Source organism: Anabrus simplex, chromosome 1 (genome assembly GCF_040414725.1).
Source record: "Anabrus simplex isolate iqAnaSimp1 chromosome 1, ASM4041472v1, whole genome shotgun sequence".
In the NCBI taxonomy this organism is placed as follows: Eukaryota; Metazoa; Arthropoda; class Insecta; order Orthoptera; family Tettigoniidae; genus Anabrus; species Anabrus simplex.
The window spans coordinates 1,687,555,417-1,687,843,774 of record NC_090265.1 but is presented as its reverse complement, the minus strand read 5'-3'; the positions used below and the strand labels follow the sequence as shown (position 1 = coordinate 1,687,843,774).

Below are 288,358 nucleotides of genomic sequence, written 5' to 3'. Positions count from 1 at the left end.
TCTTAAAACCAGTAGGCGTGTCAAGTGTGGTCAATGAAGGTGTGCCTTAATTGCTATTTTCTAATTCTGTACTGCATTAGTTATTATGTATTTTGCAAGGACAAATACTGAATTGCATATGAAACCCTTTATTGATTCGCTATGACCAAATAAGGAACGCGATTTTCTTCTTCTCTTCCCAATGTCTCTTCATCCTCTCGCTGTGTTTCTTTTTACGTTGTTCAGTCTATCCTTTATTTATTCTGGTGGGCTTTACAGAAAGTTTGCGTTTGTGAATTAAGTTTCTGAATTTTATTCTATCTTGAATGGTTTCTTCACTAATGCCAATTTCATTTAGGTCTTCACTGACTTCTTTTAGCCAGTTATTGTGATTTGTCATTTTAAGACTAAGTTTACATTTTCCTTGTGAGCCTGTTGTTATCCATCCCATATAAGTGACCATAAAATTGGAATCGTCGTTTACTGACTGTATCTGTGACTTTTTTTCTGTAACTTGATAGATTTCGTGTGATTTCCTTTTCATCCAAATTCCATTTTCGCACTTTGGTCCTAAGATTTTCCTAAAGATTTTTCTTTCCTGTTTTTTCGATCATCTTTATTCGATATCTGCCACTAATTATAATAGTTTCAGAAACATAAAGTGCTTCTGTTTTAACTAATGTGTGTTACAATGTCGTAATTTTGACTTTTTATACAGTTCATTTATTGTATCTGTTCCAAGTAACTTCGTTTGCTCTTTGATGTTTGCAATTCTTTGTTAGCTTGCTGATTTAACCCTGTTGGTTCAATAATTTCAAATTTGTATTTAAAAATTTAAAATACTGTACTGTGCATGTTTTTACTGAACATTGTACATGGGCTCATTTCATTACTTATTCTGTTTAATCCGGTCTTTCATTAATTCGGACAACCTAGAGCCTCAATTAGTCCGGAATAATGAGGTTGTACTGTACTGGAGAATGATGAACATGGGCTCCGGGTAGAGCTATTGCATCAGTCAACTCGTGACTCGGTTCTCCCTATGTACGATTGCTCCCTTTTGTCCTAAATTGAAGAAAAATATATGGTATAATAGTTCTGATTTGATTTTGTGGTCAGGGCATAGAATTTTTAATACGGCCATGCCTTCCCTGATATTTTTTACGCAAAGTGTGCTCTGGATGATCAGTGGAAGGTCTCTCCAGCCTACGGAGCTTGAAGGACTTCCACTATACAAGAAAAGGCATGGTAGAACCATCGCGGAGCAGATTCTTTTATTACCTTATTTTTCTTTCTTTTTTCTTATCTTCATGTTGGTATATAATACTTTCAATCTCTCAGAAAAGATGAATTAATACAATGGATATTGCGTTTGTGTAATTATCTCGAAATCTGCTTTTGATGATTCGTAAAATGATTCGTAAAATCATTCACATCTGATTATGTTTATTCTCTACTTTGACAACAATGTACTACTGTAAATTGGGATCTCTGTCTTTATTAAGCGGTAGCCTATGCTAAACCCTCTTACCATGTAGTCTGTGGAACTGTGGATTAATGCTTCGGCGAGTTGGGAAAAACTCGGTCAGGCCAGTTCAAGTATTTTAATTCTGGACTGAGGAGTTAGAACGAGGTTCACTTGATACGAGATTTTGTCAAGGCCTTAGTTACAGGAAGAAAGCGCACAGTGAGAAGATGTCGCTACTAACACTGGTTGCCATGGTTACAATGGTGTCAAGAATTTGGCGCTAATTCCATATTGACCTTCATCCCATAAACATATTAATACGATAGTCCTAATCCAAGCATCGAGGTGCCGTGTGAATTCCGCTCTTTACGTGGAATTTCCATTGCATCACTCACGATGAAGTAGCTGTAATACTGCAGGTAATTATCAACATGCATCAAGGCTTCTTTTCCTTCTTCAAACTCGTATTGTACCAAGCAGCAACGTAAGCGCAGGGGCAATTCGTGATTATTTTAATAGAAAGGACGATTCGGCAATGGTTATTTATGCTATGAGTCCGAACAGTCTGCAAATAAACAAATCTATTCGTCTGATGCATTGGTTTTCACAAACGTTTGTCTGAATGCCACCTAAAAAAAAGTAAAGACATGCCGAGAAAAGAGTATCAAACACAAACACACGGTGGAATTCAGCCAGTGTCACCGTAGCGAATCTACTATGGTGCGGTCCTGTCTGCTCGGAGGTCTGTATTCATATCATTCCCCTGGCGGCGGAGTTCTTTTCTTCGACGGGTGCTCTAAAGCACCAGAGGGTTTAACAACACCACCTCGCAAGGCCCATTTGAAGCGATCTGATTGGTTAACTTCAGCAGCTGGCAAAATGATAGCGGCAGGAGAAATCGAATTGTTTTTACTACTACAAGATGTTTTCAGTCCTTCCCTGAAGGGGAAGGCGGGCCTCCTAGATCGTGACTTCGTCTCTCAGGCCAGGAGATGTGCTGAGAAGGTGAGAGGTTGGCGGCCGTGGCCTATACTAGGAACTGTCCCGGCATTCGCTTTCGTGCCTGACAATGGAAAACCACGGAAAACCATTCTCAGGACAGCCGACGGTGGAGATCAGCTCCTCTCCATCTCCCGAATAAACAGGTGTAGAGCCACGGGTGGCCACCCCTCCTCTGCGCGGTTGGCCGGTCGGAGGGCCAAGCTGTCGGACCACGGACCAGCCGTAGCCCCTAAACCCTTCTGCATCCTCCGACTCGAATTACATATTTTCTTTGAAATTATTTATCAGTATGACCAACCCTCTAACGTTCATATACTCCATTCACGTTGTTTCCGTCCACCCTTTATAACATTTATAAGTATGTAATAAATACAGGCATAACTGTAATACTTTTCCTCAGAGTTAAAGGGACAGTTTGGAAATAAAATTCTGTATTTGGTCATTTTAGTGAAAGAAAGTCTTGAAAGGATTGTTTCATCTTTCTTGTTATGTAGTTATTTCGTCCAATTCAAACTATTTATTACTCCCATAATGCTTTGCTTGGCGGTTTGCATCCAGAAGCGATGGACGATTTGCTTGCCTTGCATATTTACATTTTACGTATTAAATCCGATTTTCTTCCCATAATATTCTGTACGATATATGTATCACAGTTGTATAACGAAGCCGTCGTATGGAATCTTTTACTACAAGAATTTTTCAGGCAGTAGGAATATTTCAATCCCGAATTTTAATGCATAAATATTACACAGTCCGCCTCTGTGGTGTAGTGGTTAGTGTGATTAGCTGCCATCGCTGGAGTCCCGGGGTCTACTCCCGGCTCTCCCATGAAATTTGTTAAGTAATACGAGGACTGGAAAGGAGACCACTCAGCCTCAGGAGGTCAACTGAGTAGAGGAGGTTCGATTCCCGCCTCAGCCATCCTCGAAGTGGTTTTCCGTAGTCTCCCACTTCTTCCCCTGGCAAATGCCTGGCCACGGCCGCTTCCTTTCCTCTTCCTTGCCTATCCCTTCTGACCTTCTCGTACCCCCATAAGGCCCCTGTTCAGCATAATAGCAGGGCAAGGTACTGGTCCTCCTCCCCAGCTGTAACCCCGACCAAATGTCTCACACTCCAAAACACTGCACTTGAGGTGGTAAAGGTGGGATCCCTCGCTGAGTCTGGGGGAGAGACAAACCCTGGAGGGTAAGCGGATTAAATTAACAAATAAATAATATAAATTACACAACTGTAAATAGATATATGTCAGAATATACATTATGTACAGAAAAATGAATACGCAGTGTTTTTTTTTAAGAAGTGCTATGTACCATTTTCCGAATTTTCACTTACACTTCAGTTACACTTCACGAAAGAGATGAAACTGAAATTTTGAAGAAAAAATTCTAAAACATATTTTTCAAATTTTTTATCAGCATAAGCAACCCATGAACGTTCATATTTCCGGTTCACGTTGTTTCCGATGTTGTTACACATTCGAAAACAACTGGTTGGTATGGTTAGCGCAGGGGCTTAGCTGGTGACTTTCCAGCTGGAAATCGAGGTTCGATTGATCCCGAGTTAGAATGTTCACGTGAGAAGTGGACGGCTTTAAATTCCAGGCCAAAACTCACAATGAACAAGGCGGCTGCAATGACCCCAAGAAAACCTTGGATGAGCTGAAAAAGTTCCTGTTCTATTCTTGTAACGTCCTACTGCCATAACCTCTACATCGACGTTCTACGAGTTTCTGCAAACTTCGTCGCATGTACATCTCCACATACTCTACAAGTTTATGTTTCTACAAGACTATAATGCTATTATTATTGTCTGCTCTGCTTATCAATACTTCTTCCTATCATCAGAATTACCTTACTTTGCTCACCTGTCGTTACCCTCCGACCTTTCTCGACACACTGACCGCTGTCTTTCTGTCTGCCTCGCACCTACTACGTCATCTGCTACGTCACTTGATCTTTCTCGAATGAACTAGTCTTCGCTTTCGGGCGTGTATATATTGGACTGCTTGGCCCGTCTTCGGCAGACTGGCATCATCCTTTGAAAATAGTGTGTGTGTGTGGAGGGACTACGGACCTCGCACGGCTTGCCGTGTGCTGCGCCATTTTCTTCCCTACGAGCTGATGGAATTATTCTGAAAGGACTTTGGTGAGCTAAACATATCATTTGCTAAACTTGTTTTTGGAAACTTTAATACTCGGCCTGTTTCGGCATGTTGAGTGATGGCATGCCATGAAAAAACTTTCAAGGCCTTGCTTTCAAATTTAATTTATTGCCACCTTCAAAACTGATTAAGTTCAATTGATTCCTAGTGCTGAATACTTGGTGATGTGGACTGAGCCTAAACATCGTCAAACAGAAAATTTTCACAACTTTAGACGATTCTAAAAAAATCTATTGGCAGATCAGACATTCTCCAGCATTACGCAGTCGGAGTTTTCTTTCTTTTCATCCTCACTTGTCCTTATTGTACTGATCCTCCTTTTTACCCTACCCTTTTTTCTTTTATTAGGTGTGTATACTTTTTATATTAGGGCGCCCTGGAGGCGTATTTGGTTTTTTTAGTGTGGCCAAATATTTTCTTGATCCTCATGGTAAAAACTGTTACTTGTTGTCTCGAAATTTGATCAGATAATAATATTTAGAAATATCTTCTGAGGTGATTGTGTGTGTGACACCTCTCTATTCAAAATATAAATGGTAATATTTGAGAAAACTGGTTTTGGCCGAGATTCACGCTGACACAGTGATTCTATTGTAACGATTTTTCTTTTTTTTTTAAATTTTTTGTCCTAACTTATCTGAGGGTTAGTCCCCTTTCTAAAACGGGGACCCGAGCTGTTTTGTCTTTGTAAAATCAATGCCTGGGATTTTTTTCCTCGGACTATATTTTTCTTGTTTAACAAGGTGCATATTATATATATATATATTGGTCAAATTTATTCTGTAGGTTTTAGCTTAATTATCCCTTTGATTATTTCCTACAATACCCAGAGTATATTTGAGGATCTTGTTTTTTCCAAAAAATGTTAATGTGTGCTGTATTCTCGTTAAAGCTGCTGTTTCCAATACACTTGGTCATTTAAAAACTTTTAGCAACGTGGTGTTCTTTTTTGATTTTCTTTTTTGGTACCATCCACGGTAAACCTCTCCTACTATCCCTCCCCCAGTATTGCTTCTGCTCACTCTGCTGCTTTCTTGTTTTATGTGATCGACTCCCCGCTGCAGTGTTACCTATGCACAGACCTCGTTTTAGTGGTTTAAGTGTGTTGCACATCACGTCACATATGGTAGCAGACATTTTTTTCTTCCCCATTTTCATCACATTCTCTTGTTTAAATTGATACACTTTTTTGGTTTCTCCTTAGATCTTTTCGCATTTTATATTCGTTGTTCTAGTAACACTATGGCTTGCTTTTCGGATAATTTTCGATTGGGCGCCGATAGCGTTTCATCTCCACCCCCACTATATCATACTCGGTCTTTACCTGAGGTTTCGACTAGTAACTTCATCTCCTTCTCTGATACCCCAACATTATCTTCCCCTGTTAATTCTTCCGCTTTGCTCAGTGATTCAGAGGGCAAGCCCTCCTCATTACCTCAACTTCATTCTATGCCTCCCGATCCACATTTCTACCCCCCTCCCCCTTCACTACCTCAATACACGCCTGTTGATGCCTCTCTCAATGTACAGATCATAAAACAATCTCTTGATCAAGTCCCTAAATTACAATCTACTGATCCTCGGAGTTTGACCTTGTGGCTCTTTTCTGCACGAAAATTTCTAAATATTGGTTTAGCTTCTTTTCCTCAGTTAATGGGATTACTGTCCCCTAAAACAACCGGGTTTTTTACTAAATTTTGGGTTGATAATATGTCAAGTTTTTCCAATTGGTATCAACTTCGGAATGTCATACACAACTATTTCTTACCTTATGAAATACGTTGCAAGCTGAGCCTTGAATTTATTCGTCGTCATCAACTTCCCACTGAACCTGCTCATGACTATCTTGATTCGATTACGACCTATAGTGATATTTTAAACATTGCTCACTCGGTCAATGATTTAATTTCTATCGTTCAATTCTACGCTACTCCTTCCTTTCGGCAGCTTTTCGATGCCTTAAATCCTCCTACGTCCATGTTTCAGCTTTTTAATTTAGCTCAATCTCACGCCATTCATTCTCTTGGAGATATTTCTTATTACTCATCTATCCCCCCTCCTCTCCATTCTCGTCCTTTACCTTCTACATCCGTTTCTCCTGCTAATACTCCTTCTCCTATTATTTGCTTCCGTTGTAAAGGAAAGGGTCATATATCTCGGAATTGTGCTACTCCCTATTCGGGAAACGTAGTTTACCCGCGTCATTAGACAGTAGGCGTAACAATGGGCAAAATCTGTCTTCTCTTCTTCAGTCCCCCTCTACTCTTGTTTCAAATGTTCTATCTTTGCCGTCTGAATTTTCTTCTCAACTTATTTTGACGGAAAGTTCGTCATTTTTACCTCCTACTTCTCATATTGTCTTGACTATTAATAATGTCCCTTCCGTCGCTCTTCTTGATTCAGGGGCTGCTGTTTCTTTAATCAGTTTATCTTTCTTTGAATCTCTGAAAAAGGTATTTTCTCACCTTCATTTTCTTCCTTCCACTGTCCGTTGTGTTTCGGCTTCTAATTACCCTATTGATGTTCTTGGTCATATTTCTCTCACTGTTAAAATTCAACATTTTTCTTGGCCGTTTACCTTTCTTGTCGTTTCGGAATTATCTTGTCCTCTTATTTTAGGCTATGATTTTTTTTCCCACACTGGTCTTATTTTTGATTCTATGAACTCTACGATTTCTTTTCATTTTTCAAAAACGGTTATTCCATTAATTAATATTGCTGATTATCCTTCTTCAACTTCATCCATGTCTCACAGTATCAATTCTATTCATTCTGATCAAATTGATTCTTTGTTAACTGAATTTTCTGATGTCATTACTCCTGTTCTTGGTACGGTCAAAAATTTCAAGGCTCATATTGACTTAATTGATTCTACTCCTGTTCGTTCATCCCCCTATTTTCTCAGCCCTCCTCGCATGAAAATTTTAAATCAATTAATTGATAAAATGCTTCAGGACAAAACCATAATTCCTTCTTCTTCTAATTATGCTTCCCCTGCCTTTATTGTCGATAAACCCGATGGATCTTCGAGATTTATCGTGGATTATCGTAAATTAAATGGGCGTATACTCTACGATTCCTATCCTATGCCCAAATTGCAGTCCGCTTTTCAACATTTTTCTAACGCCAAATATTACTCCATTTTCGATCTTAATTCTGCATACAATCAAATTCCCCTAGATGAAATTAGCTCCCGTTACACTGCCTTTATTACTCCTAATGGTCTTTTTCAGTTTAAGAAAGTTCCTTTCGGACTTAATTTAGGCTCTCAAATTATGCAACGCTTTGTTGATTCACTTTTTTCTGACATAAAATATCAATATTTGTTCCCATTTATTGATGATATTTTGATCTATTCCCCTGATCTTTCCACTCACCTACAGCATGTTCGTGAAGTATTAACGCGTCTTCGTTCCGTGGGTTTAACGGTTAATCCTTCTAAAGTCTTAATTGCTCAAACTTCGATTAAGTTTCTAGGTCATATTCTCAGTTCTAATGGTGTTGCTGTCGATCCGGATAGGGTTTCTGCCATCCATAAAGTCCCACCCCCACAGAACTTAAAGCAGTTACGTTCCTTTCTTGGTATGGTCGGATTTTATGGAAAATATATACCTAATTTTTCCCATATTTCCGAACCTCTTAACTTATTGAAACGCAAAGGCGTAAAGTTTCACTGGGGTGACTTACAGCAAAATGCCTTTTCCTGTTTAAAAACCAAACTATCTCAAGCTCCTCTCTTACAAATTCCTGATTTTAACATTACATTTGAGCTTTCTACTGATGCTTCCGATGTCGCCATTGGCGCTGTCTTGCAACAAACTATACAGGGCGAAACCCGCCCTATTGCCTATTATAGTCGTTTACTATCACCTGTGGAACGTAAATATTCCGTTTATGAACGGGAAGCACTTGCTTTAATCCTTTCAATTGAACATTTTTCCGACTATCTCGATCATCGCGAGTTTATCGTCAGCACTGACAACCAGGCACTTTCTTGGTTACTTAATAATGCTCCGAAAATCGGACGTACTGGTCGCTGGTTGCTTCGTTTGTCACGTTTCAAATTTTCTTTGAAATTTATTTCTGGTTTTCAAAATTCGGTCGCTGATGCGTTGTCTCGCCTATTTGACGATCATCATCTTGCTGATTCCGAAATACACCACCTTCCGGTTGCTATGGTAAATTCTATTTCTTCTCTTACTGATTTTCCTTTGTCCTTTCAGTCCTGCCAAGACCATCAAAATCTCGATCCATACTGCCAACAATTGAAAAACGATATTTCTTCTAATGATTATTCTGGGCCTTTTCGCATTGTAAATCAACTTCTTGTCTTTAAACCTACTCCTCGGGCTACTCCTCGTCTGGTTCTCCCCTCCGCATTACGCCCCATGATATTTCAATATTTTCATGGATCCCCTACTGGTGGACATTTTGGAATGGCGAAATCTTATTCTCGCATTGCCTCTCAGTTTTATTGGCCCCAAATGCGAAAGGATGTTTTCTCTTGGGTCCGATCTTGCGACCTGTGCCAAAAGCATAAGCCCCAAAATCATCAACCTTTTGGGACATATGCAGCCTCTCCCTCTACTTACCCGGCCGAGAAATTCTATATCGACATTGTCGGTCCTTTGGTCAAATCTTCCAAATCAAACTCCTACATCTTTACTTTATTGGATGGTTTTTCCAAATTTCTTGTTGTACGCCCATTACGTAACATTTCTTCCCAGATTATCATTAATTTACTAACTAATCACGTTTTTCCTCTTATAGGCATTCCTAAAATTCTGGTCTCTGATAACGCGTCAATTTTTACTTCAAAAGTCTTTTATAATTTCTGTTTTTCTTATGGTATCAAAAAGGTCTGTACCTCACCCTATCACCCTCAGGCAAATGTTGTTGAACGTTACCACCGGAATCTTAAATCTTTTCTTTCCATTTTTCATTCCCAAGATCAAAAGTCATGGGATACTGAACTCCCTCACTTTTGTCTAGCTTTAAATGCTACTGTTAATGACTCTACCTCCTTTTCTCCCGCTAAACTCTTCTTGGGAAGAGATCTTCATACTCCTCTATCTTTAAACTGGAACCTACCCTCTTTATTGCTTACCCCTCCTCATTTACTCACTGACTCTCAACTTCGGGAAGCTCTTGGTAATTTAAATCATGCCAGGGACCTTTACCGTAAAACATGTAATTCCCGTCTTCGTCCGCCTAAGTTCAAGCTTTTTGATCAGGTTTTGTTAAAAAACCATCCCATTAGTTCTACCCAACATCATATTTCGGCTAAGCTTTCCCCTTTATGGATTGGCCCATACCGAATTCTTTCTTTCCCTTCTTTGGTTACTGCTCAATTGCAGTCTCTCTCCAACCCTCAGGATATTCGGCAGGCCCATTTTTCCGAACTTAAGAAGTTTTCCTCCTGAACCTTCTTGCGTACTGAGGGAGAGTCTCTTTTTGTTTATTATTTGGTATTTGGATTTATTTTCTGTTTGCTTTGTTTGTTCTGGTCCACATCTCTGAAAATTTATTTTTCTCTCTTGGCTCACCCAGTCCTTTTTTTTTTCTTTTCCCTCCACCCACACACACTTTTGATGTCAGACTCTCCCATGCCCCTTTCTTGTATTGTTCTTGCTTTTTATTTTCATGGGAAACTTCCTGTCATTTTTATATTTGGCCACTTAGTCTACTATGTATTGGTCCGACCGCTTTTCATTGTTCCTACTTCCTTCTTCTTTCCTTTTTCCCTTTCCCTTCTTTTTCTCTGTTTTCCTTGTTTTGCTTGCTTCTTGTTTTCCATACTTCTGTTGTTCCTTTTTCTTTTTTCCGATACTGCGTTTCTTCTGGTCGCCGATCATCGATTCCGGTGGAGAAGCTGCTCTTGGACATCCCTGCTGCTGCTGCTGCTGCTACGCCTACTTGCTTTCGCCCATCCTTCGGATTCCGCCCGGTGGCAGGAATATGTAACGTCCTACTGCCATAACCTCTACATCGACGTTCTACGAGTTTCTGCAAACTTCGTCGCATGTACATCTCCACATACTCTACAAGTTTATGTTTCTACAAGACTATAATGCTATTATTATTGTCTGCTCTGCTTATCAATACTTCTTCCTATCATCAGAATTACCTTACTTTGCTCACCTGTCGTTACCCTCCGACCTTTCTCGACACACTGACCGCTGTCTTTCTGTCTGCCTCGCACCTACTACGTCATCTGCTACGTCACTTGATCTTTCTCGAATGAACTAGTCTTCGCTTTCGGGCGTGTATATATTGGACTGCTTGGCCCGTCTTCGGCAGACTGGCATCATCCTTTGTAAATAGTGTGTGTGTGTGGAGGGACTACGGACCTCGCACGGCTTGCCGTGTGCTGCGCCATTTTCTTCCCTACGAGCTGATGGAATTATTCTGAAAGGACTTTGGTGAGCTAAACATATCATTTGCTATACTTGTTTTTGGAAACTTTAATATTCGGCCTGTTTCGGCATGTTGAGAGATGGCATGCTATGAAAACTTTCAAGGCCTTGGCATCGAGTTTTATTGCCACCTTCAAAACTGATTAAGTTTAATTGATTCTTAGTGCTGAATACTTGGTGATGTGGACTGAGCCTAAACATCGTCAAACAGAAAATTTTCACAACTTTAGACGATTCTAAAAAAATCTATTGGCAGATCAGACATTCTCCAGCATTACGCAGTCGGAGTTTTCTTTCTTTTCATCCTCACTTGTCCTTATTGTACTGATCCTCCTTTTTACCCTACCCTTTTTTCTTTTATTAGGTGTGTATACTTTTTATATTAGGGCGCCCTGGAGGCGTATTTGGTTTTTTTAGTGTGGCCAAATATTTTCTTGATCCTCATGGTAAAAACTGTTACTTGTTGTCTCGAAATTTGATCAGATAATAATATTTAGAAATATCTTCTGAGGTGATTGTGTGTGTGACACCTCTCTATTCAAAATATAAATGGTAATATTTGAGAAAACTGGTTTTGGCCGAGATTCACGCTGACACAGTGATTCTATTGTAACGATTTTTCTTTTTTTTTTTAATTTTTTGTCCTAACTTATCTGAGGGTTAGTCCCCTTTCTAAAACGGGGACCCGAGCTGTTTTGTCTTTGTAAAATCAATGCCTGGGATTTTTTTCCTCGGACTATATTTTTCTTGTTTAACAAGGTGCATATTATATATATATATATATTGGTCAAATTTATTCTGTAGGTTTTAGCTTAATTATCCCTTTGATTATTTCCTACAATACCCAGAGTATATTTGAGGATCTTGTTTTTTCCAAAAAATGTTAATGTGTGCTGTATTCTCGTTAAAGCTGCTGTTTCCAATACACTTGGTCATTTAAAAACTTTTAGCAACGTGGTGTTCTTTTTTGATTTTCTTTTTTGGTACCATCCACGGTAAACCTCTCCTACTATCCCTCCCCCAGTATTGCTTCTGCTCACTCTGCTGCTTTCTTGTTTTATGTGATCGACTCCCCGCTGCAGTGTTACCTATGCACAGACCTCGTTTTAGTGGTTTAAGTGTGTTGCACATCACGTCACATTCTAAACTTGTAAATAATAAAACTGATAGTCCTAACCTACTTGAACAATTACAGTTTAACCTATGCTTTAGAAAGCACTTTTTAACCCCTATTCCTAGAAAGTTATTTTATAAAAATTCTCCATTGTTTAAAATATGTTCAACGTACAATTTGCTTGTAAATAACTCCAGCCATACTGATCTTGACTTTCTGCTAATTGTAATGTTAATATTCGATTAGTATCGTATCGTATCGTAATCTGTTTACCCTCGGACTCTGCGAGGGCTGCCACCTCTACCGTCTCAAGTGCAGTGTCCTGGAGTTTCAGACTCTCGGTTGGGAGATACAACTGGGGAGGATGACCAGTACCTCTCCCAGGCGACCTCACCTGCAATGCTGATTAGGGGCCTGGGAAGATTGGAAGGGATAGACAAGGAAGAGGGAAGGAAGCGGCCGTGGCCTTAAGTTAGGTACCATCCCGGCATTTGCCTGGAAGAAAAGTGGGGAAACCACGGAAAATCACTTCCAGGATGGCTGAGGTGGGAATCGAACCCACCTCTTCTCAGTTGACCTCCCGAGGCTGAGTGGACAGCGTTCCAACCCTCGTACCCCCTTTCAAATTTCGTGGCAGAGCCGAAAAATCGAACCCGGGCCTTCGGGGGCGGCAGCTAATCACACTAACCACTACACCACAGAGGCGGACTATATTCGATTAGTAAAGGTATTATTGTATGAACATTGTCACTAAAACAAGAACTTTTATTTACATGTAGATAAGCTTAATGTAACTAAAACTGTAAACAGTTTCATCACTACAGTCTCCATTCGTATTTGTGTCAGATTTAATTTGCTCTTGATTGCCATACTTCTTCTCTTATCAAACATATCCAATTCCTGATTTAGTTTCCCCGTTTTCTTTTTTTTCATGTCAATTGTTTTTATAACTGGTCAGTTTAAGACTTGAGTTGCTTCTTTTGTGCTATAGATCCTAATTCTTCACTTCTTTGAATTTTATGTATTTATCCTATATTTCCTTTTAGATATTACTTTAGGTGATATGTCTACTTCAAATTTGAAAATGACCGAGCTCGATAGCTGCAGTCGCTTAAGTGCGGCCGGTATCCAGTATTCGGGAGACAGTAGGTTCGAACCCCACTGTCGGCAGCCCTGAAGATGGTTTTCCGTGGTTTTCCATTTTCACACCAGGCAAATGCTGGGGCTGTACCTTAATTAAGGCCACGGCCGCTTCCTTCCCATTCCTAGGCCTTTCCTATTCCATTGTCGCCATAAGACTTATCTGTGTCGGTGCGACGTAAAAACAAAGAGCAAAAAACGTTGAGCAATACATTACATTTTGGTTTATGCTGAACGTTGACAAAATATATTTCCGCCAACACTCTCTCCACCCCCTCCCGCCCCCGCCAACAGTGGAGTGGGAAATACTAACAACTTTTGAGGGCTGCTATCGATACTAACTGGAGAAACCTAGGTCTTATTTGTGTGGGGAAATGATCGACTACTGCTAGAGCAACTGTAGAGTGCACGTTTATCGTCTGCTACGCGCCAGCTGAAATGAATAGCTCAATCGGTAGAGCACGTGACGCGAAATCGGCAGGTTCTGGGTTCGGATCCTAGTGATGCCCGGTTGGCAATTTTTCTTCTGTAACATCTCCTCGGCATGAACTCCATGTACAAAGCATGATCTATTAAGCTTAAAGTTTATTTCTAGTACAACTCGAACGTAAAAAATAAGTATTCATTACGCAAATGAAGACAAACATACCTGAGTGAAGTCCGCCCGCTGCCCGCGACTGCCCAGTACTGCCAGGCTTACAGCGCGCTGCTATAAGTGAGGATGAGTCAGGTACCGCCAATTACGAAACTCCGCATTAACGACCGCAAATAAAACTGCAGATATCAAACTCCACATCTTAGACCTTGAAACCAGCAAACTAATCATTCTTCTTTCATATATCTTAGGATAGTAATTACGTCAGAAATATTTCACACAATAACTGCATTTGTTGAGGCATACATGACGATGATAAACCGGGTTCAAAGTCAGGTTGTGAGTTTCACTAATAGGAAATGTCCTCTCAGTTTTAATTACTGCGTTGATAGAGCAAAAGTTCCTTATGAGGATCACTGTAAGTACCTAGGTTTTAACATAAGAATGATCTTCATTGTGTTAATCACAAAATAAGGGATTGTAATTAAAGGGTACAGATCTCTGCCCATGGTTATGAGGGCATTTATGGATTGTAGCAACGTTATAAAGGAGAGAGAGTATAAGTCTCGAGTAAGACCCCAACTAGAGTATGTTTCCAATGTATGGAACCCTCACCAGGATTTCTTGAATCGAGAACTGAAAAAATCCAAAGAAAAGAAGCTTGATTTGTTCTGGGTGATTTCCGATAAAGAAGTAGCGTTACGAAAATGTTGCAAAGATCGGGCTGGGAAGACTTGGGAGAATGAAGACGAGCTGCTCAACTAAGTGGTATGTTCCGAGCAGTCAGTGGAGAATGGCGTGAAATGACATTAGTAGACGAATAAGTCTGAGTGATGTTTTTAAAAGTAGGAATTATCAAGGAAGATGTCCGACTCGTTAGCTGAACGGTCAGCGTACTGGCCTCCGGTCCAGAGGGTCCTGGGTTACCGGCCGGGTCGGGGATTTTAACCTTAATTGGTTAATTCTAATGGCGCGGGGGATGAGTGTATGTGTTGTCTTCATCATTTCATCCTCATCATGACGCGCAGGTCGCCTACGGGTGTCACATAGAAAGACCTGCACCTGGCGAGCCGAATCCATCCTGGGATATCCCGGCACTAAAAGCTATACGACATTTCATTTTCATCAAGGAAGATGTTCAATAAATTTACAAACTGTTTGCAGTTATTTAAGAAACGATTAAGTAAACAACTGATGGGGAATCTGCTACCTGGACGACTGCCCTAAATGCAGATCAATGTTGATTGATTGATTGATTGATTGATTGATTGATTGATTGATTGATTGATTGATTGATTGATTGATTGATTGATTGATTGATTGATTGATTGATCGATCGATCTTGTTCGTCATCCCCATAAACGTGAAGTTTTATGTGAAAACTTGGATGATAATAATAACATTAATAATGATAATTAAAAATAGAGAAGTAGAACAAATTTTCAGTACTCAATATGAACCCGTTAAAATATCATTTAAGGTTGGTGTTCCCCAACGTCAGTTACTTTTACTCTATTCTTAGATTTTCAAACTTCGTGTAATGTTTTTTCGGATAACCCTCTGGACCAAAGGCCAGCACGCTAACCATTTAGCCATGGAGCCGGACGATTCACTGAAGAACACAGTCTATGCAATGTTACTTTTCATTAGCCTCGATCTTCTCTGTAACACTGCAGGTCGCTTGACACTCGCACCGCCTTCCAGCACGTTTGTGACATGGAGATAACATAGAAACTGTAACATACATGAGACATCGTTGTAAAGTTTAGACTCGGCCGAGACCACAACACTGAAAATATCACGGTATACTTTGGACTGGCGGCGGGACTACCACCTCTTGCTATTTCCCGTTTACATTATTTTAGGTAGCTTCTGAAGGAAGTAGGGATACCTTGTCATTGGTTTGAGTGTAAAACAGATACCCCATACTAAACCAAGTGAGAGCATGTGTATGATAGCGTCTGCTGATGTTCAAAGTCTTTACTGCACGATACATATCATTCGGGTTTCTAGATCCCGTCAATCTGTTGAACGCTACTCTGAGCCACTGCCAAATGTCCTTGACGGCTTCTCAACTAGTCAGTCTATGAAACTATCAATTACCGAGAATTTCTTGCATAGCGGCGATTGTGTCATCCTGTGGCGGAATATCTTTTCTTCCGTCGGAAGTAACTCGTTTATAACCTTGAATTTGGAAGGTTGTGTAAATATTAGTCCATTATAATTGGGGTATTTCACCATAATGATCAAGAGGTTCGCATGGCCCTGAGGTTCACTCAGTCTGCACCAAAAATGAATATCAGGTTAATTCGTGGGAGCAAAGGCAGACAGGTTTAGAACTACGAACCACGATTATTAATGTCCTCTAGCCCGTCACCACACATCTCGATATATTACTCCGGATTAGGGTGAGGAAACGATGCATTTCAGAATTGTAGTAAACGCAGTGAGATGCATAACACTATATCGCTAGGGGTTGGTTGGCCATCCAGCATACACAGTGTTTCCACACATGTGGTAAGTAATAGAAGGGTGGATAGTACAGCCCAAAACAACACCAGTTCCTATGAACGTGTGATCTACGGTCGAATTTTTATTAGGGTTACGTCGCGCATTCCTATCTACGAAATGTCGCTGTAAAATTTGTCACAAATGGAACATAATAATTGCTCTTACACAGTTGAAGTCCAAAATCTGCGGTAAATTAAGAAATACTTTATTTTTGGTGAATATTATGTATACCTACTTTACTACTTTACAAGTACTTTTGGTGCTAAGATCACAGTAACACACGTATGTCTTTTGTTTGTCTTACACTTTTCACAATTTCGTGTGTGATGTCTGTGTTCACTGAAGTACTTTGCTTTCGTTTTATTGCTTCAGGTGTCAATGACATCATTTCCTGAATTGTATCGCGATATGCAAGATTTAATAGGCGACAAAAAGCTATAGCCCATGTACGTAAGAAGAATTCTGTGGACTAGTGATTTATTGGTCCAGGGATCATGCTATTTTTCTTATCGTGAATGCTATTGGCCTCCATTTTGCTGTTTCAACTGGCCGCTCTAGTCATATGGATAAAGATAATGAGAGTCCACAGACATAGCACTCCCATTTCTCGGTGCTAGCCCTGGACCTCAAGAAATTAACAAAAGACGGCACCAGCAGCGAAATACGACATAAAGGTGTCCTGTATACAGGCCTTAAGTATGTACTCATATTTCTCTAATAACGAGGGTATTTCTTAATTTACCGCAGATTTTTCACTTCATTTAACTAAAAGCAATTATTATGTTCCATTTGTGACAAAATTTACAGTGACATTTCGTAGACAGGAATGCGCGATGTAACCTTTATGAGCTACGCCTGTTTTACTTATTATCTGGAATGAGGGTGGGGAGTTCCCATCTAGAACAGGGATGTATCACGCAAAACTTGTCCTCTAGGCAGAGTAATGGTAATACCCGGTATGCTCTTTCCGCTGCTCGATTGTTTTACATGAGACTTATATGGAGTATTCCTACATTTGTTGTCATCGAAACGAAACTTTTGCTTTAAATGCATGAAAATGGAGTTGCCATATTCTGCTAATGTTTTTAACAAGACGGGAAATGGTATAGGTGCAATGGCGAGTGCGAATTTGGAAGCAGATTTGAAGAAATGGGGCGGAAAAATATCCGGGAAAAAGCAAGAGTTGATTGAAAGGTAAGGACTAAATACAGCAACTCCTTTTAGCGTTTTCGCTAAGATTGAATTCTATAAGTACCGAGCTCGATAGCTGCAGTCGCTTAATTGCGGCCAGTATCCAGTATTCGGGAGATAGTAGGTTCGAACCCCACTATCGGCAGCCCTGAAAATGGTTTTCCGTGGTTTCCCATTTTCACACCACGCAAATGCTGGGGCTGTACCTTAATTAAGGCCACGGCCGATTCCTTCCCACTCCTAGCCCTATCCTCTCCCATCGTCGCCATAAGACCTATCTGAGTCGGTGCGACGTAAAGCAAATAGCAAAAAAAAAAAATTCTTTAAGTACAAGTAGCATTTTGAAAACATTCCAAATACGGTATTTTTCTTTTCCTTGCAGTTTAAAGGTGTACATAAGGTATGACAGCAGTGTCTGGGGCTACGTCCAGTACGACTGAACTTCATTTCCCTGCAGCGCACGAGTTTCAGGATCTTGTTTGGGACCATAAGACAAATATAAAGATTTCAGATTTGGAATTAATGAATTATTTCGTGTTCAGGAAGTCTGAAATTGATGGTGCTCCAGTGTCACATTATAGGCCACTGTGTGATTCAGGGTACTGTACCGCACACGGTGTTATGGCTGTTTTTCTACTTCTATGTCTTCTTGCTCTCGGAGTTAGTTCCAAAGTACCGGTGCCACGCCATGAAAATATGGAAGGTACAGCGTTCTCCATAAATCTTCGTCTTTCGCCTAAAATTATTGAAATATGTCATATTACCTTTACAGAATGTCACTACCTTATTATAAAATTATTTCTTAATTAGTACTAATTAGCTTACCAGTTTCAGTAATGACATAATTTTCAACTGTAACATGTTTCGAGCAGACCTTGATATTAGGAGTCACATTTTTATTTCGTAGGTCCTGTCTACGAATAGCATGCAACCACTTTTTATGGAAAGGATCCTGCTTAGGAAATTGATGGTATGAATACGGTTGACATTGATTTTGGGACATTAGGACACAGCAATAGTCATGCATCACAATTTTATTGTTTTGTTGTTGTAACGATATATTAAATATTTAACTTCATCATTTAACTAGGTAACTTTCATTAAAAACACATACAAACAAATGACGATCGACAAGCGCATACCGGGTACTACTCGTGAGACATCTATCGGTAGTGTTTCAGTACATCCCTATTACAGTAGACATTTGCCAACGGGTGGAAGAATGTTGACATCGATGCCTGGAGTGTTTGAACTTGTCCTACAATCAACGAGGCGGCATGTTGAGGCGCATTGTGGACATCGTTAGCACTTCTTGTAATAGAATGCAGTAGACTATCCCTGATGGTACAACAACGTGGGGACAGCTACTCGACGCGGTATTTGCCAAGTAAGACTGTTACCAATATTTGGAGAGTCTGTCGTGAACGGTTGACCGTAGAGCATTTGTTCATAGAGAGTATTTTGTATTGTTTCGGAGTTTACTAAAAAAGTTCCATACTTCGCTCATGACCACGTGATGTCTGCTTAGTTCTTGAACGGAAGCATTTCATATATGACTTCGTTCTTTATTAATCCGTTTACCCTCCAGGGTTGGTTTTCTCTCGTACTAAGCGACAGATCCTACCTGTACCGCCTCAAAGACAGCGTCCTGGAGCGAGAGACATTTAGTCGGGGATATAACTGGGGAAGAGGATCAGTAAGCTACCTCACTCAGGCTCCCTCCCCTGTTATACTGAACAAGGGCCTTATGGGTGATGGGAAGATTGGAACGGATGGGCACAGAATGGAATAGGAAGCGCTAGTGGCCTTAAGTTAGGTACAATCCCGGGACATGCCTGAAGGAGAAGTGGGAAACCACAGAAAATCACTTCAAGGATAGCTGAGAAAGGAATCGAACCACCCTGCACTCAGCTGACCTCCCGAGGCTGAGTGGACACCATTCCAGCCCGCGTACCACTTTTCAAATTTCGTGACAGAACCCGGAATCGAACCCTGGCCAGTGGGGTTGGCAGCTAATCACACTAACCACTACACCATAGAGGCCCATATATGGGCGGAACGTAAATTCGGTCTGTTCACTGTTGGTTTGTACGTTATAGACTTTTTATTGTTTACCTAGAAGCCTGCGTCGCTCAGGCGGCAGCGCGTCAGCCTCTCACCAGTGGATCATTTCATCTGTCAGTCATTAATCACTCCCCCAGAGGAGTGCGACAGTATTCGGCAGCCGGCACAATTCCTATCCTCGCCGCAAGATGAGCACTTCATTCAATCCATCCCCGATCCGGTCAATGACTGGAAAACAGGTTGTAGGATCTTCGAGTATGTCTCCTCAGCCTGCTTAATTTTGCGCCTTATATAGAAATCAACATGAAACACTTTTAATACATGAGGCATAAATATTGTTATGATTCTTAGGAGGATTACCGGGCGACTTGGCCATGCCGCCAGGGGCTCGCGATCTGTGAGCTTGCATCCGGAATATAGTGGGTTCGAATCCCACTGTCGGCAGCCCTGAAGATGGTCTTCCATGGTTTCCCATTTTCATACCAGGAAAATGATGGGACTGTACCTTAATTAAGGCCACGGCCGCTTCCTTCCAACTCCTAGGCCTTTCCTATCCCATCGTTGCCATAAAACGTATCTGTGTCGGTGCGACGTAAAGCAAATAGAAAAAAAAGAGGAGGAGGATTGCAACCTCTAGAGGCGAGCAATTAGAAATGAGAGGTTATAGCTGGTTAAGTTCACGGTTCACATTTCCTGATGTTCCAACTCCGTAGCGTAACGGTTAGCACTAATAGCTGCCGTCCTCGTGGCCCCGAGTTCGATTCCCAGTACTGTCAGAAATTCAAGAATGGCAGTAGGGCTGGTATGTGGATAAAATAGTACATGCAGCTCACCTCCATTGGGGGTGTGTCTGAAAAGAGCTGCTCCACCTCGGGATGAGGACACAAGTTTACTTTATTTCTTGATGGATTCATTATCTTTTCATCTGTCGCATGACATGGGACAGAGTAAAACTGTAGCTTCCACTGAAGGCTCAGTCTCATTTATGGCTGTGACAGTAAGGGAGGTGCTGAGGCATGGGCGGGTCTGAGTAATGACTAGACCGCGGATGTTTAGACAGTAATAGGTTAGAGGATCTTAGAGGATCGAATCAAGAAGGACAAGCCCACGTACATGGCATTCGTAGATCTAAAAAAAAGGCATTCGATAATGTTGATTGGACCAAACTATTTAAGATTCTGAAGGCGATTGGGATCAGATAACTAGAACGAAGAATTCTTTACAATCTGTATAAAAATATGTCTGCAGTGATAAGAATCGAGGGCTTTGAAAAAGAAGCAGTAATCCAGAAAGGAGTGAGGCAAGGTTGCAGTTTGTCCCCCTCCTTTTCAATGTTTACATAGAACAGGCAGTAAAGGAAATCAAAGAGGAATTTGGAAAGGGAATCACAATAGAAAGTGAGGAAATAAAATCCTTGAGATGTGCCGATGATATTGTTATTTTATCTGAGACTGCAGAAGATCTCGAGAAGCTGCTGAATGGTATGTACGAAGTCTCGGGTATGGAGTACAAGATGAAAATAAATAAGTCCAAAACAAAAGTAATGGAGTGCAGTCGAAGGAAGCCAGGTGATGCAGGAAATATTAGATTAGGAAGTAGTTGAATATTTTTACTTGGGTAGTAAAAAAACTAACGATGGCAGAACTAAGGAGGACATAAAAGACAGACTAGCACAAGCAAGCAAGAAAAGAAATTTGCTCACTTCAAACATTGATATAGGAATTAGAAAGATGTTTTTGAAGAATTTTATCTGGAGTGTGGCATTGTAGGGAAGTGAAACATGGACGATAACTAGATCAGAAAGAAAGAGAATAGAAGCTTTTGAAATGTGGTGTTACAGAAAAATGCTGAAGGTGAATGGATAGATCGAATCACGAATGAAGAGATAATCGAATTGGTGAGAGGAGATCGATTTGGCTAAATTTGACGAGAAGAAGAGATAGAATGATAGGACACTTCTTCAGACACCCAGAACTTGTTCAGTTGGTTTTTCAAGGAAGTGTAGGTGGTAAGAACGGTAGGGGTAGACCAAGCTATGAATATGACAAGCAGATTAGAGCAGATGTAGGATACAATAGTTACGTAGAAATGAAAAGGTTAGCACAGGATAGGGTGGCATGGAGATCTGCATCAAACCAGCCTATGGACTGATGACTCAAACGACAACAGGTTAGATACAGGGACTCCCAAACGCCCAAAATCTCACACGTGCAAACTGAGGCTCAGAGGTCCTGTGCACAGTGCATCGGTCCCACTCGGCTCAGCTCGGATCAACGCTTCGTCTCGGGGCGACTCGGCTAAGCTCGGCTCAACTCAGCTCGGATTTGGAGCGCTACGGAGCAAGTGAGGAAGAGGGAGACAGGCGGAGCGAGCGAGACAGGCGTGGGAAAAGAGAGAGACAGCGCTGTTGCTCCAAATCGAGGAGTGGGGGTCTGCACTCTGGTCAACCAAGCGAAATAGTCTTTTGCACCATGAAATGCACTGGTGCATGCACCCTGAGAGGCCCTGGGTTAGAATGTAAACTAATGTGGATAGAAAGAAGTGTCTTCTATTCCCCTCTTCCGTAATGTAGAGAGAGTAACATAATTCCTAGGGGTATTAATAGACATCTCCCCTAACTGTTACGCAAATCTCATAGCAGAACCCTTGTGCAGTCTAGAATATACTTGTCACTCGCTTAAGTGACGACATTGAAAGCAAAAAAAAAAGTGCGAAATGATGGTGTAAAAGGTGTTACTCATAGAGAGTTGTGTTGAAATAACACTTTCTGGCACAGTGAAGAAAACACTGGCGAAGTAGCTCACTACTCATCTTGTCTGATACGCCTCATAATAGTGCCGCCAAGGTTTCTGCCGTTTCCAGTTAACTGCATAACCTTCGGGGGTGGTATTGGATCCAACGATCCTCTGCGTTGATGACCTAAAAGACAGCTGGTTAAGGTCAAACGTAGATGACACTAATTGCTGGTAGGGAAGACTTCTACCAGCAGACCAATTGATGGGGCGGCAGTTATGTACAGTATTTATTTAAAAATCATTTCAAAATTTAGCTTATCTACTCTTTGGCCCCTTCAAATGTTGAATAGTTGGCATTGGCCAGTCTGTCTACTTTTAAAATAAATCCTGGTGTTCTGTGGAGATCTGAAAAGGAGAACTTCACTTTTGATAGCGGTTTCAGAAGAAAGCTCTACCATACTCGAAATCGTATTTCCGAACATTTGTTGCTGTAGTGAACAATAGTAATTGAGCAATAATGATATTAATATTCACAGACAAAAAATGTTTATAACAAAAAATGCTTGTCTTGGAACAGTAAAATTCGTCATTACTTAACAGTGATCAAACCCGAAGCTCTTTCTGCTTCAGAAACGCTCAACTTACAGCATAAATATTTGAAGGAACAAACAGAGATTTAAAAATCACGACAAAAGTCTTAGGACTAAAAAATAAAAATGGAATTTAATAGCCCAAACCAAACTCGGAAATATACTTCAAAATATCTAAACTTACTCGTACAATGTGCCTGCGACGAATTCAATTTTTAAACCATTTGTGGAAAAATAACAACGGACTTACTTATCGAATACACATTTTTTTGTAAATCAAACGTAAAAGATCAAAATGGTATAAGCAAGTAGTGAAACTCCTCACTAAATCAGGATCACCAAATCTGCAGGATAGGAATGTAATCAGTAAAGCCCGGATTTTTAGGCAGTAACAGGTTAGATTGCAAGCTAATTTGGTTAGTGGGAAGTGTCGGCCACCCGCTCTTCCATTATGTAGCAAGAGTAATATAAATTTTAGGGGTTCTGATGGGCCGTGCCCTTAATGTTTATGCAAACCCCGTAGCATAGTAGTTGTGAAGGTAGACTATACTTGCTACTCGCTTCAGTAAATTTGCATTCTAACCTATTAATGCATAAAAATCCGGGCTCTAGTAATCAGGAAAATTGTTCACACAAGGAAATTTGAGGAAGACGAGAAGAAACCAACACGACGACATTTGGCAAGGAGGAAAGCTCAAGAAATATTGATTCCGCATGGTCCTAAATGACTCAATCGCGTAAAAGGAGAAGAAATAAGTATAATTACAGCCATGGATTACAATTTTAATATTCCATTAACTCCTTGACATGGGTTGAAACAGATTGAACCAGCATACATTTGGAAAAGTGAAGAAACTGGTAAAATGTAATAACGGTATTCACAAATATTATTTTAAAATACGCGAAAACGTTGTCAATAGTGACAGTTATTATTTTGTTGTTATTATTTATTTATAATATATAGTAACAATTTTACTTCAATTTAGTAAATAATTATATCTGTGCACCGGTGGCAAATGGCATCATGCGAGTATATTTTTATTACGAAATTGAGGTTGTGACATTTGTTTAATGTACTTTCTGCACTTTTTTCGGGGAACAAACACTATCTCCTACGTGAACGAGCTAACCATTTTAAAGTAAAATGCACCAAGTCCATAATACTGAAAAAACAAATGAAAGAAACAAAATTTGAGAAGTGGGTGTTAAAAGGTCGAATAAAGTGAATTACGAGTACTTTGTTGAAGAATCTTAAGTCCGCCTCTCTGATGTAGTGGTTAGTGTGAATAACTGCCACCCCCGGAGGCCCGGGTTCGATTCCCGGCTCCGACACGAAATTTGAAAAGTAGTACGAGGGCTTCAACGGGATCCACTCAGCCTCGGGACGTCAACTGAGTAGAGGGGGGCTCGATTACCACCTCAGCCATGCTCGAAGTAGTTTTCCGTGGTTTCCCAAGTCTCACCCAGGCAAACGCCGGGATGGTACCTAACTTAAGGCCACAGCCGCTTCCTTTCCTCTTCCTCGTCTTTCCCTTCCGATCTTCCAACCCCCCAGAAGACCCGTGTTCAGCATAGCTGGTAAGGATGCCTGGGCGAAGTACTGGTCCTCCTTCTCAGTTGTATGCCCTATCCAAAGTGTCACTCTCCAGGACACTGCCCTTGAGGCGGTAGAGGTAGGATCCGTCGCTGAGTCTGAGAGAAAAACCAACCCTGGAGGGTTAGCAGATTAAGAAAGGAAAAAATTACGAAACTTTTCATTAAAAACGAGCAAATGAAACAAACACTGAAAAAATACTTGCACTCGTACATTTTCTCCGTTACACGGAAAATCATACTATCATGGGACTTAGAAAACGACAGATCGAGTACAGATTCTTTGGTTATTCCCCTCTTAGTAGCCTTTACGACATGCAGAGGGTACAGACAATACATCTTTTGACTCAACCCACAGGGAGGATAAAGAGTTCCGATAAATTGAAAGAAAAATAAGTGTATCCACATAAAAACATGCCAAGGCTCATGAACTTGGATAAAATGAAAGACATACTAGATCTCGTGAGTACAGGTTGACCCAAAAGTCCGTTAACATTTGACGAGGTAATACTTCACGGAATATTTGAGGTAGAGAGATAATAACTGACACACATGATTGGCATGGCATAGGGTTTTATCCACACCAAAATAAAGTACACAAAGTGACCAAAAAATCGCGCTTCATACGATACACGAGCAATAATTAGCATAACGATTGCGGTTTAGCAAATACGATATTCTTTATAACACACGCTTAGCACGTCGAGTAGTCGAGGGACCATGTTGTGAACAACACTCTACAGCATATGTGTATATATGGTGATAAATTGCCATCGGATATTCTCTTTTAGCATCCCTATGGGGTCGAATAACCGCGGTAGACTTGCGACTTCTTGTGTACTTTATTTTGGTGTCAATAAAACCCCATGTCATGCCAATCACATGTGTCAATTATAACCTTTCTACCTCCAAATATACCGGGCAAGTTGGCCGTGCGGTTAGAGTCGCGCAGCTGTAAGCTTGCATCCGGGAGATAGACGGTTCGAATCCTAATGTCGGCAGCCCTGAAGATGGTTTTCCGTGGTTTCCCATTTTCACACCAGGAAAATGCTGGGGCTGTACCTTAATTAAGGCCACGCCCACTTCCTTTCCACCCCTAGGCCTTTCCTATCCCATCGTCGCCATAAGACCTATCTGTGTCGGTGCGAAGTAAAGCAAATAGCAAGAAACCTTTAAATATACCGTGAAGTATTCCTCGACAAACGTTAACGGATTTTGGGGTCACCCTGTATAATACTGATATACAGTATTATTATTATTAGCCAGCCCTATGGTGTAAAGGTAGCGTGCCTGAATTTTATTCCAAGGCCTGGGTTCGTTTACCGGCCAGTTCAAAGATATTAATTGTGGATTGAGGAGTAGAACGGCGTTCACTTGATACGAGATTTTCTCAAGCTCTTAGTTACAGGAAGACGGCGCACAGTGAGAAGATGTCGTTACTGACCTTGTATACACAGACGAAGAATGGTTGTCATGGTTACAGTGGTGTGAGGAAATTGATGACGTTAATTCCAGATAGACCCCGATCACAAGAACATATCCATGTTAACATCATTTTAGTGCTCTTGTGAAACTATATAGCTCTGACATAGAGCCCTCTACATCCGGGGCACAGGCATTATTCTTTTAATTACGTTTTGCTTAAAGTTATGCCCCCACAAATGTGGCGTCCTGTGTCTCGGCACCGTTTATAAATCCTGCACTGTCTATCTTGTACTCCTCCACGGCGCAGTATGTATACGCGTTAGAAGAGTGACCTTGCTTCCTGCCCGTCCACAGTATAAATTGTTTGCCGCGCTACACCAGCTCTCTCCTATCATTTTGAAATATCTACCAACAAACTAAAGGGCGTGGTCCACTTGGACTGAAATGAATGAATGTATTAGGTCCACTTGGCGGGCGAGACATACACGCACTTTGTTGGGCAGCAGTTCTCCCACAAGCACTGGCTCAACAGTGCGTGCTGTGCGCAAGTTCTGACCGATTTTCCTTCGTCAGGTACAGGTGGTTGTGACTATTGTTTCAAATGGGTAACCACCTTCCCTTATCAGCAATCGGAAATGAAAATGGAAGAGACCAAATCGTTCGAAACAAAACACAGTTACAAAATTTTTACTCGTACATTTTCTCCGCTATATGGAGAAACAAAGAATCATGGATATATTTTTAGGCTTAGAAGACGAGAGAGTGAGTATAGAATTTACTGTACGTACAGTTCCTGGTCCTAAGTTGTGCGAAATCCTTCCTGTTTCTCTGTTACGCATTATTATCCATATATTAAAAAGCGTTGGCAAATCCGTTCGTCCGTTCTACTGGACTGATTTACTTCATTTTTGTTTTATTCTCTCGGGAATTACCTGCCTGTGAATCATGAGACATTGATAGGTCTCTGAGTTCAGCCAACTTTGAGTAATCATAAAATCAAATCATTAAATGATCCCTCCAATAATTTCAGGTGAAGGCTTTTTTTTTTTTGCTAGGGGCTTTACGTCGCGCCGACACAGATAGGTCTTATGGCGACGATGGGATAGGAAAGGCCTAGGAGTTGGAAGGAAGCGGCCGTGACCTTAATTAAGGTACAGCCCCAGCATTTGCCTGGTGTGAAAATGGGAAACCACGGAAAACCATTTTCAGGGCTGCCGATAGTGGGATTCGAACCTACTATCTCCCGGATGCAAGCTCACAGCCGCGCGCCTCTACGCGCACGGCCAACTCGCCCGGTGGTGAAGGCTTACCCTAACCCGCAATACATTCCGTACTCAGCAGATTGCTAAGCGACTATCACTTTCACCAATAATCTGATATATATGATAACATGCGGCCATGTATGATTACTACCTGTCAAGCCAGAGAGTATACACTTCCTCTGATCACGGAAGACTACTATTCCCTGGTAGATATTAGATACCATAACATTCCCAGCTTCCAAATATGTTCAACAGATGGCAGAGCTATCCTAATAACTTACATGCTGCTAAGAGAAAAAAAAGTCTACGTACAAACAGACCCTATCATGACATACACCTTAAGCCGCGTATACACTTGAGCATTCGCCCCCGAATGAGCTTGCGTTGCCGATGCGGGAGCGCACAAGCACGACCCGCGTGCCAATCTGTTGAGCAAGTTTCCACTGTGTTCGGACCTCGTGCGGACCGAAAACACAGTCTGTGTTTAGGTGTGGTATATTGTTTTACATGACCTGAGGCTACAATGGTGAATCGAAAATTGATCTCCCCAGTTATTGTTATATGTATTTATTGCATTCCTTGAAAACAAAAAGGAGAAAGCGATGGTGGCAAAGAAAACTGTACGAAGAGAGATGATTTTAAGGTATTGTAATAGAATTCGTCCTTGGGGTTCCACAGAACGGGATACTTGTGGTAGTACCCCACGAGGATGAGAGAATTATCCTGGGACAATTCCATTTCAACTTGAAATTACTTTCACACTCTTCCTTCACTTCACTTCACTTGCACGAGCGAGATCGCATATGCATAGGCGGAAGCAGTCGGCTCATACTGTTCGGGCTACCCCACTCGTCCACACTGAGCACGAACAGAGCATGTGCTCACTTTGACGCACCGACAACATTCCGATCGGGCTGAGGCATGCTGATCCATTCGGTTCGCCCTGTACTCATCTGACCAAACTGGGCAAACGCATGCTCATTCGGGGCTTTAGACATTGTCTGGCAACACCTTTCGAAGGATAACCTAGCTACACTAGAAAGAGTGAAGGCCATATATCTTAGAAAAGTTTTCTAACTGGCAAAATACGCTCCTTCGAGACTAAATGAGCTCACAAGACAACCGTTCTACATAGAGGATCTGTGATTAAAAATACCATTGCCTTCTACAACACAATACCAAGCGTTACATCAAGAATAAACAGGTGGCATGATGACGTCAGAATGGGTGAATTCCGACAACGAACTGCGGTATAGGCCTACCATAACGCGCTTCTTACTGAATGTTCATAAAACCATTCAAAACGGGAGGCAGAACAATATGACTACGAGAGGCATATCAATACGTGTTACCTGACCTATATGTAACAGATGTTGTGGAGCAGCACGGATCCACTTCTTCATCTTATATTATTATTATTATTATTATTATTATTATTATTATTATTATTATTATTATTATTATTACGGGGATACCCGTGGAACAGCAGAGGTGAAAGAAGGTGCGGGCTCGAATGGGTCTAACTACCAAGCAGAGATATTGATTAAAATTGAATTAAAGGTTATATTTTCGACAATAGCAAAACTAACAATTTTGACATAGAATTTGAATATTCAACGAATAACAACAAGTTAACAAATCAGGTACAAGACCAGGAAAACCAAGATTTAGAGACACTTTAACGATCTGGGCTTCAAGCCCCACTTTTTACAGTTCCTGAGCTCTCAGCTCACAACCACATATTTATCAAAGGGCAGAAAACCCCTAATAACCTGGAGTATTTGCTCCCACCTAGCACTGTCAGGCCTCCTAGAGGCACATATCCAAATACAAGAAAGAGCTGACCCACTCTCAATTTTTCAAGCCTATCAAAGGCCACAACGGACTTTACTATTAACTGCCCTCAAGGCACACTTACAAAGAAACAGGGGTATCTTGTACCCAACCTAATGGGTCTTAGTAGAAAAATAATAGGTTAAGTTAATGGCCCGCAACACCAAGTAGAATGGAGGCGTGTACTTGCACTCCTACATGAAATCTTTTAAAACCTAAGAAGCACTAGGCCGATGAACCGGGGGCTAATCCCCAACTATGGAGGTGACTCCTATGAGAAAACTTAATACATTAAGTAAGAAAAAGTTACCAAGGCGTAGTCACCTCAAGGCAAAAATGAAGGGGGCTCGAGAGGGTAAAGCACTCTCTATCCCCGATTTACAGTTAAAGATATATGAAGTTTTACAAAAGTGACGGCAATTTACATGTTTGAAGATAGGTTACATAATAAAGGTTTCTGACCTTCCCCGCGGGTTAAACTGCTGAGCTAGCAAGAAATAAAGATGGTTAAGTGGCCATTACCTTTTGAAGAGCTGCTGCCGGATGAAAGAGGCGCTTCCCGCCTCCTGCTACACTTCCATACACTAGGCTAGATGTTGTTCGAGTGGCCAAGAGACAATAAAATCAGCAGTTTTTGTACTCTCGGGGAAGATTCGAGACCTTTCATGAATAAAACAGCCACGTCCACAGGCTTTTATTGGCTAGCTAAAAGTTACACATCAAAATTGAAGAAGAAAGACACGATTGGTCAAAAATTAATTACAGAAATTCTGGATTGGCTAAGTTCAAAACTTGCGGAAAGAAAAGATTTATATTACCAACCCACAAATGAAAGAACGAAATTTAGTAAAGAACAAACTTATGAATACAAAATTTCTTCAAATAAAGTTCTACCACTTCGCACCAGGGTGCATGGTCATAGTTTTTTGTAGAGACCTCTATCAGAGAATGTTCACACATCTTGATCAATAGAAAACAAAACAAGTTGAACTCCACACAGTACTGACAACTTCGTAATCACAAAATTTACGGTAGTGACATCTTATGAGAAAACTTATGAGTTCATACAGTTGTTAAAGTTCAGAGTTTCTCCTGTAGAGGAGTACTTTAGGGCGGAAAATTCAAATGTGCGGCGTAGAGGTGTACCAGCCGGTACAATTATTATTATTATTATTATTATTATTATTATTATTATTATTATTATTATTATTATTATTATTATTATTATTGTTGTTGTTGTTGTTATTCGAATAACACATTTGAGGGTACGATAAATCAACTTTGGTTACATTTCTTTGCATTTAACTTTGTTCCTTTCCAAACTTCCTTCATTTTCTGAGAATGTTGTTCCTTTTCCTCTTGAGTCCATTTATTTCCAGTTGTTAATTTCTTTCTCTCTTGAAATCCTGCCTTTCGTGTTACTTCTCTGGTATTTTCTATGGTATCTATTTTAATTCCAGGGTTTTTCATATCCTTTTCAATTTCAATGAACCACATTGGCTTGGATTTGTAACTGTTCAATAGGTTGATGATTTGTTTAGTTAATCTATTGTTATTCATTCTATAAATGTGTCCAAAAAATGGGAGTCTTATTTTCCGCATTACAGTTGTCAGTTGTTCAACTTTTAAATATAGCTCTCTGTTTGATCGTGGTCTAAATTCTGCATTGTTGTTTCTTATAGGTCCCAGTATTTTTCTCAAAATTCTTCTTTCCATTTTTCTAATTTTTCAAGATCCCCAATTCATGCAATTTGCGAGTTTCTGCTTCATATAAAATGATTATTATTATTATTATTATTATTATTATTATTATTATTATTATTATTATTATTATTATTAACCAGCCCTGGGGTGTAGAAGTAGCGTGCCTGTCTCTTAATCAAAGTTGCTGCGTTCGCTTTCCGGCCAGTTAAATGATTTAATTCTGGACTGAGGAGTAGAACGAGGTTCACTTGATACGAGATTTTCTCAAACTCTTAGTCACAGGAAGAAAGCGCACAGTGAGAAGATGACGCTTCTGACTTAGTATACGTATACGAAAACTGGTTACAATAGTGCCAGAAAAATGACGATGATTGCAGACCGACCCCTAGCCCAGAAACACATCCATGTTAAAATGAAGATGCCGGCAAAAGAAAGAGAAATGCCTCGAAAGGCATCAAAATGAAAGAGACTCCTTGGTCTCACAAATCTAATACTGCCGGAATCGGAGAAGATCAAGAGTTGATCGACGGAGATCGGATAGGAAGCAGCAAGAGTAGGCTAAGTGGAGGTAATGTTTGACTCAGCTGGGGAATCCATGGTCGCCAATGCACGCTCGGAATTTGTGGGTTTCCCTTTCAACCACCTCATACGCCAGACAGGGTATATCCTGGATGTATTCCACCACCTTCACCCACAGGGGATGTGATGATATAGTACGGGATAGAAGACTCCAGGTCCTCGTCGCGCGGATTTTTGAGACTGGACCTCGTGTCTGAGAAGTGCCAGGAATTTTCCCACAGAATACGCGAATCTGTGTTGCGTAGTGTCCATGTGTACGACTCGTTGGCTGAATGGTCAGCGTACTGGTCTTCGGTTCAGAGGGTCCCGGGTTCGATTCCCAGCCGGGTCGGGGATTTTAATCTTCATTGGTTAATTCCAATGGCCCGGGGGCTGGGTGTTTGTGCTGTTTCCAACATCCCTGCAACTCACACACCACACATGCAATATCCTCCACCACAATAACAAGCAGTTACCTACACATGGCAGATGCCGCCTACCCTCATCGGAGGGTCTGCCTAACAAGGGCTGCACTCGGCTAGAAATAGCCACACGAAATTAGTATTAGTGCCCATGTGAATTGTGACGCCAGGTTGGAGGGAGACATTTCGAACATCTGCTCTGAGCGACTGTACGTTTGTCCCGTTTTCAATGCCTGCAGCAAAAATATAAACTAAAAAACAAACTGTGAGGTACGTTTACGCTCGAACGCCTGTGAGGTAGGCATCCCAAACTAATCACCGCAGACCTATGGTTCCAATGTTCACAATACTTGTATTATTTGTACCATTTAACACTCCTTTAATTTACGAAACAAAGTTCCGCCGCAACCTGTATAAAATAGCAGAAAGTACATCTACACAATAATACTAATATAATGATTTCCAGACAACTTAGATGTTGAAATTAAATAAATAAATAACTGACTAACTCGTTAAAATAATCATGACAGTCGTTGGCTCACTCTTGCGCAGAGTTGGAGGCCTGAACGCCTTGGTATTACGAGATTTACTTGCATTCTTTGTATTGCTAAAACATGTTTAGGGGCGTTGCTTTTTAACGTTTGGAAATCATAAATTTATCATTTAGATTTGTACATTTATCATTTTGTAGTGTTTTATACTGGTTTTAAGAAACGTATTGAATTTGAATTTGAATTCAACTTGATAAACAGATTTTGATGATCTTCATCTTCCTGGGACTATTTCCATTACAATCTGTCTACCGTTTTTGCATCTCGCCCTGCATTCACTCTATCCACTACATGGTGGTGATGGTGGTGGTGATTTTCGTTTTAAGAGGATGTACAAATGCACAACCATCATCCATTAACCCATATTAGAGGGAAAGTATGAAAGAGGTCTGACAGTCCGAAAAATGAAAGTATCGGCAAAAGGAAGACAAGGGACATGAAAGGCGTGAAAATTAAACAATTCCTGGGCCTCGAAAACTTAATACCGTCGGGGTCGGAAAAGAACAACAGTTGTCCATGGGAGGTGGGATGCAATAGATGAAAGTCAGGAGCCTAACACAAGTACGTGGTATCAATTAGGGGAACGTGGTCGCCAACCCATGATTTTTTCGATAGTTTTGTCTCCACGGTTTTTGAATTTTGGGTTCCCATCCTTTCACAGAGCCACGGTGGAATGGTCAGGTCGATGCCTGTCTTACCGAAATCCTCGTTCTCTAAAGGGATGAATTATTTTATATTTGTTCTGATTGATATCCAGAAAGGGATGGTTATACTTCACCACCATAGCCTGTTACTGAACAAGGAGTGAATTACACAGAATGAATCAAAATTCAATTGCTAAATTTCAGGAACGAATTAATAATATACAGAGAAGAAAGAAATGGTAAGACAATTTGGATCCGGAAAAGAATAATTACAGAGTTGTCCGATCGTGTATTTACTGAGTGCACGCCGACATGTGTTGATTGCCAGATTAATTTTTACACAAGTAATCACCAGGTGAATAAATTTGATGTGAGTCTGACTTAGCTCTGGCCCCGTGCACACGATATTCTGTCCTCTCCAGTTCTTGGTGACTCCTTGCTGGGACTCTGAGTTCTTCTCGACAGAGCTATAGGCCTACATGAAATAGAAATAGCGTATAGATGGACAGCAGGCAATGGTATGATGATAAACGGGGTTAAAAGTCAGGTTGTGAGTTTCACAAATAGTAAAAGTCCTCTCAGTTTTAATTACTGCGTTGATGGGGTGAAAGTTCCTTTTGGGCATCATTGTAAGTATCTAGGTGTTAATATAAGGAAAGATCTTCATTGGGGTAATCACATAAATGGGATTGTAAATAAAGGGTACAGATCTCTGCACATGGTTATGAGGGTGTTTAGGGGTTGTAGTAAGGATGTAAAGGAGAGAGCACATAAGTCTCTGGTAAGACCCCAACTAGAGTATGGTTCCAGTGAATGGGACCCTCACCAGGATTACCTGATTCAAGAACTGGAAAAAATCCAAAGAAAAGCAGCTCGACTTGTTCTGGGTGATTTCTGACAAAAGAGTAGCGTTACAAAAATGCTGCAATGTTTGGGCTGGGAAGAATTGAGAGAAAGAAGAAGAGCTGCTCGACTAAGTGGTATGTTCCGAGCTGTCAGTGGAGAGATGGCGTGGAATGACATTAGTAGACGAATAAGTTTGAGTGGCGTTTATAAAAGTAGGAAAGATCACAATATGAAGTTAAAGTTGGAATTTAAGAGGACAAACTGGGGCAAATATTCATTTATAGGAAGGGGAGTTAGGGATTGGAATAACTTACCAAGGGAGATGTTCAATAAATTTCCAATTTCTTTGAAATCATTTAGGAACAGGCTAGGAAAGCAACAGATAGGGAATCTGCCACCTGGGCGACTGCCCTAAATGCAGATCAGTATTGGCTGATTGATTGATTGACTGAAATAGAAATAGCGTACGGCTTTTAGTGGCGGGAGTGTCCGAGGACATTTCGGGTCGCGAAATGCAGGACTTTCGATTTGACTTCCGCAGATGACCTGCGCGTCGTGATGAGCCCCCGTGCCAGCGAAATTAACCAGTGATGTTAACATTCCCGACCCTGCCTGGAATCGAATCCGGGACCCCTGTGACCAAAGGCCAGCACGATAACAATTTAGCCATGGACGCGGGCGGAGAGGTACACAAATGGATTGTGTACTACTTAGCTTGATTACTTGGAAGATATACCACTAGTCGAAATCGACTTTCAACCTATTAGGTCGTGTTACGTACATGCAGTACGCGTTGAAGATATGTTAAGTACAGAACAAAAAAGTCCAACCAACACCACTGGAATCCGAACCCAAAACCTCCCGGTTTCGTGAAACTGAATTTCCGGATCAACGTTGTTATAACATTTCTTCTTCCATTTACATGAGAAATCTATGGCTATAAAGTTTCCCAATGCTTTTTGATTCCCATGTACAGTTTAATTTGATATAATAACAAATTCATAGGTGCAAACTTCAGGGGTGCATTGCAAATTGAGCCCACCCCGAAATAATTATTGGTATTGGTCAGCGCCCTAATGTAATTTATGAGCTGTTTATCTTGAAATTTCAAGCCTCTTCCCACAATTACCCAAACTAGACGGCAATTTGCATTAGTACTAACTCGGTAAGTTCATGAAAGTAGTTCTTACAATACCAGTCTCTATCTTTGCTGCTGAGAGTTCATTCTCCTCTCTTCGTAGACTTGAATCCTACACTAAGTCTACCGGGTGAGTTGGCCGTGCACGTAGAGGCGCGCGGTGTGGGCTTGCATCCGGGAGATAGGGGGTTCGAATCCCACTGTCGGCAGCCCTGAAAATGGTTTTCCGTGTTTTCCCATTTTCACACCAGCCAAATGCTGAGGCTGTACCTTAATTAAGGCCACGGCCGCTTCCTTCCAACTCCTAGGCCTTTCCTATCCCATCGTCGGCATAAGACCTATCTGTGTCGGTGCGACGTAGAACAAATTGTAATTGTAAATTTAATTGCAATATTTTTGTAACACTACCCCTTTATAGTTATTGTTCATTCCTACAGAGAAGAAGTTCTATATTTAAATCTGGATAAATTAGCAAACGAGTTGGTCACCATATCATCAGGTCTGAAATTAAAAGTGAGAAAATTGACAATGGCCTAGGGTAACTGTTGTGTGGTACAATAACTATGCGATGAATGATGATTTTCTAAAATCTACATTGGACACTGAAAACATGTGCTGTTGCAACTTTTGAAATTGAAGAAGCAGATAATGAGCACAGTGCTGACGTTCGACAATATCAACAACAGTCATTTCTATATTAAGGATATAATTGTTCATAATTGAACATAAAATTATAGTTTAACGTTACTGTGCAATTTCTTACAGGAGTAGCACCCTCAATAAAGTTTAAAGGTCGATGCTGTTGAACATCTTCACTAAATGGAAAGATCCGTTCTTAAGTCTGAGCTATTTGGTTTGATTTTGTGTTAAATGATCAGCAGTCTTGTTACGAACGGGCCGTTTTTTAAGAATGGCTATGTCAGCGCAAGAAAATGACGAGTCGAATACGTGTAGCTCGCGCGACTATGGAAGCAGTGTGCTTGTTCACTGGTGACTGCTGAAGGAAGGCAGAGTAATGATGGGCGTGGTCGACCAGAAACAATGGGACCGTCTAGCGGCCTTGATTGGAGCACACCGAGCATCCAGACCGCAGAGACCCATTTCTAAATGGAGACACGTTCAGTGGAAGGTTTCGTCATTGTTCTCCCTGAAATAAAAAGTAGAACAATTTTAGAAAAATGTACAAAAGAAAGGGTCGCTGGTTATCGATGGGTGTTTCGCGAAACTTCCGAGTCTGTGTGATATTTCTGATAAAATATATTTTTTCTCGACGTTATCTCAGTTTTCTGAGTTCGTCACTTGATGCTAATTTGAATCAGTGTTACGAACGGATGCCCTTCCTGACGTCAAGCCTATGTGGAGTGTTGCACTTACTATCAACCACTTCTATGGTTGATTGCAGTGTTGTGTTTGTAGACGAACAATGTTTGGTGACAAACAAAAAGACACTCATTCCCCGAGTGAGAGGATGAACTATAAGCAGTTAAAATTCACCTCCCGGCATTCACTGCAACACAACCAATCAGAGAGCATGCGTACATAACGAGAAGTCTGTTTAATTGTTTCTCCTCCATGTTCCTTGGGAAGAGATTTAAATGAAGGACATCCTAATTCAGGCATGTCGATAATTTCACAAGTTGATGGTAGATACTCACGCAACCATTTCTAATTTTCACATCCCTTAAAAAAACAAAAAAAAACAAGATCTGCTCTTGACAAATGTGCGTTCTTGATCACAGATAGAAAGCGATAAAGGTATTCCCTTTTCTTCCCACAACAGACCTAATTTTTTTTATCCATTGTGTCTGCTTCTTGTCTTCATCTGTTTGCAAACAGTAAGGGAAAGGTGGGCTAAATACTAAACTAACGAGTTTTGGCGCCCACAATCCAATGCAGTCCAACACAGCCACTTCTTTGAACATAAAATTGTTGCCGTTTACTTTAAAGCCTTGTTCATCAAATATTAATGTTCTTATCATGATGAAATAAACCGCTCTACTCTCTATCACAGTATCTCAGAGACTAAAGATATATTCACACTTATACCGTTTATAAAGGCTTGAGTTTAGTAGAGAGTGTCCTTGATAACGAACAACTGTAATCATGCATAACCATGTCGACATAATCGCTGCATGTTAAAACGGAATTTTTAAATCGCCCGCGCTCATTACGTCACAGCTCTGACACTATTCGACGGGGGAAGACGACAAGGAGCCTGTGTGATGTGCCCCTCCAAAATGGCGTCTGTGAGGGGGAAGGGCATCCAACGCCAGATGAGGAGGAGGGAAGGACATCGGACCGTAAAATTAAGCCATGTAAACAAAATAGCATCTGTGATGCGAAGGGCATCTTGCCGTAAAACTAAGCCAGGCGAGAAGGAGGGAAGGGCATCTGACCGTAAAACTGGGCCATGTAAACAAAATTACCTCTGTGAGGACGGAAGACAATCTACCTGTAAAACTACGCCAGATGAGGAGTAGGGAAGGGCATCTGACCGTAAAACTGGGCCCTGTGAGGTTAGGCAACTCCAACATGGCGATCATGAGGAGGGAAGGGCATCTGACGGTAAAACTGAGCCCTGCAAGCAAAATGGCGTATGTGAAGAGGGAAGGGTATCTGATCGTAAAACTAGGCCCAAGATGTCGACTGTGTGGTTAGACCCACCCTAAATGGCGTGTGTGAGGAGGGAATGGCATCTACCCGTAAAACTAGGTCCGATGAGGAGAAGGGAAGGACATCTGACCATAAAACAGGGCCCAAGGTAGCGACTGTGTGGTTAGACCCCTTCAAAATGGCGTCTGTGAGGAAGGAAGGGTATCTGACCGTAAAACTGGGTCCAAGATGGCAGCTGTGTGGTTAGGTCCCTACAAAATGACGTCTGTGAGGGGGAAGGCCATATGTCCGTAAAACTGGGCCCAAGATGGTAACTGTGTGGTTAGGTCCCACCAAAATTCGTATGTGAGGAGGGAATGGTATCTACCCGTAAAACTAGGTCCGATGGGGGAGGAGGGAAGGACATCTGACGGTAAAACAGGGCCCAAGGTAGCGATTGTGTTGTTAGGCGCCTCCAAAATGACGTCTGTGAGGATGGAAGGGCATCTGACCATAAAACTGGGCCCAGGATGGCGAATGTGTGGTTAGGTCCCTCCAAAATGGCGTCTGTGCGGATGGAAGGGCATCTAACCATAAAACTGGGCCCACGATGGTGACTGTGTGGTTAGGCCCCTCCAAAATCGCGCCTGTAAGGGGGAAGGGCATCTGTCCATAAAACTGGGTCTAAAATGGCGATTTTGAGGTTATGCCCTTCCAAAATGCTAGTTGCTTTACGTCGCATCGACACAGATAGGTCTTATGGCGACGATGGGACAGGGAAGGTCTAGGAGTGGGAAGGAAGCGGCCGTGGCCTTAATTAAGGTAGAGCCCCAGCATTTGCCTGGTGTGAAAATGGGAAACCACGGAGAAACATCTTCAGGGCTGCCGACAGTGGGGTTCGAACCCACTGTCTCCCGAATACTGGACACTGGCCGCACTTAAGCGACTGCACCTTCCAAAATGGTGTCTGTGTGGAGTGAAGGGCATCTGACCGTAAAACTTGGCCCAGGACGGTTGTTGTGTAGGTAGACCCCTCCAAAATGCCGCCTGTGAAGAAGGAAGGTCACCTGATCCTAAAACTGGGTTCTGTAAGGTTAGACCCCTCCAAGATGGCGACTGTGGGGATGGAAGGTCATCTAGCCGTAAAACTAGGCCCTGTGAGGTTAGCCCCTCCAAGATGGCGACGAGAAGTGTTATCTGGCCGTATAACTAGGCCCTGTAAGTTTAGGCCCCACCAAGATGGCGACTGTGAGGAGGGAAAGGTACCTAGCCCTTAAAGTAGGCCCTGTGAAGTTAGGCCCCTCCAAGATGGCGCCGCGAAGGTCATCTGGACGTCAAACTAGGCCCTGTGAAGTTAGATCCGTCCAAGATGGCGCCGGTAAAGGCATCTGGCCGTAACACTAGGCCCCGTGAGGTTAGGAACGGCATCTGGCCGTAAAGCTAGGCCCTGTGAGGTTAGGCCCTTCAAGATGGCGACTGTGAGATTATTCTTGCTCTCGTACGCAAATCCGCGAACCACCTACTACTCAACTAGGGGTCAATGACCTTGGGTAAGAACACCCCTACTACTAAGGGTCAATGACCTCGTGGGTAAATGCTGACGTAGCACCCATTGTTTTAGAACATACATTGCTCCACTACTGTGATGTGGCGCAGTTTCAGCGCGCCTGTGAGCTGAGAAGGTCTGTGGTCGTGCCGCAGATTTCACTAGTGACTACGACCTGCGTGGAGTGAAAAGTTTTGTTTTCCGAAGAAGTCCATGATAGAGAAGAAGCTCATCGAGTCAGTTCGATAGAGAAAACTTTTATATGAATCCTCACATGCTGACTACAGGATAATCAAATTAAAATCGCAGTTGCAAGCTTTTATAATTTGCTTATTTAATTAAGATTATGTTATTTATTTTAGTTGACATCTTATATTTAGTAGATTCCTTCTCTAACTCTCACACACGCAAGTTTTATATAATGATCGCACGAAGCGATGATGCAATGCATTTGCTTATTACTATTGGACCACACTTTCTTGCCCTCGTGTCTCTGTTGATAAAATAATCGATCTAATTTAAAATCCCGAGCAAATACAAGATATATCGGGTGCTTTAGATTCGTACTCCGCAGTACAGTATGCTGGGTTGCCGGACTTCGCAGGCCCATACTCTGTAGTATGTTGGGTTGCCGTAACACGCAGGCGCATACTCGGTAGTATGTTGTATTGCCGGATATCGCAGGCGCATACTCAGCAGTATGTTGGGTTGCCGGATATCGCAGGCGCATACTCCGCAGTATCCCTTTATAGCTTGGTGCGACATATGTGGAACACTTCCGTACTTCTTTCATAGACTCTTTGGGATCTATCTGGAACACATGAAGCTGGTGCTGCTATCTGCTGGAAGACTTGTATAATGATGACACATAGAAGATATATATGAACATTCACTGTAGATCGTGGTGGTAGCGCCTGACCTCTGTGGAACAGCTGATTCACCAGAGTATGGAGGCTACACAACTCTGTTTTGGCGCAAATTGGTTATTATCCGGCGTTCATCATGGATGAAGTGAGTATATTCAATATAACTGTGTTGAATAATATTTCTGAAGTAAATTGAACCAGAGTTTGGTAATCAAGTATTATATAAATTATTTCAATGGCAGTTTTTTCAAGTGTTCCTTATGTGGAGCACTAACCTCAATGTGAATGGACTTCTTTCCCTAACCTCAAAATTCGCACTAAACATGAGCAAATATTATAGCAAAACTTCTTCATTTAGTAAACATGTGTTAATTTTGTTGATATATGTATGCATACAAATCAAGTAGTATTTATACTCATTCGTAAATATAAGAAATAAGTACTATAGTGACTAGGTAGACGAAAACAGGTGCTAACTTGACGGTGTTTACTTTCTGAACTTGCGATGTTTCCTAATGTATTTTCTTTTAAAAATGCCATTGACTTATTATTAATTAACTAAGAATAGTATTCAGGCGAGTATATTTCAAGAAATTTATACAAATTGCTTGCCTTCCAGAGATTGCGGGAGGAAGACATTTTGCACTACCTGCATGGCTTGAGCCAGATGATCCAACTTCTTCTGATGTCGAAGGAGATGATTGGGACGATTCTGAAGATAATGAAACCCTATCAAGTGGCAGTTCTTCCCTGTTGCATGCAAGTGGTTCCGTTGTATTATTTGAGGCTGATGGTGAGACAGCTTGTTATGAGACTGATGATAAAAAAGTGTGCGAGTGGAGCATACCTGAACCATTGATCTCTCTACAGGAAGTTGAGTAATGTAGTAGAGATCCAGATTAGGTCCTGTGAATGTGAACGTATCTTGCAATAGTACAATACCGTCCGTTGAACACACATTTTCTGATGAACAACGCGGTTTTACTGACAGTCCAGAACCTCTAATGGTAACTACACAAAATTCAAGAAACGTACCTCCTGATAGGATTAGTAAGAGTATAGACTCAGACTGTGTAAATTCAAATAGCCCTACATATACGGGCCTTGTCACAAATGGACAAAATCCTCACGAGGGACATGTTGATGGTGATTCTGTGGGAAATACACTTTTTTCAGATGAAGACAGTGATGAGGAATGGGGAGATGGTGTTGAGAGTTTAGAAAAATTAGGCGAATTTTTCCCCATTATACTGCAGAATCAACCTACCAATTTACTGCTAATGATAAAGAAATCGTATATTTCGATAAATTCCTAGGCATGGACTTTCTAAACTTGGTTTTTGATGAAACAAATAAATATGCAATTCAGAATGGAAGGCTGAACTGAGGAGACATTACAGTGGGAGAACTGAAAGCTTTTATTGGGATGAATATTATAATGGGGATACATGTTTTATCTGCTGCATCTCATTATTGGCACAGTGATCCTATGCTGCGTGTTGCAGGGGTGTCAAATGTTATGACAATGAACAGGTATAAGAAAATCTTGCAAAATCTTCATCTAAATGACAAAGAAAAACAACCTAAATTAGGTGATCCAGCATTTAATAAACTTTACAAAATTAGGCCTCTCATGAAGAATTAGTGAAGAAATGTATTTCCAATTACAGCTGTTCTGAAAATGCAGTTGTGGATGAAGCCATGGTGAAGTTCAAGGGGAGATCACCCATAAAACAGTTCATGCCCTTCAAACCAGTGAAACGAGGGTACAAAGTATGGTGTTTGGCAGATGCACTCACAGGCTATGTGTACAATTTTGAAGTGTATATAGGAAAATCTGATGACAACAATGCTGGAAATTTTTCAATGTGCGAGAGGGTGGTTTTGAATTTGTGTAAGCCTCTAATCCATACACAGCGACTGGTGCTCTTAGACAACTTCTTCACCACCTACAAACTGATGAGGAAGCTGATTTCTGATGGTATGTACTCTTGTGGAACTGTCAGAACAAATCGAGCTGGACTTCCTGCAATGATGGGTGACAAGAAACTGAAACTGAATCGAGGAGAATTTTCATTCTAAACTAAATCCGGAGTTTTTAAAACCAGATGGAAACATAATAGAGATGTTGCCTTGCTTTCAACACTGCACAACCCAAAAGATGTAGTTTATGTAACAAGAAAGCAGAAAGGTGGTTCGAAGGAAGAAATATCTTGTCCTAAGGTGGTTCGTACATTCAACAACATACTGGGCGGAGTCGATCATTTTGATCAATTTGGAGAGCGCTATGAGTTGGACAGGAAATCTAGAAAGAGGTGGCATAGACTGTTTTATTTCCTCCTGGATTTAGCTATAATAAATGCTTTTATTATATACAAGCTCCAGCACCCCAAAAGTACACAGTTGAATTTTAGGTTGAAGCTTGCTAGGCAGCTTATTGATGGCTATTCATCAAGGAAGAAAAGGGGAGTAAAATCTCAGCTTATGGTACGCAAAAGGTTTGGTCATATAGAGATTCCTGATGAAGTTCGACTCCAAAATGTGGGCAACCATGTTCCCAAGCAATCTGAGACAAGGAAGAGGTGCATAATGAGCAGCACAAAAGAGAAACAGAAGAAAACTAAAATATTGTACAAAGCCTGCAATGTACCTTTGTGTGCCAACCCATGCTTTACACTTTTTCATAATCAGTAAGATGTCTCACTATCAATGGCCAGGAGTATTTTCAACTTTGCTAGCTTATTACTAAAATGAATTGTGCTTTGTAACTTTGCAATTGTAGATTCTGTATTTCTAGTATAAGGGTATTTTATAACAATGTTCCATTTGCTAGACAAATTTTGCTTCACATCCTTGTTTGCAAATTGAAGTATTTTGTAATTCACTTTCTTATTTTACAGCTTTTTTACTGGTAATAAATTCATTTTGAAAGTATGATATGTTACATTGTTTATTTGAAAACTGTTCTGAAAATATTTAGAACTCGTAAAATACAACCATGCCTGTGTCACGTTTGGTGGGACATATGTGACCCACTACAAATATTTGTTGTAATTGACCATCCAAAATTTTGAAAACCATGTTTTGTCAAAAAGGACCTTCTAAGGAGCTAAAAACTGCAAAAAATATTTAATTACCTGTGTGGTACAAATCTTGCCATACCAAAGCAGTTGATGTAGCACTCAACGAAACCTGCCGCATTATTACTGGATGTTTGAGACCTACACCTTTGGAAAAAGTGTATTGCCTTGCAGGGATAGCACCTCCCGATATTCGCCGTGAAGTGGCAGCCAAGAAAGAAAAAAGAAAGTTGTTGACATCGGAAGCCCACCTTTTGTTTGGATATGAGCCACCACGCCAGCGGCTTAAGTCTAGGAAAAGCTTCTTGAGAGCAACCGAAACACTTGCAGGAACAGCGCAGCAAGCAAGAATTCAAGAATGGCGCGTCAGGAGTCAACATACGAGGATCAGTCAATGGATGACCCCAAAAGAAGAACTCCCTCCTGGCCATGTCACAGATTGAGTGAATTGGTGAGCACTGAACAGACTGCGCTCTGGTGTTACGCGGTGCAGGGTAAACCAGAAGAAATGGGGTTTCAAAGTGGACAGTACCTTGTGTGTATGTGGAGAAGAACAGACCACAGCCCATTTGCTGCAATGCAGTTCATGCCCATTCAGCTGCACAACAGAAGACCTGGTTAAAGCGAAGCCAAATGCACTTGATGTTGCAAGGTTTTGGGCTCACATAGTTTAATGTGGCTCTTCGCCATTGCAGTATTTATATTATGTTTTATGTTTTTCCTTATCTTTAATTTTAAACTTATGTATGCTTCTGACACGATATAAATAAATATAATTTTAACCCTTAAAGGGGTATGTTGGGTTGCCGGATGTCACACGTACATACTCCGCAGTATGCTGGTTTGCAGCTCCTCGGAGATGCATACTCCGCAGTACGTAGGGTTGCAGCATCTTGGAGGCGAATACTCCGCAGTATGTTGGGTTGCAGCACCTGGGAGGCATATTTCTGTGGAAAGCAAAATTAAATGCAAATCACAATATATACGAGGTATGTAAATAAGGTAGTGGCAATTTAATAGAACGCAATATTTAATGAACTAACTAGTTTGCATTACATTCCTTCAACGTTGTCACCCGCAAAGTCTATTACCTTTTGCCCAATGTCGGGAAGCCGTTGGGGACCGTTGGCAAGACGTTCTCTGTTGATGGCAGCGACGGAGCGCCCAGCCGCGCGGAATACAGATGCCACGTCAGAAACTCGGCGGCCTCGGAGGGGTTCCTTCAACTTTGGGAAAAGATCGAAGTCACAAGAACTCATGTCTGGTGAGTACGGAGTATGTTCCAAAACCTCCCAATGCCATCGTTGCAATAAGAGCTTGACATTGTTTGCAACATGTCAACGTGCGTTGCCATTCAACACGATAGGGCGGTCGTCTAGCAATAAACGTGGATGTTTGCACCGCATAGCCGGACGCAGATGTCGCTCCAGAAACCGGCAACAGTAGTCACTGTTGCTCAGGCAGAGCATGCGTAAGAATAACACCTTCATCGTCGTATGCCACAATCAGCATAAGCTTCACCCGACTGGGTTCCTATCGGTATTTCGGTGTACGTGGTGAACCTGGGTGACGCCATTCGCGATGACACTTTAATTCAGGCTCGCAGATTAAAGCCCACGTCTCATCAATGGTGACAATAAGCTGCAGAAATACGTCTCCTTCTTTGCGGTATCTGTCCAGGTGGATGCCAGCTACTGCATACCGATGCCATTTCTGTACGTCGGCGAGTTGATGCGGAACCCAACGGGACGCAATTTTCTTCATGTGAAGACATTTCGTCAGTATGTGCCACACCGTCTGATGACTGAGACCAACCTCTAGGGATAATTCCCGGACAGTCCATCGATGGTCTACAGAAACGAGACCACTCACGATGCCAATCTGATCTTGAGGAATGGACGGCCAACCTGTGCGGTGCAAATCCGCAGCCTCATTCCGACCCGCGCGAAACGCCTTGACCCATCCTGCAACCGTCCTATACGGTAATGCATTCTCGCCACGGACTTCCCGTAATCCTCGATAACATTCTGATTCAATTTTGCCACGGGAATACTCGATTGTAATCCACGAACGCTGATCAACTTTTGAAAACATGCTTTAGAGCGGTGAAATCTCACTCTTCACTTCAACGCCACACAGCAATAATATTCCGAACTGGATGCCAGTCAAATGCACACTACATATCGATAACAGTGCCACCGATCGCTCACATATCCTATTTGGCGCGTGATCGATCTCCTGCGAGTGTCTGGACTGCAATGCCACTAATTTATTTACAACACTCGTATGAATATTATTACATATTGCATCACAACAAATGATCAAACTCTCTTCTAATGTTAACATTGCTAACATTGCCTGTGTGATAGTTACTGTCACAGCACGAATTTTACCTGAAGGTCAGCCCACTTTGCAAGCAAGGTTGCATACATTTGATCGCGAAAGTAACCGCATAAAAAGTCCATGATGGTTAAATCGGGCATCTTGGAGGTGTAATCCGGTAAACTAAAACAACTCAAGGCAAAGTATTTATGTTATTTTACGGTAGTCAAGTAACAACGTAATTTATCCAATTATTTTATTGTATTTTTTATTGGAATAGCCAATAGCATGTAGGCCTACCCTTTGTGATTTCCAGTAAGTCAATCCCCAATTCCCGCAAACTTCTGCGAAGAATATTTTTCAGGAGCGATCTGTATCCTTTTGAAAATCATGAAACTCCAAACAACTCTACTTCAAATTCGTTTTAACCATTTAGAATTATTTTCGGAGTAGCCAACTTACTTTAATAGAAGTTTTTTTCATAGATTCATACTTTGCTCCTTACAAATGACACACGTCTTTTTACTAAGAAAGTAAAAAACAACCTCTACGACAGTAAAAATATTGCAATACGCTATTTGCTTGGATGAGATTGGTCACTTGGAAAACCGGAACACCCAAGCGAACCGGGCGTACCTGACGGGGAAAAGAGGACATGCCTCTGAAAAACGGAACTGGCCTACGTAACCGAGACTTTTGGTCACCTTATCTCATGTCTTGCGTTTTCAATTAAATGGTATCACAACAATTCTGATTGGGTCTTTATTTCCAAATCTGAAAGCTCGAATGTGATTACATGGTTTCCTTACACTCAGGTTCGACAATATGGAGCCTAATTTGATAAACTTAGGAAGTAATCAAAAATTCACATTTAGACCTAAGTCCATGTAGCACTAAAAAGTACTGGAGGTGTCGGAAGACTGGGACGTCGTATTTATCAGATGTGTGTCCTTCCTGCCCAAAAAGAAAATTGTATTTATTTATTTATTTATTTATTTATTTATTTATTTATTTATTTATTTATGATGATGATCATGATGATGATAAAAAGTAATATAGGGAGAGGGCGAAATCCGGTATCGGTACGTAGCCTACTCCTGTCGAATAACATCAAGGGGTCTGCTCAAGGCTTACCGTCCCCAACCTATGGGCGAATCACCATCAAACCAAACCAAACCAAATCCCATGGCGCAGCAGCCCCAAAGGGCCATGGCCTACCAAGCGAACTACTCACCTCGAAGGCCTGCAGATTACGAGGTGTCGTGTGGTCAGCTCGACGAATCCTCTCGGCCGTTATTTTATCTCACCGTCAGATAGCTCCTCAATTGTAATCACATAAGCCGATTGGACCACAAACCACTCCTCAGATCCAGGAAAAAAAGACCTGGGCGACAATCGAACCTAGAGTCTCTGGGAAAAAGGCAGACACATTTCCCCCTATATCCTGGGGCCAACACAAATCTCAGGCCTTGGGGTGTAGGGGTAGCGTGCCTGCCTCTTACCCGGAGGCACCGGCTTCGATTCCCGGCCAGGTTAGGGATTTTTACTTGGATCTGAGGATTGGTTGTAAGTCCACTCAGCCTACGTGATTAGAATTGAGGAGCTATCTGACGGTGAGATAGTGGCCCCGGTCTAGAAAGCCAAGAATAACGGCCGAGAGGATTCTTCGTGCTGACCACACGGCACCTCGTAAGCTGCAGGCCTTCGGGCTGAGCAGCGGTCGCTTGGTAGGTCAAGGCCCCTCAGGGCTGTTGTGCCATGGGGATGGGTCAACACAAATCACCAGCGTCATATCCCCTCACTCCGTATGAACACTGCACAGAGGCTGGGGAATTGAATCCAGGCTTAAGGTACTCAATCTAGTGATTAGATATTGTATACCACCTCTCGTACACTGCCGGGGTGCATTTTGATGCTAAACGTTTTTCCACCAACGGTACCGGAACAAGCTAACCACGGCGTCAGACCAGAAAGTGACACTACGGAACGATCTCGCTTATTCATCAAGAGTACAAGTGGAGAAGTACGGAGTCATTTCTAGATGTCAGTTGCTGTCCACACCGAGGACACACCGATGATCAGCCATTCAAACCATGTGCTGGCAAGACAACACGACATAAGATATGGTCAGTCTGGAATAAAACGGTGGGAAGTTCTCTTTCTGTCAGAGCCCCTCTTCAGTTCCTGTACTCAAGGTCAGTGAGCATTTAACAGTGTTACCTGTGAAACGCCCAATGGCGCAATAAAGAACAAACATACAAAATGAATGTTTGTTTGTTTGTTTGTCGGCTCAAAAACTATTGGACCGATTTCACTGAAAATTTCACAATTTCTTCTTATTACTCTTGAAAGTGTTTAGGAATTAGTAAAGACACCCCTAAGGTTGGGGTGGGAGGGGTGAGATATAAAAAATATCGAAAATAGTGTCGAATCCATAGTTTTCGGTGTCGCTGAGATGAATAGTGACACTCTGGATATCTTCTAAGTCCAAGTTCAGCCCCAATCGGCATGGGATGAGAAAGAGTGAAAAAGAAAATGTCAAAATAACCGAGATTAGGGATGTATGTTTGCATGGTCCAGCACAGCTCTAAGCCAAATGACATCTCTAGAACCACAAGGGGTGAGGTGAAATATAAAAATAACTAAAACCGACCAATATTAGTGTCGAATCAATAGTTCAGCCCCAGTCAGAATGGGGGTTAGAAGGGGTGAAGGAAAAGAATGTCCAAATTGACCGAGATTATAGATACATATGTGTATGTTCTGAAAAATGTACTGAGGCGGCAAGACACCGCTAGCACCCTTATGGTTGGGAATGAAGGTGAAATATAAAAGTAATTAAAGACAACCAACATTACTGTCGAATCCATAGTTACGAGGACGTTTGGATGAATTGTGACAATCCGGATGACATTTAAAGTCCAAGTTCAGCCCCGACCGGCAAGAGGGCGAGAAGAGATGAAAAAGAATTGTCCAAAATGACCGATATGATGGACTATTCGTGTTATATTCCAGCATAGCTCTCAACCAAACTTGGTAAACTTATGACTAACGTGAAGAAATACTGCGAGGAGGTAGAACAACCCTTGGTGAGAGGGTGGAAAGGGGGTAACATGTAAAACTAATCGAAAATGACCAATATTAGCTTCGAATGCATAGTTTTAGAATCGCTGAGATGAATAGTGGCACTCTGGTTACCGTTTAAGTATATTTTCTGCCCCTACAGGTATGGAGGGTAAGAATGTGTTAAAAGGACAATGTACAAAATGACCGAGTTAAGAATGCATGTGTGGATGTTCCGCTAAACTTCGTACACATATCACTTATTATCTGAAAAAAGAAAAAGAAAAGGAAAAACATGAGGTGGTAAGACACCCCTAGCACTAGTAGGGGAGGGGTTGAAATGAAAACATGATCAAAAACGACCGACATTAATGTCGAATAAATAGTTTGCGCAGTCGCTGAGATGAACTGTGAGAGACTGCATGCCGTGTAAGTTCAAGTTCAGCCTCCAAAGCAATAACAACAAAATATTTTATAATATATCAATCAAGTCTTTCCCATCCTGGCGTCGCCAACAACCTTCGATGTTAGTGCGACGTCAAACCACAAGCAACAAATAATTCCGGATATCGTCGGACAAAGCCCTAAGAATGGACTAGTACGTTGCACCCCAAGGAAAATGGAGCCTGACATTAGGCAGGACAAATCACTTCCACAGCGAGATGGAGTGGCATCACATGATGCACAGTCTCTACACTTCTAGGAAAATACATTCTGCTCGACATACGTGACAATGAGATTTGCATCAAGGTCAGTTTCTGGCCAATCTTGTTTGTAGCTACATCACGTCCCTACAGTTGATATAATATGCCAGGTGGTCCCAATGCCCCTCGACACTTATCACTCCTAAGTGCTGTGTTTCTCATAATAAATTTCGCAGCAGCTTCAGGTTGCGACAACGAGGTCTTGAATTGCCAAAAGCAATTGCTTTGTTTACGTGAAGTGATCTGAACTGGCCATCCATTGACTCGACAGCAGCTTGTGGAAACTTCCCATGGTTTGGAGTCCTTAAATTTATTTAGCTTTCGAGTGCTTACAGATGAGTGTACTGAAGTTAACCTTAGAGGGTGGACGTTTATTGTCCAGCAGTGTTACCTGTCTTCTGTGCTCTGGCTGTAGCGATCTAGAATACTCAATGGCTCATTTTAAGATCGTGTTTCTTACCGTGGCGAGGCGTGGGAATTTCCTGGTAATACAGTCGAGGAGATGATGAGGTTCATTCGGGAGTCCTACTAATACAATACTAATCCAAATACAATATCCAATGTATAGAATTACAGTATATGAAGAATGAAATGAAATGGCGTATGGCATTTAGTGCTGGGAGTCTCCGGGGACAAGTTCGGCTCGCCAGATGCAGGTCGTTTGATTTACTCCCGCAGGCAACCTTCGCGTCGTGATGAGGATGAAATGATGATGAGGACGACACATACACCCAGCCCCCGTGCCAGCGGAGTTAACCAGTTATGATTAAAATTCCCGACCCTGCCGGGAGTCGAACTCTGTGGTGATGGTGATTATTGTTTTAAGAGGAAGTACAACTAGACAAATTGAAGGGATCCAACATTTCGAAAAAAGAAGGTATCGGCGAAAGGAAGACAAGAGCCACGAACGGCGTGAAAACTCCCTAGACCTCGGCTAGGATAGATGAGAGTGAGGAGCCTGGCACAAGTAAGTGGAAGCAATGCCAGGTCTCAGTTCAGGGCCCCGTGGTCACCGATCCACGCTCCCAAGTTGAGAGCCCCTGGTACAATCAAACTTTCGACCTCTGTGACCAAAGGCCAGCACGCTAACCAATTAGCCATGGAGGCAGACCTACGAAGAATAATCGAATTATACGAGTAAATATAATCCGGGACCGAATTTCTATAATTTTTGTAATCTGTCAATTTTACATTAGCCTACATTTTTTTGTTATGGAATCTCGGTTTCCATTAGCAACAAAATATGCGAAGATCTGTAGGTCGTGATTGTTTGGACACCACGTATCCCAGTTAAAATTGAAATAATAAATAAAGAGGTTCAACCTATTCAATACAAAAGAATAAGAAATGCAGTGATTACATTCTTATTTAATAATAAGTAGAAGTGGTACAGGTTTCGACCCTAGTCCAGGTCTGCATTTCTTATTCTTTTGTATTGAATAGGTTGAACCTCTTTATTTATTATTTCATTTTTAACTGTGATACTTTTCAATAGGAAAAATGAAATTTTTATCATTAACCCACGTATCCGTAAAGAGAAACGATCTGGAAAGGAAAATAACTTTTCTAAAAAGATAATTGTACTCCAAACTTCGGAAGATGAACATTCACGTTAACTTTCTAGTAAGCAGATAGTGAAACTGGTTCGATTATGCTGTAAAAGACGGATAAATACTTAAAAATCACCAATAAGAGAAAGCAAACAGTTAAAAATGACAAAATAATGACATGAAAACCGAAAGAAGAAATAAAGATAGAGGGTTCCGATAAATCGAAAGAAAAATTAGTATATCCACAAAAAAATGGGAAGGGTCATGACTTGTGAGAAAATGAAAGACATTCTAGACCTCGTAAATATATTATTATTATTATTATTATTATTATTATTATTATTATTATTATTATTATTATTATTATTATTATTATTAATAGGGGAGAAAGAGTTAGGCTGTTTCCTAAGTGACTACGCTTACATGGCGAGTATTATACAACCGGACTGTTTCAGGATCGAACCTGCCAAGTTGGGCTCAGAAGGTCAGCGCTCTACCGTCTGACTACTCAGTCCAGCTTCAAAGAGTTTAATTCTGGACTGAGGAGTAGAACGGAGTTCACTTAATACGAGATTTTCTCAAGCTCTTAGTTACAGGAAGAAGGCGCACAATGAGAAGATGACGCTACTGACCTAGTATACATAGACGAACAGTGGTTGTCATGGTTACAGTGTTGTCGGGAAATTGATGACGCCAATTCCAGGTAGATACCCCACCCAAGAACATATCCATGTTAATAATAATAATAATAATAATAATAATAATAATAATAATAATAATAATAATAATAATAATAATAATAATAATAATAATAATAATAATAATAATAATAATAATAATAACCGCCTCTGTGGTGTAGCGATTAGTGTGATTAGCCGCCACCCCCAGAGGTCCAGGTTGGATTCCCGACTCTGCCAAGAAATTTGAAAAGCGGTACGAGGGCTGGAACGGGGTCCACTCAGCCGTGGGAGGTCAAGTGAGTAGAGGGCTTTCGATTCCCTCCTCAGCCAACCGTGGACGGTATACTGATTAAGAAAGAAAGAAAGAAAGAAGAAAGAAACAAGAAAATGTAGAAGAATTATACGAACACTCGATCCACATTGTAAGAACAACAGAACTTTGGAAATCAAGTGGTAATGACGAAATATTCCGGAATATAGAAAACATAACAGATACAATGCGGAAGAGGCGATTGATATTTATTGGACATTTATACAGAATAGATGACTACAGGTTAACCAAATAGATCTTCAAATATCTATGGACCAAGAAGTCAACAACAACCTGGATTCATGAAGTCAAGAAAGATTTCGAAAGAAACAACCTAAGAGAAGAAGAAACAATAGCGAGAGAGACTTTTAGAAAGAAAATGTTAAAAATGGAAGCTTTCCAAGGTCAGGAAGGAAAGAAAGCAGGCTCAAAGTGGTCCGAGGAGAGAAAAAGGACGCATACTGAGCAGTTGAAGGCGTATTGGAGGAAGAAGGAGCAACAAGAAAGTATCAACAATTGAAATTGTCACGTGGTCCCTAGAAGGCCCTAATTGATAAATAATAATAATAATAATAATAATAATAATAATAATAATAATAATAAACATATGGACACAGTCACCATGTATAGGATTGTCTCGATCTGATGAAATTTAAGCTGCCTGAATATCAATTTCGACGTTGCATTTTGCTAAGCTGACGAACAATGGTTGAGTTATAATTAATTTTGTCGTGTAAAACCAAATGAGCCACTAGAGATATTTTGTACGCCGACATTGTAGGTCATGGAGTGCCTAATGGAATTTTTCCGCCCTTGATAACACCGCTACCTCTGCCTTGTTTGGACCCAGCATCTTTGGATCTGGAGAACGAAACTCTACTAGAGAGAGAGTTTCACTAATCAATTAGACCTCCATGTCGAGACGGAAGTTCTTTATCGTGGTCTGCTCCAGTCAAAGATTTCACGTCGGTAAAACTTGAGAAAGGTAATTAAATGGCCACGAATATACCTGCCCTTGACCTAACTCAACCTCGAGACCTTGGAAAGCAAAGGTTTTGAACACTGAAGCAGAAATACAACGCGACGTTAACGGTAAGGCCATTACAATTGGTTCAGTTGGCTCTGATTGGAGGCTCGCTAGATATAATTTCTGTTCTGTTTATTAAACCGTACAACATTCTAAAGTCCTTGACTTTGCCAGCCTGCCTTTCCACTGTCAGAAATCCGTAAGTCAGTTGTGTTACGTAAGACACAGCCCACACAATTGTTTGAGAACGCTGGAGATGACGTATAAATAACCACGTGGAGTCGCTGCTAGAAACAAAGATGGCGTCCAGTTCCCCGTGGCTGAATGGTTAGCAACGAGCACAGTATAACATAGAGATGACGATGTGTACTGCAATCAATCAATCAATGATCTGCATTTAAGGCGGTCGCCCAGGTGGCAGATTCCCTATTAATCGTTTACCTAATATTTACATTTATCTCTATACAGAGTGAACCGAAATTCGCGCACTCGGGCGTCGCAGCGCGACTCCTCACATGCCGACAATAAACAAAATGTCTCTCATAAATGTTCGTCCTGTGTGTATATCCGGCAGAAAAAGGACGTTGAAGAGTGGCAATCTGGCAACACTGTAACCACATGTAGAGTAACTACCCCTGTCAGCACATATTAGTCGCGCTGTACAGTTGGTGCAGTGGATGGAGTTTTAGGTTAGCATGCAGGAGGTCGAGGGGTCGATCCTGGGTTGAGGCGTATGCTTTTTATTTCGTAAATGTAGTCGACAGCGAATAAATTCACGCCCACGCCGTGGAAACGGCGTCTTTCAAAGCTGACGAATGAAAACGATTGTTCGTCCATTTCTAGGATCGTAGTATGTAAGTGCAAATGGTTTCTAGAGGACACGCTGCAATCGCTGTTGACGATTAAGATGCCAGATACCATAGGCCTACCACCTGGACTACATTTTCTTTCTTTCTTTCTTTCTTTCTTTCTTTCTTTCTTTCTTTCTTAATCTGCTTACCGTCCAGGGTTGTTTTTTCCCTCGGACTTGGCGAGGGAACCCACCTCTACCGCCTCAAGGGCAGTGTCCTGGAGCTTCAGACTCTGGGTCGGGGGATACATCTAGGGAGGGTGACCAGTATCTCGCCCAGGTCCCCTCACCTGCTATACCGAACAGGGGCCTCATGGGGGGATGGGAAGATTGGAAGGGATAGACAAGGAAGAGGGAAGGAAGCGGTCGTGGCCTTAAGTTAGGTACCATCCCAGCATCTGCTTGAAGGAGAAGTGGGAAGCCACGGAAAACCACTTCCAGGATGCCTGAGGTGGGTCTACTCAGTTGACCTCCCGAGGCTGAGTGGACCCCGTTCCAGCCGTCGTACCACTTTTGAAATTTTGTGGCAGAGCCGGGAATCGAACCCGGGCCTCCGGAATGGCAGATGATCACACTAACCATTACACCACAGAGGCGGACAAGCTATTATGTACCGGTATTAAATATCCACAAAAATATTAGAAAGAGCAGGGAAAACAATATGACTGCGACAGGTGTACCATGATTATAAGGAATGCTGCGGAACAGCACGGGTCTACTAGTATTAATATAATGGCGTATGGCATCCGGAGAGGAGTGGTGCAGGTCTGACGCCCTATAGGCGACCTGTGTATCTGTCATAATGGGTCCCTACCTAAGATGAATAGTAATGCTGAAGGCGGCACAAACATCCAACCTCAGAACCAGAAGAAAATTAACCAATGAAGGTTAAAATTCCTGACCCGGACAGGAATCGAACCCAGGACTTCTTGCATCAAAGGGCAACATCTTAACCATTTAGCTATGAAACTAGACAAAAACTCCTGTTCTCGTCCCGAGGTGGTAGAGCTCTTTTCAGAGAGAGCCCAATGGAGGTGAGCTACATGTATCATTTTAACGTCATTCAAGCCCTATTGCCATATGCTACGTAGGCGAACGTTGCATAGTTGAGCTTTCTCTTAAACCAATAGCCACAATAACCAGCAAATAAAAAGAAAACTATATTTTAAGTCACGAAACGGATTGACCGGTAATCGAACAAAAAAATCGAAGTTCGCCTCTGTGATGTAGTGGTTAGTGTGATTAACTGCCATCCCCGGAGGCCCAGGTTCCATTCCCGGCTTTGTCACAAAATTTGAAAAGTGGTATCAGGGCTGGAACGTGGTCCACTCAGCCTCGGGACGTCAACTCAGTAGAGGGTGGGGGTGGGGGGGTCGATTCCCACCTCAGCCATCCTCGAAGTGGTTGTTCGTGGCTTCCCCACTTCTCCTCCAGGTAAGGCCACGGCCTCTCTTTCCTAAATATTTTCAACGAGCTTGGAAATGTATCGTGCATTTCCCTTGATAATTTATTCCAATTCCTTACTCTTCGTCCTATAAATGAATATTTTCTCCCACTATATCCTCTTGAATTCCAACGTTATCTTCATATTATGATCTTTTCTACTTCTAAAAGCTCCACTGAAGCTTATTCTTCTATTTATATCATTCCACACCAATTGACCAATGATAGCTCGAAACATACCACATAATCGAGCATCTCGTCTCCTTTCTTGCAAGTCCTCAAAGATTGCAACACTACTCCTTTTTCGGAAATCACCCAGAATAAATCGCGCTGCTTTCCTTTCAACTTTTTCCAGTTCTCGTATCAAGTATTCCTCGTGAGGGTCCCATACACTGGAGCCATACTCTAAGTGTGATCTTACCAGAGACTTATAAGCCCTCTCCTTTTTATCCTTACTACAACCCCTGAATCTATCATAACCAATTGAAGATATCTGTAACCCTTCTTAAATAACTCGTTAATATGATTACCCCAATAAAGATAATTCCTTATATTAACACGTAGGCACTTAAATTGGCCTCTATGAGGTACTATCACCCCATCAACACAATAATTAAAAATGAGAGGACTTCTCTTGTGAATCTTACAACTTAAATTTTCATCCCATTTGCATTCATACCATTGTCCGCTGTCCATTGTTGTAGTTCCCTTGCTGTCGCTCACAATCCTGCAACTCATTTACTAATCCATACAGTATAACATCATCCGCAAATACCCTTATATGTGATTCCAGATCTTTACTCATATCACTTACATATATAAGAAAATATAAAGGTCCAATTACACTGCCCTGTGGGACCCCCTCTTATTCATTACAGGATCAGATAATGCTTCACCTCCTCTAATTCTCTGAGTTCTATTTTCTAGAAATGTAGCCACCCATTCAACCACTCTTTTGTCTAGTCCAATTGCCCTCATTTTTGTCAGTAATCACCCATAATCTCTCCTATCAAAAGCCTTGGATAGGTCAATAGCGATACAGTCCATATAAAATATCTGTTATATCTTGCTGGATCCTGCAAGTTGAGCTTCACTGGAATAATCCTTCCTAAAGTATTGCGTTCGCTCGGCGAAGCCGAGTTTTGCGTGCTTCATCATATTGGCCAGATCATCAGTGCCAGTTAATTCCTATGAGAATCAGTCATTTCAAAGGCATTTCGGTGTTGCTACTTCGTATTCTTACCAATATAACGCAATAAAAAAAGCATATTAGTCGTAATGATACGCATTCAATAGTCCAGAACACTTTTTAAATCGCAGTAGCTTAAAAATTCGGAATATGCGATCAAACAGCCTAGTATAATATAAAGTTGTATTTTGCTCAAATTGCTAAATTGAATTTGCAAGGTATAGTTAAAATAGTGAAAAAGGCATAAACAACCAAACCCCATGGCACTACAGCCCTTGAAGGGCCTTGGCCTATCAAGCGACCGCTGCTCAGCCCGAAGGCCTGCAGACTACGAGGTGTGGTGTGGTCAGCACGAAGAATCCTCTCGGCCATTATTCTTGGCTTTCTAGACCGGGGCCGCTATCTCACCGTCAGATGGCTCCTCAATTCTAATCACGTAGGCTGAGTGGACCTCGAACCAGCCCTCAGGTCCAGTTAAAAATCCCTGACCTGGCCGGGAATCGAACCCGGGGCCTCTGGGTAAGAGGCAGGCACGCTACCCCTACCCCACGGGGCCGGCTGAAAAAGGCAGAGCCTATATTAAATAAAAGAGCAACAATGTGGGCGGTTCATGAGTATTTAGGCCAATACGAATAGTAAACACACGTAATGCCACACACAACAAAAAATATACACAGTAGGCATATGAATTAGATAATTACAAGGACAGTAATAAAAATTTCCTTCAATTGGTCTGATAGGTCTGTTTGGACGTTAAAACAATTTTCTCCCATTTTATCAAAGACAAAACGTTCTACGTCTGGTATTTCCTATGTTGCCATAGAGGAGTCTAATGAAACAACCTCAACAGTTTATGGCGTAATTGTAGGGAAGCCTCTCTCCTGTAAAATAATACTCTCTAAATATGTATCCGGTTCTTTGGCTAAATGTCCAGCGTTGAGAAGTTAGGTTCAGATGGTCCTGGGTTCGATTCCCGCCGGGTTGGCAATTTTAATCACGTCCGATTAATTCTTCTAGCTCGGGGACTGGGTGTTTGTGTTTGTCCCAACAATCTCATTTTCCTATTCAGATAGCACGTCACACTACCATCCACAACAGAAACACGCAATAGTGATTAATCTCTCTATGTAGGGTTGGCGTCAAGAAGGGCATCCGGTCGTAAAACAATGCGAAATCCACATGTGCGATTCAGTTCGCACCCGCGGCCCCACATGTGTTGGAAAAGCGGTAGAAAAAGAAGTACTCTCTAAATATGTACTTGACGTGTTTCTCACATCAAATGGCTAAAATGAAGAGAAATTAACCTTTGATTCTCCCAACCTATACTTGGAGAAAGCAGTGAATATAGATGGCACAGCCCATTCCTTCAGCCGCACGACAACAGAAAATTTACAATAAGTACAATTTAGATATTATATTTCTTTACAGCAACTAGTGTGCAATGTTCTGGTACAACCAACATGGTGGCCGCACTTGTCCGCTGGCTTCAACTCTGGCAGCGTATTGACAACTCTATTATTCTGTGCTCGTTGATGGTTAGTATGGTGGTCTTTGGTCCAAGGCGTCGATGATTTTAACCTTCAATGATTGATTTATCTGGCTCGGAAACTCGGTGTGTTCGCTGTCTTCAACATTACCAATCAATCAATCAATCAATGATCTGCATTTAGGGTGGTCGCTCAGGTAGCAGATTCCCTACCAAATTTTTAACTCATATTTACATTTATTTATAATTGTTTACCTATCTTTTTAAAACATATTGTCAATGAACTTGGAAATGTATTGAACATTTCCCTTCATAATTTATTCCAAAAAACTCCGTGGCTCAGACGGCAGCGCGTCAGCCTCTCACCGCTGGTTACCGTGGTTCAAATCCCGGTCACTCCATGTGAGATTTGTGCTGGACAAAGCGGAGGCGGCACAGGTTTCTCTCCGGGTACTCCGGTTTTCCTTGTCATCTTTCATTCCAGCAACACTCTTCATTCTAATTTCATAGCATCTATCAGTCATTAATAAATCACTTTGGGAGTGTCGACACCATCGTACTAATAGCCTATATATGGTTCATTCATTCATTACATCCCTGACCCGGTCAATGACTGGAAAACAGGCTGTAGGTTATCATTTTCAATGTATTCCAATCCCTTACTCCTCGTCCTATAAATTAATATTTGCCTCAATCCACCCTCTTGAATTCCAACGTTATCTTCATATTGAACCGTATCATATCACGGTCCGGTTGAATTGCGGAACATTTTGAATTTAGCGCTATGGAACGAGCTTAGGAACCTGAGTAACCGTGACTATAAACGTGTCGAACACGTAGCAAGCAGGGTGCGGCACTTTTCCCTCAGATAGACCAAGGCGTGATGCCGTAATTTTACTGGTGTACGTAAACCCCTCCGATAGCTTGGGTACGCGAGGAGAAGAAAGGAGAGTCAGCAAACAGAATGCAAAAGAGAGAGCGAAAGATTTGAAATCGGGGAATTACCGAACAACGACAGGGTGTCCCCTAACACAAAATACGCAGGTCTGGAATCATTTGAATTCGATCCCGTATATAAGTCCCACAGATCCATAATATTTTTGGAGTAGAATAAGCCATTAAAACGATGTAACTGTGCCTGTTTTGTTATTTACAACTTATTTGAAATATCCTTTGCGAGGTAGCAGGCCGAACACAAATGGAGCCTCTTGTTAGGCGGGGAATCACTATTGATGCGTTGGTTCCCTCAGACTATAAAAAGGAAAGCGTAACCGTAACCCCTAACCAATGTTTTATTGACATTCGTACTCTGCGTGTCGTCCGCGAGGTCGAGATACACAATGGGTTTTCATCAGGTAGTGATATGAGAGAGTCTTGTACTTTTATTTTAGTTCATCTGAGTAGTGTTAGCTGTACTAAATACTGTAAATTATACCGAGTCGCACTGTAATACAAATTCGAGTGCAGTAATCAGGGATACTGCTAAGAAGGACTGAAATGTAACAGTGAGATATCCTATAATTAGGTTGCTGTTGGTAGACCGGACTAATGTCGCGATAGCGGGTATCATAAAATATATCCTAACCTAGGTTGCGAACGTGTATGTCGGATACAACCTAAGCAGTGAATATCTACGTCGCAGATGGCTTCTGGGGTGAAAGATAAGTTCGACTGATTCATATTGGCATGATATGTAGTGATCAGATTCCGATCAGGGCCACTGTAAATAGATATTAGCTGTAAATGTAAGCCAGATAGGCATTTGTGTTTTGCTTATCATATCCAATAAATACGACTGGGGCTGTGTACATTTTCATTATAATTATTTTATTAATGGTAGGTTAGAACAGATACGAGGGTTGCGTTAGGATTCATTTCATTAGGTGTGTTTCAGAGTATTTCAAAAGTGCCTTTCGGTCATTCAAGTTTGTGCATGGTTAAGATCATCACACAGTAAATTGAAGGGCATTGCGCCTCACGAGAATAATCTAGAGAAAATGGTAGATCAGACTGAAAATCAGGATGTGCATGAGTAGAGTTGGTGCATCTATTACAGCTGTCAGGACAAATGCAGAGAGGTTACTTTCAACGTTGAACTTCGTCATCCTAAGAAAGTGGCAGGCAAACCCTAAATGTGCTCCACAACTGAACCGGGGACTATTGAGTACGAGGCCATGAAGAGCAATAATTATTGTGTGTAGGCCTAGAATTGAAGATAGTATTTTGGCTGACTTAATGAGTTGTACACTGTCTGAGTGTATACCCCAGACCATGTGTTGAAATGAATGATCTTTATTGGACGGCCAAAGCGCCAAACTTCTTTCTGCTCGGCAAGCTTATTTGCCAGGTATGGAACGATGTTAGTTTCCTCTCCACTGAGGACGAGCCCAGAGAAAGTGAGTTGTACACACAATCGCGTTAGCTGAGTGTAAAATCACGGAAACGGTTGCCTGAGCCACGCGAACGAAGATTACATTTTCCCCTCTGCGACCAGCTGATCTCATGTTTGGAAACTACAGGGTGATTAATTTAAAAGTTCAGAGTGGAGTGCCGAGGATTAGGCGCGCTGGGAAGCGCAGACAGCGAGCGCAGTGACCGCAATGACAAGCAGACATAGTGGGCTCAAAGAAGCGGCACGATTACGCCTATAGAAACTAAACGAAACTGAAGTCACCGACTACATAGATGCTCTGTACAAATAAGTAAATGAATAAACAAATACATAAATCAACTAGGAAATTAAATTGAACTCATCAGTAATAAATAAATAAATAAATAAATAAATAAATAAATAAACTAGGAAATTAAACTGAACTCACCAGTATTTAGAGACGATGCTGAAAGTGATCCCCTCCAGCTACAATGCAAGCTTCACATCTCGTAATGAGATTTCGAAACACACTTTGTAGTTCATGGACACCGATAGAACGCACAATTTTCCTAATTTCAATTTTTAATTCTTCTTCAGTTCGAGGATCATTACTGTATTCCTTTAAGATTTCCCCGTAGATAAAAATCACATGTGCTTAAATCAGGCGAACGAGGGGGCCCTTAAGCCTTTACTGATGATCTGATCATCATCGAACACTTCCCGTAACCGTCGCATAGAGCTACGCGCCGCATGGGCCGTTGCACTATGTTACTAGAAATAGCCGTACCTTTTCTATTCTTCAGTCAGTTCAGCAAAAAATGGTTCCAGAATGTTGTGAATATAACGGTCAGAAGTAATCATGTCCTGAAAATATATCGGACCGATAATTCGTCGGGCACTGAGAGCGCACCACACACCCACCTTCACATCGTGCAGAGGTCTCGGCTGTAAAATGTGCGGGTTGTCTGTATCCCAGATTCAATTGTTCTGTGAACTGACATATCCACTCAAATGAAACCAGGCTTCGTCGCTCATAAAAAGAAAGTTGGGATCCACAATACCGTCGTGGACACTATTCATTAGCCAATGGCAAAATCGTATTCTTGCATTGAAATCTGTAGGCAGTATTTTATGGACTGAATGAATCCGATAAGATCGTAAATGTAACAGTTTTGTTGCATTACGTGCTGAAAAAGGTGAAATACCACTTTCCTGAGCTACTCTCCGAAGCGACTTATGTGGACTGACCTGGAGTCTTGCCTGTATATCTTCTAACCTCTCCCGTGAGAGAGCTGTTCTCCTTCGCTTCTTTTTCTTATTGATTACGGAACCAGTACTACGCCATTTGTAAACGAGATGATGTACGGAAGGTTTCGATGGTACTGTCGCACCGGAAAATTGTCTACGGAATTTTCGAAGCACCTTTTAAATGGTTTCTTCTTCTTGTTCAAATAACACTCGACCAAAAATATTCTTTGCTTTATAGTGTATTTAACCATCGTGATAATAACGTCACAACACAAATTAAAAGTCCAATAGTTTCTAGCGAACTGAGGGAAAGAGTGCTAAACAGCTGCGCGCTGGCAGTGAACACTTCTTATCTCGCCAGTGTTGACACAAGCCATATGGCGCTCGCTCGGGAATTTCCACGACATGCGAGCAGAAATCTGAACTCTTAAATTATTCTCCCTGTAGAAGACCGGAACAATGCTTGTGTGTTGAAACGCAATCTACTGACTACCAGATTATCGCCAACTCGTGGGATCGTTTCCCGCTATCTCCATCCAGTCAACCGTAAATATTTATCTTTCTTTTCAGGTACAGTGATTTCCTTGTTATTGTTGTTTATGTCTTGTTATTATGATGTCAGATTGGCGTGTTTGTTAAAGGAAATATTAGCCCACTGGCTGTTTTCCTTGGGGGGGGGGCGAGGTTCTGTCCTTGATTCACTTGGAGATGGGTTCAGTTACCGTCAGTCGATTCAGTGTTCTTTTGGACGGGTATTTTTGTGGACCAGCCCCAAACAAGTGTGTTATTATATGTGTTTATCCTATTAACTCAGAAATTAGAGTAATTAGACCTAATTAACCTAAGTAAGGCCCCATCATCAAAGAAGCGAAAGTCGCCCATGGACGTTACCTCGAAAGACCTGCACCAGGCTCATCGAAGACCATGAAGACGGCTTCAATTGGGGTTGGAGAGAACATATGTAGCACACGAGAATTGTCTAATAGATGTATGTGACGTCAATTTCTCTCAGCCCCCTCGAGGTCATAAAAGATTACTATTGTTGATATAATTGAACGATGCACGCAATAAAACAAAATTCGCTGTAAAATACGCCTTTAACTTCACGCAATAGAGCATTCTGTAATCATAGTGCTGAGCATCTCACCACGCCAACGATGCGGAGCGCTTGGTTCTAGGACCATTATGTTCGCAGATACCGGGCTTCCACAAAATTTAAGATATCAGCGAGAATTTTTAAACAACTTTTATAAATATTGCAGCCATATGGTATTAAAATTTAGCAACAAGAGCTTACGCCGTTTGTATATATCTGTCTCCCAACTTTCCCGATTGCTTGTAGAAGATTAAAAAGTACGCTCTTTTTTCGTTCTTGAACCCCAGAACATGGCCTTAATTCAGTCACATTCCCATTTGATTGATATTATATAAGTGTATCTTTATTCTGAAGTTTAACTGGTGAAAATAGACTGGGCTGTTCTCCAGATATTCAACTTCAAATTCGGGGTATATACTGTATAGTACGTCCTGCGCAAAAAGTACTTCATATGAGTAGTATTAGCTGCTAATGGAAAACCCTGTCCGGAGGAGAACGATGGAAATTTACTTTTGAATGGTATGAAAACGTATCTGCCTGAACATTGGAAGATGTTACAGTATAATTTATAGGAGAAATGAGTTATATAGAGTAGTCGGAAAAAAGTGAGCCGTATATACGAGCGCTCGAGGGTTGATCATACTGATAAAATAATTTGTAAAAACTAATTCGATATCTCACGTCGTTGTCACTTTATCGACTGCTGAATTAGCCAATCAGATCACTTCGCGGGCGAATTTAAAGTGCTTTACATGGCGGTGTTGCTAAACCTGCACGTGGCTCAAGAACGACTTGAGAGCCATACCGAGAAATATGCATTAATATAATACACCGCGGATTTCAACCGGTGTCACCATAACATATTTGCTATGGCGCGATGCTGTTAGCTCGGGAGGTCCGTTTACAAATTCATCCCCTAGCGAAGTTACTGTTTTCATAAACCTGTCTTGTATTATAAGAAGATGCTACATAAAGGGACTTTTCAGCCCCAGTGGCATGTAAATTATGATCAATAAATTCAATTCAATTTTCTCTCTCTCTCTCTCTCTCTCTCCTGTGTGGTGTTCAAGTAAAGTGAATGTAAGTGAATGTTGAATTTGTGGCAGCTGCGGCATCGGCCCTTCCTCAAGTTTTCCCTCAATCTAAATGGTGGATGCTACGTCCGTATAAAGAAGTGTCTATGGAGAAAAGTTCAAGATCTGGATCTAACTGAGAACTACCGTCAGAATAATAATAATAATAATAATAATAATAATAATAATAATAATAATAATAATGGTAATAATGGTGTATGGCCTCCGAAGAGACGTGGTGTGGGTCTTTTTCTCGTAGACGGCCTATGTCTGTGAAAATGAGGGCCCTACATAGGATGATTTCTAATGCTGAATACGCCACACACATCCAGCCCCCGAGTCACTAGAATTAACCAATTAAGGTTAAAATCCCCGACCCGGCCCTGAATCGAACCCAGGACCCGCTGAACCGAAGGCCAGTACGCTGACCATTCAGGCAACGAATCTGACACCGTCAGAATGAATATGTAAGACTTCGCGTCAGCATCCTTGCAGCGGTGGCACTTGTAAAACCGGTGGACGTGACTGAAGGATGGTTCGAGAAGCTTCTAATAACCAAAAACTCTCTGCATTTGTTACTACTTGTGGGTACGTGGCCACAGAAAGGAGATCCCCATCGCATGTGGAAGTGCTATGGAAAAAGGCACCGAACAACGAATGCTGTTGAAGGGTGGCTTAAGAAAATCAAGAGCTTTATTGGGAAATCCTCACCCTACAGTAAACTATTGGGTGGAATACTTTAACTCACAAACTGCATGTACATGAAGCTAAAGATGAATCTTGAAGGGGAAAAGAATAAATATTACTTGAAGCTGGACGACAGGACTGAGAAAACTGTAAATAATTATGAAGAGACCGCAAAATTAAGTCCTGCTTGAAAGCCGTTGCCACATTCAGAAACTGAATTAAACTCTATTGGCAAAATTCAGCATAGCGGAATCTTCTGACAAGTCTTGTGAGAAAACGCTCTTAAGACAACTGACTCCTAGCAGATTTTCAGGTTAAAAAGTCTTGACGAAGTCTACTCAGCGATGAGTGTAAGATATTTAGGATTAGGAGATCGATCATTTTTATTCCCTAATAGGGGTGGTTATCAGGTGGAAGTAGTGATGGGCAGTCTGAGACGAGGTCTCGAGATTTCTCGGGATTTCTCGAGACTAGCGCAGGCACTATTTCTCGCGAGATCTTGAGAGCGTTGTCCCCGCATTGTGCAGCGAGCAGCAGGTCGTAGGTCTACAGGTAGTCGGAGCTGAATGTTGTTTGTGCCGAGTATGCGAATAGCCAACCACGGGCCTTCTCAATTTCGTACATACGTCTCAACAAGCGATTAGGGCGTTCATTTCTACCCAGGTCTATTTTGACGCAGTATAACATAATTATAAAGGATACGAATTCTGGCATTGTATGCACTGATAGGTACAGGAATGAGTGGTTTCAGTACAGAACCTGAGGGCTGCTGTAGGTACACGTACCTGGATACTAGAGGCGAGCATTAGTCGAACTCGAGACGAGGCAAGATGCGCCTTGCTGCATATGCAACCACCATTACGCATGAGTGGAATGTGTAATCTAAAATGCTACAGTTTGCTCCAATATTTTCGACAGGTGTACATTGTTATCCTACCTGCTGTCATTTCTTGATGGATACAGTACTTTTGCATCCATCTCTTGGCACAGGTCAGAGTAAAGTGTAGCTTCCACCGAAGTCCCAGTCTCATCCAGGGCTGTGACAATATGGAAGCTGCTGGGGTATGGGTAGTGCTGAGTAATGACATTCAGAGCACGACTAGTGCATCTGAGTGTTATGAAAGGTGCTGCTCATAGGGTCAGTCGTGCTGCAATAGTTCTTTCTGACCCAGTGAGGAAAGTAATGGCAAACTACCTCACTCCGCATCTTGCCTAGTACGCCTCATTTTGGTGCTGACATTGGTTTTGGGGGTGCTAGTTGAGGATCCAACCAGCCTCTGGGCTGATGACCGAACAGAACACACATTGTTATCACACCCCACTTTCAATAACATATGAACACTGCTTGTTTACCGATATTTTGGCGACGAAGGAAATAATTCCTTACAATATTATAGAGTATTCGCGTCATAATTAGGTACTTTGATATATGACGGTTCAATGTGAAATTGTGTCTAGTTGAACGCGAAAACTTGAAGACGATGTTCGAAACGCAACGTAAGTCGTGGATGTCTGTTATTTTGAAGAGATGTCACAGCCCGCCGTGTTGCTTATTCAAAAGAAGTAAAATACGTCGGCAGAAATACTTCTGGGATGATCTGGCACTTACAAACGCATAATATAAATGAAGAGGAATCGTCACAGAACACCGTCGGCCCGGTCTGCATCACAAGAAGCTACTCTGCCGACAACGATTGTGAGGCATCCAGGTAGGTTTACATCCTAATAACAGTTATTAACAAATTACACGGGTTATTCAGCTAAGAAGTCCATCTGACATAACTCGTGAACAGATTAAGATACTGGCATTCTGTCTTCACTTTCGTTAATGGTATTAAGGAGCTCATAGTTCAACATGCAGTGCCTTCCTAGGCTTTTGACAAAATTTATCGTAACACACGTTTCCATATGAGAACTGATGATGATAACTATCAAGGTTACACACGTCGCACAGCTCGCAGCACACGAGAATCGGTCTCGAGAGCGTTGCCCATCACCCCTGCTGAAAGAATTGGAACAAAGTCGGGTATTTTAGATTACACGTTCCACTCAAGTGTAATAGGGGTTGCATATGTAGCAAAGTACATCTTCCCCGTCTCAGGTTCGAATAATGCACGCCTCTAGTATCCAAGTAGGTGTACATCCTTTCTACAGCGTTATTCACAAATTATGCATGGTTATTCAGCTAAGATGTCCACCACAAATGAGTCGTGAACAGTTTAAGATACTGACATGCTGTTTTCTCTTTCGTTCATGGTATTAAGGGGTTCGTAGTTGAACATGCAGTACTTTTCCAGGCTTTTGACAAAATGTATTTGCTCACACGTTTTCATATGAGAACGTTATTTCACGCAATAACTGCCAATGATATACTATCAAGTTTACAGTCGTAGTTACTGGTACGTCGCACAGCTTGCACTTCAGAAGGATTGGTCTCGAGAGCGTAGCCCATCACTAGGTGGAAGGTGCATCAAATATAAACCGGAATTTAAAATTAGCCGCTCTGGTAGTGAATGGAGCTTTGAGAGAATGTTGGTGGGGATGTCCGGAGTAGGAGTAGAAATGAGTCGCACACCACAGAGCGACCGCTCGCTTAAGCACGCCATGTGCGAGCAAGAGGTACACACGTCCGTAGCGCAGCGGATCGTCGTCGTCATCATCATCAAGTTTCTGGCGAAAAAAGGCACCAAAGATTCGAAAATTTTGAGCAGGCTGCGTGCAAATTTTGGCGAAGCAACCCTTTTTAAAACCCAGTTGTATGAATGGCGAAAACAATATTTGACAGAACGGAAATCAGTGGACCACGGACAATCATCACTGCAAACAACATTCGTGCTGTACGTGATCTTACTGAAGAAGAGCAGAGCATAAATTTCTCTGAAATTGCTTCACTCGAAGGAATAAGCTTTGGAAGAGTTCAAGCCATTAGGGATGAACTCAAACTTCGGAAATTGTCTGTCAGATGGGTTCCTTCGGCATGACAACGCAAGGCCATACATTCAATCAATCAATACTGATCTGCATTTAGGGCAGTCGCCCAGGTGGCAGATTCTCTATCTGTTGTTTTCATAGCCTTTTCTTAAATGATTTCAACGAAATTGGAAATTTATTGAACATCTCCTTGGTAAGTTTTTCAATCCCTAACTTCCCTTCCTATAAACGAATATTTTCCCCCAATTTGTCCTCTTGAATTCCAACTTTATCTTCATATTGTGATCTTGCCTACTTTTAAAGATGCCACTCAAACTTATTCATCTACTAATGTCATTCCACGCCATCTCTCCGCTGACAGCTAGGAAACACACCACTTAGTCGAGTAGCCCGTCTTCTTTCTCCCAATTCTTCCAGCCCAAACTTTGCAAAAGTTTTGTAACGCTACTCTTTTTTTGGAAATCACCCAGAACAAATCTAGCTGCTTTTCTTTGGATTTTTTCCAGTTCTTGAATCAGGTAATCCTAGTGAGGGTACCATACACTGCAACCATACTCTAGTTGGGGTCTTACCAGAGACTTATATGCCTCCTCCTTTACATCCTTACTACAACCCCTAAACACCTTCATAACCATGTGCAGAGGTCTGTACCCTTTATTTACAATCCCATTTATGTGATTACCCTAATGAAGATCTTTCCTTAACTGCACACACGCTATTCTTTTTTGTTCGAGGATGGCATCAAAACGTTGCCAATTCGATGACAAAAATGTGTGTCAAATTCGGGAGACTGTGCAGAAAAATGAGGTGCTTGTTTTGTATTTGTTAGTGGATTCAATAAAATAGCAATTAAAAATCCGGTTTATATTCAATTCACCATATCTCTTCATTTATGGAAGTGCGTATCACAGCAGTATACAAAATGACGAAGTATATTTAAGCTGATTTTAAACACGCCAAAATGATAACAGATCAATTATCATTTTGACAGTCCAAAACCTGTGTAAAGTGTAATGAGAATCTGTGTCTATTAGATGTATCAATTCAGAAGTCCGGCTCCGTGGCTAAATGGTTAGCGTGTTGGCCTTTGGTCACAAGTGTCCTGGGTTCGATTCCCAGCAGGGTCGGGAATTTTAATCGCAAATGGTTAATTTCGCTGACACGGGGCCTGGGTGTATGTGTCGTCTTCATTATCATTTCATTCTCACCACGGGCGTCAATTCAAAAGACCTGCACCTGGCGAGCCGATCATGTCTTCGGACACTCCCGGCACTAAAAGCCATACGCCATTTCATCAATTCAGGATAGTTTTAAACCTCCAAAAATATCGCCAAACATCTTAATGAAAAAGTTAACTGGTCATAACTCTTCGCTAGCGCTTAATCGGTGAACTACGGGGTTTCCGCCTCCTCGACCCCTCACGAAGGTGGTGTCCGCATATCTCCGCATACGCGTCTCTTCGGTATTCACCATATTTGATTTTGTGTTTCAAAATGTTTCCGCAGGGAGAGAGCTCAGGGTAAACACTACCTGCTACTTTGTTGTCTGTACATTGCTCAAAAAGTTTGTAAAAAGTATGGTATTTCTGTATCGGTTGTGTTCACAGTAACAAGGAAATCCACTTCTTAATTTTCCGTCGTCTCTATCTGTCGTCTGTCTGTCTGTCGGTATGTACGCGCATCACGGTAAAATGCCTAAAGAGAATTTAATGAAAATCGGTATGTAAAGTCAGAGAACAAGGTACTACAATTTAGGATATAAATAATGTTATTCACGCTGAGTTAAACGGTAGTTTAGGGGAAGGCCTAAAATTCAATTCTCAAAAATCTGTTATTAGTCTTATCGATAAATACTTCATGACTAAAGTTATTTAGAATTACATTTTCGATCATTTATGTCTTATACATTTTTACCGTACCGACTATGATAACAGAGATATTCATGAATTTAGATTTTTGTTGCCAAGTTCATATTAATGCCGAGCCAAGAGGAAGTGTGTGTGAACAGAATTTAATGAAAATTGGTATGTAAAGTCAGGGAATAAAGCACTACAGTCTAGGCTATCAATAACGTTATTCACGCTGGATGAAATTGTAGTTTTGGAGAAGGCACCTAAAATTTAATTTTTAAATATTGTTATTATGCAATTTAATAAAATCTTCTTCACAACGTGTACACGACTTCATCTAGAATGCGGTATACAATGTAGGATTCCGTAGCGAAGCACGGGTACTCCAGTTAGTACCAAATAAAATCCACTTCATTTTCGTCAGAATGCTAAGAAGCATGCTTATATCGTTTTAAAACATTAAATAAAAGTAAAAACAGAGAAATCCGCCCCTTGCTCTCCACGTCGCGCTGAGTACACAGAGGTTGCCGAGCAAGTATGATGTTTCAGAGCATGGAACATGTACACTCTAGAACTGGAGGTGAAGGTCGCCAAGAAATAATAGGCTAGCTATCATTTGCAACCACAAACACATGTAATCAACATGTAAGCAATATGTACGCGTGTCCGGTTAAAATAAAACTAATTAGCTTTGTGCTTCTTGTAAACAAACATAACCTTGATTTGACTGCAAAAACTAAAGGAGATTTTTCAACTGGCTTTTATTTAAAAAAGTGAATCACGACTTGACTTGAGAAACAAACCAGTATGGAATTAGATATAAGTTACTGTATTCCTTTATCCTGCGGGCACACTGCATAGGCCCATCTCTTGTTGTTGGTCTACGACAGAGATGGCGAACCTTTTCCAACTAGTGTGTCATTTTTAATTCTGGTTTATTATTCTTAACTGTCTGCTGTTCGTTTGGAAGGGTTACTACCACCCCTTCCCTCCCTCCCTCCCTCACCACCGACTTCCATCCCTAATTCCAAATTATGTTTCATAATATGTTTTTACATATGTAAATTGTAAACTAATACATTCGCTTGCATATTTCGTGGTCTTACTTTGCCAATACTACGAAAATTCTCACTAGCCATGTCATTAATATTAGGTTCATGACGTGTTGTCTTCAATAACACAGGAGAAGCGCTTAGATCTGAACCAATACAGTTTCTAACTGTTGAGATAACGTTCATTGTACAAAATAGCTGCTCGCAGGCGTACGATGACCCAAACAAAGTAACTAGCGCTACAGCAAGTTTCTTCATGGCAAAAAACATTTGTGGCAGGCTGTTTTACCGTTCAAGTATTAATTTCTCCGGCTTCTAGAGAGAGTATTCACCATAAACAACACACTCGATTTTCATCAATGTTTCGCCAAGTTGTACGAATGTCTTCACCCGTATACTTCTTTTTAGAAATTCAGTCAACTCCATTTCTAAACTGTCAATATCTAACCACTCAAAATATTAATCTTAATATCAATCATTTGTGTATTATGAGGTTTTGAAATAATTTTTTTGAAATTGTGTTAATCTCTCGGAAACTGTTTGTTTTACAAAATTCAAAACAATAAACAGTTACTCACTAAGAATAATTACGCCATGCTGGCAACCATACACAAGCCAAACTTCACTAATTCACAGATGTGGGTGAGCGAAGGTTCTTCGGCTGCATCTGACATTTATCTCCCTTGCAGTGTTGTCCTAATGCACGTCCCAATGGAACTAGAATTTAGATTTTCGGTATGTATTTCTTAAACCTGAAATACTTTTTTTTTTTTTTTTTTGCTACTTGCTTTACGTCGCACCGACACAGATATGTCTTATGGCGACGATGGGATAGGAAAGGCCTAGGAAGTGGAAAGAAGCGGCCGTGGCCTTAATTAAGGTACAGCCCCGGCATTTGCCTGGTGTGAAAATGGGAAACCACGGAAAACCATCTTCAGGGCTGCCGACAGTGGGGCTCGAACCCACTATCTCCCGATTACTGGATACTGGCCGCGCTTAAGCGACTGTAGCTATCGAGCTCGGTAAACCTGAAATACTATGACTATACGGTACACGAGATATGTATAGTCTGTAGTACAAGATGTAGATAAAAACGTGAATATGTGCTTGTAGTGTGCCACCGAAATCGTGTTCGCGTGTCATCTAGTGACACGCGTGGCATAGGTTTGCCATCCCTGGTCTAGGATAACCTGCTGTTATAAGTGAAGAGGTACCGTACCTACATTTTTTTCAAATATCAAAGTATGATTATGGAATCAATTTTACGAGAATATGAAGAAGAAAATTATTCGAGAGGTCACACCACAAGTTTTGACGTGGAATACGTACCACGTCGAAATAACGTTTCTAGTCAGTATAGGTTTGAAATATTATTGTCGATATTTTATTTCCTAATTCTGAACAAATGTTCACACCTTCAAGACTATGAGTTCCAATTCATTTTCCACCACTGGGGCTCGATGAAAGGATACTTGTGGTAAGCAGGCACCATACTGAAGCTGAAATAAATCTGCATGGGAAACATGTCAATAACGTTTATTAGTTCACTTACTTAGGAAGCAAAATAACAGCTGATAGTAGAAGTAAAGGAGATTTGGTTAGCAGAATTAACCAATCAAAGACAGCCTTCAATAAGAAAGTTAAGCTCTTGAGACTAAGAAAACAACTCGTCAAGACTTACCGGTACCGGTACATGTGGAGCGTGTTCCTCTATGGCAGCAGTAGCGGCGATTAGAGGGGCCGAGGGGGGGGGGGCAGTTCCCCCCCACTACTTTTTGGAGAAAAACATTACATTTTGATTCCATTTTAGCCAGCTTAAACTAGGAATTTTTTTTTTAAAAAAGCCATTTGTACAAGCCCTGATGCCTTATCAGCTGATTCTTTCTTTTATTTTCTGTAATTATTAACAAAATTATTAGCAGAAATACACATAAAATATCGTTCGTCCCGAATAACCAATTTGTATAGCGCCAAAGCCAAGTAGCGAACACTTTGCATGTGTTGTAAGGAAGGGTAGCAGGGTACTTTTTTTTTTTTTTTTTTTTTTTTTTTTTTGCCAAGGTCATGGAGACTGAGGTATGATTCACCCGCTTGCCGCGCGCATTCGCCAGTTTGCAAGTCTCGTTAGTGTCTGTTAGTTTCTTAGTGTGTAGTCAAATGCTAAATTATTTTAATTGTATAATCACGCAGTACTTTTATTTAATTGTAATAAATTTGTAATACTGTTCCTATGGTGAAAGTTTTATTGTATAGCATTGCATCAAAATCTCACAAAACTATTATCACCGCACGTAGGCTAAGTTGGTAAACTGTTAACCTCTATCTCTCCGTCGAAATTCGCTGAGAGAGCATCAAAGAGCTTACGACTGAGACGTCATGCTTGACGCAATACATTAGGAAAAGAAGGAACATCTGGATTGGACACATAATCAGACATGGAAGTCTGTGGCCACGATCTTGAAGGGTTCTGTGGAGAGAAGAAATTATAGAGGCAAGTCTAGACTGAACTACATCGGGCAGCTGGGGGGCGAGAGGGAAGGGTCACGCGGCGACAATAGGACAGAAAACGGCTAGAATTGGGAAGTGACCGTGGTCTTCATTAAGACAGAACCCCATCATTTACCAGGTGTGAAAGTTAGGAAACTACAGAAAAATAATATTCATGGCTACGTTACTCCAAATACAGTAGAGACAATACGCGACACTTACGGATTTAGCCTTGTTAAAATGGGAGACAAATCGACGGTGGCGCTCATAGTGACTTGACCTGAAAAGTCGCGCTAAATTCAAATATCAATGGAAATGCATATACGAAAATGGATAAATAAATTACGTCTAGAAAGAAAGTATTATTGAGATATTAACTTCGAAGTTGCTAAAGCAATTTCGGATACATGAATGAAGAATTATTTAAAAGGTTATCGTTTAAAGACTGAAATTAGACATATAAACAAGATGTGAAATGGACTGCTGTGAAATAGCTTGATCTTTCATTTATGCATTACTTTTTTTTTTTTTGCTTTAGCATTCCTGCCTGTACTTTTACGGTTAGATTTGTCTTTTTCTCATTTAAAAAACATTGTATCGTCACATTAAGGCACTTGTCAATAAAAATATCGGCACATTCCTTACACACATGACGCAATGAATTAACATTTAAAAGATGGACAATTTTCCTCTTAACATGAAACCTACTAACAGAAAGAAAATCTATAAAATCCCGGCTTTAATCTGAGAAGAGGGATAAAAGAAAGAAAAGTATGAAAATGTTGTCGATAGTGATGCTTTGAGGAATATTTACGTACAATTAGAGTAAAAATGTAACATACCCTTAGCTGTATAGTCTAGGATTTCTAAAGTCGCTGGCCTGGAAATGATCTGAACAGATCTTATAATTCTTATATAAGAAGTGTAACGTCCCTTCTTTCTTGTACACCTTATTCAAATCACTTCTGTGACATTTTAAAATCCACAGATCACAACTACAACACCACATCGGTATTGAAGGTTAACTGCTGCACTATACAATAAAATATGCGTATTATATTTTAAGCCAGTTAAAATATGGGTCGAGCAGGTCAGAAGATTATGAAGTACTATAAAAATCTCTTTGTCACTGGAAGAATATATATGCAAACACAATATTACTTACATTTTCTTGTCACGAGAGAACCTGAAGAACGACCGCGCATTCTTCTCTACTTCATAGTTACTGCAGCCAAACACAGCACATACCTTTCCCCTCATGTTGAGAGGAGATACCAAGGAATGACGCACGCTACTATTTAATTATGTCAACTCATTGAAAACGCATAAATGACACCAAAAACTTCACACACAAATACACGTGCTCTTATGACATAATCAGTAGTTCTCAGGTCTACCCGCTAGAGAGAGCTCTAATAGCTGTCCCTCGATATCTCGCTGAGTGTCGCGTATTGTCTCTACTGTATTTGGTTACTCGAACCGTGCAGTCAACTCGATCGGTCGACAAATCGCTCTGTTCTCTCAAATGCACTTTCGATAATTTTGAAGTCCTTTATTGTTCATTAGTCGCGACGTCGCGACATATTATGAAAGAAGGGAATTGTTCGCATCTCTCCGCACCACAATTCTCTCAAATGAGAAATATCCTTTCAAAAAGTAGTTTGTCCACAAATACTAACTTTCCATCAAACCGACAAAACTAATTGAGCCCAGAAACTGACAACGCAGCTTTCAACAATGCATCTTGGTATTTCTGTGACAATGGAGAAACAAATCGTTTCTCATAGGACAAGTTACTTTTTGCACCGAACTGAAGGAGTTAACAGCAATTTGAACCAGACATCTGCTTAAATATGTATTTTTAAGAGTTTATTAACTAAATCAAATTTGAAAAGTTACAAATTTCAATTAAATTTAAAAAATAAATCTACCAGAACTTGTTAACTTGATAATATTATTACACTTTAATAAGCTTTTTCCCTACCCTGGAAGTCCATGTTATTCACCGTTTCAGCGTTATCATCATTGTTTGCATCCGCCTGATCAACGATTATTGAATAAACCTGCAATGAATCGTTGCTCCTCCAGTTATCACCAAATCTGTGCTTTAGTAGGTTGTTTATGTCGTTCTTCTTGGCAGGCTGTATTCTAAGAGTCATTCTTCTTTTTACGAGATCCTACGGATTTCTACCCAGAAAGAACACTGTCCTTCAGTTTATCATGTAATTTACTGAGGATACCGAAGTCTTTCACTTAATGAATAAGGAAAACAATACATTATTGACTTGCTCTGTTTCGCTGCTCACAAAAGCACGGCAAACTCGTTTTTGGACTGACTGCACTTCGTTCCGGCTAAACAAGTGGATAATTAGATGTTGATTCCCATAGGGAATCAGAAATATTTGTTCTGAATGAGTAAACTTAAATGGTCTGTCCATCTAATCTTCTGATGGCCAAGCAGGCATCAATTTTTGGTAGTGAGACAAAGTCTCTCATAGTGCATTGGCACAGCCAGTGGCTACAATTAGCCTACGCATTGGCCTCCACGGTATGCACTAGCCATGCGTCTTGGTAGGTGTGCTAGGTACCAACTGATGAGCCCAGCCTAGCACACGGGAGCGAAACGCTGGCAACCAGGAATGAGTCAGCTGGAAAATTTATAATGTCCAATAACGGACCATTTATATTGGTATTATAAATTTACTCATTTGAAACAAATATTTCTGATTCCCTATGGGAATCAACATCCAATCATCTGACGGCCAAGTAGGCATCAATTTTTGGTAGTGAGACTAAGTCTCTCATACTGCATTGGCACTGCCGGGGGCTACAATTAGCCTACGCAGTGGCCTCCACGGTATGCACTAGTCATGTGTCTTGGTAGGTGTGCTAGGTACCAATTGATGAGCCCAGCCTAGAACAGGGGGATGAAACGCTGGCAATCAGGAATGAGTTAGCTGGAAAATTTATAATGTCCAATAACGGACCATTTATATTGGTATTATAAATTTACTCATTCGGAACAAATATTTCTGATTCCCTATGGGAATCAACATCCAATCATCTGAAGGCCAAGCAGACATCAATTTTTGGTAGTGAGACAGTCTCTCATAATGCACTGGCACTGCCGGTGGCTACAATTAGCCTACGCAGTGGCCTCCACGGTATGCACTAGCCATGTGGCTTGGTAGGTATGCTAGGTACCAATTGATGAACCCAGCCTAGCACAGGGGGACGAAACGCTGGCAACCGGGAATGAGTTAGCTGGAAAATTTATAATATCCAATAACGGACCATTTATATTGGTATTATAAACAAGTGGACTCGATGCATTTTCAATCGAACACAAACGTATGTTCAACACAGAAAGACATCGTTTTGAACCGAACGTGTTTCGCAGTACGATGGGAAGCATCATTAAGGGCACGAAATTGCATGAAAGTGAATGTTGTGCATGACTGGACTGGTTGCGTTTTGAAACGATGCTCCTCATGTGTTCACTATTTGTTATCACACACATCAAAAAAAAGTTTTGTATCTCTCATATGTGTCACTTAACTTTGTTGCTGTCTTGGCCTGTCCTATGCAGATCCAAAAGATGACTCTTAGGGTGTTTGTAAACATATTTGCAACTAAAAGTACCTCAACCCACAGGCAGAACACCATACTCAAATGGAAGGCAGCATTTTCAGTTGTAGCAGTAGTGTGAAAGCATTAGAGGTGTGTTGACATGTGAACGTGTACGTAAAATCACATTATGCCAAGATGGATGGTCAACATGAACAATTGCTCGGCGTGTAGACTGTAAACAAAGTTATGTGTTTCAAACATGGAAACGATTCAGAAAGACAGGAACTGTTAATGACCATGACTTCGAATTTCATCTCAAAGGGACCCTGAACACAATGCTACCATGCTGATTTAATGATCTCGGAGCAGCCACAGGTCACCTTGGTTCAACTCAAACTGTGAAAAACATGTTTCACGAGGCACAACTTAACTCTCGATATCTGTGGCAAGGCCCAGCTATCAAACTTAGACATCAAGGGGGCGCAGTACAAATGGGCCCAACATTATGCTGAATGGTCTCATCAGAATTGGCATGATGTCTTTTTCACCGATGAGTGTTGCATTACCGAGCTCGATAGCTGCAGTCGCTTAAGTGCGGCCAGTATCCAGTATTCGGGAGATAGTAGGTTCGAACCCCACTGTCGGCAGCCCTGAAAATGGTTTTCCGTGGTTTCCCATTTTCACACCAGGCAAATGCTGGGGCTGTACCTTAATTAAGGCCACGGCCGCTTCCTTCCCACTCCTAGCCCTTCCCTGTCCCACCGTCGCCATAAGACCTATCTGAGTCGGTGCGACGTAAAGCAACTAGGAGTGTTGCATTAAGCCTCGTTCTTGACGATCGTCATCAACATGTTTTGGAGATAATCTGGTCAGGCTTCACATCTCACACTGTCCAGCACGAGCAGCATGGTGGTGATTTCCTGATGTTTTGGGGTAGCATTATATGGAACCACCATACACCACTCCTAGGGCAATATCACGGTTGTACAATACAGGGACAACACCCTCCGATTTCCAATGCATAGCGAGACTGCATTGCCAGCATTTTGAAGGAGAATTTGTCTTAATGAGCAATAATACGTGCATTCATTGTGCAGTTCTCGTTAACCTTTTCACTGCTGAATTCTTGGACAGGCTGGTGCGACCCCAGTGCTGGATTTTTTCAGCCAACAAGCTCATCAAATATTATTACCAATTTAAACATAAAATACAAGCATTAACTACAGAATAATATTTTTTAATTTCGTGTGGCTATTTCTAGCCGAGTGCAGCCCTTGTAAGGCAGACCCTCCGATGAGGGTGGGCGGCATCTGCCATTTGTAGGTAACTGCGTGTTATATTGTGGTGGAGGATAGTGTTATGTGTGGTGTGTGAGTTGCAGGGATGTTGGGGACAGCACAAACACCCAGCCCCCGGGCCATTGGAATTAACCAATTAAGGTTAAAATCCCCGACCCGGCCGGGAATCGAACCCGGGACCCTCTGAACCGAAGGCCAGTACGCTGACCATTCAGCCAACGAGTCGGACAATAATATTTTGAAACGATATTTTAACTCGCCAGTTTTTTTCCTACAGTATTGGAGACAGTTCATGTTTGGGATCCAGGGTTCGATTCCACACGAGGTGGCAAATATTTCGTCCATTAGGAAGATGCTTCGAAATTTTCATTAGCATTATGGGCTATGTCTAGTAATTATATTTATGCATGATACCAAACCATATGCACGATTAACAGCAGAGAGATTAAATTAAACACACAGTATTGGTAAATGTAGGGCGGAACTTGTCGTAAACTTAGCATCAACTGTCTGTTTATAAAATCTGTTTGCTTCATCCGCTACCCTCGCCGACGTCTTTTCATTCACAAATACCCTGAAATAATTCATTTCAGGGCGTTCAGGGGTCAAATTATTATTTGACATAGCTAGGTTTTGCGCTTGAAATGCATGAACTTTCGGCGCAAACTCGCCGTCCGACCACGTCAGCAGGCGTAGATCACTGTCATTTCTTCCCCTCTCTGGCAGCAAATCATCACTTCTACCAACATTATTATCACTCCTTATCACTTCACTGATATCTTCAATATCAATACCGTCACTGTCGAAATACAATCTCCTCTAAAAGTGTAAGACTTTCTCCGGACGCATCTTACGTTCATACGTGGCAGCCATCATTCAAACACGATGTTTACAACTGTGACAAAAGAAAAACTTTTTCCTGAAGAACTACTCGCGGAAAAATATAAACTACTTAATTTAAAGTGTAACTAATAGATGGCAGAAGCATGTAACACAGTTATAAGGCAGATCAAGTATATTCGACCGCAGCACTGGCGGTGCTAAGTCCGGCTCGAGTATACTCGATCGCAGCACTTGCGGACCATTTCAGGCACCTCGAATATACTCGATCGCAGCAGTGAAAAGGTTAATGACTTCCTTCACGATCAAGATATCATTCAACTAGAGTGGCCGCCGTGTTACCCTGACAAGAACACCATAAAACACGCCTGGGATAAATTGAAGCACACCACCGAACATTGTATAGCACATTTTTGGTCAAGTTGATTTTATGGCCAAGAACTGAGGTATAGAGTACTTTGCACGCTCTGATGCACGAAACAAAGTAGGATGTTATTTACAAGCACCTCTTTGCGAGTCTATAATTTTGGTGCCAAATGGAACAACGCTGTATGGCACAGTGGAGTCTACAACATGAGGAGCTCAGCAGATGCTGTGTGTTATGTCCTAGTAGTGCAAATCAACTAAACAGATCAAGAAAAACGTAAAATGAGTGGAAAGATATTATGCCCAAAATAACATTGAAGGATCAGGGGAAAGCACATATAAGTCGACGTGGGAGGAATATCCCTGCTTAATAGCCTCCAAACCAAGTAAGTGGAACAATGCTGTGTGGTTTCATAAGTGATGGTTCTATGCAGTGGAATACGTAATGGGGGCAGCATCTCTGAACAAACCATTCACAGTGACTGAGCTCCAACAACCTATTTTAAGGATTTAAGTGAGGTCGAAGCATCCATAAACAAGACTGTGGCCTAAAAATCATGAAGGATACGTGGTTAAAAATGTCCTGTGATGACCCAACTGCACTGAGTGCTCACGAGTCCCATAACATTCTTCGTCCATGGGTAAGATACACTACATTAAACAAGAATGAGGTGACATCAATGAACAGTGTTTCAACTGGTACTCTGCCACAGAATCTTCCTGCCTTACAAGTAAGTTCACTTCCCATCACCAAAGAAAACAAAAAAAGGTTTGCTAGACATGTGCAAGTACCTGAGCACAGAATACAGATATTTTTACAAAAATCTTCTCTCTGAAGACTAGCATTGCTGTTTTGACTTTGTGGAGTATTCCTTTCCTTGGTTGCATTTTTATTTTTAATGACAGTTTAATAGTTTTAATAGCCCACATCTACCGTATCTAATTTTTCCATTTTAGTCAGACTCTCTGTTTGATGTATGATAATATATTCAATTATTTTCAAAGTAATGTCAATAATTATACCAGATATATTTAATATTAACCAATAAATATAATGCTGTGTGTGTTATGTTCATGTAATAAATGTTTTCTGTGCTATGAAATACATTACAAAATGATTTCCAATATGTTCACGTACGTTGTGTTTGCTATGAATCAACACTGTATGGGCAGTAACTTAAGTCATATTGAGTTCAGGCTCCTATTATTAGGTACATTGGTGCTTCCTCTTTACAATGAGATACTGAACACTGTCTTTGCTTGTGTAGTTAAGAAATTATTTTGATGTTTAAGCTTTCATATTTTTATAACTCTCTCCGGCCTAAGCCTTCGTCATCACCATCATTTCCAGCTCCAGTTTCCTGGGTGTGGGATATTTTATTATATTTTATATATTTTTTCTGTTCCTCTATGTCCTCCCACTTTACATTCCTCTGGATGACTTCTGATTTCACTGTGTCAGTCCATGGATTCCTTGGCCTCTTCCCTCTCATTTCTCTGCCAAACTAATTCATAGCTGTTATCATTTTGTCCATCCCCAATACATGTCCAAACCATTGTACACTGAATCTTCCTAAAAGCCTGGTAACAGGTATTTTGATGCCAGCCTCCTTTTTGTTTGCTTTATTTCTAATCTTGTTTTTCCTGGTCTTTTGGTTCATTGTTCTGATGAATTTCATTTCTGTTGACTGGATTTTACTATTAGCCTTCTTATTTAAGATATGTTTTGAGTCCATATGTGAGAACTGGAATAAAGTAGGAATGAGACATGGTCAATTTTGCTTTCTAGGGTATTTTATCTTTCCTGCAGTAGATTTACCACCTGAAAATGAAGCTTTCCGAGTCCAATTATTTCTTGTTTTATCGTGTTATATTTTAAATTCCAAGGTATATGAAGTTAAACAGACTGTAATCAAGTTCCATCCAAATAAATATTTGAATCTATGTCTTTCCTATTGATAGTCATTTCAACAGTTTTTGTTTTACTGATGTTTAGTCTATATTTTTTGAAATTTTCACTCCAAAGAGTCAGAAACTATATGTCAAGAAATTAAACATTTGAAATACATATTGTAATTCCATATCTCAATCCCTAACTCTTTATGTACACCTCAAAAAAGTTTGGAATATTGTGGGATTAGGCACATTTTGTGATAGGTGGTGTAGTCCAGTTGCAAGTGGTAGAGAGTACTGTACACACAAGTAATTCAATTGCTTGTTTACAATACAGCAGATGCCTACTGTATGGTCTGTGTTGAGCCTGGGGTGAACTATGCCATTTCAGGTGAAGATTGGTAGTTTGTTATACAGTGCAGTGTGAGCTTCAGCTAATGTTTACGTTTCATGTGCAATGTGATTTCCCAGTTTGACCGAGACTCCCCTTGTTGAGATATATGAAAGAATCAAGCAAGTTAGCTGTGTGGTATGGGTCACATAGCTGTCGGCTTGCTTTTAGGAGATGATGGATTTGAATTCTACCATTGGCAACACTGAAGATTATTTTCTGTGGTTCCTCATTTTCCCCACCAAATTCTGGGGCTTATTGTCTGACTAGTTACCCTGCTATGGTAATAAGAAGACCATACAGCCAGCGTTTCAACACATCTGGCAGAGGTTAATAATAATCAATAATCACAACAAGGCAGACACATAACATCACTTATTTTTCCAGTGTTGTGATAATTAGACAGAAGTCAATATGGATCAAAATGACCGTAATAGTCTAAATAATCAATTACAGGTAAATAACGCATTCCCCAAAGGGGACAAACAGCTGTGGGCAGGTGAATTTTCTTAAATGGGGTGACAGTCTTTTCAGTGCAGGAAATGACACTCATCAAGCAGTCTGACCTCAGGTTACAGGCAGCTGCAAAAGGCATCTATACTCCACGTCAGGAGCAGCCTAATCACCTGCTGGTGGTAACTTAAAATGCCTTCGGGAGTGGTACCTCCATCGTAATAACAGCCTGAAATAAAAATATTTCCTTTAAATCAGCCCCAGAAAAGGCTACGGCGTTCCCCAGAAACAATGTGCAGTTCTTATGTTTTTATTTTGAAGGCATGTGTGGTGTGGGTAACCAGTAGAGTGTGACAATAATCAACCTCATAACACTGACTGATTGATTTCATAAAGAAGGAGAATATAGCTACAATGGGATTGAGCAAGGTTAAGTGGAGAGGAAAAGGAAAGAAGAAGTTGAGGAAAGGATACACACTTTACTAGAGTGGAGGACATAAGGCAAAAAATGGAGTTGGGATAATAACTAACAAGATTTTAGACAAGTATGTGGAAGAGGTGGACTACTTAAGTGGTAGAATAATAAAGATGCAGTGAAGGATGGAGAATGGTAAAGGATTTCATCAAAGTGTATGCATCCCAGACTGGATGCAAAGAAGGTAATACAGACAAATTCCTGGAGACATTGGAGAGAGAAATAAAGGATAAGGAAGCGAGTGTCATGGAGAGTTCATTGTGGTGGTGGGATACAACATAAAAGGAAGAAATAATTGGACTATTTGAGAGAGAGAGAGAGAGAGAGAGATATGTTGGTGGATATTTGTGTAAGAAATGGGTTAAATGTGGTCTATACATGGTTTAGGAAGAATAGCAGAAAGACTGCAAGATATGAATGGGGAAACAGAAGGACTAAGACAGTAATTGATTACTTCTTAATGGAAAGCAGAAATTGTACACAGCTGTTAGATGTAACAGCCTTTCCAGCAGCAGCCTTTGAAGGAGACTATACAGTAGTGCTAACAAAAATGAAAATAGGAAAAATATTACAACAAAAACAAAAACAAAAAAAGAGAAGAAAATAAAAGTACAGAAATTAAAAGAAAAAGAAGTAAAAGATAAATTCCAATCTAAACTGATACAACACTTACCTGCAGCTGAGGTGGAGAACGTGGAAGTGGAATGGGACATGTCCAAGAAGTCATTTCTAAGCTATGCAGTGTGTGTTGTGGCAGAATGGCTGACAGAGTTAAGAGATAAAGCAGGGTTCCCAGCCAGAAAGTCAAATTAATTTCCCTGACCAAAATATTGTATTTCCTTGACAAAAATTTGGCATTTGCACAATTTTTAACAGTCTCCTCCACCCCCATTAGCTGTCCAACACACACCTGTACACAATATTTATTGCTCAAATAGGAAATACAAGATTTTGAACAGTAAAGTACAAAATTTAATAATGATCTGCCAGGTAATAATAAATGTTAATACATTCTATTTATACATGAATAATGAAAGTATTACTATTAAAATTACTAATGAACACACAATGTTGGTAATAATGTAAAAAGAATGCAGCACAACAAAAATAAATTTTTTCTGGTTTCAAGTAGGCATATTTTATCTTTACTCTGGCTTCACATTCTTGTGACTGCATTTTTTAACTTTTTTTTTTGTCTTCCAATTTTCTTATTTCATCACTTATTCTTCGTTTCTCAGCTTTTATTCTCCTCTCTTCTTTGAGCTTCAGGCGTGTCTTCTCCAAGTAATCCTGGTATCTCTTATGAGCACATCTCACCAATAACAACATTCTATGATTAATTGGTATGTATCTGACACCTCCATAGTAGAAAATGGAATCATACACTTGTCTTCGTGCAATAATTGACTCCTCATGCATGTTTTCTACCTACATTGATTTATTTATAGGAAAGCCCTCTCCACTGCAGCATTTTCATCAAACAGTATAAGAGAAAGCTTTATTACTTGCCGAAGTTCACTATACTGTTTGTTTTCTGCTAAAATGTCAGCAAAGAAAATGTCTAAACCCAAACTATCATCAGATATTGAGATATATTCTTTGAATTTAGTTTGCAAAGCTTCCTTTGATTCACAACACAGAGAAATGTATTGTGCTTTAGCCCTATTGGCTACATTGTCAGTTATTCTGTTAGCTTCATGCAACACTTCCAAGACATATTCCATTCGGGTCTGACTAACACTTGGTTGCGGATATATTATATGTGGGTTCAAACTTGTAAGACCTTTCACTAACCTATACTTTAAAGGAATCTTATCCAACAGTTTTGTCACAACTGCCACTAATATTTTCTGACATTTGTGTTTAAAAACAAGAATTTCGCTCTCTGACAATTTTAGTTCTTTAAATACCTTTTTCGTACCAAATCCTGTAGATTAAGCAAGAGGTTTGTTACTTCGAAATCGCCTGAAAATAGGCTCACATTCCAAAGAGATGATCTTGAAAAATGCTAGTTTGCATTTTATTAAATGGTCTTGGATTTGTTCTTTAATATTTTTACAGGACTTACTTTCTGGCAACTTAGCATTTGCAACACATGCCTTGATATGGTGAAATATTTCCAAGGCTCGTTCCAGACAATGAACATTTTCAAGCCATCGTACTGTACAATAGTTCAGTGGGAACACTGTATTACCAGTCGCTGCAATGAACTGGGCCAGGTGAGCTGGTGAGTCATTGAACAAATAATACATGTTATGCAGGAATGAGTTAAGCTCCCAATTTACAGTCATTAAACCTGTTTTAACAGCTCCATTGATGACATGCAAACCACACACTATTAGGTTCTATAACCTTTTCCCATCAGGATTTTCTGTCTCCATTTCCACGTCAAGCTTCCTGAGAAAGCTCAAGTTCACATTAGGCCCATCCATTGAGACCTGCACCAAGTTTTTCTTTGAAGAGGTTGCAGTCTATGATGAAATTTCTGCAGCAGATCTTGGGCAGTAGCAGGATACAGAAAAACACTGTTCCAATATCTAGAAACCACTTTATGAACGCTGATATAAGAAAATCGGACAATGAGATCTATTTGTCCTTGTGTTACCTTATTGAGTGACTCATCAAAAGAAACTACATAGTCCTCACAAGTTTTCAAACTGTTTGTTAATAAATATTGAATTTTCACAACCGCATTTCCAGTAGATGACATTGCTTGCATTAAAGATGTGCAAGTGGAATTCAGCAAAAAAAAAATTCAGCAAGACTTGATATAAAATCAAAGTTTGGCAAATTGCCCACTGAGATACCAAAATTAGAAGCTACAGGTCTACCCCTTGTCAAATCGTTAGCAGTTATTGAAGACATTCAAATGTGTCTGCAATCCACGCACAGAAAGTAGCTGTGGCAGCTAGAGATAAGCTGTACAAAGGGATTTGTTCAAATCATAATTTTGAATTCATCAAGCGTAAAAAAGACATAGTGTGTGGTGAAAATGCATAAGACATACAATTTGATCTCACTTTGTCCCAAATGTTTTCATTTAAGCATGCACCTGTCATTTCTTGTGACACAGGAAGATCATTTTTGTGTTTGAGAATGTGCTGACAGTCAAAGCAATTTGGAGAACTTAGTTGTTGTGCAATGTTTCAAAAGAAGCTGAAAATGTAACCATGTTGAACTGAATTTTGATAGTGCATATTTTCCAATTTATTGTGCATGTTTTGCCATATGATAGTGCGTGAATGCATGCATATTTTGAGATTTGATAGTACATGGAAATCTGGGCTCCATTCATAATGTTTGTGGACAAAATTGTGAAGAAGACAAAGGTAAAATATGGAGACAGGAAGCTGAAGGCAATGCTGTTTGCAGATGATGATGTGGTATGAGGTGCAAACAGAGAGAAAGGACAAGGGCAACGCAGTATGCTGAATGAGACTATTGAAAATTATGGAATGAAAATCAGCATGAAAATAAAGTAAGAAAATAGTGCTGACTAAAGGAGAAAGGGACAGGAAGGAAATTATGAAAATAATGGGACAAAACCTTGAAATTGAGGAGAGCTTCACGTATGTAGGAAGCAAACAGATGCAGGACATGGAGATCAGAAAAAGGATTCAACTGGGAAATGCATTCTACCAGAGTGTGAGAAACCTGGTGTGGAGGAAGTCAAAGAAGTGATGTATAATGCACAATACTGACATATGCAGCAGAGACCTGGAAAATGACAAATAAGACAGAATAAAATCCAGTCCAGTGCCATAAAATTTTGAAGTATTGTAGGAACGACGAGAAAGGACAGAGTAAGAAATGAGAGCATCAGGAAGAAAGTCGGAGTGGAAAAGCTTTACGACTTACGACATAATAGAAAACATAGGAGGTATGGACGTGTTAAGAGGATGGAAGAAGGAAGGATACTGAAGCAGACAATGGAGACCCTGATAGAAGAAAGGAGGACAAGAGGACTAAGGTGTAAGAAAATTATGAAGAATAGTATATAGTACTCAGCACACAAGGCTATACACTAAAAAGCAAATATAGTCCACCTTATTGTCTTTTTTCTTAATGGCTCATCATTGCTACCAATCTGACTAGTTACATATTGAAATCACGAGAACCATTAACAAACTAACCTCAATGAAAGTCGGGTCGGGTTGTGAATCAAGGACCTCTATCACTGCCTGTCCCTCCACCACTCTTCTCCTCTTTTTTTTTTTTTTAAGCTCGATAGCTGCAGTTGCTTAAGTGCAGCCAGCATCCAGTAATTGGGAGATAGTGGGTTCGAGCCCCACTATTGGCAGCCCTGAAAATGGTTTTCCATGGTTTCCCATTTTCACACCAGGCAAATGCCGGGGCTGTACTTTAATTAAGACCACGGCCGCTTCCTTCCAATTTCTAGGCCTTTCCTGTCCCATCGTCACCATAAGACCTATCTGTGTCAGTGCGACGTAAAATAAATAGCTTTTTTAAAGTACATCTTCTGGTTTTCCTCCCCTCTTCTCTATGCACTTCCACATTGAGTCTGTCCATCTCTTGGGGGGTCTTCCTTGTGGTCTCTTTCCTGTTAACTTCTCTGAAATTTTTTTTTTTTTTTTGGCACACTCTTATCATATGCCCATACCACTTTAGCTTTGTTGTTTCTATCCTGTCTTGAAGTTTCAAGATTCCTGTCCTTTTCCTTATCTCTTCATTTCTAATTCTATCCTTTCTCGTCCTGCCCTCGATACCTCTTAGGAATTTCATCTCCGCTGCCTGTATTCTACTCTCCCATCCTTTTGTTGTAGTCCACGATCCAGCTGCATAGGTTAGTATGGGTTCATAATAGGCTGAATATAATACTTTCTCACATTTCTCTGAGACATTTTGGTTCTACAAAATACCCCTTACACTCTGGTAGAAGCTGTTTGCTTGTTGTATTCTTTTCCCAAATTCCTCTTTTATCTTTCCATCTTCTATGATCACACTTCCCAAGTACTTGAAACTTTTAACCACTTCCAGAATTTTACCATTCAGTTTTATCTTTCCTCTTTCTTTCTTCCTTCCTTCCTTCCTTCCCCTTGTCATCATTATTTTACTTTCTTCCATGCTTACTTTCATCCCAAATTTTTCTCGCTTGATTTCATACATCTAATTGTTTTTACACTTTCTGTTTCATCCTCACCCTGTATCACTATATCATCTGCAAACAACATGGCTTTTGTTGCCTGTCTTCCCAATCTCTGTTTAATGTTCTTATGAATTTCATCCATGACTATGATGATTAGTATGGGGGATAGTACACTTCCTTGTCGGAGACCAGTTTCAACTTTAAACTTTTTTTTTTCCTATTCTAGTCTTCACATTGCTAACACAATTTTTGTACATAGCTTTTATCACTTGCACTTCCACTCTATTAACTTGTTTTCCTTAATGATGTGATAGTACATTTTATATCACACCCTCACACTGTATGTAGAAGTTAAGAGATATTATTGTCAGTATTCGATTTATTATTATTATTATTATTATCAGTATTTCATTTGTTATTTTGTCAATCTTTGTTAGCTGGAAGGTATCCATATATGTAGTACAAGTAATTTGTTTTGCACGAGTGGGAAAACATTGCTATATTGGACTCTGGTAATTTGTATGAATCATGCGGCCATCCCAGTCTGATGAGTTGAGCTTCTTGTTGTACTAGGAAAGTTCTATGACTCATGTGGAACACCCGAGAGTTTGTTTATAACTTGGGACCAAGGAGAAGTTCACAGCATGGTCTTGACAAGAGGATCTACCATGATTGGCTGGCGAGGATCTATCTCGGCGTATCATCTGAGAGGAAGGGAGAAGCGGATGTTTATATAAACTTGGACATCACAGCGGAAAGGATCCACAACTGACACACTGTACGAGAAGGAAGTAGTGCTGGATATACGGGATTTGAGTGACACGGCTACAATGGACTGGACTTCAAACGTTTGTGGAACGTAGTCTTGTTATGTTCGTAGAAAGTGGCTGATCGACAAATTGTGGAGTGTTTACGCATTAAGGATTGTAGCACTTGTGGCAGCTTGGCATTATATGTTGGTGAAAGCTATCTCAGACCTTCCATAATTTAGGTTCAGGATCGACAAGCGTGTGCTACTCAAATGTATATATATTTACAACAAGTGTTTAAGTCTGTGAACACAGTATTACATGGTACAGTATCTGTGTGATGTTATAACTGCCGATTATGAGAATCGACAAGTCGTACTGATACAGAGACAGTGAAGAGTATTTATCTACATATATGTACATTGTTCATCGGACTATCTACAAATGGTAGCTTAGTTCTCGCTTTCGTTTTCCCACTGTTTTCATTATTGTTGTTGTTGTAATAAATATGGAGTCTTCCAGCAATCTTTTGTGTGTGTATTATATGTATAATTGTGTGTGTTGATGAGGTGCTCATGCACGGATTTTGTTAAGAATATAGTTACCGGTAGCTATTTTAGAATCAGTGGAGTTATTGATGAACCTAGGTGCAGTTCCTACCTATTTAGTCGTTTTCAGGAGGTTAGGTAAGGCCTGCAGCAAATGTACCAGTACGCAGCATTATGTACACGCCCTGGGATATAAAGAATTATCATGCTCTACCAAAATTCGAGGGATCCATTCTGGTGAACTCTGGCGCCCATACTACAGACATTTTGATTAAACTATTTTTATTAATTTAATTTATTTCAATTTAATTTATTCAGTTATTTATTTATATATTTTATTGACAATATTTTATTATTATTTATGGGTATTCACAAATTATTACAATGTGTCCCATACCAACTCAATGTCAATAAATGTCATAACTATGTCTTTTCCAAACTCCCATCTTTTCTCCATCATATGTCTTAATGTAAAGATCAGGTCAAATGTTGATCTGTCTTTCCTAAAACCATACTGTTGTTCTTCCATTTCTCCTTCTAGCTTCCTCCTCAGTCTTCCTTCCAATACTCTCCTAAAGATCTTAGCTACATACGCAATAAAGGTGATCCCTCTGTAGTTACTACATTCCTTTTTATCACCTTTTTAGTATACATCCTAATTAAATTCCATACATACAAATTGGACAAAATAAGACTGTATTAATAAAATACTGCATTCAGCTTTTAAAATCAAATAAGTTATTAAATGCATTATTTGAACATGCCACATTTCTACTTACCTGGTATTACCCAAACAGATTTATAATCCTACAGAAAATGAAAATATGCTTTACTTATACCCGCAAATGTAACACTAGTGATTTTCACAATATGGCAGTGGCAGTATGTTTAATCTTGCAAGTTACAAAAAAAATCATGACTACATAGTGCCAACCTGCAAGAATAACAGTAACCGTAAGATGTCGTACCAGCAAATAGCGTCCCTATATCAGGAGAAATTTGGTGGCGAATCGCGACGTATTATGATACATCACTGATGGCAGAACATGTACTAATTCATTATAATTCAATATATTAACAACTCCATTTGGCCTACATATATATTTCATTATTTATATATGAATACTAAATACTGGACATATCTGAAACTTCAGGAACATGTGACTTCTCATCATTCAACATGCTGATCACATTATGACTAACTGTTGTTCAATACACCCGTAGCTGACTTAGCCCTCTTCAGAAACTCGTAACTAAATTTTTGCTCAAAGCACTTGCCTTGCTAAACTGATTTTAAGGTTAAAAGTTTCTCCAAAGTTTGTTCAGACAGCAACGACCTGAACTGCATTTTTGTCTTTGTGACTCTGCAAATCAAGTTTCACATTCTGCATTGAAAATCCACAGCCTGTTTCCAGTCATTCGACCAGGTCAGGAATGGAATGAATGAAACCCCCATCTAGCAGCGAGGGTAGGAATTGTGCCAGCTGCCAAAGCCTGTTGCACTCCTCTGGGGCAATGATCAATGAATGACAGATGAAATGAAATGATACTGGAGAGTGTTGCTGGAATGAAAGATGACAGAGAAAATTGGAGTACCAGTGAAAAACCTGTCCCGTCTCTGCTTTGTCCAGCACAAATCTCACATGGAGTGACCGGGATTTGAACCACGGAACCCAGAAGTGAGAGGCCGGTGTGCTGTTGCCTGACCCACGGAGGTTCTACATTCTGCATTGCTATGTGGAATTGATAAAATAGCAAGCATCACCTTAGAGGGTCTGTCATATTTAAGTACACCATCAGCTGATTTTATCTGACCTACCAATGTCCATTGAACATCAATTCTTCCTGCCATGCTTGTTTCCTCAAGCTGAAATTTACAGAACTGGGAGTGCAGAATATCAGCTTCTTTATCTAAATGTTCTGTTTCACTAGTCAGAATGTTCGGAAACTTGTTAATGAAAAATCTAAGGCTAGAAAATGATGCCTTACTTATAGCAGAAATATTTGCAACTTCGCCATTAATTAAAACTTCACCCTTGAACGGAAATGTGTGCACCATGTAGCAACATGATGAAGAGAAACATTTTCTAAACAGACTTAAAGAATACGCACTTTTCCCCAGACTTCAAAGTGTTTACCAAAACAAATGCAGAGTTCCCTATCATCAGATCACAATCATCCTTTTGATTTGCTGGAGTATGATAATCTACATCAAGGAGAGAGGAGGAGATTTTAATAATGTGTGGTTTCACAAACCTTTTCATCACATTCTCAATAGTACCTCCAAAACTGACCTCAGTAAGTGGATGCACGGCATACTTGACTGAAGAGCTACATTTGGATTCTCAAAAATATCCATAAAACTTGAGAGAAAAAGGCAAAAAGATTTATGTACATTTGATGAAAGGAACCATGAACAGTCGTTCTTCATATGACAAAGTATGGCTCTTAGTGTCATCAGTTGTTTCTTTTTTTTGTGAAACTGATGACTGGGTTTTCCTTTTAACTGAGGAGTGAAATGTTATGACAATGCTTCACCTTTTCACATAAACAAGACACATCTGCACTTAGACTGTGCTTAGGAATTTTGTAAGTCTTCAAAGTTCCTATCCGAGAATCCTTACTCAATTTCACTCCTGTATAAAGTACCAAAGGTTCCCACTGCAGCAAACTCTTATCTAAACACCTTCTTAGTGATAACCATAGTGTAGGCACATGCTTCAGAATTTTCCTGATCTCTGTGTTGTGTGAAGTCTGAAATACTCTGAACTTTTCTTTCCTCTTTGCACTCCTCTCCAGATAATAAAATATATCAGATTAATTAGGTGACAAGAGCAGCCTACGATGATTATTATATTCCCACTTCAAACATCCTGCCACACCAATTTTTAATCCTACCATAATTGGAGCATTATCAGCACCAAGAACCAGCCAGGTTTTTAATGGAATGCAGAATTCCTGGAAAGTTGAGAGCAAAAGATTGGCAATGTTAGCTCCAGTAGCATCCCATTCTAAATTAGGCACAGAAAGTAGACAACTCTCAGGCCTAAAAAAATGTTACAACAATAGGATATATTTTCAAGTCACTTTTATTGCTACAATCAGTTGCAACAGAAAATGCATTCACCTGCAAATGTGATACAATTTTCGCCCTGTCTTCCATGCACATTTCTGTAATGATAGCCGCTGTTTTCGTTCTAGCACACCCATATCGTTTAGCGATCTCCGAAACCGGAAACATTTTGCGAAACAAAGGTCTTGCGTGGTGGACACAATTTACAGGCAGGTTATGTTCTATGATAAATGACGTAAATAAAACCTCGGCATGCGCCACAGGATTTACATCTTGGTTTTTACATGAAACTTTTAGTTTCTGGTTCCTTTCCACACAATGGATACACTCCTTATGCTTGTTTGTTTGCATATGTTTGAGTATATCGCACTTCCCGCCATGCGCAACTGAAAAATCACACCTACTGTACATATACTACAGAATGTGAACGTTGGTCCCTTCCAGGATTCACTGAAACTCTTCCTTATGTGCTTTTAAACACTACATCATATTTCTTTTTGACATTTTGGCCAAAACAAGAAGCACTACTATGTGACGTAACACGAGCACTTATGCACGTCCTGCCCTGGGTAGACGTCTATGGTGTGCTACGTCTGAGGTTAGGTTACTCGCTTCCGACTTCCACTTCCTATTATTGAGCTATTTGAGTATTTGACTGTATTACAGACAAACGAGGACCACATGTCTGGCCATTGTGTCCCATACTGCTATCTGGTTGTCATTATTAGAACTACTAGAGATCAGCCATACTCAGCCATATATTGATAGGACGAGGAAACACGTGGGAGTTTGAAATAATACGAAAATTACCGAAACTGCTCTGAAAATCAAGATATCAGTCCTGCCGATCGGGAAGAATAATGAAAAATCGGGAGTCTCCCACTTAAATCAGGAGAGTGTATGGTTAGCGACACTGAATCAAACCCAACAGTTACCTATCTGAGTAAGTGCGACGTTAAACCACTCGGAGTCGGGCTGAGTAACTCAGGCGGTAGAGCAATGACCTTCTGAGCCTAACTTGGCAAATTCAATCCTGGCTCAGTCCTATGGTATTTGAAGGTGGTCAAATACATCAGCCTTTGGACTAACTGACATGTAAAGAACTCATGTGTGACAAAATTCCAGCACCTCAGCATCTCCTAAAACCATAAATGTAGTTAGTGGGACTTGAAAAACCAATAACACTATTATTTAAACCACTAATAAAAAGAATTTAAAAATCTAAAAGGAACAAGGAGAAGATATCCCACAGTTAAAACAATTATTAGTTACCTTTATTAAAACTAGTTCTATTTACAGTAAATGTACAACACTTAACTAAACCATTATAAAGGTACATGTTTTCGCTTTCCTCATCTTCTGAAAGTCAATTAGAAAGTTTACAAAGATTTGATCCACAAAAATACAACACTGCAACATATATACAATACATGAACATTAACAGTTCATCAGACAAGGCATGAATAGGAAAAAGAACGACACAAATCAGGTATGGAAGCCAAAAGGAGTGCCCTTTAATGGAATGTAACAGTCCTTATATAAAAATATACTAAATGAAGAGATCTGTAGACAAGAGGCTCTAAGTACATAAAAACCCTAGCAACGATAACTGGCGTATTTGAAGCTCAACCTTCACCCACCTTGTGATGTACCTTTACATTCATCTCCCACACAAGACAACACATTACTTACAACATGAAATATGGAAGTGGGACAGCAACCACCAATTACGTTCAGCGCTGCCACAATCAGATTTATGACAGGACACACCTAAAGGTTAGAAGCGATCCTCACAGTCCTTCTGTACGAAAGGAAGAAGGACTGGGGTCAATTTGTCAGAATTTTCATGGAGACACCATTATTTGGTGACCATAATAGGAATGAGGATTGAAAGGGCAGTGTCTGGATAACATTGGTGCAGTTGGTACACAGATGACATCTTCACAGGATAAAGTATTCATGATGGGTAAAAATGTTCTCGTGGGTTGGTGGACACCTACGCGAGCTGTTTATTCCCAAGAGGCCTAAGTTCAAAATTGCTGGTTTTGGACTTCTGTCAGAAAACATTAAAATAGGTACTCTTCTATTCATTGACAGTGGTTTATGTCCTGGTTCATTATTATGCATTTAGAGCAGCAAACATTTGGTGTGCTGAACCACAACAGTGAAGTGTTTAAGGACATAGCAGTCCTATGCACATGGTCTTTTACCACAGCGACATTACTGTGTGCTCTCTTTTATCGTGCAGATGTATCGTATGCACAGAAAATGTTTATAACTATAGCAACCATTGTTATTACTTGTGTTAATTCCCCAGTATAAGTGAAGGAACAATGTTAAACATTTACTGAGGTTGAATCTTCCATTGCATTACAGTCCTTTTTCATTGGACTTATGTCACTTGGAAAATAAATGGCTCACTTATAACTGAAAAGCACTTTAGAAGATAATCCGAGTATGATGTACGGATGAGAAAAGGTTGCTTCAAAATACTGTTGATTATAGGTACATTATGATAGTTTAAGAACTCTATTAGGAATAAATTGCTGATAAACACCTATGTCACAATTTTATAATACTGAGGGAATTGTTTAGTCATATACCAATCAGAAAACATTTGCTGCAGAAAGGGGTTCTCCAATATGACGTTACATCTATTTATTAAGCACTCTTAAATGATAACCAACTGTGCAAGATCCTGAAACCTTTGGTGCAGGAAGCAAGTTGCTAATATAGTCGCTTATGATTGAGATGCCCCATGGGATAAAGTCTGACTCAACCTGGTGTAAAAATTCAGAAAAATCCACTTTCTCTAAAACAAGCACTGGCAATAAGGACACACAAATAACTACAAGGAGTTGAACAGATAAAAATCAAATATTCTCACATTCATAATATTAAAATTTTCAAAGATACTCAAAAATAGTTTAAACAAGTTGCTGAACTGAACTAATATTTTTAAAAAACACTCACTCCTGGAATTAGGCAGGTATATACATCGTTTAAGTAAAACAAAAAAAATCCCTTTAATTCTATTTAAACTTATAACAGATGCCAAAAACAACCTTCAAATGTTTCAGAGATTCAGGAACATGGCAATGTAGGACATTTCCTCTCTGAAATACACAAGATAGCATGTTTTCCTGGAATACACTTTAATGAGCAACACTGTATGAAAACGAGATGATGTTTACCTCATACAGACATTTGCTTACAATATCCTTTTAGCTAATTCAACCTTTCTGGTACTTCTGGTTTTCATCTCTTTTACTTAGTTCTGTAAATATCTTCTGTTCATATTTCCATAATTTTGTATATAGATTACAAGTATTAATGCTTCTCTATTTGTAACCTGAGAAGGTTATATTCTCTTGTCTTGTGGTACTTCTGATTTCAATAAAGAAAGAAAGAAAGAAAGAAAGAAAGAAAGAAAGAAAGAAAGAAAGAAAGAAAGAAAAGCCAATCCAACATATTTCAAGACATCTGTTCTACAACAGAAATGTCGCCACTAAGTATTATTACCGGTGGCAGGAAAAGGAACGTTTCTTTTCCGTCCCCCTTTATCTTAAATGCTGTTTTAACAGTTAATCGTCATACATCCCTTCACTTTGATAATTCCTTGCATTAACAGCATCAGTTGCGCTATTACTGCTTAGTATGATCACATTTTTCCTAGCACTGAAAATGTTATTTGATATCCCTTGTAACAGAAACGTGATTTCCAACACGGGTAATACCCATTGCCATAGTTGGGTGATGATGGGAAAAGGCCTTGAATTCCTGAACTTCACGGGATAAGTTTCATCTTCGGGGAACAAGCCGTTAGCCTCAGGAATGTTCAATTTTACTTATTGGTTAGCAACAAGATTGCTGAAAAATAGTGAGCCTGTTTATATTTGTATCTCACTTTCCTTTCAGAAGTTAGAAATTTATTTTGTGTTGAGTGATACAGTGAAGTGTAGCAAATATTTATTGCGAGATATAGTAGCCTATACCTGGATTAGGAACATAATTGTGTGAAAGTGACTAGCATGGTGTATATTTATTTTGTAATAGCCTAGTTATTGATACGGACAAAATTGTGTAATTCCTTACTAATGAACAAAAAATTAAAATCCGTCAGAAAGTGGACTGGTGTCCACATCTTTCAGCACGCAGACGTTGCGTAAGTTAACTCGCACCTTTGAGTTTCGTGTCGATCACTTGAGTTGGTCAAAATTCTGTCCACTTCAAAATGGCAGCCAAAGTCATTCCTCCCAGTTGCACATGGTCAAGTGTAACCTCCAATTTATTATGTAAGAGTGTGAGCAGAAAATAATGTTTAATAACCCACTGCTCTGAAATGTTCATGAAACTCAATTAAAAATTAAATACAGTAGCTCTAAGATAAAGTTCGTAAATGTTGCTAGGCATGAAATCGTATAATACAGTGTAATATACTTGACAATAGAAATATAAACCAAGGTTTATAACATCTCGTATGTCAGATTCTTGAAGTTTGGAGATGCAGAACAGTTGACAAAAAAAAAAAAAACAGTGCCATTAGCACATATGTTTTACTGTTCTCCAAGAACTTACGTCTGGCTTCATTTGTATGATTGATCCTCGACCTCTTCAAGATTTTAAGAACTTTCAACACGCAGTGCTACTGCCAAAAGTGTCATAATACTTCATGAACTACAACTAGTGGAAAATTTATACATCACCTATTATTTTCTTGTGCATTGTTTTTTATATTTTAAGTGATCGGCTGATGATGAACCGGAACAGTGGTCGAAAACGGTACCGCTTGTAATGAACTAGTAATGTAACATTACATTTCGAATTCTACATGTATTGAAAAGGTTGAACCATTACATAACTTCATTTTTATTGTGTAGATAATTTTTATTTGTATATTCAGTAATATGTTTTCTCACTTAATACATTCTTTCTCTATCTTTTTCCTTGTCCCCTGAAGAAACGTCCTAACAAGATATTACTGTAAATAAATAAATAAATAAATTAATTAATTAAATAAATAATGTATTGAATTCTTAGCATTTTCAAGGATTTACTTGATGTGTAGGTCCTACTGACTTCAACTACCTTGATATCTTCAAGATGCTGTAGGATATCTTTGTAACGGATACATCTGTGAGTCACCTACAGTATCCAAATGAAAATGAACCATTTCTGCACTAATAAATACTCAGGTAAGAAAGCTTGGGTTACTCCACCCAACTGGTTGACTACCAGATTTCTTGAGCCATGAACTCTGTCCCCAGACTGCTCAAGCAACCGGACCCAGTATCCTTCATAGCCATATACTGTATCATCCCAGTCTTCACAAAATCAATCAAGTTTTAAAAGAAGCATTTAATCTTCTTTCATTCTTCTTCTTCTGAAAGGCACCATATCCACATTCAGACGCCCACCAAACTTCAAAAATATTCTCACTTGCTATGAACCAAAACCACCCCACCTTCTTCTGTGTCTGTCCCCTGTAAACATTATCACAGCAAGATTTACTGTCTACATATACCCAGCAGTCTCACCAATATGTCTTACCCTATACAAGGCCATCATGACTGCAATTCATCCAACATCTACCAGCTTCAATGCAGTCTCTTCCCAGATTTCTGCACTGACTTTACCACCAACACTCCAGCCAAAGGAATATGTGGCCACAATGATACCTGCGAAACATGTAACACGGATCTTCCCGTCGCCATTCGCACCATCAAACCACAGCTGATGTTTGTTTCACAGTTAAAAGTCCTAAAACATTTAGCCTCAACTTCCCACCCTCTTGCCTAAAGTTGGACATCAACTGGTGATCATGTCACAGGAAGCACCTTCTCCCACTCCCTTTACCTAGCTACAGCATCTACTTGTCAACAACAATTATCACCACCATTTTTATTCTATCCTCCACTGACGAAGGCTGCAGCTGAAAAGTTTGGACCCATGTCGTTCTATTGTGTGTACTCAATCCATGGGTTCTTATATGGTGAGTCACTGCTTTCCTGTCTCTCCAATATTTCCAAACTAAAATTATGTTGACAGAAGGGAGCCAAGTACAGGAAATCAAATATCAGTTAAGAAATATGAAACTTTAGCACTTTAGACTATTTCAAGTTCACAGAATGTTGTTACAATCAACAGTATTTTGCAAGAAGGCAAGTCCAAGTCTACCACGCAATAAAGGGGCAACACATTGGTTATTCACAAGCTAGAACAAGATACAGAAAAGGTGAATAAGTCATACAAACATATGGCAGGAAGGATTAAAAAAAATTAAGTTATAACAACTAAATTACAAATTAGCACTTCAGAGAAAGCTATTGGGTGGTGGCATCATATTAGATGAACAGAGCAGAACAGGATTACAGTAATTAATTTGGTCACTGAAAATGACAGCAAGTGATCAAATTCATATATCTCCAAGCAAATTCTTTGCCAAAAATTCATTAAGGTCAAAATAATGAGAAAAGATGTGTGAATGGCGGGTTGTTTCATAAATCACGGCAACCGAGTTATATCTTCTGGAAAAAGAAAGAGAAAAAAAAAAAAAAAAAAACAGCAACAATGTAGTATGCATTTGAAGGCCACTGGAATGTGCTTCTCAATGCGAGCAGCAAACTGGCTCCAGGTAGAACTAATGGTAAGGAGCAACTGAAAGACAAAATGAACATAAATCTTGTGCAACTGCTAGTCCCGTGGTAAAATCTGGATCATTGTTGGCACACAAATACCTTGATGTGTGGATTATTCCTGTACAGTCCCAATGCCTGACTTCCGTTAAGTGTTTTTCGATAGCGGTTATGGGACGTCCACTCTACAACAGTTCAAGAGTTGCTACGTGCCATGTTTGAAGGCCTCAACACCTTGATATGGCAGTTCTATCATTGATAGCTTCTCTTACCTCCGAATGACACAGATGTGAATATCTTCCACGGAGTACTGTCATTTTTACGTATAACTGCGGTTGAACATGATTTGTATCCATCCTAGAGCACAGGGGTAGTACACAAAATTTTGTGTGCATTGTTACCTGGCCACCAATGCACAGACACATTCAGTAGTGTGTGACACAGGCTTTTGAAACATAAATACTGGATTTACCATGCTTGCACATGTCTGAAAGATAGAACATGGTTCCCAAGACTTACGATCTGACCTCTCTATATGACACACCACCCATTACCTGTCGCAAGACCACTTCTGTGTGCTCAAGTGGGTCACCAAGCAGTAGCACTGTCCTTTACACTCAATGATATCAGACCTACAAAACTACAATTCCACTGAAAGGCAGTGTAGTGCAAACATCAATGAATGAGAGTGAAAAATACAAAAGCAACATAGTTCAAATCAGCTAAATTCTTCCTATCTTTCTCCTCTCAATCCTTGACATGATGTATAGAAAAATATCCGGAAGTTCCGTAACAATCAAAATGTATATAAAACACAAGGAATGATGTGAAGCACTAAACAAGCTACACACGTACTGCCGGCAGTACTTGTTAACACATTCCATTCTCACATTTCATTCACCACAGTCTTAATAATACCAAATTCACTCAAACAATTCACTCCTTTAAGTTTTTAAGAAAGAAGATTTTATACACTTGATCAATTAAATGTATTTCACCTTATATTAAATCTATACAATCTTAAGGATCCTTGGCCCTGCCAAGATGACTGCTGCCCAGCTTGATGGCCTGGAGATATCAGAGTGTTACACAGTCAGCTTAGTCATATTGCTCGACTTAAGTTGCCTTTCATATTTGGAAAATCCATCATGAGAGGAAACTTAGACCTCTCGGACAAGCTGGAAATTGAGCCTAATGCCTATGGGAAAGGAGGCAGAGAGAAGTTATCTTCATATAATCACATTACAGAAATGTCACAATCTGTGTGCTAGTTGAGTTCATCTCTTATGTTCAAAACTGATTGGTATTTAAGATTATTTACATGTGAGAGGTCAGATTTACTGCCAGGTTGAAGAACCCCTTTAACCCTCTGTTGGTTGCAAAGCATCAACAAAGCACCAACATTTGTTTCTCATGCGCCACTTTTTGGTGTTTACCTTTTAAACTCTTACATTCTCAGTACCTGCCCGACAATGTATTGTTTGCAAGTGACTAATCTCATGTTTTAATCCATAGTGAAATCTGTTATTTATAATAACAAAGTTTTATTATGATCTACCTGTTCAATACATTAATGTTGTCACACTTAAAAATATTTTCATTAATTAAAAGGTTATATGTGGGAGATATTGATTGATTGGACATGTTTCACTCCCTTACAGAGCATCATCAGCCAAATCTGAATCTCGAAGAATGGTCATGTTCGTAAATAATGACTTAAGAACTATTAAACCATTTTTCACAAACTTAAACTTACTCTACTAGAATATCATAAAATGCAGAATCTTTGGAGACATGCCTTAATAAGAATGAGTTGTTCTAAAATATTTAAAACAAGTAGCATGTCTAAAATCTTAGAAGTGAAATTCAATCTTAAGAGCTAACTTTGAAGATTTTCTTTGCAATGAGATCTGGTAAAAAAGTTTTTTATCCCTTGAGGATAAGAGTCTATAAGGATTCAAAGATCTCGTCAATTTGACAATTGAACTTGTGACAGGATGAATGTTGGTCTACATGAAATTTAAATGCTTGTTGTCATTCGACCTTGGCAAATGCTGTTGAATAAATACACTCTTGTTGATGTCAGTGACCACACGTTGAAATAATGGATTTAATAAGGCATGATTGAAAGGGACGTAAATCGACTCTTACAACACAAGGAGTAAACACGGAACGACACGCAGTCACCACACAACCTCGGATTACACCAAACTGACAAACAGCAATTGGAGGGGTAAATGAAGTTTCTAGAAGCACATTCTTAACTAGCAACACAACTTCCAATTACTTACAAGATTCCTTTTCTTGTTACAGACATACAACTAGATAAACTACCTAACAACTTTTAACTACGATCGTTGATTTACATCCCTTTCAATTGTACCTTATTAAATCCATTATTTCAACGTGCGGTCACTGACGTCAACAAGACCGTATTTATTCAACAGCATTCGCCGAGGTCAAATGATGACAAGCATTTAAATTTCATGAAGACCAACATTCATCCTGTCATATGTTCAATTATCAAATTGACGAGATCTTTGAATCTTCATAGACTCTGATCCTCAAGGGATAAAAAACTTTTTTACCAGATCTCATTGCAAAGAAAATTTAGCTCTTAAGATTGAATTTCACATCTTTCTAAGATTTTAGACATGCTACTTATTTTAAATATTTTAGAACAACTCATTCTTCCACAATTTTATTGTATCTCTCCTATTAAGCCCATGTTATTAAGGCATGTCTCCAAAGATTCTGTATTTTATGATATTTTAGTAGAGTATAAGTTTGTGAAAAATGGTTTAATAGTTCTCAAGTCATTATTTATGAACATAACAATTCTTCAAGATTCAGATTTGGCTAATGATGCTCTGTAAGGGAGTGAAACATGTCCCACATATATGGTAACTTTTTAATTAATGAAAATATTTTTAAGTGTGACAACATTATAATGTATTGAACAGGTGTATCATAATAAAACTTTGTTATTGTAAATGTACTGTTTGCCAGTTAATAAGCTGTCATTGCTGTGGTTACATGTGGAGTGCAACCACTGGATGTCAAGTGACCAAACTTGTCTATCTTTTTAAAATAGCTGGTATGTGCAAGACAAATCTACAGACCTAACTCCCTGCTTATCCCATGATGACAATGCCAATAAAGAGAAACTAGATTAATAATATAAAGGGGAAAGTGGTACTGATGCAAATACCTTGAGACCTGATAATAGAGAAGGCAATTTTAACACAACGGAAAGTGGCAAAGAAGTTGAACCTCTTATAGGAGATACTCTGTTCCATTTGGAGAGACATAGTACAAAATGAGAATACCCCCTGAAACCAGAGGTATGTGGAGAATAAGTCCACGTAATTTATTCATTAGATTACTGGGCATCACTGGTGAAGCACGAAACACCAAAGATGAACATCAATGTTGGAAATCATTTATATCTGATGAAATATTGGCTATCATACTAATACACAAACCAATATACTGAATATGCAACAGAAAATCTTGAAAGAGAAAAAGATGCAAAAAATAATAACGTTCTTGAATTAAAGACTTTCTTAGTTCTTTTATAATTGCTTACTACCTTCCAAGTAAGTAGAATGATGCAAGAAAATCCCTGTGGGACAGATGGCAGCGGAATTGGAAAGTTCCATCTTGTAATGAATCTGAGATGCTTTAAATTGCTGCTTTGCTGCCTCTGTTTCAACAACTTACCAGCAATCCAAGAAATATTTTCATCATATTTGTATTCTCTTGGAGCATTTAATGACTGATGAAAAACCTGAAGCCTTTTGTAGGAGTACATCTCACAAAAGCTAGCCAAATATATTCACTAGGGGATGCTAAGTTTTTTGTTAACCTAATTTGCAAAACTTTCCCAGGAGCAGACGTGGACTCTGACCACAACTTGTTGGTCATGAAATGCCATCTGAAGTTGAATAAATTGAAGAAAGGAAAGAATGCAAAAAGATGGGATCTAGACAAGTTGAAAGAAAAGAGTGTGAGAGATTGTTTCAAGGAACATGTTGCACAAGGGCTAAATGCAAAGACTGAAGGAAACACAATAGAGGAAGAGTGAACAGTCATGAAAAATGAAGTCAGTAGGGCTGCTGAAGAAATGTTAGGAAGGAAGAAAAGATCAACGAAGAATCAGTGGATAACTCAGGAGATACTAGACCTGACTGATGAACGACGAAAATACAAGAATGCCAGAAATGAAGAGGGCAGAAAAGAATACAGGCGATTAAAGAATCAAGTGGATAGAAAGTGCAAGGTAGCTAAGGAAGAATGGCTGAAGGAGAAGTGCAAGGATGTCGAAGGTTGTATGGTCCTAGGAAAGGTAGATGCTGCATACAGGAAAATCAAGGAAACCTTTGGAGAAAAGAAATCTAGGTGAATGAATATTAAGAGCTAAGATGGAAAGCCACTTCTAGGGAAAGAAGACAAAGCAGAAAGATGGCAGGAACATATCCAACAGTTGTATCAAGGTAAAGATGTAGATAATTTGGTTCTGGAACAAGAAGAGGCTGTTGATGCTGATGAAATAGGAGACCCAATTTTGAGGTCAGACTTTGACAGAGCTGTGAGTGACCTAAATAGGAACAAGGCACCTGGAGTTGATGACATTCCCTCTGAATTACTGACTGCCTTAGGAGAAACCAGCATGGCAAGGTTATTCCATTTAGTGTGTAAGATGTACGAGACAGGAGAAGTCCCATCCGATTTTTGGCAGAATGTTGTTATACCTATTTCCAAGAAAGCTGGTGATGACAGGTGTGAAAACTACCGCACCATTAGTTTAGTATCTCATGCCTGCAAAATTTTAACCCGTATTATTTACAGAAAAATGGAAAAAAAAGTTGAAGATGAGTTGGGAGAAGATCACTTTGGCTTCAGAAGAAATGTAGGAACACGTGAAGCAATCCTGACTTTACGTCTGATCTTAGAGGATCAAATCAAGAAGGACAAGCCCACGTACGTGGCATTCGTAAATCTAGAAAAGACATTCGATAATCTTGACTGGGCCAAGCTATTTAAGATTCTGAAGGTGATTGGGATCAGATACCGAGAACGAATTATCTACAACCTGTATAAAAATCCGTCTGCAGTGATAAGAATCGAGGGCTTTGAAAGAGAGGCAGCAATCCAGAAAGGAGTGAGGCAAGGCTTCAGCTTGTTCCCCATCCTTTTCAATGTTTACATAGAACAGGCAGTAAAGGAAATCAAAGAGGAATTTGGAAAGTGAATCACAATCCAAGGAGAGGAAATCAAAACCTTGAGATTTGCTGATGATATTGTTATTTTATCTGAGACTGCAGAGGATCTCGAGAAGCTGCTGAATGGTATGGACAAAGTCTTGGGTAAGGAGTACAAGATGAAAATAAATAAGTCCAAAACAAAAGTAATGGAGTGCAGTCGAACAAAGACAGGTGATGCAGGAAATATTAGATTAGGAAATTAAGTCTTAAAGGAAGTGGATGAATATTGTTACTTGGGTAGTAAAATAACTAATGATGGCAGAAGTAAGGAGGACATAAGATGCAGACTAGCAAAAGCAAGGAAGAGCTTTCTTAAGAAAAGAAATTTGCTCACTTCAAACATTGATATAGGAATTAGAAAGATTTTTTTGAAGACTTTCGTGTGGAGCATGGCATTGTATGGATGTGAAACATGGACGATAACTAGCTCAGAAAGAAAGAGAATAGAAGCTTTTGAAATGTGGAGCTATAGAAGAATGCTGAAGGTGAGATGGATAGATCGAATCATGAATGAAGAGATACTGAATCGAATTGGTGAGAGGAGATCAATTTGGCTAAATTTGACGAGAAGAAGAGACAGAATGATAGGACACATCTTAAGACACCCAAGACTTGTTCAGTTGGTTTTTGCAGGAAGTGTAGGTGGTAAGAACAGTAGGGGTAGACCAAGATATGAATATGACAAGCAGATTAGAGCAGATGTAGGATGCAATAGTTACATAGAAATGAAAAAGCACAGGATAGGGTGGCATGGACGGCTGCATAAAACCAGTCTGTGGACTGATGACTTAAACAACAAAAATTTGGAAACTTATGCAGGAAAGCAACCAGAGGGACTTTTATCTATAAGTAACAAATCTACAACAGTTAAGCAGTGCACAGTCCGTCTATAATACAGGCCGTAAAGTAACTGCTGACAACTAGTCCACAGATATGGACTTAATTACTGATCTGAAGATGTCTGTAAGACCCAATTTAAATAATTACAATTATTAAGTTGTTCAGTAGCTTTACTAACAAATTAAGGAATTTTTGCATGCTGGAAATATTGTTGCTGAAGAGAATTGCACAGTTCTCAAAACATGTACAATGATTGAATAATTATACTATTTTAATAAATATTGACAGGGTGGACCCATTAAACGATCTGTTGTGCTTATTTGGTGATTTCAGCCATACAAAAAAAAAAAAAAAAAGGGTCAAATTTGTTCATTCACTTTATGAACATATGTGTTGTGACACTGGAAAGCTTGCTAAATAGAAAAGGATCTCCAGAATGACAAGGCACAATTCCAATAAGAGTAAAATATATTTTTGTTTGGAACATGACAGAATGATCTATCAGGAGTGTGTTGTGAGCTTGGACTTGAAGAAATAGAAGGATAGCATAAAATAATAATATTAAAAAAAGAAGGAAAGAAAAACTTCATAATTAATTTTGTTATGGATAATATTTAAATTCTACATTAGTATACCTGCTGCATATTTTGTTGTAAGTTTTGACACTGTAATCCGTACTTCATTTACTACTTTTACATTAGTACTATGGTGAAATAAACTGTCAAAGCAGCTGCACTACCAATGAGAATTAAAAAAATAAAATTGAATGTTATTTAAAAAATTATTAAATATACATTCATACGAAACAATGAAATGAAAGTCCATGAAATCTACTAGATGCTGTGCAATCAACCAGCGTAACTGGCAGAGGGTTAAGTGCAGCTCTGGAATCCACAGAGGAGCAGGAAATTTGTGGGACCTAGTCAAAACTTCTGGAAGAAAGTGTATCATTTGAGTGAATATGGTATTTACATACACAAATTTACAGCAAAAACTCAAACACTTTCCCTCAGATCTTCAGCTACCAATGTACATAAAAAGGGGAAGCATACGAGAGGAGATCCACAGAAACAGATAAAACAACATACAGCTCACAACCATGAAGCTAACAGCCAACATTAAATACAACAGTGTATTACTCCCATTATTATGAATTGTCAGACTTATCTCCAAGAATATATTATATGTTATAGATAGCATGAGCAGCTCCCAGAGGAAGTGGAAACCTTTCCTCGTGCCATTAAATGACAGGACTGTTATTAGGCAAGTCCTTCAGAGACATTTATCTTGCTTAGTTCTAAGATAGAAATGACGAGACCTAAATATCTAAAAACCATTACAGCTTTCAGTTGGTTTGTTCTCTGCTGTCACATTGTGATGCAACCCTTCCATCATGCCAGATAAGCAACCTCCTCCAGTGTTGGCTATCCAAAAATGCTTCACTGTCTACTAGGCTACTGGTGCAGTGCAGCAAAGTAAAAAACCCGACCTTGAAGCTTTCAGGAGGAGCCCGTATGTTCAATCTGTTTAGGTGTTCGGTGTTTCAAGGAGTACCTACATCCTGAGAAAATAAGTACGATGGAACGTCAAATATCGGAAGTAACTGGGACCCGCTATAGTTTGGATAACCCAAACTAGTAGGCTTAGAGTGCATAACTTCAAAGGTTTCTCCAATATAATGTTACCATTATAAAGCAGTCTGATTACTCCACTTTCTAACGATGAGATCTCGAATCCCCTTCAGTAGATTTTATAATGTCGCCTTCTAGTACAGTCTGAAAACCTGGATCAGCAGCCACTCATTTGAATCTTCTTCGTAACAGTCTTGAAATCCTGAGATTTACTGAAACCAGTCTGCAAATTAATTACCTACTCTGCTACTCTTTAGAACCATTCCTTTCAGTTTCTTCTGTTGACCAGAGTTTATCCCATACATTTTTTAAATTATCTTTTGTTATCGATTCCTGTAATTCAGCTAACAGGTGGCAACAGTCCTTACTTAGCATTTTAGAAAAGGCAACAGCAACAAGGCTCTCTTGGATACTGCTGGCTAGTTGTACGCACTAGCAAACTTACTTCATATAAAGTCTTTTCAGTTTTTCAATTACCTCTTGATGCACAGATTGAATCAAGACAGTGATATTTGGTGGAAAGTACAATACTGTATTATCTTTACAGAAAGAGCAATGTTGGTTCTCCTATTAACCTACTACAGGATTGACAGAGAAATATGAACACTACTCTTCCACTGTATACTGCATTCTTTTTTAGAGAAGGACGACATTAAAAACTTTGATGAAGAAAATATGGGGTCATATATTTGACGTTTTGGATGACTGACGTTCAGACATAATCGATGTTCTACTATAAATAAATGAACTACTAAACGTAATGCTGCAGAACAATAGATTTCAAGGAGGCTATACTTTTAAGGGGCACCTTCCTGTCCACTCATCATTCATTTATTTTAAATAAAGATTTTCCTTAAATTAAATACAGTTGAAGCTGATTTATACGTAACTCAGTTCTGTGTAATCCTATTTTATAAGTAAATTTCTGGTGCTTGTTTTGTTTTTTAAAGGGGTCTAACATCTAGGTCATCAGGCCTAGTAAAATTCCATAGGTCCTGCCAAAACAACTTAAAATTAAAAATAATTTGTATTTAACCCACTTATATATAATGCAGTGTCATACGTATTAATTTACATTAAATACAGTATTTGTCGGGGCACACCCTGATCCGGCAGGAGCTGGATCAGGGGAATGGAGGATGATGATGATGATGATGATGATGATGATGACGACAGTTTATTTGTACATAAAGTTAAAATAATGTTGCTGATATATGCATTTCCTCTGATCAAAACACAGACGAGTGAGAAATGCAATACACTGGAGTCAGCCTTGTTGTCTGCGGGACTTCAGCTGCAGATGTCGGAGGGATGCAGTGTGGTAGTGTAATAAGGGTGGTGGGAAGTGACTGCACAGTATTCAACTAAAAGAGAAACACTGCAAGACAGCTGATTTGCACAAAACAGAGTTAAAATAATGCTGCACACACATAAATTTCCTGTTGTTACCATAGCATTATGGTTAGCACTATAAGCTGCCATCCTCGGTGGCATGGATTCGATTCTCAGTACTGCCAGAGATTTAAAAATGACAGGAGTGTTGGTATGTGGTTACAATGATACACACAGCTCACTGGGGGTGTGACTGGAAAGAGCTGCACCACCTCGGAGCGAGGTCACGAGTATACTTTACCAAAATACAGGTTAGTTAGAAATACAAAACATTGGAGTCGGCAGTGTTGGCAGCTGCAGATGTTAGAGAGGTGTGGTGGTGTAGTGAAGGTCATGGAAAGCGACTGCATAGCATAAAGCTAAAGAAGAAAAATTACAAGACATGTGCTCAGGACTTACGACACACTTCCGTTTTAACTGTGAGCAGGTTCTGAAAATGAGACACATTAAATGATGCTGAGAGTCAACATTTGCTGTACTGGCCAATAAAATCTGCAGTTTCATCAGTAGAAATTGTCCGTTGCTGTCAGCTGACCGTGAAGAACGGAAAGAGAAAAGTTACATGCTCAATGAGAGAGTAAAATTTACACAAGAAGTGGACAATAATCCACATAAAACTAAACTGAAATAGCTGGAGATTTAGGAATGGCTTAAACCACACTTTGCACAGTCATTAGTCTTCTTCCATTCCCTTTTCCAAATTCTCTCTGGGTAGAGTAGTGTTCCAAAGCCCTCCACCTTACTCGATCTTTCCACCATTCCTCTTCTAGTTCTTTATTGCTATCAACTACTCTTTTTGCAATACAGTTCGCAACAGAGCTCCTCCATCTCATTCTAGGCTGTCCCCTAGGCCTCTTTGCAGTCACTGTGTCCATGATTGTTCTCTTTGGTATCCTCTCTCCTGGCATTCTCATCGTGTGTCCAAACCATTTTAGCTTTGCTATATCAATTTTTTCTTGAAGTTTACACACTCCCACGCTTCTTCTTATTTCCTCATTTTGTATTCTATCTTGTCTGTCTTTCCCTGTATGCTCCTGAAGAACCTCATTTCAGATGCTTGCATCTTACTTTGCTTCCGCTTAGTCAACGTTCAGGCTGCTGAGGTATAGGTCAGTATAGGTTTACAATAGGACGAATATAAAACCTTCTTGAACTTCATTGGCACATCTTTGTTTCATACAATGTCTCTCACACACTGGTAGAAACTTGCAGACTGCTGTATTCTTAAATCAATTTCTCCATCCAAATTTCCATTTTGTGACATCATGCTGCCCAAATATTAAAAAATTTTCACTACTTCAAGAGGTTCATTTCCTATTTTTATCACTCCCATGGATTTTCTGTTAGTTCTCGTCATGATCAAAGTCTTGTTTTTCACAGTACTAATCTTCATTCCAAAATTTCTTATCTCCCCATTCCATAAATCAACTTGTGTCTGTACTTCCTCTTCATTATCTCCCCAAACTACACTGTCATCAGCAAAGAGTATAGACTTTACTTGCTCACCCACCATCTTCTCCTTGTATTATGTAGAATTCTATCCATGATGACAATGATGAGTAAGGGAGACAATACACTTCCCTGTCTTAAGCCTGTCTCAACTCTGAAACATTCTGTTTCACCCACTTTGGTTCTAACACAGCTATTGCAATTTTGATACAATGCTATTACCATCTGCATTGTTGCATTCCCAATCTGTGCCTCTGTCAATGTTTTCCATACCAAATTCCTTGGGACACTGTCATATGCCATTTCAATATCTAGCAATGTTACTACCATGTTCTTTCCATATTCCCAATACCTTTTCATCATTCAATGTAATGTAAATATTCGGTCAAATGTAGACCTGCCTCTTCTGAATCTATATTGGTGTTCTGCCAATTTTCCCTCTACTCTGTCTCTTATTCGTTTATCCAAGATTCTTTCCAGGATCTTAGTTGTGTGATGTATCAGTATCACTCCTCTGTAATTTTCACATTGCTTCCTGTCTCCTTTCTTGAAAATTGGTATAATGACCCCTTTTGTCCACTCTTTTGGAACAGTCTTTTCTCTCCATATCACTCTGAAGAGTCTATACAACCACTGTAGACCAACCACTCCTGCTGCCATTATCATTTCTATGGTGACCTCGTCAATTCCAGCTGCCTTTCTTTGTTTCATTCTTTTAGTGGCCCACTCAATCTCTGCCATGGACACCTCGTTTTCCTCATCTTCCATCTGCACTAAGTGGTTCTTCGATTTCTCCTTGTACCGAGGTATTTTGCACATTGTAAAGCTGTTCAAAGTATTTTCCCCACCTCCCCAATGTATCCTGCTTCTGTGTCATCACTTCCTCCTGCTCATTTTTAATTAAGTTAGCACCTTCGCCTGAGTTTTCTTCCTTTTACCCACTGGATTAAGATCTTTTTGTTTCCAGTTGTATCTTCTTGCAGAGAGTCAGTGAATTTTTGCCAGCATTTCTTTTTCCCTTCTTGAAGCACCTTGGAGCACTCCTTCTTGCAGAGACTGTGTTCTGTTTTACATTCTGTTGTTCTGTTTCTCAGCCATCTTTTCCAAGCTTGTTTCTTCCGTTTAACTATATCTTTTACCCTATCATTCCACCAGGGCATTTGTTGATCTTTCTTCCTTCCTGATACTCTTGCACAGGTCTTTTCTGCAGACTCCATCATGACTAGTATGCCCATTCTTCTTTGACCCTTCTGATGTCTTCCTAAGGTATACTTGTTTTAATGTGTGTCTGGAACTCTTCATTTATTTCCTTCTCTTGCAGTCATTAGTATTTTAGATTAATTTTAAAAAACTGGGTGCAAAATCAGCAATGCTGATTAATGATATTGCAAACCTGATACACTAAAAGAATCATTCATACAAATTACATTGTTAGCTTATATCTTTGAAATAACCTGCCTTTAATCTTATTCCAGAAAATAGAAAAATAAATTTTAATAATTATATGACATAATATCTAAACCTGATAAGTAATTCTTGATTATGCAGAAAATCTGTTCACCTTCATATGCATATAACTCAGGTTCAACTGTATTCAACCCTGTCTTGAACAATGGCACTGAGGTGGTTTCAACTTAAAGCAATAGGAAAATATCCTGTTTCCCCACTTCCAATAACCATGTATTTAATATTCTGTTTCAGACTTCTAACTACCATATATATGGAATACACCACACACAATTTTTCCACAATTTGGCAAAGAAAAGATTAACTGCGCATTATTTGAAATAAGATTGGTATCACTTCACTTCAAACAATGAATCGCATTATACTATAGAGTTGACCTGCCTTGATCAGTGGAGCGTCAGATCACATTAGAAGTGAAGCGGGAACCACGTATTAAGTACGGCTACAAGTTCTCACAATCGCTTGTTCAAGGCTAAAGAAAAGCTTAGGGGTATTGAAGATGCAGAGAAAATAGGAAACTGCACAGCAGAAAGAAAGTACAATGTTAGAGAAAGTTGTACTAGCAACTGGCAAGAAAAAAAACTTGGACACAAAAACAAAAAAACAACACCTACTACAAGACAGCACACTCATTACGACAACACATAGGCGAAACTAGCCGATTACAAATATTAGGGGAAGGTATGCAAACTGCACAACAATTCTGATCAAGCAGGTTGCCTACCCATTAGCATGTGAAAATCATGATGCATTTCTTTAAAACAAATTTAAATTCTATTCAGTTTTGTAATGCATCATTATGTAGCATTCATTTCTTGTAAATAAAATGCAAATTAAAGCCAATCTTGTGGTTTTTTTTTTTCATTCTCTAGCAACGTTAGAGTGCATGGATTATTGAACAGTGCAGATCATGTATATACAGAATTTTCTTTAGAAACTAAGAGATTCAAAGTTGAAGACAAGATTCTTGGGATACTGACAATTCATCACAGTGTTAAAACTTCTTAGCCTAACCTTTGGTATTGTACACATTTAATTTAGTCCCTGTATAACATCTATAAAACTGTATAAAATACAATGAATAAACTATCACAAAACTTAAAATTATTTCCATCAAAAATGTCATATTATCATGGAATGCCTTACAGATCCACTAAATGCTATGGCTTAAGAAACTACTGCACCATACCAGCACAACCAATGGTGTACTTCTAAACTGAACCAGAGACACACACTCATAATATACAGATGAGCACCAGTCACGCAGGAACGAGTAAGAAATTGTAAAAAGGAACATGTGTTAATTTGGGGGCAGGGGGGGGAAGGAGTGACTATAAACTAAGCGTAATCATTCTTTAATATGGCCCCTCAGCTCGAGAAACTACGAGGGGACAGCAGGTTCTCTTCACAGCTCCCAGTGCGAAGGCAGCAGGTATCCTCGTCTCAGGAGAACGTCCGCAAGTTGGCGCTCTCCCACATCGGCGACCCACAGCGGCAACCACTTGTTGAGAAGTAACCAACGAAGGGAAGATCCGCTGAAGTTTGCAGCTCCAGCTATGCTGTAATTCCTGCTGCCCAGAAGGGCCAAGCTTCACATGGGCTTGTCAATTATGGCCACGCCCGCGTAGCTACGACCTATACCCATCGACGACAGAAGAACAGACCACGAATCCGTCTTGGGATTGTAAACTTCCACTGAAGCCAGATTAGAGGATCCATCATCCCCTCCAACCACATACAGCAGGCTATTGAGAGCAACCACTCCTAGAAGAAAGAAAACACAATAGAAAACAAGATACTAAAAGTTTACTTTAGTCATACAGAGAGACAGGAACATGAAAACACACACACACACACACACACACACAGGATAAGCACAATGACTCGTCAGTTTCAGATCAGGGAACGATAGAAAAAGAGACAAAGACAAACCTGAAAACATAAAGGGATAAGGATAATCTTCACATCCTCATACACTGTCTTTAAATAGATGGGTGGTCTCCTTATCAACACGATTTCTTTTCAGCCATTCATGAGCTTGTTTCAGCTTCATCACAGGGGTGGACATCAACACTCACTGAGCAACCATTTACTTTGGAGGTTCCTTAGGAAAAGAAACTCCAAATATGCAAAACAGGTAGTATGATTTTACCACAGGGGTTGATAATAAAACTCTACTTTTCAATTATAATTTCTTGAGAGGCCCCTTTTCCATACATACCAGTAGCTGCTTCTCACTGCCCAGCTTAGTTCAAACAAATTAAACACACAGCTTTTTACAACTGCTGAACATCTAATATCTGATGGCATCTGAAGGTGTTTTGAAAGACTTGCCAGCACAGGAAAAAAAACTCCTTGTGTCAAACTTTTTGGCACCTCAGTAGCTCTGAAAACTGTGAAAGTAGTTAATGGGATGTAATAATTAACAATAGTGTTCTCACCAGGTATTTTCGTAGGCCAGGTGGCAGGAATGAGTAGGTGGGCTGGAAAACTATGTAAAAAATGAATATGATAAAATGTATTCTCCCTTCACAGCATTAACAATAATAATGGACAGGTAAATATTGACTGAAAAATTGAAGTATTTTAGTGTTATTATGATGAACGAGACATAACATAGTATTTTGAACGTGATGGTGGTGGTGGTAGTGGTCGTGGTGGGGGTGGCGGCGGTTGTTGTTATTTTTTAAAGGGACGTACAAGTAGGCAACCATCCTCTATTAATATTAATCAGAGTGAAAAAAAAAATGGAATGGGTCCGACACTTCAAAAAATGAAGGTTTCGGCCAAAGAAAGACAAGGGGCATGCAGGGCGTGAAAGTGAAAGACTCCCTAGGCCTCGTGACCAAATAGCGCTGGGATCTGAAAAGAACAAGAATTGATCAAGGAAGGTCGGATATGATAGATGAAAGTGAGGGGCCTAGCACAAGCAAGTGGAAGCAATGCCAGGACTCAGTTAAGGGCCCTATCGTCGACAACCCACGCTCCCAACTTAAAGAGCCCCTAGGGCCCCTTTCAGGCGCCTCTTATGACAGGCAGGGGATTCCATGGGTGTTATTCTATCACCTCTACCCACAAGGGGAAATGCCAATGAGTTTGTGACGTCCCACGGAATTGATTGAGTGCTTGCATGCGATTACACGCTAATCCCGATACCACTTGCGCACGACACTGCGTGACAGTCAAGCTAAAACCTTTAAAATCTGATGCAATTATGCTGACAATAATGAACTCACTGTTCAAATAAACTGTTTTACAGTATTTACGTCTTAATTTGAAGCACCCGGTGACTCAGATTTGTATTAATATTATGTAACTAGCACATATCTAGGTTAGGTTACCCGGGCAGTCTGTAAAAACGGTTGGGTTCTTGAGAGAACACTGAACATTATTTATTTCTTTCTTTGCATCCGATGCTATCTTGAAAGCTAAATAATCACAAAACAATTACTACAAACCCATCCTCTGATCTTCTACAACATAACAGATCAATCTCTCGTAACTTGTAGTGGTAGTTCATGAGAAACAATTTTTTTTTTCAAATGTAAAAAAATATTTATTTCTCAGTCAACATCTATATTTCAAAGCCAATATTTGTCAGCATGGTTTTTAGCATAGAAAGCTCTCCTGGTGAGAAAATCAGTCAATTTAAGCTTGCCAATTATATCCAAAATTTAATTCAAACTACTGCACCATCACATTAATTTCACACGCCAGTAAGATCTTACTGTACATCATAAACCATTGCTTCATATATCCATAGAACAAACAGGCTAAGGAACAAAGGAACAGATTTTCAAAAAAGGAAATTATTGAAAAAGCTCAAGGATTTTGAGTCCTCATCTTCATTTGCTTCTTGGACTACAAAAAAGCCTTTGACTGTGTTGTCTGGACTAAACTGTGACAACTACTTGACGAGGTGTGCCATCTCATTTGTTGTCACTGCTGAAAAGCTTATATGATAATCACACTGCCACTGGGTGGATCGATGGTCAGACATCTCAATTCTTCAGAGTGTCCAAGGGTGTCTCTCTCAACTGCTTTACAACATTTATAGCAGATATGTCATGAGGAACCTCCTTGATGGTTGCACTGGAGGCATTTCAATTGGTGGAAGAAGAATCAATAATCTGTGCTTTGCTGATGACCCTACTCTACTTACCAGCAGTGAAGTTGAACTTGTATACTTATACAAGTAGTGTATATAGACTGGAGATCAACCTAGGCAAGTCTAAATTGACTATAATCGAGTGGGACAAATCCTTTACAAAATATCTTTTCTCGGCACTTTTATGCATTTTGACATGTTACCCAAGGTGAAACTTTCACAGTTGCTGCAGTTTTCAATGATGCACTTGATCTTCTGGCACCATTAGGCATTACCGGGAAACACAGAAGGAGCCTCCCCGAAGAGTGCTAGATAAGGCATTTGGGCGTTCCCTGGGCAATGATGGTACACCGGCTGATTCTTCCACGAAGGCGCTGTTACACAGCAACAAGCAAATGATAGCAAGTACTATGTCCACTAACACTCCTTTTCAGGACCAACCAGAACACATGTCGATCAGATTTGATAACAATCTCCGCATTTGTTACTTAAATATCGAATCCATATCACCACCAAAGAGTCAGTATCTGTCTTATGCTGGAGAACAACGTGGATTTGATAGCACTACAGGAAACACATACCAGCGACAGTGAAGATTTCTACAGAAGAGGAAAAATAGGTGGTTACAATCTCGCTGGGGCAATTGATGAACGTAATGGGATCGCAACATACATCAGACCCCAGTTAACTGATTTTAAAGTTGTTTATGAAGACAACTCAACAGATATCTCTGTCCTGGCAGTGGAAATCTCAGGCATTACTGCTGTGAATGTCTATAAACCACCAGGAGTCAGTTGGGCCAGCCATTCATTAAAAGTTTTTGATCATCCTGTTTTGTACATTGGAGATTTCAATAGTCACAGCCCAGCATGGGGATACGAATTCGAAGATGACAATGGGTCCAACCTAAATAACTGGATTGAAGCAAACTCCCTACAACTCGTCCACAATGCTAAACATCATGGCACATTTCATTCTGGCAGATGGCTAAAGGATTATTCTCCTGAGCTTTGCATAGTGTCACAGTCAACTCCTGAGAATCAACACATGGTACAACGAAAGGTCATCAGTTCCTTTCCTCAGAGTCATCATAGACCAGTTATTATTTACTATGGCACTGAGATTCCTCTTGTGTCTTCAGTACCACAACCTCGTTGGAATTTTTGACTAGCAAAGTGGGATACATTTGCAAAAGGGCTTGATAACACTGTACAGTGGATACCATCAGTTCCTGAAAATTACAATAGATTTGTCGACGCCATAAAAGCTAATGCTAGGAAGTTTATTCCCCAGAGGTATCATAAGACATATATTCCAGGATGGTCAGAAGAATGTAATCAGCTTTACAATGAATATCAGAACTCTCCTAATAAAACGACAGCTGATGAGTTGCTAAGGGCTCTAAATAAATCTAGGAGAGAGAAGTGGCACAGAACTACAGCAGAGATGGACTTCACACACTCTAGTCGTAAAGCCTGGATCCCCATAAGAAAACTTGGTAGTGACCCTACAATGAAACGCAGAAGTTTGCCAATGAACCCGAACACCATTGCCTCTACACTGACACAAATCTCTAGAGCGAAGATGGACACGGTACATGCAAGGAGTATTAAGAAGCAACTAAGAACGAGAAGATCACAGTTGACATCCCATCCGGAGTATTCCTGCGAGTTCAGTACTGAAGAACTGGACAAGGGTCTATCCAAAATAAAAGTAAATAAAGCTGCTGGTCTGGATGAAATCTATCCTGAGTTTCTGAAGGCCATAGGCCCTGGTACAAAACAATGGCTAGTTAACTTCTTCAATGAAATTTTACGAACTGGTAAATTACCCAAGTTGTTAAAACAAGCCAAAGTAATTGCAGTCTTGAAACCAGGACAGGAAGGAACTGATGCTTCACATTATCGACCAATTTCACATACTTAATTGTGAATCTACAAGATGCTCGAAAGAATGATACTTAACCGTATCCAAGAAGCAATAGAAAGAGTCATCCCAGTTGAGCAAGCGGTTTTCAGAAAGAATCGTAGTTTTTGTGATCAGGTGTTAACACTGACAACAGAGATTGAAGCAGGATTCCAGAAAAGACTGAAGACTGCTGCAGCTTTTGTCGACCTTACATCAGTCTATGACATGGTCTGGAGAGAGGGACTGTTGCTCAAGTTTGTTCAAGTCATCCCTTGTCAGAAGCTAGCATGTTTACTAAACAACATGTTATCCAACCATCGACTTACTGTATTTCTGAACGGTGAAAGAAGCAGGTGGAGATCTCTAAATAATGCTTTACCCCAAGGGTCAGTTTTATCTCCCATTCCATTCAATCTTTACATCCATGACCATGACAGTTTGCAGACAATCTAGCTTTAATTACTCAGAGTACAGATTTGGCACACTGTGAGGATGTACTTACAGAGGACCTAGCTACCATGTGTGACTATTTCCACATGTGGAGACTCCAGCCAAATCCTAGTAAAACGGAAGTAACAGCATTCCACTTGCACAACATGGAAGCTAATCGGTAGCTACATGTGGTTTTTAATGGAACAGAAGTCTCCCACAACTTCTTCCCAAAATATCTGGGTGTCACACTGGATCGATTCTTGTCGTTCAAACAGCATTGCTCGAATCTGTCAACGAAGCTGAGCCCAAGAGTAAATCTACTGCATAAACTAGTGGGCAGCAACTGGGGTGCAGATGCAAACACTCTTCGCACTGCTTCACTTTCTCTAGCATACTCGACTGGTGAGTACTGCCCTCCTGTGTGGGAAAACAGCATACATTCGAGCAAGATTGATGTACAGCTCAATGAAACCATGAGAGTTGTTACTGGTACAGTGAGGTCCACTCCTACTCAGTGGCTGCCTGTTTTAGCAAACATTGCTCCTCCGGATCTGAGGAGAAAAGCAGCAAAAGTACAGTTGCTCAAGAAGACCCTTGCACACAGAAACTCACTTTTGTTCAATGCCTTACGAGATCCACCTGTGATAAGGTTGAAATCCAGGAATCCACTCCAGACTGATCTACATTCCTATGAAAAATTCAGTGTAAAAGCAGAATGGAGACAGCAATGGGAACAATGTCCACCCACCAATGCCTTTCTGATTAAAGACTCAACGAAGAAAGTGCCAGGTTTCGATCTTCTTCGACATGAGTGGTCAAAACTCAACCGTTTCAGAACAGGCCATGGCAGGTGCCGATATTTGATGTCAAAGTGGGGATATTGTCAAAGTGCTACGTGTGAGTGTGGTGCTGAGAAGGAGACATTGCTTCATGTTGTTGAGAGTTGTCCACTGTCAGCATTTAAGGACGGTTTACGGGCTCTGCATGAATTGACACCAAGTGCAGTGGTCTGGTTGTCGAAGCTGGACATTCTAGTTTAATTACCTCTATATTTTAATTTGTATTTCATGACTTGACACCAAGTGCAGTAAACTGGTTGTCAAAGCTGGACATTCTAGTTTAATTACCTCCATATTTTAATTTGTATGTTAATTGTATATTTTTACACATTATGCTTGTAAATGCCACACGATGATAATAATAATAATAATAATAATAATAATAATAATAATAATAATAATAATAATAATCAGGCATTACCGATTTTCTTGCGTAATTAACACACTTTTTTTGACGACGAACAAAGGTGAAAACTCTGGATGCATAAATTAATCAAGGAATTCAGATATTTAAAAAATTATTTACATTTAAAAGATATAAAATATAATATACACACAATTGGTTCAACTCATTTTTGGTTATCGTCATTTGGCGTAAAATTCTGGTGAGATTTTTTTCTGAAAAGTCAAGTAGGGAACCTACATCAGGTAAATTGGACACATGGGTTTGAAGTATCAACACTGGAAAATATTCTCCCCATTACGAGCTGGCAATATGACCTGAAGTGAAATAAACATGAACTCATAAAAGCACACTTCATGTAAGTGCATAATAATGACATACTGGCAGAAAAACCTGTCCAACACAAGAAGGGCTGAGCGTCAAAGGAGGTACCCTGTTAGATTTCTCCAAACTGTTCGTATCCAATCTTGTACGAGTGACGTGTCCATCCACCCGCTTTCTTGGATACAAATGTGGATCCTTTATGGAAATTTTACTTCAGGCATTGTTTTTTCATTTTAGAACAATGTAAAGTGCAAGCTTTCTGCCATCACCTGTTACAGCAAGCATTGCAGTACATCGCTGTTTTTCGCTTCTGGTAGTGCGTACGATAACACACGATGTCCCCTTCTTATCAATAGTTCGACTTTGCGGCATATGGAAACTGAACTGCGTCTGACCTGCGACTCCTATTTGGGAGAGCAAATATTCCTTCACTTTACTCTTCTCAATGGCAAAGTGATGAAAAACCAATTACTTTTCGGTTGAAATCATTCGGCATTTTTTTGGTATAATGTCGTTCTTTGTCGAAGAGAAAATCCATTTCTCTTCATAAAAGTAATCATCCCCGCCTTAGCTAACCTTCAAATCCAAGATACTGATTCCATGTGCAGCAGCTATTTCTCGTCCTTAAAATTACAGCAATCGTCGCCCATAAGACGACGATGCCACGTAAAGCAACTTTAAACAACAACAACAACAAAAATACAGCAGTCCATCAGAAAAATTTACCTTTCATTTTCCTATGCACATGTGTAAAGGGAAATGAACCTTAAATACATTACACTCTAGGAGTGGGTAAATATGTCATGCAAACACGCAATCCTAAAGTACGGTACAGAAAGGATCGGTTTCCTTTACACACACGCATAAGAAAATGAACTCAATGAAAACTGTTCTAATGGACTGCATATCCATATCTGGCTGAGAGGCGTGACCAGTCTTAAGGAAAATAATGGATAAGAAGAGCATTGTCACATTTGTGGTTTTGGCAAAGGAACGATGATAATGAAACGGCGACATCCTTGTCGAACTATGACAAAAATTATGTTTATTAAGCAACACAAAATGGATTAATGATATGGTGAAAGTAACGACAATAGGAAGAAGATGAAATGTCTCACAGTTAGTTCATCCAGAAAAAGGAATTGTAATCTTTTATGGCCAACATAGGACCTCTCCAGTCAATTATACAAAGAAAATTTAGCCTTATTAAGCTTCCAATATTTCTACATCCTCTCAGATGCCGACATCAGTTGAGAACACACTACCTTTTGTCCTTTTATTGTGGTTTGTAGTCTCACACGTGAGTCGTTGAAAATCTTAATTTTGCCTGTTTTGTTCTTGAGATCATTTAGTGTTATTTGTAGTTCATTAATATCATTCTTAATTTCTGCGATCCATCTAATCCTGATATTGCTATTCAATAATTTGTCTAGTAACTCCAGTTTCCAGTGTTCTAATAAGATGTCCAAAAAATGAAATGCAATTCTTTCTAACTGAGCTTGATACTGGTCGATTTCTTTATAAACTCTTATTTGAAGCTATTCTCCAATGGCCATTAACTTGATATTGTTTATTTATACACGTTCTAATTATTATTCTTTCTATCCTAAGTACTGAATTTATTCGTGTATTAGACCCCTTTTTGAGACAAAGCCAATTTAAAAAATAAACCTTGCATACAAGACCCCCCAACGTAATTCATCAGAGAACAATGATTCTGCTTCAAACTGCGTACAAGTCTTATTCCAGCTCTGATGACATCGCATAAATTTGTGAATAGTTTTGTCCGTACAACCCATGCAATGAAAACAGCGTCAAAGTCATGCGGTACATCTGTGTTTTGTAGTTAATGTCCACCAGCATAATGGTTAGGACAATTAGCTGCCATTCTCGGGAGTCTGAGTTTGATTTCCGGTACCGTACTGCCAGAGATTTACAAATGGCTGGGGCAGGAAGGTTGATTTGCAGTAAAAATGGTAGGCCTACATGTAAATGAGTTTACTTTAGACGAGAAATATTCACGGTTGTTGCTATTAATATAGCAGGGGAGATCATTAACAAAGTGATCGTTTAATATCTCGTAACTCGGGCCGATATGTGTATTTTTTTGGAGAGAAATAAGTTTAAAACGTGATAAAAACTATCCAATTATAACAATTGTTTTACTCGCCAACGTACCTAACAAATAATAATAATAATAATAATAATAATAATAATAATAATAATAATAATAATAATAATAATATTGATTTTATGTCCCCACTTTTAACGATTTTCGGAGACTCCAAACAAAACATACTAGGGTATGCATTAATAAAAAAATGGAGAGAACAAACATACAAAATTAAACATTATGATAATAAAATGCATTGCCGTCATGCCAGTAGATATTCATAAATGCAGCAAATTTTCCCGTTATTTACTTTTATTCCTTCCCTCGTGGAACTTTTGGCACTATGTGGGTGATAGCATACCAAACCTAAACAACGTGGTCTCTCTTATCTCATTTACAACTGTTTAGGTAAATCCTGATGTGATGAATGTAGAGAACAATAATGAAATATACTTAAAAATAAGGGTCTGGCTTTCAACAGCCGCAGTTATCGAAAGAATGCTTCCAGTCACTATGTATTACATTCAGAAGTAAACTCGTAACATACGCTAGTTATCAAGTGGTGGTTTGGCACGCGTACTACAGGACGGCTTTATTCGGAAGGAGTGGCTTCTGCTTCACACATACCAACTGGAAACATCAGAGACCTTCTCCAGAAACAATTTGGGAAAAGATTTACACTGTCTGGACTCTGTATTTTGTAGTTAAGAATGTCCGCCAGCATAATGGTTACCTCAATTACCTGCCGTTCTCGGGAGTCTGAGTTCGATTCCCGATACAGTACTGTCAGAGATTTATGAATGGCACGAAGGTTGATATGCGGCAAAAATGGTAGGCCTACATGTAACTCCCTTCCGCTGGGTTCAAAAGGACGGGACCTCGAATGCTCTCGACTGCAGGGCAATTCAAATGAAAGCAGTGATCAGGTTTACAGTGTATAGGCCTACTGCTCAACTGACACAGACAAATGAATGGCCATTAAGTTCTATTGTATCAGTATTGTATAATATGATAATGTCCGGATCCATGGCTAAATGGTTAGTGTGCTGGCCTTTGGTCACATGGGCCCCGGGTTCGATTCCCGCAGGGTCGGGAATTTCAACCATCATTGGTTAATTTCGCTGGCACGGGGGCTGGGTGTATGTGTTATCTTCTTCATCATTTCATCCTCATCACGACGTGCAGGTCGCCTAGAGGTGTCAAATCAAAAGACCTGCACCTGGCGAGCCGGACACGTCCTAGGACACTCCCAGCACTAAAAGCCATACACCATTTCATTTCAATATGATTAAACAATACCCTTATCCCGTTTCTTTACGGGATTGAGTATTAACCGAGACGAATTTTTGTAGCGAGTTTTTACGACTGTTTGCCCTTCCTGACATCGACTTCATCAGAGGAATTAACGAAATGAAATGAATGATGTGATATGAGTAACTAAGACTGACTGGATTTACTTTATATATAGGCCTAAAAGTAGTGGTCGCCATTTATTGACGTTTTACATTTAGAAATACTGTACTGCGTTCCAACAAAAATAGCCAATACAACACAAATACATTCATAGGCTTGTTAAAGAAAAATGTAGAATGTTTACATGAACAATTTATAGCTCTTTATAGCCTAGAAGTTATGTATTCACTTCACAAAATTTGATGTTACAGCGTTTTGGATCCATCCTTTACGCTGTAAAAGTGGGGGGAAAAGGAGTCTAATATGTTAGTAATACGGTATTTTATTTGACCAATTTCAGCTGTATTAGCAGTTTTGAAAATAGTTTAACTTGCATAAGTCACCTCTGGCTGTGTGTAAAAGGCTTAAAGCCATAAAATTACAGCCAGAAAATAAACCTCTCCAGGCAATAAAGGGCACAACGGTTCCACATGTTAGTGGCGGTACCCCAACAGCATCTGTTTTACATTTTAGTGGTGGATGAATAGATATCCTCTGCGGCTAACAACCGCAGTTGTAAATCAGAGCTTGCTCCACTTAAGGCTGATAACCTTTGATAGTCAGATATGGAATACTCTCTTACTAAAAGAATTCCACCGTCCAACCCCTTAAGGATGGAAAAGACCACATCGGATTTGGTGGGTAGTCACCTAAAAGACAAGAATGAATCTGAACACTCAAAAATACATAAATATAACCAAACATACAAACACAGAATCAAACATAGGCATATTAACTACATTGCGATGCACAATATTAACTCCTTACTGAAAACAGGAAAGCTCCAGAACTTCACAGATGAATTAGAAGGCAAAATATTCTTGAGGTACGGTTCCAAGAAATAAGAAATTTAACAGAAGATCCATTTGAAACACTGAAACATTGAAACAATGAAACACTGTCCCCAGTTTGGTACAGGATTGATAGTAAATTTGAAAATAATAGATTCTGTAATTGATTTCAAAGCCATCTCATTGAAAATTACAATTCTAACTATACAAACCACAAACAAACCTTACACCATCATTAATGCTCATGCCCCTACCAATGGAAAACATTTCCTAACAAAAACTCTGCAATAAGTCGATAATTTCTCTAATCTCCTCGATCAGACAATGAATAAAATATAAGTAACATCAAGATCCTTATAGGGGACTTTAACACTCAACTGGGTAAGGAAAAGAAGTATCGATATGTAGTAGGAAAATGGGCTCCTCTAACAGAAATGGCCAAAGACTCATAGAAATATGCAGAACCCATAGACTAATCTCCAAATCTACATATTTTAAAAGAAAACCACACAAAAACTTGGAAACATCCTGATTGGACAAACGGAGAATGGCAGCTAGACCACCTATGTATGGACAAATTCTTTCACAAGAAAATCCACAATGTCAGAGTTCTAAGGGGAATGAACACTGGTTCAGATCATTACTTAATTAAAATCAAGATTAAGTTTACTGCAGTAAGAAGAAAAAGACAAAACAGAGTTGGAGAGAAAAGGACATGCGTCCCTTATCAGTTAATCCAGAATGCCCAGTACTGGCAAAGAACAGGAACTACAAGACTAACAGATAATTTAAATGACCTAATACCAATTCTTAAACAAAAGATCTAGCTCCATTAAATCCAAGGAAAAGACATGCCTGGTGGACCTCTGATTGTGATAGAATGCATGAAGAAAGACATCAAACTTGGTTGAAATTTCGAGCCCACAAAACAGAAAACGCCATTAACCTCAAGAATGTCAGAAAAGAATTCACCCAAATGATTAGAAGAATTAATTAAGAGAAAATATCAAAAAGATTTAATAAACTCTATTGAGGAAAATTATTACAAAACAAATTCTAGAGATTATTACAAAGCCTTTGGTAAACAATTGCAAAAATACAACCCCCGCCACATTAATGTTGAAAAATAAAGATGGAAAAATAGCACATAACAATAAGGAAAATGCAGAAATCATGGCGGAAGCATTTAACAAGCTCTTGAACAGTGATGAACCTGAAAAGCTCTTATTAATTGATACACATACCCTGATAAAAACTAAACTAGAAAATATAAACCCAACTACAGCAAAAGAAGTTGAAACAGTGCTTAAGAAAATGAAGAATTACAGAGCATGTGGAGAAGACCAGGTTTTTGCAGAGATGTGGACATATAGCGGCAGTGCAACTAAAACATCCCTCCATATGATATTACAGAATATTTGGATATCAGAAAAATTCCCAGAACAATGGACAACAGCTTTAATTAATCCAATTCATAAGAAAGATGAAAGAAGTAATCCAGACAACTATAAAGGTATTTCTATCCTTGACTGCATGTATAAGATTTTCTCTATGCTACTATACAATCAGGTATTTTTTTTTGCTAGTGGCTCTATTTCGCACCGACACAGATAGGTCTTATGGCGACGATGGGATAGGAAAGGCCTAGGAGTTGGAAGGAAGCGGCAGTGGCCTTAATTAAGGTACAGCCCCAGCATTTGCCTGGAGTGAAAATGGGAAACCATGGAAAACCATCTTCAGGGCTGCTGACAGTGGGATTCGTACCCACTATCTCCTGGATGCAAGCTCACAGCCACGCGCCTCTAACCGCGTAGCTAACTCGTCCGGTAGCTATAATCAGATTAACCCACTGAGCAGTACTGCCGTCTATTTATGGCAGTGTTGCACGTAGCCCACGGGAGTACTGCCGTCTATTTACGTTCTCGAAGTTTGTGCCTATTCATGTTTCATGTTGAATGTTTGAAATTGTTTCCTGACATCGTACTGGTAGGTTTTTAGAACAATTTTGGGGATGTTTGACATGTTCAGCAAAGTTTATTCCATGTTTTGTCACATCTCGCATGTTCTGTGGTGAAGTTCCGTCCCAGCATCTGTAGTCACATAACCTAATTTCTTAAGTGATTGTGCTAAGAATTACGACAACAGCCGGGAACTGTTTTCTACTGTTGTTTCCTGGTAGTGCATTGCACTACTATTCCTTGACAATACACATAATATTTCTTTCCCTCATCCCTGGTTTCTGTAAAAACACTCTCTGATAGTAAATAAATACACGTGGTAATGACGGGATCAAGTCGAGGATGCGGGCTTGCTCTGCAAGATATAAGTTATATTTTGAATAATGAGGAGCCTGACGATGAAATTAATATTTATGCTGATGAGAGTGAAATTGGTAATTCCTCGGAAGATGACAACATGGAAACTGAGAACGAAGTGCAACCCGCTGACGCAAAGAAGGCTAAGCTGTCAGCTGTTCAAACCAAAGAAAGAAAGTGGAGTTCTGTAGGCAGGTTTCTTCCTACGCTTTCTGCTCATTTTGATGCATCAAATTCAGGTGTTAGTGATAATCTTCATGTGAATGATAATGACAATGAGTCAAGACTTGAAGTGTCGATTTTCAAAGAGGTTGTTGATTGTAATATTATGAATTTGATAGTGTCAGAAATGAACAAGTACTACTTATCTGTTACGGAAAATACGGACGTAAAGGAAAAGTTGAAGTTACGTAAGTGGCAAGGCATAACCGTGGAGACTCTTTATGTTTTCCTGGCACCTGTTTTGTTGATGGGACATGTGAAGAAAAACTATTGGTCAACAAATAAATTGACTGAAACTCCAATGTTCGATAAAGTGATCTCTGATAATGATATAGATGTTGATTCCCATAGGGAATCTGAAATATTTGTCCTGAATGAGTAAATTTATAATACCAATATAAATGGTCCGTTATTGGACATTATAAATTTTCCAGCTAACTCATTCTTAGTGCACTGGCACTGCCGGTGGCTCCAGTTAGCCTACGCAGTGGCCTCCACGGTATGCACTAGCCAGCGTATTGGTAGGTGTGCTAGGTACCAACTGATGAGCCCACCCTAGCACACGAGGGCGAAACGCTGGCAACCAAAGCAACACAGGTTTGGTATCAAACTGTTCATACTTTGCAACTGTGAAACTGGGTTTATCCTTGATTTTACTGTTTAAACTGGAAAAGATACGGAAATTGAACACTATGAAAATCTTGGATGTCTGCGTCAGTTGTCAAACCTCTGACAGCACCTTACATTGGTAAAGGTCACACTGTTACACAAGCCCAGATCTTTTTGAGCACTTACACAAGGTAAATACTGGAGCTTGTGGCACAGTCAGAAAAAACAGAAAAAGAATGCCAGACTTCCCGAAGAAAATTCAAATGGGAGAATGTATTTCATGGCACACCAATGATATGCTGGTGCAAAGATGACATGACGAAAGGGATGTTACCATGCTAACTAGCATACATGAGAACGTGATGGTAGAAACAGGTAAAACAGACCTCACCACAGGGCAGAATAAAAAACCCTTGAGTGTACTGGATTATAATGAGAACATGGGCCCAATTGACAAAGCTGATATGCAAGTAAACTTCACTGCAAATGTCAGGAAAACACTGAAATGGTATGTTAAGTTTGTTTTTTTTTTTTTTTTTTTTTTTACCTGATAGACATTTCAGTGCTGAACTCGTACATTATTTACAAGGTGAAGACTGAAAAAAATCCACAGCTACTTGACTTCTGCCTCTGCCTTATAGATCAGCTTCTAGAGAAATTTGCAGTGGAGAGGAAACCAACAAAAGGAGGTCGACCACCTTCAGGAGGAGACTGCTTGAGACTTTGTGGATGTCATTTCCCTAAACCAGTACCTCCAACGCAATCAAAGCAGAAACCACAACGGCGGTGCTTTGTGTGTCAGCACACAAAGAAGAGACCACCCAAAAGAACAGACACTAAGTGGATGTGTACTGTGTGTACACCCCTGTTTTGAAGAGTACCATACCCTAAAGACATTTTGATGGGTGAAACTGTTGTAAAGTCAAGTCAGTGTGTTTTAAAGGATACAAATTTGATCACCTCTAGACAGAGGTCAATTTTTGTCAATTTTATTATTCCTTTCAGTATTTTGAGAAAATATTATCTATGCCACTGAATTCAATTAAATTGAAGGTACCGGTATCAGTTATGTACCATAAGTGTATTAGAATCAAAATAACTTAAAATCAACTATTCAAAATTTTCAAGAAAAAACTCACTCCTGGTGAGTGTCACCAAAAACTCGCTGATCGAAAGGTTAAAGAACAACTTGATCAAGAGTTAGGTGAATACCAGGGAGGCTTCAGACCTTGGAGAAGCTGCTGCTCTGAACAAATAATAACATTTAAGCTAGTCATGGCATATTACAGAAAACGAAACAAGCCCTTTCAATAACGTTCAAAGATTTCAAGAAAGCTTACGACTCCATCCACAGACCATCATTATTAAAAATTTTAAGACATTTCAGACTTCACCCAATCGAATTGATTGAACTTACTCTAATGTGATTTCTAGAATTAAGTTCAGAGGAGAACTTTCTGAACCATTCTTGGTAATAACTGGTTTAAGACAGGGTGACGGATTATCACCTCTTGTTTTTAACTGTGCGCTAGAGTACATTATGAGGGAATGGTACAAGAACAACTCTAAAAATATAAAAATTGAAACCCAGAAGGATAACGTACATTTGAACTGTTAGGATTTGCTGATGATCCAGCTCTTCTGGCCAATGATATTCAGGAAACAAACCAACAAAAATCTTTACAGGAAATAGCTCAAAATATTGGTTTGGAAATTTCATTTGAAAAAATAGAAATTATGCTAACTCAACTTCTGCTTACAAACAAAATTAGGCTGGGAGATCAAGAAATAGAAATTGTAGAAAAATTTAAATATTTAGGTGAAATAATCACATACGACCTGAAAGAGAAACCAGCATGGTAAAACAGAATAGATAAACTGGTTACAGCACAGCATGTTACCAAGAATACATATAATAAAAAGTGTCTCTCCATAGCAACCAAATTGAAACACTACTAAACAGTCACCCCGCCACAAATTACATATGAATGTGAAACATTATTCAAAACAACAAACAAAGTTGCAATAGGTAAGGAGAATAGTGAGAACCTGTTTAAATAAAAATTACCAAGTAAACGGAGTCTGGAGACTAGCTTCCTATGAGACAGTTTATAAAGAAATAGAACCTATGACTAGCACAATGAAAAAGAAATGAATATCATTCTTAGGGCATCTAATACGGTCACCAGAAAAGAGAATCAGTAGAAAAATAACAGAAAAATGATGGAAGAGTAAGAGTAATATTAGATGGATCACAGAACTCAAAGACGACATGAGAGAGTTGCATATTACAATAGAAAATTTAAAATATAAAACAAACACACTCAACATATTGAAAGATAAACACAGACAAAAATCAACAAGCAGAGAATAGGAAGAGTGATTCCAGAAGCAGAAAGAAAATTACATTCAGAAAGGGTGAAACAGTAATGGGCTGACAAAAAAAAGAAAAACCTATGTTGGCTTAAAAATTAAAATAAATAATAATAATAATAATAATAATAATAATAATAATAATAATAATAATAATAATAATGGCGTACAGCCCCTGGAGAGTTCTGGTGGAGTTATTTCGAGTGACACCCATGGGTGACTTCACTTCAGTGAGGTTGCAGCCCTCCCTAGGATGAAATCTCATGTTGAAAACGACACACATACCCAGTCCCTGAGCCAGATGAAATGACCAATCAAGGTTAAAATCCCCAACCTGGTTGAAAATCAGACCTAAGACCCTTTGGACCATAGGCCAGAATGCTAACCAATTAGCCTCGATCATCCGTTCCCCGAAACTACGTTTTCCCGTAATATTCGTTCAAATTACGTGGTCCCGCGAGCATCCCATTTAAAACCTGTATTAAAAATTGGATCGCACGCTGGCTCTTAAAGGAGAATCTTGTCATGGAGGCAAAAATGCGAAGGACCGCATAACGTTTTTTGTTGTGCTGTAACAGTGACGGGTCAGACAAATGTATCCCTATCGTTATAGGCAAAGCAGCAAAACCGAGATGCTTTAAGAATGTCAAGAAGTTACCAGTGCGATACTACGCGAATGGTAAAGCTTGGATGACCACAGACATTTTTTTGGATTTTCTTCATGGACTGGATGCTTCTATGGGTGCTCAAGCGAAAAAAATAGTTTTGTTTGTAGATAACTGTGCAGCCCACCCGCAGGAACTTTCTTTTTTACGAAATGTGAAAGTTATTTTCTATCCCCAGAACTGTACCAGTGTCCTTCAGCCTCTGGATGCGGGGGTGATAAAGTGCTTTAAAGGGTACTACCGCAAGCAGCTGGTGCAAAGGGCTGTGTGTATGTTGGACGGCAGGAAAGAAGTATTCTACAGGCAATCCACTTTGTTGTGTCAGCATGGTTCCACGTTTCGCCCTCCACCATTCAAAATTGTTTTCACAAATGTGGCTTTGGCGAAAGCAGCAACACGAACGACACCAACACCAGCAGCGAAGAACAACTTATCAGTGATGACTGGGAGAAGCTCGCGCCAAGAGATGTTAACTTCGAGATATACGCTACAGTCAATAGTGAGCTCGCCACTTGTGGTGTAAAGAGCATAGAACAGCTGTGTGATGATGCTACTGCCACAGCCAGTGCAAGCGCCGTGCATGAGCTCGCGAGCGAGGGGGAAGACGAAGACGAAAACGAAGATGAAATTGAACCCCTGCCAACGTTTGCAGAAGCATTAGCCACCTTTGACAAAATTCGCGACTATATTACTCCTTATGACACAGACAGCAGCGAAGAACAGAATGTTTTAAATATCGAGGGAGCACTGTACCGTGTTAAGGCACAACAAAACAAAAAACAACTGACGATTAAAGACTTTTTCACTACAAAGTGACTACTGTATTCTGTGACTGAAGAAATGACAATTTAAGTGTTTTGTGTGTGTGTTGTGTGTACAGTACGTAACATATATGTGTGCGTTGTGAGTGCGAGTCTGTTTCATTACAACTTCTGGGATTTAATGTATTTTGGTATCATTTTTGTATTTGTGTGTTGTGATTAGCTTACTTGATTATGTGACTGGACCTGTTACAACCTATGCTTATTTACGTTATTTCAGCGATCTTTTATAACTACCACAGGTAGGTTTATGTGAACTGCACCAGTAATTATGCCTATCATGCAAGCCAGATTTCTCGCCTGTTTATCGGTCAAAAAAATCATTAATGAAAAGTACAGAGGCCTAAAACATGGGCAAACTCGAAGTTAAGTTTCGCGCCGTAAGTTCGTAATAAGTCACAAAAACATTTACTGATAAACAAGCAACATTGTTCTTTTTTAGGTTATTAAAACAAAGTCTTCTAATTTACATGAGACTGTCGTCAGATAATGATTACTGTAAATAAATGTATCTGTTCCAGTTAGATTTATTCAAGGTAAAAAACAGAGGTAGCTACCGTAGACGTTTTTAAGATGTCAATTAAGTGACTGGATTATAATGTTGTTTTCCTGATCGGCATAATTACTCTGACACACTCTCCTTGCAGCAATAGTGAAACTGGAGTCTCAGATGTGGTTTTAAATTTCTTAGATATCAATATAATTCTGATAACTTATTTAGTAGAATATTTTTCGATGAGCTTAGCTGATGAAAGTAGCTGGCCTGAAAGACGTTTTCACGGGAAAGTGACGAAGTTTCTCAGTAGAATTGAATTTAAAATATAACGTTTTTCACTAATGTATTTAATGCAGGCATTTTTGTATAAATAAAATGATATATATTTCATTACTGTGAAGTACAGTCAAACTGTTATAAGAGATCATTTACTTCAGCCGTTATTTTTAACAAGTTAACAACTGCTATTGGCCACGTTATTTACGCATTTATTTCGAAAACTTGTTATTCTCTTTCATATCGAATTTTCTTTAGAAAACAGCAGTCGTTAGGTATTTCTAATCGACTCCAATATCGCCTTCGAATATCGACAAGAGCTCGCAAATGCACATAGTGAGAAAACTACACCATACCAAAGATGATCGATCGCATTTTGTGGCAAACGTTTCAGTTTCCTTATTCAAAAAGCGTCACCTATCATAACTTAACCGTACTATACATAAAATGAAAACATACTTCGAGCACCACTAGAGAAATCATAACGTTCTCGCTATAAATTTACATCATAATAACCTTTCTGTAATTTAACCAGACGCAAGAAAATACCGTATTAGACCCCTTTTTTCCCCACTTTTACAGCCAAAAATAATGAAGGGGGGTCCAATATGCGATAACGTCAAAATTTTGTGCAGCGAACACATGACTTCTAGGTTATAAAGAGCTATAAATTGTACGTGTAAACATTCTATACTATCATTTAACAAACTTTAAATGTATTTAAGTTATACTGGCTATTTTCATCGGAAGGCAGTATTTCTAAACATAAAAAGACAAAAAATGGTGAACACGACTTTTAGGCCTACGGTACATATAAAAGTCCGTTTTAGTTACTCATATCACGTCATTCGTTAAATCTCATTAATTCCTCTGGTGAGGTTGACGTCAGGAAGGGCATACGGCCGTAAAAACTCGCTACGAAGATTCGTCTCACTTCATACTCGATCCCATAGAAGAAAGGGATAAGGGTATCGTGTTATCATATAATTAAATATTGATGCAAAAGAACTTGATGGCCAGTCATTTGTCTCTGTCAGTTCAGCAGAAGGCCTACCACACAGTAAACTTGATCACTGCTTTCATTTGAATTATCGCCTTGCGCCGCCAACTTCCCTGCCTTGCTACCGGCGTGTCGGCATTCTAAGTGACGTCATCTTCACTGCTATCTCTCGTCAGTCGCGTCAGCCATGCTTCATTGTTCATTCTCTTTGAGCCATGCACTGCAATCAAGAGCACACGAGGTCCCGTCTTTTTGAACCTTTCAAAAATAATTTCGTTCCCGACTATAGAGTCTAAACAGTGTAAATCTATTCCCAGATGGTCTCTGATATTCGCAGTTGGTGTATATGCAGCAGAAGCCACTCCTTCTGAATAAAGTCGTGCTGTAGAAGGCATGCCAAACCATCAGCTGATAACTAGCGTATGTTATGAGTTGTACTTCCGAATTTAATACATACTAACTGGAAACATTCTTTTGATAACTGCGGCTGTTGAAACACAGACCCCTATTTTAAAGTATATTTCATGCTTGTTCTCTACATTTATCACATCAGCATTTGCGTAAACAGCTGTCCATGAGATAAGACAGACCACATTGTTTAGGTTAGGTATCGTATATTATCGCCCTGATAGTGCCAAACGTTCGATGAAAAAAAAAATAACAGGAAAATATGCCGTATTTATGGATATCTACAGGTGTGGCGGTAATGCGTTTTATTATCATAATGTTTAATTTTGTACGTTCGTTGTCTCTTTTTTTATTAACGTATACCCGGGCATGTTTTGTTTGGCGTCTCCGAAAATCGTTTAAAGTACGTGGGGACATAAAATTATTATTATTTGTTAGGTACGTTGGCGAGTAAAACAATCGTTTTAGTTGAATAGCTTTTATCACGTTTTAAACTCACCTCTCTCCAAATATTTACCTATATTGGCCCGAGTTACGAGATGTTAAACGGCCACTCTGTTAATGATCTCGCCTGCTGTATAAATAGCAACAACCGCGAATATTTCTCAACTAAAGTAAACTCGTTTCCTCATCCCGAGGTGGTACAGCTCTTTTTAGACACACCCCCAGTGGAGGGGAGTTACATGTACCGCTTTTACCGCATATCAACCTTCCTGCCATTCGTGAATCTCTGGCAGTACAGTACCGGGAATCGAAGTCAGACCCCGGAAAACAGGAACTTCTTGTGCTAACTATTACGCTGGCGGACATTATTAACTACAAAACACAGACATATAGCATGACTGATGCATGCTCGCAATGTGCGGGTCGGACACGAAGCTAGGCCTATTCACCTATCTGTGCGACGTCATCAGAGCTGCAGTAGACCTACGCTAAAGAGGTGGACATTTCTTAACTACGAAACACAGATGTAACGCATGGATTTGACGCGTTTTTCATTGCGTAGGTCGTACAGACGAAACTATTCACAAATTTGTGCAATGTCATCAGTGCTGCAATAAGACTTGTATCCGCTTCGAAGCGGAATCGTCATCGTTCTCTGACGAATTACGTTGGGGGTCTTATAGGCGAGATTTATTTTTTTCATTTTCTTCGTCTCGAAAAGCCAGGGGGGGTCTAATACGCGAGGGGGTCTAATACACGAGTAAATACGGTATATACTAACCTGTGAAATAAATTATGCACTCGGCCATATCTCGAGGCGTATCCCGTTTTTACTTCATTGCAGTATTTAGCATTAAAATTAAGCAATCGTTTATTCAGCCTTTATTTTTAATGAGTTAAGAACTGTTATCGGACATGTTATTTACGCATTTATAACAAAAATATGTTCTCTTTCATTTTGAATTTTCTTTACAGAACAGCAGACCGCGGATATTACAAATAGACTCTGACATCGCCTTTGAATCTCGACGAGAGAACTCGCTAGTAGACATAACGAGGAAACGATACCGAAGATAATCGATTGCATGCATCATAATCGCTGGGGTGCATAAATATCGATAACGAAAAAAATTGCGCGCGCTTAATCGCTCGTAATAATGGATGCGTCAGTGATAGGGCTCTTGCTGTAACCAAAGTACAATACACAATTTAATATAGGGACAGCAAAATATTATCGGTATAAAGGGGTTCTCGTTATAAGCTGTACTCGCTATAGCGGACTTCTACTGTAATTCAAATTCAAAATTTATCCGCGTCATGATAGAACGCGTCTTCCGGAATATGCAGGGGTAGCTTTCTGCACTTTCACACACTTCGGTATGTCTACAGTGTGCTTCATAATTGCTAAGTTCGAGTGAAATCTGAATTCTTCCGTATTCAACGTTTTAAGGAACGTCGTAATATCACGCAGCAGGCAGAGTGCGGAGAAACAGAATCCACGAACACTGGCGATGCCGACAGTTGACGAAAAAGCGTGACTCATATAATCAAAGAAATAATACATTTGCACAGGGGAACCAGCATAGTTTAACCTCATCTTTGAATCGCGTGATTTTATTTCTTTTGTTGCGTGAGGTAATGTTTGTCAGTGATTTATTCAAGTGGATTATTTGAACACCGTGTTATCCATGTTTGTGGGTTACTGTAGTCACGTCATAGTTCGTGAAACATGGGCAACAGCTGAGTGGCCTAGTAAGTGGTCCTGAGAGTCGGGATACCAGTTGCTATGGAATGGGAGTGGGCATCTCGGACATGAGTCGTGGCCCTCCTTGTGCTCAGGCGGCTAGGACTATACAATCCACCGGTGGTTCATAACCCGTAAGAGAGATCCTCACATGGACTATGTGCAAGTAGGGTAGCATCCTGCTTCATGAATTTACCGAGCTCAGAATATTTTAAGCAAGCCTCGGACCTATGGGAGTAACGGAGTCCCACTACCACTTGACAGGCGAGGGACTCCTTGGAAACAACTTGGCGAACGAAATGGAATTCGATGGGGAGCTATCAATATTAATGGGGCTTATGGAAGAAAGAAAGTAGAACTAGCTGAGTCAGCAAAGAGGATGCATCTGGATGTGCTAGGAGTAAGTGATATTTGGGTAAGGGGAGATAACGAGGAAGAGATAGGAGATTATAAAGTGTACTTGACGGGTGTTAGAAAGGGAAGGGCAGAGTCTGGGGTAGGGCTCTTTATCAGGAATACCATTGCACACAACACAGTTTCTGTTAGGCACGTAAAGGAGTGAATGATGTGGGTAGATTTGTCAGTTGGAGGAATTAGGACTAGAATTGTGCCTGTGTATTCACCAAGTGAGGGTGCAGATGAGGATGAAGTTGACAAGTTTTATGAAGCATTGAGTGACATCGTGGTCAGGGTCAACAGCAAGGATAGAATAGTGGTAATGGGCGATTTCAATGCGAGAGTTGGGAACAGAACTGAAGGATACGAAAGGGTCATTAGTAAATGTGGGGAAGATATGGAAGCTAATGGGAATGGGAAGCATTTGCTGGACTTCTGTGCTAGTACGGGTTTAGCAGTTACGAATACATTCTTCAAGCATAAGGGTATTCACAGCTACACGTGGGAGGCTAGGGGTACCAGATCCATAATAGACTACATCTCAACAGACTTCGAATTCAGGAAATCAGTTAGGAATGTACAAGTTTTCCAGGGATTTTTTGATGATACAGACCACTGTCTGATCGGTAGTGAACTAAGTATCTCTAGGCCTAGGGTAGAGAAAGTGAAATCTGTCTGCAAACGAATAAGGGTAGAAAATCTCCAGGACGAGGAAATTAGACAGAAGTATATGGATATGATTAGTGAGAAGTTTCGAACAGTAGACAGTAAGCAGGTTCAGGATATAGAAAGTGAATGGGTGGCATACAGGGATGCTGTAGTAGAAACAGCAAGGGAATGCCTAGGAACAACTGTGTGTAAAGATCGGAAAAGGCGAACAGCTTGGTGGAATGATGAAGTGAGAGCAGCTTGTAAACGTACGAAGAAGGCTTATCAGAAATGGCTCCAAACAAGGGCCGAGGCAGACAGGGATTTGTATGTAGATGAAAGAAACAGAGCGAAACTAATAGTTGTTGAATCCAAAAAGAAGTCATGGGAAGATTTTGGTAACAACCTGGAAACGCTAGGTCAAGCAGCAAGGAAACCTTTCTGGACAGTAATAAAGAATCTTAGGAAGGGAGGGAAAAAGGAAATGAACAGTGTTTTGAGTAATTCAGGTGAACTCATGCTTCATAGAGTAGTAAAATTAGCATGGAGTGTTGGTAAGGTACCTTCAGATTGGACAAAAGCAGTAATTGCACCTATCTGTAAGCAAGGGAACAGGAAGGATTGCAACAACTATCAAGGTATCTCATTGATTAGTATACCAGGCAAAGTATTCACTGGCATCTTGGAAGGGAGGGTGCGATCAGTCGTCGAGAGGAAGTTGGATGAAAACCAGTGTGGTTTTAGACCACAGAGGGGCTGTCAGGATCAGCTTTTCAGTATGCGCCAGCTAATTGAAAAATGCTATGATAGAAATAGGAAGTTGTGTTTATGTTTCGTAGATCTAGAGAAAGCATATGACAGGGTACCGAGGGAAAAGATGTTCGCCATACTGGGGGACTATGGAATTAAAGGTAGATTATTAAAAGCAATCAAAGGTATTTATGTTGAAAATTGGGCTTCAGTGAGAATTGATGGTAAAATGAGTTCTTGGTTAAGGGTACTTACAGGGGTTAGACAAGGCTGTAATCTTTCACCTTTGCTGTTCGTAGTTTAAATGGATCATCTGCTGAAAGGTATAAAATGGCAAGGAGGGATTCAGTTAGGTGGAAATGTAGTAAGCAGTCTGGCCTATGCTGACGACTTGGTCTTAATGGCAGATTGTGCCGAAAGCCTGCAGTCTAATATCTTGGAACTTGAAAATAGGTGCAATGAGTATGGTATGAAAATTGGACTTTTGAAGACTAAACTGATGTCAGTAGGTAGGAAATTCAACAGAACTGAATGTCAGATTGGTGATACAAAGCTAGAACAGGTCGATAATTTCAAGTATTTAGGTTGTGTGTTCTCCCAGGATGGTAATATAGCAAGTGAGATTGAATCAAGGTGTCGTAAAGCTAATGCAGTGAGCTCACAGTTGCGATCAACAGTATTCTGTAAGAAGGAAGTGAGCTCCCAGATGAAACTATCTTTACATCGGTCTGTTTTCAGACCAACTTTGCTTTACGGGAGCGAAAGCTGGGTGGACTCAGGCTATCTTATTCATAATTTAGAAGTAACAAACATGAAAGTAGCAAGAATGATTGCTAGTACAAACAGGTGGGAACAATGGCAGGAGGGTACTCTGAATTAGGAGATAAATGCTAATTTAGGAATGAACTCGATGGATGAAGCTGTACGTATAAACCAGCTTCGGTGGTGGGGTCATGTGAGGTGAATGGAGGAGGATAGGTTACCTAGGAGAATAATGGACTCTGCTATGAAGGGTAAGAGAAGTAGAGGTAGACCAAGACGACGATGGTTAGACTCGGTTTCTAACGATTTAAAGATAAGAGGTATAGAACTAAATGAGGCCACAACACTAGTTGCAAATCGAGGATTGTGGCGACGTTTAGTAAATTCAGTGAGGCTTGCAGACTGAACGCTGAAAGGCGTAACAGTCTATAATGATAATGTATGTATGTATGTATGTATGTATGTATGTATGTATGTATGTATGTACTATGTATGTATGTATGTATGTATGTATGTATGTATGTATGTATGTATGTATGTATGTGAATGCATCTAGTTGGATACATTTCGGAAATAGTTTTTTCCATAGCATTTGAAAGGTTTAAACTGTAAATCAAGGTGATTGAATGCATTAATGGGTCTTAGAATACTTTGTGGCGTGGCAAGTGTTTACAATTCTGAAGTACGAGAGAAGTGCCATGGCGGGAAATCGTACAAGGATAGAGTGAGTGAATTGTGCTGTCATGCAGAAGGAAGCGAGAGACTTTGTCCCCTCATCATAGGAAAGTTTGATTAGCCACGATGTTTTAAGGGCATCAGGTGCTTTCTATGCAAGTACAGGGCATCTAAAATGCATACAGTACAGTAATCCAAGGAATAACACACTTGCACATGGGAGCCAGCATAGATTTCTCGTCGTCTTTGAATCGTGCTTCCGTTTTCTTTCTTTCTTTCTTTCTTTCTTTCTTTCTTTCTTTCTTTCTTTCTTTCTTTCTTTCTTTCGTTGCGAGAGGTTATGTTTGTCAGTGAGTTATCCAAGTGCATTATTTGAATACTCTAATGCACTTTCTTGGATGCATTTTGGAAATAGAATTTTTTTTCCATGGTATTTGAATGGTTTAAACCATGAATCAAGGTTAACTGCATGCAGTAACAGGCCTTAGAATATTTTGTAACACGACAAGGGTTGGCACTTCTGAATGACAAATTGGTGGTTAATTTGGAATCACGTAATTCAAAGTCAGATTTTGAGTCCCACTGACTTCGAATTAACGAGGTTTTATTGTATGTGGTCTAGTCATCTAATTTCCACACTGTACTTCCCACGCTTAACTGAAGCACTTTCATAACTGTTACACACCAAAAGCTGTACCATGTGCTAGATGAATCAGTGTGTCAAAACCTAGTTTATTAAGAGCATGAGGAGTTATACAACACTTGTGTTTGTAATTATGTGCTCTGTGAACAGTAAAATGGAGGATTTACATGAACACGTGTTTGTATCAAATTCTACCTAAAATTAGAGAAAACAGCCTTAGATTGTTATGAAATGCTGAAGATAGCTTTTGGGGAGCAGGCTATGGGACATTCCTGAACATGAGTGATTTTCCTGCTGAGAGGAGCAGAACATCAAATTGAAATGATGTACACCCTGGACATGCAGTGCCCATTGCAACACCAGAAATGATCACAAAAGTGCATATGACTACCTGCGAAGTGGCATCAAACCACTGATAAAGTTGGTGCACTAGTGGTAACCAGCTGTGGAACCTGCAACAAAATTCTAACAGAAGATTTCCACATTCGGTGTGGTTTTTTGGCCATGAACAACATCACCTCAGTGCCATATCCTCCATATTAAACTGACCTTGCACCCTGCAACTTCCTGCAGCACTATTCCCAAATCGGAAAATGCACCTGAAGGAGCAAAGATTTAGGCAGCGGAGGAAATTACAACTGCATCGTAGTCCATTTTTAACATGCTGTAGGAAAATGACTACAAGACATGCTTCCGATCATGGCAGCATGGTTGGAATTTATGTCTAGCCTCAAAAGGGGATTGCTCTAAAGGTGATGGGGGCCAATTGTGTTTAAGGTCTACGAATTTTTGACTTGACCTCACCTAGCTCTGGTCTCACGTTCACGTTGCTCTCTCTGACCACAATGGCATATTATCATTGTGTCCTCAACCCCCTTTCTTAGTTTTCCTATCTGTACTCACATTACTTTGGGTTCTTTTTCTCCCCCTCTGTTTGTTGTCTGAATGTTTTGCTTCTCCCGTTCTTCTTTTTTTTTGCAATTTGCTTTACGTCGCACCGACACAGATAGGTCTTACGGCGACGATGGACAGGAAAGGGCTAGGAGTTGGAAGGAAGCGGCCGTGGCCTTAATTAAGGTACTGCCCCAGCATTTGCCTGGTGTGAAAATGGAAAACCACGGAAAACCATCTTCAGGGCTGCCGACAGTGGGATTCCCGTTCTTCTAATCCTACATTTTATATATCAAGAATGGCTCCCTCAAGGTGTGAAACTGTTGCTCTTGAATGTAAATTTAACAGGAATGAGATTTCACCACAATGAAATGATGCCTTTTATATTTGCTGGTATATGGTAGTACTTTACACATTAGATCACAGCGTGACTGTAGGCAATGCCAGCCCCAAATAGCACAGCTTTGAGAGGCCTGTCATACAGACAGTAACATACCAGCATTCCTCCGACAGAAGGCCATATCTGCCACAGGTGACCAAGTCTTAGTTTCAGGATTGTATGCCTCTACACTCTTGCGAACAAGTGGACCGTCATGTCCACCCACTGCATACAGAATTCCATCCAGGACACCAACACCTAACAACAAAACAAAACACCCATCAAGAAAATAATGTACAAATATTTCAGAATGTGCAGTCTACAATTTAACAGACTTACCTGCCCCACTTCGACGAGCTGACATCTCAGCCACAGGAGACCATGAGTCCATTTCTGGGCTGTAGCACTCGACAGAGCTTAAACACTGGCGGGATGCACCATCGTAGCCACCCACCTAAAGATGAAAATTTACTTCGCTACAAACCAAATTTTTATGAAATTCTCTCATGATTAATTTCTTTAGAACTATTTTTCCCTTGTGTTGACATAATGGAAAAAGAGCAATGGGGAAGGTCACGTCATACATCTATCAACTAGTTACAAGACGACATGGAAATTTGCACAAGAATATGGTTGGTTGTGAAAGCTGGTGAACCACTGCCAATGGAGCAAACCTGCCAAATAGCTGATATGTAAAGGCACCTATTTTTCGCAAACGAAACTGTACACATTTGGCTCAAATCGGGAAACAATTGACAAAATTATGTTGAATCACTCTTTTATCCAAGGAGCATAATGAAACATGATTTAGAAAATGATCAAGTCTCTCATTTAATACAGCAAATTATCATCCTATGAGAATTTTCAACATCAGAATATTATGAACCATACACAGTGTTTAGGGATCTAATTGATAGTTCATATACAGTACATAAGGATATTGATGTGTTTGCCATTCTTCTTTCCCTAAAATAAAAACAAAATGAGCATTTTGTGGACGCTGCAATGAAGGATTTTTGTACCCCATTCAGTAATGTTAATAGTGTTACTGCTTGAGTCATCAGTCCATAGACTGGTTTGATGCAGCTCTCCATGCCAACCTATCCTGTGCTAACCTTTTCATTTCTACGTAACTATTGCATCCTACATCTGCTCTAATCTGCTTGTCATATTCATACCTTGGTCCACCCTTACCGTTCTTACCACCTACACTTCCTTCAAAAACCAACTGAACAAGTCCTGGGTGTCTTAAGATTGTCCTATCATTCTATCTCTTCTTCTCATCAAATTTAGCCAAATCGATCTCCTCTCACCAATTCGATCCAGTATCTCTTCATTCGTGATTCGATCTATCCATCTCACCTTCAACATTCTTCTGTAACACCACATTTCAAAAGCTTCTATTCTCTTTCTTTCTGAGCTAGTTATCGTCCATGTTTCACTTCCATACAATGCCATGCTCCACACAAAAGTCTTCAAAAAAATCTTTCTAATTCCTATATCAATGTTTGAAGTGAGCAAATTTCTTTTCTTAGGAAAGCTCTTCCTTGCTTGTGCTAGTCTGCACTTTATGTCCTCCTTACTTCTGCCATCGATAGTTATTTTACTACCCAAGTAACAATATTCATCTACTTCCTTTAAGACTTAATTTCCTAATCTAATGTTTCCTACATCACCTGCCTTCGTTCGACTGCACTCCATTACTTTTGTTTTTGACTTATTTATTTTCATCTTGTACTCCTTACCCAAGACTTCAACCATACCATTCAGCAACTTCTCGAGATCTTCTGCAGTCTCAGATAAAATAACAATATCATCGGCAAATCTCAAGGTTTTGATTTCCTCTCCTTGGACTGTGATTCCCTTTCCAAATTTCTCTTTGATTTCCTTTACTGCCTGTTCTATTGTAAACATTGAAAAGGGGAGGGGACAAACTGCAGCCTTGCCTCACTCCTTTCTGGATTGCTGCTTCTTTTTCAAAGCCCTCGATTCTTATCACTGCAGACTGATTTTTATACAGATTGTAGATAATTCTTCGTTCTCGGTATCTGATCCCTATCATCTTCAGAATCATAAATAGCTTGGTCCAATCAACATTATCGAATGCCTTTTCTAGATCTACGAATGCCATGTACGTGGACTTGTTCTTCTTGATTCGATCCTCTAAGATCAGATGTAAAGTCAGGATTGCTTCACGTGTTAATAGTAAGAGGTCATTTTCAATGTATTGTAATGTAATATCTGACAAGGAGAACTCATGTGTAAAGTATGTACGTAGCCTGGGCCCTGCTTCTTATAAAGTTGTAAGTTTTTTTTTTTTTTTTTCCAAACATTCATACTTTGATATATGTCTTCTTCTTCCTCTTAATCTGTTTACCCTCCAGGGTTGTTTTTTCCCACGGCTCAGCCAGGGATCCCACCTCTACCGCCCCAAGGGCAGTGTCCTGGAGCGTCAGACTTTGGGTCGGGAATACAACTGGGGAGGAGGACTAGCACCTCGTCCAGGCGACCTCACCTGCTATGCTGAACCAGAGTCTTCTGAGGGGAGTGGGAAGATTGGAAGGGATAGACAAGGAAGAGGGAAGGAAGTGGCCATGGCCTTAATTTAGGTACCATCCAGGCATTTGCCTGAAGGAGAGTGGGAAACCACGGAAAACCACTTCTAGGATTGCTGAGGCTGTTGATCTCCCAAGGCTGAATCGATCCCGTTCCAGTCTTCGTACCACTTTTCAAATTTCGTGGCAGAGCCGGGAATCAAACCTGGGCCTGGGGGTGGGGGGAAGCTAATCACACTAACCACCACACCACAGAGGCAGACACTTTGATGTATGTAGGGCCTAATATGCATTTTCATCAGAAGCCTAACTCATCTGTGTAAAAATAAAATGTGTTGTTTTACTGCAAGTATGCTATCAACTATTGTTGGTTTAGCTTTTATTGTTGAAAAGTGGAAATAACATTTAGCGAAATTACTGACGAATTAAAATAAAAACAGCAAAAAATATACCAAAATATAGTTTTTTAAATGACGAAACTAGGCAAATATTTTCACCACAATCAGGTGCCTCTACTGATATGCTAATGGATGAATCTTTAAATTTATAAACAGATCACAGGATGGTGGGGGTGGGGAGAATTGCCGATACCTCTGGAACTACACAGGTCTTTAGGAAATTAGTGACTGAGTAAGTAATGGAAAGAAACATGGTGATACAGAAAGATAGGAACACAAAATGGAAAAAAAAAAAAAAAAAAAACAGTAAAAACACAGTGACGTCAGCATGGGAAGAGGGAGCAACAAACAAACATAACACAAAAATAAAAGGACAATGTGCACATCTTCATACACTGAACACTGTCTTCAAACAGACTGGCTCCCTCCAAATCAATACTAATTCTTCTCAGCCCTTGACAAGTTTTTTCTGCTTCCCAGTTTCATCAGGAGGCTGGACATCAACATTCCTTGAGGGGCTTTCTTGACAGCCCTGATTGGATGCCCAATTCAAGAAATCATGCTTAAAGTAAATACAAAATTTTAATATTCCACCTTCTCAATACTAAAAAATCATTTGATGTTTCACAAAAACATTACAATGATATTAATAGGTACTAGTTTCGGTCCACTGTGGACCATCATCAGCCTAGCCAAATTACAACAGTAAAAGACATAGTGATATAATAAAGTAAAATAATGTGGAGAAATGAGAGAGGATCTAAAAGGATGGGATGGTGGTGGAATGACAGACAAAAGTGAAAAACCATATATGCGAATTATCATAAAAGTAACAGAAGTGTTCACATTGACAAGTAAAATCTTTGTGAAGTCATATAAAAACTCTTGATGAGATAGTCTTTGGTTGACAGTTACTCCTGTGTTGCACAATTAAAATTTATAACTAAGTATATGCTTCTAGAAAATTCTAGATGCGAGTTCCACTTTAGCGTAGAGGGAAGAGTTGTCCGATGAGACCAGCATAAGATTAAAAGTTGACAAAGTTGGACATGTTCTATGGTGGAATGAAAAGCTTGCTGTGTTAAACAGAAGTAGTATCAGTTCAATCGGAACCCCAATGAACCTGGGGAAAGAAGTTAGTATTAACGCGAATAATCAAACAGAGAACGAGCGAGGCACCGGAAAATATAAACGATGACTCACCTTGCGCTGCATGGAACAAACTTGAATGCAACTTACGGAGTGAGCGAAGCGCGGAGTAGATCAGCGGGAGAGAGGGTAGGTGAATACGGAGGGGAGGAATGACGTAAGTGGTGGAGGGTGGGAGGGATGGGAAAGGTTCAAGGCGGGGTGGACGGGAGAGGAAGTGATGGTGTTTGTATTGGCGGGGGACCCTTAACACGTTGAGTGCCATGCGACCCCATTTGGGTACATGAGAGTAGTCAAGTTTTTGAACTTCACGTCCCCATATGGGGTCGTATGTTCGTTTTAACTCGAGAACTGTGCGAACCCATTTGGGTGTACAGTACGTATGTGTTTCGAAGCTCTATAAAGTCTCTTCCTGCCATCTGCTGGTAGTCTATTTAATTACGTGCATAGTCCACCTTCCATTCCTCAATTTCTGTTTTGGCGCGACCCCATATGGGTACGTCAAAGTGGTTTGTAGGGTGACAAAGTCATTGTCTGTCTCGCGTACGGATTGTTTATGTAATTGTGCAGAGCTGTGAGTTTCCTTTTCTTTTTTAAGTCGTTACGAGTAAATCGAACAGTAAAAGATTTAGTGCAGATAGTCTGGACGATATATCGAAAAAGTCGGACAATGATGATGTAGACGATATATATAGTTACAGTGATTTTGAACCCAGTACAGAGCAAATAGTGATCTCGCACGTTCATCCCCATCGATGTTACTGTCTTCAGCATACGTATCCCCACTGTAATCAGGGTTTCTAAGCCAGCTGTTGCAAAAATTATGACCGTCTTCAACGATATAGTCACTGGTTTCCCATGTTGCACAATCATCGCTGCTAGGTTCTCTTACTCAAATTAAAATTTATACAAGCAAAAGTATATACTTGTTCAGTATTACTTAATTACTAATTCTTCTTATAATATTATTCTGTTACATCCTAATTTACCAAATTCACATGATTTTCACTACTTTATATAACTATTTTCTATACGAAAATTTCTTAACCTAAAATCGGAAGATCGTCATTTACAAACATTTCCTGAACTAAAATCGGGGATCGTATCTTTTTACGGCTCCACTATGAACAAGCTAACACGTCTCTCATAATCAACAGCATTTAACGCGTCCCTGTAAAGGAAAAGGTAAATATTACCGAGGTTCGTGTCAGTAACTACTGTATAAGTACGACCCCATATGGGGGCGCAAGTACGTGTACAGTTTGTAATGACCAATACGACCCCATATGGGGTCGCAATATTTTACCTAATATACATAATAATTTAACCTAATATATCATAAATACATCCTCATTTCAGCGATGATTTGCTTGGTTAAGCCTGTGAACGTTTTGGCACCAGGGAGTAACTCGATGTTATTAGCTCACGGCACTAGACGGCAATCATATGAAAATCGGTCTGGCACTCAACGTGTTAATTGACTTAAAGAAAGAATTTTGAACGACCGATTTGTTTTTTCTGTAGTAAGTAATGAAAAGGTCAAATAAAATATTGGGTTTCTCAGTTATTTCGTTAAGGTTGTAGTTGGCATTAAAGTATTGATCCAAATAAATGTAAAAGTTCTCAATTATATTGAGTAGAGGTCCTTTCTTACCTATTTTGAGAATGTCCATGTCTGTTTCGATATTCGTGAATGTGTGGTTATAGTCGACCATGTGTTGGCCAATAGCTGAGAATTTGTTATATCTGACTGCATTGAAATGTTCCAAATATCTAATGTTGAAGCTCCTGCCGGTTTGCCCCACATAAGAAATATTAGAACATGTATTACATTTAATCCTGTAGACGCCTGATTTTGTGTACCTATTTGTTTTATTAATATGTGATGTGTTATGTAAGATTTGTGTTGTTGTTGTTGTTGTTGGTTTTAAAGGCTATTTTTCATACCTTTTTTTCTTTAAAACATTGGTGATCTTGTGAATTCCATTGACGTAAGTGAAAATGGAAAAAGAGTCATGTTCAGGTGGTTCTTTTTTAAGTGTGGTCTTGGGGTGAAATTTATGTTTTGTTAATGATATTTTCTATGAAATGGCCATTGAAGCCATTGAATCTGGCAATGTAGCGGATAGTATTCAATTCGGTATGAAGATCTTTTTTACTCATAGGAACGTTGAATGCTCTATGTACAAGACTGTTATAGGTTGCTTTTTTGTGGGGGAGGGGTTGAGCTGAATCTTGTCGGACTGTGACGGCCGATTGGGTGTAGATCTTGTAGGTTAAAGATTCCTGTTGTCTAGCGATGGTAAGATCCAGAAAATTGATTTTTTGATCTACTTCCGACTGCAATGTGAATTTAATATGAGGATCGATGTTATTAAGTGTTTGAAGTGTGGTGTGAGCATCTTCCAAATTCTCGTTAATAACTACTAGGACATCGTCTACATACCTAGTCCAAAGGAGGATATTGTCAAATTTATTGTTGATTTTAGTATTCTCGAGAAAGTCCAAATAGATTTCTGCCAGAATGCCTGATGCAGGTGAACCCATTGCCAGACCGCTTTGTTGATAGATGGTACCATTAAACGTAAAAAAGTTGTTGTTTACGACTAATTTGAACAATGTAATAAAATCTTGAATTTCCAATTTACTCAAATGACTTATTTTGAGTAAGATACTTTTGATGATGGGAATTAATTTAGAAATTGGAATCTTTGGGTACATGTTTACGATATCAAAGGAGTGAAGTGAGTAGTGAGGTTGCATGTTAAATTTATTAAGTTTGTCTATTAATTCAAAGGTATTTCTAACCGACTTATTGGATGAAAAACGGTAATTTTTGCTTAGAAACCTTTGAATAAATTGTGCAGCTTTATACAAAGGACTCGGTCTAAAATTGATGATTGGACGAATGGGAGCACCTGCCTTATGAATTTTTGGAAGAGCTCTAGCTGTACGAAGCCCAGGATTCATACTTATAAGCTGGCTTTATTCATGTTCAGTGAGTAGGAAGGAGGAGTTTTTTAAGGTTTGTTTAAGGAGTCTTTGGACTTTTTGTGTGGGGTCTTTTTTAATTATGGAAAAGGAACTATCTTTAAAGAAGTTTGATGTTTTACTGATATATTCATTCTTATCGATGATTACGGTCGTGTTGTCTTTATCGGCCTTGGTCACTGTACCGGGCGGTACACCTCCACACCGCTAATTCAAAATGTGCGCCAGTTGAAACTCCTCTGTTGGAGGAAGTCTGAACTTTATCTACGCTATTAATTCTCTACTTTCTCTGAAGATGTCACCACATGGAAAACTTTGAGTTTTTGAACTGTGTCATTTGTGATGTGTTTTTGTTTCGCTTGAAGTAAGAAGTGTGAACTTTCTCTTCTAGAGAACACTACTGAAGATCAACAATAGTGCACCCTAGTGCGGAGTCAAAGAACTATTTTGTTGGAGAAATTTTTATTTCAAATGTTTGTTTCTTGCTAAATTTCTTTCTGTTATTGTTTAAGTTGGCTGTATACCCCTCTTTTCCCCCTTGTTTTAGATTTATCCAATCCCGAATTTCTTTTAGTAATTTCCGACCAATCCGATGTATCTTCCCCCATCTTGGATATGTTTCTGTACCCGAGCCAATAAAAAGTTTGTGGGAGGGTGTTTTCATTCCCCTAACGCCTAGAACCTTCCGCGAGAGGATATAAACTGCTGATTTTAGGGTCTCCGGGCCACTTCTGTTCCATCTTTCAGTGTATAAAGTACATAGCAGGAGGCGGGAAGCGCCTCTTTCCTCGGCAGCGGTCATCAATAAGGTAATGGCCGATTAATAAATTCTTTCTTTGCTAGCTCAGCAGTTTAACTCTCGGGGCGGGTGCAAAGCGTTCCTCCATGTAACCTTTTCCTAAAATGTAACGATCTTTTCTTCTATTCTCTTTTAAGCTGCATATTGGGATAGAGAGTGCTAACCCTCTCGAGCTCCCACTCACATTGTCTTGAGGTGAACTTATTTTCTCAACCTATTCTTCGTTAATGTAAAACAAATTGATCTTTTCTAAAGTCACCTCGGTAGTATGGGATTAGCCCTTGCATTAGTGGCCTAGAGCCAGATTAGGTTTTTAAAAACAAGTGTATTAGGAGTGCAAGATCGCCTCCTCTCAAATTGTTATTTTAGAGGTCATGTAATTGCCCATTTTTATTTAATAGACCTCAGTAGGTTGGGTATTTTACCCCTGTGTCTATGTCCAGTGAGGACAACTTGAAGGTGGAGTTTGGTGTGGCCTGGGAGAGGCTTAAATTTTGAGAGCGAGTGGCTCTTTTGAAAATTCAGTGTTGTATGCCTCGTGGAGGCTTTTCAGTGTAATTTGGAGCAAGGGCTCCTAGGTATGAATGGGGTTTTCTGCCCCTCTGTTAAAACTTGTGTTTGGGGTAAAACTGAGCTGATTGCCCAAGCATTGTGAAGTCAGGGCGCGAAGCCCAAATTCTGTAAATATTGTAACTACCCCTTTTTGACTTGCTACTTTGTACCTGCCATGCTTGTTATTTCTTTGTTTTCGAAAAGAAAATATAACCTTGTTAAATTTTAAATTAATTTTACATTGCACTATAATTTCGTAGCTTGAAACCCATTCACACCCGCACCTTCTTTCACCTCTACCTACCACGGAAAAACTCCGTAACAGTCACGATTAGGTCGTTGTCCTTAATTTTTTTATTTAGGGTGTGCAGGAGCTTCAAAACGGTTTGTACATTCCTATTATTAGAATTGGCGGGAAAATTAGGTGAATTAATGCGAAAAAGGATCTTGTGTGTCTAAAGGCGTTTTAGAGATAGCTAATTCCGATTCTGTTATCATTGTAATAATTGAATTGGTTGTGTTCAAATCGGGCCAGTTATGTTTGGGTCCCTTGGCTAAAATACCTTCTTCATTTGGATTTAGGGGAGTATTGGATAGGTTGATTACGGGTGGATGAAAATGGTTACGATCGTCTGCTGGTCTACTATTGCGTCTAATTTGATAATCTTGTGATTTGGATCTCTTTAACTTCTCCAATTTATTATCCAAAGTATGTTGTTTCTTGGTTAAGTCTATAAATAATTTATCTTCAACTGATGGGAAGAAGATTGTCCAATGCACTTTAGATAGCAATTTTGTTACCGCAAGGTGAGACTCGTATAGTTTGAGATTAAGGAATGATTTTTTCCTATAAACAAACGTGATTTCATCTTTCAACCAAAATTTATTAGTCTTAGTTTGAGTTTTGGAAGTTTGTGACGTGATACGTTTCTTTTTGTTGTGTCTTAAGAAATTTGGCGTTAAATCAAACCGAATACACTGTTTGAGAAAATCTATGTCTTTGCCTAATTTGGCTATTTTCAACTTAATGCCTAGATATTGAAAGGCTTTGTGTTTAGCTTGGTTAGCGTCATCATTCAAAGTAATAAACTTCATTGTTAGGTTCCGTATTGAGTTAAGACTATGCTTAAAGTAAATACAAAATTTTAATATTCCACCTTCTCAATACTAAAAAATCATTTGATGTTTTACAAAAACATAATGATATTAATAGGTACTAGTTTCGGTCCACTGTGGACCATCATCAGCCTAGCCAAATTACAACAGTAAAAGAGTGATATAATAAAGTAAAATAATGTGGAGAAATGAGGGAGGATCTAAAAGGATGGAATGGTGGTGGAATGACAGACAAAAGTGAAAAACCGTATATGCGAATTATGATAAAAGTAACAGAAGTGTTCACATTGACAAGTAAAATCTTTGTGAAGTCACGTAAAAACTCTTGATGAGATAGTCTTTGGTTGACAGTTACTCCTGTGTTGCACAATTAAAATTTATAACTAAGTATATGCTTCTAGAAAATTCTAGATGCGAGTTCCACTTTAGAGTAGAGGGAAGAGTTGTCCGATGAGACCAGATTAAAAGTTGACAAGTTGGACATGTTCTATGGTGGAATGAAAAGCTTGCTGTGTTAAACAGAAGTAGTCTCAGTTCAATCGGAACCCCAGTGAACCTGGGGAAAGAAGTTAGTATTAACACGAATAATCAAATAGAGAACAAGCGAGGCACCGGAAAATATAAACGATGACTCACCTTGTGCTGCGTGGAACAAACTTGCTGTGTTGAATGCAACTTACGGAGTGAGCGTAGCGCGGAGTAGATCAGCGGGAGAGAGGGTAGGTGAATACGGAGGGGAGGAATGATGTAAGTGGTGGAGGGTGGGAGGGATGGGAAAGGTTCAAGGCAGGGTGGATGGGAGAGGAAGTGATGGTGTTTGTATTGGCGCACTGGACTTCATTCATAAATAAACGACGTTACTTCGGCTCAGTGGTTCTTCAATTGGATACCTGCATCTTAAAGGAGCTAGCATATTCCAGCAACTCAAGGATTCCTATCTATAACATCTTTTTAATATGCACTGGACTTACTATGAATCTCTTTCAGAGAGTTATTTTTTAACATAGTGCTGCACAATATCTCACATGGTATGTACTTTTACGAGACTGTACGTGTCTTTAGATCGTTTAATTTCTTCGTTATTTGTGTTTTAATTTTGCTTTAGGCTGACGATGACCTATTACTAGGTCGAAACTAGTCCCTAATCATTTATGTAATTTAAACTATTTACATTTTGTATTGAAAAGGTGGACCCAAATAATACATTAATTTACTCTATTGTAATCACAGTTCAATATGGATCTATCATTATGAAACTTATTTCATTTAATTTAAGTTATTTAGGCCTTTTCAATCATGATACTACCCGCGTTTCGCCCCAGTGTAGCAGTGGGCTCATCAGCTGGATTGTTACACCTTTCCAAGACGCTGGCGGCTGGCGGCTAGTGTGTGATTGAGACACCACTACAAGCCTCCTATGTAGGACAATGCAGTGATGGTGCACTAGGGGAAGCACCTGCCTCTACTTGTATTAGATGTTCCCCGTTTGAGATACAGCCATGTTATCTATATTAGTTTATTTATTTTATTTTTAGAATTTGTTTCACGTCGTACCAACACAGATAGGTCTTATGGTGACAATGGGATAGGAAGCGGCCATGGCCATGCCTGGTGTGAAAATGGGAAACCACGGAAAATCACCTTCACGACCAAATATTTCAATCGTACACCCAAGTGGGTAAATACCTAATGTCATTACAAATTTTTTTAAACCTTTCATCTGAAGGATTTTATATTCAATTGTAAACCATAAGCTAAGACAATGTGATGAATTTTGTACAGTTAATGTTAACCATAATGCCATGACTATGTAATAACTTTTATACCGCATGTTTTGTACAACCTTATGAACTGTTTAAAAAAATATATTTATTAATGAACATTTTGTTGTCAATGAATAAGTCAAATCATCATCATCATCATCATCATCTTCTTCTTCTTCTTCTTCTTCTTCTTCTTCTTCTTCTTCTTCTTCTTCTTCTTCTTCTTCTTCTTCCTCTTCTTCCTCTTCTTCTTCTTCCTCTTCTTCCTCTTCTTCCTCTTCTTCTTCTTCTTCTTCTTCTTCTTCTTCTTCTTCTTCTTCTTCTTCTTCTTCTTCTTCTCCTCCTCCTCCTCCTCCCCCTGATACGTTTCTGCTTATGAAGGTTGCTCAAATAAGTCAAATATTGGTTATAATGGCTGAAGACGACTTCTAGTAGGTTGAAAATAGTACCGAGATGTTGTAATACAGTAGAACCCCTATTTAACGTTTTTATAGGGACCCGCTATTTTTAACCTTAAATAGAGGTTTACCTTAAATCGAGGTTTCAGTAGAAAGCACAACTTTACCAGAGATATTTGCCTGTTTTAACATAAATTGTACTATCATACATTATTTACATACTGACAGCAATAAAACAAGGAGATACCTACCCTACACACTGTATTATAGTTACAACTTTGTACAGTTTGTGCTGGAGATTACTCTTGTGTTAAAATGCCCTTGCTATCTAAGCAAGAGACCTGTATTGCACTATAACTAGCTTCGGCTAAGACTGTTCTTTGAAAATAAATAAATAAATTTAATCAAATAAATGCTTGGGCACGCCCTAACAAAGTTGTTCCTTTGCACTATTATCAGATAACAGACCCAACTGAATAATTGCTGAAGACACATAGATAAGGAAATGTAGTTGCTAAATGATGGATCATTAACTCATACATGCATCTTCATTGTACACTGTTATGCCTTTTAGCATTCAATCTGCAATCTGCAACCCTCTGCGAATTAACTAAGTACTTCGATAATCCTCTCTTTGTAACCAGCTATGTAGCTTCTTTTATACTGACTGGCAAAATTTATAGATCACTTGAATTTTCAAACAAACAACATGTTAAATTATTGTGGAACATTGGTTTTATTGCTTACACTGATTATTTTCATGAAAAAATTATCTAAATAAGGGTAGCAATAACAGATAACAATTACTTACAAACTTTTTTCATGAAAATGTTCAATATAAATAACAAAACAAATGTTTCACAATTTAACATGCTTTTTTCTTACAAAATTCAAGTGATCCATTAATTTTGCCAGTCAGTGCAGTTGCACACCTCTTAAAACTTTGTCTCCCTCTATGTCTCTTAATTGGTTGAGATATTGTTTTCAATGTTACTGAGGAATATGTTTGCTATTATTCCTGATAATAGTGAGCCCATGGTTAACCCTTCCTTTTACTATATTTTTGTTAGTGAATGCAAAACCACTTTGGTTTAAGTTTGTTGTAAGATACCAAATTTGCACAAAAGCAAATTAAACGGTATGAAACAGCAATCTGTTTGTTTAAACATTTTTGTGGATGTTTTCCAAGCAGTGGTCATTAGCACGTATTTTCTAATTCTAATACTCTAAACACTCATATTCAGTTTCATTCTTAAAAATTGTAATAGCGTCATTCCAGAGGCTTGTGGCAACCATTTCCATTTTCTTACATCAAACTGCGTCACCTAACCTAGGTTTACCGTGCACGTATTATGAAAACATATTTCAATCTCCTTGTAGAATAATGATAACCTTTTCACTGTAAATTTACATAGGAACAGCCTTTCTCAAATTTAACAAGAAGCAAAGTTCATAAACAAACCTATGAAATTAGTTATTCATACCACTGTACCTTGAGAAGAAGTATCACATTCTTACTTTATTTCAGTACATAGTATTAAAATTAAGCAATCGTTTACTTCGGCCTTTATTTCTAAGGAGTTAACAACTGCTGTCACTGCACTCATTGCTCAAGATCGACTTGCTCATACGCATCAAGCAAACGATACGGAAGATAATCGATCGCATCCAATATAAACGCTGAAGTAGAGTGTATGCATATTGATAACGGATAATAAGTAACATTCCAGAATATGCCTGTAATAACGGAAGAATCAGTAAAAGGGTTCTCACTGTAACCGAAGAATACTGCACAGATTAATATAGGAATTTCCGAAGGGCATAATAACACTGTCATTAAAACGGGGGTTCTCTTCTCCTGTACGTGTATCTGAGTCCGACATTACTTTAGCCTTAAGCGCGCGCGCCCAAAATTCTGCCTTGAATCATCCTTAGCAAGCTTATGATGTCTTTTTCATAGGTTCTTAATATCCCATAACCAAAACGAATAGAAATAAACATTTGAGAATTTTAAGATTTCTTTGCTAAATGCGGGCTTTGCCCTATTGTGAATTACGTTAAATAGAATATAAAATTGCAATGCTCTTATGGGATCATTTTCAGGACTTGAAATTTCTTCTGTTCTGTTAAATGCGGGTTTACACTAAATCAAGGTCACGCAAAACTGTATTTAAATAACTTACATCTTCAATAAATGTGTATTGCTTAACTTGATATTGTACCATGTAAATACTGTGGAGAAGTTTTTTGGAATTGACCCCAGGCTTTTGGCTTGAAATCTAGTTATTAGAAACTGTATACCACCACCTCTCCTACCTTGCTGTCCAACATTCTGATGGTGAAATTTTCTTTTCTACCAACAGGACTCGAACTGGCTAACCATGGTGTCAGACCACAGAGGCTTGATGCCTTAATGATCATGGCCACCACGCCATGAAGTCCTCAAGGCCCTAAGTGATCCTTGTTCCTTATACTTTACAAGCAAACAGATAACAGCTCTTCCTGTTGCAAGTGATAAACTCTTCATGCAGACTCTATTTTGAGAGGAAGCGACTACAACAGACTTATGAACATTAAAATAAGAATGATGCTTACGATAGTTAAGCGAAACATGTCCCATCTTACAACGCCTGTTGTAATGTTTATTTCCTAAATATAAGGAAAGTTAAGTTTTGGAGAGGTGGTGTTAACTATTATTCTTATTTTAATGTTCATAATCTGATGTCCAATACAGTCTACAATGAGATTTATTACAACAGACTTACCGCATACAATAGGCCATTTACCACTCCAACACCTACACTACTGCGCCGAGTAGACATGGGAGCAATCATTCGCCATTCATGACTTCGAGGGTCATACATCTCGGCTGAATTAAGGCCTGTAGAGCCATCAAATCCACCTACCTGTTAACAGAAAAGGGATTCTAATATCAGTAACAAGCAAAGTGAACACATAAACAACAGTGAAAACAGTGAAAACAGTGAAAACAGTGCAAAAACAAGCTAGAACATCTTCCAAATACACGCAGGTTCACAACATGTGGTGCACAGTAGGGGCAAAAGATCTTTTTAGGTTGACACCCCGAATAAATAGCATTTTGTAAATAAAAAGTAAAAAATAATAATAAATAATAAAAAATTTCTGAGAATTAAGGATGAGAATGACTGGATGAAAATGTCATTTCAGAATTAAGAATGAGAATGAAAGTCAGGACCACAAAGGGATGGAGTGGTCAAATAAAAAATGTGCTCATATTAGATTATCTAACCTTCAGAGACAATGTCGCGCTTTTGCCAGGCACTCCTCACATGACCGCAAAGCAAGCTGAACAATAAAAAACCGTGGCTGTCAGAGCCGAGCTAAGAATTTCCTTTGGGGTGAAAGGGGGAGGGGAGTGGACGCATTATATGGACTCAAAGTGGATCCCATAATGAAAACTGGAACTAAATTTGGGAAAATCCAGTGTGTTCAGAAATTTACCATATTTACCTGAATAATCCCCGCCGTCGAATAATGCCTGCACCCTCATTTTAGGAAGGCTCATTTTGATAAAAAAATGAAATGAACTAAAATTCCTTCCATCGAAAGAGTGACATAGACATAAACAAATATTTCGTATCACTCCGCGAGGTTCACGTGGTCTTTACGCAAATATCACTGCTATGAAAAATATTTTCCATGAAAATGAGCAAGTAGCCCTACTCATGTGACAGCTATTTCATTAATCTGAACTTCCAATAGGCTGAATTCCCTGTAGATGGGAAGATTCGTTGTCTCTTGCATCACTAGAATCCTCTCCTAAATTACTTACAAGTTCGTCACACTCCACGTCTAAAACACTTCTCACACGTGGTCTCTTTTTACTGGACAGTAACACGACTGGTAGTGGATAATTCTTTTCGTGCAATGTAAACACTTGAAATAAACACACCGGCGAAATCAGATGTTAGTTTTGTGATACAGTAAAACCTCGTTAATTCGAAGTCTTTGTAATACAGAAATCAAACTTCCAATTACGTGAGTTCGAATTAACAGCCATCTTGTAATTCAGAAATGCCAACCCTCGCCAGTTTTTGCAGATACTGCTTCTCCACGTACTGCCTGCTACACGATATTGTGGCGTTCCTTAAAATGCTGAATACAAAAAAATTAAGATTTCACTCTATTTTCAACTATGAAAACACACTACAGACACACCGAAGTGAGTGAAAGTGTGGAAAACTACCTCTGCACGTTCCGGAAGAGTCGTTCTACCATGACGCGGAGAAATTTTGAATTTTAAATTACTCTGTAAAATACTGTACTACTGTATTTCCCGGCATAATCGTCGCACTTCTTTTTACCAAAATTTTCGAAAAAATAGTAGGGTGCGACCATTATACGAAGAATTTTTAATACCAGTATTTGTGTTACTCAAAAAATTTATAACTAAATTGTATTTGATACAAATTTAAGATGCACGTAATACTCGCGTTTATACATCAAAATAATTAAAATAGTCTAAAACAAAATTCATAATTATTCACAACAATTCGGCGAACGTTTTTCCAACCTGAAAATAAAAATGAAGGTATTAAGTTAATTGTCATTAATTTGAGTATTAAAGTTAAAATATTACACTTGCAAAAAATGATTGCCTGTTGTGAAATACGGACTTACCAGTACACAATTTATTCCAAATCTCCTGTGTCGCTATCGCAGGTTTTGGTATCTGATGCGCCGTCCTCGCTGCTGTTAATACTAATATCAGATTCTTCGTCTCTCTGCCACACTGCGTCATCTTCGGATCCGTCTAGTGCATTCGAAATCCCAGTCCTTTTGAAACTCTTGGAGACTAGTTCAGGTGGTATAAGATCCCAACTCTTCATCACCCACGAGCATAACAAGTCCAAGGGTGGACGCCTGATGTTTCCAGCGGACGTCAATTGCTGATCACCGTTCATCATCCACTCGTTGTAAAATCGACGTAAGTGGTCTTTAAAGGGTTTTTTAATACATACGTCTAGTGGCTGCAAAGTAGATGTTAGGCCACCAGGAATGACTATCTGTCGTGTCTTATTTTTCCTGAGAAGTTGCTTCACTTCGTTCACGAGGTGACCTCGGAAACTATCTAAAACAAGCAGAGCTGGGTGTTTTAGTAGTGCAACGGGTCTTCTATCCCACACAGTTTTAACCCAGTCCAGCATGAGTTCTACGTCCATTTAACCCTTTGGTTGCACTCGTACATGAACTCCACGGGGAAACTGTATATTCTTAGGCAATCGTTATCCTCTTGAAAATGATGTAAGGCGGCAACTTTCTTCCGTCAGCTCTAATGGCTAGCATTGACATGCATCGCAACTTCTCACTACCGCTGGTTTTCATTAATACACTCCGTGATCCTTTTAGTGCAATAGTTCTGTTGCGAGTCATATCAAAAAAGATTGGAGTCTGATCAGCATTACTGATTTGAGAAAGCAAGTACGAAGTTTCCTTGCACAAACATATGACAAATCGGTGAAAATTTACAATCTTGTCCGTGTAATCAGCAGGCAACTTTTGGCTTAGCGTTGTTCTCCTTCACACTGACAGATTGTGTCATCACATAAACCCCTTAATCCACCCAGGACTCGCCTTAAACTGAGTTATGTTGTGTTTGCGCGCTACCTCCCGTCTCTTAATTTGTAACATTTCATATGATACACTGCAGCCATTGCTACGTATTTCATTGACGTACATAAACACTTCTTCGTTAATTATAGGAAACTTCCCTGTTTTAGGACCTCTAAACACACGTCTAGAAGGGTTTGTGCTTTTTAGCTTGTTTTTAAATTTCCGCCAGTCACGCACCAACTTTTCACTCACTGAAAATTTTCTTTCTGCAGCTCTGTTCCCGTGCTGTTCAGCGAAGGCAATTATGCTTAGCTTGAAACCCGCAGAATAGTTTCTAAATTTACCCATAATCGCTTATAAATATTTCACACATTAATGTTTTGCAATATAAATGACTTTCTGTAATTGTTTCTACAAACAGCCCAAACTCAAATTAAAAACTTAAATTCTCACACACACACATCTAAAGTAATCACGTCAGTCAGAAACAAACAAATGCATCTGTGATCTGTCCATTCCAGAGCAGCCAATACTGTTGGGCAGCAAGGAAGCATGCAGCAATTTGTTAGCAGTTCAGCTTGTTGGTTGTGACACACTAGTGCACTTGCGCAAAGCTCGCAAACATGAGCACGGACGTCTTCATACAACACTCTAGCTAGCGCGGTGTAGATCTACTGTAGCTGACCGTGTTCCGAGACGTAAGTAACAAACATTCATTTTTTCACTTTCTTTTAAACATACGGTAATTAGGTTAATATTTTTTCCCAGTTATTGATGATTTTACATTACATTACTGACGAGTTTATAAAATAAAACTTTAATACCATTGGATAATAATTATCTTGACTGCTTGGGTAAAAGTTTTCATCCCATGTCCGGACACTTATGACGTAGTAGTAAGATAAGAGTCTAGCGATGACAACTGACCGTGAGCTGAATAATTCCGTGGAAATCTGTGTTATCGTCTTGGATTTCACTTCGTGCGCAATAACGCAGGAGCCAGCCCCATGGTGTAGGGGTAGCGTGCCTGCCCCTTATACGGAGGCCCCGGGTTCAATTCACAGCCGGGTCAGGGAATTTTACCTGTATCTGAGGGCTGGTTCGAGGTCCACTCAACCTACGTGATTACAATTGAGGAGCTATCTGACGGTGAGATGGCGGCCCCGGTCCAGAGAGCCAAGAATAACGGCCATGAGGATTTGCCGTGCTGACCACATGACACCTCGTAATCTGCAGGCCTTTGGGCTGAGCAGCGGTCGCTTGCTAGGCGACTGTTGCGCCGGGGGGCGGGTGGTTGTAATAATGCAGAATTCTATCAGACCTCTTGTCTACTAGAAGACAAGTGTGTGTTGGTACCGGTATTTCCTGGCGACGTTGCCGATGAGCGATAACTTACAGCCATATGTATTTCAAATGAGAACTCATAATATGTAGGTGGTAAATAAATTGTACACTGTCTCGCGACCACGTTGTCAAACTGCCGATAGCCTACCGGTAAGCCATGCGTCGTACATATACTGGTATTATTTATTTATACGTTTGTAACATCTCGCAAATGTGACAGTGTTGCCAAATTTCCCATAAACCATACATGTATTTAAATTGTGCATTCATGTGCAACTTACATTGCAGTTCTATTTACCTTTTAACCAGACTGGTGAACACAATTTGGACGTGCGATGATTATGCGATTAAATGTTTAAAGTCCGATTTTTGTATTGAAAATAAAGGATGCGACGATTACGTGGTGGCGGTGATTATGCCGGGAAATAAGGTATTTAAAAAAATGTAAAGTCAGTTTAGAATTAAGTCAGAATTGTTTTCCGTTTAAATATGACATATGGGGACAGTTTTCTTCCATCTACGGTTGCACAAAACATAACTGTATACTCAGCATCATGAACTACTTGAGCCAGGAGCGTGTTGCCAACCTTGACGCAAATAAAACCCACACCCCAATTTCGTGCCTCAAAATTTTTAAAAAATTATGCAGGGATTATTCGCAAACATACGGTAAGTACCTGGGAGAAATTCTCATCTCCAATGGGAATAAGAGGGATGTTCTAAAAGAACGTGTTAAGAGGATGGCAATGGCTTTCAGATTATGTAATTGAACTTACAAATCCTAGTCCATCACCATTCAAGCCAATTTAAAGCATTATTTTCTTTGTGGCCAGAACAGAGAGTGTCTATGCGATGCAAACCCAGACAAGGATGACAGATTCAGTCATTGATAAAAGAGAAATAAGATTACTTGGAAAAATTTTGGTCCTAAAGAAGTTACTATGAGTTAATGGGGATTCGCTTTCTATGAACGCTTCAAGAAAATAAACCTGGAGAGACTGGTCCACAAGATGCTCACCCTGTGAGATGGCTATGGGAGGCATGCAAAGAAGCGAGTGTTCAAGGTATGAAGAAAATTCAAGAATGAGGGATACACCAGAAAAACAACTTGCCAAGCCAGAAAACATCTCAGCAGAAAGGCGAGAAAAGACAAATCAGGACTTAAGAAACTTTGGAGGGCGTGCAAAGCAAAAATCATAAGTCTGAGGGATAGAAGGACAGGTGTCTTGCATAATCATGCCTAAAGATGGCCATAATGAATGGGGAAAAAAATACTGGATGAATAAATTTATCAGCAAAACATGTGTGGAACTCCACGGAGGGGATAGCTTAGCATTACACCAGTCTTACAGTACCATGTCCCCAGGCAAAGTTATATCAATGTATCTGAACATTCCTGCCTGCATTCTTGTACCAGCCAGGCTGAGTGACTCAAACGGTTAAGGTGCTGGCCTTCTGACCCCAACTTGACTAGTTTGATTCTGGCACAGCCCAGTGGTATCTGAAGGTGCTCAAATACGTCAGCCTCATATCCGTGGATTTACTGGCATGTAAAAGAACTCCTGCGGGATTAAATTCTGGCACCCTGGCATCTCTGAAAATCAAAAAGTAGTTAGTGGGACGTAAAGCTATTAATATTATTATTATTATTATTATTATTATTATTATTATTATTATTATTATTATTATTATTATTATTATTATTATTATTATTGTTGTATCAATAGCTAGTAATAATAGAGCTGAGATAGAAATAACAAACAGAATAACCAAAGGCTCTAAATTTTACAGTATCGTTAGACACCTACTATGAGATGAGAAGGTCCTACAAAGAACGAAAATGATCCTGTACAAGTCATATTTCATTCCTATCCTTACATATTCTCCGGAAATCTGCACACTAACATCAAAGGATTGTAGTAAGATTCAAGCCTATGAAATGAAATTTCTTAGAACTGCCCTCCAAAAGACTCCCAAAACACTTCATGTATATTAAGACTAATGTCTCAATACATGCACTTTCTTGCAAGATTTTTAGAAAAGTAACTTATTTGCAGTGGCGCTTGCTCCATCATGACCCATAACATGACCTGTTTGATGTGTTGGGGCATAGGAAACAGATTGAAAATGAGTTAGGCTGATGACACACGGAGCGATTTTTGCCGAGTCGGCAGCCGCGTCGTCGGCCGCCGCCTGTGATTGATACACAGAGCAGTTTTTGCCGACTGTGACGAAACCACTGCCTGCTCGAACTGCATCTAAAATGACTGCTTATAAGCAGTCATCGGGTGCGTATCGAGCAGGCAGTGGACAAAACACATTAGTGAGCGTGACGTTAGGTGAGGAAGCTAGCTAAAATTACCGAAAAATAAAGGATTGTTCTTATTCTTATTCCAAAAGACTACTTACTCTATATGTCCTTTTACATGTATATTATTGAACTCGCTTTCGCTCGTTGGGGGCTGCGCCCCCAAACCCCCAATTCCTCTACATTACAAGTGGCCCCTTGGAAAATTACTGTGAGGAACCGGTACTTCGTTACGAAAAACGGATTGTGCCACCAGAAGGCCCATTTATTTGCGTATATTTTTGGTCCTATAATATTTTCTCGTACCGTATATTGAAGGTTTATAGCAAAGAAACGAAAGTCTGCACCGTCATTAAATTATGCTTTATATTTCGAATTTTTGAGTGGGTAAAAGGTTAAATATTTGAACTTCTTGTAATTTCTACGTCTCTTACAGGTTAGGAGCTAGTTTTTTTTCCAAATTTTAATATTGTAGGGTACTGCATTATGGCGTCCGCCACTTTGCTTGGTGCTAGGGGGGCAGAGGATTTTGATTGGGCGGTGCAGGGGTAAATATGAGAGGGTCGCGTAGCTGTGAGCTTGCATTTGTGAGAATGTGGGTTTGAATGCTACTGTACCGGGCAAGTTGGCCGTGCGGTTTCTTGTAAGTTATAGATTGTATGACTGCTTGTCGTTTTTGCTGATGCATGAACCACGGGCAACTGTTAAGTGGCCACCGTTAGTCCCATAACCCGTTACAGTGAAGCATTTTACTCAGTGGGACAATGTGTAATACTTCACAGAATTTTACCTAGTATAATTCAGGATATGAAAAGAGGATGGGTAAGATACAGGTAGGCTATTCCGTGCATGGTAGAAACAGCAAGGGAATGTCATGGAACAAGTATATGTAAAAACTGATGTCTTCAATGGCAGGAGGGTATTCAGAACAAGGAAATAAAGACTAAGTTATGAATGAACTCTATGTATGACCTGGCTTCGGTTATGAGATGATCAAAACCGTAGGCATGGTGTCAAAGTATGCAACGTTGTGGTCGTGTTCCCAGTGGCAAACTTTATTTTCCAGATTATAGGTTTCCAAACGGAACCGAGTGAACTGGCCGTGTGGTAAGGGTCGCGTAGCTGTAAGCTTGCATTTGCGAGGTTGTGGGTTTGAATCCCACTGTACCGGGCAAGTTGGCCATGTGGTTAGAGGCCCGAGGCTGTGAGCTTGCCTCCGGAAGGTAGTGGGTTCGAATCCCACTGTCGGCAGATCCTAAGATGGTTTTCCGTGGTTTCCCATTTTCACACAAGGCCGTTCAGCCACAAGATACCTCGAAACTAAAGTCTGCACCGTCATTAAATGTGAAGATTTCGAATTTTTTAGTGGGTGAAATGTTAAATATTAGATCTTCTAGCAACTTCTACGTTGGTTACAGGCCTGGAGCTAGAGCACTGCTACTTTTTTAATTTTGTAGGGCACTGCATCATGGCGACCGCCATTTTGTTTGGGAGGATGGGTGCTGAAATTAAAATTTCAATTTTTTGGTATTTTTCCGTAGGTTACAGGCTAATAGCTATATTGCCAAATTTCAAGTTCCTAGCTCATCTGGAATGGTCTAACCCGAAATTACAGTCCGACATATTGATTGGGTGGTGGAGGGGGCAAAATATTCAAAATTTGACCTTTTTGGAATTATATTTTTGGTTACAGCCTAATAGGCATCAGATTGCCGGCTGGAAGGGTCTAACACGAAATTTGAGTCCGGTAATTCGATTGAGCGGGGGGGGGAGCTAAATAAAAAAATGGAACCTTCCGGGATTTTTCCTTTGGTTACAGTCTAATGGGTATCAGATTACCGGCTATAAGGGTGTAACACGAAATTTGAGTCAAATAATTTGATTGGGCGGAGGGGTGCAACACGAAATTTGAGTCCGATATTTTGATTTATTGTGGGGGATAAATATAAAAAATTGAACATTTTGGAATTTTATCTTGGGTTGCAGCCTAATAGCTATCAGATCGTCGAATTTCAAGTTCCTAGCTCATCTAGAAGGGTCTAACACGAAATTTCAGCCGGAAATTTTGATTGAGCGCAAGGGGGGCTAAATATGAGAAACATCAACTTTATGGAATTTTTCCTTGGGTTGCAGCCTAATATCTATCACACTGCCGAATTTCAAGTTCCTAGCTCATCTGGAAGGGTCTAACACGAAATTTCAGTCCGATAGTTTATTGGGAGGAAGGGGGGTAATATGGAGAATTTCAACTTTTTGGAATTTTTCCTTGGGTTGCAGCCTAATAGCTATCAGATTGCCGAATTTCAAGTTCCTAGCTCCTCTGGAAAGGTCTAACACGAAATTTCAGTCCGATAATTTGATTGGGCGTAAGGGGGGCTAATTATGAAAAATGTCAACTTTTTGGATATTTTCCTTAGGTTCCAGCCTAATAGCTATCAGATTGCCGAATTTCAAGTTCCTTTCTCATCTGGAAGGGTCTAACACGAAATTTTAGTCCGATAATTTGATTGGGCGCAAGGGGGGCTACATATAAAAAATTCCAACTTTTTTGAATTTTTCCTTGGGTTGCAGCCTAATAGCTATCAGATTGCAGAATTTCAAGTTCCTAGCTCACTTGAAAGTGGGCAAACATTAATGTCAGTCAGTCAGTCAGTCAGTGAGTCAGCCTTGCGGCTGAGCCGGGCAATGTGCACGCTAAATAGAGCAGACTTCCATTTGGAAATTCATTGCGTCCAAACGGTAAGTCGTATCGAGGTAAGGATTTCACCATCGGACGTCCCATTTAGTCGCCTACAGTACTGTGTGGGGCATTCTCTCGTATCTCGCCTATTTATAACATATAAAGGGGTGAACGTTTCGATCCATATCAAATTTCGTCCGCTTAGCAACAGTTGAAAAATAATTTTGCCAAAATAGCAGACAGCTACAGTCTTGAAACTTTGCAGGCAGGTTGACGATGAAACGACCTATAATTTTGGTTATTTGAGGTTTTGCCGTATCTCAACGGGTTTCGCCATAAATTGCTTAAGAATCATAAATTAGGCCGAAATTTCAATAGTGTTTCCACATGTACCCTCCGTTTTCCCATACTTGCAAGGCAGCTAGAATAACGAAAGTCGGTCTACATATGGCCAATAACGTTGCCAAGGAGCGTCCTGAATTTCGTTCATCTATCCATCTTATGAGTGTGTGTATCAGTAAAATGATTTATGGAAATTTAACAAAAATGACCAAAACCGGGAAAATGAAGCTCAATCTAAGGTAGAAGGAGTCGAGATACGACAAAACGTCATAGGACCAAAGTTGTAGATCTCTTCATTTTAGTTGACGAAAGTGCAGTCCGTTTACTGATAACAATTACCGTTTAGCCACAAGAGAGCTCGAAACGAAAGCCTGCACCGTCATTTAATTTGGCTTAATATTTCGAATTCTTTAGTGGATGAAATATTAAATATTTTAACTTTTTGCAATTTCTACGTCGGTTACAGGCTAGGAGCTAGAACTTTGCCAAATATGAATTTTTTAGGGCACTGCATCACGGTATCCGCCATTTTGTTTGGGGGGAGGGGGGCAAAAATTTAAAATTTAAAATTTTTGGAATTTTTCCGTAGGTTACACGCTAATAGCTATCACCTTGCCAAATTTCAAGTTTCTAGCTCATGTCGAAGTGGGTAAACATTTATGTCAGTCAGTCAGCCTTCTGGCTTTATATATATAAATAAGATTTCAAAGATACTTCACGATATCTAATACAAGAATACCTACCAATGATGCAATCGCCGCGTAAATTCAGCCACGCCCGACTAGAGCGAAGCATCAAGTCAGCCGTGATTCAGCTGAATGTAATAAATATATGGCGCTAGAGCGCGCACAAAGTCTTCAAAACGCTCGCTGCACCGCCAGCTACACGACAGGCCGAGTCGGCAAATCTGCCGCCTGTCGGCGAGCACCGCTGCGTCTGTTTCATCCCATCTGATACAATAGAAACATGCGCCGACTCGGCGAAAACCGCTCCCTGTGTCATCAGCCTTAGTGAATTGTGTATTATCTAAGATGAACATTCAGGACTGCCCTTAAGATGTTTTACAGTACCTTAAATTGACAGCAAGTGCTTACAAATACAAATTTCAAGAGTGATGAGAAGAACAAAGTTATAGGACAAAAGACAGGTTGTTAAGAAAAAAATTCCAATTGATTATCAAGAGATTTACATACAGTATTTCTGAAGGAGTGCATAAAGCTGCACTATTTAATCTTCAGAAAAATAGTTCAGTTCCATCCACCTAGAGAGTTGGAAGGCCTTGAAAACTTCAAAGATAGCAGATTGATTAAAAAACAGAAGGTTAGACACTTTAATTAAAGAACAATCAGAACAAGAATTAACAGTGGCAGCTTGAATCTCATGTCAGGCCTGCAGTGAAAGGGACACTGCAAAAGTAATTAAGGATATTACTGAGACTACACCTCGCAGGATCTTGAGATATCAAAAAGCATTTGAGTCACATTAACCATTACCCATCCAACATTCTCCAGAACATTTCTTGTAGAAAGCAATTTATCTGAATTTCAGTATACCAATATATGCAAGGGCGCTAAACAGAGGCATAGTAACACATATCTGCCAACAACACAGTTAGAGAAGCAAAGTTCAGATGTTAACCATCGAAGGAAAACATCAAAATCAGAGATTTTCCAGCAGAAGCAGGTTCACAGTCACTGCTAAATCTTACAGTTAAACAACCTGTATCTGACAAGAAGTGTTTACAAGTATTAATTATAAACCTCAATCAGTTTGCATGGTTTTAAAATGGGGTTGCGAAGGTAGCAGTGGACGTAGTAAATACAAGCAAAATTTGTCAGATGTGTTCAGTGGCACAGATACAGTAGAAGTCCTCTATAGCGAGTATAGCATATAACGAGAACTCCGTTATAACAACGACTTTTTTCTGTCCCTTCAAAATTCCTATATTAAATTGTGTATCGTCCTTCGGTTACAGCGAGAGCCCTATCACTGATGCATCCGTTATTACGAGCGATGAAGCGTGCACGATTTTTTCCGCTACCGATATTTATGCACCCCAGCGATGATATTGCATGCGTCTTGATTAATTAGTTTCATTTTCCGTATTGATGGTTAACATGTAATATATATAAGAAAAGGTTCCACCTTATCAATATGAATTTTATTTATATAAGATTAACTTACTGGACCAGTTTCGACTTTTTGAACAGTCATCATCAGCTGTACATTGGTACCTTTACATAAGTCAAATATTGGTGAATTGCCTTTCCAAATGGAGAAGTTGTGGAGAAGCACTATGTACAAACATTCAAATTAGGCATGTTTAAGATTAAAAATTGGTTATATGGTACAATCTAGATAGTTGAAAGCGAGATTGTTTCTTAGGCCTAAAGTTCGTGTAAATTAGCTAATTTTTAAAAAGTATAGGTATATTAAACACTCTAAAATGCATAACACATGTTAAAATCACATATTAGAATATACAGTGCGTGTTAAAATCCTTTATAATGGCTTAGATCACTTAATTAGGTAAAAAAATTTAATCGGTAATGGTCCGCTATTAACCGATCCCGTATTGCTGTCATGGACGAGCAAAAGTGGAGGAAAGGAATGCTAACAACAGGATGCATCCAGAAAGGAAAAAATTTCCAGAAGGCATCACAGTAGCATTGAAGCAACAACATCGGCAAGGATGGTGGAGGTGTTCACAGATAGTCTACAAAAATCAATCTGCCAAGGTGCATGTTTGCTTGGTATCAGACAATTCAGTTCAAATTAATTTCTGTCCACAAACTGAACAAGGATGACCCTCACATGCTGTTGGAACTATGTGAATTTGCTTTAAGGGAATGTGAAAATGACACATTTTGTTCTCATACGATATCAATTTTACTATGGAAAATAGACACATTTTGGTCCGCGTGAACTTCCCAGAGCAATGGCAACTATGCTTGGATCTGAACGAGTAGTTTGAGGTGACTCCAACTGGAGATGTTGTTCCTCAATTTGAAGAATTACTTCTCCCACAGTAAGGTCTTATTTCCCATAGTCATAATAATTTATATCGTGATGCAATCAAATGTATAGCCATATATTTCTGACTCACCCTGTACATAGGAAATGGAGGTCATAGAAATATTAATGCAAAGTAATTTAAATGTAACTTAATACCGTCAAAACTGGTTATGACATTCCTCTCTAGAACGTTTCCCTGGTTATTATGTCATTATTCCAAACTCCCGGTCTATATCCCATTAAATACATGCTAAAGAAACCTGGATAGCACATTTACATCGCACATTACTACGTTCATAATTCCCAAAATAAGAAATGTAAATTAGCGTTCCCAGCCACGTAGTATGCATGATGCGCCAGCGACGACTGGCCTGGGTGAGGATTTTGCAGAAAACTTAATTTCACGGCCTAGCGTGTTGGCCTACAGCTGCAGGGAGCATCAATCTCACGTCAGTCATTGATATGGGTGTGTGTGCTTGGATTGCGCAACAGTAGCTGGCATGACATGTTGGTGCTTAATTTTACGTAAGTGCATTGTGTAACAACATACGTAAATTAGGTCTACTGTACGTAAGTATACAGCTGATGTGTTGGTGCTTAATTTTATGTTCATAAGTCAATTGTGTAACAGCATACATAAATTAGGCCTACTATACTTACACAGGACATTCAGTTATGTAGAAGAAGAAAGCTAGACAGTTTAAAAATAATGAAAAATTTAAGTTTATTGAGAAAGCAGATGCTAATTCACACATGAAACATGTGTAAATCGCCCAGATGTTGGACATTTCTATAACAACTTTAAACGTAATTGTAAGCAACGTGTATAGTTCGTATCTCTAAGAATACTTTTCATCAATGTTTTACTAAGTTGGCGTTCTTAAAATGTATTATTTATTTATTTCATTATAATTGCACCCACTTGTTTGTTTTCATCATAATCATTTTTATGCTCAAACCTAACCATAAATTTAACAGCGTAATCATTGTTTAATTTTTAGCACATTCCCTGTTTATGACTGTGTTTTTCGGTCCTCACAGTTTTGGCTGTAGTGGTTTTTTTTGTTTTGTTTTTTTTGTTTTTTTTTACAGGTATGTTATAATGAACTTGTATAGTTGACAGAATGACAAGCTTTTAAGTTACATTTAACTAAGAAGACACTGGAAAGTATGGCTTCCTTCTTAACAAATGAATGAAAGGACGGCTTACAGCGTAAATACAATTGCCGAGGACTGCAACACCAAGAGTAGAGCGTCGAGCTTCCATACTGGCGCAGGATGACCACTGATCCAAGGCTGCATCGTACACATCCACAGTGCGAACTCGTAAAGATCCATTAAAACCACCAACTGCATACACCCGGCCACCGATCATACAAAGTCCAGCTCTGAGGATCAAATATCCAACAATAACACCACTTAATATACATAAATACATTTAATATAATGTTTCACCTAGAATATTCTGTACCTGCATCGGCGTGTAGGCATTTCAGCAACTTGGTACCACCTCTCCTCTTTGAAGTCGTAACACTCAACACTGCGGATGGCCTTGGGAGCCTGCCCACCAACCACCAACAATACCTGATCAACAGTACACATAGTTATTGAAGATCTCACAGCAAAACTAAACCTATCCATCTATCCCATATTTGTTGATGCAAATGAAATTATGTTCGCGAGTAATCTCGAGAACTTTATTTGAAAAAATGAATGAATATCTACCTGGATTTTGGGGTTTAAAAGTCGACTATAAAATATTCATACCCTGAAATCTCTACCAAATAAAAAATGACTAATGCAGAACATCCAAAGAAAAACGTACAGGGACAAACTTGCCCACCTAGAAAATGTCCACAGTTGAATGTCCATAAACACAAATGTCCCAAATATTATAAACTAGCTGCCTTTCCCTGCATTGCACAGGTGGATTTTTAAACCAAAAACAACATTTATAGATACACTACAAGCACCAAAAGACTAATAAAACAGAAGCAGCATTCAGTAGTAAATTTCAGAAGATGGTTGTTGCTCATCATGGCAGTATCTGGTTATTTCTGCAGCACGAACAAGACGATTTTTTTTGCTTGTGGTTTAACATTGCACTAATACATCAAAGGATTTGCTTTAGCCAGCATTTGTTTGGTGTGAAAATGAGACTAGAGAAAATCATCTCCAGGGCTGCCAACAGTGCTGGGAGTACAGATGCCACATCAGGAAATCGGCGGCCTCAGAGGGGTTCCTTCAACTTTGGAAACAGGTCGAAGTAACAAGGATTCATGTCTGGTGAGAACAGAGGGTGTTTCAAGACCGCCCAATGCCACCGTTGCAATAACAGCTTGACACTGTTTCGGACATGACAACTTGCCTGGTCATGTAATGTGATACGGTGATCATCTCGCAATAAACATGAACGTTTGCACTGGATAGCCGGATGCAGATGTCACTCCAGAAATCAGTAATAGTAGTCACTGCTGACTCTTTGTTCCTCAGGCACAGCATGCATAAGAATAACACCCTCATAGTCGTATGCCAGTCAGCATAAGCTTCACCCAACTGGGCTCCTGTTGAAATTTCTGGGGAGGTGGCGAACCAGGGCAATGCCATTCATTCAATGACACTCGTGCCCACATCTTATCAATGGCGACAATACATTGCAGAAATGTGTCCCCTTCATTCTGGTATCTGTCCAAGTGGATGCCAGCCAGTGCATACCGGTGACATTTCTGTAAGTCTGTAAGTTGATGTGGAAGCCAACGAGATGAAATTTTCCTCATGTTAAGACATTTCGTCAGTATGTACCACTTTACAAATAAGAAGTATTTATATGATCCTCCTTTTCAATACAAAACAACCATCTACATTAGATGGGATGATATCTACATCTATACAAAGAAGCTTAATATTACATTTATACAAAACACTGATGAAGTATGTGCCACACCGGTGGACAACTGAGACCAACCTCTACGCATAATTCCCAGACAGTCCATCGATGATGCAGATGTTGATTCCCATAGGGAACCTAAAATATTTGTCCTGAATGAGTAAATTTATAATACCAATATAATGGTCCGTTATTGGACATTATAAATTTTCCAGCTAACTCATTCTTGGTTGCCTGCGTTTCGCCCTCGTGTGCTAAGTTAGGCTCGTCAGTTGGGACTTAGCACACCACCCAAGACGCAAGGCTTGTGCATACCGTGGAGGCCACTGCATAGGCTATTTGAAGCCACCAGCAGTGCCAATGCACTATGAGAGCTATGTCTCATTTCCAAAAATAGATGCCTGCACACGAGGGCGAAACGCAGGCAACCAAGAATGAGTTAGCTGGAAAATTTATAATGTCCAATAACGGACCATTATATTGGTATTATAAATTTACCCATTCAGGACAAATATTTTAGGTTCCCTATGGGAATCAATATCTGCATCATTTGATGGCCAGGCAGGCATCTATTTTTGGAAATGAGACATAGCTCTCATAGTGCATTGGCACTGCTGGTGGCTTCAAATAGCCTATGTAGTGGCCTCCACGGTATGCACAAGCCTTGCGTCTTGGGTGGTGTGCTAAGTCCCAACTGACGAGCCTAACTTAGCACACGAGGGCGAAACGCAGGCAACCAAGAATGAGTTAGCTGGAAAATTTATAATGTCCAATAACGGACCATTATATTGGTATTACAGTCCATCGATGGTCTACAGAAACAAGGCCACTCACAATGTCAATCTGATCTTGAGGAATGGACGGCCGACCTGTGCAGTGCAAATCCGCAGTATCATTCCGCCTGCATGAATGCCTTGGCCCATCATGCAACCGTCCTATATGGTAATGCATTCTCACCATAGGCTTTGTGTAATCCTCAATAAGATTCTAATGCATTTTTGCCACGGCCAACCTCGATTTTAATCCACGAACATTGATCACCTTTTGAAAACATCCTTTAGAGCGGTGAAATACACACTCTTCACTTCAACGCCATACAGCAACAATACTTTCAACTGGATGCCCATCAAATGCACACTACATATTGACAACAGCGCCACCTGACCGCTCCCATATCCTATTTGTGCATGCCCGATCTCCTGCGAGTGTCTGGACTACGCTGCCACTACTTTCCTGACAGCCCTCGTATAATGAGATATAAACTAGGATAAATAGAAAGCTGAGGAACAAGTTAATCTCCTAATGTTCTCCACAAGACTGACACAGTTCTGAGATTAAGAAAGAAAGATATTTTTATTTTTCTCTCAGATAATATTAAATTTTTGAAGAACAAAATTAATTTACAACAGCAATACTTTACTGCATTGGACAGAGAGAGAAAAAAAAGAAAAGTTATTCTCAATTAGTATTGACAATGTTAAGTTTCCTAGACGTAAAATAATGCGTACCTTAGGTAAACCTACGGGTTGCCTTGGTTTAGTGCGGGGAGTCTTGAATAGAATCTTCTGTTCTCCCTTCAAGAGGTGGTACTTGAGAGCCTCAATTAGGTAATCTTTACCTGGAAAATAAAACATTCTCAGTATACTACTCAATGTTCAAGGTATCTAAAATAGAAGGTGTAAGTAAGTAAGTAAAGTAAATAATTCCTCTTTATTCGTGGTGAAGTTAGGGCTCGAGGCCCTCTCTTACACTTAACCACAACGTTTAAAATAATTAACAGGCATATAATTTTTTTAAACAACAAATCCTTTTTTTAAATAATATAGTACTAATGGCAAATATGGAGATAGTAATAAAAGAAATAATTATAGAATGTACAGCATAACAATATAAATGAACATAATAAGTATAAAACTAACACTAGTAATAATAAAAAAAGGAAACACAGTAAAAACCTATAACTAGCATATACATTTCAATTTTTATTAAAATAAGCTCATTCACGCACTCATTCACTCTTCACACATCGAACAAGTCAGCTACAAGTATTCAGCAAGTGATTTTGGCAATCCATCTTAAATCTCCTATGAGAACGCAAATCCCTAATGGTAGCAGGTAGGGTATTCCACAGCCTAGCGGCAGTGACTACAAAGGAATGGTTGTAAGTCCCGGAGTGACTGAGAGATATTGTTAAACAGGAGCCAGATCGTGTATCATGGTTATGATAGGAGGAGAGGTAATTAAAGTTTGATGAGAGAGAATTCCATAGACCTGAGTTGAGAACTCCATGCAGAAGGGACAACAGGTGGAGACTGCGATGCTCATGAATACGAAGCCATGACAACTCCCTGTAATAAGGTGAAATGTGAGAATCATATCGCAGGTTAAATATAAATCGAATACAGGTGTTTAAACTCCGAGCATCTAGTTACTGTCTTGAGATATGTCCATAAGTACAGTGTCGCAGTAGTCTAGAAATGGAAAGATTAGGGATTTTACCAGCTGTATTTTAAGATGTTTTGAAAATGTAGTAGAGTTTCATTTGAGAGGAAAAAGGGGTTTCTACACTTTACGTCATGTATTTGTCACTTGTTCAGTCCAAGTTAGTGTCTCAGTCATTATAACACCTAAGTTTCTTACTGACGTACAATAGGGCACGACAGTATTATTTAAAATAATTGGGGTACATGTCTACTTTTCAACAAGTTGAGGTTTCTTTTGGTACCAAATATTCCAGTCTGAGTTTTGTTAGGATTTATTAACAAACTGTTGTTTTTGGCATAGTCATTCAGTCATCGTAAGTCAAAATTTACGCTGTCAATGGCTGCATCTATGCCTTGTGGATATGAGTGATAATAAATCTGAAGATCATCCGCATTGATGTGGTACTTGCTATATTTCAATGCGCCCCTATGTTGTTCACTCTAACAACAAATAAAAATGGGCCCAAAACTGACCCCTGCGGGACACCTTGTTATGCCATCGTGAGTACAATGTTCCCACTGATACTCAATGCCGATGGTCAGTGAGGTAGGAGCTAAAATACTCAACAGATGTCCCTTTTAAAGTTGAGACTATGAAGTTTCAGCAGTAGTAAGCCAGGGCTAACTGTGTCAAAAGCGCTGCTTAGGTCTAGTAGTGTTGCTACAGTCACATATCGTTGGTCTATTGCATGTCTGATATCGTCCGTAACTCGCAGTAATGTTGTTGCTATACTATGTCCTTCTTAAAGCCGGAGTGAAAAGGGTCAAGGAGGGAATTCTGGGTCAGGTATACAGTGATTTGAGCATGAATCAGACGTTCGAGTGTTTTTGCGAGGGGTGGTAATCTGATGGACAATCCAAGGTAGTATTTTTCGGGATTGGCCTTAGTGCATCTTTCCAAACATTTGGGAATACTCCATTAGTCAGGAAGTAGCTGAATATGTGAGTAAGTATTGGCAGTGCAGCTCCGATGATGATTTTAATTATTTTATAGAGATACCATCATTACCTGTCGCATCAGAAGTGAAAGAGTACAGCACACGTTTAACATCATTTGCACTAACGGTGCAGAAAGAGAACTGGTCGCATTCGGAACGGCATGTGGAGTTTGTGGGACTAGCTGGTAATGGAAATGGTCTGAATTTTGGCTGAGAAAAGTAATCATTTAATGTATCTAGAGATATGGTGGGAATGTGCTCTTCTACGGCTTTGCCTATGCCCAAAGATTGTAGCTTCTTCCACGTTTGGTTTAAATTATTATTTCCCATTAACTGTTGAAAGTAAAGGCATTTACTGTTTCTAATTAGCTGTTTAACTTTGTTTCTCAGTTTCCTGTATTGCTCAAAGTCATCTTTGTCATGCTTCGCCTAAATTGTCTGTACCAACGGTCATGGCTGGCCATAGCAGATCTTATCTCGGTCGTCAGCCAGGGGGAAGGGCAAATCTTACCTGCCTCTCAGGAGCATGTTTGTCATATAAGTTTAGCACTAATGAGTTGAATCTGTTAACTTTTGAGTCTATGTAATGAAGATTACGTATGTCATCCCACGGTAAGTTATAGGCATCACTGCATAGGTCATCTAATTCAGTACGTTTTATGTCTCTTAAAAAACGTAGCATGCTTTATACTTCGGTCATCAGATAGAGTAACATAAGTAGGCCTACAGTAGGTCGTGAGTTGAAATCCCAGGAGCTGGGATCTGTCCGTGCTCAATGACTTTCTGGGGTTGATTTGCAATTATAAGGTCAATTAATGTGCAAGTCAAGTGGTCAGGGTAGTTGACGTGGTCCATTATTGGACATTATAAATTATTGGACACTGGAGCAAAATTCTGGCAACGAGGAATGAGTTAGCTGGAAAATTTATAATGTTCAATAATGGACCAATTATATTGGTATTTTAAATTTAATCATTTGGAACAAATTTTTCAGGTACTCTATGGGAATCAATGTCTTTATCATCTGATGGCCAGGCAGGCACCAGTTTTTGAAAATGAGTGTTTGATAGTGCACTGGCACTGCCGGTGGCTACAAGTAGCCTATGCAGTGGCCTCCACAATATGCACTAGCCATGAGTCTTGATAGGAGTGCTATTTACCAATTGATGAGCCCAACTTGGTCTAGAGTTGAGGTTATACAGGACAATGCTTAATGTTAATATGATAAGACGTTGTACCCTGAGACTTGGGTAAGGTAGATTTTGATGTAAATACGCTGACGAAGGGAGTTAATGCTCCCGAAACATGTACGTATAAATTATTCAAATATAATAATATACTGACAGGGTGGACCAAACAATCACCCGTTGTACATTATTGCTATTACGAGTCAATACGGACCAATTAAGGACCGATATGGTCAAGTTTGTTGACTTGGCACACTGGGGCGAAACGCTGGCAACCAGGAATGAGTTAGCTGGAAAATTTATAATGTCCAATAACAGACCAACTATATTGGTATTATAGTGGTACTACGCCCAAGTAAAAACGACTCATGGTGTTCCGTGCTTGGTGGTACTAATTACAAGTAGTATCGTGGTTCTAATTTGATCATCCCTTAGTCATCCCTTGTAGTCGCCTCTTAAAACAGGCAAGGCATACCGTGGGTGGGTGTATTCTTCACCTGTGCCTCTCACTTACAGGGGGTTGTGTGTTTGGTCCGCGAGAGATAATTCACTTCCCTCAAGTCTACCGGCAAGCCGGTTAGGACCCTCCAATCCGCCACGTGGGACGTGCCACATGGGAGTATCACCTTTTCCCCTGCTACACCAGCGTAGTAGGTTCGTGGGGCAGTCATACAAATTTTAGTGAAAAATGGAAGGGTATGTACTTTAAGGCAGAAAGAGGTTCCAAGAAGGACATTGCAGGAATCATTAATGAAACAGGGGAGTCTGTATGTGAGGATCATCAAAAGGCAGAAGTATTCAGTCAGCAGTGTGTAAAGATTGTAGTTTATAAGGATAATGTGCAGATAGAGGAGGTGACTAATCCTAAAGAAGTATTAAAATTTACATATAATAACAATGACATTTATAATAAGATACAAAAGTTGAAAACTAGGAAATCAGGTGGTATTGATAAAATTTCTGGGGATATACTAAGACAAAATCCTCCTCTGCGAACCATGTGACCTTATTACAAGTAACAACTCTCATTATTGTTCCATATTGAAGATGACGTTAGGCATAGATATCAAAGATAATTTAATAAAAAAACCACCTATTCAATACTTTCAATACTTTGTGGAAAGTATTGAATAGGTGTTTTGTATTAAATTATCCCTGATATCTATGCCCACGTGACCTTGCCGCGGTGGGAAGGCTTGCGTGTCCCAATGATGCAGATAGCCGAGCCGCAGGTGCAACCATATCGGATGGGTATCTGTTGAGAGACCAGACTAACAAATGGTTCATCGAAAGGGGGGGTAGCAGCCTTTCGGTTGCAAAGGCTGCAAGGGCGGCAGTCTAGATGATTGACTGATACGGCCTTGTAATAATACTCAACATGGCTTAGCTGTGTTGACACTGCTACACGGCTGAAAGCAACGGGAAACTACAGCCGTAACTACCTCCCGAGGACATGCAGCTCTCTCTGTATGAATGGTGTACTGATGATGGCTTCCTCCCGGGTAAAATATTCCGGAGGTAAACTAGTCCCCCATTCGGAACTCCGGGTGGGGACTACACGAGAGGGGGCGATCATCAGGAAGATGGATACTGACATTCTGTGAGTCGGAGCGTGGAATGTTAGAAGTCTAAATCGTTGTGGTAGGTTAGAGAATCTGAAAAGGGAGACGGATGGGCTAAAGTTAGATGTAGTTGGTATAAGTGAAGTACGTTGGCAGGAAGAACAAGATTTTTGGTCAGGTGACTATCAAATTATCAACACAAAATCAAACAGGGGAAATGCAGGAGTTGGTTTAATAATGAATAAGAAAATAGGGCAGCGGGTAAGCTACTACGACCAGCATAGTGAAAGAATTATTGTCGTCAAGATAAACACCAAACCAATGCCCACCACAATAGTGCAGGTCTATATGCCTACTAGTTCAGTGGATGATGAAGAAATCGAAAGAATATATGAGGAGATAGAAGATTTAATGATTTAATACAATATGTAAAAGGTGACGAGAATCTAATTGTGATGGGAGACTGGAATGCAGTGGTAGGCCAAGGAAGAGAAGGTAGTACAGTAGGAGAATTTGGATTGGGACAAAGGAATGAAAGAGGAAGTCGGCTGGTTGAATTCTGCACTGATCATAATTTAGTCCTTGCCAATACTTGGTTCAAACACCACAAACAACGGCTGTATACGTGGACGAGACCTGGAGACACGGGAAGGTATTAAATAGACTTCATTATGATTAGGCAGAGATTCAGAAACCAGGTGTTGGACTGCAAAACTTTCCCAGGAGCAGACGTGGACTCTGACCACAACTTGTTGGTCATGAAATGCCATCTGAAGTTGAAGAAATTGAAGAAAGGAAAGAATGCAAAAAGATGGGATCTAGACAAGTTGAAAGAAAAGAGTGTGAGGGATTGTTTCAAGGAACATGTTGCACAAGGACTAAATTAAAAGGCTGAAGGAAACACTATAGAGGAAGAGTGGAGAGTCATGAAAAATGAAGTCAGTAGGGCTGCTGAAGAAATGTTAGGAAGAAAGAAAAGATCAACTAAGAATCAGTGGATAACTCAGGAGATACTAGACCTAATTGATGAACGACGAAAATACAAGAATGCTAGAAATGAACAGGGCAAAAAGAATACAGGCAATTAAAGAATCAAGTAGATAGAAAGGGCAAGGTAGCTAAGGAAGAATGGCTGAAGGAGAAGTGCAAGGATGTCGAAGGCTGTATGGTCCTTGGAAACGTAGATGCTGCATACAGGAAAATCAAGGAAACCTTTGGAGAAAAGAAATCTAGGTGAATGAATATTAAGAGCTCAGATGGAAAGCCACTTCTAGGGAAAGAAGACAAAGCAGAAAGATGGCAGGAGCATATCCAACAGTTGTATCAGGGTAAAGATGTAGATAATTTGGCTTTGGAACATGAAGAGGCTGTTGATGCTGATGAGATGGGAGACCCAATTTTGAGGTCAGAGTTTGACACAGCTGTGAGTGACCTAAATAGGAACAAGGCACCTGGAATTGAAGACATTCCCTCTGAATTACTGACTGCCTTAGGAGAAACCAGCATGGCAAGGTTATTTCATTTAGTGCGCAAGATGTATGAGACAGCAGAAGTCCCATCCGATTTTCGGCAGAATGTTGTTATACCTATTCCCAAGAAAGCCGGTGCTGACAGGTGTGAAAACTACTGAACCATTAGTTTAGTATCTCATGCCTGCAAAATTTTAACCCGTATTATTTACAGAAGAATGGAAAAACAAGTTGAAGCTGAGTTGGGAGAAGATCAATTTGGCTTCAGAAGAAATGTAGGAACATGTGAAGCAATCCTGACTTAGAGGATCAAATCAAGAAGTTCAACCCACGTACATGGCATTCGTAGATCTAGCAAAAGGCACTCGATAATGTTGATTGGACCAAGCTATTTATGATTTTGAAGATGATAGGGATCAGATACCGAGAACGAAGAATTATCTATAATCTGTATAAAAATCAGTCTGCAGTGATAAGAATCGAGGGCTTTGAAAAAGAAGCAGCAATCCAGAAAGGAGTGAGGCAAGGCTGCAGTTTGTCCCCTCTCCTTTTCAATGTTTACATAGAACAGGCAGTAAAGGCAATCAAAGAGAAATTTGGAAAGGGAATCACAGTCCAAGGAGAGGAAATCAAAACCTTGAGATTTGCCGACGATATTGTTATTTTATCTGAGACTGCAGAAGATCTCGAGAAGTTGCTGAATGGTATGGATGAAGTCTTGGGTAAGGAGTACCAGATGAAAATAAATAAGTCCAAAACATATGTAATGGAGTGCAGTTGAATGAAGGCAGATGATGTAGGAAACATTAGATTAGGAAATTAAGTCTTAAAGGAAGTAGATGAATATTGTTACTTGGGTAGTAATGTAACTAACGATGGCAGAAGTAAGGACATAAAATGCAGACTAGCATAAGCAAGGAAGAGCTTTCTTAAAAAAAGAAATTTGCTCACTTCAAACATTGATATCGAAATCAGAAAGATGTTTTTGAAGAATTTCGTGTGGAGCGTGGCACTGTATGGAAGTGAAACATGGACGATAACTAGCTCAGAAAGAAAGAGAATAGAAGCTTCTGAAATGTGGTGTTACAGAAAAATTTCAAAATTGTTACTAATCTTTATCAACTAAATCTATTTTAATTAATGTTGAAGGTGAGATGGATAGATTGAATCACGAATGACGAGATACTAAATTGAATTGGTGAGAGGAGATCGATTTGGCTAAATTTGACGAGAAGAAGAGATAGAATGATAGGACACATCTTAAGACACCCAGGACTTGTTCAGTTGGTTTTTGAAGGAAGTGTAGGTGGTAAGAACGGTAGGGGTAGACCAAGGTATGAATATGACAAGCAGATTAGAGCAGATGTAGGATGCAATAGTTACGTAGAAATTAAAAGGTTAGCACAGGATAGAGTGGCATGCAGAGCTGCATCAAACCAGTCTATGGACTGATGACTCAAACACACACTAAGACAATGGGTTGGGATATCTGAAGTACTTATTTGGTTATTGTTTGGTTGAATGAGCTATACCAAATGAATGGAGAGTTGCTATAGTAGCCCCTGTGTATAAAGGTAAGGGTAATAGACAAAGCTGAAAATTACAGGCTAGTAAGTTTGAGATGCATTGCATGTAAGCTTTGGGAAGGCATTATTTCTGATTATATTAGACATGTTTGCAAAATTAATAACTGGTTCGATAGAAGGCAGTTCGGATTTAGCTCAACTTGTAGGATTCCAGCAAAATATAGCAGATATATTGGATTCAGGAGGTCAAATAGACTGTATCGCGATTGACCTGTCTAAAGCATTTGATAGGATGGATCATGGGAGACTACTGGAAAAAATGAGTGCAACTGGACTAGACATAAGAGTGACCGAATGGGTTGCTATATTTCTAGAAAATAGATCTCAGAGAATTAGAGTAGGCGAGGTTTATCTGACCCTGTAATAATTAAGAGGGGGATTCCTCAAGGCAATATTATTGGACCTTTATGTTCTCTTATATATATATAAATGATATGAGTAAAGAAGTGGAATCAGAGATAAGGCTTTTTGCGGATGATGTTATTCTGTATGGGGTAATAAATAAGATACAAGGTTGTGAGCAACTGTAAAATGACCTCAATTATGTTGTGAGATGGACAGCAGGCAATGGTATGATGATAAACAGGGTTAAAAGTTAGGATGTGAGTTTCACAAATATGAAAAATCCTCTCTGTTTTAATTACTGCATTAGTGGGGGTGAAAGTTCCTTTTGGGGATCATTGTAAGTATCCAGGTGTTAATATAAGGAAAGATCTTCAATGGTGTAATCATATAAATGGAATTGTAAATAAAGGGTACAGATCTCTGAGCATGGTTATGAGGGTGTTTAGGGGTTATAGTAAAGGATGTAAAGGAGAGGGCATACAAGTCTCTGGCAAGACCCCAACTAGAGTATGGTTCCAGTGTATGGGACCCTCACCAGGATTACTAGATTCATGAACTGGAAAACATCCAAAGAAAAGCAGCTTGATTTGTTCTGGGTGGTTTCCGACAAAAGAGTAGCGTTACAAAAATATTGCAAAGTTTGCGCTGGAGAAACTTGGGAGAAAGAAGACAAGCTGATCGACTAAGTGGTATGTAACTTAAAATCCAATAAAGGTATTTTATTAGTCCACCTATTCAATACTCTACAAGGAGCCCTACATGCTATGTGACTACATGGTCACAGCTTCATGATCTTATACAGCGGTTTAAGTTCGCACCTCATTTTACTCTACCCTAGGAGGGTTTAAAATGCTTTCACATCTAATGACAACAGTAACTGCATGACCACATCTTATGCACGACGAAGTTCCTGTGTTTATGATATCACCTTTCCTTTGTTAGAACATATGTTTTTACTATTGCATTTGGAGAATTAGGAGACAATTCAATGAGATATTCTATAAGGACTTCACAAATTCATATAAGATGAAGATCTAGTTTTAGTCTCGGAACACATGGTTTTAGAATGACTAAGTGACAGTTATCAATGACGTTTTAGCACATTTTTTATTTAGTGTAGTCCATATGTCACACTTAATGTACCAGAATTTTAAGAATGTAAGGTCACAAGGCTAATTATCTAGCTCCTTATTTGTCTACTAATGCCATTCCACGCCATCTCTCCGCTGACAGCTTGGAACATGCCACTTACATGTTATTAACTTCAAATGCAAGATCTATTGTGGTGTAAGAGCATCAAATATCTACATATAAGGGGAACTGTGCTTTGTTAGCGGCTTCCCGGCAGTACTTATGACACTTGCATATATTTACTGTATGTGAGTGTTGTCTAGTGAATTTATGATCATTTGATACTGATATTTTAACATAGGTCTATTGTGTTTTTTATGCCATAGGTGACAGTCATCTTGTTTTGCCCTCAATCCATAGACAACATTACTAAGAGAGACACTCGATACATTTATTTACTATATTTGCATTTGCCCTAAGTGTCAGCCATTTTGTTCTATCTGCCATCAATGCCATGGAAACTATGACAAAGACGGAAACTATGCATGCTCTTATTGACGTTGCCAAGGAATTGGAGTCTACACCTGTTGGCACCATTACAATGGACGTATTTTGGACAAATAGATATTACTACCTTAATCTTTAGGTTCCGGTCCTCCAGGTTGGGGATTGGGGGTTGGGCGTGGGGCCAATACCCCCACACCATCATCATCATCATCATCATCATCATCATCATCATCATCATCATTTCCCTTTATCCAGCTGTAGCCGGGTAGGGGCAAATATGGTTCCTCTCCACTTTCTTCGGTCTTTCCACCACTCCTCCTCCAACACTGTGTCCCAGTCCAGGTTTCTTTCCATAATGCTGCGTTGGATGGTATCCTTCCATCTCAATCGTGGTCGTCCACGGCCTCTTCTTCCTTGGATTTGCATATCCATCACTTTTTTTGGCATTCTTTCGTCGCTCATTCGCTTTACGTGCCCAAACCATCTTAGTCGGCTCTTCTCTGTTCTATCATTCATTTTTTCCACTCCAATTTCTTCCCGGATTTTCTCATTCCTTATTTTGTCTCTTCTACTCTTCTGTATCATACTCCTCAAGAACTTCATTTCGGCTGCCTGTATTCGACTCGCATCCTTCTTTGTCATTGTCCAAGTTTCTGCTCCGTAAGTTGTTATGGGTACGTAATACATCTTGTACATAGTATCCTTTGCTTCCGTTGGCACATCTTTGTCCCATAAATGTTTCTTACACTATGATAGAAACAACTTCCAGCTTGAATCCTTTTACTAATCTCAGCATCCAGTCGAGCATTCTCCATTAATTCACCCCCCAGGTACTTAAACGTTTCCACTACTTCCAGGGGCTTGTCTGCAAGTCTAATCTGACCTTTCCCTTTTTTCTCCCCTCTAGTCATAACAAGAGTTTTACTCTTTTCTACACTTATTTTCAATCCACATTCTTCATTCACCACATTCAACTGTTCTTGAACCTTCCTGTCGCCTTCTCCCCAAATCACAATATCATCTGCAAATAACATCATGTTCATTTCTCTTCCTCCATATGCTGCTTTTGCTGTTCTCATGATGTTATCCATTACTATTGTAAACAGGATTGGTGATAGAACACTTCCCTGTCTCAGCCCACTAGTTATTTTGAACCAACTTGTCCTGCCAATTTGTGTTTGCACGCAACTACAACATTCCTTATACAATGCCATGATTTTTATTAATCCCTGTCCAATTCCTTTTTGCACCAGACTGTCCCAAACTTTCGTCCTGGGAACACTGTCATATGCCTTTTCAATATCAATGAATGTCATCACCATATCATTCCCGTACTTCCAATGCTTTTCCATTAGTTGTCTCATAATGAAAATGGGCTCTATTGTTGACCTTCCACTTCTGAAACCAAACTGATTTTCCTGTATCTGATTCTCAACCCTCAACCTTATTCTACTTTCCAGTATCCTTACCATTATCTTAGCAACATGGGATATTAGAATAATTCCCCTGTAGTTCTTCAAAACTTTCTTATCACCTTTCTTGAAAATTGGGATGATTATTCCTTTTTTCCAATCCTCAGGGACCTCCTTATTCTCCCAGACATTCCTGAGAACCCGATATGTCCACTGCAGGCCTACAGCTCCAGCTGCCTTTATCATCTCCACTGAAATATCATCTATTCCAGCAGTTTTTCCATTCTTCATCTTTCTTACTGCCATTTCAATTTCATTCATTGTAATTTCTTTATCCATTTCTTCATCAACTAATTGCCTTTCCTGGTCGTCCATTGAATGACTCATTAGTTCTTATGTTCAGCAGCTTCTGAAAATACTCTCTCCATCTATTTCTTATTTCTTCTGGCTTTGTTAAAATTATGCCTACACACCATAAAAAACAAATTGTTGCGAAACGCCAAGATAAAGCCTTGGATTCAAAACGGGACAATAATGACCACTGGAAAGTCAATGGTTAATGAGAGAAGGTCACGAAACAATCACAGGCTGAAGTGTGGCACTTGGATTGTAAGATCACTGTACACTCCTGGAGCGGTTAAGGTGTTGGATGAAGAACTGAATAGGTACAATCTTGACATAGTTGCACTGCAAGAGATGAGATTGCCTGGAGAAGGGATGCATAAAGATAAATTCTATAGCTACTTCTATAGTGGAAATACAGAAGGCAAACATCAACTTGGAGTTGGTTTTGCAGTAGCCAATAGAATGAGAGGGAACATTATGGACTTCAAGGCAATCAACCAAAGGATATGCTGATTAAGGATGAAAGGAAAGTTTTACAACCTAACAATGATATTCCATGCACCTACTGAAGAAAAAGGTGATGAAAAAGACAGCTTCTACGAAGATCTAGAATCGGTATACGAAGGTGCACAATCTTACGACGTCAAGTATTCCTTGGTGACGCCAATGCCAAAGTAGGAAGAGAACCTTGATTACACGTTCCCGGAAACTACGTTTTCCCGTATTATCCATTCAAATTATGTGGTCCCGCGAGCATCCTAATTAAATCATGTTGCAAAAATCCTGCATTATCCGTTCCTCAAAGAAATTATTTCCCACATCAACCGTTCAGAAATTTCAGTCCCATCAACGCTAAATCGATCACGCTTTTCAAGAAACTGTATCTCACGAAAGGACGGCTACAGCATACTTGCGGATCTGGCGTTAACGCCTAGTCATTGCGGTTATTTGAGGAAGCGGAAAAGCGATCGGCGGTGAACTTGCATAAGGGACCATCCTAGCATCGCATTCACGTGGTATTGTTTAGAGAATTGAAATCAAAGTGTGTCCACAACAATTGGAAGGAGACAGAGCGCATTTCGCCAATAATAATGTCCAATAACGGACCATTATATTGGAATTAGCTCTACTTGAAGACAGAACGAGTTTTGTCAAATGTTCGTACTTGCAAAGCGTCTACATTATGTCCAGGGTTAGATGTTTACTCCCCCCCGAGTGTATCGCCGAACAGGTTTTCGGCACTTCCTCAGGGCACTGTATAGTCACTGAGCTTTCAGGCAGGAATCTAAACTGATCCTCCTTAAGTAACACAAATTTAGTATTTTAATATTATCGTATACGATTATGCTATCAAGACCAGAACAGATGTTGCACCTTACATGGGAGATTTTGGGATTGCCTATTACTGTTTTGGTCCTAACGTAAGACTAGAAATTTCACGTTATTGTGTTAAAATGTTAAAACCGCAGTCATTTTATTTGCGCACGTTACATGTAAAAACCTTTGCATCATTTTGCACTCGTACCGACTTGGACAGTGGAGCGTGTTTTCCAGTTGAGCTCAAGGTCGTGAACAACTGTAAATTTGGAAGTTTTGATGATACTTTTTCTCTTTCCAATTTAATCGGGATTAGTGATGGACATAATTGAATATAATGCATTCGAAAACTTGAGAATCGATACTTACATTCGAAACAATATTCTCGAGTTCAACATAACCTTTAAAAGTTGATGTAGGCCGTAGGCCTAATTTGCGCGGTACAAGATTTCCACAAACTGACTACAAACAGTATACTGGTGATCAAATTCCACCATCATGTCGGGCGCTTATGTATCCAATGTGCTTTATTTTATTAGATTAGAGAATTAAAAAATACTTGTGGTCGACTGTTTGGCTTGATGTTATTAGGTTTTTTGAACAGTTTGACCGATCAAAGTTGCTGAACTAAAAGAAGTTTTCAGAGGAAACCGACAAAGTTTCCCTGGTAAAACTGAATGTAAAGTTGCGAGACTTTTAAGTCGCGTACCGGTAATTAATGTTTGAAGCCGGCCCCGCGGTCGAACTTGCCTGCCTCTCACACGGAGGACCCAAGTTCGATTGCCGGCCAGGTCAGGTATTTTTACCTGGATATGAGGGCGGGTTCCAGGTTCACTCATTCTACAATTACCTTTAATTGAGGTGCTATTTAATGGTGAGATGGCGACCCTGGTCTAGAGAGCCAGGAATAACGTCCAAGAGGATTAGTCACACTGACCCTGCATCACCTCATAATCTGCAGGCGTTCGGACCAAGCAGCGGTCGCTTGGTAGGTGGAAGGCCCATTGGGGGTGTAGTTTGGTTTGGTTTAGGGGTGTTTGTAAGATTTAAAGTATACATATATCTTTTTACGTGATGTTTAGCCAAATTGTTCATGGTTCATTATACCCGGATTTTCCGTTTTCCTGTGTTGTACGTTTTTTTACGGTGGTCCCTCCAAAAATGGAGAATCGAGGTTCCACAGTAGTCTACAAGACTCCTCCAATATTAACGGAATGAGACTAATCAATCCGGCAACTTCAAAAAACTTAAGGATTGTGAGCACCTATTTTCCTCGCAAAAACATTTATAAACTAACCTGGAAGTCACCTGATGGAAACCACATACTAGTGGATGCTAGACACAGAAATATTATTGAGAATGTAAAATCTCAAAGAGGTACAGAAATAGGATAAGATCACTATCTCGTGATGACTATCCGTGAAAGAATAGAATGCAATAGAAGCAAGAGAAGAGAAGCAGACCAGAAAATTAATTCAGATCTAATGAGGGAAGATAATATTAAGGAATGATATGCTCTTGAATTTTTTATTTTTATTTGCTATTTGTTTTACGTCGCACCGACACAGATAGGTCTTTGGCGACGATGGGATAGGAAAGGCCTAGGAAGTGAAAGGAAGTGGCCGTGGCCTTAATTAAGGTACAGCCCCTGCATTTGCCTGGTGTGAAAATGGGAAACCACGAAAAACCATCTTCAGGGCTGCCGACAGTGGGGTTCGAACCCACTATCTCCCGATTACTGGATACTGGCCGCACTTAAGCGTCTGCAGCTATCGAGCTCGGTGCTCTTGAAATTAGAAAAAAGTTTGCCACATTAGAAGATGAGGAAGATGATGTAGACAAACTATGGTCCAAACTCAAGACCGGAGTCCAACATGCTGCAGAAGAGGTGCTGAAACCATTGGAGAATAGGAAAAAGAGCAAAGGATGGTTTAACGATAGGTGCAAAGATGCTATCAAGAAGAGAAGAGCGACCAAAATGTCGTGGCTGACAAACGAAGAAGATGAAAGAATGAGGTTGGAATATATGGATGCAACCAGAGAAGCAAGGAAAGTACTCCGAACAGAAAAGCGTGAGTATATAAACAGAAAGATAACCCTAGCAGAAGAGGACAAAACGTTAGGTAATACAAGAGACTTTTACAGAACAGTCAGATACTTCAAGGAAGGATATACCGCAAGGGTAGATATCATCAAAGATCAAGCAGGACAAATTATAACAGATGAGACAAAAGCTATGGAGGAATGGAAAAACTATTTTGAAAATCTCCTGAATGTGGAGGAAAACATCAATAATGCTACAAGAAGAAGAGGAAGAAGAAGAAGCATACAGAGAAAGTAGAGCGACAATACAAACAGGGGAGAATGAATTGCCTAGCAGGGAAGAAGTAGGAGAAATCATAAAGATGCTGAAGAAAGGGAAGGCACCAGGAACAGATGGAATACTTGCAGAGATGTTGAAAGAGGGAAGAGATATCTTACAAGACAGAATGCACCACCTGATCTGTGTAATTTGGAGGAAAGAAAGGATTCCGGCAGAATGGAAACAGTCTATCATCTGCCCGATATTTAAGAAAGGAGACCCAATGAGTTGCAGCAATTACAGAGGAATCACCTTATTATGTACAGCATATAAAATATTGAGCATGTTACTACTAAAACAATTAACACAATACGTCCAGGAAGTACTTTGATTCCAGCAAGCGGGGTTCAGAAAGGGAAAATCAACCACTGACCAACTGCATATAATAAGGCAAGTATTATCAAAGAGCTGGGAATTTCACAGAGATGCACACTGTCTACTTGTGGACTTCCAAAAAGCAAATGATAGTGTGAATAGGCAAGCAATATGGGAGGAACTGGAAAGGGCACAAGTTCCCAGGAAACGAATAAAACTAACACAAGCATGTATACAAGAAGCAACATGCAGTGAATGGAAAGAGGTTGGAGAAGTTCGAAGTGAGGACTGGAGTGCGACAGGGAGACTGCCTCTCCCCCGTTCTGTTTAATTTGGTACTAGAAAAAGCACTAAAGAAAGTAACAAACCTAGGGACAGGAATTCAATTGGGTAGAAGAATCAACACCCTGGCATACGCGGATGATGTAGTCCTGATAGCACAGAATGAGCAACATCTTGTTAAAATGACAAGGGTTTTAAGGGAAGAAGCAATTAGTGTGGGCTTAAAGATGAATATGGAAAAGATCAAATACCTTGTAGTGAGCAGAGAAAACAATAACAAACACTTAGATGTGGATGGAGAAATTTTATTTTTTTTTTTTTTTGCTAGGGGCTTTACGTCGCACCGACACAGGTAGGTCTTATGGCGACGATGGGATAGGAAAGGCCTCGGAGTTGGAAGGAAGCGGCCGTGGCCTTAATTAAGGTACAGCCCCAGCATTTGCCTGGTGTGAAAATGGGAAACCACGGAAAACCATTTTCAGGGCTGCCGATAGTGGGATTTGAACCTACTATCTCCCGGATGCAAGCTCACAGCCGCGCGCCTCTACACGCACGGCCAACTCGCCCGGTGGAGAAATCTTTGAAAGAGTAAGAGCATTTAAATATCTTGGGGCATTATTCATTGAGAGGAATGAGACAGACCAAGAAACAATGGCTAGAATTCAAGCAGGAAACAGGTCAAGGTTTACAGTTGGAAAGCTGCTCAAGTCCCGCCTTCTATCGAAACAAACAAAGATAAGGATCTACCGGACTGTAATACAACCCGTGATCCTATTCGGAGCAGAGACCTGGACTCTGACCCAAAAGACAGAAAGAAAACTCATAACATTTGAGAATGCTGTGCTGAGACAGATTTTTGGACCAGTGAAGGACAGAGTAGAATGGAGAAAAAGGAAAAACCTAGAACTTCAGGAATTGTAAGAATTTTTAGACATTGTGGCAGTGATTGAAGAGAGGAGGGTGAAGTGATATGGACACGTAATGCGTCGAGAAGGTCAGATAATCAGGCCGGTGGTGGAAGAAAATATCAGAGGCAAAAGACCAAAGGGAAGACCACGATTGAGATGGATAGATGGGATCGGAGAGGATATGAGCAGAATGGGACTAACTGAAGAAGAATACACGGATCGAAAAAGGTGGACGAGGCTAATTGGCGAAGCCAAAAATTGACTATGGTTTGTGTGGCCAACCTAGTAAGTAAGAACGTAAGCAAGCAAGTATTTTAAGACTGGTTTAAGGCTAAAGATGCCCTATAGAGAGAAACATGTCCCGAAGGTGTCTGTAATCGTATGTATTTGTAACCACTTACAAGTGGACAGTATTGAATAGGTGGACTAATAAAATACCTCTATTGGATTTTAAGTTATAACAACTTTCAATACGGAATGATTATGAAGTTTATAACATGTAAGTGGCATGTTCCGAGCTGTCAGCGGAGAGATGGCGTGGAATGACATTAGTAGATGAGTAAGTCTGAGTGGTGCCTTTAAAAGTAGGATAGATCACAATCTGAAGATGAAGTTGGAATTCAAGAGGACAAATTGGGGCAAATATTCGTTTATAGGAAGGGGAGTTAGGGATTGGAATAGCTTACCAAGGGACATGTTTAATAAATTTCCAATTTCTTTGAAATCATTTTAAAAAAAGGCTAGGAAATAACAGATAGGGAATCTGCCATCTGGGCGACTGCCCTCAATGCAGATCAATATTGACTGACTGATTGATTGATTGATTGATTGATTGATTGATTGATTGATTGATTGATTGATTGATTGATTGACTGATAGACAGTTCACGATGGGTACGCTGACCCAGAACTTTCATTTTATAGTAATGAGGCATGGCTACACTTAAGTGGCTATGTAAATAGTCACAACAATCGCTACTGGTGTGCAAAAAAATCCCCAACAGCTGCATGTCCATGCACTTCATGATGTAAAGATAGGAGTTTGATTCACAATAAGTGCTTGCAGAATTATAGGGCCTTTATTTTTCCGTGAAGTAATAAATGCTGATCGATATACAGACCTCATTCTCAGACCATTTGTTCAAGAGATTATGGAAGAAGAAAGGCGTAATGGTTCCTTCATGCAAAATAATGCGACGGCACACACTGCTAATTGGTCTATGGAAGTAATACGGGAAGTTTTCGAAGATCATGTGGTTAATTATCTTTCGAAATCTCCTGATTTAAATCCCTGTGATTATTACCTGTGGGGGGTGCTGAAGGGAAAAGTGTATGTGAACAACCCTCACACAAGAGAAGAACTACAAGAAAACACTACACAAATTATTTCAAACATCACACGAGCTGAGATTTGCCGAGTGACTGCAAACCTGTTTACGAGGTGTCAGGCATGTTTGACAGCTGAGAGACAATATTTTGAACATCAAATGTAATGCCAGGTAGGTTTTAGACTAATAGTTTCACTAGAAATGGCTTTCTATTAGTGTGAATTGCCGCAATGTAGCGGGGAGGAAAAGGGTGCATTATACCGGCTAGTGACGAAGTGTCATTACGCCAGCCGTGCCGTGGTCTGAGTGGTGTTGCGGAGTGAGCTAAAAAACAGACCATGTCGTTAGAGTAGAGGTTTACCTCAAAGATTAAACAAGCTTCAAGAACAACTTGATTAAAAAATCCATATTTTCAAATGATCAAACACCCGTCATAGCACCCATTTTCAACATTTAGTACCATACAAATATTAAAGTCTTTCCTTTTCCACTCGCCAAAGAACTAAATAACCAAAGGAACCAAAACGTTTGCTTAAAGTTTGCAACATCCTGTAATAAAATGCGTAAAGAAGGTAGAGAAAGAAGCCACGATGTACTGTATGTAGATAACATAAGGAGGCAGGAATTAGGCAGGGTTGCCTTCTGTCGCCACTACTTTTCAACATCTATAGTGAACTTATCTTGAGAGGTATTTTGATAATTGAGCAGATGGTACCCCTCAATAACAAATCAACAATCTGAGGTACACTGATAATACTGCCATCATAGCCACCTCTCAAGAGGATCTTGAGAATGGAATGCAAAAGCTAGCAACTCAAAAGTACGGTTTATTATCTCAGTAAGAATAAAACAAAATTTTGATAATTGGCAAAACTAATCAAATATACCCTTGTGGCATTGACAGCTGTGAGGTTGTTGCAAATTTCCTCTGTCTAAATTCTCTAATTAGCAACAGTGGTGGTTGTGAAGATGAAATAAAGCATCATCTGCAATAGCCAGAAGCTTGGAGAACAAGATAAACAAAATATGGAAAGATTCAGCACTCCCTCACAATTTCAAATTCAAGCTAATGCAAAGCCTAATTTTTCCAACAGCAACCTACGATTATTACTTTTTAAGAGATGCATTAGTCCCACCTTTCAATACAAACCGTGATACACATTAAATTACCAACACACCGGTTGGCAGAGACATGATGCTTTATTTCATCTTCACAGCCATCACCGATGCTAATTAGAGAGCCTAGACAGAGGAAATTTTCAACCACCTCACAGTCCCCAATGCTGCAAGGGAATATTTGATTAGGTGTTGACACTTTTTTTTTTTTTTTTTTACATCAATGGTGTCAGGGTCAAATAGCTAGCCGGTCAGTGTCTTGGAAAGATGCGATTTCCAACTGATGAGTGTAAGAAGCAATGGGGTGAAACAATGGTACCTTTACGATTGAGTTTCCTGAATTTATTTAGCTACCTCAATCAGAAGTCAACAATATGTGATTTCATAGTTTTAAGTACAATTTTAAAAACACTGCTTATTTCTTTATACAGCAAAATCAGTTCTTTTATAATATTGCAGTTGTGCAGTTCAAGGTTTACTTACATTGCAGATTGGCTTTAAGAAGAGGCTCCTCCTCCACACGTTGAACCAAGTACTCTTGAGAGAGAAGAGGAAGGCGGACGTGCTCCATCAACTCGGCTAAGTGCTGCTGGCGTGCCTCCAGGTCGTGGTGTACCCAGCCTATCACACATTCAAATACCTGCAAAGAAAATATACAATTTCCCCATCTTGTGGCAGAGTTTGCTTCAAACACCATACCTTCTGTCACCCTGCAAATAATTAAAAATTAAAAAAAAAAAAAAAAAAAAAGCAATTTATATTTTTAATAGTAATGATCAGATTACTTCACTGTGCTCAAATTCCAGCCCATGGAGGTAACAATTCACAGAATAAGTGCGATTACAAGGCCTGTTAAAAATAACCAAACTTGGAAAAGAACTCTTTAAGAGACTTTCCTGCAGACTAGTTAGTCTTGTTTCAATAAAAGTACTCCTGTTCTTTATTAATACAATGCTCCAGACACTGTTTCCACTTATAGAAATTGTCCTAGTAGGCAATTTGGGGGATTGCATGCAGTTACACTTGCAATTTCAGATTTCTCTCTTTATTCATACGGGTGAATTTCAATTAAGTGGAATACAAAAAAATTTATTGGGGCTAGGTCATGTTAGTAGGGTTGGTGATTTTCTTGATAGAGATGGAGATGTTGATGACTACTTCATTCGTAAAAATATCATAATCTAGGGTGAAGGAAAAATTGATTGTGGTAAAGAAGAATTACAACTTCCACCTGCAAAAAGCCAAAAAACTTGTACCGTGCGCAATTCTTGGAAAATAATATTCTGGAAACTTTTCCCTCAGCCCAAGTACAAAACTGGACTGATGTAACTGAAAAGAGAAACTTCTTACAAAATTGTACAAAACTATTTTAATCCTCCTGATCAATACTATATATTTTTACGCAGACGAAAGTTCACACATAAATAGACATGTTTTGACCCGATATTGGGTCATCCTCAGCAAGACATGTATGATGCATTAACAACATAGAAAACAAACAAAATGAAATGTTACTTAATAAGCTTTTCAAAAAGCATCATGAAAGTTAAAAAAAACTGTGAAATGTTGATTGTTAAAACCATCAGCTGGAAGTCCTTCTGTTTCAATGCTTTTTGTTGTCCTTTGGTGTGGTTCAAACTGGTATCTGTACACTGTTGGCTTAGTTTTTGTGTTCCGACCTGGGCTGATATACAGAAGCATTATTGAAGTTGAACCGTCTGATTTTAGTATGTAAAATGGATAATACAAATCGAATTAAGGTTGAAAAGTGGTGACTAACAGGAATAACATTTAGATTAAGTTATGAAGAACGAAAATTAAGCTAGGTTACGTGGCCGGCTTGTATCACCTGTGTTCTCTGATTATGGAGTCCAGCTCTCGACTGACTTGCTCCCGCGGTCGAGACGCAAGACATCTTGCTGCAAGGAGGTGGAGTGGGGAAATGGGGCGGGGCTTGCGGGAGAATGGGAGTTTGCAGAATAATGGGGGCGGTGACTGGAACCGAGTGTAATAATTGTGAGTTCTTATGTTCCTGTTTTTTTACTACAAATGTTTGGAATAAATGTTTCCCATATTATGTTATTTTTTTCCATTTGTCTCATTTAAATTGAGGGATGGGTTTTTATACTGATCCATACTGATGTAAAAATTCTCTAAAATGTTGAGTAGTGGACCTTTCTTTTCACACTGTAGAATTTTAGATCTTGATCTATTGTAGTATAATTGTGATCATAGTCTTTGTGATGGTTACTCATGGCAGAGAAACGATTATATTTTAAAGCATCGAGATGTTCTGTATATCTTATGAGTTGTTCGACGTAACTTGACCCGCATCCCTGACATTCCAGTTTATATATCCGAGACTAAAAATCAAACGGTTCAACTTCAATAATGCCTATATATATCAGCCCAGGTCGGAACACAAAAACTAAGCCAACAGTATACAGATACCAGTTGAACCACACCAAAGGACAACAAAAAGCATTGAAACAGAAAGACTTCCAGCTCAAGACGGTTTTAACGATCAACATTTCACAGTTTTTTAACTTTCATCATGTTTTTTTTTTAAATTTAAAGTAACATTTAATTTTGTGTGTTTCCTATGTTTGTTTTTTTTCTTTCTATTTCGCTTTACGTCGCACCAACAGAGATAGGTCTTATGGCGACGACGGGACGGGAAAGGTCTAGAAATGGGAAGGAAGCGGCCGTGGCCTGAATTAAGGTACAGGCCCAGCATTTGCTTGGTGTGAAAATGGGAAACCAAGGAAAACCATTTTCAGGGCTGCTGACAGTGGGGTTCGAACCCACTATCTCCCGGATGTGAGCTCACAGCTGCGCGCTCCTAACTGCACGGCCAACTCGTCCGGTTCCTATGTTTTTAATGCATCACACGTCTTACTGAGGATGACCCAATGTCGGGTCGAAACATGTCTATTTATGTGTGAACTTTTGTCTTAATTGGATGTCAAAATACATAGTACTGACTTAGGAGGATTAAAATAGTTTTGTACAATTTTGTGAGAAGTTCAACCATCAATACGTATTCAATAATGAGAATCATAGTCTGTAATGCAAAAAGAAATGTGTTTAGTTTTGGAATCAGTATGCTAATGGATCATGTAAACTAATATATAATAGAAGAATGCAGGGCAATATTGATCTACAGTAGGACCTCGATTATATGTTCCCGGAAACTACGTTTTCCCAGATTATTTGTTCAAATTACGTGGTCCCGTGAGCATGCTAATTAAATCACATTGTAAAAATCCTGCATTATCCGTTCCTAATAAGAATGTTATTTGCTTTTTGCCTCACTAACTACTTTGACGGTTTTTGGAGATGCTGAAGTGCCAGAATTTAGTCTTGCAGGAGTTCTTTTACATGCCAGTAAATCTACCGACACAAGGCTGAGGTATTTGAACACCTTCAAATACCACCGGACTGAGCCAGGATCGAACCTGCCAAGTTGGGGTCAGAAGGCCAGCGCATCAACCGTCTGAGCCAATCAGCCCGGCTACCCGCTCCTCGAAGGAATGATTTCCCGGATCTACCGTCCAGAAATTTCAGTCCCATCAACGTTAAATCCTCAATCAAGCATTTTTAAAGAAACTGTATCTCACGAAAGGATGGCTATGGCATACTTATGGCTTTTGGTGTTAACGTCCCGTCATTGCGATAATTAGAGCAAGTACTGTACTGGAAAAGCGATTGGCGGTGAACTTGCATAAGGGACCATCTTAGCATTGCATTCGGGTGGTACTGTTTGGAGAATCCTCCGAAATCATAAAGCAGAGAGTGGCCACAACGACTGGAAGGAGACAGAGTGCATTTAGGCAGCTCTACTCGAAGATGGAATGAGTTTCATCAAATGTTCATAATTGTAAAACGTCTACATTATGTTCAGGGTTAGATGTTAATTTTTTTACTTTTTTATTGTATCGCCAGACAGGTTTTCGGCACTTCCCTCAGTGCACTGTAGTCACTGGGCCTTCTTAACACAAATTTGGTATTTTAATATTATTCTATATGATTATGTTATCGAGACCAGAACAGATGTTGCACCTTGCATACATAAAGCCATGGGAGGTTTTGAAATTGCATATTACTGTGTTGGTCCTAATATAAGACTGGGAATTTTACATTTTTGTGTTAAAATGTCATCAAAACCGCAGTCGTTTTATTTGTGCATGTCATATTTAAAAAGTTTGTATAATTTCCCACTTGTACTGACTTGTACGGCGAGTGTGCTTTCCAGCTGATCTCAAGGTCACGAATAACCGTAATTTCTGAAGTTTTTATTATATTTTTTCTCTTTCCAATTTGATTATGATTTATGATGGGCAGAATTGAATATAATGCAGTCAAGAACTTTTGAGAATCGATACTTACATATAAAACCATATACTACAGTTCAACCTTTAGGAGTCTATGTATGCCTAATTTACGCTGTAAAAGATTTCCAGAAACTGACTATGAACACTATACCGGAAACCAAATTACAATGGAAGATTTAAAAAAAGAAGGGATTTTGCCATCATGTTGGGTGATTTTCTATCTAATGTGCTTTATTTTATTAGATTAGAGAATTTAAACTACTTGTGGCCGACTGTTGTTTGGTTTGGGTTATTAGATTTTTCGAAAAGTTTGGTTGATCAAAGTTGCTGAACTGAAAGGAGTTTTCACGGGAAACTGATGAAGTTTCCCTGGTAAAAATGAATGTACAGTTTTGAGATTTTCAACTCACGTACCAATAAGTAATGTTTGAAGCCGACGCCACGATCTAACTTGCCTGCCCCTTACTCTGAGGGCCCAGGTTCGATTCCTAGCCAAGTCAGGCATTTTTACCTGGATAAGAGGGCTGGCTCCAGGTCCACTCAGCCTACATGATTGCCTTAAATTGAGGAGCTATCAAATGGTGAGATAGTGATCCCTGTCTAGAGAGCCAGGAATAATGGCTGAGAAGTTTCAACACACTGACCATGCGCCACCTCATAATCAGCAGGCCTTCGGGCTGAACAGCGGTCGCTTGGTAGGCGAAGGCCCATTGGGGCTGTAGTTTGGTTTGGATTGTTTGTAAAATTATACTACATATTTCATTTTTGTGACATTTAGCCGAATTGTTGATTGTTTTCATTCGTTCCCAGATTTTCCGTTTTCCCGTGTTGTACTTTTTTTTCTGTGATCCCTCCAAAAACAGAGAATCGAGATTCCACTGTATTGATCCATTCATCCACACTCCCATATTTTCTTTACAGTTCCTGAATTTAAATGATGACAGTTCTCAACCTCAGACCCAAAAAGAAACACGAGGATCCTTTACAAGTAAAGAGACTGTAACAAAACTCTGTGTTCAACACCATATTATGAGGAATAACACAAGAAAAGATATTGTTAACCATCAGCATTGTGTGATTTTGTGATTTTTCACAGATATTAGTCATGTTGAAAAAGAATGGAATAATTTTAAGAGTGCATTTGTGAGGTGTGCAAAGAAAACCTGTAGCAGAACATCAGGAAAGGTAGGAGCGAAAGAGACATTACGGCAGAAGGATAGAATGAAACATAGTAAAGGAAAAGAAGAAAACTTGGAAGGAATGCAAAACACAAAAGACTGAAGAGAGTAGAGCCAGGTATATGAAGCGAAAAGAGTTTGCAAAATACTAGTACCCGAAGAAAAGTCGGAAAACATTCACCCACAAAGTAAAGGAAGATTTGAACTGCAGGAAAAAAATTATTATTTGGAATTATAAGAAACTGTGGGGATAAAATGGTGAACACAGGTTTTGTGAAGAAGAAAGGAGGAGTAATACTGACAACACCCAAAGAGATAATGAAAAGATGGAAAGAATATTTCAGTGAACTGGTGAACGTGAGAAACTAGACACATGGAGAAGGTATGCAGGCAGGAAGAATAGAAGAACCGAGAAGGAATCAGACTTTACAATGACAGAGGTAGAATGGGCAGTTAAAAAAATTAAGTTGGAAAAAGCTGTGGGAATAGAAGAAGTAGCCATAGAAATGATCAAGGCTGCAGGACCAGTGGGACTCCTGAGGACTTATGGAATACTCAAGTGTGTATGGAAAGAGAATTTCCATGAATTGGAAAAAGCACGTTATAATATCAATATTCAAGAAAGGAGATAAGAGGATTAGCAGTAACTACTGAGAAATCACCATCCTCTCCCATGTTGCCAAGATAAAGGAAAGGATACCGGAAAGAAGAATTAGAGAAAAGGTGAAAGTCACTTACAATGATGATGATGCTTGTTGTTTAACCTTTACACTGCTACGCCCGAGATATCTCGGGCGTGGTAATGCGTCACGCCCTTGCTGCACCCGAGATATCTCGTCGGTAACTTTAGCTAAAGTTCTGAACAGGATATATATACCTTTGGAGTTTACTTTGTTTTTCAAACTTGAGAGGCAGCAAGCTACATCTTTTAGCAGTATAATGGGTCATCAGTCAAAACGGAGACTGCATTTTAACGCTATCTACGGTCAAATATCTGAAATAATGCACTCAGCTCAGCGCGCAACCTAGGTTGGCAGTCCCGCAAAGCACCTGTATCCAGGGTTTGCAAAAATGGCTTCAAGTAGTGGACGGCGCGTTCTTTCCGAGTTCGAACTTACAGAAGCTGTGAATACCCTTGAATCAGAAGATGAGTACTCAGATATCAGTGATTTGGGTAGTGATTACAGTTCTAATGACAGTGATAGTGCTGAGCCTCAAGTACCAGCTCCACAAACCAGGAAAAGAATTCGTTCCGAACCTGATTTATTTCAATGGCGCATGGGTAATATGTTTAGTCCTGTAATACACACTTTTGATGACAGTTCATCGGGTATACCATTCGGTGTGATTCAGGATGAACCAGCGGTTTTAGATGTATTTCAGTGCTTCTTTTCATGAGAAATCATGGAGCATATAGCAGTTGAAACAAACAAGTACTTTGTATTTGTTACGCAAACAATGCCACCGTCTCCAAGTTCAAGGCTACAGAAATGGAGGGAAACCACACCTGAAGAACTGTACGTCTTTTTCGCCGTGACAATGCTTATGGCAAGAATGAAGAAACTTACAATTCTTGAATACTGGTCAACTGATCCTCTAATAATGACCCCGCAGTTCTCGGATTTCATGTCTAGAGACAGGTATCTCTTATTATTGCGGTTGTTACATTTCAACGAGAACAACAGTCAGCCTGAAGGTGACCGGCTATATAAAATAAAACCTGTAATTGACCATCTCAGAAACAAATTCAGAGAAACGTTCACCCCGTTTGAAAACATTTGCACTGATGAAAGTTTGACGCTTTTCAAAGGCAGGCTTTCATTCATTCAGTTTATCCCATCTAAGAGACACAGATTTGGAATAAAGACATTTGTTATCTGCGATTGTGAGACCGGTTATGTGCTGGATTTTATTGTTTACACAGGGTCAACTACAGAAATAATTCCTGAACGTGAATTTTGGGTATCAGGTGCAGTTGTCTTGACACTAATTGAAAGGTACTTGCAGAAAGTACATACACTGTGGATAGATAACTGGTATTCAAGTCCACAACTGTACGATCACCTACACAAAAACAAAACCAACACATGTGGTACCGTCAGGAGAAACAGGAGGGGTATGCCGAAATTTACTACAAAATTGAAGAAAGGACAAACTGAATCAAAAGCGACAGATAACATGATTGCCATCAGGTGGTTCGATCGTAGGGAAGTTTGTATGCTGACCACGCGACATACAGACAAAATGATACCTACAGGGAAGACGGACAGACAGACAAGACTGCCTGTAGAGAAACCCCATTGCGTTGTTGAGTATAATAAGTATATGGGTCCTGTTGACCGGTCAGACATGATGATCAGTTCTATAGAATGTGTGCGGAAGTCAATGAAATGGTACCGAAAGTTCTTTTTCCACCAGCTGGACATCACTGTTCTAAATTCTCATGCCCTCTTCAATGTCAAAACAGGACAGAACATATCACTAGCAGATTTCCAGCTACAGCTTATAAGGGAACTCATCCAGAAGTACCATGTATCTAGACAAACCAGTAAAAGAGGACGTCCTACATCTGGTGACCAACCACTCAGACTAACGGAGAGACATTTCCCATCCCCTGTACAGCCTACTCCAAAGAAGAAATTTCCTACAAGATGCCATGTCTGCTCCAACACAACAACTGGCGAAAAGAAGAGGCGAGAAACCCGGTACATGTGCATCAAATGTGACGTGGCCCTCTGTGTTCACCCCTGCTTCGAAATATACCAAACATTAGTGAAGTTTTGAAGACGGTACATTGGAGTGTCTGTTGTAAATTATGAACCAATTTGGTGTAAATTAGGTGAGTTGATATTTTAGAACTTGGTGTTTTCACTACATTTCTTATTTTGGCCAACCCTGGCTTAAATTGAATTTTTGTTACATTACTGTAATAGTGAAATTTTCCTTGATTGCTTTTTATTATGAAATAATTAGTCATAACCGATCTATTCAAGGCGATGACCAGTGAGTACTTTGACTATTATGGACAACCCTGATTTGAAAAATAGCTAAAATGTCTCACATTCGTAACTGTTGAAAGAGTGTTGTCTAATTTGGTGAGAATTTAGCGCTTGTGCAAATGGAATATAGAATTTTTTATAGGAAAGTGTATTTTTGGCTCACATGGACAACCCTGATTTTTTTGTGTTGTTAATTTTTGTGAAAAAAATAAGAATGAAATCTGTTCTGGAATTATTTGCCAGTTCATGTGAAATATCTTGCACAATTTTCATATTTTTCATGTATTGTGAGGCATTTTATTTTTAAAAAATAATTCAGCACCGAGGATTCGGATAGTCGCTCACAATATTAGCAGCGAAAAGGTTAAAGGGGTCTAACATCTAGGTCATTGGCCCCTAGTCAATTACGAGAGGAACAATCTGGATGCAGAAGTGGAAGATCAACAGTAGAACCCATTTTGATTCTGAGACAGATCATGGAAAAGTGCTGGGAATATGGGAAGGATATAGTAATGACTTTTGGGAAAGCATGACACACAGGGACATTGGCAAGGAACTAATAACAGTGATAAAGCAATATATGATAACTGTTATAGCTGTGTGAAGACAACCGACTGAAAATGAAAGACTGGATATGGAAATTAGTAGAAGAATACAACTGGGGAGTACCTTTTACCACCATGTACAGAGATTAAAATGGAATAAAGACGTACCAATGAAGGCTAAAGAAGTAATATACAAGGGATATTACATGACATACACAGCAGAAACGTGGACAATGACTCAGGGATGTGAGTAGAGTATAGGCAGCTGAAATGAAATTTCTGAGGAATATGGTACAGAAAATAAGGAGAGATAAAGTGAGAAACGAAGACATGAAAAGAGCTAAATGCACAAAAACTAAATGAAAAAGTGGAACAGAACAGACTGAGGTGGTTTGGAAAAGTCAAGCAGATGAAAGACGAAACACTGCCAAGACAACCATCAGAAAGACAGATGACAGGGGAGGAGAGGATGAGGGAGACCAAGATTTCAATGGATGGACTCTAAGAAGAACAGTATAGGATAACAGAACCTGGACTGGAACACAGTGTTGGTTGAGGAATGGAGGAAAGACAGGAAGAAGTGGAGAGGAACCATATGTGGCCCCACCACCTGGTGTCAGCTGGAAAAGGGGAACTGATAATTATGATGATGATGATTGAAATTAAGCAAGAATGTTATACACCTCAAGATATGGCAGAGTGCATCACTGATTTCAGGGGTTAGATTGTATTTTCTTGCGTCTGATTTAATTTCAGGAAGGCTATTCCCAGTGAGAAGGTTATACAATAGAAGTCTGTTATAGCGAGAATTCATAACGGCGAAAAATGTACTTGCTATAGTGGATTGTTATCTCCGATTTTTTGTAAAAGTCAGGAAAACCACCATACACATTAAATTGAGTATGAAATGACAATCAGTTTATTCAAAATTTGAATTTTTGCGGATAATATCCACACTGCGGCTTACTTGTTTGTTGTTTATCGAAATCTGATACTATGTGAAAGTGTGTGTTTAATTTCATTCTTAAAAAATATATATTACCGTATTTCTCCAAATCCAAGACGACCCCCACTTTTTCCTTCAAAAAATTATCAGGCTTAAAAAGTGCATTGTAAAATCATATGAATGTCTTTCTTATACAGTACGTATTTTTAGACTGTAGACACCGAACAATGGCTTTAGTTATGCTGTAATTTTTTTGCGGCTGTACAATTATTTTTCATTTCAGCGGGTTTAATAACCATTACCGGAACCTTAAAATTGGCATCATAATATCGAAGGGAACTCGTTGAAAATTTGCCGGCAACACACATTCCATGCGTCTCTACAATGCGACGATCCATCAGGAAAATATTCTTGCTTACTATAAAACTGTTACTTTCAATCACCACCAGATATAACTGGCTGCCATACACACACGTCTTGCTCGCCAGATTCGACCAACTTCAGCGGCTAGCGATGTATAGATCTTTTAATCGCGGAGTTTGAAAGTCAACGAACGAGTTCACTGCGCCGCGGTATGACAATTCCGCCCATGCATTTTTGTACACATACCTCACAATTTCATCTTCAACTTCTTTAGACCGTCCTTGTTGCGGGCCACTGAATGCATTTTTTGTGCAGTACGCATTTTTAAGCTATCTTTGTCTTCACGGTAACGCCGAATATTGGCTTTAGTTTGGCCTATGCCGTATTTTCTTGCGGCTGCAACTTAAAATTGGCATCATGACATCGACGGGAACCCGTTGAAAATTTGCCGGCAATATCTGTTCCACGTATCTTTACAATACGATGATCCAGCACGAAAATATTCCTGCTATCTATAAAACTTAATTTTACTAAGCGTCAGATACAGCAGACGTGTTATAACTCTGCTACTGAGTAGTCGTGGCCTTTCTAAGAATTCAAAGGCTCGCATGTTTTGATGCCACTCTGCAGATTTGAAAAACTTTTTTTAGAGGATAATAGAATGTCATTCTCTCTTCACTATTTCCCAAGATCCATTGACGTTACACATACGCACTGTACGACCAGTTGCCGCGCCTAGCGATGTAGGCCTATAATAAAGAGGTGGTTGTTTATTGTCAACGAGTTTTGTGGTTGCACGCGGGAGGGCGGGGGGTGAAAAGAAACAGCGTAGTTACTGTGGTAGTTGCCAGTGGTGTTCATTATTATCAGGCCGTGAATGCAAAATGACCCTCGATTTTTCACATGAGATTCTGAGAAAAAAAAACGTCATCTTGGATTCGGAGAACACTGTATCACTCCAGAGGTTTCTGTGGCAAACATTTTAGTTTTCTTTTTCAAACAGCATCACCTAACCTAACCGATGTAGAGAAATTATAACCTCCTCGCTAAAAATTGACATGGGCATAGCTTTCCGAAATTTAACTAGACGCGAGAAAATGTAAACTATCCTCTGAAATCAGTGATGTACCCTGCCATATCTTGAGTTGTATCTCTTACTTAATTTCAGTATACGGTATACCATTAAAATTAAGAGATCGTTTACTTCAGCATTTATTTTTAACGAGTTAACTACTGCTATCGAGCATGTTATTTACGCTTTTATTACAAAAACGTGTTATCCTCTTTCATTTCAAATTTTCTTTTGAGAACAGCAGTCGACAGGTATTACTAAAAGACTCCAATATCACCTTTGAATGTTGACGAGAAACCTCGCAAATGCACATAGTGCGAAAACTATACCGTACCGAAGATGATTGATCGCATTTTGTGCCAAACGTTTCAGTTTTGTTATTCAAATAGCGTCACATATCCTAACTTATCTGTACTATATGTATGATGAAAACATACTTCAAGCGGAAGTAGAGAAATTATAACATTCTTGCTATATTTACATGATAATAGCCTTTCCGTAATTTAATGGACACGAGAAAATATTATCTAACCTCGTAATCAATGACGCACTCTGCCATATCCTGAGGTGTAGGCCTATCTCGTTCTTACTTAATTGCGGTATTCAGCATTAAAAGTAAGCGATCGCTTATTCAGCGTTTATCTTTAAGCATTTATCTTTAATGAGTTAACAATGGTTATCAGACACGTTATTTACGCATTTATTACGAAAACATGTTCTCCTCTTTCGTTTTCCTCCCGGAAGAGCAGTCGACAGGTATTACTAATCGACTCCGACAATGCCTTTGAATGATATAGATGTAGATTCCCATAGGGAATCTGAAATATTTGTCCTGAACGAGTAAATTTATAATACCAATATAAATGGTCCGTTATTGGACATTATAAATTTTCCAGCTAACTCATTCTTGGTTGCCAGCGTTTCGCCCTCGTGTGCTAGGGTGGGCTCATCAGTTGGTACCTAGCACACCTACCAATACGCTGGCTAGTGCATACCGTGGAGGCCACTGCGTAGGCTAACTGGAGCCACCAGCAGTGCCAATGCACTTAGAGACTTTGTCTCATTATCAAAAATTGATGCCTGCTTGGCCATCAGATGATATAGATGTTGATTCCCATAGGGAAACTGAAATATTTGTCCTGAGTGAGTAAATTTATAATACCAATATAAATGGTCCGTTATTGGACATTATAAATTTTCCAGCTAACTCATTCTTGGTTGCCAGCGTTTTGCCCTCGTGTGCTAGGGTGGGCTCATCAGTTGGTACCTAGCACACCTAGCAATACGCTGGCTAGTGCATACCGTGGAGGCCACTGCGTAGGCTAACTGGAGCCACCGGCAGTGCCAATGCACTTAGAGACTTTGTCTCATTATCAAAAATTGATGCCTGCTTGGCCATCAGATGATATAGATGTTGATTCCCATAGGGAATCTGAAATACTTGTCCTGAATGAGTAAATTTATAATACCAATATAAATGGTCCGTTATTGGACATTATAAATTTTCCAGCTAACTCATTCTTGGTTGCCAGCGTTTCGCCCTCGTGTGCTAGGGTGGGCTCATCAGTTGGTACCTAGCACACCTACCAATACGCTGGCTAGTGCATACCGTGGAGGCCCACGGATTAGCCCACCCTAGCACACGAGGGCGAAACGCTGGTAACCAAGAATGAGTTAGCTGGAAAATTTATAATGTCCAATAACGGACCATTTATATTGGTATTATAAATTTACTCACTCAGGACAAATATTTCAGATTCCCTATGGGAATCAACATCTATATCATCTGATGGCCAAGCAGGCATCAATTTTTGATAATGAGACAAAGTCTCTAAGTGCATTGGCACTGCCGGTGGCTCCAGTTAGCCTACGCAGTGGCCTCCACGGTATGCACTAGCCAGCGTATTGGTAGGTGTGCTAGGTACCAACTGATGAGCCCACCCTAGCACACGAGGGCGAAACGCTGGTAACCAAGAATGAGTTAGCTGGAAAATTTATAATGTCCAATAACGGACCATTTATATTGGTATTATAAATTTACTCACTCAGGACAAATATTTCAGATTCCCTATGGGAATCAACATCTATATCATCTGATGGCCAAGCAGGCATCAATTTTTGATAATGAGAAAGTCTCTAAGTGCATTGGCACTGCCGGTGGCTCCAGTTAGCCTACGCAGTGGCCTCCACGGTATGCACTAGCCAGCGTATTGGTAGGTGTGCTAGGTACCAACTGATGAGCCCACCCTAGCACACGAGGGCGAAACGCTGGCAACCAAGAATGAGTTAGCTGGAAAATTTATAATGTCCAATAACGGACCATTTATATTGGTATTATAATGCCTTTGAATGTCGACGAGAGAGCTCGCTGGTGGGCATAGCGAGAAAACGATACGGTACCGAAGATGATCAATTGCATACTGTATAATGATTAAGTGCGTAAATATCAGCAATGGAAAAAATTGAGTATGCATAATCGCTAGAGTTTGTGATTTTTAGCATTTGCGATAAATGCGAAATATGCCGAAACTTTGTCAGTGTATGTGCCTTCATCTTATATGACCCGTACGGGTGGTTTTTAGCGATTTCGAATTCGCGATAAAATGCGAAATTGGTTCAAAATGCGGAATTATACCATTTATGCGAAATAGATACGAAACTCTCAGTTTTGTACGAAATAAACATATATTTTTAAAAAGTATGCATTTTTCTTAAAAATAAGATATAAATGCTGTTATTTATTTCAGGAGAAATAATTATTACGGCGCCCACTGTGATCGTAAAGCGGTAACATGCTTTGACGGACACTTCCGTCTTGGTGCACGGAACATCTATAAGTTCATTATCGCTGTTAGCTGGTCGGAGAGATTTATTCTCTTTGTTTCGCAGCCTAACCGATTGATGTCAGTTGATACCTGAAGCTATTTTCTCTGTGTAAAAAGTAACTCTGAGCTGAAATACAGAAAATAAAAAGCACCTCATTTTGCCGCTCGTTGTAAACAATCATGGCGGCATCCAAGCGCAGCATGGATGAGTTTATTCGTAACTGGCTTGAAAATAGTGATGTTGAAAGTGGAAAAGATTCTCTGGAGAGTGAAAATTCTTCATCTTCAAATGAGAGTGATGAAAGTGATTCCGAGATGATAGTGCCAATTGAAACTACGTGACAAAACCAGAATGCAACAAGAGCGAGTCAGAAGTCTACTTTTTTTTTTTTTTTGCTAGTTGCTTTACGTCGCACCGACACAGATAGGTCTTACGGCGACGGTGGGACAGGAAAGGCCTAGGAATGGGAAGGAAGCGGCCGTGGCCTTAATTACGGTACAGTCGCAGCACTTGCCTAGTGTGAAAATGGGAAACCACGGAAAATCATCTTCAGGGCTGCCGACAGTGGGGTTCAAACCCACTATCTCCTGGATGAGCTCACAGCTGCGCGCTCCTAACCGCACGGCCAACTCACCCGTTGAGAAGTCTAGTAAAATGATACTTGGAATTATGATCTTGTTGACAATAATGTAACATCTAAACCAGTTTTTGAAATTCACTCTATAGTGAGGAGGGGGTTGGGTAATAATCCGAAGGAAATGGACTTAGGGAATGAATATCTAAATCCACAGTTCTGGGATCACGTTACTAAGGAAACCAATACCTATGCCTCTACATTTCTTGCTAATTTATCCGCTTCCCTTGAAACCAGTAATACTTACGAACAAAAACATTGGTTTCCTGTTACTATAGACGAGCTAAAAGCTCACTTTGCTTTGTGTATTCTTATGTAGCCTATGTGATTAATCAAATTTATGTTAAAGTGACGAAAAAATAAATAGTATGTATGCGGTCTCAAATGAAGGAGGACACCTTTTAAATAATTGGCATGTTGTACTTAAATCATCATTGAAATTCCTCTTCCTTGTAGGTGTGTTGTACTGTGATAAATAAATACGTTCAGAATAGTATTTTTCACTTTGAAATTGTGTTTGTAAATTTGAAAATAAGCATATTCCTGTGTGTTCGTTAATACTTCTTGCAGTCTTATGTTGATGTTTGTCTTATTTTCCATAGTGAATTCAAAACTGCATGACGAGCAATGTGTGATTAAACAGCATGATTTTACTCCCAACTGTTGTGTGTGCAATTTAGCAAATTTTGCCTATTTTTAACCAATTTGCTACAAAATGCTAAATTTGAGAAGTTTAGATGCTACAAAATGCTAAATTTGAAAATCAAAACGCTAAATCACTGATTTTTAAATGCTATAAACCACGAACTCTAATAATCGCTCATAATAACGGATGCGTCAGTGATAGGGTTCTTGCTGTAATGGAAGGATAATACACAGTTTAATATAGGAATTTTGAAGGGACAGACAAAAGTTATCGTTATAACAGGGTTCTCGTTATATGCCGTACTCTCTATAGTGGACTTCCACTGTCATTTCTCTACTGGTGCTTGAAATACGTTTTCATGATACAGTAAAACCTCGTTAAGACGTTTCTGCAGGTGACAATAAAAAAATAAGTGTTAAGTGAGAAAACATGCTACTGAATATACGAATAAAAGCTATCCAACAGCGGTATGGAAACAGTGAATACGATTTTTTCTCACATGAGGGCATTTTACGTCGTGTATTCGCGGGTACAGTGAAAACCGTATCTACCATTCTAAAAATGAGAGGAAAGTATTAAAAGGTGTGAAAAACATGAGAGAACAAATATGAAAACCTTTCCCACTGGGGCTTATAAAATAACAAGTGCTTTGAAAAGTGTGAAAAACACGAAACAACAAATATGAAAACATGTGTATGGGGCCAATAAAAATATCAAAGTATTATTGCAGATCACACTCTATCTAAACAAAATGTTAGTAGAAGCCTTTTATTTCGGAGCAGCGGGTTATTAAACGTTATTCTCTGGTCACACACTTAAACAATGAATCGAAGGTTACACCTGAACATGTGCAACCGAGAGGAATCAGGAGGAGCGACTTTGACGGACATTTTGAAAAACGTCGACCTAGTCAAATGTTAGAGTTGAAACTCGAAGGTGCAATTTCAACTCTCGCGACCTCTACACACTTTAAGACGAGGATGCCAGTCCACTTTCTGATATATTTTAATTTTGTCTTTATTAGTAAGGAATTTCATGACTTTTTCCATATCCATACAGTAACTAGGCTACCACAAGACAAATGTGCACCACGCTGGTCAATTTCACACGATTATGTTCCTAATCCAGATACAGGCTACCGTATCACGCAACAAATATTTGCTACACTTCACTGTATGACACAACAAAATAAATTTCTTACTTCTGAATGGAATGCGAAATACAAGCTATAGGCTCACTATGTTATTCAGCAATCTTGCTGCTAACTGGTAAGCAAAACTGAACATCCCTGAAGCTAACGGCTTGCTCCTCGAAGGTGTAACTTATCTTGTGAAGTTCAAGAATTTAAGGTCCTTTTTCGTAATCACGCAACTGTGGCGATGGCTCTTACCCGAGCTGAAAATCACGTCTTTCACAACAGATGAAAAATAACATTTTCAGGTCTAGGAAAATGTGATCGTACTAAGTGGTAATAGCAAAAATTTGTGACGTGACACGCGAGGTATTTTTAAATAGATTTAATACGATGAGAATCGGGACTTCAAATTTACAACGTGCTAAGTGGGAAAAAGGTTTAATGAGGAATGCATTAATGAGGTTTCACTGTACATATTTGGTTCAGTTAGGTTAGGTGACACTGTTTGAATAAAAAAACTGAAACGCTTGCCACAGAAGCCTCTGGGATGATACTACAATTTTTCAGAATGAAATTGAACATACATGTTCACACAGTATCAGAATCGAAAAATAACTAACGAGTAAGCCTTAGTGCGAATATAATCCCAGAAAATGCAAGTTTTTAATGAACTGATTGCCGTTTCATACAGATTTTAATCTTTGTGGGTTTCTCCCCGCAACTTTTATGATAATCGGATATAACAACAATCGGCTATAGCGAGTAAATTTTTCACCACCCTGAATTTTCTCTATAACGGACTTCTACTGTTATTACTTTTAGAGTGGGAAGAAAGCGATCATAGCCTTAATTAACCCTAGAACTGGCAACTGTTGAATATTCAACACTTCAGTCCTCTCTGTAGTGGCACTGTCGAATATTCAACACGTTAGGATTTCATCAAGCAATTTCCCCAATTCTTCAACAGATGTCATGATAGTCTATTTTTTGTCGTTCTCGATGCCCACAACAGCTGTGAGTTCAGTTTCATTCAGTTACAACCTCCTTGGGCAGAAATTCACAAAAATAAAGGCATGCAGACCATCTGTTTGAGCGCCATTGCTGTAGTGTTTGTAAACGAAGCGTAGGGCTCTGCTACGCTATTCTGTCATTTTATTTCATAGTTTTCCATTCAGTACGAGTTATTTACTTCTGTATATATATTGTTTGATTGATTATATAAATTTTTAGTACAGTGTGTGTGTGTGTGTAAATGTGGCATTTACGGAAAATTAGTGATTAAGTATTTCATTACGGAAAATTACTGATGAAATATGGCAACATTTGTTGGAAACTGACTTTGAGAATGTAGAGAATGAACCAACAGATTCTGAGTCAGATTTGGAATTTGTATCAGCTATTTCTTCCCATCAAATACTGGAGAGTGAAAGTGATGACAAGCCTGCAATACAGCTACCTATTGCAGCAACGTGGTCTAAAGTCACGCATCCTGCCAATACATTTTCCTAATATTTTCAAGAATATAGCCCTCAGAGTGATGAAACATTTGCCAATGCATTACAGGTACATTATTGACAATTCATATAACTCAGTTTGTTTGTGACATGTTTCAAAAGTTTTACTATTATTTTAAATTTGTGAATTTCTCTTTTGAGCAGACTGTACATTTATGCAATTTCGTGTGCACATGACAATCCTCAGTATATTAGCTTTATGTAGATATGTAAAACTTCGTAGATTTATTTCATACCTTGTGAATAGTTTGTATTTAATTCATACAAGTAAAAGCTGCCAAATATGGCTGTCACCAGAAGATTTAACATTGCCAGTTCTAGGGTTGAGGTACAACCCCAGCATTTACCTGGTGTGAAAATATAAAACAACAAAAAACCATCTTCAGGGCTGACGACAGTGGGGTTTGAACCCACTATCTCCCAAATGCAAGCTGATAGCTACATGACCCAAGCTGTGCAGCCAATTGCTCAGTGAATTAATGACCACTTTGGGAGAAACCAATATTGTGAAGCTATTCTAATCGTGTGCAAGATGTATGATACAAAAGAAGTACCAACGTATGATATAATGTCACTATACGTATTCATACTGACAAGTGTGAAAACTACTGCATTATTACTTTAGTATCTCACACTCGCAAAATTATTTAAACATTATTTACAAAAGAGTGGAGAGACACATTGAAGCCAAGTTGGGAGAAGATCAATTTGGTTTCCATTGGAATGGAGGAGTGCGTGAAGCATTATTTACCCTACATCTGATCTTAAGATGATTGAATTAAGAAGAGCAATCCTACATACATGGCATTTATAGATCTAGAAAAGGCTGTTTAGAAATGAGTGAAGCAGGGCTGCAGTTCATACCCATTCCTTTTCAATGTTAGTATAGAACAACTGGTAAAGGAAATCAGAGGGGAATTTACAAAAGAATAACAGTTCAAGGAGAGGAGATCAAAATTCTGAGATCCGTCAATGTTATTGTTATTTTATGTGAGTTAACCAAGGGAGGCTGAATTGGAAGAGGATGGTATAATTGGAAAGAATGTCAGACACAGCTAGGGCCCCTGTGTTACCACTTTACGCTCACAAGGCATGAGTCCCTGGTGTCAATTCACTCCCTTTTAAGACCATTAAATATTTCACAAACAAGAGCAAAGAACTTTGCACTGTGTTCTCCGATTAAGGTGAAAACAACATTCACACTGAATCATGAATTATGATGAAGCAGTAAAGGGATGTACATACCTTCTCTTCAGATGGTACTGTGAGCCTGTCACTGGATATAAGCTTCGATACCTGCTGTGACGAGAGCGTCAAGAACTCTTCACATTCCACAACCTCCCTGAAACAAGACCAAGTTATGAAAATACGACAAAGCTTTCAGGAACAGAGCCAACCACAAAGGAAAGAAAACCCATGTGCCTTCTGAAACCATGAGTAGCCAGCTAATCTGGTCGATGCTTCACTTAGCAATGTTTCAAATGTTAAATCAAAATGGTCCTTCCGGGTTCCTAAATATTCCATAAGATGATGGACGTAAATTAGTCTACTGTCTGTACATTACTGGAATGACTTCAGAGAAAGAACACTGTTCAATTATGTATTTTTACATGAAGAAGGAATAATACTATGTACACCGTAATTCTTTTCAGTTGAAGCACTTCTTATTAGTGTCACAACTGTGAACAACTTCATTTATTTTGCTGAACAGTCAAAACTCTGAATAACTACATACTCTATTGAAGAAGGTTGAGTCAGAACTCACACTGACAATACAATCCTAAAGAATTAAATTAGTAATGGGGAAGAAATAATGCAGCGGTTACTTTGAAACCATTACACTACTATCACAGTTACAAAAATAACACACTGTGAACTTCCAATCCGAGATTGTCTGAGAAAACTGCAACCTGTAGAACCACAAGAGAAAAGAAACATCTTGCTGCCTTGTAACTGTAGCTATTACCCATATGATTCTGTTAGCAGAATGCTCAATCTCACCATCTAGCGAGAACTCTAAGTAGTGCAAGCTGTCCACTTCATGACCGTATCGATGAGTTAAATCAACTTATTACTTTATATAATTATTATACTTTATAATATATATTATAATAAAGTATTGATTAGGTGGTAATTTTAATCTAATAAGTTAACTCTAAATAGAGAAAACAAACAATTGTCAAGGACCTGAGCTACTTGTGGTTAGTGCTCGGTTAACGACCACCGTGGTTCAATTCATGTGATGAGTAATTAATTTTGTACTCTGGTACATTTAGTACCGGTACCACTTTATTTTACATCCCTCCAAATAGGGTTGGCGTCAGGAACGGTACCCAGTCGTAAAACTGGGCCAAATCCACATTAAGTGCTGACCCTGATAAACTGAGAAATAGGTCAAGAAAAAGAAGAAAGATATTCACAGTATTTTAAATGTTCTATTTCTTATTATCGCATCTGTTATTACATTATTGCCATTATAATATTTGAGAAAACCCTTCTTGTTGTTGATGCGACTTATAACCTGCTAATGTACGTAGTGAAAACTAGTAAATGTCACGTTGGAACATATGGAAATTGACCCTTCTGCGCAGATTACACCGCAATATTCTTGTAACGGTGAATGCAGGCAATACATTACAGTGCCACTCAAGGCAAGATAAATTCCTACAATACTCATAATGCAATATTGTCTAAAATGTTACTCTACTTAGGAACCATTACATGTCACAGTTACAATTTTTTGTAACAGTGATCCTTGTAACCGTTAAAGTAAACTTTATTCTAGCTCATAATCCAATTACAAAACTGATAGCTACTATGCACTATCAGAGTTCAATAATCACTTCTGAAACAATTCAATCACTACTGATCTGCATTAGGGCAGTCGCCCAGGTGGCAGATTCCCTATCTGTTGTTTTCCTAGTCTTCTCCTAAATGATTGCAAAGAAATTGGAAATTTATTGAACGTCTCCCTTGGAAAGTTATTCCAATCCCTAACTCCCCTTCCTATAAACAAATATTTGTCCCAATTTGTACTCTTGAATTCCAACTTTATCTTCATATTGTGATCTTTCCTACTTTTAAAGACACCACTCAAACTTATTCGTCTACTGATGTCCTCCCATGCCATCTCTCCACTGACAGCTCGGAACATACCAGTTACGTAGGATGTTCAATATAATAATAGTTCAATAGAATAATGTCAATATTACTGTTTAGTTGCCCTGTCAAACTGTGATCATCAACCAACGGCAGTAATTACTGTTACGAACACTGGTGCCAAACACTTATAACTGTTTTTTCTGGACATCGAGAAAGCATATGACCATGTACCACGCAGGCATATATGGGAATGTTTGAGACATAAGAAAGTGCCGGATGACATCATAGAACAAGTACAACAATTATATGATGAAACCAAGTGTTGTGTCCAGGTCCAGGATGGAAGGTCAGGTTGGTTTGAAATGAAGAGTGAAGTCAGGCAAAGAAGTTGTCTTTCACCACTTCTCTTCATAATCATAACGGATGAAGTTTTAAAAGCGGTTAAGAGAAAGGATCCAACAACTAATGCCCTGGTTTTTGCTGATGATGTAATGATACGGGGTGAGACAGAAGCAGAAGTACAAACTAGACTAGATCTCTGGCATGAAGCTTTTACAACCTTAGGTCCCAAAATCAGCAAAACGAAGACAGTTGGTTTGGTGATGAGTAGAAACTCTACAACTGTTCTTCTAAGAGATGAGGAGATGGATATTGTAGACAACTTCCAGTATTTAGGTAGTGTTTTGTCATCAGACAATACCATACATCAAGAGATTAGTAACAGAATACAGAAAGTTTCCAAATTCTATCACGCTGTATGTCAAATACTTTGGGATGAAACATTTCCGTTAGTTTCCAAGATCAGCTTGTACAAAATATATCTAATACCTATATTGACATATGGCCTGGAAGCAGCAACACTTACTGGACCAACAAAGAGTCGTCTTCAGGCAACAGAAATGAAGTTCCTCCGTTCTTGTCTACAAAAAACAAAAATGGATAAAATAAGGAATGTGGACATCCGAGAACAGCTTGGATTGGAAAGAGGCTTGCTGGAGACTCTAGAAGTGAAGAGATTGCAATGGTATGGTCACATGAAAAGAATGAACCCTCACAGGACTCCTGAACATACTTTGACCACAATGTTCCTGGGAAGAGACCAAGAGGAAGACCTCGTGATGTTTGGGAAAAACAGATAATGAAGGACCTTGAAATGAGAGATGTGAACTGGTGTCGCATATATGAGCAGCATCTGTGTATGGATAAAATAAACTGGAGGAGGCTCGTACACAACCGAACCCGGCTTGCTGGAGCGAAGAAATGATGATGATGATGAACATTGGTGCCAAACAATGATCAAGGCATTGGAACATCGCTGGACCAAATGCATTAATCTACATGGAGACTGTTGAAAAATAAAAGCAGTTCCACTGAGGTAAGATACTTAATTCTCCCCAAACTGCTTCCATGTAAATACAAGGACGGTTTGAAATGTTCTCGGAATCACTGCTGGATGTCAGTGCTAGAGCAACGAGGTTCCCGTGCAATAATTACACATCCTTTGTGAGTGAACACGTGGCGCGTCAATGCTCTAGCTGCAGGAGTGTGGTAGTGACGACTCTTTGTTGTTGTTCCCGCGTAGTGATTTGTGACAATGGAAAAAACTGAGATTCGAGCAGTGATTAAATACTTTGTAAAGAAAGGTATGAAAAGCAAAGGAAATTCATGCCGACTTTCAGAACACACTGGGGAAATCTGCTTCTTCATTTTCAACTGTTGCCAAGTGGACCAGCGAGTTTAAATTTGGTTGGGAGAGCTTGGATGATGATCCACGTAGTGGACGGCCAAAACGTGTTATGACCCCAGAATTTATCGCAAAAGTGCATAAAATGGTCATGGAGGATCGTCAACTGAAAGTGCGGGAGATTGCTGAAGCTGTAGGGATGTCTTCTGAACGGGTATATTACATTTTAACCAAAGAATTGGGTATGAAAAAATTATCTGCAAGATGGGTGCTACAGCTCTTGACATTGGACAATAAACACACCAGATTGGAAAAGTCCGAACAAAGTCTGGCCCGTTTTCAATGCAACCAACAAGATTTTTTGCGCCGGTTTGTGACTACAGATGAAACTTGGGTCCACTACTATACCCAAGAGACAAAACAGCAGTCAAAGCAGTGGAAACATGCTGATTCACCACCACCAAAGAAAGCAAAGGCAGTGCGTTCGGCCGGAAAGGTCATGGCCTCAGTTTTCTGGGATGCAAAATGCATTCTGCTGATAGATTATCTTCCTACTGGCCAAACAATTATGGGGCAATACTATGCAAACCTCCTAGACCAACTAAAGGAGAAGATACGTGAAACAAGGCCTGGTTTGGCAAGGAAAAAGGTCATCTTTCATCAGGACAACGCTCCGCCGCACACAAGTGTTATTGCCATGGCAAAACTTCATGAACTGGGGTACGAATTGTTGCCACATCCACCTTATTTACCTGATTTGGCACCATCAGACTTTCATCTATTCCTCAAGCTGAAACTTTTCCTCGGTGGATGGAGATTTTCTACAAGGGAAGAACTGACAGCCAAACTGGCGAGGTATTTTGCAGGCCTAGAGGAATCTCATTTTCGAGATGGGACAAAGGCATTGGAACATCGCTGGACCAAATGCATTAATCTACATGGAGACTGTTGAAAAATAAAAGCAGTTCCACCAAGGTAAGATACTTAATTATAGTACATTCCGAGAATTTTTCAAAGCATCTATGTACACTGACTGACAGAGCAAATGCAACACCAAGGAGGAGTGGTCAGAACTTTATGCCAATTGCAGGGTAGACTGACGTCACTGAGGTATGCTCATGATGTGAAATGCGCCGCTGTGCTCCGCACGTACCGAACGATAAATGGGACACGGCGTTGGCGAATGGCCCACTTCGTACCGTGATTTCTCAGCCGACAGTCATTGTAGAACGTGTTGTCGTGTGCCACAGGACACGTGTATAGCTAAGAATGCCAGGCCGCCATCAACGGAGGCATTTCCAGCAGACAAACGACTTTACGAGGGGTATGGTGATCGGGCTGAGAAGGGCAGGTTGGTCGCTTCGTCAAATCGCAGCCGATACCCATAGGGATGTGTCCACGGTGCAGCGCCTGTGGCGAAGATGGTTGGCGCAGGGACATGCGGCACGTGCGAGGGGTCCAGGCGCAGCCCGAGTGACGTCAGCACGCGAGGATCGGCGCATCCGCCGCCAAGCGGTGGCAGCCCCGCACGCCACGTCAACCGCCATTCTTCAGCACGTGCAAGACACCCTGGCTGTTCCAATATCGACCAGAACAATTTCCCGTCGATTGGTTGAAGGAGGCCTGCACTCCCGGCGTCCGCTCAGACGACTACCATTGACTCCACAGCATAGACGTGCACGCCTGGCATGGTGCCGGGCTAGAGCGACTTGGATGAGGGAATGGCGGAACGTCGTGTTCTCCGATGAGTCATGCTTCTGTTCTGTCAGTGATAGTCACCGCAGACGAGTGTGGCGTCGGCGTGGAGAAAGGTCAAATCCGGCAGTAACTGTGGAGCGCCCTACCGCTAGACAACGCGGCATCATGGTTTGGGGCGCTATTGCGTATGATTCCACGTCACCTCTAGTGCGTATTCAAGGCACGTTAAATGCCCACCGCTACGTGCAGCATGTGCTGCGGCCGGTGGCACTCCCGTACCTTCAGGGGCTGCCCAATGCTCTGTTTCAGCAGGATAATGCCCGCCCACACACTGCTCGCATCTCCCAACAGGCTCTACGAGGTGTACAGATGCTTCCGTGGCCAGCGTACTCTCCGGATCTCTCACCAATCGAACACGTGTGGGATCTCATTGGACGCCGTTTGCAAACTCTGCCTCGTACGGACGACCAACTGTGGCAAATGGTTGACAGAGAATGGAGAACCATCCCTCAGGACACCAACCGCACTCTTATTGACTCTGTACCTCGACGTGTTTCTGCGTGCATCGCCGCTCGCGGTGGTCCTACATCCTACTGAGTCGATGCCGTGCGCATTGTGTAACCTGCATATCGGTTTGAAATAAACATCAATTATTCGTCCGTGCCGTCTCTGTTTTTTCCCCAACTTTCATCCCTTTCGAACCACTCCTTCTTGGTGTTGCATTTGCTCTGTCAGTCAGTGTATATATATAAACATAATTTCCTAAGATTTTCTAATAGAGTAGTGGCAATGATTCTTCAGACCACCACTGCTGGACACTGCTATTATACCCTGTGGTTTTACGTATTGGTGCCGACTACTGTATCTGTAAACAAGTTAATATAACCCCTTTTAACTCCATATATTAATGAACATTGTTTTCTCAATGAACATTGTTTCTTAATGAAATTTTAGTAACAGTTACCAACATTTCTGATAATGTAACGTCAATACTTCACAAGGAACACTGCTGCTGGACATTGTCAAATTACCTGTGGTCTTACCTATTAGTGCAAGTCACTTATCTTTCCCTTAGAGTGCCCCATGTTACTATGTTAAGTCATCTTTTGTAGGACATATCCAAACATTTTGACGCTGTCATCTTTCACAACTAGTAATTTACAGCCAACGCCTGATATGTTGGTATCTATATCATCAATGAACATTGTTTTTCTCTTCACTATCCCAGTGAAATATGTCAATATTATATCTTAGTATTTAAAATTAATTACAAATCAGGTACCTGATTTATGCCTATGCTATGACTGATGATGCACTCAAAGAAGAGCAAAACATGTCTCATATGGAAATAATGGTAAATTCCTAAATGTTGAAAATTTCTAATGGATTGAATAGGTGACGAATAATTTATTTAGCATCCTACATATAGTATCTTCAATACGGATCAATAATGATATTTATCACTTACAACATACCACATAGTCGAGCAGCTCGTCTCCTTTCTCCCAAGTCTTCCCGGCCCAAACTTTGCAACATTTTTGTAACGCTACTCTTTTGTTGGAAATCGCCCAGAACAAATCGAGCTGCTTTCCTTTTGAATTTTTTCAATTCTTGAATCAAATAATCCTGGTGAGGGTCCCATACACTGGAACTATATTTTAGTTGTGGTCTTACCAGAGACTTATATGCCCTCACCTTTACATCCTTACTTACTACAACCCCTAAATACCCTCAAAACCATGTGCAGAGATCTGGACCCTTTATTTACAATCATATTTATGTGATTACCCCAATGAAGATCTCCCCTTATATTAAAACCTAGGTATTTACAATGATCCCCAAAGGGAACTTTCACCCCATCAACGCAGTAATTAAAACTAAGAGGACTTTTCCTATTTGTGAAACCTGACTTTTAACCCTGTTTATCATCATACCATTGCCTGCTGTCCACCTCACAACATTATCGAGGTCATTTTGCAGTTGCTCACAATCTTGTAACTTATTTATTACTCTATACAGAATAATATCATCTGCAAAAAACCTTATCTCTGATTCCACTTCTTTACACATATCATTGATATATACAAGAAAACAAAGGTCCAATAATACTGCCGTAAGGAATTCCCCTCTTAATTATTACAGGGACAGATAAAGCTTCGCCTAGTCTAATTCTCTGAGTTCTGTTTTCTAGAAACAGAGCCACCCATTCAGTCACTCTTTTGTCAAATCCAATTGCACTCATTTTTGCCAGTAGTCTCCCATGATTTACCCTATCAAATGCTTTATACAGGTCAATCGCGATACAATCCAATTGACCTCCTCAATTCAGGATATCTGCTATACCTTGTTGGAATCCTATACGTTGAACTTCAGTGGAATAACCTTTCCCAAACCCAAACTGCCTTCTATCAAACCAGTTATTAATTTTGCAAACATGTCTTATATAATCAGAAAAAAATGCTTTCCCAAAGCTTACATGCAATGCATGTCAAACTGACTGGCCTGTAATTTTCAGCTTTATGTCTATCACCCTTTCCTTTATACACAGGGGCTACTATAGCAACTCTCCATTCATTTTGGTATAGTTCCTTCATGCAAACAATAATCAAATAAGTACCGGTACTTCAGACATGGTACTATATCCCAACCCATTGTCTTTAGTATATCCCCTGAAACCTTATCAATTCCAGCTGCTCTTCTAGTTTTCAACTTTTGTATCTTTCTGTAAATTTCATTGCTGTCATAGGTAAATTTTAATACTTCTTTAGTATTAGTCACCTCCTCTATCTGGACATTATCCTCATAACCAACAATCTTTACATACTGCTGACTGAATACTTCTGCCTTTTGAAGATCCTTGCATACACACTCTCCCTGTTCACCAATGATTCCTGGAACATCCTTCTTGGAACCTGTTTCTGCCTTAAAATACCTATACATTCCCTTCCATTTTTCACTAAAATTTGTACGGCCACCAATTATGCTTGCCATCATGTTATCCTTAGCTGACTTCTTTGCTAGATTCAATTTCCTAGAAGTTCCTTCAATTTCTCCTTACTTCCTCAGCCATTTCTAACTATTTCTTTCCAACCTGCACCTCCTTTTTAGTCTCTTTACTTCTCTGTTATAGGCACCTTTAAAGGCACAAACCTATTTTCACATTCCTCAACAACTGCTTTAAACGCATCCCAGAGTCTGTTTACATTTTTATTTATCATTTTCCACCGATCATAGTTATTAAAAACTCCCTCACGCCTGTTTTACCATATGGTACTGCCTAATAGTCCTGATTTTAACCTTCCTTTCTTTCACATTTATTTTTAACTACCACAAAAACAGCTTTGTGATCACTAATACCATCTATTACTTCAGTTTATCTATAGAGCTTATCTGATTTTACCAGCACAACATCCAGAATATTGTTCCCTCTAGTTGGTTCCGTCACTTTCTGAATCAGATGCCCTTCCCATATCAACTTATTTGCCATTTGTTGGTCATATTTCCTGTCGTTCACATTACCTTCCCAATTGACATTTGGTAAATTGAGATCACCCGCTACGATCATGTTCCTTTCCTTATCGTTTCTCACATAGCTGATTATCTTATCAAATAATTCGTATAATGCGTATGACTCTTTAATAAAAACTGTGAACAATGGAAGTGGTGGAATTTCCTTCTTGGATGCTCCCAGAGAGACTGGGAAAATGTTCCTAATTTCGTTGCTTTTGGCGAGGATTCGATCGCAGAATGAAGCGGCTTCATCTGGAATAACAATATAAATGGTCCATCATTGGACATTATAAATTTTCCAGAAAACTCATTCTTGATTGCCAGCGTTTCGCCCCAGTGAGCTAAGTTGGGCTCATCAGTTGGTAAATAGCACTACCAAAACGCATGGCTAGTGCATACCGTGGAGGCCACTGCGTACGCTACTTGGAGCCACCGACAGTGTCAATGCACTATAAGAGACTATGTCTCATTACCAAAAATTGATGCCTGCCTGGCCATCAGATGATATAGATGTTGATTCCCATAGGGAACCTGAAATATTTGTCCCGAATGAGTAAATTTATAATACCAAATGGTCCATTAATGGACATTATAAATTTTCCAGCTAACTCATTGGCCCAATTTAGTACGCTGGGGCGAGGCATGGAACCTCCGATCTGGTTCGATTTTGCTGTTTATTCGCATTTCCTTTATTTTTTGCCGTTGATCTTTATTCCTGCTCTAACTCCATGTTCTTGTATGCGTTTCAACTTTTCCTCCATATTTTTGAAACTTTGAGAAATGACACATACATCGTCTGAAAAAAAAAAAAAAGGTCCTCCATGTGCTGCATTAGTTTCCATTGAAGTCCAGTTTCAGCTCCAAACATTGCCTCTCTCATGACCAGATCCATGGTGATAAGAAAAGTGGTGGGAGAAAGAATACACCCTTGTTCACTCCTGAGTTCACCTAGATTGGTTCGGTCAGTCTTCCCTCGCGGATCACTTGGCATCTATAATTCTCGTAGAAACTCTTGATTATGTCAATATTCCTAGGTATTCCATACCTCGCCAGTGCCTTCCACATAAATTTTCTCCTCAGGAAGTCAAATGCTTTAAGGAAATCCACAAACATCAGATACAATGTCATATTCCATTCCTGACATTGTTCCACTATGATCCTTAGTGTATTAATTTAGTCAACACTTGATCTATTTTTACAAAAACTCGCTTGTTCTCTCCTGAATTTCTGGTCTACAATATTTACAATTCAATTTAGCAGGATACTTGTGAACACTTTGCTTGGAATTGAAAGTAATGTCATACCTCTCCAAGTGTCACATTTTGTCCTATCTCCTTTTCTTTTGCAAGTTTCACAAGCAGTCCTTTTTTCCAGTTCTCTGGTATCTGTTCTTGTTCCCACACTTTGGCAAAGAGGGGGTGAAATATTTCAGTTGATAGTTCAATATCTTCCTTTATGCATTCAGGGTGAATATTATCAATTCCTGGTGCTTTACCATTTTTCATCTTGATAGCCGTGATGATTTCCTCCTTCGTAATTGGGTCGGTGTTGATTCTGTTCTGGGATTATTCCTTTCTTTTTCCATTCAAATGTTTCCCCAGTCCATGTTTAACACTTCTTCAAAATGCTCCTTCCATCTCTTCAGTTGTTTTTCTCCAGTAAGCATATTTCCTTCTTTACTCCTTATAGGGCCTCCTCTGAGGGTCTTCTTTCTTGAGAGGGTTTTGTCACCTCGCATAAAGCCTTCGAGTCCCCTGTTCCAGCAGCAGTCTCCACTTTGAGTGCTTAGTCCTCCACCCATTTTCGCTTATCTTTCCTAGCACTTCTTTTCACTGCCCTATCTTTTTCATTATAATCCTTCTGTACAATTAGCTTCTGGTGATGAGTTTTGCATTGATTTAGTTTCTGTTTAACTTCCTTACTCTCTTTGATCTTCTGCCATATATCTTCTGTTATCCAGTCTTTTACTCCCCTTTCTCTGAATCCTAGTACTCCTTCACTAGTTTCCATAAAATTGGCTTTCACTTTTCCCCATCCTTCTTCGATTGTACCTTCATTTTCCTTGCGAAGAACTTCAAAATGGTTTCTTAACTGTAATCTAAACTGATATTTATGGTTTTCATTTCTTAGTTTCATCACATTGTACTTTCAATGCTTGCTTTCCAGTTCTTGATTGTTTGCTTTGATCTTAATTTGAAACTGTGCTAGGATGAGATGATGGTCGCTCCCTACATCTGCAACTCAGCTATTCCTAACATTCATTGATCTTCATTTTCATGAAATGGCCACGTGGTCTATCTGATTTTCTATCACACCATTGGGAGACATCCATGTTATCTTGTGACAATTCTTGTGCAGGAAAATAGTTCCACCTATCACAAGATCCCTCTCTGCACAGAAGTCAATGAAGCGTTCTCCGTTGTTGTTTCTTTCACCCAAACAATGGTTTCCCATTATATGTTCTACTCCTACATTGTCAGTGCCCAATTTAGCATTTGGACTCCCATCAAAACTGTTATATCTCTTTTCATAATTCCGTGTATTTTCATTTAGCGAGGCATAAAAATTATTCTTGTCCTGGTCATCTGCTGCTTCAGCTGGTGCATAACACTGAATTATGCTGACGTTCCTAACATTCGTATTAAATCTTGCTTTCATAATTCTTCCCAAAATTGGTTTCCATATTATAAGGCTTTTCATAGCTGTTTTGCTTAGGAGCATTTCTACGCCTTCTTTATGGTCATTTCCCTCTTCATTGCCAGAATATAGAAAGGTGAAACCTTCTGGTGTTCGATCTTTTCCTAAGTCTTTCCATCGGAGCTCATATCATCCCAAGATAGCAAGGTGGCAGTTCATCATCTCTGCGCAGACCTGTTTTAGTCTTCCTGTTTGCTGCATTGTTCATATATTCCAACATCCAATTTTCGTGACCTGTTTCATGCCAAAAATCGTCATCTGTTTTTCTGTCTGGGTTCACTTTGTTGCAGTTTCAGTAATAACGTTTTCTCAGTGATGCGTGTTATTGGCCTACAGTCCCCAAAGCACAGTGGGGGTGTTGCCTCCTTATCATCTGTGCCTGCCCTTCGATTACTTCACGATTAGGTGTTCGTCGCTACTGCCTGCTCATACTGCTGTCAATTTAGATCTCTACAGGTTGTAACCTCCTCCTTTTTCAACCGGGCTTGGGACCGGCTATGGCGGAGTTCCTTTGGAACTGGTGGGTATGGAATTATCTATGTCATATGTGAGTGTGTACAGTAAACAAACTTGTCCCAAGCTTGCTGTTCTGTAATGTTTCCTGGACTGCTGCATTTCCGTTACGTATTTTCTGACACAATACTGTAAAAGATTTTACTATATCATAAACAGTGAAAACACTGATCATACAAACACTTATCATAAGCTACCTACTGAAAATGGTGCTGCAGACTTCTTGTGTTTATAACCCACCTGGTGGCTATGATTATTAAGACATCAATTCTTTAGAGTCTGATTCCAGTCAGTTCAAGTACTAGAGGTGGAAAAGATTTCCATCATCAGAATGTTAGCTGGCAAGGTACGACAGGTCATGGTATCAATTCTTAATCACTAGATTATTTGCGAAAAGCATCTCCGCAGTGTTCATATGGAGGTTCCATATAACAAACCAGCATAGGCCACAAATGATGTACTGATGGTCTTGCAACAAACAAGCAAATGAGTCAGAATCGATTGATTGATTGATTGATTGATTGATTGATTGATTGATTGATTGATCAATGACTTGCATCAGCTATGCAACTTACATAAAGAATCACAGATGGCATACAGTGGATGGTAAGCACAATTGAGCCTGCAGCTGTTGATCTCTGATTGCTAGTTTTATTGTATACAAAACCCATCCAATTTTAAGATTTTAAATATTTCTGCAACAATTCTTGTTGAAAATTAAATTTAAAATTAAATATGTCCATTAAGAAGGGGATATACATATTTTTTTCTTTCCAAATTTTAAGGGGGAGATTGGTGTACATCCCTTATGCAACAGCGACCTTTCCACGAAAAAATACAGAATTTGACAGGAGTAGGCTATACGTCAACATCAGTCTCACCCTCTCATTATCTGCACAACACATGAGATGGTCATCACAATGGACACACAAACACATGTATGTTCAGACCTCAGCCCAACAGCTCCACCTTTAGCAGTCACAGATGACTTTTTTTTAATTATTATTATTATTTCGTGTGGCTATTTCTAGCCAAGTGCAACCCTTGTAAGGCAGACCCTCTGATGAGGGTGGGCGGCATCTGCCACATATAGGTAACTGCGTGTTATTGTGGTGGAGGATAGTGTTGTGTGTGGTGTGTGAGTTGCAGGGATGTTGGGGACAGCACAAACACCCAGCCTCCGGGCCACTGGAATTAACCAATGAAGGTTAAAATCCCCTAGCCAGGAATCGAACCCGGGACCCTCTGAATCGAAGACCAGTAGGCTGACCATTCAGCCAATGAGTCGGACATAGATGGCCTAAGCAACACTGAAGAGGTGTACTAAAGAATGAGGAGTGAGGTAGTTTCCTGTTGCTTTCCTCACTGAGCCAGAGGTTGCTATTACATATCAGTCTGCCAAGCCCACCGAAATGCATGCATCTACCAACCCTATGAGCAAAATTTTCACACCATTCATAGAACGGATTGGCTGCATAAGGAATGGCATTACTAGCATCATTCATACCTCAGTCTTTCATATTGTCAAATCCAAGGTTAAGACTGAGATAGATTGACAATAGTAACAAAATTGCTCTAGCTCATACCAGAAGACATAGTGCACTGTAAACACCAGGTCTCGCCAGCAAAGGCATACAGAAACACATACACTCACATAATCATCTTCGCCTTTGAGGCAAGGAGTAACAAACTCTTTGACCAAAGATAGGATGCACAAACAAATTGCAAACTGCCCATCATCCAGCCTATGGACTTGTATCCAAGTGCCTGGGCATTAGACAGAAGCCCCTCTCCCAATAGCTACAAATCCTTCCTGTATCCCTCCATATATAACAATTTAAGGAGAGTATTCACATTTCTGAGTCCCCACCACACAATTTTCTCCAGTGAGTAGCAAAACTGCATACTCCTCTTTTAAGATTCATAAGTAGGGCTTGAGTGTCCAAAGAGAGGCCCAACATATGTTCATTCTGGGTTATTGTAGGCCAGAAAATGGTGTGTTTCATTTGTCTTTTTTTTTTTTTTTTTTGCCTTTTTCAGTGTTTTTTGATGTATTGGTCCCTTTTAGTCTTTTTTTAAGGTTTTTACGTCTTTTTTGGCAACTGCACCGTTTTTTACACATTTTTACTGCCCATTCTCAATTCAAATCATCATTAGTTCATCCATCTTTTCTAAAGTATTTACATCATATCTGAACTATATCTGAAAAGAGAGAAAAAGAAATGAAATCAAAAGTAAAAATGAAACTAGTGCTTGAAGAAAACCAGGGGTAACAAGTGAAATATTGAAAGAAAACAAGTATTTTTGAAGAGGAAGATCTCAAACCTTTAACATCCATTGACGTTGACATGTTTTGTAACGTGCTGTCAGAAAACCAACGATCCTTTACACCTAAGAACCTGGAGACGACTACTGTGATATACTGCAAAGCCAACTGAGGTAAGGTTTCCGAATAGCAATTTCTGTAACCCTAGTGTGGTTAAAGCAAATATGATTCCAGTTATTCTAATATCAATTTCTTTCTCCAGGATGTCTACTGCGGGTTCACTGAATTCATTCTAGGTGGAAAAGATATTTCATTGTAAATTCTGCAAATACTTTTCTTAACAAATATGGAGTTCTTTTCTTTTTAATTACTGTATGTTAATCTAAAAATATATACTCTCGGAAAGAAAGAAGTATTTTACTCATATATTTTTCCACTATATGTTGCATACCACCAGAATTTTGCATTTTAAAATCTTATATTCCTTCATTAAATATGTAATTAAAACTAAAATTATGAATGAATTTGGATTGCAGTTTTACATCCTTTATACTAGTTTTAGGTCCCTTTTCTTTTGGATATTTTTAGGTCTTTTTATAGGGTTTTTTTAGGAATGGATTTTTTAAGGTCTTCAACTTCTGAGCCATAGTCGTAAGTACATGTACACAAAATTTCAAATAAATTCTTTAAGTCATTTCTACGTGACAGTAGGCAAAAACAATTATATATGTGTATATATAACCCTACACATAACAATAAATAACAGGAAAGTAAAAACAGTGAAACAATCTGAATACTTAGGAGAAATTATAACATACAACTAGGACAAGAAACCTGCATGGCAAGAAAGAACTAATAAAATGACAAAGTTCAAAAATTAATAAAGTCTACATACAATAAAAAAGTCTATCAATCACAAAAACTAAAACATTACATGACATGACGGTGATTCAACCAGAGGTAACATACCGATGCAAAATTCTTTTTTAAATTCATTCAGAGGAAAAGAATCAACAAAATCTTAAAAGTAGGGAAAAGAATAGCTAGAACATGCATAAATAAAACATATCAAAAAGATGAACAACGGTGGGTAGTGCCAAATGAAGTGGTGTACAGAGAACTGTAGCCCATCACAGATACTGTGCAGAAGAGGATCTCATTTTTGGCCAGATTATGAAGATACCAAAAACCAGATTACCAAGAAAAATTACAGTGTAAACTGTGGAAACTGAAGCAACAAGTATGACGGATTAAAGAAATTACAGAGGATATGGAAGAACTAGAAATAACTCTGGATGATTTGCGAAACAAAACAGAAAATTTTAAGAAAGTGAAAAACATAAAAATAAGATTTAAACCAAAAATAGACAAACACCATGAAAAGGGTATTTACAGATGAAGAACGACAGAAAAGAGCAGAACTAGTGAAAAGCTACTGGGCAATTCAGAAAGAAAACTTATCAAAGAAGATGATCAGAAAATAATTGACTGAAGTGGTCCAATGAGGCTATAAAAGAAGAAGCATGCACAAGGATAATTCTTTTCATTTTTTTCTTTGAGTATTTACTGACAATCTCCACTTATGAAAGACAGAACTTTAAACCCATGGTCACAGAACCCACATCAAATATTGTGAGCATTGAGTTTACTTTTTTATTTATTTATTCATACTTGCATTTTACACAGCTGAACTTTAGAATTAGTAATACTTTAAGAATATTTACAGAATCATCCCGGAGAGATGTTACACAGAAGAATAATGCTACTCACGTAAAATGCTGCTCTATGTATGTTTCTGCATGGCTTAACAACTCCAGACAGCCGTGCAGGTCTGCAAAGGCTCTGATTCCCAAACAATTGGTTGGATGTAACTGAGCTTGCAAGAAATCGCAACAGGCATCTCTAACATCTGTCAACTGCAGGAGGTTGGCAGCAGGCAATAAAACCTGTAATGAGTGGATGGAAGAATAACATGACATGATGCTGAATCTCTTGAACAGCAGCAGTATAAGAGAATGACCATGCTATTTCAGTAATTACCACAACTGAAAACAGTTAATAGTACCAAGAATAGTGGTGGTGGTATCACTGTCCTTACAATACAGATGTCTGCAATTTGGAATATCATGTTCTGTCCACACTGACTTGATGTGAGCTCGGAAACAGAACAGATGGTTGAAATTTTTTGGCACATGATTTTTATATTTTTCTTCACAGAATTCTGTACTTGTCAATAATTATGTCTTCCAGCATTAACTTTCCAAGTCTTACCGCTCGATGACATCACAAGCCGAACCATAGTCTTCTTCTGTTTTTCCCACATCGTGGGTGCGAACAGTGTTGCATAAGTGGATTTGGCCTAGTTTTACTGCTAGATGCTATTCCTGATGTCAACCCTATATGGAGGGACGTATTCACTACTGCATATTTGTGTGGTGGTTGGTAGAGTGATGTGTTGTATGAACATGAAGAGGAGTGTGTTGTCAAAAACTACCCAGTCCCCGAATCAAAGGAATTAACCAAGCACAATTAAAATTCCCGACCCGACCAAGAATGAAATCCAAATCCCTCTGAGGCAAAGGCTTCAATGCTGATCATTTAACCAAGGAGCCCGACACTCCCATTGCTTCTGAAAATTCTGACATTTTCGCTAGAGCTGACTGCAGTGGCTTCTTTCCCCATGAACTTTGTCACTTTATAAATTATACCCCTCCCTTGTGCATACAGCTTCTTGTCTTTTACTTTGAGTTCACAGATGGCACTGTTTTAAATATAACTAATATTGCAGTCACTAAAACTATTTACTGATCCTACACTAAATGCAGTGTTCTCCCCAGGACCTTTTTAATGGGCGCACCGCCCGGCTGTTTTTACAGACCGCCCGGCTAACATAACCTAGATGTGTGCTAGTTACATTATTTGAACACATACATTAGTTGAGTCATTGGTTGTTTCGAATTAAAATATAAATAATGTGAAACTGTTTATTTAAATGATAAAAATTCATTGTTGTCAGCATAATTACATTGGAGTTTAAGTGTTTTGCTTCGCTATAACGTAGCGTTGTGCGTGAGCGGCTCTTGGATCAGCGTAAATCACTTGCGAGCACTCGTCTCGATTCCGTATGACGTCACAAACACACAAACCCGCACGGCACTCCACAGCAGCGGAATGGCAAGCACGATGATACACGATTATGAACGAGCGGTAGAACACCAGAAGTTCAAAATTCTCTGTCAATACTTGAATTAATAACGATTAGAACAAATTCCATGCAATACAAATGGAAGAAATACACCGTATAATATTGGCCAGGATCGTTAGAGACCATTATAAGAACGAGATGGTGATTGTGATCTATTAGTACCGTAGCGTTCTAAAACACAAAATTCTGACTACATTCTCTCAATATAGAAATACATTTACGAATCAATTGGAGAGGATTATGTTGCAGCAGCATTATTAAAGTCATGCATCCCAGTGTGATGCTTGGTACCGGCATCCTCCCAGTCACCTTGGTGAATTCATGAACGTTATACTGATAATAATAATGTTGTCCTTACGTACCAGTAACTACTTTGGACGGTTTTCGGAGACGCCTAGGTGCCGGAATTGTGTCCCGTTGGAGTTCTTTTACGTGCTAGTAAATCTACCGAGGCTGACATATTTGAGCACATTCAAGTAGCCTACTACCGGACTGAGCCAGGATCGAACCTGCCAAGTTGGGGTCAGAAGGCCAGCTCCACAACAGTCTGAGCCGCTCGGCCGGGCAACAATATCACTAGCAGCTACACAGAAATTACTGACATTCAGTCCTTCCATACTTAACTTCATGAAGTGGTAACGCGAATGAGATTATGCTAAGTTAAGATTTAACCGAGTTTGGGGTTTTGTTCATTACTTTATTCTTGATTTGAAATGTATGTACTCCGCATATATTGAACCATATCGTTGTCTTGGAGTCATTAAGTGTTATTTTAAACACACTTCCTTCGTTACATCACGATTTCATTCCCGCTAGTTTCGTTGTTACAGATAATTTTACGAACGGTCAGAGATACCGATGCGTGTTCCCATGGACTCGATTCCGGCGCAGTGTCCATTTCCAGGCATAGAACTCAACTCGAGACAGACTTTCTCGACTCCACTCCATCGCTAGCTTATCACAACATTTTACCAAATCCTTCAATACAATATTTGGTATTGCGCCTTTGCTGTGGCAGCCATTTTGACGGAAAATATCGATCTACAATCGAATATGAAACATACGAATCGATAGAGTATGTGTTAGTGTTCAGTGTCACCAACTTAGTTGTTTTCGAAGCAATGCTGTTTGTTCGGTGGTCTTTTTGTTTCTTTAACATTTACTACTGCTAACAATGGACTTCAGTTGAATTATAGTTCCGATTTAATTACATTTTAACTATTGTTGTCAATGTTTTCCATTTGTGCTTTACTTTCTAATTCATCACGAATATTGGTATTATTTTCAATCTCTTGGCGGGAATTACCGGTACCTAAATGAACTGCCCGTTTCTTTCTTCGTGTTTTTGACGCCAAATTCTGTGTTCTCAAAATGAGTAGGAAATCTCGTCAAACATCTACTCTTCTAAGTTTCTTTAAGAAAGAACCTAGTAAAAGTAATAATTCAACACCAGGAGAGATTTCCGAAAAGGACATTGCTGAGGCCGGCTCATCTGGTGAAGTGGAAAGTATTCAAAATGAAAAACCACAAGTGAAACATTCTTCTAAACACCGCTTATTGGGCATCAGTAATGACTGGTTTAAGCAATTTACGTGGTTAGTTGTGAAAGAAAATGGTATGTTTTGCTCCACATGTATAAAATGTTCATTGAAGAAACCGACAAAGAAGGAAGTGACTTGGGTGACTATACCGTGTGCAAGACTTCGAAAGGAGAGTTTAGTTGACCATGAACAAAGCAAGCTGCATACCGATTCTTGTTCAAATTTAAGTGAAAGACGTGCATTTGAAGAAACTGGATTTGGGCAAATAGAAAAATCAGTTTCTATTTTAAACAATTTACAGAGAGATGCTTTTCTCGGAGCCCTAAGATCAATGTATTGGTTGGCAAAAAATGAGCTGCCACACACTACATTATACGGAAAATTGCTCAAACACTGTGAGGCTATGGGTTGTACATATCTAAAGCATCTTAATATTGGTGATAATGCTAATTATACTTCAGAAAGAATAATGCAGGAGTTACTTGATGTTATAGCTTCAGAAATTAGATGTGAAATATTAAAGAACATACATTCAGCAGATTATTTCAGTGTTTTGTGTGATGAAACTACAGATATTTCTGTACTGAAGCAACTTATTGTGTACATAAAATATGTCAACCAACTTCAAAAAGAGGTTAATGTTAGTTTTGTGTCAACCTGCAACATCATTGATGGTAAAGCTGAGACCATAACAAATAAACTAACTGAAATCCTTGAAAATTTAGGGTTAAAAACTTGTAATTTGGTAGGTCTAGGATCTGATGGGGCAGCTGTCATGATTGGTAAGCAAAAGGGAGTAGCAACACTGCTAAGAGAGAAAACAAATGGACTCATGGTAAACTGTCACTGCATTAACCACAGATTGGCACTTGCTAGTGCCCAGGCAGCAGCTGAAGTGCCTTATTTAGTGAAGGTTAATGACATTTTAAGACAACTCTTTTTCTTTTTTCAAAATTCCTCAGTCAGGATGGCTGGTTTAACTGAAATCCAGAATATCATTGACAGCCCTCAAATTAAACTAAAATTGGCCAGTGATACTAGATGGTTGTCTCATGACTCTGCTGTACAGTCTCTAAGAAGATCTATGGTGAGTGTTGTTGCTGCACTTGAAAGAGAGGCCACTGAAAGGAATGATATTACAGCTGAAGGCTTAAGCAAGTACATGAAGACATACAATTTCTTAGCTGCAATTATGATGCTTTCAGATATCTTACCTCTTCTGTGCACATTGTCTAGAGCTTGGCACACGCAAGATATTGACTTGACAGAAATTGAGCCAATCTTAGAAGCCACAAAACTCAGCGTCTTAAAATTGAAAGAGACTCCAGGAAATCATTTTCATAGTCTCAGTCACCATCTTGCTGGTGAATGGTCAGACTTTCACATCACTTATTCAGATGTCGATGTTGTGACCTTCAAGACAACAATTTATAACAAGTACATAGATACCGTTATCCAACATCTAGAACACAGATTTCCAGATATGCCCATCATTTCCTGCTTTTCAAGAGTGTTTAATGCAAAAAGTCAAGATCAGAATGAAGCTTCTGAGTTGCTTCTTGATTTCTACTCTAAAATGGGAAGCCCTCCAGTCATAAATTACAATAGCGCTAAACTGGAATGGTCCGTTGCATCAAAAATGTTCCAAGGAGAGTCCTACATTGGATTAAAACCTAAACAAATAATGATGAAGTTTGCAACAACATGCGAGCTTAAGGAATCTTTTCCAAATTTAGCAAGACTAGCTGCTATTGGACTGTCCATACCTGTGAGCACAGCTGAATGTGAAAGGGGATTTTCGGCTTTGAAGAGAGTTAAAACCTCTTTGAGGAATCGTATGAAGCAGAGCACACTCAACAATTTGATGCTGATTTCACTAGAGGGACCAGACTCAACAGAATTCAATTATGTAAGAGTGGCAGACAACTGGGCCTTCAAGAAGAAAAGAAGAATCAACATATAAAATGTCATGCTAAAAGTAAATTTCAATTTTAATGGTAGAAAAAGCTATATCTTATTTTGTTGGTGATAACAGTGAAATCAATTTTTCAGTTTATGTTTACCTCTCTGATATTATTGTTAATCCAAGCATGTGCCCCACCTATATCAACCAGAGAGGAATAAACAATTTATTTATTGAAATTTTATCACTCATATTTGAAGTAGTATTCCCCCACCCGGCTACTTATTCCTGCCACCCGGCTGACAAAAATTTCTGGGGAGAACACTGAAATGACTGTACTTCTCACACTATCACTTATCGTAATATAAGAGAATAACTTCATAGTTTGTCCATCTTAGCTATACCTAGGTATATTTAACAATGTTATGAAAATTCTAAATACAGCCTACCTTTTTTTTTTTTTTGGATGCAAATTAATCATTTATTAATATTATCAGTAAAGCAGGATGAACAAATTTCACTTTCTCATCCCCTCGGGAAACAAATCGCTTCAACAAAGTTACAATTAACAGACACAGTGAAATAGTTTGGTTGTCAACAAGCACTGGCTCGTTCTGGGTTAAGAGTTCTGCTGTGTGATGAGAACGATGACAGAGGCCAGAAGAGCGATCACTCAGAGATGTACTGAAGTAGAAAATATAGTAGTGAAGGTGCTTAGCTGTTACATGTATGCACAGAATCTCTTCATCTCTTTCTTTCCTCAGTTGTCCCGCTCACACAATAACCATCACAAGTTGCACAGTTACCTTGGCTCATCTCTACCCTCAAGATGCCAGGGCAGTCAAAGCACACTTCACATTCCAATGTTGCTAGCTCCACACATGAAGTTGACCAAAACCAACGGAACAAGGACTAGGGAGCCGAGTTCAAAAGGAACTTGCATGTACAATCGAGTGGGGTTGATAACAAGTAAAAGATATGTCTAAGATTGGAAGGAACATTGATAGGGAAATCCTCGAGGTGTTTGACTCTCACCTGTACATTTTCTTCAGTAACATGTACCTCGGAAGAATACACGTAGTCCACTAGTAATTGTAACGCCTGTGGGTCTATGCTCTGCAGTGTAATGCGCTCCTGTTTGCTCTCCTCGAAGCTGGTGAACATGGCATAGAAGTACGGACTGCAAGCGGCCAGTACCATCTTGTGTGCATGTACTTCAACACTGTCAGCCACAAGAGTAACGTCGCACAACAGGTTCTGCCTGAAACAAATTATTCAATACTTCTTGCCTAATTGGTACACCTAAAAACTGTAACATATAAGGTACACCTCTGGATGCACTCAACTTTTAATTTTTTTGTAGAAAAGGAAATTATTGGGTAAAATTGAAATTAAATTAAACATTTAATAATGGTTTATAATTCTTTTATCACTTTGATGCTGTTACGTACGATATTGCTTGTTCTAGGGCAGCTATCCTTTGTGGATTTTCTCTTTCTTACTTCTAGTTATCTACTGCAGAAGTTACATAAAAAGAAAATAAGGAATAGAAAACATAAAATATATTTTCTATTTTAAACAGAGTTCCTCAAATATGTAAATTACTTCAGTATAAAAATGTCCGCAGGCATGTCTTGACAGATTCAACTGTAATGTTTTTGGCTTCATGACATATGTCTTTTATGTAAACAACAACGATACTGACATGTGGGTATTGTTCCACATATGCTAGCTGTCCAACCATGTGAATGTGTTCCCGCCACCAAAATAATTAGCAGGAGGTTGTCCATCAACACTAGTGATCAAAAGTTAGGCAGTAAAAAAGTGCGAAATAAGCAGGCAAATGGGTACTAAATATTTTTAACCCTTTGACCGCCAGCCTCATATGCGGTGTGTATGTCCTATATCGCCAAGGCCTAATGAGCATTTTTCACCTTGCAGTAAATTATTCGTAATAACTTCTGTTCAATTTTTGTAAATTGGATTGGCATGTTTTTGTTTTCAAGGTAATGCTTCGGGCATTTTCTTGATGTAAATTAATGCAGCTTTATTTTAAAAATTTTTATTTTATGAAGTGATAATTCAAATAAATATTTTCTTTCTCTGAAAAACTTAATTCATGATCAAAACTGTTGAGAAAAAAATATTTTTACTATAAGATATGCCTTATGATTTTTGTAACCTTTCCCGATGCCTCTGTCTTATGTTGTTGCGCCACGTTGGGCGACCAATTTTATATGTGCCATTAAATTAGATTTGCGACCTTTACCGGCATCTCTGTCTAATGTTATTGGAGTATTAACTGAGTATTCACATATTTGAATATTGCTCCGGCCACTAAATTCTAAGCATCGGGTCGCAAGTCACACAAAGATTCCGAACTGGAATAGTATTTATGAACATAAGTTCCAACATATGGCATATAATCATTTCTCAAGGTAAAAACTCGCTTCGTTGTTCCCATATGCATCAAATAAATCGCGGATTCCGTTGAAGAGTCGCCGACCGTTGAAACATTCATACCACATCCTTATGTCAAAAGAAATTATCCGAACCTCACCTAATATTCAGCGTAAGCTAACTCAATAATTCCGTATACTATCCTACTACTACCTACTTAAAGAATAGAAATGCAAAATCAAATCTATATCTAATTTATTAGCATGCTAATGTATAATAAAATTGAATAATATATATTCATTGGCAATAACGAAAGGAAAATAATAGAATTATAAGTATCATTCTCAAAATGCTTGGTTTCCGGGATAAACATATTTGAAAGAACTTTAAATCTTCAACATATTTGCTTACATATTTGTTAATAATCAAATTATACCATATCTTCCATGATTAAATTCATATAAGGGGAAAAATAGGGATCAGAACTTTATTAAACCAAGGAGGAGTGGAATATCTTTCATTTAATGTTGTTTGGGATTTTCTTTGGGGCGTAAGTTAAGTTTCATTTTGGTTTTCGGTCTATTTGACCAAAATTTCCTTGGACACATGTTTAGATTCACGTTTGGATTCTTGTTTGTGACTCACCACGTTATGAGATAAGCATTAGCATGTTTAAATATAGGTTCAAAACACCCATACAGTTACCAATATTCCTATCATAACCCAAATGAATAAATTAAATCAGTACATCACCATATGTACAATACAAACCAAATAAATCTAGTACGGAGTGCCATAGATTTGACGGTACGTCATTCTAATCTGCGAAAATCGTGCCATACAGTCCTAGTCATGTGCCAAAATATTTACATACTCCCAAATATTTCTTCGCTGTGCCATAGTTTCGATAAAGCAAACCGTACTCCGTATAAGCGTTAACGTGCTGACCTTCAAATACGTAAATATGCGAGATTTCATTCTATTCCCAAATATATATATCGTAATGCATAACAAACACGTAACCTCTCCATATCCTCCTCCGAAAGTTACAACGAAACACATACAGCTTGGCTCGAGTCATGCATTCAACTCAACATGGCCTATAATCTTTACTTGCAGTGCTAACCCAAATCTAAATATAATATGTAACACAGGAATTCGCATTTCAGTTATCTATCCCATTCTTAAATAACGAACAGAAACATATCTCCTCATTCTACTTATAACATGCCACATTAACACTTCATTTCCTTTATATATATATATTCCTCCATATTTAAAATATATCATCATTCAATTCCACTAAAATAACCTCTGTGTTACGGACGCAATATTCAATAACCTGATTATTCTCTTATACACTGCAACTTCGTAATATTTCAAACACTTCTTTTCCATATTATTATCGTACTGGCCATGATTGGTATACATATTGACCTGAAGTTCTAGGTTACGTCTTATATCTCGCTTATATTTATACATCCATAACTGGTTAAACGCTTCATGGTCTACACGTATTAATTAGCACAAAACATGCACAAATACTCAGTCAGATCTAGTTTCAAATAACCTTAAAATTATCACATAAGCATTGCAGTTATATAGCATAAAATAGCACATTTCATCGGCTAATAATTGGCATTTATATTCATATATCCTTTCATTGGCACTTGATCTCATATCTAGCACTCCTGTACACCTATAAATATTTTTCATCAATTGATTTGAAATTCATTACGATGCAACTCATAATACTTATCTCGTAACGGGATTTTGCCGCTGGATCTTTGCTGGACTACGGCATCTTGGAGTAGGCAACCACTGCGATCCGAAGACTACTGCGGCTTCAGCTTGGGTCTTGGCTTGAGCTAATCAGTCTTGAGCAAACATCCCTTCTGTTTAAGCTGAGTCCATCTTGTCACCAGTCATCATGCAATCATAAAAGAACAAATACATAGTAGAATTCATAGTATACTGGTGAATAATAGGCAATTCAATTCGCAATATTTGTTTTTGGGAACTCGAGTTGGACGAAAATATTCTTTTCTTTAAATTTATAGATTTCTCTAATCTGGCCTATTCCTTGCTCTTTCTTTTGCTTAAACAGATATTGTCTCCCTCCTGGAAACAACAAATTATGCCGCTATGGTACTAATTTCGGCAACGTGTAATTCGGCTGAAGCTTCCTTTCCGTTTCTGAATTCTGGCCTCGCAGTAATGACTATTTCTTTCAAATCTACTCTTTTTCCGTATTATGTTCTTGCAGATATAGTCTTCTATTCTGTTAATATACTAATATTTTCGTATTTGACGTTGAGTTGATCCTTTTTATAATCTTTCTATAAGCCGTGCAACTTCCCTTCAACTTGTAACTTTATCTTCACAAAGTAGTCAAGAATCGTTCTCTTTCAAATTTTTTCGTCCATCATTATTTAACTCTTGAGATTCTTTTCCCTTGCGGCCGGGCGATATCGATTTATTAGATCACTACTCTGTGTACTTGCACCTGAAGCTATTGTCCGCCATCTTTGCCCACTGTATCCATTACATTGACGGCCGCTAATGTAACGTAATGGTACAAAGAAACTGCATTATTTTAGAGAGGTGATGTTTCCTATGGGACATATAAAAAAACAGAGCTTTATGTACAATATTACAGTTACTTTTTTTTATATTTTTTTTATTACAAGCGAATGGACCATTAAGGATCACGCTACAACTTCATTTCTTTCTCTTCATGTGGAGTTGGCCTGCATCTGTTGCTCATCTGTCCAGGCTCTTCCGGTCTTCCTAGTTCTTCTTGCGGCTTGAACACCTTCCAGATTCTTCAGTGTGTTCCTAAACGTATTCCTTTCTAACAACTAGTCTTCCAAGATGCTGAACCTTTCCATATCCTTCTTAGTTTCCTTAACCCGTGCTGTAGTAGTCTTTTTTCTCCAGAAGTAATCAAATATCTGATAAGTCTGTTTGCGTTCATTCTGTATAGATGTCTAATAATAATAATAATTATTACATTAACGTGAAATTTTCTAATCTCACATTATATGCAAATGCTGCAGATCCTGGTTCATTTTAAGTAAAAAAATTATTACTAATGTCTATTTCACACACACTTAACATTAAAAATTTCACTTTTTGCCTTAAAAAAATAATACAAGGAACTATTTACTAATATTTACACATATTTATGACGTGTTCTAGCAAATGTGCTTAGGGAGGCACAAAGGGTGTACAGCCACCCTTCTTACACTGTTTACAAATGTATCTGGTCTTTTTCCATTTACCACCTTGACTAGTACTAATCTTTCTGCATACGGAACAGTTGCGTTCTTTTATTTTTTCGGTAAAAGAGTAAGGGGTTCGTTGCCTGCCTGCGGGAGCTGAATTGCCGCTTGGTCACCAAGCCACTCGGCAGCAAGTTCCTCAACTAAACTTGTTGTATATAGTCTTATTTAATCCAATACTAGTCCAAAACATGTATTATATAGTATTAAAATGAAAAAAAAACTTGGAAAATATTTTTTTTCCAGAACGTCCGATCAATCAGACATTGGCGTTTTCAGACTGAACCTCAAACGTCTCATCAATTGGACGTTGGCGGTTAAAGGGTTAAAGACAATCACTATCACAGGCACTTATTAAGACATAAAATTTATACTCAGCAAAAGTTTATTTTAAATGTACTCATCTACTTGACACTTCTGTGTTTATCAAGCTTTGAACTGGCGACCTTATTTCTTACCATAGACATGAAAATTATTCGTTCTCAATATTTTCTTATATCTACAGGTCATTTGCTTGTTCATTTGGCTATTGGTGATATACTGGATTTGTCTGCCATCTGGTGACTATGGTGTGAAGCGAGTCTCACTGAAGTGAGCATAGTAGTGCGCACTGCTAGTTGGCAATGATACACAACTAGTCAACAGTCAGTCCATTGACAGTTCTGTTCAGTCAGCTCAAGATTTACCAGGAAATGGAGGTAGCCCAGTCTAGGGCTCTGCTACCTGACAAGCTGAGTGCCAATAATCTTCCAGTGCCACTGAAAGGATTACAAAAGTATTTTTCTATTTGTTACGGTTTTTTTATTGCAAGTTGCTTTACATCGCACTGACATGGATAGGTCTTATGGCGACTATACCGGAAGGTACACCTCAACGCTGCGCATTCAAAATTAGTGCCTAAAGTAACTCCTCTATCGAACTAAAGTGGAAACTACTACAACAGGAACTTGGAACTTCAATCAGAAGATGTCACCACCAAAATATTATGTAATTTTGTTATTGTGCAGTTTCCTAACCTGAGTACATTTCTCCTTGTTTTGTTTGTCATTCATCAAGAAGTGTGGATATTTTTCCACAGATGACACTACCAAAAGACTATGATCATGCACCCTGGTGCAAAGTGAAAGAAATTATTTAAAGAAGTTTTGTATTTCTAGGTTTTTGTAACTTATTGATGTTCATTTATTTTTGGGTTGGCAATATTTCCTTTTTCTTTCTGCCTATTTTGAATCTAGCCAATCACTAATTTCTGTAATTAATTTTCTACCTATCACAGGCTTCTTGTTCGATTTTGAGTGTTACTTTTGAATTTAACCAATAAACTTAAGACGGTGTGTCCTGATTAATCTTGGATGATCTCGAACCTTCGCCGAGGATTTATAAACTGCGGCTTTTCACGTTTCTTGGCCAATTGATCGTCGTCTATCTGAATGTGTGTGCTTAAGCAGGAGGCAGGTGGCCTCTTTCGTCGGCAGCTAAAACATTTCAAGGTAATGGCCACATAACTTTATTCTTTCGTACTACCTACGCAGTTTAATCCGAGGGAAAGGTCCGAATCTTTAACTATGTAACCTACTTTTCTAAAATTTAAATCATCTTTCGACTAATGTAAAAACTTCATAAACCCTTTAAGTGTAAATCGGGGATAGAGAGTGAATTACCCTCTCGAGCTCCCCTTCATCTTGGTTTGAGGTGACTACGTTTTATAACTGTTTTTCATTCTGTAATGTGGTAATTTCTATACGAGTCACCCCAGTAGTTTGGGAATAGCTCCTGTTTAATCAGCCTACAGCCCTTTAGGTTTTTAAGTTTTCATTGTATTGGAGCGCAGTGTATGCCTCCATTCCTTTTGTGTTTGGGCCAGTTATTTAACCTGTTCTTGTCCAGGTTAGGTATTAAATACCCCTGTATAAAATCATTTTTCAAACTGTAAGTTGTGCCTTGAGAGGCCAGTGATTGTAAGTTGGTGTTGCCTTGAGTAGGCTTGGAAACCGGAGAGCCTGTTAGCTCTTTTTCAAGTTTTGTAACTGTAAAGAGTGCCTCTAGAAGGCTAGAAATTGTATTTCGGGAGCAAGTGCTCAATGAATTAGGGGATTTCTGCCCTTGAATAAATTTGTGCCCTTTTGTAAAGTTGAGCTGGGAGCTCAGAAATTGTGAAGCGAGGGGCTTGAAGCCCAGGTTTTGTAAAAATCACTAAATTTCGAATTTTCCTTATCTTGTTTCAAGTTTGTCATTGTACCTGATGTTTCATTGTTATGAAAATTGTTAAGTTTGAAGTCCTAAAAGAAATATAACCTTTGTTAAAGTTTTAAATCAATTCTTGACATTGTAGTTAGACCCATTCACCCCGGCACCTTCTTTAACCTCATTCTGCTCCACGGGTAACCCCGTAACAGCGACAATGGGACAGGAAAGGGCTAGGAGTGAGAAGAAAGTAGCCATGGCCTTAATTAAGGTTTGTGTGAAAAGGGGAAGCCATGGAAAACCGTCTTTAGGGCTGCCGACAGTGGGGTTCGAAGCCACTATCTCCCAAATACAGGATACTAGCTGTGCTTAAGTGACTGCAACTATTGAGCTCAGTGTTTTTTATGTTTTAACAAACTGCATAAAAAGGGATAGTCTTTTAACATGACTGAGTTATTCTTCACCTCTTCAGTTTGGATTATCACTGTATGTTGGTTGGGAACTGTGTATACTACAAGCAGGAATCCTTATTTGTGTGACTCAAGCTATTTTTCTTGTGTTCCAAGTGTTTTCAGCCTTTAAAATGTGAAAAATAACAAAATTTCCCATCATGAAGACTTGCCTAATGGTATGTGCAAGCTTTAAATACAGTGTGTTCAAAAGGTGTTCTTGAATTCTTCCTCACCTTCGTATACTTTACATATACTTTTTTCAAAAACAGCCAAGGAGACAGGAAGCTTCAATGGTGTTCTTAAATATTTCTATTTATCAATTTCAGATTTTAAGGTTCTATCATTTTACTTCACTAATTTTTCCTGAATGGTAGATGCTACATTAACCTTTTAGCAGGTTCTCCTTAATTTTCTTCAAGTGTTGACTGAGACTTTTAGACAACATTTTATTAAGTTATGATTATTGTTATTATTTCAATTAACTTTTAATTTTGTTGATCCTTTTAAAGTTTAACGGGGGTACTCAAGGGTACACTAAGTGTTCAAATTCTAGCCGCTTGTGAAGCTCGAACTGTTGTTGCTTATATATTATTTCATTATTATATCATGTCTTGGACCCTCATCGTTTGTGTCTTGTTGTCAGGGGGGTTTACTCTTTAATTTTCTTCTTGCAACTGCAATAGTAGCATCATACTTGGACAGTGATGGCCATGTGCTATCTTACCATTGTTATGTGTGTGTACTTTTGGTTGGCGCTCTAAGCTGTGTTACGTAACAAATTTTATTAATCAATTTTTTCTGCGATGAATCTCACCGAATTATTCATATTGTAATCTCATTTCCTTGTTCAATTTTGTGGCACATTTTGTGGTTCGGTTATGATTTGTGACACATTTTAAGTTCACAGCGTCTTGAGTTCAAACTCTGTGTTCTAAAACTGCAACTCTTTTCACAATTTACTATTGTAGTATAATTAAATTTGGTTTTACTGTATTAACTTTATTTAAGAAACACCTAATATGGGATCCCATTATTAAACAAAATATTTAATGGAGATACTTTCACCTTAATATGTATTATTTTTATTTTATTATGTCATTCTTCACCTGAAATTTGAATTTTCTATTAATTAAATTTACTCTTCTCCACTTTAAAAGGGGTTTTGTTGTTCTTTTATGTACATTATTTCTGAGAATATTTGTCCCCATGGTAGCATTCCCTTTTGTTCTTGCGGAATGGGTTCTCTTCCAGTATCACTTAACATTTTAGAGATGAAGATTTTCAAGGTAAGTGTTCTGTAATTGCTTGAATTTTTATTTTATTTATGTGGTGCTGTATTTGTTATTTTTCAGTATTTTATTGCCCTCCCTTTTCCTGCCCACTATTGTATTACTACTTCCGCGCCAGTGCTAAAGAGAAAGTGTAGACAGGGTGCTGGTGGTGTTGTAGACATTTTTATGCGCAATGCATTATTTATTTAGTGTATGGCATTTAGTGCTGGGAGTGTCCGAGGACATGTTCAGCTTGCTTGGTACATTTTTCTATTTGAATCCCCTGGGCGACCTGCGCATCTGAATGTAGGTTGATGATAATGAGGTAGGAAGAGGATAAAAGCTGGTGTCAGCATGTCAAAGAACACAAAGGGGTCTGGCTCAATGCTTAAAATGTCCTCATCCAACACACAAATGACATTACCGTCAACAGTGTCATATGCCCTCACTCCATATGAACAACTGAGAAGAGGTCTGGAAATGAATCCAGGCTTGTGGCAGTCAACAGTTTTCACTCAGCCACACCAACAAGAACGTCAGCATAGTGGGGCCAGCAGGGGAACTCCCTCTATAAGCATCTGTTTGACTTTGCTTGATCTTCAAGCTATTTCTGTGCTGTTTCCACTCATTACCAATTCACTGCTTCAAGTGACATCATACCTCATGAAGGTTTAGAAAAACTTTTAATGGTGACTGCCATGAAATAATTAAGTAGAATGTTGCGACATTGCTAGGATGGAATGAGAATATAAGTTACGTTTAAAATCTTATTTGCACTTTCAAAGAGAATAAAAAGTCAAAAGTAAAAGTCTGTCATGGGGAAATTTGCTACATACACAGGAAAATTTACAATTTAATTTTCTAATCGTACTACGTGTAACACATAGATATTCTATGTGGGATATGCTAGTAGTTATTTATTTACAGAAGTGAAAGCAAAATGCCCGGTTAAACAAAAAACTATATCGTGAGAGTAAATGAAGTCAATAAAGAACATCTGATAATCATCTCAATTTCTGGCACGAGCTTTTGTTTACAGCAACGGTGAAGTAAAGGAAAACAGACTATAGCAGACTGTGGATGATACAGAGGGATAGTTTATACTACTGCCATTTTTTAGGCTCTTGTTAATTAATAATGTTTCCATACAATTTCAATTTATACTTAGGATTTCGATAGCTTAAGTAATATGATTTCTATATTATTGAATCTTTGCTAAGCAGCAGCCTTGCCTCATTGTACGTAACCTCCTTCATTTCCTGTACCACCACCAAGGTGGAGGTGATTTTTAAGTACAGCTAGGTAATCATCCTCTCTGAACAAATTAAATAGAAACAAAAATTAAAATAGCATACAATTATCTCTCTGTAAATAACCTCAGCTTCTATGGGTGGGGTTAACTTCCAATAAGTCACAGGGGAACCTGACTTCTTTAATGTATTAAATAGGTGGATATCAAAGTTTTATTGTTCTCCTTTTAACCTGACTTCTTCAGAGCGCTCCCCCAGGTGGCGGATAGGGAGTTCCTAGCACTTCTGCTATGATGGTCTTAGGACCCGTGGACCAACAGGTAGCCCAATTCTTGGGGGCTTTAAAATACTGAGACACCCACCCTCCAGGGGTTATAAATATGGAGGGTGCTAATTTCAACGGCAGTGAAGGCAGAGGGAATGGATCTCAATATAGCGGAACTAGCAGAAGAGACAGCTAAAAAACAAAATCCATTTCACGTCTGACTTGTAACAAGCGGCTAAATTGTCAGCGTCTGTTCACCCGAGGTGCGGCTGAAAATCTTTCCTCGGAGCTAACAACCTTGAGTATAAGTTTTAATGGACTTGTTCCCTTAACCCATCAAACAATCAACTATGGATATGCACTTTGTAAGAGACTTTATCCCAGGTAGAAACCAATCTCCCATTTCCAAGGAAATGAAAAGTGGGCATTTGGATTCTAGGGGTCTACAACATTGTGCAAAGGATGAGTCGGAGCATCCTGAAACCTGGTTTAAGCAACAATCATACAAAATTAGGCACAGAAACAAACTATTTGGCTACTTTTAACTGTTAACTGTTATCGGTCCTCTACTCTTCAATTGTGCATTAGAGAAGGTAGTTTGAGAATGGAGGAAATCCATCAATACTAAAGGTGTTCAACTAGGAAGAAATCCGAATAAAATCATTATAGATTGTTTAACTTTTGCAGATAACATGGCGCTAATTACAGACACATTAGATAATGCTCAAGAACAAATGCGGGAATTACAGAAAAAAGTGGCCAAAATAGGATTGCAAATATCATTTGACCGAGCTCGATAGCTGCAGTCGCTTAAGTACGGCCAGTATCCAGTATTCGGGAGATAGTAGGTTCAAACCCCACTGTCGGCAGCCCTGAAAATGGTTTTCCGTGCTTTCCCATTTCCACACCAGGCAAATGCTGGGGCTGTACCTTAATTAAGGCCACGCCCGCTTCCTTCCCACTCCTAGCCCTTTCCTGTCCCATCGTCGCCATAAGACCTATCTGTGTCGGTGCGACGTAAAACAACTAGCAAAAAAAATATATATATATATATCATTTGAAAAAACAAAGTTCATGACAAACATCATTAATGCCCCTCAAAATTTCACAATTAACAATAACATAATATCTCGGACAGACTGCTTTAACCCATTCACTGACAAACCTGTATATATTACGTTACTGAACACTGTGCCTCATCCGCCAAACCCGTATATATACATTTTGGTGCAGCGTGTACTTCACCGACCTCACAAATGAACGCGATATAGTGTCATGCTCATCTCTGTGATATAGTGTCATGCTCTGAGATTCCGTGGAAATGCTCAAAGAAGTTCTGTACGGCAGATATGCCACTCCATTTTGCGTGTTTTGAAAGCGTTCTGGTGTTATTTCAGCTTCGCTAGAGTGGAATATCTTTCCCACTAACCTGTAGCCATCATGGCGTCTTGAGGTATATATTCATCTCTTGCTGACAAAGAAATTGAATGTTTCCTCATAAATAGCGATTCTGGAGAGCTACATTTTGATAATGAAGATGGAGAATATCTAACTGGCAATACTGAACTACAGGAAAATGAAAGATAACGTATTAACGATGAATCTCATGCGGAATTGTCACCCTTCCTCAGATAAATTATTTTTTCCCCGAATGTAAACGATTCTGATATTACCAATTCTTGGATCAACAATTTTATATTATATTTCAGTAATAGAATCACCGAGCGGAGTAGCCGCGTGTATTAACATGCTACGGCTATGGAGCCAAGCTCTGCACTCTGCAGGCCAGTGGGTTGAAACCAACAGTCAGCTGTCCTGAGAATGTTTTCTTTTTTTTTTTCTGTGGTTTCCCTTTTGTACTCCCAAGCAAATGTCGGGACAGTTCCTATTCATAAACCATAGCAGATTCCTTCCACTTCCCTACCCAGTTTCATTCACCATCATTCATTTCATATTCATTATTTTCTCAACTGATGTTTAAATCAGGAAGGGCATCCGGCCGTAAAAATATGGCGTAAAATATAATCTCACTTCACCCCCGACACCGTATTGGGCCACTGGGCTAAGGGGATGATACCATATGCATTCCATTAACAGTATCAGTAAATATGTATCTGTAAAAGTGCTCCTTCCTTTTAAAAAAAACCCAGCCCAGAGCGCTCGCCCAGTCATCAAAACTTGGCAGTGAAAAGGTTAAATACCTGGAAGAATGGATAACAAACAATACAAAAGAACAAACAACACAAAAGAAAAGGTAGCTATTAATATAAGAGTAAACAAAATGGAAAGGATGTTTCATATGACAAAAAATATATGCAATAAGAAATCTCTATCCTGGAACTTGAAATTAAGACATTATTAAACAGTGACCCAGCCAGAAATTTTATATGCAGCATAAACTCTTAAACTTACAAGAACTGGGCATCTTAAAAAATTAGAAAAAATGAAAGAAGAATTTTGAGAAAAAAATACTGGGACCTATAAGAAACAACAATGCTGAATTTAGACTATGATCAAACAGAGTATATTTAAAAGTTGAAAAACTGACAACTGTAATGAGGAAAAGAAGACTCCAGTTTCTTGGACACGTTTATAGAATGAATAACAATAGACTAACAAAACAAATCTTCAACTTATTTAACAGTTACAAATCCAAGCCAACGTGGTTCATTGAAATTGAAAAGGATATGAAAAACGCTGGAATTAAAATAGATACAATAGAAAACAGAACACGTTTCAGAGAAGTAACACGAAAGGCAGGATTTCAGGAAAGAAAGAAATTAACAACTGGAAGAAAATGGACTCAAGAGGGAAAGGAACAACATTCTCAGAAACTTCATTTTCTGGAAACTAAGAAAGTTAAATGCAAAGAAAAGTAACCAAAGTTGATCTATTGTACCTACAAAAGGTTATTCGAATAATAATAATAATAATAATAATAATAATAATAATAATAATAATAATAATAATAATAATAATAATATCTGGGATACAAAATGCTACATTACAAAAAGCAGTGAGCAGAGGAATCCACATGGTAAAGGTATATAAACTTCAATCACTTTCACCTCATTTCCCTTCTGCTACGCTTTGTATGATAATTGCTTACATTAGACTAGAATTCTTTACAACAGTGCTTACTAGACAATGATGGTGGTGATTACTGTTTTAAGGGAAACTACAACTAGTCACCCATCCCCGATCACCAGATGTGGATAGTTGTAGACTGAAAGAAGTAGTAGTAGTAGTAATGTTATCAGATTTATGTCCCATTCCATTAATGATTTCTACAGTATTCAGAGATTTCAAGGTGCAAGAATTTTGTCACACAGGAATTCTTTAAATACTGATAAATGCACAGATCACTTTCAAACATCACCAGACTGAACCAATACCAGAAGGCCAGCACCATCTGAGCTACTCAGCCCAACAAACTAACTTGTCGTTTTACTTGACTTTTGATATTTTAATCACAGCTATGGGACCGCAAGGTTTACATGGTTTACCAAAAGGACATGACTTTCACAGGGATTCAAATCACAATTCTTGAATGAGAAGCTACCAATGATATCGCTCAGTTGTCACACATCCTCTGGCTGGTGATGAGAGGCAACCACGTAAATTCTCCTCCCAAATTACCGATTATTGCACACCGATGTTTGTTCGCACAATATTTCTTTTCAGGGTCCATAACACGCCATACATTAACATAACAATATACGAGGACGGTTTGAAAAATTCTCCGAATCACCGCTAGATGTCAGTGCTAGAGCAACGAGGTTTCCGCGCAATAATCACACATCCTTTGTGAGTGAACACGTGGCGCTTCAGTGCTCTAGCTGCAGGAGTGTGGTAGTGACGACTCTTTGTTGTTGTTCCCGCGTAGTGATTTGTGACAATGGAATAAACTGAGATTCGAGCAGTGATTAAATACTTTGTAAAGAAAGGTATGAAAGCAAAGGAAATTCATGCTGACTTTCAGAACACACTGGGGGACTCTGCTCCTTCATTTTCAACTGTTGCCAAGTGGACCAGCGAGTTTAAATTTGGTCGGGAGAGCTTGGATGATGATCCGCGTAGTGGATGGCCGAAAAGTGTTACGACCCCAGAATTTATCGCAAAAGTGCAAAAAATGGTCATGGAGGATCGTCAACTGAAAGTGCAGGAGATTGCTGAAGCTGTAGGGATGTCTTCTGAATGGGTATATTATATTTTAACCGAAGAATTAGGTACGAAAAAATTATTCACAAGATGGGTGCCGCGGCTCTTAACATTGGATAATAAACGCACCAGATTGGAAATGTCCGAACAAAGTCTGGCCCGTTTTCAGTGCAACCAACAAGATTTTTTGCGCCGGTTTGTGACTACAGATGAAACTTGGGTCCACTACTATACCCACGAGACAAAACAGCAGTCAAAGCAGTGAAAACATGCTGATTCACAACCACCAAAGAAAGCAAAGGCAGTGCGTTCGGCTGGAAAGGTCATGGCCTCAGTTTTCTGGGATGCAAAATGCATTCTGCTGATAGATTATCTTCCTACTTTTGCCAAACAATTACGGGGCAATACTATGCAAACCTCCTAGACCAACTACAGGAGAAGATACGCGAAACAAGGCCTGGTTTGGCAAGGAAAAAGGTCATCTTTCATCAGGACAACGCTCTGCTGCACACAAGTGTTATTGCCATGGCAAAACTTCATGAACTGGGGTACGAATTGTTGCCACATCCACCTTATACACCTTATTTGGCACCATCAGACTTTCATCTATTCCCCAAGCTGAAAATTTTCCTCAGTGGACGGAGATTTTCTACAAGTGAAGAACTGACAGGCCGAATTGGAGAGGTATTTTGCAGGCCTGGAGGAATCTCATTTTCGAGATGGGATCAAGGCATTGGAACATCCCTGTACCAAATGCATTAGTCTAGAGGGAGACTATGTTGAAAAATAAAAGCAGTTCCACCGAGGTAAGATACTTAATTCTAGTACATTCCGAGAACTTTTCAAACTACCTACGTAGTTGGTCTGTTATTGGACATTATAAATTTTTCAGCTAACTCATTCCTGGTTGCCAGCGTTTTTGCCCCAGTGTGCTAAATTGCGCTCATAAGTTGGTATATAGCACACCTACCACGATGCATGGCTAGTGCATACCGCGGAGGCCACAGCACAGGCTACTTGGAGCCACCGGCAGAGACACTGCTCTATGAGAGACTTTGTCTTGTTTTCAAAAATTGATGTTTGCCTCGCCATCACGTCACATAGAAAAAATATTTGTTCCGAATGAGTAAATTTATAATACCAATATAGTTGGTTCATTACTGGACAATATTTACCAACTGATGAGCCCATTTTAGCACACTGGGGCAAAACGCTGGCAACCAGGAATGAGTTAATTGGAAAATTTATAATGTCCAATATTGGACCAACTACATTGGTATGTTAATGTTGATGCAAGTGTGATAAACAGATATAACTTGAAAACAATATTCTCTCATCCATGGGTAAATAATGCAAGTGATGAGCTTGAATTATATTATTATTTTACGATTATTATTATTTTACGATTATGATTATTATTATTACTTGTAATGTATGCTATGAAGTTTTACATCCAGTTAGTATTTGTATTATTATTACATCATATGTACATACGATACGATCGCATTGTTTGTGAGGTTATGTCATGAAGCATGGACTGTATATAGACATTTACATCAGTTCAATTAATGTAAGAACCTGTATATAATTTATTCTTACCTGTATATATAATATTTAATACACTACTATATTGAGAAACACATTGGCCAGAATGGTACTGGGTAGATGAGAACGATGGAGAATATTCCATACACTATATCTACGTATTAAGCATTCTAGAATTTTTGAGTAGGTATTTTTTGTAACTCATCTTTCTAGAAGCCTGGTCAGGCATATATATAAGGAGGCAATCTTGACGGACGATGAGTTATTGTTCAGTAGAGTTGAGTTATGAGTTAACAGGTTATACTTGAGACCACGTGCTGTGACATGCTTTCTTTTTTTTTTTTTTGTTATTGGCTTTACGTCGCACCAACACAGATAGGTCTCATGGCGACTATGGGACAGGAAAAAGCTAGGACTGGGAAGGAAACGGCCGTGGCTTTAATTAAGGTACAGCCCCAGCATTTGCCTGGTGTGAAAATGGGAAACCACGGAAAACCATTTTCAGGGCTGCCGACAGTGGGGTTCGAACCCACTATCTCCCGAATACTGGATACTGCCTTTTATGCTTTTAAGCAGTCATCGCTTCAACTGTGTTTTAAGGTTGCAATCTCCATGTGCAGTGATAGGCAACTGTCAAAATGGTGGTTTGTAATGTTTTTCTTTTTTTTGGTGATATTAGTGATTAAGGTTGTGTGCGTGTTTAATTTGTAAAAAGATGTGAATTAATGACTGTACCAACTGACAGCATTTCGTGTACATCTTTGTGGATACGTTAATTGGCGACCGTGGAACAGGACGCAAAAATTTAGGAGTAAAGACTAGTGTAAGTGCAAAATGATCAAAACAAAAGTGATACTACAAAATAGGTCCGTGAAACAGTTCAAAGATGAACTTACCAATCGGAATCTCCCGACGAACTGGAAAAAGAAATCGCTACAAGCACGGTTACGGGAAGATCTCGTGAAAAAGGAGAAGATCCCGAAAAGTTTTTCATCAAAGTCAACAAAGATTCCAATGAAACATCGGAAGACGAGGTAAATATTCCCAAAATGTGTTGTAACTTAATGACCATGATGCAGGCACTAAATGATAAAATCTCAGATGTTGATTCACGAGTTAACTCCACCTTAACGGAACAGAATGACAAACTTGTAATCAAATATCAAAAGTAAATGACAAAATTTCAGACGTAAATGGAAAACTTTAAGGCAAAATACTTTTTTTTTTTTTTTTTGCAAGCAGCTTTACGTCGCATCGACACAGATACATGTCTTATGGCGATGATGGAATAGGAAAGGTCTAGGAGTTGGAAGGAAGCGTACAGCCCCAGCATTGGCCTGGTGTGAAAATGGGAAACCACTGAAAACCATCTTCAGGGCTGCCGACAGTGGGGTTCGAACCCACTATCTCCCGAATACTGGATACTGGCTTTTATGCTTTTAAGCAGTCATCTGTTTCAACTGTGTGTTAAGGTTGCAATCTCCACATGCAGTGATAGGCAATTGTCAAAATGGCGGTTTGTGATGTGAGTGTTTTGTTTGTGACAGCAGTGATTAAGGTTATGTGTGTGATTAATTTGTAAACAGATGTGAATAAATAACTGTACCAATGGACAGCATTTCGTGTGCGTCTTTGTGGATACAATGTATGGTGCCTCCCCTGCGAACCATGTGACCTTTGTCTCAAGTATTATTACAATATTATAAGTCCACCTGTTCAATACAATACAGTATGATCCACTATTTCATATGGTCAAATATTTTTTATACATAATACATAAAAGTCAAAGGTACATGTTTCACCCTCCTTACGGGCATCATCAGCCTATATCAATCTTAAAAATAATACTTATACTTATAAATTATAGGTTAAAATGTTGAAAAATGGTTTCGTAAAACATTATACAATAACATAAAATAAAACAATGATAATGTTAGATGTTATTGTATAATGTTTTACGAAACCATTTTTCAACATTTTAACCTATAATTTATAAGTATAAGTATTATTTTTAAGATTGATATAGGCTGATGATGCCCGTAAGGAGGGTGAAACATGTACCTTTGACTTTTATGTATTATGTATAAAAAATATTTGACCATATGAAATAGTGGATCATACTGTATTGTATTGAACAGGTGGACTTATAATATTGTAATAATACTTGAGACATACGTCAACTTCAATACGGAACCAAAATGAGAATAGTTACTTGTAACCATGTGACCTTGCCGCGGTGGAAAGGCTTGTGCGTCCCAATGAAGCAGATAGCCGAACCGCACATGCAACCATATTGGATGGGTAACTGTCGAAAGACCAGACTAACGAATGGTTCGTCGAATGGGGGGTAGCAGCCTTTCAGAAGTTACAAGGGCAGCAGTCTAGATGATTGACTGATATGGCATTGTACTAATACTCAACATGGCTTAGCTGTGTTGATACTGTTGCATGGCTGAAAGCAACAGGAAACTACATCTGTAACTAACTCCCGAGGACATCTCTGTATGAATGATGTACTGATGATGGCTTCCTTCCGGGTAAAATATTCCGGAGATAAAATAGTCCTCCATTCAGATCTCTGGGTGGGAACTACACGAGAAGGGTTGATTATCAAGAAGATGGATACTAACATTTTGCGAGTTGGAGCATGGAATGTTAGAAGTTTGAATAGTCGTGGTAGGTTAGATAATCTGAAAAGGGAGATGGATAAAAGTTAGATGTAGTTTGTATAAGTGAAGTACATTGACTAAAAGGGCAGGATTTTTCGTCAGACGACTACAGAATTATTAACACAAAATCAAACAGGGGAAATGCAGGAGTTGGTTTAATACTGAATAATAAAGTAGGGCAGTGGGTAAGTTACTAAGACCAGCATAGTGAAAGGATTATTGTTGTCAAGACAGACACCAAACCAATGCCCACAACAATAGTATATATGCCTACCAGTTCAGCAGATGAGGAAATCAAAAGAATATATGAAGAGATAAAAGATTTAATACAATATGTAAAAGGTGAAGAGAATCTAATTGTGATGGAAGAATAGAATGCCGTGGTAGGCCAAGGAAGAGAAGGTAATACAGTAGGAGAATTCGGATTGGGACAAAGGAATGAAAGAGGAAGTCAGCTGGTTGAATTCTGCACCAATCACAATTTAATTCTTGCTAATACTTGGTTCAAACACCACAAACGACAGCTGTATACATGGAAGAGATCTGGAGACACTGGAAGGTATCAAATAGACTTCATTATGATTAGGCAGAGATTCAGAAACCAGGTGTTGGGATTGCAAAACTTTCCCAGGAGAAAACGTGGACTCTGATCACAACTTGTTGGTCATGAAATGCCGCCTGATGTTGAAGAAATTGAAGAAGGGAAAGAATCCAGTGAGATGGGATCCAGACAAGTTGAAAGAAAAGAGTGTGAAGGATTGTTTCATTGAACATGTTGCACAAGGACTAAATGAAAAGACTGAAGGAAACACAGTAGAAGAAGAATGGACAGTCATGAAGAATGAGGTCATGAATAGATGTTAGGAAGAAAGGAAGTTAACTAAGAATGAATGAATGGATAATGCAAGAAGATATTTACCTGACAGATGAACGACAAAAATACAAGAATGCAAAAAATGAAGAGGGCAGATAATACAGGCGCTTAAAGAATGAAGTGGATAGGAAGTGCAGGGCAGCTACGGAAGAATGGCTGAAGGAGAAGTGCAAGGAAGTTGAAAGTAGTATGGTTCTAGGAAAGGTAGATGCTGCATAGAGGAAAATCAAGGAAACCTTTGGAGAAAAGAAAACTAGGTATATGAATATTAAGAGCTCAGATGGAAAATCACTTCTAGAGAAAGAAGACATGGCAGAAAGATCGCAGGAACATATCCAACAGTTGTATCAAGGTAAGGACATAGATAATAATGGTTCTGGAACAAGAAGAGGCTGTTGATGCTCATGATATGGGTGACCCAATATTGAGATCAGAATTCGACAGAGCTTTGAGAGACCTAAATAGGAACAAAGCACCTGGGATTGATGACGCTCCCTCCGAATTACTGACTGCTTTAGGAGAAACCAGCTTAGCGAGGTTATTCCATTTAGTGTGCAAGATGTATGAGACAGGAGAAGTAGTATCCGATTTTCGGCAGAATGTTGTTATACCTATTCCCAAGAAAAACGGTGCTGACAAGTGTGAAAACTACCTCACCATTAGTTTGGTTTCTCATGCCTGCAAAATTCTAACACATATTATTTACAGAAGAATGGCAAGATAAGTTGAAAATGAGTTGGGAGAAGACTATTTGGATTCAGAAGAAATGTAGGAACACGTGAAGCATTCCTGACTTTACGTCTGATCTTAGAGGATCGAATTAAAAAGGGCAAGCCCACATACATGGCGTTCGTAGATCTAGGAAAGGCATTTCATAATGTTGACTGGACCAAGCTATTTGAGATTCTGAAGGTGATCGGGATCAGGTACCGAGAAAGAAGAATTATCTACAATCTATATAAAAATGAGTCTGCAGTGATAAGAATCGAGGACTATGAAAGAGAAGCAGCAATCCAGAAAGGGCTGAGGCAAGTCTGCAGTTTGTCCCCCTTCCTTTTCAATGTTTATATAGAACAGGCAGCACAGGAAATCAAAGAATAATTTGGAAAGGGAATCACAATCCAAGGAGAGGAAATCAAAACCCTGAGATTTGCCACTGATATTGTTATTTATCTGAAACTGCAGAAGACCTCGAGAAATTGCTGAATGGTATAGACGAAGTCTTGGGTAAGAAGTACAAGATGAAAAAATAAGTCCAAAACAAAAGTAATGGAGTGCAGTCAAACAAAGTCAGGAAATATTAGATTAGGAAATGGTCTTAAAGGAAGTGGATGAATACTGTTACTTGGGTAGTAAAATAACTAATGATGGCAGAAGTAAGGAAGACATAAAATGCAAGCTAGCACAAGCAAGGAAGGCCCTTCTTAAGAAAATAAATGTTGTCCCTTCAAACATTGATATAGGAATTAGAAAAAAAGTTTTTGAAGACTTTCTTTTGGAGCTTGGCATTGTATGGAAGTGAAACATGGACAATAACTCGCTCAGAAAGAGAATAGAAGCTTTTGAAATGTGGCGTTACAGAAGAATGCTGAAGGTGAGAGGGATAGATCGAATCACGAATGAAGAGATACTGAATCGAATTGGTGAGAGGAGATCGTTGTGGCTTAATTTGAAAAAAAGAAGACATAGACAGATCATCTTAAGACATCCAGGACTTATGCAGTTGGTTTTTGAGGGAAGTGTAGGGGGTAAGAACAGTAGGGGTAGATCAAGGTATGAATATGGCAAGCAGATTAGAGCACATGTAGGATGCAGCAGTTATTTAGAAATGAAATGTTAGCACAGGATGGGTGGCAAGGAGGGCTGCATCAAACCAGTCTATGGCCTGTCAACTCAAACAACACAACAACAATGTATGGTGAGTTATGGTCCCTGAAAAGAAACATTGTGCAAGCAAACATCAGTGTTACTGGACAATAACAGACCAACTATATTGTATTATAAATTTACTCATTCGGGGCAAATATTTATATCACACATTACCATTTCAGAGTAAGATGAAGACTTACTTGCGCATCACATTCATGACATCAAAAGCTCTGTGTGTGTGGTGGTGATTTCGATATGGGGGTTTCTCCTTAGTGCTGGAGTAGGGTATGTGCTTCTGGGAGCTCTCATCCAAGGAGTTTTGACTTGCATACCGCAGCAGAAGACAACTGGAAAGAGAAAATAGAAAATCCATTTAGAACAAAAAATATAACTCTGATGAGGCTGGTTTCATGAAAATGCAAAATAATCACAAAAAAATGTTATTTACAAAACTTCATTGGGTTACAAAAGATTTTTGTTCTCATAATTTGTAGTTCTGAAATTTTATAAAGCAGTAAAATGTTCTAACAGTTTGTCAGCTTGCTTCATTCCCTTCTTAACAGAAGAAACAAGTCACGTTTTTCATGTGAGCCAACTGCTGACCTTTCATAAAATGTTAGTGTAGAAATCAAAGATGGCTCTTCACAATGTGGGACATTATTGTGTAATTTGAATGTGCACATACTCTATTTTGAAAAGCTAACAGAATATTATAAGATTCTTGTTGGCTGGATGTATGAACAACAATAAGTTTGAGCACAAATGAATACATATTTCTAACATTTAATACGTTAATGTATGTATGTTCAGTCTTCAGCCCTAAGGCTGGTTGGATCCTCAACAGCTCTGCCATCAGCTGTCATAGATGGCCTAGGCATCACTGAAGAGGCGTACTAGGGAAATGATGAGTGAGGTAGTTTCCCGTTGCTTTAAAAAATACCTATACCAATTATTTGCTATTAATAGGTTCATTTAACAGATCACCTTTCAGAGTGGTCATATTATCATCCTTTTCCCTCATCCATGTTTATGGAACTTTTCCATCTTCCTCTATCCAAACACCATTGTTCCTCCTTAACTGCATTCTAATCCACGTTTCTTCTAATTATACCATTCTTGATCATTTTCAACCACCTTAATCTGGGTCTCTCTCTTGTCCTCCTTCCTTTTATCTGCGTCTCCATCGTCCACTTCAGCATCCTTCCCTCTTACATCCCCCTAACATGTCCAAACCATCTCTTCCACACAGATTTCCTTCCTTATGTCCTCATTTCTTGGTCTGTCCTTTCTAGTCTTTCCCATCATACTTCTCAAAAATTTTATTTCATTAGCCTGGATTTTATACTCCTATCTTTTTGTTAATGTCCAGATCTCTGCTACATTTGCCAGTATTCTGCATTATACATCACCTCTTTACACTGCATTAGTACTTCCTACCATCACACCAGGTTTCTCACATGCTGGTAGAATGCATTTACCTGTTGAATACTTTAACTGATCTCCATGTCCAGCACTGTATCCTGCATCAATCACTTCCCAAGTACTTGAAGCTTTGCACAATTTCAAGTTTCTGTCCCCTTATAATTCCTTTCATACTCTTCCTATTTTCCATGCTGATTTTCTTTCCATAATTTTCAATAATCTCACTCAACATGATGACAGCACACTTCCTTGTCATAGCCCAGTTCATTTAATACAACAGAACATCTGTTTATTGAAACCGGGGGGGGGGGGGGGGGGGTTCAGATAATAATTGAAATGTCACTTTTAGAGGTTAAGAATCATTTTTTTGAAGGTTTAGATGAAAGCAAATGAAGACAATTGGCTATATATATTTAATACATTGTTGACAAAGTATTTTAATACTGGAAACCCAAACTTCTCAACTGTATTTATGAAACAAAACGATGTTCGATAGTGTATGCACTGTAAATATACAGTAGGCCCAACTATATTTTTTTTCCTAAAATGTCTTGTATTTTCTTTGGTTTTTCTTTTCCCATTGTTTGCTAGCCGGCATGTCATGCCACCATTTCATTAGCAGAACATCAGAAGACTTTGCTTTGTCACATCTTTCGACAAATCACAATGCTACCTTAAAATATGTAGAAACTTTGTGAGAAAACTCGTATTCTATGTAGACTAATTTTACCAACCGATACTGTATTTAAAACTCTTACCTCGAAGGCACTGAATATCTTGCCTGCGGTGACATGGCTGGTGTTATCTGCTTATGTCACTTTCTTTGTCTTCTGCTGCATTGTCACGTGATTCATGGAGTACCATGTCAATAATGTCTCGGTAATTGAAATCAAGTTCATAGTCATCACCATTTACCAATTCACTTATTTCACCTTTGTTGATCTCTTAATATCCTAGTATTTGTACAATTAGGTCTGCAAGGTTTTCGCCTTTCTCAGGGTCATCCTCAATTAAAATCCTGCCAAAAAAGTTTATTCCATCATCTGATGACTTTACCGGTACTTTATCCCAGGACTGAGCACACCAGTATACCATACTTTTCATATCGATGCTTTTCAGGATTTCAGGAACACTTTCTGATTCATTTGTCTTTTGCAACATGTATCCAAGAAATAACAGACGATAGTGTCTTTGAAGTATTCTATCACACTTTGGTCTAGGGGCTGGATCAGACTTGTGACATTTGTGGATAAAAACTGAACAATGATGTCATCATCCTACAGACTCTGTGGGTGTGTAGGTGCATTATTGATTAACAACCCTGCTTTTCTGCAAAAGTTTTTGGACTTCAAAAAAGACTCTACAACGGGGACAAATCCATTTTTAAACCATTCAGTGAACAAGGCATTGGACATCCAGGAACTTTTGGGTTTTGGTGAAAGACAGGAAGAGCATTTGCCAAAATATCCTATTTTCCTATACACACAGGCCACAATCGGTGAGTTCCAGAAGCATTACTGCAGAGCAAAACTGTCACTCTTTGTTTGTTCATTTTGTGCCCAGGAGCACACTTTTCATTTCTTGAAGCAAGAGATTTTAGGGGTAACATTTTAAAATTCAAACCTATCTCATTCACACTCAAAGTCTGATCTTTATTGTACCCTTGTAGAAATTAATTGGCAGGTAACTTTTCCCCACAAATATTTACTTCATGCATGCCGTACCTACTTTTCCACTTTTCTAGCCACCCTGCACTGGCTTTAAACTCTTTACCCACCTCACCCATCACTCCAGATAACATCTTAGCTTTATCTTGAATAAATGGTCCTGATAATGTAACTACTCTCTCTTTGCATGAACTATAAAAACATGGCCTCATTTATCATTTTGACAGATCTTCAAGGTTTCCTTATTAGGTATTTGTTATTCATGCTCTTCAAACTGATTTTTCATTTTCAATCAGTCAGAAACTGTAGAAACACCAACACCAAAATTGGCTGCCGTAGATGCAAAATCTCACCATTTTTAATTCTTCTGCTTCCAACTTTTCTTCTATCGTTATCATGACCTGTTTCTGCTTGGCTGACATGATGCACAATAAAAGAAATCTTCACTTAAATGTTCGATCACCACCGCACGAACAGATACTGTATTACCGCGCAACTGATGTCAACAAAGGAGAGAGCTAAAGTGATCTGTGTTGGCATGTGTGGCAGCAGTCAAGGTCAAATTCCATGCATTTCATTACTCATCCACCTTGTGTACAAGTGTTCATGGTAGAGTGGGGACTTTCCTTTCCTCACTCGCTTTCTATTTCATACAAAGGTATTCCATTTGCTTGAAACACAACTTACATACATGATAATATAACAAATGATGCTTCTTTAGTTCGTTTTTGTAATTTAACCAATTTTTTTTTGCCAATCGTTTTGGTTAAACAGTATTTTGGATAATGAAGGTTCTACTGTAAATCAGCTTTCACAGTGATCATAATGGTACATAAACATATATTCAAATCACATGCAATCATTCAGCAAGTACAATCATTGTCTGCTGAATAGACCTACATCTGTGCCACTGACTAGCCGTACTAGATCCAAAAGGATTACTGCAATGCTGGTACATCACATCCACCAAATATCCTTGTTGTTGCAGAGTCTGTCGTTCATATTTCTCCAATTTTCTCACTCTTTCTACAATCTTTTTTATGAGCGCAAATGAAACCAAAACTGCATAGCTATTGTTGTCCATGAAAAGCTTTGTGATAGCGCTGTTGAGGTTAATCGCATCAATGACCAACTGATCTCAATCAAGACAAACCAGGACTATCATGATAAGAGTTGTTTCATACTACACCCCTCCCTCCCTCCCAAACTGGGTGCCTGGATAAGGAAAAGGACTCATTCTGGGACAGCCTCAATACACACCTACGATCCACTGACTTTAATGAACACCTACTCATTGGTGGAGATCTAAATGACCATGTAGATCAACAAGGGAAGGATACTAACAATGTCATGGTGAACAGGAATTAGGAGCCCATAACAGTGAAGGAGAATTAATTTTGTATTGTGCTGTAATACATAACCACATCATCACAAATACATAGTTTACAAAGAAACCATCGCACCTCATTACATACAGCAGTGGTGGACGAAACACTCAGGTCGACTATTACTTTCTCCTGATATAGATGTTGATTCTCATAGGGAATCTGAAATATTTGTCCCGAATGAGTAAATTTATAATACCAATATAAATGGTCCGTTATTGGACATTATAAATTTTCCAGCTAACTCATTCCTGGTTGCCAGCGTTTCGCCCTCGTGTGCTAGGTTGGACTCGTCAGTTGGTACCTAGCACACCTACCAAGACACATGGCTAGTGCATACTGTGGAGGCCACTGTGTAGGCTACTTGAAGCCACCGGCAGTGCTAATGCACTATGAGAGACCTTGTCTCACTACCAAAAATTGATGCCTGCTTGGCCATCAGATGATATAGATGTTGATTCCCATAGGGAATCTGAAATATTTGTCCCGAATGAGTAAATTTATAATACCAATATAAATGGTCCGTTATTGGACATTATAAATTTTCCAGCTAACTCATTCCTGGTTGCCAGCGTTTCGCCCTCGTGTGCTAGGTTGGGCTCGTCAGTTGGTACCTAGCACACCTACCAAGACGCATGGCTAGTGCATACTGTGGAGGCCAGTTTATATAGTAGGCATCAATTTTTGGTAGTGAGACAAGGTCTCTCATAGTGCATTGGCACTGCCGGTGGCTTGAAGTAGCCTACACAGTATGCACTAGCCATGCGTCATGGTAGGTGTGCTAGGTACCAACTGAGGAGCCCAACCTAGAACACGAGGGAGAAACGCTGGCAACTAGGAATGAGTTAGCTGGAAAATTTATAATGTCCAATAACGGACCATTTATATTGGTATTATTAGTTTCTCCGTCGGTGTGAGCTCAAGAGATTGTCCGATGTCAAAGTCATTCCATCAGACAACATCGCGCCTCAGCACAGACTTCTATAGTTCCGTTATTATGAGTTTCGACTTAACGTTTAAGAGCTGCCTTTTGGCGGAGGGTAAGTGAATTAATCAACAGCCAATCATAGGCAGCCGATCACTCCGACAGAGCGCGTTAGACTCCAATTCTGGTTAGCAGTGTTGTCGATTTGTTGTTTACTGTAGCCACGTGCTATCAGCTGTGTGCTGTATTGTGCTCAGTTCTTTTTGCGGTCTTTGTGTGTCTTTGTGCTAGGTTGTTGTTTGTTTATATTTCGTAGTGTAGAGTTTATAAATGATTTGTTTAGTATTTTTAATAGTTTTTTTTTTTTGCTAGTTGCTTTACGTCGCACCGACACAGATATGTCTTATGGCGACGATGGGACAGGAAAGGGCTAGGAGTGGGAAGGAAGTGGCCGTGGCCTTAAGGTACAGCCCCAGCATTTGCCTGGTGTGAAAATGGGAAACCACGGAAGACCATCTTCAGGGCTGCCAACAGTGGGGTTCGAACCTACTATCTCCCGAATACCGGATACTGGCCGCACTTAAGCGACTGCAGCTATCAAGCTCGGTATTTTTAATAATATAGCGTGTTGTATTGCAGTGAATAGTGTGTAACAGGTGATCTAGTTTATATAGTAGCTTAGTTTAATATTTCGTTCGGTAGTAATATAGTAGGTTAATTTTAGGCCCTGTGTGAATTTGATATTCTGTCGTGTCGACGCCTACGTCTAAGGATGAAGCTCCCAAGAGAAGAAAGCCCTTCGGACGCGGTACTCCACTAAAGAGCCAGGCCCAGGAAATTGTTTGTAATGTTAGGGAGTCATTCTTGACAAAGCACCAACAATGGCGGCTAGAAAGAATGAGCTGATTAAGTGGGGGAAAGAGCACAATATTTTAGTTCGTGATGACATGGGGAAGGTGGATCTTATGCATCTCTTGAAACAAAACAAGCCCCAGTGCCCAGTTTATGTGGTGGATGAAATAGCCAGAAGGAACAGGCATAAAGTAGTTCACCTTCCACTATACCATTGCCATTTTAACACCATATAACTGATTTGGATCCAATTGAAGAATTATATAGCTGAGAATAACCAACTCTTCACAGTTTCGGAAGTTGAAAGACTTATTTTCGAAGCCGTAGGCCGTATAAGTGCGGAGGACTGGAGCAACGTTGTGAGACACACAAAATCCGAGATGATTAAAGCTTGGGAGAAAAAGTCTCACAGACAATTATGTTGAATACTTTATTATCTCTGTAGGGTCAAGCAAGAGTGAAACCTCAACAGACGATGAAAATGCCGATAGTGACTCAGAAATGAGTTGTATATTTGCTTTGTAGGATTATTTCCTTCGTTACGGGAAACTGCATCTAAAAGCAACGCGAGATCTTCTACATGGTGAGCAGAAATTTAATTTAATTTTTTCACTTTTTATCTGTTTGAGCATTGACATATTTTTATCTTGTAGCCTTATCCTAAATGTGTTGTGTATTATTGTTTATCTTATGTGAGTCATGTATGTTGCTACAAAGAATAACTGATTATGAACTTATATTTCAGCATTTGCATTTCTGTTCATGTTGTGTACCGTAAATCAGCTGTTTGTATTCGTAGCAGTTTGGTACCACCGTCTGACTTCTGGCTAACTGTCAAGTCGAAACTCATAAAAACGGGACTATAGTTTTGGATCTTCGCCTTGACTTTATGCTGAAACCACAACCAAAAACAACACAACCATGTTGTATCAAATGGTGGAAATTATCTAATCACAAGGAAGATGTAGCAGCTGCACTTCTCAACGCACCATATTCAGATATAGGCCAGCCAGCTAATGTGGTTTGAGAAGACCTTGCCGAACATAGACGTAGTGCCGCATTTAATATCCTGAGAACAACAAAACCAGGCAAACTATATACAGACATGGTGGTGGAATGATGAGGTGCAGGCTGTGATAAAAGAGAAGAAGCATGCCTACAAATTTGGCGGGACACTGGCATTGATGACGACCTCAAACAATATAAGAGACTTAAGACTGAGGCCAAAAAGCTGTAGCTAAAGCTGCTCATTTTGAGGCCCTGTACGAGCATTTTGATACGCCAGGAGAAAAAGGTATTTACCAACTGGCTTGATCACGCTATACCTTAAGCCAAAATACTTGCCATCTAATGATGTAACTTTAAAGCTTTTCAGGTTGTCAAAATCACTAATATACCCGTAAAAAAAATACACTCCGTATTAAACGAAGAATGACATGTTTTGTTCCAGAAGATTCTATCAAATCGCTTTAAATCATGCGCATATATGTAGAACATTGTTTACGTTGCAACAACTTGTCAATGATTAAGAGTTGGTGATATGTTGAACAAGTCATAAAAATCATTTATAGGAAGGGGAGTTAGGGATTGGAATAACTTACCAAGGGAGATGTTCAATAAATTTCCAATTTCTTTACAAGCATTTAAGAAAAGGCTAGGAAAACAACAGGTAGGGAATCTGCCACATAGGCGACTGCCTTAACTGCAGGTCTGTAGTGACTGATAATGACTGTAGTAGTCCTCAAATGTCACCTTATTAACATATTGCAATGTTTATGTACTTATCTAAGCTATTAATCAATTGTCCATTACCTTTGGCACCTGCATCTGGATTGTGGTCAATGTCCTTGCCCAGTCCTGGTAGCTAAGTAGGGAGGGGGTAGTGGAAAATTTTGCATCAACAAACTCTGTTTCGTGCAGGGGGGAGGGGAAGTAGGGAAGTATGGAATGAATTGAAGAGAATCTAGTAAGACATTATTTTTAGTAATAAATAATAACCTCTAAAACCATCTCAGGTGGCAAAAGATGCTGCATAAATTCAGAGAATTTACTACAGATAAGGATATCCTAACACACATTCCAGACATTTAAGTCACAGTAGCCTCCTGAGGGATTCATTACGCGGTAATGCAAAAAGTGTAAAATGTTTTTCAAAAGTTAATTAAGTAGGGCGAAGAGGGGAGAAATTTTTTTTATGTGCATGATCACTGAGGTTGGTTTGGTTAGCTTTTTCTTTTCGTGATGTAAATTTCAATTGCCTCTTCAATATTCAAAGATTTCCTTTTATTTTTGATGCGTAAAATTTTTAGATCTGTGTTGATGTCTGTGAAATTGTGTGAATTGTCATATTTGTGTTCTCCGAAGGCTGAATGGCGATTGTATCTGATCGCATTTTCGTGTCCTTTGTATATTGTGTGGAAATTATGTATTGTTTGGTCTGTAAATGTGCCACTGCAGTAAAGTACTTGAGACATGAATTCATAAACTCTTGTCTTGGCACAAAGGTCTGCATTTGCTAATGTGTCTTTGCAGTGTGTTGTTCATTCTAAAGGCTACCGTACTTTTAAACTCTATTTTTTGAAAATGTTAGCTATTGATTAGCAGCTTATGTAAATACAGAATTTTTTCTGTTTCAAGTCAATAAAGTGACAGTTGAGGACTGCTACAATCATTATTTGATATTAGTTGTTCCTAATGTCACCAAATCTCAATCACTGACAAGTTTATACAACGTAAATAATAATGTACATATATGTGCATGATGTAAAGTGATTTGGTAGAATCTGAGGATGTACTTGTACAACGAAACATGTCTTTGTTTAATAGTGTGTACATTTTTTTTACAGATACAGTATATATTATAGTGTTATACTGTGTTATCATTAATGTTTTCGGCAGACTGAGAAGCAGTTTCTATGAAACACTTTTCCACCTTGTCAATACTTTACATTTTATTATAATTATCTCCCATACATGTTTTGAGAGATCAATAATTATATTGTATTGACAAGGCGGAAAAGTGTTTCATAGAAAAAAAAGTCAATATGGACAAGACTGAACCATCATGATTAAAATAATCAAGACTGAAAAGCTTTAAGTTACATTAACTAAGTCGACGCTGAAAAATACAGCTTCCTTCTTAATATCTAATGTATATTAAGGATGACGCGAACAACATACTCCGGAAACCTGATGCAATTCTGAAACGCTGGAACAGGCACTTTTCCAAGAACTGCAACGAAAATTTCCCGCATCCTCCAACACACAGTGCAACACCAATCTCAGCACCTGGCCCACTTATCACCTGTTTGAAAGTTCAAGAGGTTATCCAGAAAATGAAAACTGGTAAGACCACTGGACCTGACGATTTTCCAGCTGAAGCATGGAAAATGTTTGGACAAGAAGGTGCTGAGTTCACTGCAACTTTATTCAACCAGTTGAACATAGAACAAGTGGTACCACTGTCCTGGTCAACAAGAATTACCATGCCTCCTCGGAAGGGCAAGGGTGACATCAATGACTGAGCAAACCATCGGCCTATTCACCTACTACGTCATGCCATAAAACTCTTGTAACACATCATGGATCATTATTATAAGCTATAAATTTCACTTCTGTTCCATATTGAAGTGCAATTATAAGAAATAAATTGACAACGCCGAGTGTAACACTATTCCAGATACCCGTGCAGGAGAAAATGCGGCCTGGATGAAGAGGTGGCAAACTACAGGTGTTCTCTGCGATCATCAGATACCAATCCACCTAAGTCCAAGGTTTACAGGACACTGTTCGCCCAGTCGCTCTGTATGGCTCTGAATGCTCGCCAGCAACAGTCAAGCACGAATACGCACTTCATATCATGGAGCACAATTTCTATAGTCAACTTATAACAAAAAATGTTTGCCAACAGACACTAAGATCCAACACTACAAAACCGTAACTTTGCTCGAAGCCACTTATGCTTGTGAAACCTTGTTCCAAATTTAAAATAAAAAGAAGAATTTATCAGCTCCTCAAAACTGAAAGAAGGATTATTAGAACTTGCATAAATAAAAAGTACCAGGTTGAAGGAGTCTGGAGAATCCTCCCCAATGAAACTGTCTATCAAGAGACTGACCCAATTACCAGCACGATGAAGAAAATAATCTCTTATTTCTTTCACATCTTACGGCTACCAGAAAACAGGATTTTACACCAACTAGTGAAGAGAAATCTGGGAAAGAAGACAGGAGGGCATTGGATCAAAGAAATTCAAGAGGATCTCAAAACAGCTGGACTCGAAATTACAGATGCAGAGAACAAGAATAACATTATAACCCTTCTTAAGAAACACAAATTTTCAACTGAAATGATGCACAGAAGGCCTGTAGAGATTTCAGACGAATTAAGAACATTACGATCAGAATGACTGAAGAAGTAATGGGCAGTACAACCTTCAAAGAAAAAGTATTCATGGAAGACTCAAGTGGTCCAATGTGGCCAATAAAGTTAATAATAAAAGGAACAAGATCCATTGATTGTCCAATGAAATGTTCGTGAGAGAATGCTTTATAGCACCATAACAGGCCACCAGGTCTAATATGTGAATGGATGATGACGGCAACGACATTAAGAACAATAAAGTAATTTAATATTACTTTTTTTAAAGGATACTGTGATTCATCCGGCAGGAGCTAGATGGGGGTGAAATGGATTATTATGATGATGATGATGATGATGATGATGATGATGATGATGACTTTGGTTCATGTTCCTCGGACATCATCTGGTATACGGTTTGATTATAGTGCAGCAGATACAAAGTATGAGAAATTATAATTCAAGGTCCCTATAGAGGATATGAGGAGAGGGACAAGAGGGCAATGCCAAAAAGAGGATGTGATAAAGGTTATGATGCAAGGTGAGGTGTGTCATACAGCCCCAGCATTTAAGTGGTGGTGGTTACTGTTTTAAGAGGAAGTACAACTAGGCAACCATCCTCTACGTATTTGCCAGGTATGAAAATGGAAAAATACGGAAAACCATCTTTAGGGTTGCCTACAGTGGGATTCAAACCCACCATTTCCCAAATGCAAGCTCACAGCTATGCGATCCTAACCAGATGGTCTGAATCTGAATGACTACCTGTTTTAAACCGTGACTATCACATATGATGCCTTCCAATGTCATATGAAGGTATCTGGAGTGGTGTGGCTTAAATTGTCTCAAAAAGATGGCAGGGACATCAAGAAAAATCGGACAAGGTAAAATTTCACTAATCTGGGTGCAAAAGAAAGGTTAGGAATCCAACAAGGTGCAGCTTGCACAACATCAGAACACACTACACAAGGCTATCAACTGAGATGCGGCCAGTGACAAGACCCTTAGTCTGGATTGGTTAGACAACAGGCTAGTGATAAGATCATTGGTCTAGCTAAAAATTTCACTCCTTCTGTACTGAATACAGTTGAACCTGCTTTATATGCAACTCTGTTCTACGTAATTCTTACTTGTTCGTAATTTCCTTTAGGTCCCAGCAAAATGTAATTTAAAAGCGTGTTAATTAAACCTTATCTATACGTAATCCGTTTATACGTAATTCGCTGTTATACATATTAAGTGTCAGTGAAATATAACCGAGTCCACTTTGCCGGTATCTGGTGTTTACTTTTGAACAGTAGTTTTGTGATTCAGTTGCTTTTGATTAGCCATGGAAAACAGAAAAAGGAAATGTTATACGAGAAGTGGACGCTAATCCACACAAAACAAAAACTAAAATTGCTTCAGGCTTAGGAATTGCTTATACCATACTATGTACAGTAATCAGTAAAAGAAACGCTATTTTGGACGAACTGGGTTCAACATCAGCAAAGCGCAGCCGTCAGCACTTTTCACATGGTTCCAGCAAAAGCAGGCTGCAGTTCTACCAATTAGTGGCGACATGCTACAATTTCAAGGCTTCATCAGGATGGTTGCAAGGATTTGAAGATCGTCATGGAATTACAGGGAGAACAATTTGCGGTGACTCAAAAGCTGCGGACGACGTCATGGTGTAACACTGGAAAGAAGAGGTTCTGTCAGGTATCATAAGCGATTATCAGCCTCCAAACATCTACAACTGTGATAAGACTGGCCTATTCTACAATCTCCTTCCTAATAAAACAGGTGAAAAAGGTGACTAATGCCATGGAGGGAAGAATAATAAAATTCGTGTAACAGTACTTCTCGCCACCAATGCAGATGAATCTGACAAACTTCCTCCACTTGTGATAGGAAAATCGAAGAATCCGAAGTGTTTTAAGGGTACGAAAACAAAACCTACAGAACATGAATCCAACAGAAATTCTTGGATGACTACGCTTCAAATGGAACAGTGGTTGAAAAACTGGACATTAAAATGAAAAAGAAACAGAAGAATATCTTTTTATGGATAGATGTGCAGCCCATCCACCTCAAATCGTTCTGGAGAATGTCCGAGTGGAATTTTTCCCTCCTAACAGTACCAGTGTTCTACAACCGTTTGATTTGGGCATCACTGCATATTTCAAAGTGCATTATAGAAAAATGCTGGTTCAACATTCAGTAACACTGAGTGATGCAGGAAATGAACCATTCTCCATTAATTTTCTACAAGCCATGGACTTTATTTCAGCTGCCTGGAAGCAGGTGTCATCCTCCACAATCAGCGACTGTTTCCGCAAAGCTGGTGTCTTACTAGAAGAGGCTGCTTCTAATGATTATTATGGGGACAAAGTTTTGTCTGGCAATGAGCTAACGCTACCGGAGGGTGTAAAATTCGATACTTTTATGCATTTCGATGATCATCTGGCTATATGTGGAGAACTACCAGATGAAGAGATTATTGCTGATGTATGCCAACAACGCGGTGGTGATGGACCAGCTACAAGCGATAGTGTCATTGGAGATGGAGATAATGACTAGAACCTTGAAACACCTGAACTGAGTGAAGTATTAAGTGTAATCGATGTGTGTAGGCGTTACATCAGTGCAAAAAGTTGTAGTGAAAATGCTTTGAATTAATTACTAAGTTTGCAAAAGGAAGTTTATACTCTTAATGCAAGAAAAGTGAAACAAGCCAAACTATCTGATTTCTTTAAGGCTGGACCACAGCGATGGCAGTGGGTTCCTATTGGCTGGAGCAGTTTGTTATTGTCTTCCAATAGTGCTTGCATCATGTGTGGCCACTGGGCTGCCACATTTTGTGAAAATAACAAAACCATGAAGTTAGAGAATGTTGTAACATGTGGTGGATGTATTCGTGACATGAATATACAGTTGAACCTGGCTTATACGTATATCAAGGGGAAGAGAAAAAAACTACTTGTTGTGGTAGGAGAACTGCATAGTGACAACTCATAGATGCACACAGTTGCTGGGTTATGTTTTTGTTGGTGCGTGGACTACTCTAGTATGTTCGCCCAGGTGTAGAAATAGAGGGAACCAAAGAAGAGCAGAGAAATGTGGTTCGTTTTCTGGTGCTGGAGAACACAAAACTTATCATCGCATGTCTGCTGTATATGGTGAACACTGCATGTCCATGATGAGTATGCACGAGTGGCACAGGAGATTCCGAGAAGGCACACATCAATGCAGACGATACGTGCCCAGGACAGGTCCATTGAGCTATTACTCCTGATGTGATAGGACGGCTTGATGGCCTTATCTGGGAAAACTGACAAATCACGGAGGAAGAAATTCGTGTTCATTTCAGCATTAGCCATGGCTCTGTGCGTACCATTATCAAAGATCACTTGCATTTCCGCAAAATTTGCGCACTGCAGGTTCCGCATCAACTGACGGAGGGACAAAAGACTGACAGAATGGAGTCATGTCTCAGTCATCTGCAGCGGTACCACGAGGAAGAGTTTGCATTTCTATCCCGTATCATCACAGGGGATGAAGCATGGTGCCACCATTTTGAGCCCTAGAGCAAACAGCAAAGCCCACAATGGAAACATCCTAATTCTCCCCTACCAAAGAAATCCAAAGCTGTTCACACAAGTTCCTGTAAAGTCATAATGACCTTATTCTTTGACAGCACGGGCCTTCTGTTTGTTGACTTCCTCGAGCGTGGAACCACATTCAACATGCAGTACTATGAAGACACTTTGCAGAAACTGTGTTGTGCCATAAAGTCAAAACACCCTGGAATGCTGTCAGATGGAATCATTCTGTTGCATGATAATGCTCGCCCCCATACTTCCAATCTGGCAAAGCAATTTGGTTGGGAAACACTTCAATATCCCCTGTACAGCCCAGATATTTCACCTTGTGATTTTCACATTTTTTAGCGACCTGACGAAAGACATTTGTGGACATCGGTTTCATTTGGACGAGGATGTGCAAGATTGGGCGAGGTTGGGGATCCATCAGTGACCTACCTCTTACTACAAAACTGGAACTGATCATCTCATCTCACAGTGGGATAAATGTATTAATGTTTTTGGTAATTAATTACGAATTACACCATTCCATGGTCACGTTGTAGCGGGTGTTCAGTTTTTATTTGACTACGCTTTATATCTTACCAATCAGCCAAACCGTTCATTAAAAAATTATTTAAAGAGCATCATCATCATGCTCTGGAAGAGAGAATATCTCAGAAGCCACAGAAAGAAAGAATCTCCAATATTCTAGGCTGACTTTGAAGAGCAGCAGTTGTTAAGTTTCATCATAGTGTTGGACATGACTGTCATAGATTCAACATTCTTCCTCAGCCATAGGCCTTCTGCAAGCTCTGCAACCATTAGGAGAGGACAGGCTGATGCCATCTGAAAACTCGCACTGCTCGAACCAGGAATGAATGTGACAGCAAATGTAAAGTAAAGAGATACATACTGTAGGTCAATGATTTACTTACTGGTGTAGCCTAACTGCCATTAGACATGTTTTCAAAATACAAAAGTAACTGAAGTGTCGCTTTACAATGAGGAAGAGGTGTTCCATATGCCATAGGAAGGTGGACAGCTGAATAGACCTTCAAATAGCAGTTTTTACACTGCACCGACACAGATAGGTCTTATGGCAATGATGGGATAGGAAAGGCCTAAGAGTGGGAAGGAAGGGGCCATGGCCTTAATCAAGGTATAGCCCCAGCATTTGCCTGGTGTGAAAATGGGAAACCAAGTAAAACTATCTTCAGGGCTGTCAACAGTAGGGTTCGAACCTGCTATCTCCTGGATGCAAGCTCACAGCTATGCGGCCCTAAACGCATGGCCATCTCACTTGGTACCAAACAATTAAAACAGTAATGTTTATGCATTCCTGTATTTGAGATGAGTAGACAAAAGTGACACTAGAATTATAACAACAGATCATATTAACCAAGAATAATTTTAACTCAAAACTCTGCTCTGGTGTTAAAAGCACATCTGAGATGGAGTTCATGGAATTCAAGAGGAGACAAATCATGCCTGCATTTTCCAAGCTTGTAGATCATAGTCCAGAAGCATATGATGGTCACAACGTTCCACTAAAGAATGCACTCAGCATTTGGCACCACAGTAGTGAAGGCTGTAGTAGGGCAATGAGGTGGAATCGCAACACCACTCTATTCCACTGTGAGCTTCACAGGCATCAAAATCAGTCAGAACCCTTGAAAATGCTAAATGCCGTCTTCAGTGAAACTTCAGGAACATCATATGCTCCTGAACCATGGCCTACAAGCCCGGAAAATATAGATGTGATCTATAACACCGGCTGTGAAAGCGTCAACTGCTATATCAAGAGGAGACAGACAAGAATAGTTCCACTTAGAGCATTAGCTCCTGTTATAGTTTTGCATATGCATTACAGACTTTTCCCTAGACAACTAAATGGCAGAATAATGGAATTTAAGATGCAACATTTCAGAAATATTAATATAGAAGCTAAAGATTCAAGGTAAATCCAAACATGAAAGTAAAATAGAAAATATTCTTATGGAAGTATACCTAGATCAAGGCCTCTCAAACGCCCAAAATCTCACAAGTGCAAACCAAGGTGCAGAGGTTCTGTGCATTGTGCATCGGTCCAACTCGGCTCAGTTCGGACCAGCGTTTTGTCTCTGGGCGACTCGGCTAAGGTCAGCTCAACTTGGTTCGGATGGAGCGCTGCACAGCAAATGAGAAAGGGGGAGACATGCGGAGGGAGCGAGACAGGCGAATGGAAAGTGGGAGACAATGCTATTGCTCAAAATCGAGGAGTGGGGGATCTGCACTCTGGTCAACCTAGCAAAGTCGTCTTTCGCACCTTGCGCCGCGCAAGGCATCAGGGCATGTACTCTGAGAGGCCCTGACCTAAGGTAGAAGAAAGTGGAAAAGAAATGACAGAAGTAGAATAAAGTGGAAACTTATAAGGAATTACAAAATTACTATCCAGGAGAATAAGGATGTCCATATGAACACAAAAAAAAGCACGGATGGATAACAAAAGAAATTCTTGCTAGCTTCACAATCAGATGAATACAGTATGATCAGTTCAATGTCTCGTGTATATTCCTTATTTCTTAGAATCATACACACCAAAATATACAAGAGGAGGAAGTTTCACATATGGCCAATTGATTTCCAGAATGGTGTTGGCATATTAAATATTCCAACACAGATGTAGAGATACGAATACTGATGGTCTCATATTAGCCTACTTGCTTCACAGGCTAGTGCAAAGCTTCTGACTATTAGAAGATGAAAGACTTCCACTAACTGGTATTAGCCAATGGAAATTATGCAAGAATTCCTATGTCTCATTCCAGCCAAGACAGTAATGTTTTTAGGAATTTTGTTCCAGCATCCCAACAAAGACTAAATGCCTTATTTTTGAGGTGAATTAAGTAATGCATTGTTTTTAAATCCTCGCCCTCCCCAAGCCCTCATCAATTTTAATATCACAGCTCAATTTTAAATAATGCAGTTGCATCTGTTGTCAACTTCTGCACTTGCACATTTGCTTTCCAGCAAGTACAGGCCCATATAGCCCAGCGGGTTGTTATTAAGGTTGTATCAGCAAACATGTGGTTTGTATTCAGTGTAAGAGTTTGTGATGGGACCTACTGGGCACGGTTTAATTAACTAAATGTTATTACAGAACTGGATTCTCGTTTCATTTGAAACTGCTTTTATTTTATTTATTTATTTATTTATTTATTTATTTTATGCCTTTGTATGTGGCGAAGTTAAGGCTCACAGCCCTCACACTTAACCTAAATTTATGGAGTAATATTATAATTGTTATTTTTAATGATTAATATTATCTAGCCTATCTACATCTACATCACCTAACAATAGTTTTAATCACGCTTGCACTCATACACACTAACATTTATACAAGCTGATCACATATTTAAGAGGAAATCTCGACAAGACCGTTTAAACGAGACTGTTGAAGTGCTATTACGTATACTGACAGGGTATGTGTTCCATAGCCTTGCCCCAGACACTTGGAAAAAGTGGCTGTATACAGATGAATGATTAACCGGTACCATAAGGGTAGAAGTTGATCTGGTATTATGTCCATGGATAGACGAGAGGAAGTTAAAATGTGAGGATAGGTATTCAGGTGTAGATTCGTTCAAAAGTCGAAAAAATAGTGTCGCAGTATGTAAACTCCTTAGTTGATCAATTTTCAGCCAGGATAGCTTCTCATAATAAGGGGAAATGTGTGTCCTAAAGTTCAAAGAAAATATAAATCGTATGCAAGAGCCCTTTGAAGTTTCATAGTTTGTTCTGCAGTTTCATCGGTTAATACGACATAACAGCAATAAATTATTGGAAAAATGAGAGTTTGAATGTTTTATTTTCATGCTGTGTGGAAGAATGGATTGTTTCATTTTTAGGGGGTGAAGAGATGCATATACTTTTCTGCAGACACTTGTTATATGGTCATTTCAGTTTAATGTGTCACTCATGACAATGCCTAGGCCTAGGTTTTTTACAGACTTCTGAAAAGGTATAGCTTCACCACAGAGCATGAGGGTAGGCTGTTGTATGATGTTTAGCGCATTTAAAAGTCTAGATTGTCCTATTATGATTGCTTGCATTTTCTTCGGGTTAATTAACAGGCAGTTCTCTTTAACACACGATCTTATTGAATTTAAAGTCGAGTTCATATGGTGGATTGCTCTGTCAATGTCGGGGACTTTAAAGTGTGAGTACATCTGAAGATCGTCAGCATAAAGATGATAGTTGCAGTCGTTAAGATGAGAAGAAATGTCACTAATATAGATTAAGAATAAAAGAGGTCCAAGAATAGACCCTTGGGGATTGCCAGATAGCTTAGTCCTCCATTCTGTAGTCTTCATGTTTGATACAACTCGCTGTCATCTGTTTTTGAGGTATGAGCCCAAGAGCTGAATAGCAGAATGAGCCATGTGAAGTTTTTGTAACTTAGCTAACAATATTTACAAAGTCAAACGCACTGCTAAAGTCTAGAAGGATAAGTATAGTCAGTTTTCGTTCGTCCATAACCCGTCTAATGTCGTCCGTGATTTTGATTAGTGTTGTTGCAGTACTGTGTCCTTTCTTAAAACCAGACTGTAAGGGATTAAGTACAGAACGTTTTTCCAAGTATTTAACAATTTGTTTATACATTATCTGCTGTGAGGATGCAGACAGGTCGGTAGTCAGATGTATTGCTTGCAGGAGAGTTTTTTGGGACAGGCACAATGAGTGCATCTTTCCATTTAATTGGGATTTTGCCTGTAGTAAGACAGGTATTAAATAAATGCGTAAAAATGGGCAATATTATATCGATTATGTAAGTCACGAATGAAATGGGAATTTCATCAGCTCTTGCTGCGTGAGATTTTATTGAAATAACTTCCCTTCTTACTTCATGCTCTGTAACGGTATCAAATTCAAATACAGGATGGACTGGGGATTGTTGCCTTAATATATTGTCAATGGTGTTTCGTACTGTCGTTGTGTCAGGAGTGAGACGTTCCATGGAGAAATATGTATTTACTATGCCAAGAAGGAAATGCTATTTCTCAGACAATCAGAAATACCAACATCCATACATTTATGAGTTTAGCAGTATAAATATCATAACTTTTGACCAGGTTGTAAACACCTGTTGCTCAATATGGGTTCCAACAATCCCTTTAGAGAAGTCTTGTTGGAAGAAAGATACGAGACCAACATAGGCCTACATCAATATTAAGGACATCTAATTCACTGATGAGAATGCTGTAATACCAAATGAACTGCAATATACAATAGGATATAACAGACAGAACTGTCCATAAAAGTTTCAAAAGAAAAGGTCACAAAATTCGACAAAGAAAAACAAAAAATTCACACCAAAAAACACATGTAACTCTGCACAGGAAAGACAGTATCATAGAACAAGTACTTCAGTCAAAACATCTAAATGCTGTAAGGTTAACCAATGTAACATAGACCCTAAGCATGAAGAAAACATATCAAAAGAACTTGGGAGTCACAGACAGATATAGAAAAGATAGTCCATCAGCCTCAAATAACAATCTTACTAAGTTTTAAGGCAATTATTCCAAAACACCAGTAAAAATCAGATCTGAGATATTCCCTCATCCGGTACCATTATAACTGATAGCACCTGTCACACTGTTGATGTCAAGGTTATGTTGAATTCATTTAGTAACTAAATGCATAAAACAAAGTAGCATAAAGATACATATACAGACAACAGGAAACACTGACATAAAAAGAATCCTAAAATTACAAAATGACTTGTTTAAAAGTCAATTTCCTACATAAATGAAATATCACAGAGAATAATATATTTATTTACCTTCCAATTCCAGGTTCCGAATTTGCTTGGCCCACACCTTCCATCCTGGAGCTCATTTAAGTAAGGACAATATATATTAAACAAAAACAGGTATCTTCAAACAATCCCACGCCTACAATTATGAAAACAAATCTTCAAACGTACATATTTAGCAGATTTATACATCCCATACAACGGCCATTTTGTATGTTATGTATATAATATGAAAAACCACTGCCTTTCAGTCAGTACCTTGCGAGTGCATGGCAGAAATGAGCAAAAATATTAGTCGGTTAGAGTGGACTCGACAGTTAATGAAGAGGAGAGGAAAGTATGAAAATACGTTTTCCTCATTATATAATTTCCAACAATTTACATAATTTTACCAAATGACTTTTTAATATAGCAACGTTTCTTCGTGAAGTCAATCAATCAATCAATCAATCAATCAATCAATCAATCAATCATCAATGATCTGAATTTAGAGCGGTCCCCCAAGTGGCAGATTCCCTATCAGTTGTTTTCCTCATATTTACATTTATTTATAATTGTTTCCCTAGCTTTTTCTTCAACATTTTCAACGAACTTGGAAATTTATCGAACATTTCCCTTGATAATTTATTCTAATCCCTTACTCGTCCTATACATAAATATTTGTCCCAATCTGTCCCTGACACCTCGAAACATCTTTCTTCTTGGTATTTGTATTGGTATTGGTATTTGACACCCACTTTTAAGAATTGAACACTTCACAACACTATTAACCACAATTTATGATAGTTAATAAAAACTTTGTAGCACAATTTCTATAGCTGCCAAAAACTGTAAACGTCTTGGTAAATACTGTATAGGGGTCTCACATTAGTATGTGTGATTAATGCAACTAAGCAGAAAGTATTTTTTTTATACGCTAACCCGATAATCTCTAGCAGGAGTGAGAATCAACATGGGTATAACAGTGAATAAACATAGGAGAAAGCACGTGGACACGCCCAAGTGACCCATCTTGGCGTCTTGATACCACACGAACATGACCGGATCTAAAATTGAGAATAACAATAGGAAATGAATCATCAACTTTGAAGGAGATAATTTTGGGGAGGGGAGAACACGAATCGGAGGGTTGAGATGTAGGTAGTGATCAAGGAATATGTGAAAAATACCGGAAAAGTGTGTTATTACTATCGACGTGATATCCTAAACCTGTAACGAATGAATTTTGGTCTGGCTAACAGAAGAATGACGCACCAAACCACGTGTGATAGGAATGACAAAAGATGGTACCAGTGCAACGAGGGTCGCATTATCTGCAGTAGTTAAACGAATCCAGAATTGGCGGAAAGTACAAATGAGAAGTGGTAAGTTACGGGTATTAAGGACATGACTATTAATGAGAAAGCTAACATATTGAAATTACTTATAGCATAATTTTAGCTTCATCCAGAAACTTGTTTAATATGTATAATATCTCCGGGGTAGGGTTAGAAACAATACAGTCAACACTTGTTGGAAGAGGTAGTTGTAATTGTATTAGCCTTGTAAACAACCGTGTTCGAGAAGGATTATATAACGGACATTGTAAAATTAGATTATTTGAGTCCGCATCAGTTGAACCACATTGACATATAGGCTGGTTAACAATGTTGAAGCGATATTTATAAAGTGGTGTAAGGGCATGGTTGAAACGTAGATGAATGGTATTGACTTTATGACGCCGTATGTAGCCTATGTTGTTTGTTTGTACCAGTGTGTAGTAGGCAGAGAGGGTTGGAGTCTGTGATAGAATTCCCCTTTTATACAAGCGGTTTCATTCCAGAACGGCTGCCTTGATGATGTTTGATTTCTCTTGAGTATAGGAATTAAATCAGTTACTGGAACCATAAATGTCATGGGAGGGGTGGTGAGCAGTGAAGCTTCTTTGGCGGATTTATCCGCTTTTTCATTACCTGGAATGTTTTAATGAACCGGAATCCATATAAGCGTAATATGTACGCCAGATGTATGTACGTCATATAGTAGCTGCTTAACATTATATACATACCAATTAAGCGTGAATTTAGAGGACTTGATAGATTGTAACGCTGATAGGGAATCTGTGAAGATATTGGCATTTGGAAATGAATCGGTTTTTATATACAGCACTGTTTGTCTGATGGCAATGAGTTCTGCTGTGAAGATAGAGATTTATGAGTTAAGATTATATAGTTCAATGTGCTGAGTTCGTTCATAATAAAACGCAGCACCTACTCCACAGGCATTCTTAGAGCCATCGGTATAGAAATTATGGTCAATGTTGGAATATTATATACGAAATTTTTTAGAGGTTGATGAAAAAAGTAGATAACCTAAATGGGAGCATATCAAAACTAGCAGCTGTAGCTTTTATAGTTGTTGAGTTTGTAACATATTTGAAATTAAATTTAATATGATAGGTTTGGCAGTAGAGAGAGATGTCTGGGTTAGGTTGGAAAAAAACGTGAATGGCTGACATAGAGAAGTGCTTGTTTTTTTTCTTCTGAATAAATGGTAAAAATGCATTTTTTCAGCGGGGTGTTTTGTGATTTTTAATTGGTGAACCTAACATTTACTTGGCGACCGCGACAGGACATCATTAATAAAGGAAGAGCCCCGTAAAAAAATAGAAAACCTCACGAAAGTAAGGACCGTAAAGCGGCGGTTATTTACACGCGTATACAACGAGGTTATCTCATCGTTACAAGACGGTGAACCAGACACAGAAGAAATTCTGGTACAACTAGAAATCCTTCAAGAAAGGTATGATACTATCGCTAATTTATATGGATTGGTATTTCAACAAATGATAGATGATAATTGTGAGGTTAATCGAATAGCAGATGAGGAAGAATCAACTGATGAATATAGACTAAATTCTTGAGCTGTAGGGCTAAAGCAACAAGATTTTTAATACCACTGTGCCGGCTTCCTCTATCCATAGTGTAGTAAATGAAAATATAGCTGAAAGAAATAAATACAGGCTTCCAAAAATATAATCGAATAAGTTTTCTGGGGAAATAATTGACTGGTTATATTTTTGGAGTCAGTTCCGTAAAATACACGAAGATGAGGACATGGGGGAGGAAGATAAATTCCAGTATCTCATTCAAGCTATGATAGAAGGTTCTAGAGCGTACGAGTTAGCCACAAGTTTCCCCCCGACTGCCAACAATTATCATAAAGCGATAGACAGTCTTCAAGCTCGATTTGGTAGGGAGGACTTCCAGGTAGAAGTTTACATTCGTGAACTACTGAAGCTAGTTTTAACCAGTGCAGTAAATTCCACAGAAAACCAACACTTAGTAGTTTATATGATAAATTAGAATCATATCTCAGGTCTCTGGAAAGTTTAGGAGTTACTACAGAAAAGTGCACTGCAATGCTATACCCCTTAATTGAATCATCCTTGCCAGAAGACTTACTAAGGGCCTGGCAAAGGAATACTTTTTTTCAGATGTGATTCTGTCTCCAAAGATCGTTTGAAACAGCTTATGGCTTTTCTCCAAATTGAAGTTGTTAGTGAGGAAAGAATTTCATTAGCAATGAAAGGGTTCAACATTAATACATCCCACGGGCTCAAGATTAAGGGAAGCAAAAAACCAAGGGAACCTCTGAACCAAATGTCCCCACCGTTTCTGCCTTGTTCTCTACTGATATTTCTAAAATACAGGAGTGTTTATTTTGTCTTAAACCTCATCCAAGTTCAGAATGCATTAAAGCTCAACAAATGACTGTGGAGAAAAGAAGGAAAATCTTGAGTAACAAGCACTGTTATTTTAATTGTTTAAAGAGAGGTCATCAAAGTAAAGCTTGTAAATCCATTATCAGATGTATTGTTTGTGGTGGGAAGAATGTGGTACTAATGTGTTATAAACTTGGTAACAAAGACAAAGGAAGTGTTTCCAAAAATAATTTTGAGGGAGAAAGAAAGTCGATTAGTGAGGATGCCACTCATGTAGATAAGACTATGGCTAACGTCTCTTGTTCTCCTGAGGTATAGTTGCAAACTCTGGCAGTTGTTGTTATGGGTAAGGGTAAACAAAAACAGTGCGAGCGATCATTGATACCGGGTCTACTAAATCTTACAATGTGCGTGGCCTAGCTGAACAAATGGGGTACCAGTCAGTCGGAAAGGAAAGTCTAATACACTCTTTGTTTGGTGGAGTACGTTCCCAAGAGGTAAAGCATGATTGTTACAACATAAGTTTAAGGAGATTAGAGGGAAAACTATTCCAAGGAACTGCAAGTTTTGAGCCAAGAAATAATCTGCGAAGATGTCCCATATGTTAGGAATGGTACTTGGAGTGATGAGATAAAGGATCTGAAGATTTGTTTAACAGACGTATAAGACCGAGGACCCATACAGATTGCACTGGGGGCAGATGTCGCAGGTGAATTGCTTACTGGGAGGACACATCAACTAAAATGTGGTCTAGTTCTAGTTGAGACTGTTCTAGGGTGGACACTAATGGAAAAAATTATAAGTAATAAACCCAGAAGGCATGCAGCGTCACTGTTGGTGACATCATTGTTTTCAAAACAAACAGAAATTTGTGATCTCTGGGGCGTAGAAATTCTTGGAATTGCTGATCCTGCAGAAAAGGAATCTACCATCGAGAAGAATGAACGAATTAGGAAGAATTTCCTTGAGACTGTGAGGCTGAATGAAGACAACAGATATGAAGTGTGTCTACCTTGGAGCGAGCAACATCCACCTCTTCCGGACAATAGCGAAATAGCTCAGCGCAGATTGAAGACAGTCACCAAGAAACTACAAGCTGAACAGCATTATGGGGGATACGATGGCGTCTTACGAGATTGGATGGGGCAAGGAATTATTGCAATGGTACCCGCAGAAGAGCTGGCGAATGGCGGACACTATTTACCACATCGACCTGTCTTGAAAGAGAACAGCACCACCAAGATAAGATCTGTATTTGACGCCTCTGCAAAACAGAGGAACGCTCCTTCTCTAAATGATTGTATTGAAAAAGGACCTAACCTTATAGAGTTGATTCTTAGTTCATTACTGAAGTTCAGAGAAAATTATATTGGAGTCATCGCCGACATAGAAAAGGCATTTCTTCAAATAAGCGTCCATCGTAGAGACCGTGACTTCTAAGATTTTTTGGTGGGATAAGGAAAGTATAGAAAAGATGAAAGTGTTTCGTCATAATAGAGTTGTTTTCGGTCTTGCATGTTCTCCTTTCTTGCTGTCGGCAACAATAGAATTACATTTGAACGAGATGAAAAGAGAAGCAATTGATAATAATCCCTACTTGGTTCCGACAATAGAAAGGCTGAGAGAATATTTCTATGTGGATAATTGTACTACAAGTGATAACAATGAAACTGAGTTCAATTCATTCATGAAAGAGGCAAATATAATTATGGAGAAGGCATATTTCAACCTGCGAGGGTGGTAGTATTCTCACGACAAAACAACTGAAAACCTGTCACAAGTGTTAGGACTCGTTTGGAATAAAGAAAACGATACTATTGAGTTGAATCTGGCACATGTCATTGATATCATACCTGATGTAATAACAAAGAGACAATACTAAGAGCTGCTCATAGAGTATTAAATACTATCTATTGGTTTTTCATGTCCTGTATCTCTCTGCCCTAAATTAATTCTGCAGGAACTTTGGGCTTCTGAGCTGGACTGGAACACTGACGTAAATGAATCGACAAAGAAAAGGTTTCTGAAATGGTTGGCAGAACTACCTCTCCTGGCTGAGATTAAGATTCATAGATGTCTGAATGGAAGGCCAGCAATGGTCTACAGTGATAATGGGACGAATTTTCATGGCGTCTGTAATGTCTTGGAAACGATTCAGTGGGATCAAATTGTTCAATATAGTTCTGCAAATGAAAGTGAATTGAAATTTAATCCTCCCGCTGCACCATGGTGGGGAGGTTGATTGGTGTTTTCAAACAAATGCTCAGGAAAGTTCTGGGAAATTCGTGCATGTCGTACCAAGAAATGATGACAGTCTTGTGTGACTTCTCGGCCGCTTGCCTACCTGTCCAATGATGGGAGTGACCTGATGGCAATAACCCCTGCAATGTTTCTGCAAGAGGTCGAGGAGGTTGGAATGTTCGATATCGACATGATAGGAAATGTAAGATTCGACTAAAGATACAGATATAGAAGAAACTTTAAGGTTGAGATTTAGGAATGAATATCTTGGACAACTAATTCATAAGAACCATCCCACAAAAAAATCAGTACAAACCCTTCGTGGATGAAGTAGTATTAGTAGACGATGACAACCCCATGAGACTAAATTGGCCGTTGGCAAGAGTGATGGAAGTTATCCCTGGCAAAGGTGGTGTTGTGAGACTTATTCGTCTGAAGACTGAAAGAGGGGTACTTGTGAACCGGTGCAGAAGGTATACCCACTCGAAGTGACATCTGCAGAAGACCACGCCTTCAGACAATTTAAGCTGAGTGAAAAGAAAGAAAGTGACCTAAGGACAATAAACTATATAAACTATATAACTACAATGGCGGCAGTGAAGAAGTGCATGTGAGAGAGCTCCGTAAACCACCTAGCAAATCAGCAAGTTTAACTGCAATTCGTGTGTACTAGGTCAAGTTTCATAACTAAATAACACTCAGTTGCTACATACATTCATTCACAACGTCTCTAAAGTCATTGAACAAGCGGATTTCTTCATTCGGAGAAAAGCTAAACGACATCCAAGCTCGCTTCGAGAAAGCAACGCGCGCCGCCAACAGCAGTGCTACCAACCTCGGCGATGTTTCCCTAGACGCACTCGCCCTTGAGTTCCAGTCTTTCAGAGCTGCTGTCACCGAGGAGCTCAAGGAGGTGAAGTCCGAACTTACCCAAATGCACAACCAGATTTCCAAACAGGACGACCTAATCGACGAAGCAGAGCAGTACAGCAGGAGAAACTGCCTATTACTCCACGGGGTGGCAGAAGCTCCGAACGAGGACGTCTATGACAAGGTGTTCGGTGTTGTGAAATCCCACCTAGGAATAGACTTGACATTGGACAATTTAGATCGCTGTCACAGGATTGGGAAACCAAGGAGAACAACAGCTGAGGTGGTGACGGGAGGGAAGAGGCCCATCATAATAAAGTTCACGCGATATCACGAACGTGACCGTATCTGGCGTGCAAAGAAATCGCTGAAGGGATCGGGTATGCTGATAACAGAATCGCTAACAGCAACGAGAAAGGACATACTAAACGCCGCGCGTGACCACTTCGGTCAGAAATCTGTATGGACTAAGGATGGACGTATCATTATTCTAAGCTCTGATGGGAAGAAAATTCAAGTGACCACACGAGCTGACCTTAACAATGTTATTCAAGCAGCTAGGGGGTGAAACAGTGTGAAGTAACGACAATGTGGATTAGTTTAAGTTTGTATTATAGTGTTTTATTATTGAGTGTGAATGTGATTGAGTGCATGAAAAGCCGGCGCGATATCAGAGGAAATACGCAGGTAAGAAGCATGTATTCTTCTTGGTATTCTGCTTTGTGTGATGAATACTGTTATAACCACTACCAGCTGTGGACCTGACTGTCCCGCTACCCCTAACCTCTCCTATCCGAGAACACCCCGCTGCCAAGGCTCATTAGCGAAAGTATTTCAGGAAAACGCACGTTCACTGAACTGCATTCATTTAAATTCTCAATCCCTACCTGCTCACCATGAGGAGCTAACAACTCTCCTTGAAAACAGTAATGTACACGTAGCTTGTATCAGTGAGAGTTGGTTACGCGCAACTATCCCTAGTAGTATGGTACACATAACGGGCTATAATATTTACAGGCATGACCGAATAGATAAAAGAGGTGGAGGAGTAGCCTTGTACTGTCGAGATGATATTAAATGTAAAATCGTATGCACATTTGCCCACTGTCCTGACCCGAGACCTGAGTTCATTTTTGCCGAGATAACTGTGACAACAGTTAAAGCCCTAATAGGAGTTGTTTATCGGCCACCACGGGTAGGTCACCTCTCAGACACTGAAGACATCCTGCAGAGACTATCACCTGCTTATGAACATATTTTAATATTTGGAGACTTCAATACTAATTTACTGGAACAGACTGGAGATACAAAGCAACTCTTAAGTATTTTCCAGACGTGTGACATGACAATACTTCCACTAAAACCGACAAATCATACCTCATCTTCACATACACTAATTGACTTAATGGTCACTAACAACCCACAGAAAATAGTATCACATGGACAAATTCCTACCCCTAGTATATCGACACATGACTTAATATACTTATCTTACTCGCTCAATGTACCAAAGTATAAGTCCAGATACATCACATTCAGGGACATTAAACATATAAACTTAGATCATCTGAGAGTTGACGCCTTGAATAGTCCTTGGGATGACGTAAAAAATATAAACGGTATCGATAAGAAAGTTGAAACTTTAAGTTCACTTATACTTGGTCTCCTTGATAAACATGCACCTAAGCGTACGGCCAAAGTCTCCCGACCTCCTTCTCCATGGCTGACCGATGACTAAACAAATGATGTCTCACCGTGACGCGTTACACCGGCTCTACAGACACACACACTCTTTCACAGCGCTTGAACAGTATCGTCAACTTCGGAATAGAATTAAAGTAATAATTCGAAATAAGAAATTTTCTTTTTACAATCACCTGGCTGGAAATTTAAATGTGTCAAACACTTGGAAACAACTTCGTTCCATGGGAATTGGGAAAGCTTTGCCCCAGCCATGTAATCTAGACATCTCTCTGGAGAGATTGAATGCTCATTTTTCTGAAGTAAAAATTAAACCGGAAATACGCACAATATCACAGACTATAAAATCTCTTCTGAACCAGCCACCACCAAATAGGCCATTCTTTGAATTTCGCGAAGTCACAGAGATTGACGTGAAAAGCGAGGTATTATCAATTACATCATCTGCTGTAGGTCCTGATGAAATACCCATACTCATAATACAACACATCATTGACATTATTCTTTCTGCCATTACTCATATATACAACATGTGCCTCACAAGTGGCCTCTTTCCAAAAATGTGGAAAAATGCCATTATAAATCCTGTTCCCAAAACCTCCTTTCCTGTACTTATAACAGATTATCGACCTGTTTGCATACTTTCATCTCTCTCCAAGCCTCTTGAACGCATAGTACACGTGCAATTAACCGACTATTTAAATAAATGCAAACTACTTGACCCTTTACAATCGGGTTTCAAAAAGGGACACAGTACGGCCACTGCCCTGCTGAAAGTTACAGACGACATGAGACGCGCTATGGACGAAAGGCAGGTGACGTTACTTACACTTCTTGATTTTAGCAGCGCTTTTGACACAGTAAATATAGACGTACTGGTTGCTAAATTGAAATCGCTTCACCTTGGACAGACAGCCCTAGAATTCTTTCTCTCATATCTTACGGAACGAAAACAACGCGTAATTATTCAGAATAGGTCATCCGAATGGGTAATGAAATTTTCAGGAGTATCACAAGGCTCTGTACTTGGACCACTTCTCTTTGTTATCTATATTAACGATATATCAACACGGCTAAGACACTGTAAATACCACTTGTATGCTGACGATCTGCAGATCTATTACCATTCCAAAATTTCAGACATCAATCAAGCAATAGGTTATATGAACTCTGACTTAAATAATATCTGTGCATACGCTCATGAAAACTGTATTTTAATTAATCCATCAAAATCTAAAGCTATTATTTTTGGGCAGACGAAACAAATCAGTGCGGAAAAAACAAAATCTTTCCTCCACTAACTTTATCTGGTAAAATTATTCCGTACGAAAACTCGGTAAGAAATCTTGGTGTAATTATAAACGAGAATCTTAACTGGGGAGAGCACATTACAAATATCTGTAGAAAAGTGTACGCGTCCCTTCACCCACTAAAATATCATCAAAATATGCTGCCACTAAACATGAGAATTAGGCTTATAAATACTCTTATCCTCCCTATATTTTCCTACTGTGACGTAGTACTAATTGATGCCACGAGAGAACAACTAAACCGATTACAACGTGCTATGAATTCGTGTATTAGATTTATCTTTTCCAAGACCGACTACAATATATCAGACCGTAATATCAAAACCAAGATGGTGGACGTCGTGGGCGCAGTAGTTGCCGACTGATGAAGATTAGGGTAGCACACAATAACTTGATTTCGACGATAAACCAACTCACGATTTTCGGGGATGTCGGAATTTAGTGGCGCGGGAGTTGTTTTACCTGCCAGTAAATTTACCGACACGAGGCTGACGTATTTGAGCACCTTCAAATACTACCGAACTGAGCCGGAATCAAACCCACAAAATTGGGGTCAGAAGGCCAGAGCTTCAACCGTCTGAGCCACTCAGCCCGGCGTCACATTAAATTATTGTGTTGATACCACTGAAAGAGCTACCTACACATTATCTGGTTCAATCAGCCAGAAATTACGAAACAATCACGTACATATTTTGCAAACGGTGGTAGGTAATTTAACATGATAAATGTAACATCATAGGGAAAATCACTGTTGCACCGATGAAAATGCTTCGCGAACAAGTACTCATCACATATAAACATCTAGAATCACACATATTGTGCTAGAATAGATGGACAACCCCACAGCAAAAGAGAACAACAAGCTGATTATTTCGAAACTTCACTTAGTCAAATAACGTTTTCTCTTAGATTACACTTCACTGGATAGATGGAAATACATTATAAAACTGTTAAAATGATATTTATAACATCATTTGGAATGTTTAAAAATAATTTAAGGTTCGAAATTCCTCAATTTATTCACTCTCATAAGAACTATGAAACATAACATGTTGCCTTAATTTCGAAGTGGTGGACAACTTCTAACGTTCATCACTCGATGAAAATGAAGTACACCCGAAATGATTACGCCAGCTCAATGAACAACCCCTGTGATGTTAAGCCTTCCTTACTGGAAACTCTTAAATAGTATGTTGACATATGATATAGTAGCATTTCCAACCATGATGGTAAACTTAGAAATGAAGCGTTCAAACACTAAAGATATAATAGGATTTTCCCCATTGAAGAACATGTGTAAAACAACTCTATTGACTCTAAACAATGAAGTCTTTAACCTACATGGACGAGCTACAATTTGGTGTAGACTGCTTGATAAAAGATATCCACAGCATGAATCGGAAGTTATTGGTAAAATAAAACCCCTGAGTTACAAACAAAGCTAATCCCTGCAAGTCCCACTGTGGGTGGGGGCGGTAGAATAACACCCACGGTATCCCCTGCCTGTTGTAAGAGGCGACTAAAAGGGGCCCCAGGGGCTCTGAACTTTGGAGCGTGGGTTGGTGACCACGGAGCCCTCAGCTGAGTCCTGGCATTGCTTCCACTTGTGCCAGGCTCCTCACCTTCATCTATCCTATCCGACCTCCCTTGGTCAACACTTGTTCTTTTCAGACCCCAACGGTATTACGTATGGATTCCTAGGGAGTCTTTCGTTTTCATGCCCTTCGTGCCCCCTTGTCTTCCTTCGGCCGATACCTTCATTTTTCGAAGTGTCGGACCCCTTCCATTCTTTCTCTGTGATTAGTGTTATATAGAGGATGGTTGCCTAGTTGTACTTCCTCTTAAAACAATAATCACCACCACCACCCCTTCAAGTCACTATTTCTTCTGTGTAACAGTGTACAGATTGCTCCATCTGTCACAGTATAAGTTTTGTTATACACCAAGATCTAGCCAAATGTTCCCGCAGGCAAGCACAGATTCTTTCAAAATACAATTGCATCTAAATCACACGACACTTTGAAGCACATAGACACCATATCAATTATCACTATGTAAATTTTTTTTTTTTTGGGGGTAGAAGAATACGAATAGGTCCACCATTTAGAATTAGAAAAATAGTTTTCCCTAATCTCAGACTTACTGTCAGATGACATATGCACACTACTGTTTTGTAGAAATATTCACGATGTATGTTCCTGATCCACTTCTCTCTTAATGTTTCATTCCTTATCGAACTTAAGAATAGATGTATGAGAGGCATTGCCATAGTTCGATTTAAATCCGGTTTACAACACGATCAAAACAAACATATTCTCACATGACTGCGTATAATTACAGATCTTAGTGACCACTGACCCATATAAATACACTCACACACTTATATTCTACATAGAAACTAATACTTATCGTCAACTTACATGAAATTACTCCGACTGAATAAGAAAACAAAAACGAATAGGCTCACCATTATCGGTTGGAAAGAGGTCTTCCCTAACCACAAATTTTGGTTACACACATAGCCTACGATAGTTTGGTCTTTGACTTCCTAATTTTCCCGGTGAATATTCCTTATCCATTTCTCCTGTAGAGATCTATCTTCAGGGAATTTAAAAGCTTCAGCAACGGTATAATTAGATCTACAACCACGAACGCAGCAGGAACGACCCATTTTGTGCTATGTTACAGCACGGCAATATAAACACTATTATACATTAAAAATATCATCAAATAAACTTCTAACAAAACACCATACTGATAAACCGTTATAGATTACTATTTTACCAAATATATACTTTATACTTCAATAACTCGATCAAAATAACACTCTTTAACAGAATGTAAACACAGATATGAACCAACAACATGTCTCAAAAGCTCGCCCACGAAGTCGCCATTTTCCTCCCAATCGATAGTAACATTAAGGTCTGATATATTGTAGTCGGTCTTGATCTTTTCCTTACGCTATGATGTTCATGTTACCCCTTATTATCGACAACTTTCCCTTCTAAAATTTGAACAATATAGAAACCTCCACGTGGCAGTATTAATCTTTCGAGTATTAAAAGAGAATATCCCATACTACTTATCTTCACAACTCAATTTCCTACCCTCTTTCCACCAGCGTAACACACGCTCTGGCAGTACACTTGCTATCCCTCTCAGCAGGTCAGCAGCATTCAGCCGTTCCTTTGTTGCAAATGGAGCTAGAATATGGAATTCTCTCCCCCACAACATTAGAGCCATACAATCCTTAAATTCCTTCAAGTTGTCTTGCCGTGAGCATCTCCTCGATGTGTGCCGCCAGGTTGAATGAATCTGGCAGAGTGAATGTGATTATGAATGTACGTTTACTGTGCTTAGGGTATTTAGTGTCAATCAACTTTTAATTTGTAACGATAGTTTAAGACATGACTAAGTATTTATAGAGTTTATGTTATTTTGTTTCATATTTTGTAATGGTAGTTTTAAGATAAGATTATGAATATTGCTCTCAGATGTACTATGTTAATGAAGTGTGGTTGAGTGTAAGAGAGGACCATGAGTCCTAACTTCGCCACTACAAATAAAGGCAAATATTATAATAATAATAATAATAATAATAATAATAATAATAATAATAATAATACTAATAATAATAATAATAATAATAAATCATCGACCGTTAGCTCCAAACTAAAAACTAGTAGTGGGAGACTGGTGATTAAACCCAAAAGATTTGAGGATTGGGTGATATTTTTTCACAAGTGTTCATTTATTCTATGTGATATTTATCTCAAGTGTTCTTTTATTTTGAGTTCTGAAAGAGACAAGAAAGAGCAGAGGTGATCTTGCTGTTTTGTACTGTGTAAAGTAAACTCAGTTTTGTATTGTAATGTGGATAAATGATGCGTTGAGTTGTCCCCACAACTCAAGGTGGGAGGTTGTTGAGTTTGTAACATATTGAAATTAAATTTAATATGATAGGGTTGGCAGTAGAGAGAGATGTCTGGGTTAGAGAGGCTGTGAGTATTGACAAAAAATGTAAATGGTTGCCATAGAGAAGCGCTTGTTTTTCTTCTGAATAAATAGTAAAAATGTATTATTTCAGCGGGATGTTTTGTAATTTTTAATTGATGACCTAACAATAGTTGTTGGGGAGTATTGGACTACGTCATACGATACAGTATAGTGGGGGAGGACTGCACTCCTTATGAAATTTGTTTGTAGTGCTGATACGTGTTGAAATGCACCTATTAGAGCAAGGATTCGTTTATCTCGACCTAGCTTGATAGCTGCAGTCGATAAAGTGCGGCCAGTATCCAGTAATAGGGAGATAGTGGGTTCGAGTCCCACTGTCGGCAGCCCTGAAGATGTTTTCCGTGGTTTCCTATTTTCACACCAGGCAAATGCCGGGACTATACCTTAATTAAGGTCACGGCCTCTTCCTTCCAATTCCTAGGCCTATCCTCTCCCATCGTTGCCATAAGACATGTCTGTGCCGGTGCGACGTAAAGCAAATAGCAAAAAAAGAGTTTATGTCTCATATTAGAAGAAGTGTATCGTTCATTCAGAAGTTACAGTTTCGGGACCATAGGATTAGATACTTTTATAAAACGTCGTAGTAGGTACTTGGAAGCAAGGCATTGTCGGCGAATATGGAGGGGTGGTTTCCCCGTTTCAACTTGCAAAGCATTCGTCGGTGTGCATGGTAATGCACCAAAATAAGTACGAAGAGCTTGGTGTTGGATAGTGTTTAGTTTGTTAAGTGCTGAGGGATTAGCAGTATCAATGATATGTGCGCAATAATCTAGGCGGGCACGTATTGTAGCGCAGTACACTGACTTGGCCGTTGTAGGATCGGCTCCCCATGATCGTCGAGTAATTAGCTTTGAGCAGTTTTATATAATTAGCAGCCGTATCATCAGCATACAGAAGAATACGTGCATGTTGTACGAGTAGTTGTTCCAGGTCTGAGAGATATAATGCAAATAGTATTCCACTAAATATATCACCCTGTGGGAGCCCATCAGTAGCCTGGTGTGAAAGAATGGTAGAACAGGGGTGTTTGATGATGAGCGTTCGATAATGAAGGAGGTTTCGTAGTAGATTTATGAAGGGAGTAGGAATGCTTGTTCGTGATAAGGTGGCCCATAACGTATGTAACGGGACGGAATCAAACTCTCCAAGTATATAAAGGAAAATGGCAAGAGTATGGTATTTGCGTGTTTTCGCAAGTAATATGTCAGTTATAGTTCGAAACATACTGCATAGTCGAGCATCTCGTCCTCTTACTCCCAAATCTTCCCATCCCAAAGTTTGCAACATTTAAGTAACACTACTCCTTTGTCGGAAATCTCCCAAAACAAATCGTGCTGCTTTCCTGTAAATTTTTCCTAGTTCTCGTATCAAGTACCGGTAGTCCTGGTGAGAGTCCCATACAGTGGAGCCATACATGGTCTGACACCGTGGTTAGTCGGTTCGAGTCCCGTTGGTCGAATAAAATTCACCATCAGAGTGTTGGCCGGCAGAGTAGGGGATATGGTGGTACACAATTTCTAATCACTATATTGCGTGCTAAAAGCCTGGATTCAATTCCAAACCTCTCCGCAATGATTACATTGAGCAAATACAGTAGAGACAATACGCGACACTTAAGGATTTAGCCTTGTTGAAATGGGAGACAATTCGCAAGTGGTGCTCCTAGTGGCGTGACCTGGAAATTCGCGTTAAATTCAAATATCAATGGAAAAGCATATACGGAAATGGATAAATAATTACGTCTAGAAAGAAAGTGTTATTAAGATATTAACTTCAAATTTCGTAAAGCAATTCTGGATAAACGAATGAAGAATTATTTAACAGTTTATTATTTAAAGACTGAAATTAGACATATAATCAAAATGTGAAATGGACTGCTGTAAAAGGGCCCGATCTTTCATTTATGCAGTACTTTTTAGCTTTAACAGTCCTGCCTGAACTTTCACGGCTAGATTTGTCTTTTTCTCATTTAAAAACACTACATCATCATATTAATACACTTGTCAATAAAAATATCGGCATATTCCTCACACACATGATTAAATTAACGTTTAAGAGCTGGGCAATTTTCCTCTTAATTTGAAGCCTACTAACAGAAAGAAAATCTATAAATTTAGCCTCAAAACATTCAAAATTTCCCTATAAGCAATACTTGCCATTACATTAGGATAAAGCAAATTTGCATGATCATTTTATTTCAACAAAATGTGTACATTTCTTAAGTCACCCACATTTTCTTCAGTGCTTGACAACGCATTACGGCATTCCAAATGGGGTAACTTGGAACACAAGCAGCCACACACATATGCACATGCATTTTTTGAATTATATCAAAACCCACCGATCGAACCTACAACAACACATCGGTATTGAAGGTTAACTGCTGCACTATACAATAAAATAAGCTTTTTAAATTTTAAGCCAGTTAAAATATGGGTCGCGCAGGTCAGAAGTTTAGGAAGTACTATAAAAATCTCGTGTCACTTGAAGAATATGTATGCAAACACAATATTTATAGTACGCGAACCTTTTCTTGATACCTGAGCTCCCTAGTGCTGAATGGGAACTGGGTATCAAGAAAAGGTTCGCATACTATACTTACAATTTCTTGTCACGAGGGAAACGGAAGAAACACCACCAATCCTTCCGCACTTGATAGTTATCGCAGCCAAATACAGCACATATCTTTCCACTTATGTTGAGAGGAGATATAAAGGCATAACACACGCTATTTACTTATGTCAACTTACTGCGAACACATAAATATCGCCAAAAATTCACAAACAAATACACGTGCTCTTATGAC

General features: G+C 39.3%; 1 protein-coding gene across 1 annotated transcript; it reads right to left on the bottom strand.

The window, feature by feature from the left end:
• Positions 1-109,576: 109,576 nt before the first annotated feature.
• Positions 109,577-271,879, bottom strand: kel (kelch protein). Its single transcript, XM_067138413.2, has 13 exons — positions 271,735-271,879; positions 251,935-252,081; positions 230,546-230,771; positions 224,632-224,807; positions 208,637-208,733; positions 189,683-189,839; positions 170,176-170,285; positions 167,252-167,364; positions 166,991-167,168; positions 153,262-153,402; positions 139,115-139,229; positions 138,893-139,033; positions 109,577-111,652 (listed from the first exon to the last, which is right to left on the bottom strand). The coding sequence occupies exons 1-13, from the start codon at positions 271,788-271,790 to the stop codon at positions 111,480-111,482; spliced, it is 1,830 nt and encodes a 609-aa protein (XP_066994514.1). The 5' UTR covers positions 271,791-271,879; the 3' UTR covers positions 109,577-111,479.
• Positions 271,880-288,358: the final 16,479 nt, after the last annotated feature.

Coding starts and splice junctions, on each gene's coding strand:
- kel (XM_067138413.2), bottom strand. CDS start 271,790: ATGAGCTCCAGGATGGAAGGTGTGGGCCAAGCAAATTCGGAACCTGGA. Junction 230,772..251,934: donor GTCATGAATGTGATGCGCAA/GTAAGTCTTCAT, acceptor AATTTGTTTCAG/GCAGAACCTGTTGTGCGACG. Junction 167,365..170,175: donor AACCCGTAGGTTTACCTAAG/GTACGCATTATT, acceptor ACTGTTGATCAG/GTATTGTTGGTGGTTGGTGG.